At 43.0% G+C, this 288,358-nt stretch overlaps 4 protein-coding genes and 1 long non-coding RNA gene across 18 annotated transcripts; 1 reads left to right on the top strand and 4 right to left on the bottom strand.

Moving 5' to 3' along the window:
• Positions 1-55,466: 55,466 nt before the first annotated feature.
• On the bottom strand, positions 55,467-90,943 carry QSOX1 (quiescin sulfhydryl oxidase 1). 2 transcript variants are annotated; one of them, XM_038542178.1, is made up of 13 exons: positions 90,655-90,943; positions 83,404-83,504; positions 75,474-75,519; positions 74,877-74,979; positions 72,600-72,690; positions 70,661-70,806; positions 68,743-68,877; positions 66,593-66,722; positions 64,101-64,223; positions 63,144-63,291; positions 61,357-61,506; positions 59,230-59,409; positions 55,467-57,383 (listed from the first exon to the last, which is right to left on the bottom strand). In XM_038542178.1, the coding sequence occupies exons 1-13, from the start codon at positions 90,911-90,913 to the stop codon at positions 56,623-56,625; spliced, it is 2,373 nt and encodes a 790-aa protein (XP_038398106.1). In that variant the 5' UTR covers positions 90,914-90,943; the 3' UTR covers positions 55,467-56,622. The 2 variants fall into 2 exon arrangements, with proteins under 2 accessions (XP_038398106.1, XP_038398107.1); XM_038542179.1 differs by lacking the exon at positions 61,357-61,506.
• Positions 90,944-91,326: 383 nt separating this feature from the next.
• LOC111096631 lies at positions 91,327-140,258 on the top strand. 9 transcript variants are annotated; one of them, XR_005361963.1, is made up of 5 exons: positions 91,327-91,582; positions 101,181-101,339; positions 129,836-130,165; positions 132,462-132,727; positions 139,551-140,243. XR_005361963.1 is itself a non-coding variant. In XM_038542177.1 (3 exons), the coding sequence occupies exons 1-3, from the start codon at positions 129,571-129,573 to the stop codon at positions 139,641-139,643; spliced, it is 543 nt and encodes a 180-aa protein (XP_038398105.1). In that variant the 5' UTR covers positions 129,531-129,570; the 3' UTR covers positions 139,644-140,258. The 9 variants fall into 9 exon arrangements, 2 of the variants coding, with proteins under 2 accessions (XP_038398105.1, XP_038398104.1); XR_005361964.1 differs by having other exon boundaries at positions 91,327-91,600; XR_005361962.1 differs by having other exon boundaries at positions 91,328-91,512; positions 139,551-140,242.
• LOC111096632 lies at positions 92,359-130,592 on the bottom strand. The gene is made up of 3 exons (XR_005361967.1): positions 129,088-130,592; positions 96,781-96,910; positions 92,359-95,319 (listed from the first exon to the last, which is right to left on the bottom strand). It is a non-coding gene; the product is annotated as an uncharacterized LOC111096632 (long non-coding RNA).
• Positions 132,756-286,352, bottom strand: CEP350 (centrosomal protein 350). Of its 4 annotated transcripts, none has more exons than XM_038542170.1 (39): positions 285,999-286,352; positions 257,114-257,199; positions 256,072-256,118; positions 254,072-254,186; positions 252,886-253,045; positions 249,053-249,666; positions 243,848-243,961; positions 240,587-240,700; positions 236,673-236,819; positions 234,128-234,786; positions 233,111-233,232; positions 227,732-228,789; positions 225,714-225,852; positions 224,044-224,216; positions 216,978-217,164; positions 214,441-214,661; positions 213,911-214,074; positions 210,061-210,171; positions 209,452-209,592; positions 207,597-207,733; positions 206,692-206,814; positions 203,087-203,256; positions 197,551-197,747; positions 196,736-196,920; positions 196,187-196,274; positions 187,024-187,170; positions 184,408-184,565; positions 176,986-177,108; positions 175,675-175,874; positions 171,018-171,229; positions 168,227-168,371; positions 163,288-163,448; positions 160,701-160,837; positions 158,317-158,399; positions 154,730-156,720; positions 153,500-153,907; positions 153,258-153,404; positions 149,985-150,107; positions 132,756-136,649 (listed from the first exon to the last, which is right to left on the bottom strand). In XM_038542170.1, exons 2-39 carry the CDS (start codon positions 257,184-257,186, stop codon positions 136,485-136,487), a joined length of 9,459 nt encoding a protein of 3,152 aa, XP_038398098.1. In that variant the 5' UTR covers positions 257,187-257,199; positions 285,999-286,352; the 3' UTR covers positions 132,756-136,484. The 4 variants fall into 4 exon arrangements, with proteins under 4 accessions (XP_038398098.1, XP_038398100.1, XP_038398099.1 ...); XM_038542172.1 differs by having other exon boundaries at positions 243,848-243,946; XM_038542171.1 differs by having other exon boundaries at positions 256,072-256,115.
• LOC102153143 (SREBP regulating gene protein) lies at positions 261,275-263,689 on the bottom strand. 2 transcript variants are annotated; one of them, XM_038542175.1, is made up of 2 exons: positions 263,516-263,689; positions 261,275-263,358 (listed from the first exon to the last, which is right to left on the bottom strand). In XM_038542175.1, exons 1-2 carry the CDS (start codon positions 263,687-263,689, stop codon positions 263,005-263,007), a joined length of 528 nt encoding a protein of 175 aa, XP_038398103.1. In that variant the 3' UTR covers positions 261,275-263,004. The 2 variants fall into 2 exon arrangements, with proteins under 2 accessions (XP_038398103.1, XP_038398102.1); XM_038542174.1 differs by having other exon boundaries at positions 261,275-263,681.
• Positions 286,353-288,358: the final 2,006 nt, after the last annotated feature.

Raw genomic sequence — 288,358 nt, 5'->3', positions numbered from 1 at the left:
CACACAGGGGCCGCGTCGGAGCACCCGGAGCAAACCTGAAGGATGCTGGGGCGGCGCGGAGCTGGCCACCCGCCTTCTGAGGGATTCTCCGGGCCGTACCCCGTCATCCTATCCCGGGCACCCCGGGGTGCAGGCCGTGCTCTCTCTGGCCAGGCCTCCCGGGGGAAGGCAGCTGGAGCTGCCCCAAACGACGACGTGCGGGGAAGGACCTGCTAATGGCCGCACCACTTGCCTCCTCAGGCGGCATCACCGGAAATCCTCTTATCTCTGCCCGGCGCGTAGTGGGCAAGGAAGGGTGGGCGGCTGAGGGAGGGAAGGACACACCGCGTGACGAGGGGGGGACGCGGCGTCGGGGGGAGACCGCGTGACGGGGGGAGACCGCGTGACGGGGTGACCGCCTAAGGGAAGACCGCGTAAGGGGGAGACCGCTTGATGGGGAGGTGTGACCACGTGACAGGGGCGTGACCACGTGACGGGGAGACCGCCTGCGTGACGGGGGGGGGGGAAGAGACCCCGTAAGGCGGAGAGACCGCGTGAGGGGGGGAGGCCGCGTGGGGGGGGAGACCGCGTGAGGGGAGGAGGCCGCGTGAGGGGGGGAGGCCGCGTGAGGCGGGGAGGCCGCGTGAGGGGGGGAGGCCGCGTGGGGGGGGAGGCCGCGGGGGGGGGGAGACCGCGTGAGGGGGGAGGCCGCGTGAGGGGGGGAGGCCGCGTGACGGGGGGAGACCGCGTGACGGGGGGAGACCGCGTGACGGGGTGACCGCCTAAGGGAAGACCGCCTAAGGGGGAGACCGCTTGATGGGGGGGTGTGACCACGTGACGGGGGCGTGACCACGTGACGGGGAGACCGCCTGCGTGACGGGGCGGGGGAAGAGACCCCGTAAGGCGGAGAGACCGCGTGAGGGGGGGAGGCCGCGTGGGGGGGGAGACCGCGTGAGGGGAGGAGGCCGCGTGAGGGGGGGAGGCCGCGTGAGGGGGGGAGGCCGCGTGAGGCGGGGAGACCGCGTGAGGGGGGGAGGCCGCGTGACGGGGGGAGGCCGCGTGAGGCGGGGAGGCCGCGTGAGGGGGGGAGGCCGCGTGAGGGGGGGAGACTGCGTGAGGCGGGGAGACCTGTGAGGCGGGGAGGCCGCGTGAGGGGGGGAGACCGCGTGAGGCGGAGAGACCTGTGAGGGGGGGAGACCACGTGACGGCGGGGAGACCGCGTGACGGGGAGGCCGCGTGGAGTGCTTTTTAAATCCTGCCTATACAGGCAGGGCAGGACACGAACAGAGCAATACTGCTGCTCCCATCAGAAGCTTTTCCGAGAAAGGAATGGAAGCGGGGTTGCTGCGAGGCCACGGTTGAGGAAAACATGAAGCCCCGCGCCAGCCTCACGCCCGGTCCCCGGTGTGCGCCCTCCTAACGCCTGAGAAGCTGAGGCTCAGGTGGGTGCGGCCCGGGCCGCAGCTCACAAAGGCGACGAGTGAGAAAAGCGGGGCCGACCTCGGGCTTCGAGAAAGGCGGGGCCGACCTCGGGCTTCTGATAACCCGGCAGGCTCACGGCGGGACCCCAGCAGCCATCCCCCGCGAAGATGACTGGGGCAGAGGGGCCCTGTCCCCCTGCACCCCGCCAGCGGCTCCGAGCCACAGAGCATGAGGCTCCCCCCCTGCAATGCGGGGGCTGCCCCTGGAGCCTCCACCCCAGGCGCCACCCCCCCCCCCCCCCCCGCTTGTGCACCGGCCAGCATGACGGGCCTGGGCCGCTTGGCTGGGGCAATGCCCAGACATCACCACCCACAGCCGGGCTGCCCCTGAGCCCAGGGAGGGGGCCAGGCCTGGGTCCTTGGTCGCACCCTGGGCTCCCAGTGCCCAAAGCCCGAGTCCCCCCTGCACCCCTGCTGCTCTTGATAGGCCTGGCAGGACCACTCTGCAGGGCAGGGACAGACTCCAGGGTGGCTGGATCCTGCAGGAAGAGGGCAACAGGCAGGCCCTGCAGACACCACACCTTCTAGAAACAAGTGCACGTAAACCCTGTCCCACGGATGCGCTGGCACGTCCTGATTTTAAGTTCTATTCTGTGACCCCAGGTTCCGTATTCTGGGCCCTGAGACACTACTAAGGAGGGCAGTGCCTGTTCACGAAGCACCTACTGTGTGTGTCCCCTGCCCCCGTGGGCACATACTGGTGTTCCATCCACAGACCACAGGCTGTGCCCCCTGCGGTGCTCACTGCCACCCCAGCACTTCCCCCTAGGCCCTGGGATTATTCAGCTGCTGCCCTTCCTGCCATAATGCTGGGTGACTTGGCGTCCACACCGCAGTCCTCCCTGCCCCTGCTCCCTCAGTTCTTTGACCGCTTCCTCCGTCTCTACCCTTCCTCCACCCTCCCTGACCTTGCTTTTGGCAGGAACCGGGTGACTTACAGGCATTGCCCCCTTCAGCCACCCCCTCCTTGTCCTTCAGCTCCCTCCCTGTAGCACCCACTCCCCCAGGGTCCGTCTTGCTAACCCCTCCCCTGCACACACCCTCGCCTCCCCACCTTATGCTGCACCCTTTGCCTTCTCCACCCAGAACCCCACATGCCACCTCACTGATGGGGCTCAGTTCCAATCCGTGATCTGTGACTCAAGAGGGCCTGAGAAGCACAGCGCCCTTCCCCAGTCCACTTGCTCTCCCGTGCTCCTGGGCACCTCCTCCCCTCAGCCCCCTGCACTGTAGTCCCAGCCCACAGTTTCCTGTTGCCTGATGAAGATGAGCACTGGGCAGAGGCCCGCCCCCATGTGCTCCCACTATCCTGTCCAGCTGCCCATTTGTCTTGCTTTCCCTCGGCTTCCTACCGCAGAGCCATCTGTGCTCCTGTTGGAGGCTGATGCCCACCTAGACATGGAATCCGTGTTCTCTTGCCCAATAAGATCATCCCAATAAGCAACTGTTCCTTTCGCACCCACCCTCAGACGTGATTAGTTTTCCCTCCTGACTAGATCTGACCCAGCAGTGTACAAGCATGCTTATTATTTCTGCCACTTCAAAAAACTGTCTCCTGACCCCCCATCTTCCTCCATCTACCACCCACTTCTCTACTCCCTTTATAGGAAAACTCCTCAAAAGCAGGGTCTACGTGCAGGATTCCCGATGCCCCTGTTGCTGCTCTTCTCTCCAATCTACTCTGATGGTTAATTTTATGTGTCCTCTTGACTGGGTCACGGGCTGCCCAGACATTGGGTCAAGGATTATTCTGAATGTGTCTGTGAGAGTGTTTGGGATGAGATTAACATATGAATTAGTAGGTTGAGTAAAGCAGATTGCCCTCCCTGCTGTGGGTGGGCCTCATCCAATCAGTTGAAGGCTTGAACAGAGCAGAAAGGCTGACTCTCCCAAGAGTAAGAGGAAATTCCTCCTGCTTGACTTCCCTGAGCCGGCACATTGGCCTTGCCTTGCCTTTAGACTTGAACTGAAACATCAGCTCTTTGTGGGTGTCCAGCCCACTGGCTTTTGGACTAGAATTTACACTCTCAGCTTTCCTGGGCCTCTGGCCTCCTGACTGCAGACCTCGGGGCTTCTCAGCCTCCTATTAAACACACACACATGCTGCTGGTTCTGATTCTCTGGGGAACCGACTGACACACACTCCCATTGGGCTGCCACCCACCAATGAGCCATGACCCCAGTGCCGCTGACCCAGTGGTGGGGTCTCATCTTCCCTGACCTTCCAGTGGCACTGGCTCTCTCCCTCCTCCTTAGAACACCACGCTCACGCTCCTGGCTTCAGGACTGGCTCTCCTGCTTCTGCCCCTCCCCACGGGCAGCCTCTCGCCTGGGACTCCACTTCCACTCAACCCCAGACCTCTCGCCCAACTCCGGACTGGTATGTCCCATTGCCCCCTTGGTCTCTCCTCCAGGATGTCCAAAACCAAACTCCTGATCCTCCCCAGAACCTGCCCCCATCACCGAACAGTGATTTCATCCTTCTAGTGACTATGGCTGAAAGCCTTGGAGAGCTCCACCCCATCTGTCAGCAAACCATGTTGGTACTACCCAAAATTCAATCCGAATTGGACCACTTCTGACCATCGGCTCTGCTGCCTCCCTAGTTCAGGCCACCATCAGGCCTTGCCCACAACTAAGGCTCTCCTGGCTTCGGCCCTTCCCCCATGACCCCACGTCACTCCCAGGGGCTCCCCCTGGCTCAGGGTAAAAGCCCAAGTCCCTTTACTGGCCTACAAGACCCTCACCCCCAGACGATCTAGCCTCGCTTCCCATCACTCTGCCTGCTTGCTCGCCCAGCTACCCTGGCCCCTCGGGCCCGCGACTTTGCCTTCCTCAGCTGAGAATGTTCTCTCCCCAGATACCTGCATGGCTCACGTCTGCATTTTCTGCAGGTCGCCCCTCGAGTGTCGCCCTCTCCAGGGGCATTTCTCCATCACCCCCGCCCCGATCCAGCACTCCCATGTCTCCAACAGATGCACAGCACAGTTCTTGTGTACCGTTCATCTCCATGCCAGCAGGACTGTATCTGTCTTTCCACCACTGCCTCTAGCACCTACAGCAGGACTTGCCAGGATACATGTCCTGTGAACAGCCGGTGAACTAACAGTGAATGACCCATCCTGGGTATGCATTAATACACGTGCCCCCTTTGTCGATGAGGAAACAAGTTCAGAGAGGTAGATAATATGCCAGAGGCCACACAGCCATCAACGGCGAAGCTGGGATTTGAACCCAATGCTCTTCCTTACTTGGCCATCGGGAGGCAGTCGGGGAGGGGCTTGCCCGGGCTCCCCACCTCCCATCAGCCTCTGTCATGGGTGGAGGGACTGCCACAGCACAGTGCACTGTCCCAAGGAAACAAAATACTGCATAACTTAATTTTATGTTCTAATTGCTTGGTGGTGATTTACTGCAAGCTGTATATTTTTTTCCCGGCTGACACTTCTCTCCATGTATTTCTTTTATCTATCACCACACTTGACAGGTAAGTTGCTGATATTTACTGTTACTGTATGTACCAATATTTCCAACATATATCACCACCACAGCCATGTCATGGACACATAAAGTTCTGCCCAAGATGGTCAGCCTTCTCTAGGCGTAGACAGGGGCCTTTGAAGAGGGCCTGACACCCGAAAGTGCCAGAGCCTTGGGGAGTGGATACACAGCACCCCCACAACACACCTCCCAGACCCACTGGAACTGCCCCACGGTGTTCTGCCTTTTATTGGGGGGAGGGGATAATATAATGCTTTTCTTCTTAACAAACATTCAATATTATTCTGAGATGAATGCTACTGGAAAAGCTTTAGAATCGGTGACCTGGTCCAATTCCTCATTTAACGCAGAACTGGGGCCCAGAGAGGGGTAGTGACTTGTCCAAGACGACACAGGTCAGTTGGTAGCAGAAAAGGGACTAGAGCCCAGTTCCCCCTTTCCTTCAGCTGTGCTTCCCTCCTTCCCTGCTGGGGGTAGATTTGCTTCCCAAGAGGCAATGGGACATTGGATCCTGACCCAACTCTCTCCTACAAGAGTCCAGCCCACCTCCCTTAATCTGGGTAAACACACATCTGGCGCATAGACCGCAGGCAATTTCATGTGAGCTACGTCATTTAAACCACACAACCCCCTCATGGGCAGGTATTACCTACCGATTCCTTTTCACATATGGGGACAGGCTGGGAGCTGTCACCCACTGGCCCAACTACACTCCTCTTCCTTGCCACCCCTGTTCACTCACCTGTCACCAAACTACCCGGGCAGAAGAGCCACCTGGGATGTCTGCTTAAAAGCAGAACAGCCACCCCTGACTCCTGACTCCAGGCCCAGAAGCCGCACATTTAGCAAGGCCCCCAGAAGGCTCCCCTGCAGCTGTTGCATGGACCACTCAGAGAGACCCTGGGCACAGATGTTCTCAGTGCTCCTGTGGTGCCTGCAGGTTGCTTGTTGATTCTTGTCCCTCAAGATGTCAGTGGTGGTGTCGCAGGCGATGTGACAGGCAGTGGCAGGGACATTCAGGAACAAGAGGTCCTATCCAACCCCTCACACCAGAATGATCTGCTGTGCTGAGTGCTTCCACCATAGAGCCCAACTCTGGCCTGTGGCTCCTCCCCCAGCAGGGGAGATGCCCAGGAGCCAGAGCCACAAGCCAGACACCTGCTGTCGCAGGACTCTCTTGTGTGACCAGGGCCAGAGAACAAGCAAGAAGCGATCACAGCTGGCAGGTGCTGGGCAGGGAGTTTCAGGAGGCCCGGCAGGGAGAAGCTTCAAGCTGCAGAGGGGTGGTGCCGGGGGCTAGAGAGAGCACAGGCAATGGGGACAGAAAGAGAGGCCATTTGGGAGCTGGGAGCCTATGACTAAACGTCTGGGATGGAGATGAAGGAGAGAGAAGATGGTTGCGCCCCAGCAACAAAGAGGAAGCTTCCACTGCTGGCTGGTGTGTTTTCCTGGGATAAAGAGGCTGCTCCACACTTCTCACTCCAATGGCACCCACATCCCTCTTTTCTTGGGGACCTGTTTCCACAGCCCAGATTCCACCGACTCCCAGGTTGATTTGCAACCACCTGGTCCCAAGCCGATGCCCCAGGGCCAAAAAGTCTCTGAGCTGCAGGTCCCACAGATGTCAGGAGGCCTTCACCCCAGGCTGGGCTGCAGGAGGGTGGGCAGGCACCGCTGAACTGGGGCCTCTGGGCGGGCAGACAGATAATCCTCGGACTCATCACCGCCTGATATACAGCCTCGGGTCCCAGGGGGAGCTGCTCGGCTAAGTAATTGCTTCTGCCTTGATTACAGGCCTTCGCAAATGACTGTGGGTCTGGTCCCACCAGTGTGTTTGAATCTTACAAATGTCCACATGCACAGACACTATCTGGACCATCTGATCGTTACCTTAAAAGGTTTAATTTGCTTAGCGAGGGAATTAGACTATAAACTATTCAGAAATTATGGAAAGTCACACGTCAAAGAGACCCTCCCCCTGTGGGTTCCCCAAGCACATTTTGCTAGGGAGAGAGAATGTGTGTGTGTGTGTGTGTGTGTGTGTGTGTGTATGCATGAGCATCCACACACAGGTAGTGGGGAGGCTAGTAGGTGTGTAGTTACCAGAAATAACACTGGATTGACAAGAACCTGGCACACTGAACAACAACCAACCCCAGAACTAACTGAAGTGGCCTCTTCCTGGGGCAACAGAGTATAAATTGGCCACAGGGCACAGTTGCCTTTAGCTCAGGTCATGATCCCAGGGTCCTGGGATGGAGCCCTGAGTCTCCGGCTCCGGGGAATCTGAATTCTCCCTCTCCCTCTGCCTGCTGCTCCTTCTCTCTTTCTCTCTCTCTCTCAAATAATAAAATGAATGTAAAAAAAAAAAAAAAAAAGCTGGTTAGAGGCGGCCACACAAGCACAGGCTGGTCCCTCCAGCTAGAACCAGGGCCCCTGCTCCGGGAAGGGAAGGCTGCGGGCTGCAGACACAGCCACACAGCTCTGGACCACACACGGAGGGATGGCACCCTGTGCGGAGAACTAGTGGTGGCTCCCCATGCCACCCCCACACCAACAGGTGGACAGTTGCTCCAATCATCTGACCTGACATTGAGCCTGGACACAGGCCACACCTCCTACCACCTCAAGACCCTGGGGTGCAGCCTTCTGCAGCCTCTGCCCACCGGAACCTCCTTCTTTCTTTTTCACTCCTCCCTACATACATCCACTGTCATGACCTTAATAAGAATAGCCCCTGATACTGACGCCAACTAAGCACTTCCCTCATCTTACTCAATCCTCAGTAACTCAGAAAAGTAGAGATGTTTATTCTCATCTCTTTAGAGGCAAGACACTGAGGCTCAGGGGTCCAATGCCCCAGTGTCGCACAGAGTCTGGCTTCAGACCCAGAGCCTGCTCCCTCTGTGACGTCCACCTCGCAGAGAGGCTGAGCGGGCCTCTGCCCACATTACCTGATTTCCTGTGGGCGTCTGCCCGGCCCAGCTGAGCCATGGGGGCCCTGGTCACCAGAGTGACTGAGCCAAGGTCACTAGTGAAGACCAGGCTGGAGCCAGCAAAACCACCCTGCGTCCCAGCCAAACGCAGGGCGTGCTGGAGCTGAAACAGGCTGTTCTGAACTGCGGGGATAAATCAGCATCTCCCAGGCTCCCAAGGACGCTGCTTACCTGCCCTTGGCTGACAGCCTTGCTCTGGCCTGGAGATTGACTGCCTGGGGGATTAGGCACCGTGAGGGATGGAGCCGCCTGGCCTGGCTGGGGAGCAGCCGACACAGCTCCCCGCTGACAAGCCACAACGAGCCACGACGCGATGCGGCCTTCCATTCCCCGGGGGGGGCCCCCAGCAGTGACCATCTCCACCAGCCACGTAGGTGAAGGCCTCAGGGGCAAGGAGACACCCCCAACAGAAGTTTAGACAGGAGCCCCCTGCGGTGGCGGGCACTCTCAGAACACCACAGATTCTTCCTTTCAGCCCCCCTGTGGCAGGTGGGTGTGAGCCCCTAGCCCTGGTGGCCAGGGTTGCAAGCCTGGAATGCTCTCGAAAGCTGTGCCTGACCTAAGTGCTGCTCTCCCTTTGACCCCATAGCTGTATTTGTTTTCATACTGTAATAACTGCCGGTTTGTAATAACTGCCAAACCTTCATGCAAAACCCCATGGCACTTTAGCCTGTGGTCTGGTCCCAACACACGGCAGCGCGCCCTCCCAGTCTGCCGGACTACCCCCACCGCCGGCGACCTGAACTGTCATCTCAACCGGTAGGTCTCAAAGCGGGGGTGGGGAGGAGGGAGGCCAGGAGAAGCCAGCAGGCCTGGCCCTGCGGGACAGCTCTGACAGCCTGGCCTCCAGGCCTGCGGGTCAAGTGGTCGCCCACAGAGACCCAGAGACACTGATAAAGCACAGGTGGCATCATACCAGATTCAGTTTACACACTATTTCTTTCCCATGGTGCGACAACTCTGGGGGTTACAGTGAGCGCCTTGCAGCAGTGACATTCAGAAGGGCCTTGTCAATTGTTTGCTGACAAACAGCTAGTTCAAGACAGGACAGGAATTCAACTGAGCACCCTCTCCGTTCACCAAACCACCCTGCTCCTAAAATCTGTGAAATGTTCCTGTGTCCGGGTCTCCTGAAGCAGGCACCATCCACATTCTCACTTTTTCTGAAGAGGACACTGGCGTTCAGAGATGTGAAGAACTTGCCAAAGGGCGTCCGGCTGGTGCTGACAGAGCCAGTACTCGAACCCAGGTCCTGGAGCAGAGAATCTGGGCTGTTTGCTGGAGCGTCAGAGTGAGGAAGCTGCCGGGCTCCTCCCGGACCGGTCAGCGACGAGGCCGGCACCCAGAGGCTCTACTCCCAGACACCTGCCCTCCCCAGGCCCTGGTCTCTCTGCAAGGAGATGGGGGACCTGAGACATGCGGGATACACGGTCCAGAAAGAAGCTGCTTAGCAAATGCAACACAAGGAGTTGCGGGCTCGTCAGCTGGTGATTCCGTCCTAACAGCCTTGGAACCACTGCGTTAGTCAACTCCCTGCCTCTTCTCTGGGTCTCGGAATTGTTTTCTGCTGGAGAAGGGCAGCCAGGGCCCCTAGAGGCAAACCCAACCACCAGCCAGCAAAAATCAGCCAAAGTTACTGAGCAGGAGAGAGTGCAGCGGCTCTGAGGGGAAAATGCAACAACCACAGAGTACGACCTGCCAACGATACTTCCTTCCTGGTCTGTGCACACGTCAACACCGCCCTCTGCTGTCAGCCACCGGTATGACCGCGGAAGGCGACCTCCCCGCGACACAGCCTCCAGCCCTGCACTCTTCACATCAGTCTTGCCTCCCCTCACACGGAATAGGATACCCCCTAGGTTGTCAGAGCAGTGGCCCTGCCCCCTGGTAGGCGCAAAGAGATCGAAACCACTGACCCTGAACCTCAGCCCCGCAGAGCTGATCAGTGAGGTCAACGCCCTCTGAGCAGGGCTATGGGGCAGGTATCAGAAAAGAACAGTGGCTTTTCTTTCTTTTTGCTCTTTCTTCAAGGAGCATAGAGAGGAGAGTGTCCCTGGCTGTGGCCAGGTCTCCCAGTCCCGCAGGGGAAAGCACTCTGAGGTCTGACAGATGAATTCAAGGGCATGGCGCCTGCGCCCCCGCACCAGGCTGCCGGAAGTGACTCCTGCAGCCCCGTGGGGGACAAGGGAGCGACCTGAGGCTCCAGGGACTGCTCTGTCCTTCCAGCCCTGCCCTGTGTTCTCTCTGGCTCACAGGTACCCTGGTGTGCCATCGAAAGCAGACGCCTGGTGACGTTTAATGAACAGGAATGAGGAGCGGAAAACCGGCGCTGTGGCCAAGTGACAGCCTGAGCCCCAAGTGACTTCCCTAGACCCCTGGGGGTGGAAGGTAAAGCCAACCTGACCCTGGAGGACTGACTCCCTGTGTCCTCACCTAGGACTGTGACTTGCTAGACCAAACAGCCACAGGTCCAAACAGCTGCATGAGGCCTGACTGACCAGGAATCCAAATGTCCTCCCTGGGGGCTGCAGAGTGACCCAATCTTCAGGTCTGAGTGACCTTCCATTAACAGCAGGCAAAATCACCTCAGCTGTAAACTCCTCTCCACACAGCCCCTCATCACAGAGTTAATGACCTGGGCTCAGCCCCAACTCTGTGGCCGGCTCCCCTACTTCACAAAGGGATCCAGTCCTGAGATGGGTCATGTAATGAAGCAGAGCGGTCCTGCGGAACAAGGGGAGTAACTGTGACTACATCATGGGCCCAGAGCACCTGGGTGGTGCTGCAGTTGGGTGTCTGACGCTTGATTTTGGCTCGGGTCATGCTCTCAGTGTTGTGGAATCGAGCCCCCACCTTGCCCTGGGCTCTGTGCTCAGCGGGGAGTCTGCTGGATATTCTCTCTCCCCCTCTCCCTCTGTCCTCCCCTCACTTGCACTCTGTCTCTAAAATAAATAAATAGGGGCTCCTGGGTGACCAGTAGTTGAGCATCTGCCTTCGGCTCAGGTCATGATCCCGGGGTCCTGGGATCGAGTACCGTGTAGGGCTCCCTACAGGGAGCCTGCTTCTCCCTCTGCCTGTGTCTTTGTCTCTCGATCTCTCTCTGTCTCTCATGAATAAATAAATTCATTTAAAAAATTAATTAAATCTTGAAATCAATCAATCAATCAATCAATCACGAACTTGTGACTGCATTTTCCAGGCAGCCTGGGCTTCCATGACTCACAGGATATCATGGGAGGGAAAGAAACTGGTCACCAAACATGCTGTAAATTCACGATGTGATCTACTCTTTGTTGCATCAAACCCCCCAACAGCCTGTGGGCAAGGCCACATGCATATGGCAGGGACAGAAGAATGAATACTTAATAAACCTTTCCTCAAGCCAACTAGGAAGATCAAACAGGTGCAGGAGGACTGATCAAAAACAGGGCACCTCATGCTGAGTCCCAGGAGAGAAAAGGGGCAGGGTGACCATGCCTCCGCAGGGAGCCCGCCCCCTGAAGAGCTGGGCTCACAGCACGGAAGGATTGGGAGACCTTGAGACACATACATCCCTGGAAGACAAACTAGCCTGGGTCAGGGCCTGCCCAGGAAAGGGGGCAACCTGCTGGGGGAACATTGGGTACCCAAGATGTGGTGAGGTAGGACTAGAAGGGAGGCAGGGTATGGGGGGAAGGCTCTGTCAGCATAGCACAATGCATCTGGAATATTCTATAGGCAGAAGAAGCCGTGGTGGAGGAGCTGGGGGTCAGGGTCAACTGTAAGATTGGATGCTGGTCTGGTGGGGAGGTACGTGGGTTAGAGGGAGTGGGAGATTAATCACAAAGCTACTGCTGAGCAATGCTCTGGAAGGATCCAAATTAGGGCCCTGGCATGGGGAGGCTACAGAGGCAGGAGGTCAGGGCACTGGGTTGAGTGAGTAACTGTCATGGTTATTTCTAGTATTGGGCTTATGGCTCATAGGCCTGTGCTAATCTTTCTTTCACCTGCACCCCAGACCCCTTCTGGGCCTCAAGGGGTCCCTTTACTTATCACCATTTCTCTCAAGCCCAAAACTACATTTTACCTCCTCCCTGCTTACCTCCTCCCTTTCCCAAACCCAGAGCCAGCTAGTCAAGGTCCAAACCCCAGATAGGGGCTCAAAGGGACTTCTCTGGTGCCATTGTCCTGTGACTTGATCCGAATGGGCTTTGCCTGTACCCCAGCCAGTGGTCTGACCCAGGGGCATCTCAGCACCCTCCTATTCCCAGCTGCTCCTGGAGCTCACGGAAGCTTCCCAAAGGTACAGAGACAAACTGGAGGAGGATGGCACCCAGACCCTGGAACACAGCTGACCTAACCCCAGGGCCAGGCCCATGCACCTGCATCCTCTTGCTCCTCCTCACACACATGTTCACGCTCACAGGTGCACACAGGTGCACAACATTTGAACACACACACACAGTGAAATTCACGCCACACAGGGGCCTGTGAGAACGGCCATGGTGCTTGGCCGGGGCATCACTGAAAAATGAATAACTAATGAGTCTTGTTGCCGGCTGAGAAAGGACATGGGTGTTGGTGACAGCTGTAAATACCAGAATACAGGGAACAGGGCAAGGTTCAGAGGTGAGGGAGAGAAAGGAAGATTGGGAGAAAGGAGGGCAGTACACAAAAGAGATTGAGAGGAAGAGCCAAAGCCCAGCCCTCGGTTGGAACCATCCAGAATTTGTTGGATGTGCCTGTGTGCCTCCTGCCCCTTCCTTCAGGTAGCATACAGGCACAGACATGCGCACACACACTCACTCAGACACAAACAGGTGTGCACGCGTGCATACTCACACGCACACAGAGGGAGAGCATGGTGCATTGTTGGCCAAAGCGTGATGATAACAATGAGTGTTGCCTCTGAACACAAGCAGGCCCTGGTAGAAAACCAAAATCACCCTTAGTGTGCTTTTCAACTCATATTGGACTAAAGAAATATGAGAATCCTCAGAAATTAAAATCACTTATTCCCTGAAGTTCCACCTTGGGAGGATCAGGGAGAAACATGTTCTGTGTCCAGGCCGGCATTTCTGCCCATCTCCCCTCCCAGAATACACGACCTCTGAAGGATGCACAGCGCCTCTTGGAGGCTTGCTCACCTTGTGCCAAATGTTTCCAGACTCTGAGGGACCTTCCCAGCAGTCCCGTCCCCCTCTGCGCACGGCCACGGGCCTCCCCGACCCGTGTCACTGACCCCAACCCCCTGCTCCTGTGCTGGTGTTGCTGCCACAGCTGACCCGGGTGAGCTAAGGCACCAGCCCAAGTGCCTCAGGTAACAGGTTCTGGGAGAAAAGTCCCAGACTAAATGGCACAGAAAATAAATCCTAGGAAGTCACCTCGCCGTGACCAACTACATTGTTTCTGATGGATGAAGGGAGGACAGTCTTAAAAGCTGACTCTCAGGTGTCAGGCATTGTTCTAAGGACTTTACACATATTGATCCATTCAGAGCTCATATCAATACTATGGGGTAGGAACTGTTATCACCACCCCCATTTTACGGACAAGCAACCCGAGGCAGAGAAGAAGCCTGCTCAAGAGCACATTAAGCGGTTCAAACCCAGTCAGGGTCTGGGCTCTTAACCATCACAAGAAACTGCCTCTTCAGCATGTTTTCATTGAAAGCGATGACACTAACAGAGCCTGGCTTGTCCCTGACCAGGGGCAACTCTCCCAAGCCTCTGTGGCCCTGTAGCAGCCATGGTGACCCCTCTAGATTCTCGGGGTATGAACCTCAGAGCACCCACTCTGAAAGCAGCAGCAGTGCCCTGAGGCACCAACTCCCAGGAACAGAAAGAGCACTGGTTTCAGGATTCACCAGGATCCTTCCTTAGCTCCCCTCCAGAAACTGGGCTCACACCCTCTGCTAGCACCCCTGTCCCGCCTCACCCACCTGAGCGGAGAGGCAGACACAGACCAGGGCGAGGGGAGGGAGGCTGCACCCAGGGTTCTGACTTACTTGAAGAAATCCTCCTTGCAGTAGACACTCCCGGCCCTGGAGAAGCACCTGTCAGCCAGCTGCATCTGGCAGTCTGCACACTTGAGGCAAGAGCTGTGCCAGTGTCTGTCCAGGACCTTCAGGATGAACTTGTCCAGGATATGCTGGTTGCAGCCAGCGCACTGAGGGATCTCTGCGGGGAGAGGAGAGAAAGGCAGAGTGAGCCTTCATACAGCACAGCTCACAGACCAGACCAGACCAGTCCTCATGATTCATTTCCCACTGGAGGGAAAGGATGTAACCCAAACTCTTGGGGCTGCTGAGTACAGCTGGGCAGGCTACAACATTGCACGAGGGTCTCTGGTCAGGGGGACAGGTGGGAATGAAATCCAGTCCACCCTGTGTTTCCGGTTAGGAGGTGGGATTCTCAAGGAGCAGGAACAGTGCTTCCTTTGCAGCTTTGTGTCCTGGCTGCCTCACACCGTGCCTGGCACACACCAGTAGCTCCACAGATGGTTTATCACTGGATGAATACTTGATCAAATCCTCTCTAAGAAGTTCACCTTGAAACAGTTAACCAGTTTCTCCTGTGCTCGCCAAAATATCAACAAAAGTAGGAAAACCAAATCTCTCAGGAATCATACGTGCTTCTTGATTCATACCATTTGTTGGCGTGACATAATTTAAAAGTGCTAACATTAGTCTCAAAGCACTGGGGAGAAAATGTGAACACACCTAAATCTAAGTAGAAAACAAGCTCAAGTGCTAAGTCATTTGTATCTCAAGCCTGTAGATAGGCTATTGGGACACTCACAGTATGACATCACTAGTGTCATCATTAGGCCCACTAAACCCCAAACCCAGACTTTTCCCGTTATGGCCTCAGCAGCTCTCAACATTTGCCTGAAAGTCAGACCCACCAGGTGCCTTGCTCTTTGATCCCATTCTCAGACCAAAATGCTCCATGAAAATTACCAGGGACCACGCTGAGGGAGATACCCATGGGTCTGGACATTGGTTACCTGTCCCTGTGCCTGTGGCATTTTTTTTCTATCTCAAAAGTTTTCCTCCTTAAAAAAAAAAAAAAAAAAAATATATATATATATATATATATATATATATATATATATATAATTTATTTATTTGACAGAGAGAGCACAAGCAGGGAGAGCTGCAGAGGAAGAAGGAGAAGCAGACTCCCCACCAGGCAGGGAGTCTGATGTGCTGCTCAATCCCAGGATGCCAGGATCATGATCCCAGGGAAAGGCAGTCCTTTAAGGGACTGAGACAAATAGGTACCCCAAAAGTTTTCCTCCTTGGCAAAAAAAATGTTCAACCTATTGGTTACTGAGTTACTTAACAAACACTTCTGATGTGCCCTGCAAAGTACTAAGCACACAAGAGCAACAGGACTTCCATCCATTAAGGGGGAATGGGTAAGATACAGGGTAAGATGATGGATTCTAGAGCCAGCCTGCTTGGGTTTAAATCCTTGCTCTGCTTTTTTTCTTTTTTTTTTCCTTGCTCTGCTTTTTAACCTTCAACAAATTACTTCCCATCTCTGTGCTCCTGTTAAAACGTATGTGTGCGTGTGTGAGAGACAGAGAGAGAGAGAGAATAATAGCACCTGGTAGGATTGTTGCAGAGTGTTGTTGAATCAATATGGGGAGGAGTGGGCCAGTATACAGTAGGTGCTCAATAAAGGTCTGTGATTATTAGGAGATGATTGCAATAACCAAGTGTTAGATGTGGTGCTGCTGTGGCTGAGGGGAAGGAAAGTCAGGGACCCTGGATCATGGACTTGATCTCCTTGGGCCCTCCCAGGAATCCCTGCAGGGATGTGGGACCCTCACTAGAGGCTCAGAGAGTGCCCACCTGGCCGGGCGTACCTGTCTGCCTGCAGGTAGTGTGCTCCCTCTGCTGCAGCCACTGTGCTGCCTCTCTAGGGACGGGGACCCGGCCAGAGGCGGGGCGGGAGGGGGGGGGGGGGGGGGGGGGGGAGGGGGGGCTTAGCCACGGAGAGATCTGGAGGCGCAGAGAGGGGACTCTGAGCAGGGCGGGGTGAATCACCAGGGGCTCCTGCGGGGCGGGGGGCGGGGGGACCAGGCCAGCCTGCCCTGCCCGGGGGAGGGGGCGACAACTCTTGTAAAGAAGGTCGTGGGGCGAGGGGCGCGGGCTTTGCAGCTCCCGCGTTTGCCTCGGCGCCCGAGCCCGCACGGAGGTCGAGGGGAGGAGGTGCGCGGTGGGGTGCGGTGGGACTGCCTGCAGCGCCCTGCGAAGGAGGGAGGCGAGGCCCTGGGCGCGCGGACGCGGCGGGCGCAGGGCGCGGAGCCGGTGCCCCGCAGTCGGGGGTCCGTCCCGGGGCGCAGGCCGCCGGCCGAGCCCGCGGAGTGGGGGGACCCGGGGGGGCGTCCTTGTGGGAGTCCCCGCGCCAGGCACCCGGGCGGCGGACGCCCCTGGGCCCGGGGACACCCGCCCGAGAGCCAGGTCCCCGCGCGGGGTGCGCGCCCCGCCCGCCCGCGCCTCGCCCGCGCCTCGCCCGCTCCGGGGCCAGAGGGCGCCGATTCCCACCTAATTGTTGTCTGGCCTTGCCTCCCGGAGAGATACGGCTATATTTCTCCTCCCAGCCGCAAATGCAGGGGGATGAGGGCGAGGATGTGTGCTCATAAAATTTATTTCGAGCAAGGTACCTACCGGGAGCCTTAATATGATGAGTATTCAAGAGAGAATACATTAAGGCTAATGTATGCAGGGGAGGGCGGGCAGAGGAGTTCTAGAGGCTTGGAGACCGAGACATCACGTTTAGGAACAACACTAAGAGCAGACAAGACGAGCCATTTCGGCCTCCAGCTTGCAGGAATGCTTCCTGCTGGATGGGGCTGCCCCGCTCAAACTCGGGGTTCTCTGGGGCGAGGGGGGGGAGCCCTGAGACCAAACTGGGGTCCTCGAGTTTGGCAAAAACGTGAGGGACATTCTTAAAAAAAAAAAAAAAAAAAAAACTAGAACCTTTAACACTGTATTCCAATGAAGATTGTGAGAAGGGATGGCATTTTTAAAAACAAAGATAGCATCACAATGACTTGAGAGATGCACAATATGCCAATAATGGTTAAAAAGAAAAAGAAAAAAAACAGATGGCAAGAGCCCGATATGAACTCCACCAGGCCAGGTCCTGGGTGTATATGACTCAATAATCCGCACCACTTGGTGAAGAAAGCATCCTTATCCCCATCTTACAGATGGAAAAACTGAGCTTGGAAACATGAAGCAAAGCACCCAAGGTGCCACAATGGGGGAATTGGGATTTGAACCAGGAGCCTATGCTTCAGGCAGGCTAACCCAGTCTGAGAGCTGGAGGGATCTGGACATGCCTCATCTGGCTGGCTCCACCTTGTCATTTTAGGGAGGGGAGGTAGAGGCAGAGAGGTAGTCTCAAAGCTGCTCTGCATACAGTGACAAGGGAGTAGATGAGCCACTGGCCTCTTGGGCTCCATAACAATTGGGCAAATGGAAATGTTTGAGACATACATTTAGATCGTGTGGACAGGGTGTGCATGTATGGGACGCACACCTAACGCCAGAGCGGGGTGGGAAGCAGAAGCCCCCGTCCTGCTGATCCCCCTCCCCGCAGCTGCAAGGTGCCAGCTTGTTGATAGCATCTGTCAAGTTCAGATTCATCCTGCCTGTGGGGGGGTGGAGACCTGTGAACTCAGATCCTACACTTCAGGTGACAACACTCCATGTAATTATTTTGATTAGTGTGAAATGTAAGCTATCTAGAAATTTTTCCAGAAGCAACAACACAAGCCTTAAAAAAAAACTATGAGAAATTATTGTTATTTTTAAATTCAGAGAGCCTGAACAGGACAGGGGTTATATAGGTCTCCTACCAGGAATAAAGTTGTAACCAAAATTTCCAAGAAGCCAGAAGCTCTCCACATCTCTAGTCACCTCAACTTATTTCATCCAGTATTTGATATAACAAAATTCCACTTTAAAAACTGGAATGTAAGCCGACCCTGGGAGTTGCTAAGACAGAATTTAACCTATAAACCAGTTTCTGATACAAGGAGTCATTTCACTTACAATGAAAACTGTTATCTTATCTGCACACAAGTGTTCTTTGGTGATGTTCTCTGCTGGGGCTCGGTGGAGAGTAAGCTCAGTCATGAAAGCACAGCAAAGCCCATGGAACAGCTAAGGAATCTGGGGAGATGCTGGGTCACACGGTACAATGTACTCCCCATCATCAGGGTCCAGAGCCTTCTGTGAATCCTGCAGAGTGACATGGCTCAAAGCACAGACCTAAGCACAGCGAGAGCAGCTGCATAGGCAGGCAGGCTCCCTTGGACACATCCCAGGATGTGCTTGCGATCCATGCAGATACCCCCACACACTCCCACAAACTCATTTACATACAGTCAGATAAACAGACATATTCACACATACTTAGTCTACATGCAAACATATAACACACACATATACATGCTAACACACAATCACAAATAACCCAAGATACACCCTGAGTCGTACACAAAGGCACCTCCACATACCACATTCATAGACACACAGACCTACACATAATTGCATATACTCACACACACACACACACACACACACACCACCATACTTTCACACACTCACACATACACATAAACACACACACACACACACACACATCCTCATACACAGGCTGAGGCATTGCCATTCTGGAAAAAAGCCAATTCTCCGGAAGTCCAGCTCCATCTCTGGAAAGGAAGCCATCTCTGAATGAGGGAGCTGTCCAACCCTGGAGCCCTGGGGAAAGTGAGCACTGAGTGCTACAGAAAGCTAGGAGGAAGCAGAAACATTTTGTTCAAATAGTCTTTTGGGAGAATTTGAAATTTTTCAGATCTGCTTAGAGTTTAGATGTTCATATCTTTAGGTCTGCCAAATTATTTATAATAAATCCCAGATCGGAGTCTGATCCATCTGGGTTCAGATCTGAGTCTACCATGTATACGATCTTAGACAAATTGCTTAACCTCTTTGAGTCTCGGTTTTCTGATTTGTAAAACGGAGATGGTGACACCGGTCTCTCAGGGTTGTTGTGTGATCACATCAGGCAATGAGTATAAAACACTTAGCCCCCAAGCACCATTGCCCAGCTCAATGGCAGCTCCTTTTTCCACTCCTCGTGGCCAGTCGCCAACAAGATGAATTTACATATTTGAAGTATATTAAAATTATCTCATGCTTCTTTATTTCCCAAAATAATTTCCTCTTCCTTCACTGACCTCCCCCTACACACACAAAACACTTAAAACTCTCCTCCATCTCCTTAGTTTCAAAGCATCTGAAAGATGTACACCCTTTTCTAATCAACATAATCCCAGAGTATGAGTAGCAGATAATGCAACATTACAAGGTTAAGTCTTTTTGGAATAAAGAAATCTGGCAGGTTCTGTTCACTACAGAATGTGGGCAAGTTTACCAGACTTTGGTCTCCTCCCCGTATGTGAATGGTGAGAATGGGGAGTGCTTGGGGTGGGAGGCAGCTAGGACCACCAATTGGCTGACCTCACTTCACTTTTGCTGTACTGTATTCAGTAAAGAGTGGATTGAGTTCACGTTAACAATGGAGGATTCTAGTATTTGTCTTGGAGATCTCTAAACGCCCAGTGGAAAAGTGACTATTCTTATTTGATGAGAAATGGCTAAAAACCTTTTCTTTGCCTATAGCCTTAATCTACCTCTTTATCAAAGAAGCTTATAAAGCCCCTACCATGATGTCCGGCCCCTGGATCACCCTAAATACTGCGGTGTGGGCACTCGGGGGCTTAGTTTTCAGAGTGATTCATCCAAAGATGGATTCCATTTGAAATTCCCCAATTCCTCCATTAGTGACATTTCAGAAAACTGGGAACATAGGAGGTCAGAAGGTCTGATGCAGTCTGTGGTGGATCAAATCCCCTCCCACACCCCCTCCTCGTGACATATAAAAAGGTATTGTGTGTTTTTATTTCCCACTCACGTTTCTTCATTTCCAAGAAACTGCTCTCAAGAAACCAGGGGCCACCATGAAGCATTTCAGAGACAGTTTGCATTTGTTTGTTTGATCGATTTTAATTCTTTGAAAAATGGTGTTTTCTATCTCTCTGGTCACGGAAGAGCATCAAGGTGAGGACAAACACTTTTTTTTTCCACCAAAGAAACTAAAACTAGAACACACTTGACAGCAACTTCTAAAATGTACTGAAGAAAATTGGAAACATAGTGCTGATGAGTATTTTGATATCTTTAAAAGTAATTTATTTTGTATCATGAGGAATAACGTTCATTTAACCATGCCCCAAGACCAGATTAATATTTTGTAAAATTTGGACTCTGATGTGCCCCCTTGCAGCACCAGGAGACCCTGCTTTTTACCTGCCTTTTGGACGGAGTTCCTCCTTTTGTTTCACCATTTGTCTTAACAGTCTCATGCACCTGACAAGGTTTTCCTTGCTTTTTTCAGGATAGGAGCCAGGGTCTGTGGGAGCGGTTCCTGGTTTGCAGATCCCATGAGACTCCCAGGAGGCTTCCTCCCTCTTGGGACTCCCTGGGCCACTCCAGCAGCTGAGGGCAACTCTGTCTGCAAGATGGGACCCTTGGTCCGGTCTTTAAGATTGCCCGCACTCAGAACTTTGTCGAGTACTTGCAAATCTCCCAAGTTCATTTGCCCTTCTGGGCAACCCTGTGAAAGGTGAACCTCTACATTTAAAAGAGCTTCCTTAAGGGCACACAGTTGGGGGTCAAACTGGGGCTGGATGCTTCTTTTTGTCTGGGACAGGTTCTGGGACTGATTGAAGAGCAAGGATTTCAACTGTGCTCAAGAAAGCCTTGTGGCTTTCGCTCCAAACCCTTTTGCTGGTGACTTCACTAGAGAAGTCAGTCGTTTGGGAGCCAATCTTAAATAACATTTGGCTGATACATGTTTCCAAAAATACATAATTTTATTTATTTGTTAAATTTCTTTACTGACTACAAACTGAAAGAAGCTAAATGGGCTTTAAGGAAGCACAATAGAAATGCTTTGCAAAATATTGTTTTTCTCAGAACTCTCCATTCTTCTGCACATATAAGGGGGAGAAAACAATAGGTTTCCCCCAGTAAGTAAGAAGGAAGATGGTTTTTAAAAGGCAGACTGGGATAAGCCCCCTCAAGTGGGAGCTTACTGACTTAGTCTGGGGTGACTAATTCTAAAGTGTGCCAACATATGGCCACAGGACATACCAAGCATGGTACCCTGCCCGCCGAAACTCATACCTAGCTTCTGGAATCTCCAAGTCTAAGAATTATAGCGGAGGTATAGTCATAGTTTAATTAAATTAATTAACATTTCTATTACTGTAAACATATTTCAAAAATAAAACTTTCTACTTTAAAGTTGCCACCGTCACCACTGACAATAAAATCCTATTTTCTGGTCCCAACTCCCCTTTTCTATCACCTGATAACTGTTGCTGAAGGAACCGAGGACTAATTCATCTCTAAGTCCACATCCAGGGTAAGCCTGAGACTCAGGATGTATATTACATGACAAATTATGACTCTGTGTGTCTGGGTTATCCCCCCCTTCCTGCTCTTTATTTTCCATCTCTCTACTAAGGAGAATTCGTTTTTATTAAACAATTTATAGTTTCCTTTTTCATATTGCCCCTTATTCTAAACCTATGTATCTTGAAGAGACTATAACATACTTTTCTCAAATATTTTATACATCTCTTCATAACTTAGTAAAAATTATCCCATAAGCAACACAACTGAAGCATAAAATTCCAATATTAATTCTTCAAAATTTAAGAAGAAAAGGTATATTGAACATCACGGTATTTTGTGATGGTGATGAGGCATTAAATAGAGCCACAAAAATCCTGAAAAAAGCTTAATTAAGAAAAGAACCTGGCATTGCATTTAAAGTAAATCATATTCTTTATTATGATTATATTTGCTTACATACTTTAAATATATAAATAAATATATATATATAAAATCTAATTTCCAGTCTTTCCTAGTTTCCTAGGTTTGTGTGTGTGTCTTGACGAATGACTAAAAATTAGGAAAAAAAAGTCAGAAAAGCCTTCTCATGTCAGAAATGACTGTGCCTAAGGTTTTTTCCCTCCACTCCTCCTTCAGAATCCTTCCCCCCACAGATCCTATTTGTCTCAGTTGGTGGTTTGGGGTCCCTCTGACAATCTCCTTTGTTCTTTTTCTGCTTGGGCAGCTCAAAAAAGATCTGATAAAGATCAGATCTGAGAGTATACTGGAGACAACTTCGATGTTATCATTTTAAGACTGAATTTGGACATTTTAATAGGAGTCCTGTAGTAAACAAAACACATAATGTAAATATGTATTTGCAGGTATAGGATGACCTTCTGGACTAGATGTTGACACAGAATTAATGTTCTTCAGTAGGATATCGAATATTCTCGGTGATTGCAAACAAAACAGAAAATCACATGAAACAAAACCATGACGATTTATGGAAACGCTGTAGACACATCTCTGTTTCCACTCCATCTTCACATTTAATCATTGCTAAATCTCCACAATGGGTTTTTCTGATGTCTCATTCCATAGCAATATTCCATATGTTTGGCAACCTCTCCCTCATAACAAGAAACTTTCAATTAATTTGGCTGCAAGTTTTGTCTCTATTAAGCTATTCCCAGAACCAATCCCTTAACCCTCTAACATTATAATTAAAGTAAATTATACTTTAAAGGCATTTGGGGGTGAGATACCGCAGTAAAACATCTGTGGCTGGACCCAGACTGACAGAGGGAAGGGGGCTGAGGAAATCTGAGCAAAGAAATCCACCAAAACAACAACAGGACTTAGGACCTGCCTCCCAAGATGATTTTCCAATCCACCATTAATACAGTTAACCTGAAGTACATTTTCGATGGAAGAATCAATTCCAATTTTGCCAATTAAACCCAACCCGTCCACTTACTCCCAACAACACTGCCTCAAAATGGTTGATTTGTGCTCCATTTTGACCGGGGCTCGTGTAGAATTTAGGACCTAAAAAAAAGGGGGAAATCTCACTGCACCATCTATTTTAGATGACTTTTTTCCTACCACAAACAACAATAGCCCAGCTCCAGAGCAGCTTCTGTCCTGGAACCAGAAACCGCCCCTCCTTCTAAGGCTCCTAAAAAGGCGAGGGACCCCCATCACCCTGCAGCCTGCCAGACAGTCCACCCCTAACAGAACTCCTGTGCTGAGAATTCCTGCACAAACCCAGGTGCTGCCCTGCAAAGACCTCACGAAAGATGGAAGAAGGAAAGGGAGAAAGGACGAAGAGAAAGAATGGAGAACAAAGATAGGCACATAAGCCACATGGGAATTTTACTAAAAGCAGCAGTTTGCTCACATCTGTGTCGTGGGCATTGTTAACAGTCACTCCGGGAAGGGAGAAGGGCAGAAAATCATTACCAAAGTACACCTGCACCCTCCACCCCCTCATCTCCAAACCCAGCATCTGGTGCTACCACAGCAAACTGCCGCTTGTCTGCCTCCACCCTTGTTTCCCAAAGTGGGTAGCATTATTCCTTTCGTCCTCTCGACAGCTAAAGTGTTTCCAAATCTCTACCATTCCAAAGCTTCTCATCCCTAATCCTCATCAATTTCCCTAAATGAAAGCAATGATACAAGGTCCCTTCCATCCAAGTCCACCAGCCCTCCCCACCCACAGCTCTGCAGTTTGCAGGAGACCAGTTACCCAGCCAGAGAAATCCACCAAATACCCATCGCTGCTGACCAAAACCAGAGGCTCAAAGCAGTCTTCCTAACGACGTGATGCAAAGATTAGTCCCTAGGAACTAATTTTCCATCCCTGGAGGACTGCAGGTGCAACACTCCCTCCCCTTCCTCCAGGGCTGCATCCTCTGCACGGAGGTCCCTCTGGGTTCTGCCTACTAATGCGGTGCTAAGTACTCACTAATTGACTGGAGCACACAGTGAAAGGGCACTAAATCCGAGGCAAATGGGAAGTTAGGACAAGGGGAATATTTAGGACTTGAGGCTGTCTACACCTGGTCAGCCGGGGTCATCAGGTCACTGTTCAAAACCCAAGACGCCCCTTTGGGCTGTGTTTTGTCTCCTTCACTGGAAAGAAATTGCTTTGCAGGTTTCCGGCCTCCCTCGACCCCCACCTCACCTCTAGGAGGGCTCAACTTAAAAAAAAAAAGGCAACCCTGGTATTTGCAGTGGTGTAGGTAGGCGGTCTCCAAAATGTCTTGGGGACTCACGTTGCTCTAATCCCCAGAGCATTCAGCCAACATTCTTGCCTTAACCTCGGCTCGTTTTTTTTGGCGTGTCGGGTGTGTGTGTGTGTGTGTGTGTGGGTGTGTGTGTGCACCTAGCATTTGGTAGCATTTGGCCTTCCTTCAATTCCTGCCTTTCCCGGTCTTATCCCAACCCAGCCGCGCTACTCATTCCTCTCCTTCCTGATTAGTTTCGCCCTTCAGATCCCATTTAAGGCCATTCACTCTGCCGTCTAAAAAAAAAAAAAAAAATATGTCCCGTCTCAGATGAAGCCAACCTCCGAGCGCCACAGACTGAAGCCAGCGCTGGGTCCCCGACGGGCCGCGGCTTCCCCCGCAGAGCAGGTGCGCACACAGCGGCACCCATCACCTCCCCAGGTGGAACTGAAAGGACTTCCTCCGGCGCCCAGGTAGAGATCTCCTCTCTCTCGAGCCCGCCACGTTCCGGGCGCTCGTCGAGGTCCGGAGGCGCTGGGAGCAGGGCCGGGAGCCGAGGCTTCGACGCGGGCAGGGCGCGGGGGGCGCGGAGCGCGCGGACCCGCCGCTGCCTCCGGCATCGGGGCGCGAGGAGCCGCCGCCCCCCAGTGGGAAAAACGCCTTTCAAAGGTTAAAGTCCCGGAAAGCCTTGGGTCGCTGGCGTGGGCGCTTAGTTTTGTCTTCCCAAGCGCTCGCCCAATACTCGGTCTGGAAAGAGAGGTACCGGCCGGGCCTCCCCCAGGCTGGGCACGCCGTCGGCGCTCCCCCACGCCCCACCGCGCCTCTCCCGGCCGGCAGAGCCTCTGCCGCCGCCCCAAAGGGGCAGGAACGGGACCCGGCTTGGCCAGTCCCCGCTCGCTCGGGGCCGCTCAGGAAAGCAAGCCGAGACCTGGACCGCGCAAGGTGCACAGAGTCTGGAAGGGGCCGGGGTGCCCGAACGGCGAAGGAGGCGCGCCGTGGACGCAGAGGTCGTCCGTGCCTCGCCCCCTGCGCAGGCACGACCTCGGGGTGCGGGTCGCGGTGTGCAAAAGGCCGGCTCTCCCCCAGATGCGCGGTCCTGTCCGCACCTGCTTCCACCCGCAAGCGCTCAACACCCAGGGCGCGCGTCGAGCCGCGACACGGCACCCGCAGGTGCGCAGCAAACGCCCGCTCCCCGGGCCGCGGGACCCCCAGGTGCCTGCCCGCGGGGCGGCGGAGCTGCGCCCTGGTGGCGTCAGGGTCACGCAGGTCGCGCTCTTGCACCCAAGGACGCCGCTCCCGCCCAGCCCCGCCGGGCCCTGGGTCTCCACGAGCCCGCACCGCGCGCGGCCCAGCGAGAAGACATCACGAGTTAGGTCCTGCTTCCTCTTCTCGGTCCCGACTTTCCATCTTCCCCGGATACTGGGGACCGCTTAGGGCAGACCTCCCTGCTCCCGCGCCCCGCCTGCCCGCTCCGGGTCCGGGTTAAATCCTTAATTCCGCTCCCTGAGCGCCCCGCGGCCGCGCCGCATCAAGGAGGGCTCCCCTCCGCTCCCCTCTTTGATCCAGACAGTGGAACCGGGGAGGCCGGAGCCCGCCAGCCCCTCGGGCGCCCTCGGCCACCGTCTGCACCGCGAGGTGCTGCCTTAGTCACCAGGGTTTCTCCCAGTGTCCCCCCCGGGTAGGGCGAAGCTCGGTCCGAGGCTGGGGTGACATCCTCCAGGTGGGGAAATCTGAATCCCCATTCCAGGAGGCCCAAGTCTGCCGGCCCGGGGACAGCCACCAGTGTGACCTTTAAAAGTTGGCTCCCATCGTGCCTGACAATATTTTTGTGACGCGGGGAAGGAGATTTGTGGTGCCCGGGGCTGCTTTCTGTATCGGTATCTGAATCAATCAATATCTCTCTGTCTCTCTCTCTCCATATATAAAATATATGGAGGTATATATCATATAATAAATTGTTTCTTGTTTTTCTTTTCAGCACCACCAGAAAAGGCAGGAGTGGAAAGAAGCTCAAATTGCTGCTCCAAAGTTTGAGAGAACTCCTGGCCATTTCACCCCAGAAATAGTCTGCTGCAAGAAGGATGATAGCATCAGGAGTGAGGACGCCCGGGCCGCTGGTGCTGGAAGATTTACCCCACGCACCAGCAGGCACCCCAAAAGAGAAGAAAGGGTAGTGGGCTGTCCTAGAGAAGTTCTTCACACAGATCTTACCACAAACAAAATCAAACGCCCTTTACCCACAGCTTCAGAGTTCGCAAGAGCTGCAAGAAGTAGATATTTTAGGAGACAAGGGTGGGATGCAAAATGCCCCGTACATGCTCCCCATTTATCACTCCCTGCCTGGACCCAGTGGTTGCTCTTTTCTCCCACCTGGGTTGGCTAGCTCTCCAGCTAGCTATGGGAAAGGGGGGCAATCCCTTCCCTTGGTGCCCCAGAAAACTATCGGGGAGATAGGCCAAAACCTACGGCAAGGGGCGGATAAAACGTCCATCCCCCTGTGTGTCCCTCACTGTTCGGATTGTCTTGGCATGCAAGAGGGGCCAGCAGGGCCGAGATGCATGGGGAAACCAATGAGTTCAGGGAGGAAACAAGTTTGGAGGAGGATTGGGAGGTGATTGTAGAATTCAACGCTGCCCCTAGGTTGGTCAGGAGCTGTGGGAATTTGGACCTGGAGTTTCTACAGCCCAGAGGGAGGTGGTGAGGAAGACTGAGCAGAAGCAGGTTGCGCGCAGAATGAGAGAGAGAGAGAGAGAGAGAGAGAGACCTGCAACCCGAATCATGGTCAAGTAGCTAGGACCCGCTAGCTTGGAACAAGATCCCTTTCTGAACCTATCTACCTACCCAGAAAAAAAACAAAGCAAAACAAAACCAAAAAAAACCACCCAAGGCCCTGGGCTCATGCTGGACGTGACCTTGAGGGTGCAGCCTCCTATAAACTGCGCTCCCACCACCCAGAGCAAGGAGCCAGGGGTTTTGAGTTCCTTAGAAAACATTGACCAGGTTGGCTGCCCACCAACCTGTAGGAGATTTAAGGGGGTGGGGCTCTGCCTCTCTACCCCAGGTTGCTCTCCCAACCACTCCCAGACTCCTCCCGCCTGCCCGATTTTTCCCAAGCTTCTTGTCCCAGGCTGATGCCCCTCAAACAGATGAAAATCTTCAAGCTTATCTGGAGAAGTCTGAGCAGACCATGGGCCCCATCGGGCTTCCCTGGAGCTGTCCAAGCGGGGAGGGTTTCTTGGGCCCTGTAACCCCTGCACGGGGAAGCAGGAGGAGGGCCACCATGCTGACAAGCCCACCCAGGAGCGAGCAGTGGCAGGAGGTGGGGTTGTCAGAGAGCAAGGAATAAGCCCGTCAAGGGAGAATTTATTACACCACTTGGTAACGCTTTCCTTAAGGGAGGGGACCTCACCTACCCCCAAAAGATATTCTGACTGCCCCTGAAACAAACTGGATTCAAACTCCTGAAATGCCCCTGTGAGGCCAGGGCCCCATAGAGACCCAGGTTGGAGGATCTGTGTATCTATGCCCCGAAGTGCTCCATCTGTGGTGGCTAAGGGTAAAGAAACTGGACATGTGTATGCATGCGTCGGGTGGGAAGTGGGCAACCCAAACCTTTCAGTTGTGGGGTTGGAAGAACCCTTGAGGGAGAGCCTTTCTGTTGTCTCCTCACTCCCAAAGTTTAAACACCCACAGGCCTGAGATTACTCTTCTTCCCCAGGCCCAAGGGCATGTCCCCACCCCGACCCCCACCCCCACAGCAAGTTATTAGGCCAGTGGGCCCGGTATCCCAGAGAAGAGGACGGTACTGTGTATGTGTATGGGGGCACCACACCCACCTATGCCCAGTTCTCTGCACAAACAGCTTGATGGTCAGCAGCCACATCTGCTGGAAGGGAATAAGTATGCTCCATGTGCATCCCAAAATAAAAATTTAAAAGCTGGAGCCCAAAGTCTTCAGGGATTGGGCCCCTCAATTTTGGTCACTGCCTCCTTCAACCCAGGCCACCAACTCAGGGCAAAACAAAAGGAAGGGCAGACCAGCCCCTCCTGGTTCAGCATTGCCTCTGCTGGGTGACCCTAGGATGAGAGTCCCATTCTCTACTTCATTGAGTTTTCCACAGTTGGAACCCAGACTCAAGCCCTGGTGAACTGTAGCTCTGAAGGCAAATTCGAGGCATTTTAGGAAACCGAGTTCCTGATGCCGAAATCAAAGTCATCCCTGAGTAAGGGAAACAAAAAGTGAGACAATCCAAGAGGGTGTGCTGAGCATCCTAAGAAAGGCTGTGACAGCAGAGCCTGCCGCCCTTCTTTGCAGTCCTGATAGGCCACCTACGGACCACAACTATTAAAGCACAGACCGACTGGGTAACAAGGAAGCGAGTCACACACACTCGCCTTCCACCCACTCACACACTCGCCTCCTCAGTCATCCCAAGGACTTGGAGCTCCTTTTGCCAGGGTTTGTGTTTCTGTTTATCGCAGGGGCTGAGAACGCACTCCCTCCTTGCCCGTGGCGGGTGGGGGTGGGGTGGGGGCAGTCAGGGCAGCAGCGAACCCCCAAAGCCTTCTACAGACACACCTAGGTCAGCAGCAAACTTCCCAAGCGCGCTGCAGACGTGGAACTCTTTGCCAACAGCCGATAGGAAAAGGCACAGAGGGTAACTGCAGGATATAGTCAAAGGACAACCTAAATAGACGTAGGTGAAGCTAACTTCCTCTACTTCCTTCTCAAAAACTTCTCAGGGAGGCCTGGGACCTACCTGCCCTTTGAGGTATGGCCCAAGCGGAATCCCTGCCGCGGAGAGCCCGGGCGCAGGAGGGCGCAGGAGGGCGCAGGAGGGCGCAGCCGCGCGCCCTCCTAGTTCGTAGGTAGACACCATTATTTTATTTACTTACGATAAACCTCGAGGATGTAGCCACCGCTCCACCAAAGAAATCGCGGGCGGAGGCACAGCCCTCGGCCCGCCGAGCGAGGGAAGCTTTCCCTCTCGCGGGTGCGCAGGGGTGTTCCGCAGCGCCCCGAGCCTGCAGGGCAGGACTCCCTGGGCGCCCGCCGCGCGCGCGCGATGCCCCGGGACCTGCTCCGGCCTCTGCACAGATTCTCCATCGGGGACTCAGGTTGGGAGTGCGGGACAGAGACAGATTCCCTCCGGGGAAAATGCCTGAGCGCGCACACCCAAACACACACGGAGACCCGGGGTGAACACGCCCCGAGCTCCCGCAGTCTTGCTCATTTCGGGCGCGGGAAAGAAAGTGGGTGGGCGAGCAAAGCGCCCTGGGACCCTAGCCTCTCCCCTGCCGAGTCCAAGCCACCCGGAGCTTAGGTCCTCGCTCGCGCGAAGGCTGTGCCCCGAGTTCACAACTTGGTCCCGGCGCTTCTCCCTCCGCTGCATTCCTCGGCCAGCGGGAGCCCGGCGAGCGGAGCCAGGCAGTCCCCGGCGGCGCAGGCTGCGGGCGCCGCGGGCAGCAGCGGCTGAGGACGCACCGGGCGCGCACGCCCAGCGCGCGGGGACAGAGCGTGTGGCCTGGGCTTCCCAGCCGCCAGCCCCGGGGGCGGGGGACGCGCTCTCCAACTTCCCGCCGGCTGGGGTGAAGTTGCACTAGCCGTACTTCGAGCTCCGACTGTGACCCCAGGAGGGAGGATGATTTACAGGGACACCCCCCCCCCCCAGCCCTCGGGCCTGGCCTGCAGTTCGTTCCCAGGGTGTCCCCAAACAGCACTCTCCCCACGCTCCTAGAGAAGCCGTGGGCTGGAGATGCGGGGTTTGGTACCCTCGGCTGGCCTGGAGCACGATCGGGGAGGCTTTCACTTTCGGCCCTAAAAGCCAAGAGCCAGGCCTTTTAAAGGTACCCTGGCCAGTGCCCCTGCCCTGTGACCGCCTCTGCGCCGGGGCCGGCGGCCCCTCGCCCCGCCCGGCCCCTTCGGTCCAGGCTGCACGCAGCGTCCGACCCGCCCCGGACCGGCCAAGGCTGCTGGCTGCCTCGTTATCAAATTAAATCAGCGAGAAAAGGGGGGTGTCTTACGTTGCATCGGCACACCAAGCATCTCCGGGAGCCCCTTGACAGCCCCCTCCGCGGGGACAGCTGCGCTCTGCATCATCTCGGAGCGAGAGCCAGGGAGTCGCAGTCTACGGAGATCTCTCGCTCTGTCGCTTAAGCTGGATTCAGAAATTTGAAAATAATAAAAAACCCAACCAGGCCGCCGAAGTCACGGTGGGAGCCGGGCCCTCCGCCTCTCCGGGAGGATTCCACAGGCTGGCTGCCCCCTCCCCCCGCCGGTCCTCAGCCTGTCTCAGATCCCTTTGATCTCGCTCTCCCGGGTAGGTGCACATCCCGGGGAGAGGAGACGCTGTTGCTGCAGCTCTGGCTTTTTCCCCTCCTCCCTCCCCCGCCCGCGCTCTCCCCCTCCCCCTCCCCCTCCCCTCCCCCTCCCCCTCCACCCTTCGCGCGCCGGCCGCCCGGAGGCCGCGGTCACCCAGGCGTTTTGATTCATTCACACTGCAGGGACGGCCGTGACGTCGCTTTCCGCAGGGAGGCCCGCCCTCCAGCCAATCCCCGGACCCGGCAGCTGGCCGCCGACCCCAGCCCGAGTGGGGGTCCCCGCGCCCCAAGTGTGGAGGGCCGCGCGGGGGGCGGGGCCGCAAGAGCGGGGCGGGGCCTCGCGGGCCTCCCGCCCCCCCCCCCCCCCCCCGCCCTGCGCCCAGCGGGCCCGGCTCGCGCCCCGGGTATAAATGCGGCGGGCTCGGCCGCGGCGGCAGGTGCTCCTGGACGGCGGAGCCCGGGGCCGCGGCCTTCCCGCGGGTCCTGCCCGCGGCTCGCGTCCCTCAAGGGATGGAGAAGGGCGTGGCCGGCCCCCCGCAGGCCCGGGCCGCACGCAGAGCTCGGTCTCGGGTCTGCCTCCGCCCGGGACTCCATCCTCCATCCTCCATCCTCCATCCTCCTCCTCCTCCCCGGCCGGTGCCCTTCCCGCCGGCGCTCCTCTGCCCCGCGTCCGGCTGAGGCCAGGCCCGCCCGCACGGGGCCGGGAAGCCGAGTCCCGCAGCGGCCGCGCGGGCGGGGAAGTCGGCCCCTCCCTTCCCCGGCCCCGTCGGGTCCCCGCGCTGCCCGCGCCGGCGCGGCCGGGTCCTGCCCTCCGCCCCCGGAGGCCGCTCGGCCTCGCCTGCTGCAGCCGCGGGCGCCCTGAGCAGCTCCCGCCCGGTGCGCGGACGCCGGGGTCCCCAGCGGGAGGGGCCCGCGTTGCCTGCGGTGTTTGCAGGGCACCCAGGCACGCGTCGGTTGTCCACGCCAAGTTCCTGGCGGCAAGAAGACCGAAGGCCCCCTCTGGGGCCGGTCGCCGCCCGGGTCCTCCGGGCCTTCGCGGGACCGCGCGCCGCCCCTCGGCTGCAGGCGCGCGAACCCACCTCCCTGCCCCGGGGGACGCGGAGGCTCTACGGATGCCCCCCTCGCGACGCCCCCATCCTGAATTCGTTCCAGAGACGCTGACATGTGTGCCCTTGCAGCCTGCTCAAGTCCAGCTCGGGTGGGAAATGGGACGGCGGCCCTCTCCAACCCGACGGAGCGTCCCCTGCCTTTCCCCGTGGCGCTGTCCCCAAACCAGGGACGGCGAGGGACCGCCAGGAAGGTGGGGCAGGAGGGCGTGGCCGTCCGCGCTTGGAATTTGTCTTCGGTGAAGCCACCGTGACTTGTGCGCGTCCCGGTACTGGGTTGGCATCATCTCTTGCCCTGTTGAACTGCAAGGTGATTCCAATATGCAAGAAAAAAAGCAAAAATCCCGGTGACATTTTCAAAATTGACCAATTTTTTCTTTTCTTTTTTCCTACAAAAGTGTAACTAGAAAACAAACACGAGAAAATGCCACCCTCGTAAGCAATCAATCGATGACACGAAAAACAAATATCAGAGTACATACTTCTGTTTTGTGTGTTAAACGGCCTCTCCTCGAGGGCCGGGGAAATCCTAGAATGTGGGGCTGGTGAAGGTCTTTGAAACTGGTAGTCTCACAGTACTGCTGGTGTGCTAAGAAACTCTTCAATCCGTTAGGAAAGCAACTTGGCGATATGTATCAAACCCCATAACTTTTTCATGCCCCTTAGCTCATAGAATTCCACTTTGAGTGTCTCTTCCACAGAAATGATCTAAAATGTGAAAAAAAGATTTCATACATGAAGATGCTTATTACAGCATTATGGTTTGGAGAAAACAACCCTCTGCTATCCAACAAAAGAAAAGTGGTTCAGTAGAATAGATTAAATTTGCTTGGTAATATGTTATGCAATTATTGAAACTAATCATGAAATCTAGCAACATGGGAATGCTTGTGAAATACAGAAAAATTTAAAAAGCATGATACAATATTATATAAGTTTTCCAAAATGTTAGTCAAAGATAAAAACGGTAATAATACCCATTGTTGGCTAGGGTGTGGGGAAGCCAGAAAACAATTTTTCTGGGGGGGATCAGTGAGGGACAATGTCTTCCGAGGGCACTTTGGCAATATATTTTATAGCCTAAAGATTTGATGGATTTGATTCAATCCGTATAGAAATTTAGCCACAGAAAATAATCAAGAATATTTATAAAGATGTAGGTACAAGGATGTTTATAATATTTTAAAAAGATAATAAGCTACATATCCAGTAATAGGGGATTTTTAAATAAATTAGAGTAAATAAAGTAGAATGTTATATTCTCGTTAGAAAATACAATAGAAAAACATTAATAAAGTAGTCACTTATTAGACAAAAAGTGAATAGGAAGAAGTATCAACTGTAGGACTTTTAAAAAACAGCATAGACAGAAAATATATGGTAAAATATAAAAGTGGTTATCTGTACAGTAGGTATATTTATTTTCTTAGTTTTCCTTTTTTAAGTTTCCTAATTTATTTCATAAAGCAGAAAAAAACTAATAAAATCTCTTTCAAAAGCATTGAGAAAATTGAACACCAATAAAAAATAAATTTATTATTAAAAAACAAAAGCATTGAGAAAACACAGAAAAATATATCAAAATGCTATTCAAAAATCTACTGGGAGAAAATTATATTACGGAGAATGTAGCACAGAATTTCCTTCCTTTTTTCTCTTTTCCAGATTTTCTGTAAATTGGTTACTTTTTTTCAGTAATATTAGTAAGATATAAAATATTTATATTGAGTGAAATGTAGAGCACATGTGGTAGTGACTTTTATAATTAAAAATTGTATTTTTAAAATGCTTTCTGCAGCTCCTGCTCCCCTGGTATGAACCTGCCCAGGTCCTGCCCTCTTTTCATTCACTCTCCTGTCACTGGGTGAGGGGCAGCATTCCTGTGGTGGGGACACTCCAGCACCCAGCGCTGATTCAGCAGCTGTTATTCTCACCTTTATCCAATGGCAGAAGAGCCTGGGAGGTCCACTTGGTTCTCAGTTCTTTAACTTGTGGGCGGCAGCTCCCCAGCACCCCAGTGCATCCCCACTCACACACACACTGCAGCTCAGCCAATAAATGCCCTTTCCACATTCTGAGACTTTTCTAGAAGTATGACCTGGGTTCCATTCTCAACATCTTCCATTAACAGCATTCATTTCCTTTCTGGAGCCTCCCACTTCCCCATCTGTAAATGATGAAACCCCAGTGAAAACCTCTCCTTACGTGGATATTCTAGTGCCCACTGCCGCTGATAGCAACAATGACAACAATACGATAGCACACAGTAGGAATGATAGCCACCCACGTTACTGACAGTTTGAAACCGTGCCAGGCACCCAGGTAAGTGCTTCTACCTACCTGACTCATCTTTTCCTCATAACCAGTCAATAAACAGTATTGTCATACCTATTTGGAGGATGGAAGAGCTGAGGCTAAGAGGGGCTAAGCTAGTCCCTACCCCCAGAGAAGGGGAGAATGGCTGAATGCCACAGGAAGACTCTCTGGTGGATACCCAAACCTCTGAGCCCACTCCGCAGGGGTCTTCTCTGTGAAGGCCACCCAGGGCTGGAGGTGACCCACCAGGAGCGACAGTCCTTAGGTGACCCACCAGGAGCGACAGTCCTTAGCCTCAGACCTGTGGCTTTCAGCTACAATTCAGTCAGAGGGTGGACACCAGAGGCTGGGTCAGTGGTGATGTGGCTTCTGTCAGGGCAGTGAGTGAATAAGAGTATTTGGTGCTTTCTGAACATCTACACGTTACACTTCTTTTCTTTTTTTTTATTTTTTTATTTTACACATTACATTTCTGGGAACCAAACTCAACAAGTCAGTGGATCCAGTTCTGAGGGAAGAATCTCTAGAAATCCAATTTAGGAAAAATGATTATAGCTTGCATTTGTCTAGCACTTTACAATGTATAAAGTTCCTCTACATATTTTATCTCATTTGATCTTCATAATCATGCTGGGCTTGGGTATGATTATCAGGAAACGGAGAGGTTAAGTGGTTTGCCTAAGGTCACACTGCTAATAAGTTGCAGAGCCAACTGGAGATTAAATCCAGCCTCTGACTCCTGCTCGGGTGCTCTTTCCACCCTGCACTGCAGACTCATGTGTCTTCTGACCCTTACATTTTAGGAGCTTCACAGAGTGGGTGGGTTGACCCTCAGGTGCCAGGAATTCGGAACCCCAGCCTCTTTCTTTGCTCCTCACTCCTGCTCCCCATCACCCCATCTCCAGTCACCTCCTCCTTGTCCTCGGGCCTCTCAAACCCTCTTTCATCATTTGCATTTTGAAACTGTTTCCTTAATTATTCCCCTGCTGTTGGAAACCTGCTCTCCCCCTTCTCTGTGGCATCCTTTGATTTATCTCTGTCTGGATAACAGCTCCCCGATTCTCCTTGGGGAATCCAATTTTCATTCATTTTTCTGCTGAGCTAGATTGATATAGACCCTCTGCCCTGGTCCATATTACTCATCCCCACGGAGAAAACCAGAGAGACCAACCCTCAGCCCGGCCCCTGGGGAGCCACTGTCTTGTTCAGGGAGCCACAAGGAGTTCTCCAATAAAAGGACAGGGGCCTTTGCTCTTCCCCATCTGTCCACCCAGTCCTTCCAGTCATTTGTCAAGGGCCCCTTTCGTGAGCCCACCACTTTGTCATTTGTCTCCTTCTCTTCCCAGAACCTTCCAGGGATCTGCCCCCACCTCCAGGATGCTGATCAGAAGGCAGTAGCTGCTCAACCTAACCCTGCCCTGTGTCCTTGACACAGGAAATGAGGGGACATGGAAAAGAGATGGTTCTTTACTTGAGTATCTAACTCTCGAGATAAGATTCTGAGTCAGTAAGTGCCTGAGAAACAGAATAAGATGAAGGCACCGGGATCCTCAGAGGAAGAAGGAGGGTGACAGTAGCTAACACTTACATCACCAGCACTACTCTAAATGTTCCATAAATTTTAACTTATTTAATCCTCATGAACCCTTGAGGCAGGTATTATTATCTCCCTTTTACAGATGAGAAAACTGAGGCACTGAGAAGTCAAGTGATATGCCCAAGGTTGCACAGCAGTAGTCAGGGGAGTCAGATTATGATCACAGGTAGTCTGGATCTAAGTTCGCCAGGACCACCAGCATCATCATAGAACTCTCATTTGAAAGTCTATGGGCATACCCAGAGCCCATGGGTCCACACAGAGCCCATTACCTGGGCAAAGCCAAGTCCTCTGAGATCCATCTGTGTAGCCATCACATCCCATGGCCTGTGTGCATGAGAAGTTGGGGAATGAATCAGGGAATTTGTTCTCATTCTAATTTCAGGGTTTATTCTCTTTATTTCCCGCCAAAAATCTGGAGTATCTTAGATCATTTCTTAATTCATGCACTGACTGGGCATCTATGGTATGCCAGCTCCTTGCTAGACCCTGCAAGACAATGACCTGGAGTGCCAAGTGCAGAGGGTCCATAGCTTGCTTTGCTCCAGAAATCCCAGCATTCTTGTGAGATGGTGTCATCAAAGTTCCTTGAGAGCAATGCCTTCCTGATACTGGGAGGGAGCTGGAGAATGGGTGAGAAACCTTTGGGTTCTGGTCTCAGAGTGTCTGCATTCAAATTCCAACTTGGATATAGCCTAAGTGGGACAACTTTGGCAGCATCCTTCTCATTGACTAATTGGGGTAATAATAGCACTCTCCTCACAGGTGGTCACAGAAAGCACCTAGGAAGCTTTTCCCTAGAAAGGTTGCCTGGCATCATTATTGTACCCCTTTTGTAGTATTTTGTCTGGTTTTCTTTCTTTTATATATTTATGAGAGAAAACAGGGGACAAGAAACTTCACTGAGTGTTTTCTTTTTTAAAATTATTTATTCATGAGGACACACAGAGAGAGGCAGAGACATAGGCAGAGGGAGAAGCAGGCTCCTCTCAAGGAGCCTGATGTGGGACTCGATCCCAGGACCCCGGGATCATAGCCTGAGCCAAAGGCAGAGCCTGAGCCACCCAGGTGCCCCTTCTGGAGTGTTTTCAAGCAAAGTCTAGCACTTTGGAGCTCTCCTTTCCTATAAATATTAGTTGGGGAAGAGGAAGACCAATGGTGGGGGCGGGGGTCATTCTTTGGGAGTGAAGGAGACCTGCTCCTACAGTCACAACCTGATGTCCAGACGCCAAATGGCACCTCGGGTGAAATTTTGGCCATCTTATGAAAATCTTCCTGACATCTAGGGCAAGTGATTTTTAACCTTGCCAACTTCACTTGCCTCATTTGCAAAATGGGGGTAAAACCTGCCTACACTGTAAGGTCTAGTTGGATCACAGAGAATGTGTATAAACCCAGGAGCCCAGTGCTCAACCTACAGAAGGCACTCACATGTCCCCATGGTGGTTCAAACGGTGACCCGCAGTATTAACCAGGTGACTCTGCTCCTTCTGCCTGCTTCTGCATGGCACACTGAGATCTTCTTTTCAGAAGCTACTCTGCCCATAATATCCAGATTTATTTAAAGAACCTGGACTCTGGACGCCAAACAACAGAGAACCTTTCTCCCAGTTTTCTCTTCAACCTCCAGGGCTCAGAGGCATCCTGAATCCAACAATGACCTTAGTAACTAACCAACATCTTCATGGTGCTTTACAGTTTGTGTAGGTCCGCCACATACCTTTTGTCACCCATGCCTCCTAAGATAGGTAGGGCCCCTCATATTAGGACGACGTTCCAGATGAGGACGCTGAGGTATAGGGAGGGAGAGCTGTCTGCATTGCTGGATGAGGGCTCAGACTCACACGGTCCACTTCTCAGCTTCTGAAGAGGAGGCTGTAAGGGGCGGGGCGGGGGGATGGGGGATGTCCAGCTTGGCTCCATTTGAAAATAACTGCAGGTGTCAAGGCTAATCTATAAAACAACCCTGTCATCATCTTGGCGAAAGACTTTTATTGGAGGAGCTTAACTCAGCGGTTTCCTCTCAGGAGCTGACTTACAACCAAAAAATGTAGAAGTGTTAGATGTGGGCAGAGGAGAAAGGAGATGGGCCCAGGAGGTTCGTGGGGAGAAGTGGTGAGGCAGGGTCAGATTCCCGACCCTGGAGCCAGGTGGACTACACTGTCGATGCCTGCTGGAGGGTTGCCCACTCTCAGCCTCCATCTGCTGATTTGTATAATGGGAGAGTAATAGTACCTGCCTGAGAGTATTGTCACAGAGGGCTGTAGCCATTTAGCACAGGACCTGGCACGTAGAGAGTCCCCACTGATGTCAGCTCTCACTAGTATGAAAGGACAAGGAGCTTGACACCTTTTGCATCTCTCACTCTTGGCCTCCTGCCCTGTTCGTAGCCCTGGCTTACCAGGAAGGGGCTTGCCCTTGGTCAAACAAACCTTTCTGATTAAAAACAGGTCCCCAGAGAAGGGTCCGGGATACTATAACTGTGGCCACTTTTGATGGTCAAGGAAGAAATACTGAGAGCTTTGTGGGACAAAGGATTTCTCCAAGACCTCACCCAAGGAAGGTTTTCTGTAGAAAACATAGATCCTGGATGGACTCTACATCTGAGTTTTATGGCTATGAGAAGTTAAACTCTCTGAGCTTCTGTTTTCCTGTGTGAATTGGGGATGATAATACTCAGATCGTTCTTCTGAGAAGGGGTTGTTGGGGGATTGTATGAGATCCAAAATGAAAGGCTCCTGAGGCAAATGCTGCGTGCTCATTCTATTCCCCAGCTCTTGCACACAGAGGTCCTCAGATTTACTATGCACATAAATCACTGGGGCGTTTTGTTTAAATACAGATTCTGATTCAGCAGGTCTGGGGACCTGAGATTCTGCATTTCTAACAAGTTGTCAGGCCATGCTGCTGCTGCTGGCCCGTGGGCCTCACTGTGTGGGAATGCTCTAGGACTCTGCTGTCCATGGCAGTGGCCGCTAGTCACACAGGGCTACTGAGTACTGAAGTGTGGCTGGTCAGAAATGAGATGTGCGAAAAAGGCAAATTACAGATTGGATTTCGAAGACTTAATACAAAGAAGAGAATGTAAATATCTCATTAAGATCTTTAAAACTTTTATTACATGTCAAAATGATAATATTTTGGATATATTGAATTAAAATAAATCTATTATTAATTTCCCTTCCTTCTTTTTTTTTTTTTTTAGCGTGGCCACCAGAAACTTTAAACGTAACAGTGCCTGGCATGGTATTTCTATTGGACAGTGCTATTCTGGGGTGTTTAGACTTGGGTGTGCTGCACACACACACACACACACACACACACACACAGCAGTCCCTTTTCCTCCTAGGACCTAGCACAGTTTCTGGCACCAAGTAAGGGACTAATAAGCATTTGCTGGGTGAATGTGCAGGGAAGGATCCCCACAAATGTAGCCCCAGAAGAGGTGGGCCCCACACGCTGATGAAGGGACCTCAGCTGCACGAGAGAGGGGCTGAGCAGGTGGCTGTGCCTGAAGAATGACCATCTCCCCCTTGCAGTTGACCCCGACCTGCCACCCATCCATTCTCCATCATCCTTAGCCCTACCTTCTGCTCTTTTTAAGGCACTGATGGCAAAGAAAAAAGGAATTCTAGTGCTCCCTCCCCAGAGCTTGCCAGATAAAGAGGATAGTCATGGGATTGCCTGGAGTCCAGGAACCAACCATTCTATGCCACACAGGCTTCCTGCCCTCCCCGAGAGCCACCCCAGCTAACCTGTTCCCCTCCCCCAGGTTCTCTTCATGGTCCTCGCCCCATCCCTGCTTGGGGGGTGGGTGGGGGTGGGAAAGCCCAGGACCACAGGGACACAGGCAAGACATGAACTTGCACAGACTTCCCTGAGCCCCTGTCACAGCCTGAGATGCTCTCAGAGAAAGAGATGGAAAGCAGCTTCTGAAGCTGCTCCCCACCTCCACCCTGGAATTAGCAAGGAGGAAGAAAGGACAACTCAGAGTCCAGCTTCCCACATCTTCTACACTCTCAGTGACCAGCGTCAGGTTTCAGGACACTGCAGGCTGAGAGCTGGGAGTGTGGGGTGTCTGGAGGGAAAACCAGCCCCAGGAAAGGCTCTAGCGAGTCAAGAGTGACCTTGGGGTCCTCAGGAGCTGAGCTCTGCCCCCACTACAGGACTCTGAGCTCATTTCTGCCCCCTTTCACGGTGCCCTGAGTGTGTGTACACGAGGCCCATACCATCCCGCTTCCAAATCTCCCATACCCTCCTCCTACTTCCCCTCCAAACCTCTGCCACTGAGCAGGACAAAGAGAATTCTCGAAGCATATGAACTTACCAGAGGTCAGGGGAAGAATCTGCCTTCATGGTGAGGGTTTGGAGGCGGGGAGTGGCTGTTGTCGCTGAAGGTGGGCAGCTCTAGAGGGGAGTCAGAGTCTGGGAGGGGAGCCGCAGCCCCATCTGGGGAAGGGGCTCGGTGGTGGGGCGGGGGCTGTTCCAAAGGAGGAGGCCAAATGGATGGATTTGGACAGAGCCCGGAGGAGGCCCCTCTCGTCTTTTCTCTGAGAGAAGGTGCTCTGCTCCCCCCTGGAAGCTGGGGAAATAAGGGTCTGTCTGGGGGAGGGTAGCAGAGGGGCTGGAGACCGCCTCAGAGAAAATTAAATTGCACTTGAGGGCAAATTCTATTAGGGAATAGAGCCTGTCTCTCAACAGCCTGCGTCCATTTAGGTGATTAGCTCAGCCCTGCACCTCCACCCCAGAGCCTGGTGAGCTCTGTCCCTCCGCTGGAGGAGCCAGGCTTGTGGCCTCTGGGGACCCAGCTGCCCCTGTTCCCCGCTCCCGCCCCCCAGCCAACCCTGGGAGGACCCTTCTCTCACCACTCACAGCCCCCCAAGCTCTTTGAAAGTGGCCAGGATGGCATGAGCACCCCAGTGTCCGCCTAGAACATTCCTGGGTGGTTGGGGTGTCCTGGAGCATACACGGGAACCAAGGGCAGGTGACACCAGAGAGAGAAAGGAGACAGGACTTCCCCTGCTGAAGGAGGACCATTGGGCATAGGGATGGTCAGCTGACTGGAAAGCAGGAAGGATCTGGGTACAAGGAGAAGAGAGAAGAGAGGTGTCTGGGTGAGGGAACGGGCAAAAATAAAAATGGGTAAGAGGCAGAATTCGAATCAGCAGAATTTGAAAGTAGCTACAGAGAAAGATAAGTGACCGACATCTGGAGAATGTCAAACTTAACGATCAGTGAACAGAATATAATGGTAAGTGGTATCATGAATTCATCTGTAAAATGGGCATAATAGTAATAAATTGTACCTTATAGGGCTATTGTGCCATTTAAATACATATTCTAAGGGTTCCGGAAATGTTGGGGCTTAGTATTAGCTGGTTCCGTGTTCATTCATGCTGGATCCAAGCTTTGGAGGCAGCCGAGCTTCCAAATCCTCACCATGAAGGCAGGATCCAAGCTAGATCCGAGGTGCTGGGCTGGCCCACTTGCCACCCCCTATCTCCTAGCTGCAGTGGCACCGCAGGTCCCTGATTTACAGGCCAGTCTCAGCTGGCTGGACCCTCCCCCAGACCCTCTGGCCATCTGCCCATGGACATTGTCTCTCCTCTCCACATTGACCAGTGAAAGTTTGCTTGATTTCTCTCAGTTTCAATAAAATAATTTCATTTGCTTAATAAAACTTTATTAAGCACCTGAAATGTTTCCTGAAGACAACAGTGCCCGGTTTTTCAGAACAAGGAGAAACATACGTGCATACAACATAAAATGAGCTCTGAAACCACATAAAATGAGCTCTGAAACCACATACGGGGGCATAAAGTATTGTGTTTGACCTGTGGCATGAGTTGTTCTAGCAAATGTGACCCTCCTTCCAGGATCTTCTATGGCCCACCCAAGTGCCCTACCCACAGAATTCCAGCCCCAGGTGAGCTTAACCTTTAAACCAAGGGTTAAACAGTGTGTTTATATTGCTGGGGTTGTTGTACTGGACCACATAGCAAGGGATTTATGTTCTGAGGGGTAGGGGAGTGTTCGGAAAGCGAAGGCCCTGAGGGAGGGAAAAAAAAAAAGTGTGTGGTGTGCTGGCGACAGGGATGTTCCCAGTGTTGAGGATGCAGGTTCATCATATTGTCTGTTGTGGCCTGAAGAGGGAAGCCCAGGCACCTTCTGCAATGCCCTCCAGCCTGCCAGTGGGACTGCTTCTGCCCAGAGATGGGCTCCAGTGAGCCTCTATCCAAAGTCTGCCCCGCCAAGGTTCTTGGTGTGTCCTGGGAACTAGCTGGTGTTGCAGATAGCCTGGAGGCTGCTTGTCTATCTCCCAGGGTCCGGGCTTCCTGGACTCAGACACCCCAATAGCATTGACAAGGCCACTGATCCCTAAGAACACCCTAACAAGGGACAACTTGCCCCTTAGGATTCCAGCAGTCTTCATGACAAGAATATCCCTGATAACACATTCCTGCCCTTGACTGGACTTGGGTACCCTCACCTGGGTCCAGGCACACAGGACCCTCTTGGGCAGCTCTGAGAACGCATTCAAGGTTCTCATTGGCTTCACCCTCCAAAGGGGATCTTATTGCAAGAGGCTTCAGCGCTGCGGCCCTGAGCACGTTGTTTAACCACAGGAAAATGGAATAACACCCACCTCTCAGGATGACACATGAAAAAATGATGCTCAGTGCCGGGCTCTTGAGATGTGCTCTTTCGATGGGAACAAATGTTGTTATGAAGTTCTTTGCCCCTTTCTTTACACCTCTCTGCTGACAGTAAAGAAACAGTCTTATTTACCATTATGCTTCCAGATCCAAGTACAGGGCCTAGCATATTACAGTTTCTTCCTAAATATTTGTTCTGTGAATGGATGAGGGAGAGAGGGAGGGAGTTTATAAGTCATCCATGGCTACAGCGCAACAGCAGGGAGAAGCCTGAGCACATCCTCCCCCGGGCAATGGTGAGGCTCAGAGCAGCTGCTCCCCAGTACTGAGCACCGTTGGTGGCCCTGTCAGGCCTGGTTAGGCTGTCAGACCTGTTATTGGTGCAGTCGCTGGCTGGATACTCACAGTTGCGGCTGTCAGGGCCCCGCGTACCTCTTACCCCTAATGGGCCCTGGCTTTTTATGGACTTCCTGCTCTCCCTCAGCACTCTGTAGACTTTATTACATGGGCCTGGGCTCTGTGATGAGCTAAAGAAGGGAGAAAGGCCTGGGATGGTGATCCGGACACGGAGGCACAGGAAAAGCCACACCAGCCTGGTGTTTCAGCCACAGCTGCTGCAGTGAGGCTGGGGTTCCCTGTGTGAACCCTCAGATGGCTTCCCCAGGTCCAGATGCAAGCTGCTCTTCTCTTCTTTTCTAAATGCTGGTTCTTCCCCAAGCTCACCTCCAGCATTGAGTCCCACACACCTCCAGCATCACAGAACCAGTCTTGAGCCTGGAAACTTCCGAGAGGACTTCCTAGCCCAGTCCCCGCCCCTGCAGAACCACGACTGTGCACCCGTGCAGGACAGGCATGTGGCCTCTGTGTGAACACAGCAGGGGTCTGAGGCTCTCTCTTTTCAAGGCAGCCAGGGCCATTTCCAGGTGGTTCTGCATGGGACTGTTACTATTCCCACAAAGTCCGCCTTTGAATAAGTTTGGTTGAAAGTGTGATTTTGCTGTGTGTGTTTGTGTGTGTGACGTATGCTTTATATATAGTAGCACTTGCATTATTGCAAGGACTTTCAAAAGGGCTTTAGCATCTGGAGTTACTTGCTTTTTAAGATTGATTTTATTTATTTATTTATTTATTTATTTGTTTATTTATTTTTTTAGATTTTATTTATTTATTCATGAGAGACACACAGAGAGAGGCAGAGACATAGGCAAAGAGAGATACAGGCTCCATGCAGGGAGCCTGATGTGGGACTTGATCCTGGGACTCCAGGATCATGCCCTGGGTGGAAGGCAGGCACTCAACCACTGAGCCACCCAGGCGTCCCTGATCTTGGCTTTTTCAAAGGGGCCCACTGATGTCTTGCTGGCTTTCAGATCTGTGACCCTTTCCTGAAAACACAGAAGTGAACTGCTCAAAGATTTAGTTACAATTCAGGTGACCATACTTTTCGAGAACATCCACACCACGCCATACACTCATACACAGAGTCGACCTTTGGTGTTCATAGGAGTCAGAAAAGACCATGCAGCAGTGGGTCCCGCAGGTGACCCCTAATGAACCACATCTCCAGTATTTGTAACCTTGTGGAGTCCCCTCCCCTTGAATCTGGGCTGGGTCTGTGGCTTACTTTAACCCACAGAATGCAGCAGAGGGGACACTGTGTCACTTCCGGCATGAAGCTTTGAGAGGGCATGGCATTGGGCAGAGGGGCTGGTCCCTTGTAAGATGTTTAACTACAGGGCTGGACAGATGCCATGCCAACAAGCTCACCAGAAATGGTCTACCAATGTACAAATCTTACGGTGTTTCTGAGAACCCAAATTAAAAGAAAACATACACAAAACCCACTTTTTAGTATCTTTCCTCTCCCTGGGTGGCTGGATGCATCTGGGGCACAGAAAGCCCAGTCAGCCTGGGGCAGAGGAGGAGCGGGGTCCTAGCAAATTCAGGAAGTGTTTTACATCCTGGTGGGAGAGGAGGGTATGTTTTCACTCACCAGCCACTAATTGAGGAGCCAGGGTGACGGAGACACAGGGATGGAGAGGATGTAGCCCCTTTCTCCCCGAGTTCTCAGAATTCACAGTCTGATGGGGGAGGCCGGGTGGTCAGCACACACCTTCAGCAATGGGAGGGGAGCAGCAAGAGAGGAAAAGGATGGCGCTTACCATGGCCTGCACAGGAGAGGAAGAGCTTGACTGCAGGGTGTGGCTCAAGGAGAGTCAGGAAAGGCTTCTCAGTGGAGGTGACCTCTGAACCCAGGCAGGCACTTGCTGAGGAAGATTTTCGGGTGGGGAGAAGAGCACACACAAAGGCCTGCAGATTGAGAGAGCTTGAGACTCGAGGACGTACAAGTCCTAGGGTCCAGCCTGGGTGGGTTCCCCTGGGGGTGGCCAGAGAGGCAGCTAGACAATGGCACCAGGCTTTTACATGTTATGGGCTGAGAAGAACTTGAACCTCAGGCCTGGACTTCTCACACCGGGGACATCTTGCTAAAAAAAAATCCCTGAGGAGGAGCCTGGGTGGCTCAGTTGGTTAAGTGTCTCTTGGTTCTGGCTCAGGTTGTGATCTCAGGGTCGTGAGATTGAGCCCCGCATCTGGCTTGGTGCTCAGTGCAGAGTCTACTTGTCTTTCTCTGTTCCTCCCCTTGCTCTCTCGCTCTCTCTCTCTTATAAATAAATAAATAATATCTTTTAAAAACGGGGGCATCTGGGTAGCTCAGTTGGTTTAGTGTCTGCCTTCAGCTTAGGTCATGATCCCAGGGTCCTGCTCAGCGAGGAGCCTGCTTCTCCCTCTCCCTCTGCCTGATGCTCCCTTTGCTGTGTTCTCTCTCAAATAAATAAAGAAAATCCCTGGGTATCCCTGCCTTTGACCCAGGGTGTGATCCTGGAGACCCAGGATCGAGTCCCACGTTGGGCTCCCTGCATGGAGCCTGCTTCTCCCCCTGCCTGTGTCTCTGCCTCTCTCTCTCTCTCTCTCTGTCTCTCATGAATAAATAAATAAAATCTTTAAAAAAGAAAGAAAGAAAGAAAATCTTTTTTAAAAATTAAAATAAATACCTGAGGCTATGCCCTCTGAAACACCCTCCCAGCCCCTGTTACCTGCAGAGTCCAATCCAGACTTCCAGGCCGTTCTTTCAGTCCCCTGCTTAGGCCACATCCCGCCCACACATCCTTAGTGCTTTCCGCCCCTCTTTACTTCCCCTGCCCCCCCAGTCTACTTTCCTGGTGAAACCCTGCTCTTCTTGCCTGCCTCCCTCCCCCAAAGCCTCCTGAAGAGGAGGTGAGTCCTAGGGGCCCCACAGCACCCCAGCCATTCTGTGGGGCATCCACCAGGCTGACGTGTAAGGGATCCCTTTACAGGTCGGTGTCCCTTCCTGGACTCCACGGTCCTTAAGGGCAAGGCACCTTAATAAATATTTGTTATGAAAGTTACTGCCCACTCAACGCTTTCCTCTATGAAAAGGACACAATGTCCCTTTCTTCTCTTTCTTCTTCTCCTTCTTCCTCCTTCTCCTCCTTCTCCTCCTTCTCCTTCTCCTTCTAGACTTATTTATTTGAGAGAGAGAACAAGTGGAGCGAGGGGCAGAGGGACAAGTATGCTCCCCGCTGAGCCCCTGCTCATGTCAGCGGACATGAGGCTCGATCCCAGGACCCTGAGATGATGACCTGAGCCCAAGGCCATGCTTCACTGACTGAGCCACGCAGGCATCCCAGGAGCAGCACTTCCACACGAGATCATTAGCTCTGTTGTCTGAAGCGTCCGTGACTGTGGCCCCCTGTTGCAAGTCCCCCGACCCCCAAACATATGTACAACATTACTTCTGTCTTGCCAGTCACAGACATAGGACAGCGGTGACAGGAAGCGTGTGGCTCCGGTCACAGGCTGGACCCAGAAAGGAGTTCTCCCACGGAGAAGCAGAATTAGCTGGGCCTGTCTCCCCCAGGCCCAGAGGTGACAGCTTCCTTTAGGCGGGTAATCCACCATGAAGGCTGCATTTCACACTTGCCATTCCCAAGCAGGCCTGCGGGGAATTGCTCTTGCCGAGTGAAAATTGGAACTCGTCAGGGTAATTTGTCCCTTTTACCACACATATTTCAGGGCTGGTGCTCATGATCGGACCTCTGACTGGCCATGAATCAAACTGGTCTCCGGGAGCCCCTCACCCGCAGCTGGCAGAGGGCGTGGGCAGCCGCCCAGCACACCCGTCATCCTCCTGCAGTGCCGGGACTGATCCACCTCCCGCCCCGCACCCCCACCCCGGTGGGGAGACCTGCGCCCCCAACTCAGTGCCCGCACCCCCACCTCAGTCCCTCACCCCCACCTCAGTCCCTCACCCCCACCTCAGTCCCCACACCCCCACCTCAGTCCCTGCACCCCCACCTCAGTCCCCTCACCCCCCACCTCAGGCCCCACACCCCCCAACCTCAGTCCCCACACCCCCCACCTCAGTCCCTGCACCCCCACCTCAGTCCCTCACCCCTCACCTCAGTCCCTCACCCCCACCTCAGTCCCCACACCCCCCACCTCAGTCCCTGCACCCCCACCTCAGTCCCTCACCCCCCACCTCAGTCCCCGCACCCCCAGCCCAGCGGGTTCCCGCCATAACCTCTGCTCACTCCCGGGTGGGCCTGTGCGGCCTCCCTGGAACAGAAACTTCTCAGTTAGGAGCTAAGAAATCTGCGCTTCACCTCGCGGTTTGTGCTTTTTGGTCCTTAAGCGGCGCTCTTCCAGGCCACGTGGCAACCGTCCGCTCCCGAACCTTCTCTTACTAGCTTAGGAACTTTTCATCGTTCACGGGGAGGTTTTAAATCCGTCTGGGCTCAGCCTCGGCGCAAGGCGGGGCCGCCGTGCCCTGCAGGCCGCGAGCCAGCCTCCGAGCCGGCCTCCCCGCACCCTGGACGGACCGACTTACAAAGGTCCCCTCCTCGTGTGGCACATGTCCATGTGGTCGTGGGTCTTCCTTTGAGCCTTTTATTGGGGTTCCTATGGTTAGAATCACACTTACAAAAAGTCCTCACAGGGCAAGTCCCCTTCTTTACTCTCTTTCCTCCCCCCAAGCTGACTTAGTGATCGCCGGGCCTCCAATTCCCTATATTCACTTTGGAATCAGGTTGCTGAGTCTCCCCCCAACCCCAAAATCCATCTGGACTTTGATCGGTGTTACACCGAACTTCAGGTTAATTTGAAGAGAACTTTTCTCTCTACATTGTTGGTCTGCCCGTCCTCGGCACCGAACGTCACTTCAGTGACACCTTTCCGTCCTCAGCAAGAGCGCCCCGTGTTTCTCCATTGCATTATCGCGGGTGGGATCCTGTTCATGCGCTTCTCTGCAGATTGGAGTCTGTCTCTTCCTGCCACCTCGTCACAAAATGGAACCAGAGACCCTCTTTTACTCCTCCCTGTGTCCCGAGTGCCTAGATGCTCTGACCCCACTTTGCTGCTGAGGAAAACCCCAGAGGTCAGGAAAAGGTGAACCTGCTGCGGCGGCTCAGTGGCCCGGCTGCTGCCGGCCGGGGTTCCGGGGAGGACAAGTGAGGAGAGGCCTCCTCCTCCTGAAACTCCTGCGGCTGCCAAGGCAGGGACCTGGCTTGGAGAGAAAGGCTGGGTCAGCCGGGGGGAGCCCGGGGAGCCGGCGAGCCCAGGGAAGCAGGTGAGGGGTGCCAGACGCTCCAAGTGGAGCTCAAGGCGGCAGGTGCGTCCGAGGCAGGACACTGCGGGTGTGGGCAGTCTGTGTCTGTGACGCCCGGGGGTCCTCGGGATGTAGCATTAAGTGACACACCGGGCGGGGGCGGGGGGGCGGTGCCCCATGGCGTGTGTAGTGTGTGTCTCTCCCTGTTATCTGCAGAGAATGGGTCTGAAAGGACACACGAGAAGCCGGTGGCACTGTGGGCTTCCTGGGAGGGGACCTGCATGCTGGCGGACAGGGCAGGGACAGAGACCTGGCACTCTAGGTCCGCTCCCCTCCTCCTCCTCTTCTTCTTCCTCCTCCTCCTCCTTCTTCCTTTTTAAAGATTTTATTTATTTATTCATGAGAGACACAGAGAGAGAGAGGCAGAGACAGGCAGAGGGAGAAGCAGGCTCCATCGGGAGCCCGATGTGAGACTCCATCCTTGGTCTCCAGGATCATGCCCTAGGCTGTAGGCGGCGCTAAACTGCTGAGCCACTGGGGCTGCCCGCCCCCCCCCATTTTTGAAAAAGATTTTATTTATTTATTCATGAGAGACACACAGAGAGAGGCAGAGACACAGGCAGAGGGAGAAGCAGGCTCCCCATGGGGAGCCCAACGCAGGACTCGATCCCAGGACCTTGGGATCATGACCTGAGCCCAAGGCAGACTCTCAACCACTGAGCTACCCAGGTTCCAGAACAATGTAATTGGAACATTACAAAAATGTTCCAGTTTTGACACATGCCTTCAGTATCCATATGTATATATGCATCTTCTTTTTCAAAAATGAGATCATACTATATAGAACTGCTCTTGTAGCTTCATGTTTTCACTTAACAAGTGTGGAGGTATTTTCAGCTTTAAAAGTACACATCCAGGGATTGTTGGGTGGCTCAGTGGTTGAGCACCTGCCTTGGGCTCAGAGTGTGATCCTGGGGTTCTGGGATCGAGCCCCTCATTGGGCTCCCCACGGGGAGCCTGCTTCTCCCTCTGCCTGTGTCTCTGCCTCTTTCTCTCTGTCTCTCATGAATAAATAAATAAAATATTTTTTTAAAAAATAAATAAAGGTACACATCCAGATTTTTTCTAGGGATTGAGTTGTATTCCATTGTAATGATGTACCATAACTTAATCACCTCCTATTTTGGACTTTAGATCAAACTTATTTTGATATTATAAATATTCATCATGGAGCAGATCTTAGTGAATATCCTCAATTACTTTCTTAGGACAAATTCCAGAAATAGAATTGCTGGATCAGAAGTTATATATTCTCTTAAGGCTTTTATTTTTTTTTAAGATTTATTTATTATTTATTTATTTATTTATTTATTTATTTATTTATTTATTTATGATAGAGAGAGAGAGAGAGAGGCAGAGACACAGGAGGAGGGAGAAGCAGGCTCCATGCCGGGAGCCCGACGTGGGACTTGATCCCGGGACTCCAGGGTTGCGCCCTGGGCCAAAGGCAGGCGCTAAACCGCTGAGCCACCCAGGGATCCCCTCTCTTAAGGCTTTTAAAACATATTGCCAGTTATGTTATACTACAAATGACACATTTTCCAAAGGTTGTATCTGTTTTTCCTCCTACAAGCAGTGCATGAGGATGCTCCGAGGCAGACTATGCATTTTTAAGGTGGCCTCAACAATCTCTCTGATCTCACATGGTTTTCCAGAAACTGACCTGCCAAAAGGTGGAGTCCAGGACTCCTCCCCTTGAACCGGGGCAGCCCTTTGTATCTGCATCCTGGGGGAGACTTTATGTCTGTTTGTCTGTCTCAATCAATGGAGTTTAGCAACAATAACAGTATGTGTCTTCTGAGGCTCTTACTTGGAAACGCCATACACTTCCGCCTTGTTCTCTTTGGATACTTGCTCCTGGAGCAGAGCCCGCAGGCTATGAGGAGGTCCAGGCAGCCCCAGGAGAGGCCCATGAAGAGAAGACCCGAAGCCCTCTGCCCACAGCCTAGCTGAGCTTCCAGGTGACAGCCAGCATCAGCTCGCCAGACGAACTGCATCCAAGTGTACTGCGCAGAGCAGAGATGAACCATTTTCTGCTAAACTCTGCTCAAATTGCACATTTGTTGTTGTTGGGTTTTGGCTTTTTTTTTTTTTTTTTTTTTTAGAGTTTGGTGTGGGTCTTTTTTTTAATATTTTATTTTTCTTAAGTAATTTCTATACTCAAAGTGGGGCTTGAACTTAACAACTCCAAGATTGAGTCACATGTTCCACCAACTGAGTCAGCCAGGTGCCCCCAAAATGCAGATTTGTGAGCAAAATCAAGGACTGGTTTTTTTTTTTTTTAAAGATTTTATTTATTCATAAGAGACACACAGAGAGAGGCAGAGACACGGGCAGAGGGAGAAGCAGGCTCCATGCAGGGAGCCTGATGTGGGACTCGATCCAGGGACTCCAGGATCACGCACTGAGCCGAAGGCAAACGCTTAACCAGTGAGCCACCCAGGTGTCCCAAGGACTGTTGTTGTTTGGAAATGCTAAGCTTTGGTGTGGTTTGGTACACAGCAATAGATAACTGATAAACCTCATTTTTCCCTCCCTCGAGCTAACACCAGACATTATCTTTTTTTTTTCTTCATTTTCTGCCAATAGGAGAGACAAAAGTGGCACCTCTCCTTTGGTCTTCCTACTTCAGCCCATTATTTTCAACATGGCTTTAATAAATTTCCCTATTTACAATAGAACTTTAAAAATCTTTAATCCTTGTTATCTTCCCTGTTATTCTTTCTTTTCAAAAGAAATGTTATTTATTGCAAAAATTCGAAAAGGTATTTATGTCAGAGCCAGGACTAGGGTGAGGCTATGGAGATACCCAGGACCCCAAGTTGAAGGGGTGCTTGTTCTCAGGGCCCAAACCTGAGGATAAGTGTCTCCTTAAATTTTGTAGCATCCCAGCCCTGATTCCAGGCCACTCTAATCTCGCTTTCTAAATATAACCACTGGTCAGGGTTTGGTATGGATTCTTCCAGACTTTGTAGACAAACATTAACGTTTATATATCTCTATATAACTACATACATTTTAATTTTTTAAAGATTTTATTTTTTAATTATTATTTTTTAAAAGACGTATTTATTTTAGAGAGAGAGAGAGAGAGCGCATGGGTGGTGTGTGTGGAGAGAGAATCTTAAGCAGGCTCCAAGCCCAGACAGGAGCCTGACGTGGGGCCCAGTCCCACAACCCTGAGATCATGACCGGAGCCGAAACCAAGAGTTGGACGCTTAACCGACTGAGCCACTCAGGTGCACAAGATTTAAGTAATCTCTACACCCACCATGGGGTTTATAACCCCCAAATTAAGAGTCACATGCTCTTCTGAGTGAGCCAGCCAGGTGCCCCACTACATACATTTTAAAATAATATAGTAATAAATAATAGTATTTATGTTTACAAAAATGCATCCTTCTCGGGCATCTTTTTATGCAAACTGATCTCTTCTTACGATTGCATATTTCATAATAGTCATATGCCTTTATCATATTTAAGGTACATATTTTCCCAGTTTTTTAACATGTAGCTTGATTTCATTTTTAGATTTTTTTTTAAGATTTCATTTACTCATGAGAGACACAGGGAGAGAGGCAGAGACATAGGCAGAGGGAGAAGCAGGTTTCCTGTGGGGAGGCTGATGTGGGACTCGATCCCAGGACCCTGGGATCACACCCTGAGCCAAAGGCAGACGCTCAACCACTGAGCCACCCAGGTTCCCCATCTTAGACATATTTTTAAAAAATTGGTGTTGTCAAAAAAAAAATTGGTGTTGTCAAGTAGATCAAATGCTCACCTCAGTTACATTTTCAATTGTTTTTATGCTTACAGGAATAGTATTCAACTATATTTCCCTATGCCTTATTCTCTTTACATCACTGCGTATGGCATGAAGGTGGGATCCTAGCTGAGTTTTCCTCAAATAATCAATATCCTCAACATCATTTGCCCAAAGGCCCCTCCCTCTTTCCAGGCAGAACTACGTGAACAGCCGATGGTTGAGGACCTGCTGAGGACGGTGCAGAGCAGATCAAGCTAGACAAGGTTCTCTGTGGTGGCAGTGGCTTACAGCTGACGCTGGTGAGAGGCAGGTCATGCTCTCCTGGTGGCGGAGAAAGTGGTTTCACAGGCAGGCCCGGAGGCCCATTTTCCTCTGGAAGAGCCTGGCAGCCCCAGGGAAAGGCCTTTTGCTTCTCAGTATAGAGATGGGCAAGTCTTGCCAACGAGATACCTGGAAACTTGCCAACTCAGTCAAATGGATCTCACCCTAAAATCTAAGCAGATGCTCCTTGGGTCTTCCTTGACTCCCCCAAGGTCAGCACCCCTGTGGAGCTCCCCCTTAACTTCATCCCCTCATGTTAACGGAGGGATTCCCCCCATCCCCACCCCCAGCCTTTGCCTTGTGACTTCTAGATCCTTTCCCTCCTGCCTGGGACCCAAGCCCGGCACACACATTCCCCAGGCAGAGGTAAAGCCTAGAGAGAAGGGGCCAGGGAGGGAGAGCAGAGAGACTGGGCCACCAATCTTGTGTACTCCAGCCACGCTCCTGCAGACACTCACTGGGGGTGCTGTCTTCCAGAGCAGAGACGGAGGCTTTGAGAGGGGATCTGCATGCAGGTGAACAGAGTCGCTCCAGGAACTGGGATCCTGAGGGCATGAGGCAGGCCACTCATTGTTGAGGAGGTGGCACTGCCAGGGCCCGTCAGGAGGGCTAAGACCCAGGGCAGGAGAGAGACGAATGAGAAGAGCAGTTGTTTTTCCTCCTGGGTGTGAAGGACCCCCTCCACACACTGCCACACAGAGGTGGCAGAGGAAGAGAGGAGGCAAGTGGGAGGCACAGGCTGGACTAGGTTGGAAAAGCCAGAAGCCAGGGCCCCGCACTGCTGTGGGGGCTGCAGAGGCAGGCCTGAGGAGGAGGCAAGCCAGGCACAGGGGATCAGGGTTTTGGTGACTATGTGAAGGGGGGAAATCCTATCAACCTGCCTAAGAAACAGCCTTTGCCTTCCTAGGAGGTGGGGCCTAAAATGAGGCAAAGGGGAAGAAGAGGGACGCTAGGGTGGGGTCCTTAGGCTGGCCCTGGAGCTGGCTCAGGAAGGCCATCTGGGGGAGACTCAGGCAGTGCTGGGGCAGAGGACACCTGTGGGGTGCTAGTATGAGCGCTCCCTTCTCATGGTCATCCTGGGCTTCCAAGAGGGCACAAATCACAGAGGCTGTGATTTCCTTTGGCCAGAAGTCCTTACTGGAAGGCTCTGAAGGGACATGCCCCCTCGCTGAGCTGACAAGAAAGCACTGTAGAGAGGTAAAGGCACCTTAGAGACCATGAAGCTTCATCTGAGGCCTTTATCTTAGAGGTGAGGAGGCTGGCACCCAAGAGATGAATGGTTTACCCGTCACATGCAGCTGGTTAGTGGCCAAGCCATAGGAATGAAAGAGATCTCCTCCTCCTTCAACTGCTGGTAACCAAGGGTCAAGGTTGTGTGGGTCCCCTAGAGCCCAGTTCTTACCCCCACACCCAGGGAATGATGTGAAGTGCCTGCCCCCCACCCCTACCCCATGCCAAGGCTGCCCAGGAGGAACCAGGCTTGGAGATGGGGCCACCCCCTGGCTTCTCATCCTTCAGCTCTCAGGGAAGCCTCCCCCAATCCTCCTGCTGGTCCCTCCTTAAGAGCATTGAGCACATTTTTCTCTCCTGTCTCTTCCCTTTAGAGTGAAGCACCACAACAGTGAGAACCCTATCTTCTGTGTATCCCCAGCTTTAGTTTAGGGCAACACTGAAAACTACCCTTAAAGTTCTTTTTAAAATTTATTTTGCGAGTGAGCGAGCGAGCAAGTGTGTACGAGTAAGGAGGAGGAGCACAGGGGGAGGGAGAGAGAGAATCTCAAGCTGACTCCCCACTGAGCACAGAGCCCGTGGTGAGGCTGGATCTTAAGACCCTGAGACCATGACCTGAGCCGAAATTAAGATGAAATCAAGAGTCAGATGCACCACTGACTGAGCCTCCCAGATGCCCCTTAAATTTTTTTTAATAAAAAAAAATTCTATATTTTTTATTGAGAATTTCCTGTATTCATTATTTTTCTTTGTTGGACTTGGCATGTGCTTTCCCCTTGGTCTGTGATGCCTTTTTCCTCATTTTCCTTGCTAACACCCACTCATTTTTCAAAAGCCAGCTCAGCTGCCTCCATTTCTAAGAAATCATTTCTGAATGCTCAGTAGGTCGCATTCCAGGCAGAGGGGAATTTCTCTGTGCAGCCCCAGATCAAGGAGCCTTCGGCTTGCAGGGCTTCCCTGAGGACCCTCTCCTGCGTGGGAGCTCTCCCAGGATGCAGAGAACCACCTAGAATGGCAAGCAGAGAAGCCCGTCCTAGAATAGCAAGTCACAGAAGCCCAGAAGCCTGTCCTCCCAGCCTGGCAGACGGGCTGGGGGAGGGGCCAGGCTGGTGGGCAAGCCCGTTTATCGATGGCATGCCGCAGAGCGTGCCCTGGGGAAATCAAGGTGAAAGGCAGCAGCCCCGCTGAGGAGGGGCCCACCCCTGTTGATCAATCAGAGTGGTTGGGACAGCCCAAGAAAGGCTGGGCTGTGAGGGAGAGGCCCACACCCACAGTCGAGGCCCCCCCAGAGCCTACCTCACTAGAGCCAGAAGGGCTCACTGATGGAAATCCTCTGCCCATGACACTGTGTCAGGTACCAGGTACCAGAGGAGCAAGGCGAGTGGTCTCGGCCCGGTGTACACTGGCCCTAGGACCTCTTTCTCCTTCTTGCTGGCCTGTCAGCCTCCCAGCCAGACCCCAGTGGGGCAGAGGGGAGAGGGGCAGAGCCAGCCTAGGAGAATAGAGGGGGCAGATGGATGAGTGGAGCCCCGCGGGACACAGACAGGGAACCTGCAGGCAGACAAGAGGCCTGCAGAGAGGCTCCAGGCTGGAATCCATCCAGCTAAAGAGGTAACACAGGGCTGACACAAGCAGGGATGGGGGGGGGGGGGTTGGCCCCTGCCCGTGTCCCCCATCCCAGCTGCCCTAGCAGAGTGAGGGTGCTTGGCATCCCACCTGCTCCCCCCTGCCCACCAGTGCCAAGGCCATCTGAGTGAAGATGTCAGAAAGAAAACCCCAAATCCGATTGAGGCCCCTGCTCCCCCTTAATGAGGTTCATTATCAGCCGCTCTGATCCTTGTAAAACCCAGCAGGCCGGATTAGGGGCAGGCTCTCTAATCTGGTAGGCTCCTCCTTGCTGAATAGCCAGTGCAGGCCTGCTCTCACAAACAAACCCTCTCCTTCCTTGAGAGAGAGCCGGAGGTGCAGGAGGGTGGCTGTAGAGCCCTGGGCAGGTGCAGAGGAAGGTTCCTGGAACAGAACTGGAAGCACCGACGCAGGCACTCCAGAGAGCCTGGGGGGACAGAAGGAGGTGGCCTTAGACCTCCACCAAGGCCTCTCGGCCTCCTGGTGCATGTGGAGGCGGTAGGGGCTCAGAGGGCCCCAACCAGGAGAAAGGGGCTGTGCCAGGCCACCTTGTCCCCTGCGGGGCAAGAGCTACGTGAGCCGACGGAAATCATGGTTGGCTGGATCCCCACTGAGGCTGGATTCTGTGCCTGCTGCCCAGACCTGGGTACTAGGTCTCAAATAGTAAGTTCAAGAACACGCCAGGGCTTGCCTTAACAAAAATAATTTATTCCACAACCCCCTACCTCAAGCAGTGGGGTAGAGTGGGAATCAAGCATGTGTACATATAGTCACCCTCCCCTCTGACCCTTTTAACCTCTACACGATGGGAGGTGGACCCTCAAGAGAAATGATACTCCCCTCTCACTCCAGCACCCTCCACATTCAAAGATTAGCATCTGTTTTGGAGGCCAAGATCAAAAGACAAAAGACCCCACTCCAAGAGGGGTAGAGTCCACTGGGGAGGAGCCAAAGCACATCTGAAGCAACCATCTTTTTCCTGTGGCTTCGCTGTACCCTCACTGCTCAGCCCAGAGCCAAGGCACTAAAGACACCAGTACCCTTCCCTAAATCCCATACTAGCTCTTTTCCAGTCCCACTGAGCCAGCTGCTCACCACCCAGCCCTGCGGCCATCACTCATCCAAGTCCACACCACTTCCAGCGGCAGAGGTCTGGGGAAGGATCCAGAGGCTCTCCTCCCTCCAACCCTGACTCAAGCCTCACCTGGGAGACCAGCAGGACTTTCAGAAGCTTCCAGACACCTCCCCCCCCCACTGCCATCCACACACACAAAACAAACCCCATCCTGGAGATATGAGGGGCTGGAGGATAAACAGGCCACAGAGGGCCAGAGGCAATCCTTCTTTCTCTGGCACGAAGGCCTCTTTATATTCAGAAGAGAGGGGGATGGACAGAGCCTTGGAATATAGCAAAGAGTTCTGCTCTAGCCCACTAGCCCTGGGACCCCTCCTTTGGATGGGGAAACTGGGGAGCTGTGGCCTTGCTTGCCCCAGTTTAGGGCCAAGACCAAGGGGAGACATGGAAGTTTCAGCGAGAACAGGCAGGACTTTGAATAAGATGAAAAAGAGGAATCTGGTGTTGAGGGGCCAGGGACTGAGCCTCCCAACCCCTCTACCCAAGGCTGCCCTCCCGGGTGCTGTCAGCTGAACGCAAACCCTATGCATGCTTTTATGTCTATGGGACATTCCTTCCCAGAAGGCCCAAGGAGTTCACTGGAGCAACTAGTTTCCCTGGATTTCCCTGGACAAGGAACAAGGGGAAAAAGGGGGGAGAGGGGCAGGGGGCTGGAAGAGCACCATGAGTGACAGCTCCCTTTCCTGCCCCGCTCCTAGGCTGAATGGCTCAGGCTGCGGGGTGGCCAGGATGGCCCTTCAGTGCCCTCATCCTGGCCCGGAAGTAGGTGTAGATGGCCAGAAGGCCCATGAAAGACAGGGAGTAGAGTCCCACACAGAGGCTGATGTCCAGGTGGGAGAAGTTCCCTTCCAGCACCTGCAGCCACTGGTCCCGGCCCCCCATGGGCCCAGCCTCCGGCTCCCCCTCGGGAATGCTGGCCAGCTGCTTTGAGCTGCGACCCACTCGCCTCAGCTCTGAAGGGTTTCTGGGGAGGTTCTTCTCAGCCAGGAACTCAGCCAGCAATACTGTTCCTGTGTCTCGCTTGGTCAAGTGTTGCTGCCCTTTTGGCTGCTCCAGCTTATCCATCTGAAGCTCTGCTCTGTGCTCACGAGATCCCCGGTCTGGCTCAGCCGGGGTCACACTGAGACCGAGGAGCATATCCTGGGGGTAAGTGGCACTGAGTCTCTCTGTGGGAACCTCAGGAACAGTGGTTCCGGGGGACTTGGTCCCTGGGCCTACCGCGATCCCAGCCTTCTTGGGGCCCAGAGTAACATTCCCGGCTGCCATCCTCAGGGCACCCATCTGGGGGCCCGGTACAGCCGAAGGCATGTCCAGGACGACATTGCTTGGGGAGAAGTGGGTCTTGAGGAATCTGAGGGTGTTGTCCAGGTCCCACACAGGCGAACCCCGGAGATCGTTGTGGCAGGCAGAACAGAGTCCACGGGGCGGCCACTGCACCTTAGGGAAGTGAGGGTCCTCGCTGGCGGCACCTGGGCAGGGAAGCACACACAGGCTGCTGTCACCACTGCGCCCACCTCAAAGCCCAGAACTCCTTCCTCACTCAGAATGCTAGCTTCCTCGTCTGCAAAAAGGGTTCACCGCTGCCCTTGGAAGTGATGGGCGTGACAGAAGCCAGGGACGAAACTAGCACAGGGTAGTGCTGGTGCGGCTCTGGTCAGGGCCGACTCCTACCCACAGCCCCCCACAGCCCCCAGGGATGGAGAACAGCCCCCTGCTGCCACTTCCTCATCAGCTCTGCTCCTGGGCTGCACCCCACCCCCTCCCAGGCACGGGAAAGGGTTGAAAGACGTCCCATCTTGCAGACTTTGGTTGGCCTGCTGGTCATTTTCTTCTTCACAGTTTTCTGAAATTCCCCAAGTTTTATACAGTGAAGATACATTACTTTTGTAATTTAAAGGGAAAATGTGTTTTAAAACAAGAGTTCGTGGTGGGTGGTCATTCCACAGGTGTCCTCCTTTCTGTCCCAGCAGCCCCTGGGGATAGGTAGGAGTCAGTGGGGTTTCCTTCCCAGGTGGGCTCTGGTGGCTGTGTGTAGGGGTGCCCAGGAGCCTGGATGGGGAAAGGGCACTCGGGAGACTCAGGAAGTTACCCCAATGGCTGAGCCCCCAAGGGCCGCCACTGGCTGCTCCTGGCCCGGGTTGCCCTGGGGACACCCATCAGCCCAGATCGCTTGGAGGAGGCACCTCTCCTAAAGGGTTTAATAGGGGGAAGAGAAAGGTGCGGGTCGGAATGAAGCAGGGGCAAGTGATGTAAAAGTTGGAATAGTTATTTTGGGGAGAGGACATCAGATAGTTCCAAAGATGCCTTGAGAAGCAGTAGAGACCTGCCTTGTAAAGTGAGCACTCAGTTTATACCTGCCTCGAACTGTTCCTAGTTTGAGCCGCAAGGACTCTGCCACAGAGGTCAGGGTACTGCCCTCCTTTGGGCCCCTCCAGGAGAAGCCTTGACTGGCCCTCCTGCTGGGTCCCGAGGGAAGCAGGGAGCCTGCCCGGGTCAAGGGGCTGGAGGGTCAAATGGAGCATGTGGCGGCAGGGGCGGGGTGGCAGCGGGGAGGGAAGGGGTGAGAGGAGAGCCTGGCGCGTGCCTTCTCTCCCGAGTCCACCAGGAGGCCCCAGGAGACAGAGCTAGCACAGCAGCCTGCACCACCACCTGCTCCACTCGCTCCTTTAACCCCCCAGCCCTGGGGAGGGGGGCGGTGACCGTGGGCCTCAAGCTTTCCCCCTCCTCACAGATAAGCCCAGGCCCCTGGCAGACCGCAGATGGCTCCCTCCCGACCCGCCAGCTTCTGGTCACCCTGGAGTTTAATGCTTCTGCCTGTTGGGCTCGTCCCACTCCTGTGCGCTGGGAGCAGAAAACACTGTAAGTGGGGAAGACAATCGGTCCACGCGGTCTTTCTCTTCCAGCACATTTCACTGCCAGAGCCCTCCTAGTGGGTGGAATAGCCCGGCTCTCCTCGCTAACGGTCTGAGTCAGGAAGGAGCTGCCAGTCAGAAAGCAGAACAGGGGAGGCCGGACAGGGACCCCAGGCATTCTGAGGAAGGGGCCCTGGTGCAGGGGACAGAGTGAGCAGAGGCATCAGAAGACCACGGTCCTAGAGCGTCTAAGCCTCAGCTTCCTCACTCGGAAAACAGGTCTAAGGACACTGACCTACCTCAGCACAGCAGGCAGAGCATGCGGAAGGGCCCTGCGCGCCGTGAAGCACCATGGAACATGGGGTGTCCCCTCGGGGACGCTGAGTGTCCCTCTCCTACCTCTGGTCCAGGTCCCCCAAACTCCCCCACCTCCCTCTTCCTCTGGGGGTGACTCCTTCCTTACCCGCCAGGCGAGCGTTGACCTTGTTGTGGCTAGACCAGAGCCAGAGCACGGCGCTGTTCAGACTATCCACCCGGTTCATGGAGGCCGCCGCCATCTGCTCGAAGTGGTTGGCGCAGTCTCGGCAGCCGAAGAAGAAGCGCACGTAGCTCCGGATGGCCTGGAGGACTTCCTGGGCCTCGGCTACAGGGAGGGGAGATGCTGTTCTGGTCACGGGGTCCTCGGGGGCGGCCTGCGCCCACCAGCCCCTACTCTGTTCCTGACACGGCCCACCTTCTGATGAGGGGCCCGGGGTCTCCTTGCATACCTGTCCGCCCTATAGGGGTCACTCTAGAGCTGACGCCATCTCTTCCCAAACTCCAAATCCCAGTTCCCTTTCTCTGTCACTCACCCAGGTCCCTGTCACTTACTGACAGTTGGGATAAAGTCCAAACTCATCAGCAGGACACGTAGGCTCTTTGAGACCTGTCTGGAGAGTCAGGCAGGGGCCAGCTACCTACCAGCTGTGCCCTGCACCCCTCCTGTGCCCAATCTGCTCTAGGCTTCCTGTTCCCTCAGGCACTGCCTCAGGGGTCCCTCCGATCTGCCTCTCCACATCCCCTGCTTTGTCTCCATCTCCCCCTGCCCCCCACTCCCTTCCACAGGGCCCCCTGGATTGGCATCAGCACACACCTCTGAATACTCCACTTACCTTCCTCCCCTGACTCTGGGCTCCCCGATACACGCCCCTGTGAAACCCTCTGGTCTTCCACACTCCTCACACGTCAGACCTGGGGGTGGCGGAAGGACCCTCCCTGCTGGTGGCTGCTTCCCAAACTCTCTGTCCTGTTCCAAGACCTCAGCCCCTCCAAACCAAACTCTGGGTCCCACACCTGCACCCACTGGGACTTCAGCCCCTGCTCTGTGTCCTGCTCATGACTACTCCGCACATCATCACTCCTGGCACCCTGAGCACCCATGAAAGCCATGCCCCACCTCTGTCCTCCTGAGCCCCCTCTGGGCAGCCTTCTCTGGCCTCCGGCCCAGCCACCCACTGCCACCTGCCCACTGCCACCGCTGGCCATGCAGCTGGGCTCCGCTTTCTCTCCTGCCCTGTGCTCTGGACCTCACCCCTTCTGGCCGTCTCAGGATTTCACACCTGGAAATATATTCCTTTGTTATCACATCATCAATTTCTGCCTTAACACGAGATCATTCTGATCGGTAAAGACAATTGCAATAAAGACATCCCTTCTCTGACCCCAGTTACTGCCCCGTTATCTCCAATTTCTCGCCTCTTATTCTCTCTTCTGCCCAATCTAGCCCGGCCTTTCTGCCGTCTGCTCCACCACAACAGCTCTTGCCAGAGAGCTCCTTGTCTGGCAGCGCCTCTGGCAGCACAGCCGCCCCACTCGGCTCACTGCACCCTCCTCCTTCCAACACTGTACTTGGAGATGCAGTGGCAGCTCCTTCTCAGTCTCCTTTGCTGGCTCCGGTTCCTCGGCAGAGGCCCAGAGGCTGCACGCCCCAGAGCAGAGGCCTCAGTGTTGTCTCTGCCTGCCCTGTCCTGAGGCTTCAGCTATCGCCCACATGCTAATGCCCACAAGATTTGTATCTCTACCCTGGACCTCCCCCCAGAACCCTAGACTCACCTGTCTACATCTCCATTCAGACAGCTGATGGGCCCAGACTGCAAAGTCCCTCACCGTCTCTAACCTCCCACCCCTGAGCCTTCCCATCTCTCAGCTCATAGAACCATCTTCCGCCTGATCCTCAGGCCCAACGACGCTGGGGTCCACCCTCCACCCTGGGTCATGGCTCCTGCATGTATTCTTCATCCAGCCTGCTACGGGCTCCTATCAGCACTACCTTCAAAATATTCCCAAGCCTGACCACTTCTTCCACGTGCTGCCTACCGCTCTGGTCTGGGCGACCACCACCACCTCTCCTGGATTAGTTCCACCATTTCCTGGGGCAGCCCACCCTCCACCCAGCAGTCTCCCTAAAGATCGATCGCTGGTGACACTCCCCTATGAAACTCTCCAGGAGTGTCTCATAACGCTGAATCAGAAATCCAAACCCCTCCCCAACTGAGACCACCAGACCTGCACCCTCTCCGCCGCCTCCCCTACCCCAGGTTCTGCCACTGGCCTTCTTCTGGTGCTGCAAACGTGCCAGACTTATTTTGGGCACCTGCTAGTCCTTGGCCTGCGTTATGGGCTGTACTGCATCCACTCATATTCACATGTCGAAGTCCTAACCCCCAGCATTTCAGAATGTGACTGTATTTGGACAAAGTGTCTAAAAACATAATTAAGGTAAAATGAGATCATGAGAGCAGGCTCTAAGCTATATGACTGGTGTCCTTATAAGAGGAGGAAATGTGGATATGGCACACACCCAGTGAAGACCACATGAAGACACAGGGAGAAGACGGCCACCTGCAAGCCAAGGAGAGGTCTCAGCAGACACCAACCCTACTGACACACCATGGTCTCGGACTTCCAGCCTCAGGAACTGGGAGAAAAATGAGTTTCTGTTGTGCAAGTCCCCTAGTGTGTAGCACTTTCTGGCAGCCCTGGCATAACCAGTGCAGCCTGGAGGCCTCTCTTCCCAGATGTCCCACAGTGCTTCCCTCTCTCCAGTCAGGGGTGAGTACTGGGCCACGTCTTTAGGGAAGCCTCCCCTGGCCACCCTGTCTGAACACAGCAGCCCTCCCCCACCCCTCTTCCACACCACGTAGTCTATCTTCTTCAGAGCATTCAGCACCACACCCGAGATGATCGATCTGTATGGTTACTGTCTCCTGCCCCTGGAATACTGTCCCTCTGAGGAGGGACTTCACATCTCACGCACCACTGTACCCCCTCCTGGAGCAGGGCCTGACCCTTTGACGATGCTTAACCCAGTAAACGCTGGGTGGCTGGCTGCACCCTGGCAGCTCCTCTAATTCCTCCCCTCTGTCGGGGCACTCCTCCCTCCTAGCTCAGCTCCTCTTCACCCATCCATTCTCAGCTTTCCTCCTCTTGTCCCTCCTAGCAGCATGGAGCACTTCCTCCCTCTCACCGCATGCCTTCTCTGCCAGTTCTCGGCCTTGGCACACTGCAGAACAGCTCTCTGCTCACCTGCCCGACTGAGAGCACGGACTCTTTCTTTTCCACATTTACATACTCCAGGCTGAACCAGTGCCTGAGAGAACCCTCAGTAAATGTGGACTGGATTGGAGGCCTGCCCTCTGGTTGTGAGGCAGAATGGATGATGGCAGGCCACCACGCAGTTTAAGGAGGGAGCAAGGCAGGAGGGAGGTTTCCCCAGCTTCCCTTAAAAAATGATTTTTCAGGCTTGGTTAAGTGTCCGACTCTTGATTTCAGCTCAGGTCACAATCTCAGGGTGATGAGATTGAGCCTCGTGTCGGGTTCTGTGTTGGGCATGGAGTCTGCTTAAGATTCTCTCTCTCCCTCTCTGCCCCTCCCTCCCAAGCTTGTGCACTGCCACTCTCTAAAAAAAAAGAAAAGAAAAAGAAAATGACTTTTCCATGGGAAAAAATAGAATTGTTCAAAGTGCACACTATCAGCCACATGGATTGAAATAGACATAATTTCCTTTATAGGAGTATAAAAAATTGAACCACAAATTTTTCACAAAGTTCTATAAACAAAGCAAGCTCGTGGCTCCAGGAGAGCCAGAAAGACACTCAGGTGTCCCTAAGCCTGCAAGGGGTACCACCCTGAGACAGGGGGCAGGACTGGGGGGCTTCTTCAGGTCCTCCCCATTCTGGTTCTATGCTGAGTGCATGAGGCCAACTGCAAATGCAGAATTTGCTATATCTGGGCAGGCAGTGGGGAGCCTATGGAGGGCAAGGCAGGGTGGGGCTGGGGCACGGGGGCTGGGGCACAGGGCTGGGGGTAGCGGGGGACACGGGCAGGCCTCGGACTCACCTGTTTCTTGTGAGTGGTCTAAATTGTGCCGAGCTGCTTGCACCGTCAGGAAATGAAAGAGGATCCACAAGGAACAGGGAAAGCCCCGGAAATGTGGCTCACTCCCCTGGCAGCCAACCCAGTGCACCTTCTTGGCAATCATAGTGCCCTAAGGAACACGTACTTGCATGAGTGCATATATGGAAAAGAAGAAGAATGGGATGGGTGGTGAGGAAAGAAGCTTTCAGGAGATTTGAAGGTCAGCATATAGCCCTGAGACAAATGAGGTCCCTCTCTCTATCACCTGGAAGATCGCATCTCTCTTTCACTGGCTACACCCATCAAAGGAGCAGCAGATCTGAAAAGCTGTGACACGAACCAAGTCGCATCCTGATTCTAGCCTCAACCTCTCCATCTGTAAAATGAGGGGTTTGGCCTCTGAGGTCCCTTCAAGCTTTGGCATCTTACACATCTGTAAGGTTGTGTGCCTCTGCCAGCTGCAGTGGGCCACTTTGGCAAAGAGTGGCACACACAGGAGCCCAGAAAGGGGTCCCTGGAGAGGGCCAGAAGAGCTATATGAGGAGCTCGATGTGCCTGCAGGCTACGGGGAGAAGCTGCTACAAACTCGCTCACAACTGGAATTTCACACTCGGGTCTTAAATCCCAGCCCAACCACCCACTGGCTCTATGATCTTAGACAAGTTACTTAACCTCTCTTAACCTCAGCTTCCCCATGTGCTAAATGGGGATCAGAGCTACTCCCACCACCGCTGGGAAGGCTACACAAGATGGGCATGCAGACAGCTCCGTGAGTAGTTTATTGATGTAAGGAACTGACCGAGAGAGAGATCGAGAGAGATCGAGGACTCTTTCCTGAATACAAGGGGGTGAAGGAGCACAGAGGCTGCAGGACGAACCCCTCCCACCCCCACAGTTACTGAGGATTCGGAGAAGGTGTTCAGTTTCCGCCAGACTCACCTCCTTCCTGTTGTCCAGGGCAGCTTTAAAGAAACTGTAGGGAATTTTCTTTCTCTGTTGCCTCTTGAGCCAGTCATTTACGGAATGCAGGAAGTTCTGGACTAAGGGCTGGCCCGGGAAGTGCTGTGGGAGGCATAAGGGAAAGCTGGGGAGGGAAAAGCAAGTCCCCATGTGCTCGGCGGCAGTCCCGGAGAGGGTAGGGGACTAAACAGAAGTGGGCGGAGGCAGTTCCCTGAAACTCTCCAAAACCACCAGGAAAACATTCTGCCTCAGACACAAATGCAGGTTCCTACTACCTTTGCTCTGGGGCACCTGGCAACATGAAGGATGGCGTGGGGAGAGGCCCGAGGCTCTGGGTGAGGCTGGACCCTTTGGGCCTCCCTCTCTCAAGGCTGACTCTTGATCCCACACTGCCCCTGGGAAGAAGGCTGAGCACCCGCGTGGCTTCACAAGGCTGCTGGGAACTTGGGCCACACAGTCCTCTCTGCGTGTTATCTTCTGAAGACCAGCTGACTTGCCAACTGACTGACTGCTGGGCGAGGCTGGTGAACAGCCTTCCATCTGTATTCCATGGACTGCTGGTGGGAACAAGACGGCCCGGGGGCTTATAGCCAAGTCCAGACCTTGATGGTAACTCCCAAGAGTCTCCAAGGAACATGAAAAGCTACTCTGACAATAAGTCAACTGAAATCTGATTAGTATCAGCACTTTAAAACCGCAAGGACCCCAGGGAGGAGGACAGATATGTGTGCAGGCGTGTGTGTGCACACACACGCCCAGGGCGGCAGGGGCGGGGGGTCGGGGGGGGGGGCCGGCAGGAGAAGAGAGGGATGCCAGGGAAGCAGGGCAGATAAAACCACCAGGCACAGGTCAAGAGGACCAAGACACCAAGAAACTTGCTGGAGGAAAAAGAGCAAAGAATGATCACTGAATAGAAATGCCTGCCAATGGATCCAGGCCTCTGCGAAAGCCATTACATATTCCCCTCAAAGCTCCAGGGCTGGACACAGGCCCCGAGGGAGAAGCAGCCGGAAGAATCTTGTCTTTAACACGCTCCCTCTTGGTCAGCGCACTCAGGCCTCCAGGCCCTCAACATGAATTTACAGCTTCAAGTCAGCGTTTCTCACTGACCTTCGCCGTCATCCTGACTTGGACCCTTCCTCCTTCTCAGGCCCTGGTGTCAGGAGGAAGGATGAATTAAGGGCTCTGGACTTAGAGGGAGCCACCCTCTGCCAGGAGCAGGAAACGCTGGTGACCGCGCGCCACCCAGTGGCCAGGCCCGCCAGCTGCTTTTGAGAGAGAGCAGGGACCCGCGGGAGGGACCAGGGGCTCCAGCCTCAGATGATAACAGCATCACTCAGGCACAAAGATTGAGCCCACTGGGCAGGGAGGCCAGGGCTGGGGGTGAGGTGGGGAATAGGGAGCAGGCTGGCTGGCAGCTCCTGAGTGGGAGGCCCAGATCAGCCCCAGAGGTACCCCAGCTGCCGGTGGACCTGCCCCACAGAGGATGGCTCAGACCTGGCACCCAGGGGCTGAGGGTGGCTGAGTCAGCAGGCAGGCTCGGAAGGAGACCAGAGCCCGCATCTGACTCAGCAGTCCTCAGCAGCCCAGAGCCTTGGGCTTTAAGTAGGGCAGCACTGGCAGTGGCTCTGGAGCCAGACAGAAGGATGCAGGGAGGGAGGAGTCAGGTGCAGAGAGGAAAGGGGCCTGCGTCTCACCTTCAAAGATGAGGAAGTAGCGTGGCAAAGAAAGGGGCACCTCAGCTCAGATCCTCGCAGCACCTCCTCCCTGGGAGGCGTAAAGCAAGTCACCTCAACAACCTGGGCCTCTTAAAGGGGGTAACGCCTGCCACTGTGCAGCAAAGGTAAGAGGATTAAACGCCTGACACATGGCAGGTCCTCAACAGGCAAGAGCTACACACTTCATAGAGTAGCCAAGTTGGCAGGAAACTACAAAGGAATAAGGAAGGCATGGCTAGGGCCAAGGACCTAGTCAGACCATGATCAGGGACTGGGAGGGAAGAGAGGAGGTTCGGAAAGGCTTCTTTCCCTTACTTTAGCCTCCATGGGTCCTGCTTCCTAGTGACTATGGCAGGAAGTGGGAGGCCACACTGCAGGTTCAGGTTGTAGTGGAGGCCTCAGGCAGAGCCACAGGTTCACGTTGTGGTAGAGGCCTCAGGCAGAGCCACAGTCACTGAACCAGCCAGGCCATCCCCAGGGCATCTGGCCCTGCCCAGCCCAGCCACCTGCACAGGGAGGGGCTGGGAAAGGGTGTCCCTGGCAGTGTGAGCCTGGTGCAAGGTATGACTGAGACTGCAGGGCAGCAGCCCACAGGGGCCCTGGAGAGCCGTGGGTCCGGATGTCCGGCCAGATCATGATCTCCTGAGGGAGAGGCCGGGCTGACCCCTCTGGCCTGGCACAGGGCCTGCTGCAGGGAGGCATACTGATCCGATGTGGAGCTGTGTGGACGAAGAAGACTGGGGCCTTGCTCACCTGGGCCAGCACGGCCATGAACTTTTTCAGGGCCACGAGGCGCTGCCCCTCCAGAACAGAGAACTTGCCTACTTCCACCCGCAGGATGTAGTGCAGTGCAGATTCCAAGTCAGCCATGTAGATCTTGGAGCTGAGGAGGACCCAGAAGGATGCAGAGAGAGAAAGGGGTGTTAACCACAGGGCAGGGGCTGAGGAGGAGCACCCAGAGCAAAGGGGAGAGAAGAGGAGGACCACTGCTGATAGTCGCAGAGTCCTGTAGGCTGGCACTAGGCTCTGCCTCTACCTAGCTCTGTGACCTTGAGTACGTTACTCAACTTCTCTGAGCCTCAATTCCTCATGTATGATAGTAAGTAAATAATAAATTGCTCATGGGCAGGTTGATAAAAAGAATAAATAGAAACCGAAATGTAAACCTGTCAGCAACCCCCAGCACAAACTCCACAGGCTCAGGGCCAGTCCCTCCCATGAATCCTTAAAAGTGCTTAATCAGGCTGCTAGTGGAAGGTTGAGTTTCGTTCCCCGTTCTGAACCAAGACCCCTAAGGACAGACAGACAGGTGCGCCCGAGTAACACGCCTCTGGAAAACCTGGGCCTGCTCTGAAAGACCAGGGCTTTGGCTGCCCACCAAGGGCATGGTGGCAGATGAGGGGAAGTGGGATGTGTTTTTATGTGGGGGCTGATGTCCTTGCAGCTGCCAGACCCTGGGTAGCAGGTAAGGCTCCACATCAAACCTCTCTGGCTGATCCCAGCCCCAGAGGAAAGGCTGCAGGCTCCACGCTTGCTGCTCCACCCTGTGCCCATCATGCTCACTTGGGGTCTGGGCTTGGTGTTCTGAAGCCAAGGGCTTGTCATGTGTTGGCTGCTTCTCTATCCCTGCCTCTTGAGGCCTGGATTCTGGCCTGTTCTGCGAGCCAGCTCTGGGAGGCAACTCAATTTACCTCTCTGGGCCTCAGTCAACTCCCCTGTGAAATGAACTGATGACTCCTGTCACATTTACCTCCTCACGTTGTAGGAAGCCAACAAGGTCTGGAGTGGAGGGAGCACTGTGACCACCTGGGCTTCCCCCTCATGGCAAAGGCCTCTCTCTGTGCCCCACCGTGGCGTCCTGGGTCTCAGTCCCTCTCCGTTCATGTGGTCTGCCTCAAGAGGTGGCCCCGTGACTAATGGAGATAATGTATGGAAGGTGCCTAGCACAGAGTTTGGCACATAAGGCCAGTAAGTGTCAGCTGTTATAATTTGAATGATTTTAATTATCCTAATGTGAATGACCACCAATGACCACCTCTCTGTCTCTCTTTCCTTCTCACCTGATTGACTAAAAAAAATCTCTCCGTTGGTGCTTTCTGCCCTTAAAGTCCTACCTGCTGGCATGCAAAATCCTCTGGAAATCAGATGGTTTTCCCCCAATTCACTTGTAGAGTCTCCTCATGGAGGCCACCCTCCTGATGCAGCTCTGAGCTCCCTGGGCAGCCATTTCTACTTGGTATACTGTCAGGTGCCAGTGCAAGAGGTTTATAGACCCATCTCCTGCCCCACAAGTAGGAATTCTACTGCCAAGCAGAGCCAAGGAGTCTTAGAGAGAAAAGCAGCTTCCTCATAGTTACATCTGTGCACAAAGATACAGTCTACCTCAAAAGGTAGTGAGCTCCCCAGCATCAGAGGCATTCAAATGAGGTCAGTACCTTCCTAGAAGGGATTGTAAACTCTTTGTGGGAAGGGACTACATATCTGTATTATGGTGCCTAGTGTGTAGCAGGTACTCAAAATATTTGCTCAAGAGAGTTGCTTGGAGGTGGAGGGAAGCTGGTTTGAAGGCCACAGATTATCCCTCTAAGCTGACTCTCTACTTATTCTTGAATAGCATTAAGTTTAAGGACTGTGGGCATTGGAAAGTATTTATTCTATCATGAAGGAGACCAGTAAATGCTGTTTGGCTGCTGGTTGACTATGCCGCTCCCACACAACTATGACTCTTCTGTGTATGGTCAGCAGCCAGGGGGAGCCCAAAAGCCAAGGCCAGCCCTCAGGGGGTCTGGGGTTGGAAAGGCATGTGCTAAGCTCAAGACAGGGAACAGAGTGTGGTGTGAAGGCAGGGGGTCTGTGATCAGAGGCAAGGCTGGGAGTAGGGAAGAAAGTGGCCATGGCCTTACCGATCCACGACTTTCCACACGGTGGGAGCTATCGTGTGAACAGTGGTTGGCACAACCTTGGTTGGGACAGCCTCCCGGATGAGCTTGGAGAACTTCTTCAGGTAAGCGGTGTAAAAGGGCCTGGATTCCTGAAGCCTGGGAGAGAAGAAACCACAGAGGAGAGGCAGTGAGTATGGAGAAACAAATCCCAGGATGGACTCACGTCAGGAGGAGGCAGGTGGCTCACTTGACAGAAGTGTTTATTTTATTTTTGTTTTTGTTGTTTTAAGATTTATCTATTTTAGAGAGAGAGCACATGAGCGCAAGCACAAGCAGGAGAGGCAGAGGGAGAGAGAATCTTAAGCAGACTCTGTGCTGAGTGTGGAGCCTGACACGGAGCTTGATCTCATGTGTCTGAGATCATGACCTGAACCAAAATCAAGAGTCAGAGGCTTCATCCACTGCGCCATTCAGCGCCCCTTGATGGGAATGTTTATTAAGAAATGTTTGATTCTGATTCGGTCTTATCCTCAGTGGGGTCAAATCAAGGCACCCTTGCCTCACTTTAGCCTTTCTACCCCCCCACTCTCGCTGTGGAAAGCCTCTCTGACACAGTCTGATGTCAGAGTCCCATCTGGAAAAGCAGCCGGACTGAGAATTCTTCGGCCTGCCCTGGAAGAGGCTGTGGGATAGAGCTGCTTCTGCCCATGGACAGGATGGCCGGGTCTCACAACCTTCGCCAGGGACAGAAGGAAGCTGCTGGCTCTTGAGCTTGCTCTGAGGTACCACAGGCGACATGACTCCCCATGGGAAGTCAAGGGAGTCGAACACCTGATTTTTAAAAAACAGGTGGTAACAACAGCAACAGGAAATTCTGAAATCCCTGTGGGATCTTTCTGCTTTCTCTCTCCGGATAGTCCTCAGGGGCGGGTGCCACCTCCTGGTCACAGCCGCCTGGAGGGAGGCTATGAGGACCAACAGCAGTGTGACGGGACACCCCGGGGGAGCTGGCATCGGGGAGCACTGCTTTCCACTCCACTGTCCTGGCCCGACGTTTATCGATGAGCAGATGGCTCAGAAGCAGCATCGTCACAAACAATTTTCCCCTCCACCAGCTCCAAGTGAAGAAACAATGCCTCCTCTCCCCACCAGGCCTGGCACTTTCTGTCCCTCCTTGTTCCCCCTGCAGCCGTCAGGCTTCCTTCCCCCAGCAGAATCCTCCGACGAAGCTGGCCCAGGGCTCCTTGGTGCTTGGGGCTGGCAAGGGCACGTGGCCGCCCTGCCCGGCCTCAGGCCAGGAGGGCACTAATGGCCCTGCAGAGCAGCTCATTGGACACCTCAGGCAAGTCTTGATCTCCCTGGCCCTCGAGCTCCTGCCTGCAGGCGCCAGGCTACATCAATCATCTGCCCAGAGAGGGCACCACGGCACCATCTGGCGCCATTTACCGGGCCATTCAGCAGCAGGAGCCTGACAGAGGGACTGCGGCGGGCCTGATTGTTTTCCCTTGGCATTTTGGAACTGGCTATTGTCTAGCTCCTAATGAACTTTTCTGCAATTAGAAAACCAAAGGGAGGGAGGTTCAGGCAAAACTGAGCGCCTGCCAGGCCTGCAGCCTGCCAAGCAGTCTGTGAACGGAGGAGAATGGGGAGTAGGGCCAGCGCTGAGGTGGCCATGGTGCAGAAGCAGTGGTGGGGGGGGGCAGCAGGACTCCTACAGCAGGAGTCCTGAGCTGGGGCCCAGGGGCTGTGTTCCCTGCACTGCCCACCCCCAAAGGCCGGCAGCTGCTTCTCCTGCACAGGGGCTCCTCAGAAGAACTGCAGGAGAAAGAACCTGTCAGCCCCTGCAAGAGGCCAGCAGTCATCTCTAGGTGGGCAGACAGGATGGGCCGCAGCAGGGGATGCGGAGAGGAGGGAGGGGTCAGAGAGGCGCTGCACTCACACGTGGACCCGGGAGGTAGAGCCATTCCGAAACAGCAAGTAGCAAGATGGGAAGTCGGTGACCCCAAACTTGCTCACCACATCACCCTCCGTGTTCAGGACCCTGCGCACTGCTATGCCTTGGTGCTGGGACAAGTCCAGAGCCACCTGCAGAGACAGACAGACTTGTTGGAGGTGGGGCAGGGAGGGGCAGCCCCTGGGCAGAGGGAGCTGTGGGCAGGCACCTGGGTGGCAGCTGTGCTCCACAGACTCTAAGCCTTTCAGAGAGTGGACCAGTGTGCTGAGTCTCATGCCACCAGCCACATCTTCCCCCCAGGGGACAAGAGTCACACACTGCCCAGGACAAGGGGCCTTGGAACTGTGCACACCACACTGTGCTGTTCATATACCGCTTCATTTAATCTCCAAAATAATGCTATGAAACAGGAACTCTTATTAGGAGACCAAGCCAGCAGGCACAATATACTATGGCTGCCTGGGTTTGTATTTTGGCCCCATGGGCCTAAACCTCCCTGAGACTCAGTTTCCTCACTTACAAAATTGGAATCATAACAAACATACCAACCTCAGAGGGCTGTTAAGAGGTCTGAAGGGGTTAATTTTATAAAACGTGTAACAGTGACTAAATGTTCATTAAAAAACTAAAATGCCTATTGCAAATGAAAACACTGAGGCTGAGGAGTGAAAGCAATTGTTCAGGTGACACAGTCAGCAAGCACTGGAATTGGGCAGTAAATCCCAATTCAGCCTGACTCCAGAGCCTGGGCTCTTGGCCACATCCCCTCCTGCTTCTCAAACTCACCACCCCTGAGCGCCTTTGCATGGACACAAGGTCCTTGCCTCTGGCTTCTCAGAGGACTAGGGGGACAGTGGGAAGAGGATCTGATTCCAGTGAACATGTATTACTCATTCCTCATGACAGGAATGACCCCAGGCCTGGACTGGGACCCCAGAGGGGTCAGGCAATCCTTCAGCAAAGCTCTGTGCCCCTCCCCATCTCCTTCTTCTGTTTCCCCTCTTGGGGCTCAGAGGCTTGGAGACTGCCCAGAACTCTCTGGGCTGTGCTTGATGAGCCCCAGGACGAAAGCCCCTCAGAGTCCAACAGTGGTGTTTAATTTCCTCTCCACTCTCATGCCTCTTCTGTGTCACTACATTGCCTTGCAACCTCACCCATACCCTGGCCCATCTGTGCTCAGCACCTGGGAAAAGCCCACAAAGGATCTAGAGAAGTCTGCAAGCCAGCAGCAGAATGGAGAGCTCTCCGCATGAGGCCAGGGAAATGGATCTTTAAAAAGCACCTACTCTGTGCCAGCTACTACCAATCCAGGCCTTTTACCTAAACAGCCCCACTTGTGCCAGCAATCCTCCAAGGAGGTGATTATCACTGCTTTACAGACAGAGCAGTGGGGATTGGGGAAGCTGGGTAACTTGATCACAGGCATCATCACAGAGCGGATATTCACTGCTTCACAGGTTGGGACCTCACTTGGTTTTGAGGCTCTGCACGAGCTCTGCTGGCCCTCCCTGTGCCCCAGCTTTCCACTCCAATTCTGCAGGGGTAGGGCAGTGTGGAAACAGCCTGGGCTTGCAGGGCTCACAGACCTGGTTCAAAGCCCTGCTCCACCAATTCACTGGCCGTGGGATCTTCAACGTGTCACCTGATTATCAGCCTTAATTGTGGGGATTAACGACCACGTGTGCCAGCACTGTAGTCTGGTGCTCCATGAACGCAGGTGTTACATGGGTGTTTTCAAAGAGGGAGAAAGGACCAGCTCCCACACTTCCCATGTCCCCCAGCAGGGGTCAGGCCAGTGCTGGGCCAAGAAGCACACATGGCCCAGGCCCTACAGTCTGCCTGGACAGCGCTGTCCCTGTACTCATTGGGCTCTCTCCCTCCCGATGGCCACCCCCGAGGTGCCAGGACCCTGTGGGCAGCTCACCTCTCTACCCAGATAGGAGCCTTCCTTTTCAAAGATCAGGGCCAGGTACTCGTCGTCGTTTCTTGCAAAGAATCCATCAATCTCTTCCAGCCTGCAAGAGACCAGGCCGGCAGTGACCCTCCACAGCCGGTGGGGATAAAGCAGAACTGCAGGGGACGCCAGGAGTGGCTGGCAGCCATGCAGGGACAGCCACACAAATCCCTCCTGTGTCCACACGAGGCTCCGTGGAAGTCTCCCACTGCCAGCCCTCCGGGGGGCAGGGAGGCGCAAGGGATGCTGCCTCCACCACCTCAGCTGGTTTTCCATTTGGCCCACCTTGCTGATTTGCTTGTTCATGGTAAGAATCTCGAGTGAGTATGAGCCATCTGGGGGAGGTGGGGTGGGGGCAAGGGCGACTGAGGACGGGGGAGGGGTGCTTTGAGATCAGAGGTCTCTATGTTCTGGGTAAGGTAGTAGCAAGTCACTACTAACTGGGAAGTTTGCTTTTTTCTCTCCCGGAACTGGCATTAAAAGGGAATTAAAGAATCAAAGCCCTGTGTGGAGACCTCAGAAGCTGTCTAACCCAACCTCCTTATCTTGAGATGTAGAAACTGAGGCCCAGAACAAAGGTGGAAATTGATAAGAAGGCAAGTCTTATTATTGCCTCAAATCAGAAAATGAAGCTATAAGCTGTTCTGGGATCCTCAAAATTTTGACAGAAAGTAATTGCACAAGAATGGCTTGTTTCCTTATTCCAATTAAAACCAGAACATCGTCAACACATGCTTAAGAGACCAGCCGGTAAGAAGGCACTGGGAGACTGCAACTTCTTTTTATCCCCAACCTGATGGACTATTTCCCTCCCCTGGATCCCATGATGTGGTGTGATCACGTCCAGAGAGAACACAGAGCACAGGGCCAATGCTGGAGCCCAGCCCAGTCTAGTGGCAGTCCAAAAGGATATACCAGAGGCGGGGGCCAGAGTGTACCCCGAGGGGGGGGATGGAAAGAGGTGCTGTGGATGCCAACAGCCTCTCAGGCCACTTCACCAGACCTCCTCTCAGCTGGCAGATGAGCAAGGCTACATGGTGGCCTACGCCCCCCACCCCATGCATGCCCACTCAGTCTTCTAGAAGAGGCAGCTCACACTTCATCACACATCACTGCCTCCTCTGTAAAGCTCTTTAGTAGGGTCACCTTGAGGGAGGTTGACACCCTGGGGGATGTGTGTAAGAAAGACATGGACATGGTCATCGAGAAATGTTAAGTAAGGAGCAGGCTGGTGTGAATGTTTCCTGGTGAGAATGGATCTCGTTGTGTAGCCCCAAACCATACCCAGGTGAATGCTGGGCCCTGGGTTTCTGTGGGATCCTCCGGGAGGATGGACATTTGGAGAAGCTGATTAAAAAGTCCTCATGGGTTGGATTCAACCCCAACTGATGCTTAGAAGCACAGTCTCTCCACAGGGCTATGACTTTCGAGAGCATCAGTAAGTCAGTGTGGGAGGACCTGGAGCACCAGGGCCTGCCTTATGAGGCTTCCTCAGGCCCTGGAATCTTCACTGTGCTCTGAGGCTGAGCTCTGCCTGCTGGTACTTGGATTTGTTCCTTCTTGGCAGGAATACCTGAGGTGGACTCTAGCCTATCCTGATTTCTCATCTGGAAGGGCGAGACCCAGTGTTCTCAATGTATTCTTCGTGGGAGAGCCAAAGCGAGACAGCCTGTCCCTTTCTCCCCTAGAAGAGGCAATCCTGGAAGCTTGCCTGGCAGGCAGATACCAGCCACCAGCCACCGTGCCTGATGCTCTGCAGCACAACAGTCACATGTCCCCTCCCCCTAATCACAGCCACTGCTCAGAAAGATAACAACTTCCTTTTACAGACAGGGCTCCCTTCTCTGAGCCTCCCTCCTTCCTCCCCGTGTCCACTCTCTCAGGGCCCCCTCTGGGTGAGATCATGTGAAGTCTGCTGTGCCCCCAAAATGTTCCTGAGGACAGGATGTGAAAAGCAGAGGCAGGTATGACCTGGAGAAACCCCCGCCTATCTCTTCCTTCCTACCTGGCAGGACAGGCCCTTGCACCTGTCAGCCCCATGAAGCCAGGGCTCCTCAGGGAGGACCTCCAGCAACAGGGAGTCTTCCACCAGCTGCTCCAGAGTGACTCTGGACTCGAGGCCACAGAGGTGTCTGCTCCAAAGACAAAGGCCTTCATCTTCCCTACGCAGTTGTCCCTACTACCCTCTTGCTGCCAGGCCTGTAATCCCGGGCCACACTGCACCAAGTCTGCTCCAGCCCAGAGTACCTGGCAGGCTCCAGTGGGGGACAGGCGGGGGGCCATGTGTCACCATGGGACTCCAAGGCATCGATGAGCCTCTTCCGCAGTGTCTCCACGTCAGCACCAGCTACTGGATGAAGATGGACACGGGGGGGCGTGAACATGAGGAGGGAAGGAGAGTAATCCCACTGCCCTTGTCAGCTTCACTGAAACAAAGGGCCCAGGGCACAGGCTAGTTCTGAGAGATCAGAGCAGTGCGGTTGGGGTCTTCTGTGCCCCTAAGTTACACAAGGAGCCCCATCCCTCAGAGGGCAGGAAAGAGTCCCTTAGACCTGGGGGGATGGCCCTCAGGCCCTCGAAGGCTGTCTGGTCTGTTCCTCTGGATGCCAACCCCATGAAGCATTAGCCCGGGTACCTGGTGACCCTCCCCTCTTCCCAGGACTCCGAATGGACCAAAACAGAAGGCATCTTCCAGGCTGGCTGGGAAGGTCCCAGGAAAACAGACTCTGCTTTCACTTGGGAAACTCCTTACCCTATAGACCTTGCTGGGCTCTCCTCACCTCAGTGGAAATCAAAAGGAAAGAAAAAGAGGAAGATACTGGTAACTGGAACCAGGACACTCACCTGGCAGTGTTGTTCCTGAGCCATTCTTGGAAAAGGCCTTAAAGAACTGGAAGCAAACACACAGGTAAGAGTCAGTAACACACGGAGCTAAGACCACAATGCCGGTGCCAAAGACCATGTCTAAGACCCGGCTGCTTCCTCAAGGGGCTGACTGGGCAAATTAACTTTTATGTGCCTCAGTTTCCTCATGTGTAAAAGGAGAATAAGGAGGTATCTGCTCCTGGAGCTGAATGCTGATTCTGTCCCCATAGTCTCTGCATCCAATCCCCACCCCCGTGGCTCTGACACACCCAGATAAGTGCAGATGGCGCTTACACACTGTACTAGTGCTGGGCGGTCTCTTTCAAGCACCAGCACCTACCACACAGTGCCCAGAAGATATTCATTGCATGAATGAGTGGATGAGGCTGACCCAACTGATAAAACAAATTCGCCTCATATTTCCCCCAGAAAATGTCAGCTGCCCTCTGAGGCAATCTGTTCTTGGAGGCTGGTGTCTGTCCACTGAGAACCCCCAGCCTGGCACAGCAGAACCCCCGTAAAGAGAGGAGTCTCCAGGTCAAGTCCTGTCCAAGGGTGGGCCTGAGCCCCCAAAGGAACAAGTCTTGTTACAGACAGGTCAACTTAACTCACCACTTTGTCTTCTTTCCCCATGTACGTGACACTCCAGGCTCAGTCTGTCACCTCCTTGGGTAGGAGGACAGAGAAAACAAAGGACTACTTATCAGAATCTGGGCTTCTGCCTAAGTAGCAAGCCTGCTGCCAGAGTTCTGGCCTGGGCTCTCTTGAGCTCAGGAGGGAATAAAGTTTAGGTGTCCTGACAGACCGACAGCCATGTAATTGTCTGGCAGAGAGCCTGCTGGCCGGGAAGAGGCCTCCTCCTGAGATCCTCTGGGGCCACCTGTAGCTTCTTTGGACCTCTGCCTGCAACAGCATGGCCATCTGGCCTTATTCCAAGCTCGTGGTTGAGTGCAGGCCCCTGGGTCTACCGGACCTGGGTTCAAGACCTTGCTCTGCTACACTCCTGCTGTGTGACCTTGGACAATCCATTAAACCCTCTGTACCTTCTCATCTTTAAGATGAGGATGACACTATCCACCTTGAAGAATTGCTGTGTGGGTTCAAAGACAATACACTTAAAGTGCTTGTGTCTGGTGCATACAGCAAGGGATCAATAAATGTTAACTGCAGGATTATCATCATCCCCTTCCCTTGCTCCACCTTTTAAACACTAGGAAACACTGATCAGCTAGCATGTGTTTACTCCAGCCATTTGTAGGCAGAAAATTAAAATTGAGGGGCCACCTGCCCACCCCTTCCACAGAGATGGACAGAAGCCACCTATCTCTTCCCACCTGCAACCTTCTCCCATTCCCTCTGACCTTACCTGGCTCCTAACTCCTGCTAACTGCTTTATTCTCTCTCTTTTTTAGACCATCAATATAAACTTTTATTCTGGGTGGAAACCATCCACTGATCTCTGCCACATATATTTATAATAAGCTTCTTTGTGGTGACTGAACAGATTTTGTGTGAAATTATACGTTATCCTAACACTTGTAAAATGCTCACAAATTTCCTGAATTGTGATGAGATCAGGTAGAGAAAGCATGTGAAGGCTTTTATGGACCGACACTGCCACAGTTGTTATTTACAGGTATGCAAAGCAGCACTTTTCTTCAGCCACCACCAGCTCCCCCATTACTGAAGGCAGCCTCCCCAGCCCCCAGCAAGACAGACCCAGGGGAATGCAAAGACAAAGCCCGTGGAGTGTAGAGCTACGGGAAGGCCTCCCATGTCCCTCCATGTACCCCTGGGCTGCCACACAGCCTTCCCTTCTGTCCTCAGAAGCCTTGCATCTACCTTCCAGAGCAATGACACCACTGGAGCTCTGGCTCCCACACTTCATGCTCTTAGGAACTTTTTCCTATCACTTAATCTTTCTCCTTTTCTGTCAGCAACTGCCCTATGCCTACAAATAGACTCCAATACTCCTAATCTAATTTCTTAAAAAAAAAAAAAAAAGTACAGGAAGTGACGGCAGATGGGAATAGAGAGAGGCCTTCCTTCCTCCTCCAGTTCATGTCCTGTTTCCCTGTGCTGCCAAATTTCCCAAAGTAGTGTCTGCTCTCCCCCTCCGACCACCCCTCTTCACAGCCATGAGCAGCTGGCCGTGTCTCATGGCATCCCCCCACCTCGCACCCCTCCAGCTCAGCTGACTCCCTCTGGCCAATCCAATGGCCTCCCCAGCCCCTCCCTGCTTTCTCTGCAGTGTCTGACATTAGCACTGCCAGCCAGGGGCTGTCATTTTTGCACCACATACTTCCTGACACTCTTTCTTGGCCTTCATGTTGCCACCTCCCTCGGTTTGCCTGACACTGACCAGGCCTTCTTGGCCACCTCTACGGCCTTCCCCTTGCCCTTGTCCTAGCCTCTCCTCTGGCTCCTCTCTTGTGTCTGCTGCCCCCACGATCTCTTGCCCCCAGTCTCTCCTCCTGCCATGTATCAGCTCTTGATATTCTTCTGTTTAAAAAGCCCTGAGAGGCGTTGTTACAAATGGGGCAGGGGGTGGGTGGGGGTGGGGGGGTCAATTCATGCTTTTGAATGAAGGGGCAAGTGAATGAGTGAACAAACAAGCCTACTGTTGGTCTTCCTTGCCAATGTCATGTACTTGGTCTAAATGATTTGCGATCCGCAATCTGAACCCTCGTCTCAAGTCCTCACCTTTCCCAGACTTCTGTTTCCTCCTGGTGCCTGTCCCACCTCTACTCTCCAAGACCTGGTCACCCCTCCCCCAACCTGTTTCTCCATCCGTGCTCCGTGTCTCACCCCATGTCCTCCCCCTTGTTAACCAGGCCAGCATCTTCTCTTCCCTTGATCCCCACCAGCCAGTCAGTGGACAAGTTCTGTGAATTTGACCTTTGTGATTCTTCAACAGTGCTCTGGGCCAGCTGCCTTGTCCAGACCAGGGCTTACCACCGATTTCCTGGACTCATGCAACCACCCCTACTTGTCCCTTTGTGAGCTCAGAAATTTTAATCCGCTCAATCTTTTCATTCCCCAACTATGTTCCTCATTGTCACTTGGCTTAGTAGCACAGTTCTGGTCTGATCATGTCACTCCTCCTCAAATCTCTTTCATGACTCCCTATTACCAATGAAAAATATCTAAACTTACTACGTTCAAGGCCTTCCAGGATCTGACCCAAATTCTGAAATTTACCTTCCACTGCTCCTCTTCCCTACCCCTCAGCTTTGATGGGCCTGAACCCTGAACTTTCTTGAGGACAGGACCACACTTTGGCATCTCTGTAAGCCCCACAGTGTCTAAGATATAGAAGTACTCAGAAGACATCTGTTCAATTGCACAGAGAATCTCTGCCCTTTGATCATCTTAGATTCTCATGTGAAAACCATATTAAAATCTAGTCAGGGCACATTTTTGTCCTCCTATTAAAATGCATCCTTCTTAAGTCAGCTGTTGAAGGCGTGTGCCCTCCCCGGGAATACCACCACAACTCCTTGGCAACAGGTAATTAAGATGTCAGCGGTGAGTTTCTTTTTTCCAGGAGTGGTCAGCACCCGGTCCCTTTCCTTCTATCACTTCACACAGGAGCTTCTGCTCTCCCCAACTTTGGTGCTCCTGGAAGACCTTCATGTCTCCCCAGGGGCAGGAGATGGGTCTCTACCAATCCAGTAAGAAGCAACACCAACATCAAGAAGCAACTGCCTTTCTAGGGGTCAAATGAGGCTGAATGGAAAGCATGCTTTCCAGGAGTGACCATTGATGACGCTGAATCCAAGCTTTTAAAACAAGTTTCAAGGAAAATGAGGCAGTCTCCAAACAGCTTATGGTGAGTCCAGGAGGATCCACAAACTGAACCATTGCTGTGCTGGAACTGATTGTGGCGGAGGCAAGAGGAGAGGAGGCAGCTACTGACAGCGGCAAGGGTGGGGTGGGGGGTGCATATCCTTCTTCCAGAGAGAGGCAGGAGTACCCTCCCTGACATCTCACCCTCTAGCAAGAGCCACATAAAGTAATAGTCTAGCCTCTGAACCTCCACACTCTCAGCCCTGAATTCAGGGACCTGCCCTTACTAGGCCCCACTGCCCTGCCTCAGCCCTGCACTGGAGCCTCTGTTCTAGTCAGACCAGTCTTCTCAACATGTCACACAGTTCTGCCCACACAGGGCCTCTGCTCTTAACTCCTCCTCTGCCTGCATTCCTCCTCTCCTAGGCAAACCCAGGTGTCCTTCAACACCAAGTGGAAGTCTTCTTCCGCCAAGTTTCTCTGATAGGTCAGGGAAAGGGTTCTGTAGCCCAGGTGAGCTCCGCTGGCACCCATGGCATACAGATCATTCACTGCCTGCCAGCCAGCTGCTAAGCCCCATGTGCCCCCCAACAATGGCGAGCACGGGCAGGCCCTAGCAAACACTCGCTCAACAGCTGCTCACAGACGGATTGCCTAAATGCAGTGCCCATGGAGGAGCTAGTGTGACTGAGGGACGATGTAGGACAATGGGAAGGAAGCCAAGTAACATGAACTGAACTCCAAGTAATACCACACAGTGTCCTGGCACTCATGTGTTAGATCTCACTTCACGTTTGGCAACAGTCCTATTAGGTATAGATATTATCATGCCATATTTTACAAAGAAAACTAAGGCCTGTTGCTGAGGAACTGTCAAACAACTTTCTGAGTCACACACAGTATGTACAGTAAGCACTGGAACCAGGATTTGAACCCACGTCAATTACCTCAGAATCTTGCCAAGGGGAGACTTGTGTCCTTGTCACTGCTGATGCTCTCTGTAATCCTGATCCCAGCTGGGCCGTTGGCTACAGGGGTCCTAATGGATCACCTCCCTGAGGGCACTCCTGTGGCCCATGGCAAAGCCTCTCTCTCCTTGGTCCACTGTCTAGGTTCCCAAGCTCCAGCCAGAACTGTTGCGGAGTAGTCTCTCCCTCCCCGACACCTTTGTTTTCTTCCAGCTGGGCTCCAGCTCCCTGATGGGCACCTGATACAGCCAGCTGGCCCTGCAGGGCCGGGTGTTTGCTAAACAGGCTGAGCTAGTGGAAGCTGACTGCTTGCTAATGGTTGACAAGGAGCAGGAGGCAGAGAAAAGGGACAATGATACATGTAACTGGGGGTGGCCCAGACTCATGTGTGGGTCTGTCTCCATCATATCAGCAACACTCTCTCTTCCCCTGCTCACCATGTGTCCTGATCTTAGACTTCCCATAGCCTTTACAGGTAGGAGTGAGGACAGGTCCAGCCCTGGGGGGGGGGGGGGGTGGGCAGCAGACAGGGCAACAGGGCTATCACTGGCAGCCTACCAGCAGCCAGGCCAACCTCCAGGGTCTGCATGGCTCTCAGGGAATCCAGGTGTGATGCCTACAGGCACACCAGACTCTCTGGAGCTCTGCAATCTCCTTGAGCAGCATTTCCCAAACGTTCGAAGCAACTACAGCAAATTCAAGATTAGTTAAAAGAACAGTAATAATTGGGACACCTGGGTGGCTCAGCGGTTGAGCACCTGCCTTCGGCTCAGGTCGTGATCCCAGGATCTGGGATCGAGTCCCGCATCGGGCTCCCGGCGAGGAGCCTGTTTCTCCCTCTGCCTGTGTCTCTGCCTCTCTGTCTGTGTCTCTCATGAATAAATAAATAAATCTTAAAAAAAAAAAAAGAATAGTAGTAGTAGTAAGCCGTAACGATTTAGAGGTAACAGCTAGTATTTTAAAAAATAAATAAGTGGGAAAAGAAATAGTTTTTAAAAAATATATGAAACAGAAAATAGCAGCATGTACTGCAATTTAGGAAGAATAAATATTGTTTGAGGACACTTTTGTTTTAGTGATCACATACAAACCAACTTCTGGATCTCACTGTAAAATGAATATATTGTACCACGAGTCATAGTAAAAATGTCTGAAAGCCAGTTGTGTTGGGCATTAGAGCAGAGACCCAGTGGGAGCTAGGACTACTTGCCCCCTGGGCTAGAGTCCTGAGGACAGCTCACTGAGGGCCTCTCCTTGCTGAAACTAAACTGCGGGGCCCAGCCCGTATGGAGGCTGGGGAAGGTCAAGACGACCAGCTCGGGGCCCTCCCAGCTCCCCTCCCACAGCCAGCTGGGCGGTGCAGGAGATGATTAATCACTTGAGGCATTCAGGCTGCGTGTGCTGCGTGACTTGGGTAGGCACTGGGAGCTTCGGGACCTCCGGACTGCCTGAGCCACCTCCCTCATAACCACCAAGCCCCGGCCACTCCCAGGAAGAAATACAAAGCCTTGGGTGCCAGGTCCCACTGAACCCACCGCCACCATCCCCATCCCCAGGATGTCCTGACCTTGACCTAGCACCAATGCCAATCCCGTTCCCAGGGGCTGAAACCCCATGGCCAGTCATCACTGGCTCTTCCAGGCACGCCAGTCTTCCCACAACTTCCCACACAGGGCTACTCACCCTGGCTCATAAAAGCAACAGAGATCCCTGTCCTCCTCTGGATAGTAATTTTAAATATTTTCAGTTACATGTTTCAGGACGTGGATAAAACCATGGCCCTGCCGGGGACGTCTTTTACTTGAAAGGAATGATTGATAAGCAATCCCACTACTGCCACCTTTAAATGATATAGCAGGAGCTGTTCCCTGGACCAGTCTGGTCTCAGCTAAACTTGGGGTCTGGGCCTGACCCACGTGGCAACAAGAATGTAGGAGGGAGCTCTCTGGGGCTGTGGGAATCTTGAACCCAGCAGGATTTCACTGGGTGTGAGGAACAGAAAGGTCACATGGAGTTCGAGCGGGGCATTCTTGCTGGAGTGTAGAGCCTTGCTTTCCAGAAAAATTCTCTTGGAGTAATTAGGCTGAGATATGGTGCTTTCCAGAAAAATTCTCTTGGAGTAATTAGGCTGAGATATGGCTTGTGGTTCTGCATGGAACCTGAGGCCCCTGAACTCAGATATCTTGTTCAGGGGACGGTGCTTGGCATTTTAGCTTTCAGAGGCCTTTCCTGATCATTCTTCGTGGTTACAGAGGAAATGCTTTTCTAGATGTCATTCTGGTAGAAGGAGGCTAATTGTACCTGGAGGTAAGAGAGAGATTCTGATTCTTTAATTTGGAAGCAAGCTAATTGGATTACAGCTGGGTTTGAGCCCTGGGGAGGGCACTAAGTATAACTGCACGGTCCTGTTACTCTGGGCTTTCCAGGGCCTCCTACTTGAGAGTCTTGGAAGTTGTTCAGATGTTAATTAAGCTGTTGATGCCCCACAGTGGGCAGGGTGTCAGGCAAGGCCTCACTGGAGAGCTGGGGTGATGGAGCCTTCATGTGCTGGGTGTGATGACTCCTGCGACGGGGATCCCTGCTGCCCGAGGCATCGGCATTTGACCACAGGGTGAGGCTACCCTGACAGGTCACTTCTGAGCTACTTGGTCTCAAGGCACTTGCCTGATGAGGATGAAGCCTGCTGGTATTTTCTGGAAGATCATCAGGCCCCCCTGAATCTGATCCTGACCATGGGTGGCTCAGAGCCTGAAGTGGGTTTTATAGGGTTAGAGACCTCTACGGCTGGGAGGTCAGGAGGGAGAGGAATTGGAAAGAGGCCCTTAGGAGCTGGGGTTCTCATGAGCCCAGGTGACAGCCACCTCACAGCTCAAATCAGCCCATCACAACTACCCTCCCCTGCCACAGCCCCTTCCCTTATAAAGGGCAGAACATGCCAGGCCAAATGAACCTCCCAATGCACACCCTCCTTCTGCCTCTACAACAGGTGTCTCATCAAACACAGGGGCAGTGCTCCAGGGGCTGTGATTTAAGCAGATCAAGCCCAGAAACATCAGAGGACCCCATGGAGCTCCGATGCCAGGGAAGCATGGGGCAACTGGCAGCACCACACCTGCCAGCCCCACACCTGCTCTCCTCTCCCTTTCACGTACCCTCACGGTTGGGAAGCCAGGGATGTTGAAGTCCCTGCAGACTGCGTTGTTGGTCTCATCAGCACAGTCCAGGGCAGCAAGGTTCAGTGCCGGCCTCCAGTCTGAAAGGAAAAGAAAAACAATTAGGTAAGTAAGAGGGGCTGGCACCTGTCTGCTCACCTCCCCCCAGGTAATACTCCACCCATACCAGTGCCCCCAAGGTTCTCATGAGAAAGGTCATCCATCCCCTTGCTCAGGAAGGTTCTCTGAGATAGCCTGGTCATTCTGTACTCAGTCCATGCTCAGGACATGGCCAAATAGCACAAGCAGTGCTGTCCTCTAATGGTATCTGTGCTCCTCCATTATTCCACAGTGGAGGAGGCCACAGGGGCTGGAGAGAGATGTGAGATGGGCTTGAACCCCTGGGGAGAAACCCTGACATGGCTTCTGTCCCTGCTGGGCTCCAGAAGAGTGATTAGCATGCCTCAGGATGTTTAGAACTCCCCAGTGGATGCTTGGTGAAGACCTCTGCAGCCAGAGGTCCTGGCAGTCAGCCCAGCTTGCATGGGTGGCGCACAGAGTGCTGAGGACTGGCTCCCCTGCTGGAGATGGAAGCAGGAAGCCCAGCGAAGAAGGCATAGGCACCTGGAATCTAGTAACTGCAGGGAAAGGAGCCCTGAGGCCAGAGTCTGGAAGGAGATGAAAAGCTCCCTGAGCTGCCTGGGCACTCCGCTCCTGCCATAGGCCCCAGGCCTCCCTCTGCTGAAACTCTGGCAGAAGAAATTAATGGCACCATTCTGGGCCATGGCCCAAGATCCGTGAAACAGAAAACAGACTTCCCTACTGCACAGGCCGCCGGGGCTCTGATTCTGGCTCAGGTGCCCCTCTGGTAGCTACGGAAGTTCCACGTTACAGCAAGGCCGCTTCAGCTGGAAGGCCAGCCTCCTGCATGTGAAGCCACACACACCATGAGGTGGTGATGGATAGGTGCCTGCCACGTGGCACAGAGCCCAACCGGGGTGAGGACACGGGGATGACCAGCCCTGGGGACTGAGCACGAGCTTTGCCAGAAAGGGAGAAACTGAGTGGAAGCTTGTTGGTCAGCTGACGGGGCCCCGTGTGAGCAACAAGCCCAGGGCCCTGCTCGCAGCTCCTCCACAGTTATGAGCCTGTCCACCCCCAAGTGCCTCCTGCATCCTCACTGCCTGGCTTCCCTGCTGTGCAGCACACAATAGGTGCTCAGTGACCACTGACTGCGTCACATGGGCCAGGCCCTGGCTCTCAGCAGCCCCAGTGCCGGTACAGCGACTCTCAGCTCTGCCTTAGCCTGGCAGGCCCAAGCCGGGGGTGAAGGTAATGCCCACGACCAGAGCTGCCCAGGTACAGGGTTTGCCCTGGAACACAGACAAGAGCACCTCAGGCCGCCCTTCTGTGCCCTCCTCCCTGCCCAGGGGAGGCCCAGGGGAGAGAGGGAAGCACAGGTCACCCCCTTCCGCCATTTGACACACTCCAGGCTTTGCTCCTTCTATTACACATCTCGGGCTCTGGTCACTTTGTGTGGTGAGACCCACAGAGGAGACTTGGCTACTCTCAAAAGATTAAATCAATGAGACACAAGCATGGAACAGAGCAATTTCTTTTCCATCCACCAGTGAGGGCTGCTGGCAAGGAGTCTCACAAAGCCACGTGGTGGGGTGACCAAGGACTCTCCTCTCCAAGAGTGCAGGAGGCCATCCCTTGGGCTGGAGTCAGTGCCTACTGCCCTTGGCACATAAAGGCTGAAGGGACAGGTAGGGGACAGAAGAGACAGTTGGCGCTCAATGGGGACACCCTAGATGACCTCTCTCCGCTGCTGGCCCTGGAGGGGGACACCATTCCCCCTACTTTACAAAAAGCAACTGAAGCCGCCAAGTTGTTCGAGGGCTACCAGACTCAAACCTACTTCTCTTCCCCCTCTGCCTCACCAGGGGCAGAATTACCCCCTCTATTTTTGCTCTTTGCTCTGATCACCACCTTCCCCATGAAAGAGAGAATGGTAAAAACCATGCTGTTCTCAAACACCATACGATTCTCGAACTCAAGCACCTAGTCACTGCCACAGGCTTGGCTCTTAGATGATGAAATCATGCGTACAGAGAGTTTACAAAGAGTCTGTTGCCCTTAACTTATCTCCTTCAACCTACAACTACCCTCGGAAGAAAGACAGGAATTATTATCTCCAGAACTTTTCCCCACTGTAAAAGAAGGATCCGAGAACCATGCCCAAGGTACACATGAATTAATGGTAAATCTGGGATCTGAACCTAGAATTTGAGTCTCTCCTCTAGTCCTTTTTTTTTTTTTTCTTTTTCTCTCCTCTAGTCTTGAGGGGGCCCAAGACAGAAGACAGAGCTGCTCTGCTGGCTGTCCAACCAGGAAAGCCAGAGACGGTGGGGTGGAGGGGGCCCTTCGTAGACCAGGAGGAAAGGTGGTGGCCAGCCCCTTGCTCCTGGGCAGGTCTTTGACTTCTTTATACCTTATATTTATACCTTGATTCCATGTCCCTCCATGAAATGGAACCACTGCCTCTTCTTACCTGTTCCAGCCCCAGGGGGAGGAGGAGGAGGAGGCTGAGGCCAGTCAGGTGCTAAGAGTCTTGGCTAAGCAATGTTTCTCAGGAGTATCACTGTCAATACCTTAACGAGCCATAATGACATATAAAGATCTGGTTTGATTCTAATCACCACGGGCCTGACCATTCATCATTCTAGTAACCGTAGGAGGAATAAAGAGGACCCTTATCTGGGTGCCCACTGGTAATGCAAAGCTGCATTTAGGTAAAGTGCACTGCTGTCAAAGAAGAGGACTGGGTGAGGGAGGCTTTTTAAGTGTCAGGTGACTTAAAACACCACAATGTGCAGGTGTAACACTTAACATTAGCAGTATCAGTCCAGCCCGACTCTTGGGGAGAACGTCTCCTGGTGCAATTACTGCCCTGGCAAAGTGATTTCTCTACTAACAACGGAGTAAATGAGCAAACAGAGAGGGGAAGGGTGTGGACACAAGCATAACTGGGGTAGCTATGGTCTCTGGGGTGGCGAGTGGAGGCACATGTAGCGAGGGGGGGTCAGGGGCTCCATCTGGAGACACAGGGAGTATCCCCACCCCCACTCACCAGTCCAGGAAGGGACATGGACCCCAGAGCAGGTTGTGACTTGCGTATAGCTCTAAGTGCCCAAAGCACCATATGTCTTCTTTCTGGGCCTTGTGGGTCAAACGGGGACCAGGATAGATGCTATCTCCTGACCTTTCCAGTTCGAACAACTGTTCAAGTGCTGGATGGCAAACAACTCTCCACAAGAAAAATGACCATGAGTCCTCTGAATGTTAATCAGGCTCCTATTAAGACAAAGGCCAGGGGGATACCTGGGGTGCTCAGTGGATTAGCGCCTGCCTTTGGCCCAGGGCGCGATCCTGGAGTCCCGGGATCGAGTCCCACATCAGGCTCCCAGCATGGAGCCTGCTTCTCCCTCCTCCTGTGTCTCTGCCTCTCTCTCTTCTATCATAAAAAAAAAAAAAAAAAAAAAAAGAGGCCAGACTCACCCAAAGCACCAAGAGCCACTCAAGTCGAGTGGTCAGAACCAGACCCCCATCCAAGTCTCCAGGAGACCTCCTGATGGGGAATTAGCCCACCTGTGCCATGCTGTCACCACCACATCCCTTCCTCCTTGTTGCAGACTTCTGGGCAGTGAGGTCACGGGATAGACAAAATGCCATCCCTAGCCTTCACACCTGGCTGACACCCCAGGTCTGAGTCCAGAAGAGCCACAGCACCAGCAAAAGGTTTGGTCACTATATTCTCATTTGGAATCTTGTGAGGCTCATGCCATTGGCCTGCGTGAATATTCAGTGGGATCCTACTCTGTGCCAGGCTCTGCGCTAAGGCATCACAGGGGTACACGAGAGGCGGTCTACACCCGTGCAAAAGAAAAGAAGGCAAACCAACACCAGTCAGTGTCACTCAAACATCCATGCCTTATGTCATCTCTGTGGCTTTGCAGAGACCACTTTGTCACCCAGAGTGTCACCCATCTCTCCACCTGCCTATGGTCTAGAGAGAAAGAGATGGGTTCAGGAACCTCGCCCAGCATCTGTACAATCTTGGGCAAGTTACTTATCTGTTAAAAACAAAGAACAATTGATTCCTCAGATATTTTCTCATAAAGGTTATATATAACATAAATGTGTGTGTGTGTGTGTGTGTGTGTATACATATACACACAAGTAATAGGAACCTGTAAAGGCCCTTAGCAAAGTGCATTAAGCAAGTGTGTGATCAATAACTGCTTAAATTAAGGCCTGGTGACCAGCTTAGCCCTCTGTGACTGTCCCCCTTCCCTGAGTTCCTACAAGAAATGGTTGAGCCACTCCTTTGGCCTTTTTCAAACACTGCCTCTTACTGTTGCCAATTTTCCTGCTATGTGTAGCTCATTTCCCAAACTGCAATGTAAACAAGGTTTTGCACACAGAGGTCACTTAACAAATATTTACAGATTGATTAGCCAGTGAAGACTAATGAAGATCTAAAAGGAACACAATCAATTTCCCAAACATATGGCGACACAGTGAGAGCCGTCCTGGAATAGAAAGGGATGAACCAGATCTTTAGAAGCCAGTGCCCTGGCCCATGGCAACAATTGCCCCGGAGAACCCATCCCACAAGTCACTGAATAAATGAGCCCTAGCCAGTCCGATTAAATGCCTGAGGCCAGCTGGGCAGGGTTGCAAAAATTTTTCTCTCCCCTCATGACCTTCTACACTCTCGCTGCTCCTACCCCAGATACAGCATTGGCAGAAGGCAGGAGCCACACTCCCACAGGCCCCAGATGATGTTCAAGCCCTCTGCAGGCCCACAGCCATTTTTGAGCCAAGGAGCCTCGAACCTCAGTAAAACAGAGATGATGTGAGAACAACCCTGGCTTCTCAGCGGGGCCTCATCCTTGGAATGGAGTGGGGGCATTCTTATCACTGCAGGCTGACACCAGATTTGGCCAGCACTCTCCCCCAACACGATCTTGTTAAGGAGACTGACCCATCCCAGTGGCTCATGGGAGACCTCTGCTCCCCACCTAAATTTCCTACTTCCCATTGGCTGTGGTTCATCTCCACAGATTTTGATGCTTCCCCTGTCCTTCCTGAGATGAAGCTTCCATTTGCAGTTTTTAGGGGAAGCCTGTCACCCCATGCACTAGGAAAAGACCCCTTTTGGAAGGGGCAGCCCTCAGCCAGGAGTGAGCTGGGTCAGTGTCTGGCTATGCAACTCTTTGGAAAACTGTGGGTTGCAGAAGGCCAAACACATGAGTCAGCTGGAACCTAAACCTTCCCTCCAGCATTCTTAAGATAGAAGAATCTTCTAGATTGAGCTCATCGGCAGCCCTTCAAGACCTCTCATAGCCTCAAGGTAGAAACTGATCTGGGGATTTTTATGATTTTTCAGGCCCACAAGGTCCCCTGAACACTAATGTCCCCTCAGGTGTTTCTGTTCCATGTTCAGCACTCTCGCTTCCTCTTGCCCTGACTAGATGTGTTGACATCACTGAAACAGTGTGAAGAGCTGCTGAGAAATGGCACATTCAGGTGATGGGACCAGAGAGGCATGCTGACAAGTGCCTACATGTACACTGGAGGTAAAACAGTTTATCGGTTTTGTTAAAAATAACGTTCCAGGACCATATGGCTAACAGATGTACACATCTTTCCATCTGGCCACTTCAGTAAGCACTATGCAAGCTGCTCAGGGGAAGCCTGAGTTTGAAAACCAACAGCTACAAATGCACTACCCTATCACGAATGGTTGAGATGATCAAGAAATACCAGGGGTGCCTGGGTGCCTTAGTAGTTTAGATGTCTGCCTTCTGCTCAGGTCGCGATCCTGGGGTCCCATGATCCTCAGGTCAATATCTGAGCCCCAAGTCAGGTTTCCTGCTTGGCAGGTAGTGTGCTTCTCCCCCTCCCCCTGTAACCCTCCCCTGGTTTGTGCTTTCTCTCTCTCTCAAATGAGTAATTAATAATAATAAAAATAATAATGAAAGCTTTAAAAAATGCCAACAGCACAGCATGGAAACAACAGTTCCAGTTCTCTCTCTAGAGAGAGGCCTGTTCCCTCAGATGCCCACAGTTCTCATTCAGTGATCATTCCCTGTCAGGAGCCGGGCTAGGGCCCTAGCACCACAACCAGGAAGTAGCTCCATTCGGAGGCAGCAAATCAGAAGCAAATCACTACCACCACACCCACCAAACACCCACTATCTGGGCTAGGCAGCCTGTGACACCACAGAGATCCTTAAGTCCTGGAAAGGAAACTCTGGGATAATGGAGTCATGTACTTACCCAGGAAGGTGTCAGGCACAGAGTGAGCGTTTGTAAACACTACTCCTATTACCATATTTTTTCAGTTCAGATCTTAAGTGTTTAAAAAAAGAAAGTTTACCATTTCTGTAATAGAGTACACCTTTAAATCTCAATACATTTAGCGGTCTCGTCCTCTCTTTACCCCTCAGACTGTTAGTAAACGAGTGGCATGTCTCACAACGGAGGGGCTCTTGGAATCAGGGAATATGCTGCTGGAGCATGGAGCGAGGGCCACACACCAAGAGGCTGCCTTCGGTCGCGCATCTGGGTTCATGGGTTAAAACAGAGGGTCTGACAGGGTGGGTGCCTGGCCAAGGGGAAGGGGGAGCATGTGGCCCAGGAGCTGGAGGCCGCAGGTCAGGAGAGGCCTAGAACCGAGACAGGAGAACCGTCTCCAAAGTGAAGCTGAAGAACGACGTCTGTGTGGTAGCAGCCGGGTCAACCGGCCGAGGGGCGCTGGAGGGCGGCGGAGGGAAGCGCCGCTCCCTTCCTCCCCAGCACCGACCCCAGAGCAGCTGCGGGCCCCGGCAGGAAGGTGACCGCCACAGGCGACAGCAGAGCAGGAGGAGGAACAAAGCAGAGGCCGGCGCAGGGACGGGGCAGGGGGCGGCGGAGGGCGGGCAGGGGGCAGAGCAGGTGTGAGGGCCCGGCCGGGGGGTGCGCAGAAGCGCGCCGCAGCCGCCAAGGGAGGCGACCGCGAGGCGCGGGGCCAAAGCACGGAGCTGAGGGCGAGAAGGCCGGCGTGAGGGGGGGATGCGGGGGGCGGGAAGAGCCGGGCGGAGGCGGCTGACGGGGCGGGCGGCGGACGGCGCGGAGAGGCCCGGTGCGGGCAGGGGGAGGGGGTCGGCCTGGGAGGCGCGGGCGCCCCCGCCCGCCTCTCACCTTTGACGTCCTGGGCCAGCGCCTTCCACGTCGGGGCGAAGGCGATGCAGTGGCCGCACCAGGAGGCGAAGAACTCCACGGCCCAGGCGCTGCGGGAACCCAGCACGGCGCCGCGCACCGTGTCCGCCTGCAGCAGCGCCAGCGGGTCGGAGGACGAGTAGAGCGCGGAGCGCGGGGCCGCGCCGGTCGCCGCCAGCAGCAGCAGCAGCGGCAGCAGCCGCGACGGCGGCGGCCCCGAGCGGCAGCCGCACCAGCCCATCCTGCGCCGCGGCGCCCACCTCCGCGCCCCACGGCCGGACGAGTGGGCGCCGGGCCGCTCCGCCGCTCCGCCGGCGTCCGTCGCGGGGAGGAGCCTCGGGACCCCGCCCCCTCCGCCGCCCGGCCCCGCCCTCGACCCCGACCCCTCCCCCGCCCCGCGGAGCTGCGCCAGCCGGTCCCCGCCCCCTCCGCCGTCCGGCCCCGGCCCCGGCCCCGACCCCGCCTCCGCCCCCTCCGCCTCCAGGCCCCGCCCCCTCCGCCTCCAGGCCCCGCCCCCTCCGCCTCGCCCCCAGGCCCCGCCCCCTCCGCCTCGCCCCCCCCAGGCCCCGCCCCCTCCGCCTCGCCTCCAGGCCCCGCCCCCTCCGCCTCGCCCCCCAGGCCCCGCCCCCTCCGCCGCCCGCCCCTGCCCCGCGGACCCGCGCCCGCCGGTCCCTGCCTCCCGCTGCGGGGGGTGGGGAGGGGGTGCGAGGAGCGCAGCCCCCGCCCAGGAGCCCCCACCCCCAAATCCGAGGGGCGTTCGCCCGGCCGAGACCCGGACCGGTATTCCCGTGGCTGCTGGGAATTTGGCTTCTCACGAGCCCCGTATCTAACGGAAAAGAAGTGAGTTGGAATAGATTGGACCGGTTCATGCTGCACCAAGAAAGTTCTGGAGACCGCTCCACGCAGTTAGGTGGGAGTTTAGAAACAGGTGAAAGAGAAGAGGGAAGGTCTCCGAGTCTGTGATCCTCCTGACCCCACAGGGATGAGATGTGCCCACACCCCTGAGGCCTGTGACCTCCGAGGAAGCATATTTGAGGGCTTCCTAGTCGTGCACGAGGAGCCCCCCCCCCCTTACGCTGGGCCAGATTGGCGTGGCCATTGCGCTGGGATCAGGGTTTCCTGGGTGCCCGGGTCTGGCCGCCCTCCTAAGGTTGTGAGGGGATCCCTCCAGTGGGGCTCCCAGCAGCCCGGGTCCCCCACACCTAACTCGAAGCCCTGGGCACTCAGGTGTCCCCTCACAAGGAAGCCCACGACTAATTTTGTGTTCATGCGTACTAAGGTGTTTAATAGTTAATCTTCCCTGGTCACCTTTTGTAGCTCCTAGGCGGAGTCATTTTACAGGCAGAGCTCCTTAGAGCATTGTCACACGTGATGTTTTTCCTGTGTGTTTTCTCTGTTAGCCCACCTCATCTGTAAGCCATCTGAGACTGGACTCTATTCACTGAATATTTACTGAGCGGTTTCTTTGTGCCAAGCACTGCTCTAGGTAGTACTAAGAATAAGATAGTAGGGCAGCCTGGATGGCTCAGTTGGCTAAACTTCTGCCTTGGCTCAGGTCATGATCTCAGGTCCTGGGATGGGACCCCACTTTGGGCTCCCTGCTCCAGGTGGAGCCTGCTTCTCCCTTCTTCCTCTTCAGCTCCACCTGCTTTCTCTCTCTCTCTCTCTTTCTCTCTCTCTCTCATTCTGTCAAATAAAGTCTTTAAAAAGGGGGGGGGGGATCAGACAGGAAACCAAACCAAGACTCTACAGTCACTGACTTACATTCTAGTGGGGTTAGGGATAGAGAGATGATATACAAATAAATGTAGATTTGATGGTGACAAATGCTACGAAGAACTATACAATAGAGTAACTATTAATAGAGTGACGGAGAAGTGCTATTTTATTTTACACAGTGTGGTCAGGGATGAGTCTACCCCTAATATTTACAGAGCTTTGGTCAACAGTACAAATGGAGGCCCACGTATGTCTACACACTTAAAAATTACAAACTAAGTTAAACTGGTATGTAAAATTCCTATCCTTTCATTGTGACAGTATACCTTCATCATAATCTGGAAGGCCAAATTTAAATTTAGAATTCCTGGGCTCCCCCAAGATGTACACCGGAATGGGGTGGTTTAAGGGGTAACTGGTTCCTGGCCTTCTTCCTATTCTTTGCACTCCAGCTCTTTCCCATACTTCAAGGGGCCATCTGCCCACACCTACAATGTCTGAGTCTGCACATTTGAGCTTCATTCACACCTCCTGCAAATAGCTGTTTCTTGGCTCCTCTAGAAGATGGAAAGGCCAATGAAATCTCTAGAAGCTGGCCTAGTGCTATAGGGACAGAGAATTCTAGGGTCTTGGATACCCACAGTATGATCTAATAAGGGATGAGGAGCAGGAAATTGAGTGGGCCCTTGGCCCATGGGCTCTTGCTCAGTGGAAAAGATTATGGTTAGAAGACGACCAGAGAGCTCAGAGCCCAAGGTGGGAGCTTCTCATGCCCCTAGTCTTAAGGCAGTTCTAATGAGGTAATAGTTGAGCCAAATGAGAGGGAGCCTTGTGGCAATCTGGGATAAAGGCATTCCAGGCAAAGATCTGGAGGTTAGGGCTTTTGCTCCTTTCACGTATTCCCTGCCAGTCCTATACAGCTTCTGCTACCCTACTTCCCTTATTGCTAGCAGCCATTAGGAGCAGGCTTGGCCCAGTTTTATCAGGATAGAGTCCTAGTAGTCTTTTGATTCCTGGGTTGGAAGTATTCCAGTGGCTGAGTAGGGTGCCAGTAAACATCAAGTGCCTTCAAAGGTTTCTATTGTTAAACAGTGCTGTAGTTATCTTCCCTAGAGGCCTGCGAATTAAGGAGACAATATTTGCTGAACATGCTCAGCACCTGGGAAAGACATCTCAGACAAATACACAAAGATGTGCTTGTTCACATATCTGTTACAGAGCATCAGAAATAGAAAAGAATACAAATTATTTGAATGAAGTAAAGAAAGTTCCTTGGCACTGGAGTCCAAGAAATTAAGACTGAGAGTTGCTAGATCTAGGGCTTCAATATCTCAGAACAGGGATTTCCAACTTTTTAAAGTCCTGGAAGCCTCTGTTCAAACAAAATCTTGAAAGAAAGCTTAAACAGATAAAAGCAAGCTAAAGCATGTGACCTAGAGTGATACCCACTTTCTGTGGTCTGGTGTGTGTGTGTGTGGGGGGTGCTTTTTGGGAGCCCTAGGGCTCTCCAGGCCACCATATGAAAACCCCCAGTCTAGAACTGAAAGCAGAACACATAAGGACCACAGCTTGCTCTGGTTGCCCTTCCAGAAGCTTCTTGAGATAGAAAAGATGGTAAAGAAGGAGATCTACTCTGCAATGGGGTATGGAGGGGGAGAGGGAGGGGAAAGCTGAGGAAAACATTGAAAGTGGGGGGACTTGGGAATTCCTACCCAGGTCCCCTGCTTCCCTTCCCACAGACAAGCTCAGGAAAGTGAGCCAAGAGGAACCAGATGAGAGAGTATAATAATAGTACTAGACAATACTTTACACCTGCTGTTCTAAACACTTACAGATGTTACTCATTTAATTCTCACACCAGCTCTGTGAGGTTGACAGTATTATTATCCCGTTTATACAGACGAGGAGACTGAGGTAGAAGAAGCCCTGCTGACTTTCCCATTTGTGAATCATTTGTGTATTATGCATGAATAAAGGAGTGGGAATCTGGAAGTCTGTCAACCAAAAATAAGACAGATGGCCAGAGGAATGCAGCTTACACACAAATACAGATAATTATGGTGAGCAACAGGATTGTGTTTGGTCAAACATGTCACCCGGTAGCCGACCATTAGATGACTTTCCACTCACTCATTTGCACCCAGGATGAGAGAGGGTGTGTGCAGCTGGAAGACAAAGTGCCTGGCAGCAAAGAGATCTTTGCTTTGTCCCTTCGAAACCTGCCTCTTGGTCTTATAGGGGAACCTGTCCCGAGCCAGGGTTGGTTAGAACACCAATTCTGAAAGGTACCAGTAAGAGTCTGCGTCAGATAGGTATGACAGGAAAGAGCCCATTCAGAGGGTTTGGTCATGGAAGGACAGTCTGCAGAGGTGTTTGCAGGGTCAAGGGAACTGATAAGAGGTGTGAGGTCTCCAGTGGCTGACACTGGCTGACAATGGCAAGAAGTCTTTTTAACGCCCGTCCCCTGGAGAGATAAGGTAAAAGGAACTTTGTGATGGAAACCCCTGGGAGCTGGAGTCCAGGAGGAGGGGCCGCCCAACCAGATCTGTATCTGCAAAAGGCTGCCACTGCCAGGAACACAGGGAAATGGAGAGGAGGTGCCAGGAGTCTCACCCCTACCTCTTCCTCTTGTAGTCCTCCATTGGCCAAACCCAATCAAAGCTGGAGGTGAGGGTGCCCTGACTGTAGTCTCTGGAAGTTGGCTTCTGAGACCAAAGGCAGGTCGGAAGAAGGTGGAGAGCAGAGACTACTACTAGTAGAGAATACCCTCGTCCAGGGTCCCGCCACGTGAGCCCCTCGAGGCCTTAGAGATGAGAATGAAAAATGCGAAAACCCCTGACTGTGTTTCTGTAAATCTCTTGGGTGGAGGCAGTCTCTTCCCAGCCTGCTTCACACTGCTCACACTGGGTCCAGTTGGCTTGTTCTCATCTGTAGAGGAGATAGAGGCCCGGAGAAGTCAAGAGACTTGGTCAGGGCCACACAGCAAGTACGGGTTCATAATCCTACCAGAAACTTCCCAGGTGTGATCGGAAACTGGTCTCTGTACTCAGAGGGCAGGGAGAAACAGAAGAGTCAGGCCACTGCAGCTTGGCAGGTGGCAGTTTTAATAAGCCAAGGGAACTTACATATGAGACTTGTCTTGGGCGGCACCAAGACTAATGGATTCCTACACTCGCCTGCCAAGTCTTAAAAGTGTATAAAGAGGCCCTTTAACTGGATTCAGTCACATAAACCATGTAGGTGTTCTTAAAACCACATCACTCCCTCAAGACTCTGTCCTTGGAGCAGTCTCTAGTAGGAGTGGGGAAGGCAAGCAGAACCCACATTCCCAGGACAGGGGAAGGCGTGATGAGCCTCCAAGAGCTGGGGTCCAGCTCACAGGTCAATTAGCAGTCATGTCTTTCTGATGACCTTCCCCAACAGCAAGGCAATGGCAGGGTCCATTGGAGTCAGGCTTTCCAACGTGACGAACTATTGAGAAGAGGACTGTGTGAGTGCGGTACCTAGGACAGAACCCTGTGTTTGCGGAGAGCTTCCCTGGCCCCTAGGTCACTTGATGGCCATTCAGAGGGAACAGCCCCCCCTCCTCCCACCCGCGACACACAGAAGGACAAACTATTTAAAGTGAAATGAAGATAAAAGGCTATAAATGCAAGGCCTTGTTTGTTTGGGCTCTCTGGCTAATATCAGGAGTGAAATCCTTCTGGGAACCCGCAAGTCATCAAATGAGGCCTGAGGTCAAAAGCAAGAAGACCACATGTCTGAGTGCTGGCGTGGAGGCTGCCCAGTGCTACCCATTAGAAGGCTTCTGGGGGGAAAAAAAAAGAAGGCTTCTGGGGACTTGGCCAACTTTGTGATCCTGTGAGATTTATTTGGGGGAACTTCAAGTTTCTGGAGTAGGTGTTTTAATTTAAAATATTTTGTGCCATGGCTTAAGGGTGTGTCCTGTGGTTCCTGGAAATACACATAACTATAAAGTGTAGCACTAGTCCTGAGAAGGGACAGAATTTATAAACTTCTTTGTTTATATACAAAAGCCTTCTCAGGGGGATCCCTGGGTGGCTCAGCGGTTTAGCGCCTGCCTTTGGCCCAGGGCGCGATCCTGGAGTCCAGGGATCGAGTCCCACGTCGGGCTCCTGGCATGGAGCCTGCTTCTCCCTCCTCCTTTGTTTCTGCCTCTCTCTCTCTGTCTGTCTATCATAAATAAGTAAATAAATAAATCTTTTAAAAAAAAAAGCCTTCTCAGAATTCGCCTGGAGAGAAGATGAATACAGTGATATCATACATGTTGGAAGCTGCACATTGCATGTGCATGTGGAGTGCGATGGGAGGAGCAGGTGGGAGTCAGAGAAGTCACCTGAGGCTAGCATGGGGACCCCGTCCTCCTACCTCAAAGCTCCTAGTTTGGGAACTCTTGGAAGATGCTGAGGTGTGGCAGATGAACACTTGGTCTTTGGAGTTAAAGATGCTTGGATTTCAATCCTTGGCAGGTGCCTCCACTTTGCTTCAGTTTCCTTGTCTGTGAAATGAGCACAGGGGCTACATGAGGTGCGGAGTTCTTGTCTTTGAGTGCTGTGGTGATTGTCTTATGCAGTCTCACCTGTCCTCAGATTAGTTTCACCAGTCCAAGAGTTAAGAATGTCTATGTTGAAGTTCTTTTCCAATTTCCTAAGTACCTTTTAAAAAATGAAATTATGGGGCACCTGGGTGGCTCAGTGGTGGAGCATCTGCCTTTGGCTCTGGTCAAGATCTGCGGGGTTCTGGGATCTAGTCCCACATCAGGCTCCCACATCAGGGGTGGGGGGAGCCTCCTTCTCCCTCTGCCTGTGTCTCTGCCTTTCTGTCTGTGTCTCACATGAATAGATAAATAAATCTTTTTTTCTTTTAAAAATGAAATGATAATTGGGGTGCCTGGGTGGCTCAGTTGGTTAAGCTTCTGCCTTTGGCTCAGGTCTTGATCCTAGGGTCCTGGGATCAAGCCCTACATCGGGCTCCCTGCTCAGTGGAGAGTCTGCTTCTTCCTCTCTCCCTCCCCATTCTCTCTCTCTCAAATAAATAAATAAAATCTTAAAAAAAAAAAAAAGGTCAGCAGTAGCCTAATGCTGCATCACAATGCCTACATCATTCCCCTCACTTCATGTCATCTCACAGCATCACGAGAAGGATGATGAGGACAGTACTATAATGGACTACATTTATATAACTTTTATTACAGTGTGTTATTATAATTATTTTATGTTAATGTTGGTTATTGTTAATCTCTCACTGTGCCTAATTTCTGATTAAATTTTATCATAGGTGTGCATGCATGGGAAAAACCTAACATAATATATGTAGGGTTCAATACCACCCGTGGTTTCAGGCATCCACTGGGGGTCTTGAAACAACCCCCTCATAGACGCAGGAGGATTACAGTATTTAGTACTGGGGGTTGCCAGACTTTTTCTCAAAGCAGTTGAGCCATTTTATATTTCTACCTACAACATACTGGGAGTCCAGCTTGCGCCACACCCTTGCCAGTATTTGGTGGTATCCATTTTTTTTTTTAGTGTTAGCTGTTCTGGTAGGTGGTTAGTGGCATCTCATTTTGGGTTAATTTGCATTTCCCTGGTAACTAATGGTTGGATATCTTTTCATGGCTCTTCTTAAATCTTCTTGTGTCTATGAAGTATTGAAATTTTGTGTACCTTTCTATTTTTATTTTTAAAATATTTTATTTATTTATTTAGAGTACGAGTGGTGGGCGGGGCAGGAGGTAAAGGGAGAGGGAGAGAGAGAATTCAAGTAGACTCCACAGTAAGCATGGAGCCCAATGCGGGGCTCAGTCCCATAATGTTGAGATCATGACCTGACCTAAAATCAAGAGTCAGATGCTCAATCAACTGAGCCACCCAGGCATTCCTTTGTGTACCTTTTTAAAGATTGGGTTGATTTATTACTGAGTTGCAAGAGTTCTGCATCTATATATATATGTGTGTATCTGCTAGATGCCAATCCTTGTCAGATATACACTTCGCAAACATTTTCTATCAGCCAATAGCTCGCCTATTCATTTTTGTAACGGTGTCTCTTGCTGAATAGAAGTTTTTCATTTTCATGAAGTCTAATTTATTTTTTTTTCTTTTAAGGTTGTACTTTTGTGCTTACGAAATCCTTGCTTACCCCAGGGTCACAAAAATTTTCTTATATGTTTTCTTCTAGAAGTTTTATAGTTTTAACTTTTACATTTGTTTACATATGTTTCACTTTTTGAGGAATTGCTGTAGTGGTTCTTTAATGAGCAGAAACCTTCCGATTTTGTTTCTCTTTTTCAAACTTGTTTTGGCTATTTCTTTAGTTCTTTACATTTCTATGTGAATTTTAGAATCAGCTTATGAAGTCTAAAATTTAAAAAAAAGCCTACTGGGATTTTGATTGGGATTGCATTGCATCTATAAATCAATTCGGCTTTTTACATTAGCTAATGTTTTAAACAATGCTCTCTATGTGTAGTCAGACTCAGCTAGGAAGCAGGGATCCCAAGCTGGATTGCTAAAACCTTTTGCCACATCTTTAGGGTTAGAATGAAGCAATCTCAGTGTAGCGCATGCAGTAGAATAGGTCAACAGGCCCTGAAGCATGGGCTAGCTGAATTCTTCTGCTCTGTAATCATATCTATTTTGTACATTTCTTACTTCATATTATTTATTTGCTTGCTGTTACCTCAGAATTTTAATGAAGTCTTTGAAGATCCAGCCTATCTTAGTAGTGCTATGAGCTGAAGCCAGAGCTGTGAGCTCTAGCTCTACTGTTCTGGGGTAGCAACTATAAAGGAAGGAAGAGAATTTCAAAAGCATGTCAAAACGCAGAGGAACAGGATCTGAGACTCTAGGTCTGCTGCAGGGGCTGCCTGAGATTCTGGGATTTGTCCAAATAGAGAACACCTTCAGAAGACTCTTGGTTACATTCAGCGAAATCCTAAAACTAAACTAGCTACAGCAGGAAGGGGGAATCAAATGCTTTGAGGAACCAAATCAAGGGGAGGGCCAAGTCATATGTGGCCTCAGAGACAGCTTGGCTCCATCTGTCTCTGTACTTCTAGATTCCACATTTGCTTTATTCTCTCAGCCTGCTGTTTCCAAAAGTCTAGAGCTGTAGTCCTATGCTTTCATCTTTGAGGTCAGAGGTTAAAGACAGAACTTCTCTCCTGACCCTAATTTGAAAAACACTGGGGCAAAAACTCTGGCCAGGCTTGGGTTCTGTGTTCATTCCCAGAACACTCACTATGAACAAAGAGATGGTGTATCACCACTGGCTCATCCCAAGCAATGTATCCATTCCTCTTGGTAGCGGAGTGAGCATAGGAATTGGCAGCCTCCACCAGAACATGTCTGGAGTAAGAAAGGAACAGTTTTCCCAAGAAAAAAGAATTACTGTTATCTGCTAAACAGATCAGATGGGGCTGTGCAGACCAGAGCAGATGATGACCACCACTAGGAAGCATAGGTGTAAGGATCAAATGGGAGAATGTGAGAGTCTAGCACAGTGCCTGGGACAGCGAGGCTCACCTAATAGTTGTTTTTAAAAATAGTAGGGTAGGCTGAGGTCTGAGCACGTCTGGGGGGCACAATACCTATGTTAAGATGTATCATTATTTGCAAGTGTCCAGATAAACTTGACTTAAGCTTTTTAGGTACAAAAATGGAGAGAAACATATGTAAAGAAGAAAGAAGAAACATATGTAAAGAAGAAAGCAAGTATTTGCCTAGCCCACGGAAGGCTTTCAGTGCTTGTTGCATGAATTCCCCAAATGACATATTAAGTCTTTTTATGTTCTCAGGTGACCATATCAGAATCCAGATGTTGCATTCTTATTTTATGATGGCCTTGCTATCAGCAAACACCCTGACAGATTTCTTGAGGCTCCACCCTCGTGCTTTATGAAAACTACTTGCTCCATGCTATTGCCTGTGGTTCAACCACACCCCTTCAGCCCTGGTTTCCACCCTCCTGCCCAGCCTCTGGAGAGGAAGCTCTGTTAGACAGTTTGGCTTTCTAGATGGGCTATGTCTGGGCACATAGCCATCACATCTCTCTGAGTGCCAAGCTTTTTAGTGTGGTGGTCCGCCCTGTCTCATCCGCAGCTAGGCGCTATAACTTCTGGTCTAAAATGGAAATTTGGGAGTGCCTGAGTGGCTCAGTCAGTTAAGTGTCTGACCCTTAATCTCAGCTCAGGTCTTGATCTCAGGGTCATGAGTTCAAGCCTTGAGTTGGGCTCCATGCTGGGTATGGAGCCTACTTAAAAAAACTGCTAAAAAAATAAAAAATAAGGGGTTCCTGGGTGGCTCAGTTGGTGAAGCATCTGCCTTTGGCTCAGGTCATGATCTCAGGGTCTGGGATCAAGCCCTGCATCGAGATCCCTGCTCATTGGCAATCTTCTTCTCCCTCTGCCTCTCCCTCCCCTCTGCGTATGCTGTCTCTAATAAATAAAATCTTTTAAGAAATAAAAAACAAAATGGAAGTTTGTGTTAGCTGCTACTGTACTTTCATAAAAACATAAAATGCCCCATCAGCCACATTGTGTGCCTGAATTCTCCTAACTGACCTTCGTGGTCTTCTCTTCCCAACTTTGCTTTGCCATCTGGAAGAAAAGTTACTCAACTTCCTGTCCTTCCTGGTGACATATTAATCTTGTCCTAAAATGTCATCACACTTGTGATTGTGTACCTCACTCATTTACTGGTTGTATGAGTTGAGATGAGACGTCTTCTTCTCCTCTCTTGTCTTTGCATATCCTGGTCGACACTCAGATGTGGGCAAGAAGATAATCGTTACCATTACAGCAGCTGTGAATCATTGAGCATCTCCTGTACAACAGCGCGGTGCTGGGACTATGGTGATGGACAGAGATGGAAGTACTGAGCATCTAATGACGATGAAGCTTCAGGCCCCTCACCTGTCCAGCCCGCGTGAGTGCTGGGAATTGTGGAATTGTGGAATGTTGTAAGTAGGCGGAGGAAGCCTCGTTACCACCAGGAAGCATTTCTCTATATGTCTACTAAATGTCCAAGTGAGCTTCTCAGAAGGGACTTCCAGCTCCTAAGCTCTAGGAGTTTGCGGCAAATCCCATGCTCACTCTAAATGAACATTTATTTGTAGTTAATCTTTTATTTATAATTATATCTTTATTTTCTTTTTTTTAAAGATTTTATTTATTTATGCATGAGACACACACACACAGAGAGAGAGAGAGAGAGAGAGAGAGAGGCAGAGACACAGGCAGAAGCAGGCTCCCTGCAGGGAGTCCGACGTGGGACTTGAGTCCGACGTGGGACTTGACCCCGGGACTCTAGGACCATGCCCTGGGCCGAAGGCAGGCACCAAACCGCTGAGCCATCCAGAGATCCCCATATCTTTATTTTCTTAAAGAGGCTCTCCCCACCAAATGATCAAATCTTCCACCCCCACAAAACCTTCATCTGCCCCTGGTGGTGAGCACGAGGCATGGTCCTTGCTCTCAAGTTTATACTTCAAAGGAAGAGACATGGATCAAAGAATTGCACAAATATATATATATATATATATATATATATATATATATATAATTTTAAAGTGTAAAATGGTTATGAAGGAGAGCTATGGAGTATCATGGATAAAACAATACAGAAGGTGTCAAAGAAGCTTCCCTGAGCTGAGAGCTAAAGGGCGAGAAGACTGAATGAGGCAAGGGGAAGGGATTCTTTTTTTTTTTTTTAAGAAAGAGAGAGAGAGAGAGAGAGAGAGCGCACAAGCAGGGAGGAGAGGCAGAGGGAGAGGGAGAAGCACATTACCTGCTGAGCAGGGAGCCCGACGTGGGGCTCAATCCCAGGACCCCGGACCATGACCTGAGCTGAAGGCAGATGCTTAACCACCTGAGCCACCCAGGTGCCCCAGGGATTGTTAATGCTGCTGCCACTCTGTCACAGTTCTGTCCCCACAGCCCTGATGGGAAGCAGTGATCCTGGACAGGGCAGAGAGGCAGCTGCAGACTTCTTCCCGGACTCTCTCCTCTGTACCCTTTCCCAGAGCACCTCCTTCCATGCTTGACACCTTCCAATGACTTCTCATCCACTTAAGAGAATCCACATCTGTCATCTGTACCTTGGCCTAAAGGCACTGCCTGTCACTCTGACCCCGTCTCCTGCCCCTGCTGCTCTCCCCCTCACTGGCCATGCCACAAGCCTGTGCTCACTGACACAGTTTACTTTTTTCATTTTAAATCCAGTATAGTTCATATACAGTGTTATATTAGTTTCAGGTGTACCATTTTAGCGATTCAACAATTCTATATAATACTCAGTGCTCATCAAGATAGGTGCTCTCTTCATCCCCTCTCCTTCCCTCCTCTGGTAACCACCACTTTGTTCTCTATTGTGAAGAGTCTGTATTTTGGTTTGTCTCTTTTTTTCTTTGTTCGTGTGTTTCATTTCTTAAATTCCACATATGAGTGAAATCATATGGTATTTGTCTTTCTCTGACTGGCTTTTTCACTTAGCATCATATCCTGTAGGCCCATCCATGCTGTTGCTAATAGCAAGATCTCTCATTCTTTTCATGGCTGAGTAATATTCCATTATGCACATATACCACACCTTCATTATCCATTCATCTACTGATGGACAGTTGGGTTGCTTCCACGTCTTGACTATTGTAAACAATGTGCAATAAACATAGGAGCGCATATATCTTTTCAAATTAGTGTTGTTTTCTTTGGGTAAATACCCAGTAGTGGAATCACTGGATCATATAGTAATTCTATTTTTTATTTTTTAAGGGCTCTCCATATTGTTTTCCATAGTGGCAGCTCCAATTTGCATTCCCATCAACAGTGCACAAGTGTTCCTTTTTTCCCACATCCTTGTCAACACTAGTTATTTCTTGTCTTTTTAAATTTAGCCATTCTGACAGGGTGAGTTAACATCTTGTGGTTTTGATTTGCATTTCCCTGATGCTGAGTGATGCTGGGCGTCTTTTCATGTGTCTTTTGGTCATTTATATGTCTTCTTTGGAAAAAATGTCTATTCAGGTCCTCTGTCCATTTTTTCCTATTGTTTAACTGAGTTGTTTTTTTTGGTATTGAGTTGTATAAGTTATTTTTTAAAAATTTATTCATGAGACACATAGAGAGAGGTAGAGACATGGGCAGAGGGAGAAGGAGGCTCCATGCGGGGAGCCCAATTGGAGACTCGATCCTATCGACCCCAGGATCATGTCCTGAGCCAAAGGCAGACACTCAACCACTGAGCCTGCCAGGCACCCTGAGTTGTATAAGTTCTTTATATATTTTGGATATTAGCCCCTTATAGGATACATCATTTGCAAGTGTCTCCTCCCATTCAGTAGATTGCCTTGTCATTTGTTGATGGTTCCCTTCACTGTGCAAATACTTTTTATTTTGGCGTAGTCCCAGTAGTTTAGTTTTGCTTTTGTTTCCCTTGTCTGAGGAGACATGTCTAGAAAAATGTTTCTATGGCTAACGTCAAGGAAATTGCTGCCTGTGTTTTCTTCTAGAAGTTTTATGGTTTCAGGTCTCAAATTTAGGTCTTTAATACATTTTATTTTTGCATATGGTGTAAGAAAGTGGTCCAATTTTATTCTTTTCTTTTGTCCAGTTTTCCCAACGCTATTTATTGAAGAGACCGTCTTTTCCCCATTGTATATTCTTGCTTATCTTGTTGTAGATTAATCACATATATTCTGGCTGTCTATCCTATTCTATTGACTTATGTGTCCTTTTTGTGCCAGTACCATACTGTCTTGATTACTAGAGCTTTGCAGTACATCTGGAAATCTGGGATTAGGATATCTCCAGCTTTGTTCTTTCTCAAGATTGCTTTGGCTATTTGGGGTCTTTGTGGCTCTGTACAAATTTTAGGATTATTTGTTCTCATTCTGTGAAAGATGTTGATATTTTGATAGAAATTGCATTAAATCTGTAGATTGCTTTGGGTGGTATGGACATTTTAACAGTGTTGGTTCTTTCAATCATGAGTATGGAATATCTTTCCATTTGTGTCATCTTTAGTTTCTTTCATCAATATTTTATAGTTCTAGGGGGACAGGTCTTTCATCTTCCTTTTAATTTTTACATTACAAAATATCACTTTTTATCTTATTAATGCCCTTCAACTTTGAATTTGATTTTATTTGTATATCTTTAATATACTCTATAGTTTTCTCTTGCTTACTGTTTGCATAGTATATCTTTTCCTGTTAATTTATGTTCAAGTTATTTATGCCCTCATATTTGAGGTGTGTTTCTTGATAAAACATAGAGTTGGGTCTTGCTTTTTATTCGTTTTCACAATATATGCCTTTTAATTGGAGTGTGTAGCCTCCATTAACATACAATGCAGTATTGAGATGGTTGGATTTATATTTATCATCTTATTATTTATTTTCTGTTTTTCCTCCCTTGTTTTTTTCCTTTGAAAGAGAGAGAGACACAAAGGAGGAAACTTTCCTGCCTTCTTTTTTTTCCTGCCTTCTATTTAAATGTTTTCTAGACTTCTATTTAATTTTTTTTAAGGATTTATTTATTTATTTATTTATTTATTTATTTATTTATTTATTTATGTAGCACTACGGGGAAGGGCAAAGGGAGAGGGAGAGAAAGAATCTCAAGCAGGCTTGCACTGAGCATGGGGCCCTCTCCAGGACTCGAACTCACAACCCTGAGATCATGACCTGAGCCAAGATCAAGAGTTGGATGCTTAACTGACTAAGCCACCCAGGTGCCCCCAGACTTCTATTTTAATTTACCTGTTGGATTTTTATCTCTATCTTTTTGTAATTTTTAGTCATTGTGGGGCACCTGGGTGGCTTAGTGGTTAAGCATCTGCCTTTGGCTCAGGTTGTGATCCTGGGGTGCTGGGATCGAGTCCCGCATCAGGGAGCCTGCCTCTCCCTCTGCCTATGTCTCTGCCTCTCTCTGCGTCTCTCATGAATAATATATAAAATCTTTAAAAATGTTAAGTTTTAGTGGTTGCTTTAGGACATTGGTCTTAATGGGGAGGTACTTGCTCCCTGGGGGACAGTTGGCAGTGTTAGGAGATATTTTTGGTTGTCACAACTGGGAAGAGTGGTGCTACTGGCAGTTAGTGGGTTGAAGCCAGGGATGCTACCCAATATCCTACAATGCTTGAGACATCCCCTGCCACAACATACACAGAACGAAGAATGATCTGACCAAAAAAGGTCAAAATTGCCACCTTTGAGAGACACTGACTTTTTACAGTTCACTTAGAATATTGCAACACTTAATTTAATGGGAGAAACTTTGCCCCTGTATAAGACTTTTTGCCATCCTACTGCCATTTTCTTTTATACTAAGGGTTAACAAACCTGTGATTAGTGAGCCAAATACAGCCTTATGAGATACTTATGTACATGGAGTTTTATTTTATTTTAAAGATTTCATTTATTTATTCATGAGAGAGGCAGAGACATAGGCGGAGGGAGAAGCAGGCCCTCCCACAAGGAGCCCGATGTAGGACTTGATCCTGGACCCCAGGATCACACCCTGAGCTGAAGGCTCAACCGCTGAGCCACCCAGGCATCTCTGTACATAGACTTTGGAGCATAGCCAGGCTCCTTCACTTGCATTTGTCTGTGGCTGCTTCACACTCCATTGCAGAGCTGAGTATTTGTGACAAAAGTTCTATGGCCCCCAAATCCACAACATTTACTCTCTTGCCCTTTACAGGAAAAGTGTGCCATCTTGTGCTTTATATTATATTGTCATGTGTATTAATTATAAAACCCACAAGAAAATATTTCTTTGCCTCAAAGTCATACATATCTTAAAGAAATTAAGAGAAAAAAATAGACTTTTCTATTTGTCAAGGTATTTATTATCTCAAGATATTTATTATTATATTTCCAAAACTCTTCATTTCTTCTTGAAGATCTGAATGTCAATCTGATATTGTTTTCTTTAGCATGAAGAATTTTATCATTTCTTGGAGTGGAGCTCTGCTGTCAATGAGTTTTCTTAATTTTATCTTATCTGAAATTGTCTTTGCCTTCATTATTAAAGGATATTTTACTAGCATGAGAATTGACACTTTTCTTTTTCGTTTCATCACTTTAAAGATGTTTCCATGGCTTCTGATGAGAAGTTAGCAGTCAATCATGTCACTGTTCCCCTGTATTAACATGTTGTTTTTCTCTGACTGCTTTCTCTTTCTCTTTGCTTTTCTTTTTTTAAAAGATCTTATTTATTTGAAGGAGAGATAGAAAGAGCCAGAGCACACAAATGGAGGGAATGGCAGAGAGAGAGAGGGAGAAGTAGACTCTCTGCTGAGCAGGGAGCCTGATGCAGGGCTCGATCCCAGGACCCTTGGGATCATGACCTAAGCTGAAGGCAGACACCTGACTGAGCCACCCAGGTGCCTTTCTCTTTAGTTTTCAATAGTTTGATGTGCCTAGGCATAGTTTTCTTCATATTTATCCTGCCTCTGGTTCACTGAGCTTCTTGAATCTATAAATTTGTCTTTCACCATATTTGAGCAGGGTTCAGCCATTATTTCTTCAAATATTTTTTTCTGCTCCATGCTCTTCTGTGACTCCAATTATAGTTGTGTTAGACACATGTTCCCCGAGTTTCGCTGGTCTCTGAGAGTCTTTTTTGATTTTTAAACAAATTTTTCTTTTTCCTCTCTGTTCTTAAATTAATTTCTGTTGATCACTGAATTTTTCTTCAGTCATTTCCACTCTGCTGTTAAACCCATTCCATAATTTTTAAATTTCAGATATTGTAATCTTTAGTTTATTTCATAGGTTGCAATTTTTTGTTCTGGAATTGCCATTTAGTTATGTTTTAGGATTTCTCTTTTTTTCCTGAGATTCCCTACATTTCTATTCATTGCAAACCTGGTTTTCCTTATATCACGGAACATAGATATATTGCTGCTTCAAAGTCTCGTTTCCTGATTCCAGCTTCTGAGTCATTTGTGGTAGTTTTCTATTGAGAATTGGCTACATTTCCTTGTCTTTCATATGTCAATTTTTGATTATTCCCTAGACATTGTGAGTTATGCTTTGGAGACTCTGGATTTTTTGGAGGAATATAAAGAGTTGATTTTTTTTTTTTTTAGTTTGTTTTGGTTTTAGCAAGTAATTGACTTGGCTGGACATAAACTATAAACACTTTCCTTGGGAATCAGCTCAACATCCGTGTACTTCCTTCTCTACCATTTGAATGTTTCTGTGAGTTTTAAAGGAGTTCCTTTTAATCTTCACTCCCCTGAAAATTTTCTTTTGTCTGCTGCATCCTACTTTGGAGAAAAAAATGGGTCATTTTTATGGCATTAGGGGGCTGGCAGGAGGAGTAGAGGAGGTGGTTGCAGAAAAGAACATGGTGCCCTATTTTTTTCCCCCTGGTTCTTCTGTTTTAGGTGACCAGGACCAAATGTTGAACTCAGCATAGCGTCCATACCAGAGCATACCTGTTTCCCATAGAACTCTGATTGCCAGGGCTTAATCACAAAACAACTTCTGTCTGTGGTTCACTGAGAGGCTCTCAGCCACCTGGAGGTGTGCCTTCTCTCTTTCCCTCCTGCAGAGAGGGCCAGAAGGGAAGCATGACCCCTGGTATGCAAACACTGTAAATGCTGGTGCTTTCCTGGAAGCAGGCAGGCCTGTTGGATCCAGGAAGGCAGTGTTACATGGTGGAGAAAAACATGAGCTTGACATCAAATAGACATTATTTGAACTTACAGTTCCTCAGCTGATCTGTGTCTGACCTTGGACAATGTCCTCTTGCTCTCTGATGCCTGCTTTCCACTGGGAGAAAGCTCGCTCTTTCATCACACTGAGGCTTATCTCATTTTTCAGGAAGAACCCTTCTCCTAACCACCTGCACAACAACTCCTAATCCACCAGGGAGCTTTCACAGGGAACCTAAGTTAGAATACTTCCTGGCACTCAGGGGCAATCCCAGAGAGCAGACATTCAGCAAGTGGCAGGGCAGGTCAGCCAGATGACGGCTGCAGACAGTATAGCTGGAGAAGCTCCCCAAGGAGACCAAGCCCTGACACAGATTAGTACTCCCTTTGTTTCCAGGTACCAGGAGAGCAAACCCAAGCCTGAGTTTTTCTTGGGACTGGGTGGAGGTGGAAGGGATTGCTCATGCTTTGGATGGGAGTGATCTCAGAATGCAGAGGTGCTGCTGGATAGACACCCTTCCCTACAATCATTGCCAGCCTTCGGGGGATCTCCACGTTCAGTGGCCCCGTGTTAGAAGTTGGCCCCACCCATAAAGAAATACAGGGCTTGACAGGCCACGAAGCACTTTGGCACACGGCGTTTCCTTGAAGAAAGTGGGTGGGGCAAGCATGATTAAAGTGCAGAAGCTAAAGAAACTGAGGCCCCAGCAGACTAAGAAAGTTGCTTAGGGTTATGTGTCTAATATGTCACATACCCAAGGCTCCAACTTGGATCCAGCAGACCCCTCACAGTCTCCATGTCAGGGGCAGAAGAGAGACATAGCAAAGACTAGTCCCTTCCTGGAGCAGTACTGCTCCACCTCTGTCATCAGGGGGCTTCCCACAACCCAGGAGAAAGCATATCATGTCTGTTTCTCTCTCCTCAAACCTCCCACACACCTCCCTCTCCCTACACACCCTCACATGAGACCTCACTTCCTTCATGTGTGTGACCAAGTAGAAGCCATCAGACAGGAACTCCTTTCACCCACCATCAAACTACAAAGCATCTTGCACCTGTGCTGGTCTTCTTTTCCTTCCAGCTCTTTCCTCCCTTCATGTGTATTCTGGGCCAGGCTCCTCTTATCACTCAAGGACTTTGCTCTCGATCCCCACCCCCACCTCCTTGCTAACCTAATACTCTCTATGAGATTGGTTCCTTTAGCAAACAAACATTCTCTTTAGCTCCCGTTAAGACCAAGAAAGCAAGACTCCTGGATGAAACACACCCTCCCCCAGATACTGTCCTATCTCCTTACTTCCCTTCACAACTAAACTTCACAACAGAGCTGTCTGTGTTCACTACTCCACTTCTCACCCTGCCCTTTATTCCTCAACCCACTCCAGCCTGGTCTCTGACCTCAACACTCTGCTGAAACTGATTATCAAGGTTGACAACAAGCTCTGTGTTGCCCCATCCAAAGCTCACACCTGTCTTCCTCTTACTCAACCTCACACAGCTTTTGACATGGCTGATGCCACCCTCATCCCCAAAATGACTTCTTCTTTGGTCTTTAAACCGCATGAATTCATTTTCTAGTGCTGCAGTAAGAGATTATCACAAATTTAGTGTCTTAATGCAAATGGATAAAGAATATATGCATACACACACACACTATGGAAGATCACTCAGCTGTCAAAAGTGAAATCCTACCATTTGCAATGATGTGGATGAAACTACAGGTATTATGCTAAGCAAAATAAGTCAATTAGAGAAAGATAATTATCATATGCTCTCATGTGGAATTTAAGAAACAAAACAGGAATCTAGGTGAAGGAAGGGAAAAGTAAGATGAAATCAGAGAGGGAGACAAATCATAAGAGACTTTTAACTCTAGGAAACAAACTGGGGGTCACTGGAGGGGAGGGGGGAAGGGGATGGGGTAAAAAAGTCCCTTTTGCCGCGTAAGGTAATATATTCACAGGTTCCATGGATTAGGGTAGAGCTATCTTTGGGGTCCAACATTAGGCCCACCACACCACTCTTCTCTGCTCCTGCCTCACCAGCCTTTCCTCACTCTCCTTTCCTGGCTCCTCCTCACCCCGTGACCCCTAAATGTTAAAAACCTGCAGGGTCAGCTCTCAGATCTCCTTATTTGCTACACGTTCTCCATAAACAATCTCATCCAATCTTGTGGCTTTAAAATACCATCCACGGGGTGCCTGAGTGGCTCATCGGTTAAGTGTCTGCCTTCAGCTCAGGTCGTGATGTCAGGGTCTGGGGATCAAGTCTTACATTGGTGGTGGTGGTGGGGGGGTCCCTGCTCAGCAGGAAGTCTGCTTCTCCCTCTCTCTCTGCCCCCCCTTGCTTGTGCTCTTATTCTGTGTCTCTCAAATAAATAAACAAATAAAATCTTTAAAATAAAATACCATCCATAAGCCACTGCTCCTAAATGCTGCAAAAGCCCCAGATTCACTTTTGAGTTCAAGATTCACATGTCTGACTCAACATTTCCGCTTGAATTTGTGATTACCACCTCCAATGGAAGCTCTAGGGGTTTTTTAGTGTGTTTTGTTTTTTTCACAAAACCCTAGCCCTGGCCACACCCAGTGAAGGCATCACACCAGCTTCTAGCTCATGCCCCCAAACCTAACAGGCTGGATTTCTGTTTAACTCACCCCTGTCATGAATTAGCCAGGCTCACTGACTTCTCTGCACTTCGTTCTCTCTAGCTCACAACCCCCAGCCTGATGCATTCCATACCCACCTTCCACCTGGGCCGCTGCAATCGCCTCCTACTAGTGTCCAGCTTTTTCTCTCACCCCTCACCTAGTCTCCAGACGGCAGCCAGGGCAAGCTTTAAAAATATGGCCAGACTGAGTCACATCCCTGCTTAATTAAGGTCACTCAAAGTTTTCTAATATAGTTATGATAGAATCTGTTGCCGGAAGCCCCCCCACTCCGAGTGTGGTCTCAGGCCAGTGGCACTGGCCCAACCTGGGAGCATGTTAGGAATGCAGAATTTCCAGCCCCCACTCCAGACCTTCGGAATCTGACTTTGTGCTTTAACAGGATCCCCAAATGGTGTGTGGGTATATTCAGCTTTGAGAAGTGTGCGATCAGTTCCCTCTCTACCATTCTAACTTCTGTCTCCTGTTTTCCCCCTTGCTTATTACCTGTAAGTGACATAGGTCTTCTCTCTCTTTCCCGTATTTATGTCCAGCACACGACCACCTCAGGGCCCTGGCGCTAGCCAATTTTGTTTCTTGGAATCTCCTTTCCCTGATTCTTTATATAGCTGGTTCCTCCTAATTATTCAGGTCTCAGTTTTGTTTTGTTTTAAGATTTTTATTTATTTATTTGAGAGAGAGAGAATGAGAGCAGGAGCAGAGGGATCGAGAATCTGAAGCAGACCTACCCCAACCCCCTGACCGCTGCTGAGCTTGGAGCCTGACATCAGGCTCCATCTCATGACCCTGAGATCCTGACCTGACCTGAGCCCAAATCAAGAGTCCGAGGCTCCACCAACTGAGCTGCCCAGGTGCCCCCTCAGGTCTCAGTTTTTTTTTTTTTAAAGATTTTATTTATTTATTCATGATAGTCACAGAGGAGAGAGAGAGAGAGAGGCAGAGACACAGGCAGAGGGAGAAGCAGGCTCCATGCACCGGGAGCCTGACGTGGGATTCGATCCCGGGGCTCCAGGATCGCGCCCTGGGCCAAAGGCAGGCGCCAAACCGCTGCACCACCCAGGGATCCCTCAGGTCTCAGTTTTAATTGTCTCTTCCTCCGAGGCCATGAGGGATCAGCCTACTGCATGCAGCTCGCCCTCCCCCATCTCCCATCATTAGCTAGTTCACCCTCAATTTACCTTTTTTATTTCTTTCACTCCCCTTATTTCTGTCTGCAGGGCTCACATTTATTTCATGGCTTTCCTGTTAACTATTCCGTCTATGTGTCTCCACTACCCCAAGGAGGGAGGACCAGTGAAGCTGGGGACCCTGTCTATCTTGCTCACTCCTGTTACCTGGTGCCTAGAACAGTACCGGCCCCAGAAACACTGTCTGAGTGAATTGGCAGCAAATACCACACCTGCTCTTCTAGCCCCTTCCCTTCTGTCCCTTCTTGCCACAGTTTCTGTCCCGGTCACAAGCTCTGACCTGAGGACAGTTCAAGTAGCCCGAATACTTGGTTCTTGGAATTCTCTAGGTCTCCAGAAATCTCTCTTCCTTCTCACCAGTCGAGAAATGAGGATTTTTTTTTTTTTCCACAGCACTCAATCTATTACCGACTTTTGAGGATGCCTGAGTCCAAATAATAATTACACTTAATGGAAAGCACGCACTCACTCTTTGCCCAGCGCTGCTCTCAGCCCTTCACCCATTCAGAAGCAGCTCACGTGTTCCTGTTACTCCTTACTGTCCTTATCTCCGTTGTCCAGATGTGGAAAACAAGGTGCAGAGAGATTAACAAGCAGGTTCAAAGTTTCACAACCCAGACTGGACAGACCTCTTCCCTGGGCCCCATGCTTTGGACGGCCCTGCTCTTGAGCTGTCCCAGCCCCCAGGGCACAGGATCCGTGGGGCCCAGGGGAAAGCCCCACACCCCCTTGCACACCACGCTTGGGCACCCGGGCCTGTGAATTCCCGGCCCAGATGGCCAGGAGTCTGCTTCCAGGGCCTCTTCCCTGGGTTCATCTTCCTGAGGGTGGACGGCGCCCCTTCTCTCCCAGGCCCACACCTTCTCTTCCAGGCCCGTACCTCTTGAGGGGCCTTGCCCAAAGCACGTGGACCCTAGGCCTGCACATTCGAGCTCTGCCCACATCTTTTGCAAAAAGCTGCCGCTTGGCCACCGTCTGAGCTCATGCAGGGGCACCATCCACCCTCAGGGAGATGAGGCCTCTCAGGTGTTTTGTGAAACTTCCCATGTTAAGGTAGGAGAAGAGAGCACATTTTACTTGACAGTTGCACATTTTACTTGTTAGCTGGATTGAAAACTTTAAAATATTTTAAATATTTTGACATATGGTCTCTGGCCTCCATTTGCCTTCCAGCCCTGGCCCCACAAATGTTGGGAGTGGGTCTGAGTGGACCAGGCAGCCTGGCTCAGGACTTCCGGCCCAAGTTGTACCTGGGGAGCCTCTGTGCTCTGAGCTGTACACCTTCCCAGAGGTCTGGACCCTCAGCCCAGTGGCCGCCCAGTCCTACCCTCCAGTTGCTCCTCCCGTGGGAGCTCAAATACCAGTCATCGCCGTATCCAGCCAACCCGGGGATACTATCACGGGTGCCTCCGAGGCTGAGGACACCTGCTCTGGCTGGTTTCCTGGTGCTGCCTCAGCCTTGGGTTCAAATCCCAGCTTCACGGTTTATAAGCTGTGTGACCTTGGGCAAATTACATCCCCCCTTAGCCTAGTCTGTGTTCTACTCTCAAAGATTAACTGGAAAGTACATACTCGGTAATCTTTATCACCATCATCATACCCTCTTTCCCTTTGCTCTGAGGTCTGGGGGCATGGCTCAGCTGCCTGTCTGGGAAACTGCCCCAAACTGACCCCAAGCACAGAGCTAGCAGGAACCAACGTGAAGAGCGGCAGGGACCCCTAATGGTTAAGTCCTGGGGCCTGGGCACAGCTGAGCTGGCAGGGGCATGGGGCAGGTTTCCCATGCTGTGCCCCAAAGCAGGATTCTGTGGGCTGTCAGGAGCCTCTGCGGTCCTGGAACACCATGGTCCAATTCTACCTTCAGAATTCTTCTTCCCTTTAAAATTCTTTCCCCTGTGAGCTGTGCCGGTCTGTGGCCTTCCCTTTTACTAATGATGATTGCACCACACACACGCAGACACACACACACATGCACCAATCCATAGACATGCAAATTGTTTCAGATGAAGTAATTTTTCGTGGCTAAACATAGATCATTGTTTGATAAGAGTTTAATATTCTTATTGGGAAATGAAGGTTGCCTTTTAACTCATTTTGAAACCCTTCTCAAGTGAGATGTTACTAAGGGTGGGGTTGAGGAGGAAAGCACCAGGGATTTCTACAGAATAGGGTGATGAAGCTAGCATTCCTTCCTTTGCCCTATTCAGGCAGATGTGGGGTCCGACTTCATAGGATTTGAACCTTTGTGGTCCTAATCGGGACCCAGAGACTCTCTGAAGGGCCTGGTCAAGGTTCTGGCTGCAGACCCAGGTGGTTTTTCTCTTTTCTCTGGGCCAATATATAGAAGTCAGCCTTCCGCAGCCTGTTTTCAGAAGAAAATAAGCGCCTGCATTCAGGCTCTGAGAGCTAATGCCAGTGGGCGTCTGCAGACAGATGCAGCATAGAGCTCTTGGTTTGATTATTTGGATTCCAAGCCAGCTCCACCACTGGCTGGCTGGCTGAAGTTGGGCAAGTTAATTACCCTCCCTATGCCTCAGTCATATCATCTATTAGATGGATCCTCTAATAGTATCTGCTTTATAGGGTAATTTTCAGATTAAGTGAATTAATACACATTAATACATGTAAACACTTAAAAGCAGAGCGCTTAGAACGGCGGCTGCAAGAGTAAATACTGAGTCATGTTGCTTATCATTATTATTAATCATCCAAAGGGATCAGGCTGGAGCCTTGGGAAATGGGGCCACACATGACATTTTTAACAACCCCCCCAGTGATACAGATGCTGACCTGAGCGTAGGTGTGCGATGAGGACATGAGCCCAGGCTGTGGGGCTTTGCAGCCTTGCTGGGCGATTTGCTTCTATTTTGAACCAATGGGGAGGTATTTAAAATTTTTAATTTTGGGGTACCTCAGCTCAGTTGGTTAAGCATCTGGCTCTTGGCTTCATGATCTCAGAGTCATGGGATTGAGCCCTCTGCCCACCTCCGCAATCTCTCTCTCTCAAATAAATAAATCCTTAAAAAAGTTTTTTGTTTTTTAAATTTTGCTGTAGGCAGGTCTTGCAGTCTTATCTAGGATGTGGTGACCTGGGGCCTGAGTTCACCCTCCCAGAGTTAACATGGGAGGAGATGGAATTCATCCTGAGTCCTGAGGAAGGGACAACATCCAGGTGAAGGGACAGTGATCAGAAATAGAGGATAAAAGGCATGGCTTTGGGAACCAGACAGACCCAGGCAAGTCCAGGGTGTGTCACTCACAAGCTCGGTGATTTTAGGCAGGGCCCTTACCCTTTGAAACCTCGGTTTCCTGACCTGTGAATCAGGGCCTGCCTCAGAGGGCGGTTGTGAGGACCAAAGCCAAGGATGTGTGCCAAGTGCTCAGCACATAGTGGGTAAGCTTGTGTTCAGTGATCCCATCCTGTCTATTGTCAGGGCTTTTGTTGGAGAATCTGAGAAGCAAACGGTGGTTGTGAGGGTCAGGATTGTCCAGGTGGGGGAGAGGCATTCTGAACAGAGACGGGAGCAGCTCAGGCATGAGCGGAAGAGAGAGCATGTTCTGGGCCCACTCTGCCTGGGTGGCATGCGAGAAGTGGTGTAATACACCATGGAATATTACTCAGCCAGAAAAAAGGATGAAATCTTGCCATGTGCAGCAACATGGATGGACTTTGAAGGTATTATGAGATGGGAAATAAGTCAAATAAAGAAAAAAAACACTATGGTTTCACTTATATATGGAATCCAAAAAACAAACGAACAAAACAAAACTCATGGAAGCTGAGAACAGATCTGTGGTCACCAGAGGGGAGGCCGAGTGGGGGGCGGGGCAGATGGGCCAAAAGGACTGAGAGGTTCCAGCGTCCAGCTAAGTCATGGGATGGAGTGGACAGCATGCGACTCCAGTCGATAACCTTGTATTGCAAATCTGAAAGATGCTAAGAAAATCTTAAAAGTTCGCGTTGCAGAATGTGAACTGGTGCAGCCACTCTGGAAAACTGTTTGGAGGTCCCTCAAAGAGTTAAAAATAGACCTGCCCTACGACCCAGCAGTTGCACTGCTGGGGATTTACCCCAAAGATACAGATGCAGTGAAACGCCGGGACACCTGCACCCCGATGTTTATAGCAGCAATGTCCACAGTAGCCAAACTGTGGAAGGAGCCTCAGTGTCCATCGAAAGATGAGTGGATAAAGAAGATGTGGTTTATGTATACGATGGAATATTACTCAGCTATTAGAAAGGATGAATACCCACCATTTGCTTCAACGTGGATGGAACTGGAGGGTATTATGCTGAGTGAAGTAAGTCAATCGGAGAAGGACAAACATCATATGGTCTCATTCATTCAGGGAATATAAAAAATAGTGAAAGGGATTAAAGGGGAAAGGAGAAAAAATGAGAAATATCAGAGAAGGTCACAGATTCTGAGAGACTCCTAACTCTGGGAAATGAACAAGGGGTAGTAGAAGGGGAGGTGGGCGGGGGGGGGGTGACTGGGTGACGGGCACTGAGGGGGGCACTTGACGGGATGCACTGAGTGTTATTCTATATGTTGGCAAATTGAACACCAATAAAAAAAAATACATATTAAAAAAAGTTCCTATTGCAAAAAAACCAACAACAACACACCCATTTCTGGTAGCTTTGTACGGTGACAGATGGTAACTAGACTCCTTGCCACGGTCATTCCCCGACACACACAGCGGTCGTGTCATTATTCGCACACCTGAAGCTAATGTAATGTATGTCAGTTACGTCCCAGTAAGAGAAACGGGGGATGCAGAAGAGAAAGGGCTGGGTCGGAAATAGGATCCAAGAGTTTTGTCCACCACTCATCTAATTTATATCGTGTCTCTCTGTTTTCTCAGTTTCAGAATGAAATGCTTACTTTGTTGGTTTTTGGGACAATTAGATGCGATCGTGTACGTAAAGCCTCTGTGGGGGGAAGAGAAGACTTGGGCTCCTTCACACGTTCACCCACCTTTGCATTAGCGATGGAACTTCTGAGGAGAGAAGGGGGGGCCGGGGACAGAATGGAGGCCCCTGGGTCGTGGGAAAATGATGCCTCCGCTGTCAATTCGTAAGGAGGCTTTCTGGCTTTTTCTTCCAGTTTAGGAGACTGACCCGGCAGGTCCAGCGCACCTGCTCCGCCCCGGGGGAACTGACTTTCCAGTGGCCAGAGCTCTCAGGCTGGGGTTACCCCTGGTGTTCATGCCTCCCCCGACTCACGTTCACACCGGCCCCCCCCAGCTACCCCCCCCCCCCCCCCGCACGGAGGCTAAGGAACTGACAAGAGGACTCATTTGCTAAATGTTTGCTAGATGAGGTTAAAACCAGCTGCCCTGTGGGCTCCCCGGGCCTCCCCTCCCACGAGAGGCCCGGCCTCCTTTCTGCCTCCATGGAAACACCCTCCCAGATGGCTCTGCCTCAAACCACATGCTCAGGACCCGCCCTGCTGAAAGGTCTCCTGGTGCCACAGACCACAGCTGTCACCCCCCGCCCGGCTCCACCCCTGCTGAACAACCTGAACCTGCAAGTGCCACATGTCCCAGCCCCGCCGGCCCCCTGGGGCAGCGCCCAAGCCCCTCTGTGCCCCCCTAGGGGGCGCAGTCCCGGGGTCCCTCGCCACCCACTCCTCTCATTTCCAGCCCACAGGCTGGTCCAGGTGCCATCATCCCCTGCAGAGGCCCCTGAATGTGCTCTTCCACTTCGCTTCAAATCCATTCTGCACTCAGCAGCCGGAACGGGCTCTGGGTAGACCTGCCCTGTCGCTCCCCTGGGGACCACTCGCCAAGGCGACACACTGTGTCTTGAAGAAATCCCAACCCATCACCCAGGCCTGCGAGGCCCGTTGTCACATAGCCTGATCTCAGCCTCTGTCCCTGTCCTGTGCTCGCTGGGGCCGCACACACCTGTCTTCTTTCTAGTCCTCCTATCGTAGAGCCTTTGAGCTGGCTGTTCCCTCTGCCTGGAACATGCTCCCCTCGGATCTCCTCACGTGTGGCTCCATCTCTCATCATTAGGTCTCAGCTCAAATGTTAGATTCTCAGAAAAAGGCCTTCCCTGACCTTGGATACAGAAGATCCTGCCCACATCCCCTGTCTCACTTCACCTGTTCTAGAGTCTTCCTGCAGACTTCCCAAGGACTACCCTCTTTATGCACTGGTTTATTTATTTGTCTGTCTCCTCACACTAGAATGTAAGCAATTATTTTTTTTTAAGATTTTATTTATTTGAGAGAGAGAGAGAGAGAGAGAGAGAGAGAATGGTGGGGATGGGGGGGCAGAGGGAGAAGCAAAATTCCTGTGGGGCAGGGAGCACCATGCAGGCCTCTATCCCAGGACCCTGAGATCATGACCTGAGCTGAAGGCAGATACTTAACCAGCTGAGTGACTCAGTTGCCCTAGAATATCAGCTATAAGAACAGGGACCTTGAATTCTTGTCTTATGTTGGGATCTGCAGGGTAGAGGACAGTGCCAGAAGATAGTAGATATTTGTGGAATGAATGAATGGAGGATGAACCTAGCCTTGACTACTGCCTATTGGTGCACTTAATTTTTTATAAAGTTTATTTATTTGAGAGAGAACGAGTGTATGCGTGGGGGAGGGGCGGAGGGAGAGGGAGCATCCCAGGAAGACTCTATGCTGAGCATGGAGCCCAACTCGGGGCTCGATCTCCTGACCCTGAGATCGCAACCTGAGTCGAAATCCAGTCAGACTCTTATCTGATCGCATCACCCAGGCATCCCCTGGTGCCCTTTACTTATTAACGTGTGTTTTGTCTCCACACCCTGATTGTATGTCATGCAAGAGAACTTTGAAGACCCTCTGGCTAATGAATGAGATCAAGAATGATGGCTTCTTCTCTAGTGCTTTGAAAGCTAGATAAATTGCTTCATTTGGGGGCTGTTGGGCATATGGCTGTGCCCAAGGGTGGAGGGATGGAGATGAGCACTCAAGGCAGGTCTGGTCGTAATAGAGCACACGGAAGGGTGTTGGCATGATGACTGCAACAGGCCAGCAAGGGCTACCCAGTTACACCTTTATTTAGTCACAGACACATAATTTTTCCAAGAAAGTCAGCAGCTCAGGATATGTACATTTGCAGGCACTGCTGGTTATGAAATAAGCAGCCACATTACCACTCTTTCTCTTTACCTGTGGGACCTGCCTTCAGAAATGGAAAATTCTAGATACTTGCTTTCTGAGTCTCTTACAATTGGAGGAGGGCATCGTTGTCAGCAAAACATGAAGGGGTGTTTGCTGAGGACTTATGGAAATAATTGAAAGTATTTCTTATTTTTAAAGAGTTTATTATTTATTTATTTATTTATTTATTTATTTATTTATTTATGAGAGATACAGAGACAGAGGCAGAGATATAGGCAGAGGGAGAAGCAGGCTCCCTGCAGGGAGCCCAATGAGGGACTCGATCCTGGGGCCCCGGGATCACGACCTGAGTCAAAGGCAGATGCTTATCCACTGAGCCACCCAGGCGTCCCACAAGTATTTTTTAAATTAACATATTAAAATGTTACATTTTGAGCTTTAGAACAGGGTCCTTGGAGCTGCTGCAGCCACCTGGCCATCATGACCAACAGAGTCAGAGAGGACCAGACACAGAGCGCTGACATTGCAGTCGTCGGCCAACCCTGACCTTGTCTGCCTCCAGATTCCTTGTTGAGTGAGAAGGATAAGCCCCTACTGTTGCACTACCTTTAGTCAGTATTGTGTTCCTTGCAGCCGAATGCACACTAGCTGCTGTGGTTCTTCTCAGTAAGATTTACTTTTCATGTTGGTTATTTCACACACTGAGATTCTTAGCTCTTTTTATACATAAAGACGTAGAAACCAAAATGATCTTTTTTTAAAAAAAAAAGTTAGGTAAGCTACTGTGTAATATTAGTTTCAAGTGTCCAATTTAGTGATTCAACACTTCCCTACAGCACCCGGTGCTCATGACAGCAAGCACCCTCCTTCATCCCCATCACCTGATTCCCCCATCCCCCTCCCGCCTCCCCCCATTACCATTAGTCTGTTCTCTAAAAAGTCTGTTTCTTGGTTTGCCTCCCTCTTTTTTCCACTATGTTCATTTGTTTTGTTTCTTAAATTCCACATACGAGTGAAATCATATGGTGTTTGTCTCTCCTGACTTATTTCACTCAGCGTAATACTCTCTAACTCCATCCATTTGTTGCAAATGGTAAGATTCCATTGGTTTTTACGGCTGAGTAATATTCCATTGTATATGCACACATCACATCTTCTTTGTTTATCAAAATGACCTTGTGTCCATTCACTGACCCCTCTTGGGAAAGCAAAACTCTTTTTTTTTGGGCGGGGGGGGTAGTGGAAGCAAAACTCTTAAGTGGTTCTACTTCTTCCCCAGAAACCAGTAGATTCTCCTCTCTCCTATTCTGGGTCTCCAAAATGATAAAAATAGTACAGAAACTTCTTAAGACAAACTCTCTCGTTATGTATATTTTGGGCAACACCACTTCCAGGAAGTAGAATTAACAAGATAATCATGTCAAAGGCCAGATGCAGGGATTATCAATATTGCAATTCCCAAGGAATTGGTGAGTAAATGCCTTTTCTGCCCCTTTTTTTGTGAGGAAACTCAATCTGGAGATTCACAGTAGGAATTTGGAAGTTTAATTCCCTTTTGCTCATCTAATTGTCTGCATTAATTTTCTCAAAATAGTAGCAATCATATGGACAGACCAGTCAGGGAAGTTATTTAGATGATTATTATTTAAAAAAATATTTTGACTGTACTTAAAATGGGTCATCACACATGCCTCTTTGTGCTGTGGAAACTCAGAATCCTGGAATGTGTTTGGAGCTAAAAGAGTGGTTTTGAGTTTCCTGACCTGCATTCTTCGGTGGAGAAGACAAAGTTGCATAAAACGTGTTTTTAAATGGTACTCCAGTTCAAAACAAAAGTGCAAGAAAATTTGATATCTGCTTGGAAAGGTGCCAGGGTCATGACAAAAATAAATTTGAATGGGTCATAGAATTACAACCCTAAGAGAAACTTTGGTGTCCAGAGTGTAGTTCCAGGCAAGTTTATCCCCCAAGGCCACTAGTTAGTGATACAACGCGGTGATTCCTTTCCTACACTATCTACCTACCATCAAAGGCACCTCTTTAACCCTTTCTAATATGCAGAAGTACTAAAATATTTTTAATTATGTTAAATGCACCACTTAAATTATGCCTGGCAGCAACACATTTTAATTATTGCGAGTTAAGTTCTTACTTGAAATAGAAAAATATTTAGGTTGAAAAGCTGTAACCCAAATTTAGCTTCTACAGACAAAAGTATTGGAATAGTTTTGAAGTTATAAGAGGAAGGTGCGTATAATCTCATCTAAATATGCCCTCTTGGGCAGCCCGGGTGGCTCAGCGGTTTAGCACCTGCCTTCAGCCCAGGGCCTGATCCTGGAGCCTCAGGATCAAGTCCCATGTCGGACTCCCGGCATGGAGTCTGCTTCTCCCTCTGCCTGTGTCTCTGCCTCTGTGTGTGTGTGTGTGTTTCATGAATAAATGAATAAAATATAATAAATAAATAAATAAATAAGCCCTCTTCACATTTAGCAGGAAGTAAATGAAGAGATACTAAATTTGTCCTTTTTGGGGAGGCTTTACTTCTTGGTGGAAGGATGATTCATTTTTATTGTCAAGGTGATACTTGTACATAGCAAAAAAAAAAAAAAAGGTCATTAGTTAAACACACACGTACACACACTTGGAACACACAAGTCATCTTTAGCCCCACCTCTCGTCCTCTTCATCCAGAGGCACCCATTGTTAATCACTTCATTTCAGCATTTTTGCTCTGGCCTTTACCTCTGTATCCAAGAAAATAGGTTATATCTTGAATCACTAGATTTATACTTTAATAGCTGTTGACTTCCTGTATTCCTCAGACTCTCCAGAGAAACAGAACCAATGAATTGTGTATGGAGGGAACAAGGGAGAGAGGGTGTGCCCAGGGGGGTGGTGAGAGATTGAGAGAGAGAGAGAAGGAATTGGCTCTTGGGATTGTAGAGGCTGGCAAGCACAAAATGTGCAGAGCAGACTGGTAGGCTGGGGGCCAAGGGAAGAGCTGAGGTTGCAGCTCAAGTCCAAAAGCAGTCTAGAGGTAGAATTTTCTCTTCCTTGTGGGACCTTGGTCTTATTAAGACCTTCACCTGATTGGATGAGGCCCACCACATCATGGAGGGCCCGGCTAGGTTGACATATAAAACGAATCGTTACACTTCCTTACATGGTAGACGTAGATTTAGCTCTCTTGATACCTCCCTTCCCTTTCCTCATCCTCTCATTTAGTGATATCACAGTATTTACATTATTGTAACTATAAATGTTGTTCATAGGTGAGCCAGGAAGTGCTATTATAATTGTTTCTTACACAATGCTTTGCTTTTCTTTGTTTTTTTTTTCATTACTCACCCTTTGAACCTCTTACTCAGTCTTTCCTCGCTCTCCAGCAGCTTCTCAATAAAAATTTCATGTTGTTAAAAACATACGTTATGTATTCCTGTCTCTTCCCCCTCCGTGCCTCCTGGAGACGTTCCTTCTGGAGTTCTCTGTCCCCCTTGCTCCAGTCTGAGACCGATGGCCTTCTGGGTGCGTCAGAGAGCCCTCATCCTGGGAGTGCCTTCCAAGTCATCCTGGGGATTCCCTTCACAGTCTGCTGGGTGGATCCTCTATTTCTGGATCTCAAGGCTTCATCTTTCAGGGTTTATGCCCCCTGCGAAAGGATGCTTGAGAAGTGAGGACTTTCCCAAGCACATCCATATTCTACTCTAATGCTTGATGCATGATTTGGCCAAGTGTAGACTTCTGCATGAGAATGATTTCCAGCTAGTTTTTGAAAATTCTGCTGTGCTTTCTTCCGAACTCCAATGTTTCTGTTCAGGAGAGTGATGACATTTTTATTACTATGCTTTTCTTTTCCCACAGAGTCCTGGTATCTCACCATGATATGCCTTGCTGGGGGGGCTATTTCTCATGTGGGGCACTCATTGGACCATTTCCAATGGCAAACTCAAATAGGTGAATTCTGAGTTCTTTTTTTTTTTAGTAATTTTTAAAAAAGATTTTATTTACTCATGAGAGACACAGGGGGAGAGAGAGAGAGAGAGAGAGAGAGAGAGAGAGAGAGAGGCAGAGGGAGAAGCAGGCTCCACACAGGGAGCCCAATGTGGGACTCGATCCTGGGTCACCAGGATCACGCCCTGGGCTGAAGGCGGCGCTAAACTGCTGAGCCACCGGGGCTGCCCTCTGAGTTCTTTTCTTATCTAATTTCCTCCTGTTTTCTCAGTTTTTGCTAGATTCCAATTGATTAGATGTTGGATTTCCTGGGTTGGTTCTCTGACTCAATCTGTTTCTCTCCTATTTTTATGTACCTTTTTGTCTTTCTAGGAGAATTTCTCAACTTTGCCTTCTAACGTTCTACTGAATTTTAAATTATGGCTCCTATACATTCACTTTTCAAGAGTTTCATCTTGTTCTCTGATTCATCACTCTTTTAGAGCATCCTGTTCCTATTTCATGGACACAGTATTGTGGCAGCTGAGGGTTTTCATGGTAATTGTGTCTTTTTGTGTCTTGTGATGTTTCCTTCTGAGCCATGCATTGTTTCACCAGAATTCCTCTTTGTTTCTTCATTTTTTTTTTCTTTTTGGTTTGGTCTAGTTCATACTGGTGGCTCTCCTCAAAAGTCTGGAGATGGCTTGTTGTTTGTTCACATCTGGGTGATGTGGCAAAATGTGATGAGTAATTTGCTAGGCGTGTGTGGGGCTTTTGACTGGTCAGCTTTCCTGAAAGGAGATCAGTTAACCAACTTTTTCTCTAGAGAAATCTCCAAATGGCAGTACCTGAAGGGCTTTCCTCCAAAGCCATTCCATTTTTTCAGAGATGGTCCTCCAGTCTTCCTGGAGGAGGGGTCCTGGATAAGCCTGACTAGATCTTCTCATTCAACCCACAGACTTTAACTTAATTTTTATTTTCAGTTTTTTGCCTCATGTTTGTGTTTTGTTGTGCCTGGAGTCCTCAAGTTCAGGGACTCTCTGGTTCAGTTTCTCCAGGGAACAAAGGGCATTAGAGAGGGGATTGGCAGAGACCTGCATCCACTGCGCAGGTATGGGTACCAAAGGGGTCCAGCTGTTCCTTTCAGAATTCAAGTTCTCTCTTTTCATTCCTGTTGGGAAAGGCAGTCATACAGCTTCTCACCTCCTAGAGGGTCATATAAGATTGGGCCTTGGACCTGGCACACTTCCTAAACCAAGAGCTAGAGTCCTACAAACCTGTGCGGGGACGGCTTGCGGAGGCGTATAAGGAGAAGGAGCAAGGAGAAATGAGAGGGGAGGAAAGCGAGAAGGGAGGGGGAGGGAGGAAGGCATAGGAGAAGGAGGGCGGCGGCAAGGAGTAAGGCGGAGGGGCGGAGGAGAAGGGAAGTGCAGGGAGGAGAAGGAGAAGAAGATAGAAAGGAGAAAGGGAAGGAGAGAAGAGAGAAGCAGAAGGAGAAGGAGAAGAAGGAGAGGAGAAGGAGAGAAGGAGACCGAAGAAGGAGCCAAGGCAGGAAGGGGAAGGAAGAAAAGAAGCATGAAGCAGGAGAGAAAGCGAAGAGAGACGGAGAAGGAGAAGAAGAAGAAGGAGGAGAGGAAACGGAGAAGGACGAAGAAGGAGTCTGAAAGAAGAGGAGAAGGAAGAAAAGGAGGAGCGGACGTAGGGGAAGGAGAAGAAGGGGAGAAGGCATAAAGCCTCCTGTAAGTCGAATTAGTATCTTAGCTCCTTATTCGCTTAAGGACTCAGATCGACAATTCTCTTCTCTTTATCTTCTCTCCTTCTTCTTCGTCTTTTCTTTTTCTTCTCTTCTTCTTCTTCTTCTTCTTCTTCTTCTTCTTCTTCTTCTTCTTCTTCTTCTTCTTCTTCTAAGATTTTATTTATTTATTCATGAGAGACGAGAGAGAAAGAGAGAGAGAGAGAGAGGCAGAGACATAGGCAGAGGGAGAAGCAGGCTCCATGCAGGGAGCCCGACGTGGGACTCAATCCTGGGACTCTAGGATTATGCCCTGAGCCAAAGGCAGATGTTCGTTCGCTGAGCCACCTGGGCGTCCCTGTGCTGGGCTGCTCATCACCTTGTGTGGGGATACCTGTCCCGGCTTCACACCTGTGCTCCTTTGTTCTGCTGAAGCGCCTGCGTCCATGGCCCTCAGGCACAGCCCCAGCTTTCTGTATTTCAGACCCCACGGGGTGGGTCCTGGTCCGTCCACCGTGGCACAACATGGGGTGCGTGCAGCCACACCTCCCACTCCTCTGCAGAGTGGACCTGCTGGCCCTGGGGGCCCTGGGCATCACCAGGGGCTGGATCCTGTGCACTTCCTCTCTGGCAGTAAGGAAACGCTGTACCGCGTGGGCCGGGGGTGCGTGGTGTCTGGGCTCAGTGAGCTCCTCTTGTGTCCTGGTCTCTTCCCCGGATGCCACTCATCTGCCTTTTAACCTTGGCCACACGTAGCCTGGCCACCCAGTGAACAGTGAAACAGATTCGATGCTCTGAGCAGGGTTGTAAGAATACCTCCCCCCACGTGACACAGTAGGGATGTAAAAGCGTGTTCCCCAAGCCACCATCCCAGGGCGATGCTGGCTCCCCTGGGGGTGCTGAGGCTCTCGAGGAGGGTTAGGAACACTTTAGCCTGCCAACAGAGGCAGATGCAGCACCAGAATCTCCCTGTGAACCCTGATGACTTGCCAAGCTGGATGGGTGTGGAGGTACATGAAAGGAGTCCTAGAAGGAGTAGGAAAACCGAGCCTGGGCTCAACTCCCCAGCCTCCCAGGGGCACAGACCATGTCCCAGGGAATTCTGGGGCCCCTGTGCAGGGAGCTGTGCCGGGTCTGGGTCACTTACAGGTCTCGAGGAAGACCTACTTTCTCTCAACACAAAAAATCATGGTATTGCTTAACATGAGGTCCTTCTCTGAACATAGAATACAAAAACCAAAACACAGATATGGACAAGAGCCAGGGGAGTCCCATGCAGCCTGGTTAGTATGTCTGTTTGGTAAAGGAGCATTGACACCCAAATGCCCCAGGTCCAGTGGCACCATTAAGGATGGGCCTAAGTCTCTGTGTCCCTACCAGGGTCCCGCAGGCCTATACCTCTGTCAGGATATAAAAGAGAAAAGGATTCAGGCTTTTATGGAGCTTTCAGATACTGGCACTCAAAGGACAGCAGCAGTGACAGGTTCTCGTAGGGATAATGGTTAACTGATGACACCGAGGAGTTTGTGGACAGACTTGGTGATCCGTGGCAGACGGATTCACATGTGCTTATGGGTGGGACCTTTGGGCCATTTTGGGTGCCAGTGATCATGGGTCCCATCACTGAGTGTTATAGACATTGACGTCTGGGCCACATTTGACGTGCTGAGGGTGGATGTCCCGTCATGACAAAGAATTCAAGCCCTAACAGTGGGACCGCCACTCCAGCCTGCCACCTGAGTCACCCAAACCCCAACGGAATATCCAATAAAAGCAGTGCCATATACCAAGTGAAAAAACCCAACAATCCATTATTTTTTTTAAAGATTTATTTATTCATTCATGAGAGACACAGACTGGGAGAGAGAGGAAGAGACATAGGCAGAGGGAGAAGCAGGCTCCTCGCAGGGAGCCCCATGTGGGACTTGATCCTGGATCCTGGGATCACGACCTGAGCCAAAGGCAGGTGCGCAGCTGGGGAGCCACCCAGGCATCCCCCAACAATCCATTATTAATTCAGGTCCTACTGTAGGCAGGAACGTTACCTACCACTTTGTTGCAACTGAACAACTCAATGTGGCCCCTTAAAATGCCTCAGGAGCTTGAGGCCACCAGCGGGTCCCCACAAAGTAAATGCTGAGGTGCCTCAGAACTTAGTCCCTCAGAACCTGATGTCATCGTTGTCACCTGGGTGGTGATGGTGCACCTGTGAGACTGGTATGCTCTTATTGATCTGGCCAATTTCTTCTTCTCAATCCCTTAGCAGGATAAGACTCGGGACCCATTGGCACTCACAGGGAACGGCCTCTAGTGTACTTCCGCCACAGCTCTGCAGGGAAACCTCCACTCCCCCCCGCCATCTGCCAGCAGTGGGTAGGGCGAGACCTGTGACAAGCCAGCCCAGTTGCTCCCAGGAGTGCTTGTCATCACCAGATTGAGGACAGCCTCTCTGCCTGCCTAACTCAGAAACAAGCTGACCCGGCCCCATGTAAGGTCATGGCAACAATGACACACGTAGGCCGGGCTGTCCACCCTGGTTAAGGTCTGGGACCTGCTCGACAACTGCAGCTCTGGGGGGCCACATGGCCCAGGCATCAGAAACACATTCCTGACAGGAGCAAGCAGAGGTTACTGTCCTAGACAGTTCCTAGTGACAAAAAAAAGAGACTCCCCGACTGGCAGGCCTAAGTGGCTACTAAGAACTGTGCATCACACTATTCTTTTGTTCCCTTTTGTCAAGGAGACCTGCACTGTGGCTCCTTTGTTTTTTTTTTGTTGTTGTTGTTTTTAATTTTTATTTATTTATGATAGTCACAGAGAGAGAGAGAGAGAGAGGCAGAGACACAGGCAGAGGGAGAAGCAGGCTCCATGCACCGGGAGCCCGACGTGGGATTTGATCCCGGGTCTCCAGGATCGCACCCTGGGCCAAAGGCAGGCACTAAACCGCTGCGCCACCCAGGGATCCCTGTGGCTCCTTTGAATGGGGCCTCTGACAGCAGGTCCTGGGGGCCACACAGCGCATGAGGCCCTGCCATGGGGCCAGAGGAGCCCAGCAGCTTTATGAACCTGCGGGTCTCATCCACTCCTACCCTAACGAGAGACTGCCGTCGAGGTGCCTTGGTCCCTTGGGTCTTGGGCACATAAATCACTTGAGGCAGCTGCTGGGCATCCTCCCCTCACATGGCAGCTTCTAGCGTGATGTTGGGCCTCACTGAAAACAGGCTGCCTGACACTGAGCCTGACAACCTGTGTGACTGTAAGGCCTCAGCGGCTCACCCCCATGTGAGCACCCACTAATCCCACTACTAAAACAGGGCAGGTTCAACAAAGCTACTCCATTAAGGAAAAGCAGTACAAGCAAGGTCAAGCCCAGTGGGCCCCAGGGGCCAGGCGACTCCATAACCGAGTAGCTGTTCTGACAGCGGAGGCTTCACTGCTGCAGGGGCCGCTCCTGTGTCTCCTTTTGCAAAGTGGGGCCACAGTTCAAGGATGTCCCAGCTGCAAAACTCGAACCTGGCAAAGTCATCTGGGCCACCGTAGCCGCCTTCTCCAAGGATGACCTTCTCCAAGGAGGACCACCTCTTAACTGAGACCAGATGAGGACATCCTGCCCAACGGGCCAAATTGTGTACCATGGATAATGATGGCTGCACAGTGCTCCCTGGGTAGGTCTGCGACTTATTTACAGATTCATGGGCCTTTACGAACCGCCTAGCTGTATGTGAGGGCTCCCCCTGCATAGGGACAGGACCGTGCAACAGCTTGCGGACTGGGAAAAAAAACCCAACCCAACCCTAGTCATCACTCATATCAATGCCTATAGTAAAAAACCATTAAAAGAAAAGAGCCATTAACAAAAACACAAATGGAACTTGTGAGCCAACTCAACGTGTGCTTGGCAAACCACCATGATCACCCGTCGGATCCACTGCACCAAATCACAGTGGCCAAAACCAGAAGGCTAAAGATAAGGCTAAAGATAACCAGATACAGTCGTGTGACTCCCGCACTGAACGCACCCATGCAACATAGTGAACAGAGCCATGGCAAGCGGGCTTAGGCCTCACACAAATATGGCACACTGGCCACGTTGGGCCACTAGTCCCCAGACCTGGATTCCAGCGGTGCTCACCGTGTGGTGCCATATAGACACAGAGATCACTATTGTGGCTTTAAAAAAAAATCCAACAAAATTCCCATCTAATCAAGACACTGAAGTCATAGCCCCCTACCCCAATACAGTGACAGACATGTTCCTGTGACATAAGCAGAGCTTTCATGTCCCCTATAACCCCCAGACAGACTGGGGGAAATGCCCCACAGTGAGCAGCTTACACAGCAACTGTACAAACGTCATTAAAAAAAGAACCCCAACTTACCAGACGGCATCTCTGCTTGAGAAAAGTCATTGAGCAGGGGGCGCCTGGGTGGCTCAGTTGGTTCAGCGGCTGACTCTTGATTTCAGCTCAGGTCGTGATCTCAGGGTCTTGAGATCCAGCCTTGCGTCGGGCTCCATGCTCACTGGGGAGTCTGCTTGCGATTCTGTCCCTCTCTCGATCTCTCCCTCTCTCAACTAAATAAATCCTTAAAAAAAGAAAAAAGGAAAGTCACTGAACATTTGACAGCAGGTCTGACCCGTGGTGGCCGATACTCGGAGGAGAAGGCCAGGCAGGCACCTGAGGAGGCTGCCCCAGCAGAATCCCGGCCTCAGGATGCGCAACAATTCTTCTCTCCCACTGGGACACACCCCCGTGCTGTGACGTGTCGCCGGGGCCACAGTGGTGTCACCGTGGGGCCTCCTGGTCCAAACGTGGAGGCAACAGTACCCTCAGGTGCCTCACTCTGGGGGGGGCACCAGGGAAATGGGGGAAGGGGCAAAAGAGCCTCAGGGCCCCAGGCTTCTCCGGTCGCTCTGGGACCTGCGACTCGAGCCGCTGACGTTAGAAGATCAAGTTCGTGCGGACTGTGGCTTCCCTCCCCAGGTTGGGTGATGGGGCCAGAAGATTTGGGTTAAGCAATGGACAGTGGGTCCCAAGGAGGCAGTAACAAGAGCATCTCGGGCCGCGGGAGGCCCACGGTGGGGGAGCGAGGTGGGAACTTGAACCTGTCTTCTCTTCCCTCCTACAGGAGCCTCTGCTGCGCCTGGCACGACGACACAACACTCACACGAGCCAGCCCAGCCGTGGGGAGAGGAGGCGAGCTCCAACAATGCCGGATTTGTCATCCCGGAATAAAGTTCCTTTTGTCTCACTTTCCCATTTTAATGGCTTGGCTGGTACACAACGACTTGGACTTCCCTCTAGACCAAAAGCAGCACGGAACTCCCTAGCCAAGCTAGTGATGGACACCCGAGTGGCCTTCAGTTACCTGCTGGCAGGACGGGGGCTTGTGTGCCCTGCCGGCGCCTCTCGCTGCGGACCTATCCACAATGCAGGGGAAGGAGAAGCCTGTGCTCAGGTGGGATGGTTATCACTCATTTTTTTAATCTTTTTGGTTGGCCTTAGCCAGGCTCTGGAGGTTTCTGGTTGAGGACCGTCCCCCAGAGAGGCCTGATCATCGTCTGGGGTCTGGTTCTCCTGGAGACTCTGGTAAATGTCTCAGAATGACGGAAGGTTCTGGGAATGCATTCGTGTGCATTGCTCAGGGGCTCGGGGGCTCAGGGACCCAGCTCCACCTCCACCGTTGGGGCAAACGATGGTCCTCCCGGATGTGATGTGCCTTATCTGCTGTCAGTGGCTGAGCAGGCTTCATGGGGTGGACTGCTGGGAAAGGCAGTCGTACAGCCTCTTGCTCCCTGCACAGGCTCATAAAATTAGCCTTGGGCCTGGCACACTCCCTAAACCAAGAGCTAGAGGCCGACAGCCTGTGCTGGGCGGCGGCTGCTTGCTTCGGGATAGGAGGGGGGAGGACTGAGGAGGAGGGAGGAGGCGGAGGAGAGGAGGACGAGGAGGGGAGGGGAGGAGGGAGGAGGAGGAGGAGGAGGAGGAGGAGAGGAGGAGGACAGGAGGAGGAGGAGGAGGAGGAGGAGGAGGGAGGAGGAGGAGGAGGAGGGAGGGAGGGGAGGAAGGGAGGAGGAGAGAAGGAGGAGGAGGGGGAGGAGGAAGAAGAGAAGAAGAAGAAGGAAGGAAGGGGCAGGAGGAAGGAGGGGAGGGGAGGAGGAGAGGAAGGGAGGAGGGGAGGAGGAGGAGGAGGAGAGAGAAGAAAGGAGAGGAGGAGGAGGAGGAGGAGGAGGAGGAGGAGGAGAAAGGAGGAAGGACGGAAGAGGAGGAGAGGGGGGAGGAGGAGGAGGAGGAGGGAGGGGGGAGGAGGAGGAAGGAGGGGGGAGGAGGAGGAGGAGGAGGAGGAGGAGGAGGAGGAGGAGGGAGGGAGGGGGAGAGGAGGAGGAGGAGGAGGGAGGAGGAGGAGGAGGAGGGAGGAGGAGGAGGAGGGGAGGGGGGAGGAGGCAGGAGAGAGGAGGAGGAGGAGGAGGAGGAGGAGGAGGCGAGGAGGAGGAGGAGGAGGGGGAGGAGGAGGAGGAAGGAGGAGGAGGAATGAGGAAGAGGAGAGGAGGGAGGAGTGAGGAGGAGGAGGAGGAGGAGGAGGAGGAGGAGGAGGAGGATGAGGAGGAGGAGGAGGAGGAGGAGAGAGGAGGAGGAGGAGGAGGAGGAGGAGAGAAGAGAAGAAGACGAAGAAGAAGAAGAAGATAGGAATGAAGAAGGGGAGGAGGAGGGAGGAGGTGAGGTGGAGGCGTGGCGGAGGAGGGAGGATGGGAGGAGGCGGAGGAGGCGGCAGGGATGAGGAGGTAGGATGAGTCGGACTGGCTGATGAGGATAGTAGAAGACGAGACAGACCTCCTCCTCCTCCTCCTCCTCCTTCTTCTTCTTCTTTCTTCATTTCTTCTTCTTCTTCTCCTTCTTCTTCTCCTTCTCCTTCTTCTTTAAAAATTTTATTTATTTATTCATGAGAGACACACACACACACACAGAGGCAGAGACATAGGCAGAGGGAGAAGCAGGCTCCATGCAGGGAGCCCGACGTGGGACTCGATCCTGGAACTCTAGGATTATGCCCTGAGCCAAAGGCAGATGCTCGTTCGCTGAGCCACCCGGGCGTCCCTGTGCTGGGCTGCTCATCACCTTGTGTGGGGATACCTGTCCCTGCTTCACACCTGTGCTCCTTTGTTCTGAAGTGTCTGCGTCTGTAGCCCTCAGGCACAGCCCCAGCTTTCTGTATTTCAGACCCCACGGGGCGGGTCCTGGTCCGTCCACCGTGGCACAACATGGCACAACATGGGGTGCGTGCAGCCACACCTCCCACTCCTCTGCAGAGGGGACCTGCTGTCCCTGGGGGCCCTGGGCGTCATTACCCTGAATGCCATACATTTCCATCTTGGAAATTCTTTTATTATTCTAGATATCTAGCTCCATTCTTCTCCAAGCTTGTGTTTCTAGAAATAAATTATAGCCTCCACACCTAGTCATCAGATGGTTGCGCTCTTTTGTGGCCCACTTAATTGTGACTTTTCTGTATGTTATCTTGCAAGGGTGCTCAGAATTCAAGTCATCTGGGAGAAAAGATGTTTGCCATGAATTACAGGGAAGAAGCCCATAGAACACCAAGTTCTAATTTACCAGGGAGCCCTTCTCTAACCCATCCCCACCCGTTGGGTTATTATCATATAGCCTCAAACCCTGTGTGTCCTTCATTTGCAGAACTTAACTGAGATTTGTTATGTATTGTTTTTGAAATTCTTTTCTGATGACTCTTTCATTAGACTTCCAGCTCCATGAGCTCAGGGACCATCTGTCGCCTCTGCCCCAGCACTCGACACAGTGCTCAGAACATGCAGGTGTGCTCGAGGATGGTACACACGAGTGATGAATATTAGAGCCCAGGCTGCTCAGACGTATGCGGCGATGGCGTTTAGAAACTAAGGGAACAGCTCCTACGCACAGCGCGCCTTCCCCCGCGGCCCGAGCACACATGCTCTATCCAATACGCAACTTCACAGGGACTGGCTCTCTGATCTCAGCTCAAAAGGTGAAAAAACAGACAACGTGACACAAAATTAATTTATAAATCAGTTTATTTACAGATTTTATCTTTTCTTAAAGTACATTTCAGTTAACAAATCTATTTACACAGGTATACATGGGAATTCATCCCACTTATTTTACAGATCATACTTACAAACCACACCCCAAGTCTTCTGTGCAAAGCTGCACTGGATGTGACTATTGGCTGAAAATGGCCTGAAGCCCAGGCTATTTACACGTACACAGTAAACGGGTTTGTTTTTCATGTCTGCACAGTACAGTACACACACGGAGGCCAGGCCTCCCAGAGAATGCTTTGCAATGTGTTTCCCAAGAAGGCTTTGCAAAGTCCGGAAGGAAAAGCTATTAAACATAGGTTAATTAAAATGACAGTACCTCCTTTACATCAGTTTACATTGTTTTCTTCACATTTTATAATACAAAGATATTTTATTGAATTGCTGCACAACCAGTTCAAGATGATTTGTAAACATGTAAATTCCTACAATTTGCATTAAACATCATTGTAGTTTCTATCATTTGCTCTTTGAATTAATTTTCTTCACTAGTATTCTTAAGGTAGTAAAAGAAGATGTAAGTTTGAACTTCTTGCAGAAAAGTTATGAGTCTCTAATGCTGTGCGAGGACACACTTTATTCAAGTATTGCAAAAAGCTAAGGCCACTTTTTTTCAAGACAAGAAAGTGAACAAAATTGTTTTTATCAATAGGCCACAACACTCTTATGAGCAATGAAATCTCTTTTGAAAGATAATTTCTCAGAGACCTGTAGTCACAGAAGGAATTTTCTTTTCTTTTGGGTAAAAGAAAAACCAATTACCTTCCTTATTAACTACTTTTGAGCTCTTCCCACTTTTCCCTAGAATAAAAATTCCTGTTTAGACCTGAAGAGGGAATCTATACCCTGTACTTGTAACCCAGAGTTCAGAACCCTGGATAGCACAAATTATTTTGGACTCAGAACTAAATCTGAAGCCTCTATGTTGGTTTACTACTAAATTCTGATAGTGCTATTCTAAAAGATATTACTGCTGATGCAAAGATCTTTTTCTTAGAGGAATTATGAATAAAGAGTGAAAGAGGATGGGAGCATGGGGAGAAGGAACAAAGATTATAAAGAGGGAATATTTAGATTCTTGATTAAGAGGCAGAGCTTGATTAAAAAGATCCCAATATGGAACGAGTGGCTGGGTATCCATAGTCACCAATTCTAATGCTAACAATAAACACCTTTCAATTATATCCAATAGTTAAAATAATAAGAAATCTGCTACTTATAGATTCCTCTGTTTTCTGCTACCAAACTACGGACAACCATTTCTAACAAGGAGTAAGACGGATTGATTGCTGCCTCTCATCTGGAGCCTGGGATTCTGAAGACAGTGGAGACAGCGGGAGTGCACGAGGGGGGCCAACACATGGTCCCGGCCGCATCCTCACCACAGAACCCCAAGTCCGGATAGCTGACTCCACACACTTATCTATTTTTTTCCTTTTCTGGAATCATAATGTCATAAAGAGTAAAGATTAACTTTCTTATTAAAAATTGATTTAGGTCCAAATAATGAGAATGTAGAAAAACAACCTATATTCCTATTATATTATTTTCATATTCACTTATAAAAAATTTATAGCAGCTGTAAAGTTTCAGTATCATAAGGACAATGTAATCCTACAAACAGCCAAAGGGTGTAGACAAGATGTTTTTCTGTCTTCCAAATAACACAAACTAAAAAGAAAGGCCTTTGCTTTTCCTTGGCCAGCGTGAAAACACTATCTCCACACTACTGGTTAATAACCTCAAGAAACCCTAGCTTCTCTTAGTGGATCTGCTCATATGGCTACAAGACTAGAGCTCAACATCAAAAGCCCAGAAGAAATGCTGGCGATACATCAATCTGCGCATTTCCCGAGACCCAATCACCACATTTCAGTGCTTTCCTTATTTGTCAAGAGCTATCATACCAGTCATTGTGCAAAATGCAAATATTCCAATGATTATTTCGCTAAGTTTCTCATGATGGCAAGATGAAACCAAGGAGGGATGGAAGTGTGCATAGTGAAACATCTGAGACGCAAAGGCAGGTTGGGAGGAAAGATGCAGAAATGAACGAATGTGCACACTTAAAAGATTATACCATCTTTGGGGTTTTTCTAACATATTTTGAAGCTATTAACATTCCGGGATATTTGTAAATATGAATCCAGTGGATGTCTTATATCATGCTTCTAATCAGGACCTTCAATATTAAGGCATTTACATTCACGCCTAAGATTATCCACATTCTTCTGGATTACTTGAAGAAGGACAGGACTGATCAAGAGAAACCAGTCAAGAAGGCAGGGTACTGAGGTCCTGGAGAGCATCACATATGCTCTAATGTAGCAGCTGGCGTCTATATATTTTTTTTTTCAGGTACAGGTAATAGTTGTGAGAAGCAATGCTGCAAGAGAGGCAGAACTGAATTTTACAGTGTCTTTAATCATCTTATTCCATTCCTGCTATTGCAGGTGATCTTGGAAAAGCTCATCTTCTTTTCATTGAATTAAATTGCCTTCTTCGATATGTGTATGGGTTTCTTAAAACCGTAGATTTCCTGTGCAAAGACTATGAACCACAGAAACTTCAAGACAGAAGTTTAACTATTACAAGAAGAATCTCTCACTTCTGAATGGGGACACACATTTTCAACTTAATAATTTATCTCAGAATAAATTAAAAAATGTTCCATAGCGCAAAACAAGCACATGAACGATAGACAATATCTTTTTGTCTTTGGTGCACACACTCATTTCCTAAATCATTCAAGTAACAGCGTCTCTGACTTCTTGGGGGAGAGATGGGAGTTGAAAGTTTGAAGGCCAAAATGAATTATTTCCACTTTTGCCATGCCTGGATGCCTGAGATGGTCCTGAGGATCTGTGATTCTAGGAGCAGCTGGTAGAGGTTCAGAAGGAGTAAGAAAAGTGCAGGGAGAGAAGAAGGGAGAGAAGACCCAGCCCTGCATCAGTCCTTTGAGCCCCGTCTTCAGTGGGGGCATTCTTTGTTTTCATGCCCACACAGAGAAAACTCAAAATAATGCAAAGGTTTAAAATTCTTTAGATGGTGCTCAGAAAGCAAGGCTACCATGGATTTCTGTGAACTGGACAGTCCACTTGGTGCTGCTCAACTGCAATAATGGAAGAAAATGATCTTCAAAAAGAAATGAAATGAATTCCAGAATGTGAAATAGGCACACGTTATTAGACTTGCCTATGTAGAAGTGGTTAGGGGTTTAATACTGTTTAGAGACTATAATGTCCATTTGACTTTCACGGTGTAAGACCAGGATTACATTTCAAAATTGGTAAGATGCAGAATTCTATATACCTCTCCTGCCTGACTTCAGCCTCAACAAAGTAATAGCCTAGTCTAAGCTCAGAGGTCAGTCTGGTGTTTTCAGCCCACAGCTGAGACCCAGTAGGGGTGTTAACAAAAGGTGTAGGATTATACTGTGTGTCAACATCAGGAGTGCAACCCTGCCCACTGAAAATAACCAACTAATCCAGTGGACAGTCTCTAAAGGCAAAGGCTGTCATACCAGATATATCGCATTGTCCCATGAACTCCAAACCAGTAGTCTTTAAGAAAAGGTAACAAGTCCGGAAGCGCTCTTGCTATGATGGAGATGGGGTGTGTATCAGGAGGCAGAAAGGCCCAGGACTCATGTTAGCACTCAGTGTTCGATTTATTTGCAAGATGTCACACAAGTAGCATTCTCCCCTGTTTTTCACTGATCTGATTCAGAACATCAATAGTATCTCTGATCAAGGTCTCAAAGATCCCATCAGCTAGCTGCATCTTCACACACAACTCATCCTCATCATAGTTCACCCACTGTGCCTCCTCTTCGTGGAGCTCCTGGACCTAGAATTTAGAGAACAGAAAGGTTAAAAAGTCACTGTCACATAAAAGCTAGAAAGTTAATTGTACTGCTATTATATATTCATATTAATTATATTCCCATCCATGAGAATACAGCCCAAGGAAGTTAGTCAGAGAAAAAGTTGTTTATATGATGATATCAATACTCCTTTAAAAGTTGTAAGTTTGAAAAACCTCAACTGCCAAATAAAAGTGCCTTCAAAACTGTCGAAATGGCTTCAAATCTGTCAAAATGGAATTTGACAGTATTCCAGGATTTTATAGATATTAAGAATTACAAGTATGTTTTCTATGACAACATAAGTGAATGTGTATAAGGATTTAAGGGGAAGAGAAGAATGTAAATTATTATATATATGGATTTACACTTATAAAATACATATATCCAAAGAAAATACTGAATGTGATTCTAGAGTATTATAAATAAGTGAAGTTTAATATTATTTTTAAAATATATTATTGCTTAAGTTTATTTTTTTATTTTTTATTTTTTAAACTATTTATTTATTTATGATAGTCACACAGAGAGAGAGAGAGAGAGAGAGAGGCAGAGGGAGAAGCAGGCTCCATGCACCGGGAGCCTGGGCCAAAGGCAGGCGCTAAACCGCTGTGCCACCCAGGGATCCCTGCTTAAGTTTATTTTAAAAATCAGTCATGTGGGGTGCCTGGGTGGCTCAGTTGGTTGACTGACTGGCTCTTGATTTTGGCTTGGGTCATGATCTCAGAGTCATGGGATGGAGCCCTGTGTCAGGTTCCACACTCAGCAGGAGGTCTGCTTGGGATTCTCTCTCAACTTCTCCCTCTGTCCCCTTTCTCTCACTCTAAAATAAATCATTTTGAAAAGTATCAGTTATGTAATACTTGCTTTTTTAAAAATTTGAAGCATAGTTGACACACAATGTTATATTTGTTTCAAGTGTACAACATAATGATTCAACAACTCCATATATTATGTTGTGCTCGCATTTGTCCCCATACAATGTTATTATAATATTAATTACATTTTACGGTTTTGAAATTCCTAAGGTAAACCCAAACTAATCAAATTAGAACTAAATGTCCAAGATTTTTTGCTTGTTTATAATTTTTAAAGACTTCTCATGGGCAGTTGGGTGGCTCAGCTCGTTAAGCGGTTGCCTTCAGCTCAGGTCATGATACCAGGGTGCTGGGATCAAGTCCCACATCGGCCTCTCTGTTCTGCTGGGAGCCTGCTTCTCTCTCCCTCTGTCATCCACTCCCCCTCCTTGTGTTCTCTCTCTCTGTCAAATAAACAAAATCTTAAAAAAAAAATACTCAGAAAAGAAACATATGAGACTTAATAGTATGCAATGATACTGTGTGTGGCATGGAGGCCAGGTGGAGAAAGTGGACTGTAAACCCCAATCTAGTGAGGAATTCAGTGAAGTCAACCGCAGTGATGGGGTTCTCTAACCAGAAGTCTTAACTTGGTGAAAAAGTCATGCGACCACAAACGCCTGACTTGCCATGATAACTTCATCTCGAAAAAGGTAGAGGACGTGAAAACAGGAACTTGTACTCTGGTTCCTGTTATGAGCAAACAAGAAGACTCTCAGGAGAGAGAGACCATATCGTCCTGTAGTTTGAGAGCACAGGAAGGAAGAAGAGCCTTTCCCAATCTATGACCTTGGTCAGGGCTGACAAATATATGACACAGCGGCTGTCATGTTCTCTCTCTTTGAGGAGGGTGTTTGACGGATTTGCAAAATAACCATTTCATCTGTTCCCTAATTTATGATCCATGAACAGATCTGCCACCAAAAAGTCAAATAAGTTTTAGAAAACTCCCTCTGGGAGGTTCACATTGTACATTAGCTTATTAAAAGGAAGTCCAGGGATCCCTGGGTGGCGCAGCGGTTTAGCGCCTGCCTTTGGCCCAGGGCGCGATCCTGGAGACCCAGGATCAAATCCCACGTCGGGCTCCCGGTGCATGGAGCCTGCTTCTCCCTCTGCCTGTGTCTCTGCCCCTCTCTCTCTCACTGTGTGCCTACCATAAATAAATAAAAATTAAAAAAAAAATTAAAAAAAAACCCTTTAAAAAATAAAATAAAATAAAAAAATAAAAAGAAGTCCATCAGTAAAGAAACTTGTTTAATTCAGAGTTTCCTATATTTATTTCATCAAAGCATCATTTTGCATTGATGTGTAAGAAATATTATTCACATACCAAGGAGCTGGTATTCTTCTCATGAAGGATGCTGTAAAAACAACAGCCTGAGGCAACACTTCTCAAACCAGTGTTGAGGGAAAACCATGTTCTGGGAGAGCTAACAGGTGTGCCCCCACAAAAGACTTCCTATCTCCCATGAATTTTGTCCAAACAAAGTTGCACAGCTTTCTTTTTTCTAAGTTTTTCAGCCTTTTAATATTAAACCTTTTCTTTGAGCAATTTCCTCCCTGGTGACAAAATTTAGGAGGCACGGTCCTGATGAAATCATCTGTGGCCTTACAGTAGAATATATGCTCAGGACATGATCTGCTATCTCAGCACAGAGACGATAAGCCCCCACAGCATTCTGTCAGATTTAGCAAAAGCTTTGCTCCTCCTCAGAGCAAGAACCACTTCCCTTTCAGATGGTGACGACCAACATCATGCTTTCCATTTTCCTGTGGCCATCCAAAAGCACAAAGCACAACTTCGAACTTCAACATGGCAACCAAGGGATCTCAGAGCCTGCAGATCTGCCTCCATTTTTTTCCTTCTGGAAAGAGGCTCTCTTTTAGAGCCTCTTCTATTTTATTACACATTTCCCCTCCTCCTACACATGTATCAGGCATATATGGCAAGTTAATATATACTATATAAGTTAATTAAATTACATTAAAAAGTCAGTCTAATAACTCCATTTTCTTTTATTTTGACAGGGTATAAGGCTGGTGGAAAAGAGAAAGGTGGGAAATAAAATATGGCCAGACTTCAGCAAGCATATGGCAGGGTCTTTCACTATATCCTTGTGAATAAGATGAGGAAACAGAAACAGGTCAATTAAATGGATTTGTGCCTTTTTGATTAAAGGACAAAACAACTACCAACCTGCAAGGATGTTTCCACCTGAACAACTCAGGAGCTTTTTCCTCTGCGCCCTCATCTATCTTGCTCATATTTCATTATTTGGCGAAATTGTACTCTCCTACTAGGCTATGAGCTCCTCAAGATTTTTCATTTTTAATTTCCCAGTGACAAGGACAGTGCAAATAGAATGTTAAATAAATATCTGGCATGTGGGTTTTTTAGTGAGTGCTAAAAGGCTGTCTTTGGATTGTGTCCAGTTCATCATTTTTGGTAATGGTGTGGATGAATTTTAGAGGTGACATGAGGTCGAAAAACAGAACTACATTGGAAGAATGTACTTGAAAATGTATTGGTAGCTTGGAACAAAGGGCCAAATTCAACAAGATGATGGAATAAGAGAATAAAATCCTGTATTTGGGCCTCCAGAATAACTACAAAGGCACAGGTTGAACCTTTGGTTTTGGGGTTTTCCTAAGTTTTTGTGAGTCTCATGAGAATGATGTTAAAAATAAATGTGATTATAAACTGGATTAATAGAAAAAGGAGATTATATGACTGTACTAATTAATCAATACACAAAATATTATATGGCTAATTGCGAGTATGGTGTCTAAAGAGGGAAACTGAAAAAGAGGTAAAGCTGAAAATGTTAAAGGAACTTTAAAAACACTATCAGACAAGGGGAGAGGATACCCACATTTAACAGGGAGGGACTCAGGTACAACATGACAGCTGTCTCAAAGGCATGCAGGAAGAATGAAAATTGTCATATAAAACCCTAACGCGAGTGAAGTAAATTATAATTCATTATATGAAAAACTTTTCAGGCTTACTAGGAGAAAGCACTCATCAACAGTAAGTGAAACTCAGGAGCTATCTAGCTAGTATTTCATCAGATTTTAAGCTGTGAAGGAGATTCAATCATTAGCTAGGGGCTTTCACTACAGGATTTGTCATTTTAAGTGCAATTCTACCTACAGTAGAGAGATTCTCCAAGCCTACTGTGTATAAAGGACATACAAAAGTTGGTCTAATTTGTCATTCATTCCACATCACATCTACTTTGAGAATGCATTGCTAAAAATAGCTCATCATATTTCTAGCTAACCTAAGATACAAATTCATCGATGTCCTTGTGAAGTGGTAAAGGGACAGTGAATGCGAACTGCAGCTGAAAGAAAGATTTCTTTTTTTGGCTAATGGAGGCCTTTCTGCCTAAAAAAACATTCTTTGTGTTTTACTCACCTCAAATAATGCCACAGACAGATGTACAGTTAGACTGATTAGGGACCTTCCTGGTCTGAGCAATGACAGCTAAATTATACACTTTCTTTCTTTTTTTAAGTAGACTACACACCCAATGCAGAGCCCAATGCAGGGCTTGAACTCACGACCCTGAGATCAAGACCTGAGCTAAGATCAGTCAGATGTTTAACCGACTGAGCCACTCAGGCGCCCCTAAATTATACATTTTTGTATGGAGGAAGCAACTGTTTATTATGAAATGTTTAATACAATAGTTTCTCAAATTATAAGCGCTAAAGTTCCATTTGAGGGCACCTCTCCACAGTGTGGATGCCGCATGTGCCATCGCAGGGACCCTGCTCCTACAGCCCCTCCTTGCTCCTCTGCATCATCACATTTTCTCTAGTGAACTTTTCCTCTCAGCATTATTTCTTTCAAGCTACAAGAACCCTCTCTTGTCACCATGCCCCTCTCCATCTTTCACTTTACTAGAAAAACTCCTTTGAAATGTCCACTTTTGCTCTCACTAATCTCTTATTCTCTTTTGAAACTTACTGAAATCCAGTGCTGACCTCAGGCATGCCACCCGGATTATTTATATTAATGTAAGATAGTAAAGACCTCCACATTGCTAAATCCCATGGTAAATCCTCAGTTCTTATTTTACTTGACCAATTAGCTGTATTCCATGCAGTTGATTCCTCCCTCCTCCTGGAAGCACTTTCACCTGGCTTCCAGGACCCCATACTCTCTTGGGTTTCTCCTACTTCTTTGGCTGCTCCTTTCTAGTCTCCTTTGTTGGTTCTTCCTCATCTTCTGAATGCTTGAAACATTGGAGTGTGTCCAGAATCAGTTGTTGCACCTCCGCTCCCTATTAGTTTGCACTCTCTTGGCCTCATGGCTCTGCCTGCCATCGCTATGTCCAGGACTCCCAAATTCCTATCTCCAGCCTAAGTCTCTTGCCTGAGCTGCAGACAGATATATCCAGTTGCCTATTCAGTATCTCCATCTGAATGTTTATCAGATACCTCAAATTTAGCATGTTCAAAACAGAATTCCTGATATTCCTTCCCAACCCGCTCCTCTCAATCTTTCTCAAATAAGCAAATGGCAATTCTATCCTTCCAGTTGCTCCCAGCAATCCAATGGAATTATTCTTAATATCATTCTTTCTTTTATATGCCATATCCAATATATCAGCAGTTCTGCTGTTCTATTTTGAAAATATGTCTAGAATCTGACCACTTCTCACCACCTCAATCTGGCCATTATTATCACTTGCCTGGATTATCACAATATCCTACTGGTCTCCTTGCTCCCATTCCTTCAATCTATCCTCAACACAGCAGCCATAGTGATCCTGTTAAAATGTACATCACATCACTCTTCCTCTCAATTGTTAAATGTCTGCTGATCTTATTCAGAGTAAAACCTAAAGTCTTTATAAGGGCCTATTAGACCCTACATGATCTGGCTGTCTGTACACACACACACACACACACACACACACACACACACACAACGCGCGCACGCCAATACCTCTGGAACATCATCTCCTACTATTTCTGACCCCTCTCACTCTGCTCCACACCCAGTGACCTTCCCCTAGTAATCAAGGCCCAATGTATCTTTTCCAGAATGTTCTTCCCCTGGGTGAGTGCTTGGCTGTCTTTCCCTCAGTCCTTTAAGCAAATGTCATCTCTCAGCAAGACCTTCCCCAGACATCCTATCTAAAACTGCAACCCCCAATATTCCCTTATTGCATATATATTTACCTTATATTTATTGTATCTGTCTCCCTCACTAGAATGAAAGCTCCTTGCATTTCGTCTGATTTGTTCATTAATGCATTCCCAGGGTCTAGAGTACTATGCTTAGTACATAGCAGGTGTATAAGAAATAACTGATTGATTGGGTTAATTTGAACTGGCCAAAGGTGCCCCTGGGAGTTCAGTGGATCCTTTTCAATAATTCAATAGGCAAATAGGTGAATAGTTTTGTCTAGTTCTTTCTTAACTGTTGTGAAGCACAGTGTTTATGCATACACACATCAGAGTCCCTTTTCTAATTAAACTGTTTTCACATGATTTAATTCTGTGCTAATAATAATCTTTTTTTTTTTTTAATCACACTGGACTGCGTGGTGACAAACCAGCATGATGAAAGAAAATACTGAACTGGCAGAAAATTGTACTGAAAAACCTGACAATATGGCTGACACATTATATGATTTAATATAGAAAGATGGAGCCAAACATTCTGGGAATTAAATCTACTAGTATTGTTAGGATCTTTAGGCAAAGGTGACAGCATGTGCTTGTTCTGAGTCAAAATATCTTTATCCTCAAGAATCAAGCATAGGTGGCAGATTTAAACCACCATGGCTGAAGGGCATGTACATTTTTTTTAAAGGATTTTATTTATTTATGAGAGGCACAGAGAGACAGGCAGAAACATAGAGGGAGGAGCAGGCTCCCCACAAGGAACCCAATGTGGGACTTGATCCTGGATCCCAGGATCATGCCCTGAGCCGAAGGTGGTCGCTCAACCACTGCACTCCCCAGGCGTACCAGGGCATGTACATTTTTAATAAAAAGATGGAAAAGCCAAAAATCTTCAAGTTCTGTATCTCATAGCACTATGTCAAATTTCTGACCCATATTCTAATTGACATAATTTAGACTCTGCTGTTTGCAGACAGGAAGGGTGGGGATCAAGTAAGAAAATGATTATAAATCAATAAAAATTATTATATTAATAACTTCATACTTTTGAGAGCTTCTTATATGCCACTTAGCACATAGAGTCTCTCATTTGGTCATTACAACAACTCTATGAGGCTGCCACTCTACAAATGGGGAGACTGAGATGCACAGAGGTAACTTACCCAAAGTCACATTGTTAGTAAGTGGTAGAGACAAGTTTGGAACCTTATAAGAGGTCTGATTCCACAGATCTTGCTCTTAACTGCTAAGCCATATTTTCTCACTAACATCCATGGAAGTATTTGGGGGTTCATTATATCCAAAAATATTAAATGAGGCTCAGGAAGTTTCAGGACCTTTAAAAACTAAAGATCCTAAGCAAAATTACCAATAGTCAAAATTCTAGAAAAACAATAATACCCATCAATTTTATAAGAACAGATGGCTTCATTTTATCTATAGTGTTGGGCTGACCAAAATATTAACCATTGTCTTCTCCTGCTCTTTTAAATTATAATATCCAGGGACACCTGAGCGGCTCAGTCAGTTAAGCATCTGCCTTCAGCTCAAGTCATGATCCCAGGGTCCTGGGATCAAGTCCCGCATATGGCTCCTTGCTCGGTGGGGAGCCTGCTTCTCCCTCTGTCTGCTGCTCCCCCTGCTAGTGCTCTCTCTCTCTGACAAATAAATCTTTTAAAAAATTATAATATCCAAATCTTATTTAGAAATAAAATTTGAAAAACTCCTGGAGTGCGCATTAAAACACACCACCACCACCACTAGATGGCAAGACTGGCAGAGTAAAAACAGGAGAGTAAGATAATGCAAAAAAGTTCTCATATAAACACAGATATACTGGATAAAATGTAACAAAACTACTTGCAATGCACAAAGAAATCTTGAGAAAAGAGGAAAATCTTAAGTACTAGAACAAATAGGAATTTAAAAGAGCAGCAAGTGTTGCATCTAATTAGGGGAAGAATTAAGAGCCATGAAAGAGAACTTGTCCAGAGAAGTGCCACAGGGAAATGGAGACTTGAGGAGAAGCAATATTCTAAGAGACAATAGCTGAGAATTTTCCAGAATTGGGTAAAGATATGAATCCACAGATTTATTTTTTTTAAAGATTTATTTATTTATGATAGACAGAGAGAGAGACACACACACACAGGCAGAGGGAGAAGCAGGCTCCATGCCAGGAGCCCGATGTGGGACTTGATCCTGGGACTCCAGGACCACGCCCTGGGCCAAAGGCAGGCGCCAAACCGCCAAGCCACCCAGGGATCCCCCCTGAATCCACAGATTTAATAAGCACAGTGAGTCCAAAGCAGGAAAAATAAAATGAAATCCACATCTAGACATATCCAGAGAAATTATAAAATGAACACACAAACACCACACACATAACCTTCAATAGAAACTAACAAGAAAAGACAGATTCCCCATAAAGGACTGTCAGCAGATTTCTCAAGACCAACAAGAGAGGTCAGATTACAATAAAAGAATACCTTAAAATTGCTGAAGTAAAAGAACTATCATCTTAGAATTCAATACTTAAGTAAACTATAATTCAAGAATAAGAGCTGAAATAGACATTTGCAGACAAAGACAGAGCTTACATTAACTTACAGAGTTCATATTTTAGGATGGTGGAAACTGGCCTCAGTGGAAGAGGAGGAAGGGGTTCTATACCATTATCTGTTCTTTTTTGTAATTTTGGAATATTTAAGAATGTTAATAATATATAATACATTATATACTATTAATAATATTAATATTTAATAATTAAACATGCAAAATATTTAGAATAGCTAATAAACAGGTAAAAATTAATCACATTTAATAATAAAATTATAAAGAGCAAAATGAGCTAATTCTTTTGATAAAGATTTAAAAATTGGTAACAGTTATTGGCAAAGGTGAGAAACCACTCTTGTATCTTGCTGGTGAGTATGTATAATTGGTACACAACCTTTTTGGAGAACACTTTGATAACACATACGAAAGCCTTAACATTCTGCATATACTTTTAATCAGTAATTCTATTTTAGGAGTTTACTCTAAGGAAATTATTGACAATAAGTACAAAAATCTCATACTGCAAGATATTTATCACAACACTGTTGTTTAAAAAAGCAAAAAAATTATTGATTGGTTAAAATAAGGGTACATCCATTTAGTGGATTACTTATTTCCAGGAAAATAAAATGGCATAAAGTTATTAAAAGTGATATAAAATAGAGGAACATTTAGTGAAAATAAAAAATGTTCATTTTATTAAGTAAAAAGAATCAGATCACAAGAAAAGAGACAATGATCTCATTTGTTTATTTTATTTTATTATTTTTTTGATCTCATTTGTTTAAAAAAATTCTTTGTATAAAAGGACTCCAAGTCTATATACATCACAATATTAGGAGTTATCTAGATGTTGAGATTATCATGATTTTCTTTTATCAATATTTTGTAAATTCTCTAAAATGAGCATGATTATTTTATACTAAACATGATTTTTCTTTTGTACTAAGGGAAGAACTTTTGGTTCATGTGAGTGTTATAAAAAGTTGCTTTGAGGGGCACCTGTGTGGCACAGTCAGTTAAATGGCTCCTGGTTTTGGCTCAGGGTCATGAGATCTAGTCTTGAGATGGGCTCTACACTCATCATGGAGTCTGCTTAAATTTCTCTCTCCCTCTGCCTGTGGCCCTCCCCCATTCTTGCCCCCCCACCAAAATAAATAAATATATCTTTAAAAAAATACTGAGTGCAAAAACATTAGAATCTCCAAATGCCAGGTTGGCTAAATAATTGTGGGAGAGGAGTTTATTAAGCATCTCTTAATAATTAATTCAAGAAGCTAGCAGTACCATTTAGCTACACATTCAGAAGAGTGGGAGAAAAAAAGAGTGAACTCATGAAACAAATTACATCTCTCTGTAGGAAAGTTAAAAGTATTTTATGACCAGGAAAGGGGACATACACATAATATATATTGTTACTGTTTCCCAACTCCTAAATCTCTTGAATTGTTATACACAGATGTCACCTTCACCAAAGCTATAATAATCTTATACTAGCTAAAGAAATTTTTGTTTGCTATTTGAGACTTTTCTGAGAACTGCTGGAGAGACAGATGTTTCTATGTAAGTGATCCTATATGGCACTGTTGAAAGCCTTTGCTGTCCAAGGACAGTTTCTTGTTTTTTGGTACATCTAATAAAGGGCCACAAACCAATCTGCTTACTCTTCACTTGTGAGATATATTACTTGTCATTTCGGATTAATAATTCAAGTCTGAGGATGCTTCCAAATTGTTGCCTCTCCCTCCAATATATTTAATCATTGGACTATTAAGATGACATTTTTATATACTTGTGAAGTAAAAGCTGTAACTAGCTGGAAGCTGGATATAGTAAGTCTTCACTTTCTGTGTCCTTTTGAACTGGTACACTATGCTAGTTTCCTCATTTGCTTTGACATGTGCTCAAGATAAACTTATCTAAGAAGTTTTGCTTTTTTAATAAACAACAGCCACCTGTGCTGTATAGGCTAATATCCTTCTACCTGGTTTTTCTGCCCCCACACACTTGGTTCTTTTTAAGAATTCTCCCAGTATATACATACATACACATAAATATATATGTATTTAGAATAATACACAACTAAAAGATAGATTTATTTTTATTTTTAGGGGGGGCAAAGGGAGAGGGAGAGAGAATCTTAAGCAGACTGTCTGCTGAGTGGGGAGCTCAATCCTACAACTCTGAGATCATGACCTGAACTGAAATCAAGAGTCAGATGCTTAACCCAGGTATCCCACTCACCTAGCATTTTTAAAACTGCCAATCTGGTCTTATAGTTTCTCTAGCTTAAGCTTGTTTTCATCATAAAATCCAAAAGCCTTAATGTGGCTTACGAAGTACTGGAGGATGCAGATCCTACCCCTCCAGTTTTATCTTATGCCACTTCCAACCACTAACATTTCAGATTAAATCCATGCTCCTCCTCATTTCAGGTCTTGGCAAATGTGGTTTGCTCCCCCTGAAATGCTCTTCTATCTTAGAACTCAGGTAATGCTTACTCATCCTTAAGATCTCAGCTCAAATGTCACCTCCTCAGGGAAGCTTGCCTTGACCATCCTCATTAGATCAGTTTCCTTTGGTTTATGCTTTTACAATAGCTCTGTATTCCTTTATTTTTATTGTTTAATTTAGAATTACACACTTGTGTAAATTATATATCAAATGGCTAGTTTTTGACAGCAAACTGTAAATCCACAAAGATCTATACCTGTCTTGCTTACTACTGTCACATCAGCCCTTAATTAGTACAGTTCTTGATTCAAATGTTTACACTGAGATGATGGTAGAGGATGTTATCAAGTTAACTGATAGAAGGATTAATGAATGTTTCTTGACATGCTTTCTTCTTCTTCTTCTTTTTTTTTTTTTTTTTTAAGATTTTATTTATTTGAGGGGCACCTGGGTGGCTCAGTTGAAGCCTCTGCTTTCAGCTCAGGTCATGATCCTGGGGTCCTGGGATGGAGACCTGGGCTGGGATCCATGCTCAGCGGAGAATCTGCTACTCCTTCTCCCTCTGCCCCTCCTCACCCCCGCTTGTGCTCTTGATGTCAAATAAATAAAATCTTTTTTAAAAAATTATTTATTTGAGAGAGTGACAGAGAGCATGAGCAGGGAGCATCATGCAGGGCTCCAACTCAGGACCCCAAGATCGTGATCTGGGCTGAAAGCAGATGCTTAAGCGACCAAACTACCCAGGCGCCCCTGACATGCTTTCTTCTTTAATTACTACAGAAGTGCTGGAAGCAACATCTTGGAAATTAACAATAACTCAAACTTTAAGCCACTATTGAAATATGAGAACAAGTTCACATTCTTGAGATGCAAAGATCTATGAACAACTAGTTGGTTAAAATCTTGGCTCTCATTTGCTGGGCAAGTCACTTAATATCTTTGAGTTTAAACTTCCTCATTTATAAAACAGAATAACATGACTCCTTCCTACCTCATATAATTACTGTGTTTTATAGTGTGTTCTTTTCATGCATGAAAAAAGGCATGAAAAAGAATGGCAAGCTATTAAATAAATGTTTATCTAGTATAGTTGTTACTGAGCAAATGAAACAATGGGAAGACATATACTTGGGGAAAACTGATTAATTTAAGGATTAAACTTGTTTTTCATCATATGAATATAAATATAAACAAGACTGAAAGTTCAGAATTAAAATGTTTAGAGATAAACCTGAATCAAGTAATGCATTTCCTAAAGTTTGCTACTACTTAACATTCTTTTAGGGAAGAAAGAAAAGAATAAAAGACCTTTTTTTTCTTTCCTTTTTCTTTCTTTTTTGGTGTGATAAACATTCTTTTTTTTTAAAGTAGGCTCCCTGCCCAGCATGGAGCCCAATGTGGGGCTTGAACTCATGATTCTGAGATCAAGACCTAAGCTGAGATCAAAGTCAGATGCTTAACCAACTGAGTACCCAGGCACCTTGATAAACATTTTTCTAGTGCTAGAGAAATATACTGCAAAATGGAATAAATCTTATCCAGCTAAAGCTCTGGATAATAATAATAATGGCAAAATAGTAACAACTAGTTTTTATTGAGTTATATACAGGGAATTCTTCTATACACACATATATAAATACTCATTTAATTCTCTTAATAACTGTATTGGTAGGCTGCAGACAGGGAAATGAGACATAAAAGGTTAGACAATTTGTCCAAGATTACACATCAGGTAAGTGGCAGAACAAGTATTTAAACTCAGGCCATCAAAAAAAATAAAAATAAACAAACAAACAAACAAACTCAGGCCATCTGGCCCCAGAATCTTTATTGGTCTCTATTTTTAATTTAGTACCTTAAACTTTGCATCCACTCAACTTCTTCTCAAATTCTCCACACCCACAAAATACTGTTAAGTTAAATATTCATCTATCAAGTTCAAAAGAAAGCAAGTCCTAAAACTGAGGGGCAGAAATGCAGCAAATGAAAGATTTAAGGCTTTACTATCATAGACTTAAAAGCAATTATATTTCCCCTCTTTTAAAAGACTTCATTTATCTATCTGAGAGACACAGAGAGAACGTGAAGAACAGAGATTCTGAAGCAGATTTTGCACGGAGCACAGAGCCTGATGTGGGTGGGCTCGATCCTACAATTGTGAGATTATGACCTGAGTTGAAACCAGGAGGAGGATACTTAACTGAGCCACCCAGCCACCTCTTCTCTTTCTTTTTAGAATCTAATCACATTCTGATTTTAGAAGAGACAGTCAAAATAAAAAATATTTCAGTTATATACACTGACCAGGATATGATCCACTCGGTCTCTTTTCTTTCTTCCAAATTTCATCATTTTCTGCCAATCTGTTTTGTGGTTTGGCTCCTTTTTAAGACTAAACAACTTGAGTACTTCTGTGGCTATGAAGTTCTGTGAAAATAAGAGGGAATGAAACAAAAACAACAAAGTTCCTGAGATTTAGTGCTTATGATGCAGATTTGTGCTAAGAATATAGTATTTATAATAAAAGATCATACGAATTTCTCCCACTTACAGTTCCACTTAGCAATTTGAAGACACAAGCATTCCAAATGCTCAGACTTATTCACTAAAGAATTTTTTGTTTTTACACAACATATAAAAGTAAAACTCATTGATGAATCTGCAAAGAAAAATCACTTGAGAGTCCCCTCTACCCAAGAACTACTACCACTGGCTAACTTCAAGCTGGCAAAACTACTAACAGAAGCATAAAATAATCTCTGCATCTGGAAAATTCCATATAAATGTTGGAGGCAATGCCATGTGAGCAAAGTACAGGCTTTGGCTAGGATAGTTTATTCTAAAGCACCATGACTGAATTTGTTGAATTAAAAAAATATTAATCAACATTTCAGTATAAAAAACATGATAGTTTTACTAACAATATTTAAACTATCACCCTTAGAAAAAACTTTACAAAACGCTATTTCAGTATGAATATTGGTGGGTAGCATCACTGTGTGTTATATTGACATATGCATTCTGATGATGGTTGATATATATTATGTGCCGTGCCTTCTTTCAACTTATTTGTTCTTTGTTATTAATAAATTTGGGTTTTTACTACTTTTTACAGTTCTGTTAAAAAACAAACAATGTCCTTAATGGAGGAAAAGATAACATTTATGAATCAGAATAATTTGAGAAGATTCTCAAACCAATGTGTCTCTGAACTCTACCACTATACACATACACTCTCTTACTAATGGATGTATTAACTTTGGAGGGCTGAAAGAAATGGAGTACACCTGTGTTTAAAAAACTCTCCAGGTGGTTCTGATATTCTATTTCTATTTCTTAAAGTTGAAAATCATTTTAGTTTTTTTTTTTTAATCTAATTAATCTTTGCAGGATCCCTGGGTGGCTCAGCGGTTTAGCGCCTGCCTTTGATCCTGGAGTCCTGGCATCGAGTCCCATGTCGGGCTCCCGGCATGGAGCCTGCTTCTCCCTCTGCCTGTGTCTCTGCCTCTCACTCTCTCTCATGAATAAAGAAATCTTTAAAAAAATTAATCTTTGCAAACTTTTTTTTTTTTTTTTTTGGTGCTACTTACTTCAATTTAAGCAGAGGTCAGCAAGCTTTGGTAAAGAGCCGAACTATAAAAATTTTAGGCTTTATGGGCCATAGGGTCTCTGTCACAACTACTCAATTCTGCTCTTATAGCAGGAAGGCAGCCATAGACAATATTTAAACAAATGGGTGTGGCTGTGGTCCAATAAAACTTCATTTATAAAAACAGGTGGTAGGCTGGAATTGGCCTATGGGCCATAGTTTGCCTAACTTCAATGTAAGCATATATTGCATCTCATAAACATCTACTGGTGTTCTACGAGTACAAAATATTTTCAAAAGCTTTCTATAGTTAATGCTGTGTTACTGTATATTTGGAAGTTGCTAAGAGAATAGATCTTAACACTTTTCATCACACAAAAAAATTTGTAACTATATGTGATGATGGATGTTAACTAGACTTGTGGTGATCTTTTCACAATATATACAAATACTGAATCATTATGTTGTACATCTGAAACTAATGATATATGGTAATTACATTTTAATAAAAAAAGACTAAATTGTTTAGGCAATGCCTCCACATTATACACCAGAATATTGTATATGTTCTTTACTGTATTTTACTCTTTGATGATTTTAAGAAAAATATACCAGTAAGATGAGTACAGTTGACTCTTAAACTCTTGTGGGTCCATTTAGTTACACATGGATTTTTTTTCAATTGAGTACATTACAGTACCATAAATGTAGTTTCTCTTGAGATTTTCTTAATAACATTTTTTTTTCTCTAGCTTACTTTATTGTAAGAATACAGTATATAATACATATACAAAGTATGTGTTAACTGTTACTTGTAAGCTTTCTGGTAGACTATCCATAAAGATTTTCAATTGAGTAGGGGGTTGGCATCCCTAACTGCCAACAATGTTCAAGGATCAACTATAGTTGGAGGTACACTATCTGTAGGGAAAAATCAGCTTTCCATGATCAAATAAGGTCTGGAAAATACAACTCCAGACCCTTGCTACTTGGAGTGGTTCTAGGGTCAAGAGAAGCTACATCACTAAGGAGCTTGTTAGAAATGCAGAATCTCAGGTCCTACTCCAGACCTGCTGCATAAGAATCTCCATTTTAACAAAATCTCCAGATGCTTCATACTCACATTACAGTTTGAGAGGCACTATACTGGAAATATAACCTTTGTTTGTTATATGACCTGTGTGTGTGTGTATACACACACGCATACTCACACACACACACACGTATTATAGATATAGATATATATTAGGTATTTTATCTTATTTCAGCTTATTCATTGTTATTAATAAATAAAATAAATTTACATTATAAAATATAGTATTTGTCAGTATGAATATATAAATATATTTATATATATATTTGTACATGTGAACAGGCAGAGAATTGCTATCATTGTGACTCTAAAGTTTTGTTGGGAGTTACTGTAGCTTTAGGGTACTTAATCTTTTCAGAGGTTTCTTAGATAATATATTTTATATATCATGTTACTATCCCACATATTTCAAAACCACATTACTAATCTGAAACCTCCAAAATCAAAGATGAAAAGGTAACACCTGTCTAGGGCTGGCCTGTTTGATATATGACATCTTTTCACGTGTAATTCTAGAATATCTATCTCTAAATCACCAAAAATTTACCTAAAACTCCAATGAATCACAATAATTTATTTCCCTATTTCCTAATTTTTTCTTAAATGTTATAACTTAAATGTTATAAATTACACACACACACACACACACACACACACAAGAAATGACTGTTAAAACTATGCTTTGTAAAAACTTGAGAATTCAGGATTCCCTCTCACCCATTCCTCCACTGCTCATGGATTCAATGAATCAACATTTATTCAATACCCACTATGCGACAGGCCTTGAGGACAGAGGGTGACTAACACAGAAGAGTATCTGTTTTCATGGCATTTATATATCTGCATAAATGAATAGCAAGTCAAAAAAGGAGATACTCTCTAGTTTGCAGTTTACCTTGATTTCATCAAGGTTATTTGGATTTTTCACTCGTCGGAAATAACTAGAGTTGATTCTACATGGCTTCATCCAGACAGGTTGATTCAAGTTGGGATCCTCTGCGAATATTTCCTCAAAAATCTCTTTTGTTAAATCAAAAACCGCCTTGAAAGAGAAAAGTAAAACAAAATGGCTGAGAATCCAAAGTTCAGACAACGGAAATAAATTCAAAGATTAAATTATCGTTCCATGTTACATACCTGTTTGTAGACCCTTTTACTAGTGCTTTCTATATCTAGACCCTTACTGGCACAGCCAAGCAGTTTTGTAGGAATGCTGATGCTATGAAGATCATGACCTAATTCTTTCCATTTCCAGAGTTCTTCTGCTGCATTATGTACCAGAATTTCTACTTCCTCTGTAGTATGTGGGACTGCCAATAGTGTTTCACATGGCTTCTGGGGAGCTCTTTTAGGTTCTGCCATTAGAGGTACAATTGTTTCTTCTGCTTTATTTTTGGGGATCTTGTGAGAAGAGCTCAAACCAAAGTCTTCATCAAACCAATCTTGATCATCTCCTAACACACTCAGGAACTCCCGGCTGATCTCAAGTTCAGCAAGTCTCTTCGCAAGTTCTTCCTGCCCACTGGCACCAAATACTGGACTCTCCTACAGAATTGGAACCATTCAGATAGACCACCATTTAGTGACCTCAGATCACTCATTTGGTTTTTTTTTTCTTAAAGACAAAGCAAATATATTATTTGTATATTTATTACTTCTCTATAAGCAAAATAAAAACAATATGGTGGCTGCCAATTAACAAGTTAAGAAAAAAACTACCTGGTTTCCCATAACTGTGCTTACATAAGCCTTATACTTGAATTTTTATACAATGTTTATTGATTAGTTGTTTTTTTCTTTTTGATTTATCATTGTTTTCTGAGGGACTTTCTTGTCTCTGGGGTATGTTAATGGTATACAAAATTTCTCACCTTTGGTGATTATCTGGCTCAAGTTACTCAAAATCATTACTTTTGTTCAAATGTCCATGGGCACCTAAGTAAGCTGATGGTCTGAGTATATGTCATAGTGGATATATTTCAGTTTTATCAGAATCAACATCACAACTGCTAATATCTGCAGGGTAACTATGACTGAGTAGCTAGGTGGACAAATTATTTCATAGGCAAATGAACTGGATTGAGAACCACTGGAAAGCTCCAGGAAATAAATCTGTTCAGTGAATCCTGGAAGGGACTCTAAGCTGCGGACAGCAAACAAGGGTCATCAATCCAGCATAAAGCTGCTAGTGTCTGTGACAACCCTATAGTAACCACTCATGACATAACAGAGGACAATTATACTTCAGACAGGAAAATAGCGATGAGGCCTTTAAAAACTAGTACAAGTGATTTTTATCAAATAACACATCACCAAAAAAACTCTCAAGAGCTGTTAATTGACATTCTGTCTAGATAAAATACTTACAGGTCTGGGGCATATATCTGGTGAAGAAATCTCTTCTTTTTCATCTTCCAATTCAGACCTTAAGAAGCAACCTGGAACAGTTGATGACTGTTCCTCAAGATCTGGGGATAGGGCTTGGGGTAGAACTTTCTTTTGATCATCATCAAGAAGCTCTTGATTGCTAAGCTGGATTTTTTCATTCCTAGATTTTTTGATTTCTTGTAGTTGATTGACTGTGTCCTTCACAAAGACTGTTAGTAAACTGTCTGTCAGTAAAGAGACTCTTTCTAGCTGTTGCTCTGACTTTTTTTCCTCACTTTGAGTTGACCTCAGTTGGGCTTCCAATTGGTTCTTTTCTCTTGTTAAAAGATCCAGAAGTGGAGTAGAAAGCTTCTCTGACACCTCAGGATATAGGTTCTCTTCCCTTTCTGTAAACTGTTGTTGCTTCTTTAATTCTTCAGAAAAGGTATTATCTAAAGTATCGTCTTCTACAGCAATGGAGATCTTTTCTGTGGCACTAGAAACAAGGTTTTTGTTTTCCTGTGAACAGATCAGTGAATCCACTGAAGACTGCTGGTGAACATGGGCTTCAAGTACCCCGGAAATGTCCTGAATGTTGTCTGTTTCTATTTTAAGGCTTCTACCAAGTGAGGCTTCTATATTGTGCATACTAGATGGAGAATTCTCATAAAAATAATCAACTGCATCCTTTTCTTTATCCTTGGAATCCACTGTATCTTTTTGTTCTTGATTATAGTATTGATACTGTCCATCTGAGTAAGACTCTTCATCTTCATTTATGTCTACATAGTCATCAAAGTTTTCTGGAATGTGAGATATTTTTTGAGGAGGAGCAAAAATACCATGTTTCTCTTTGCACACAAAGTATACAATGCCATCATATGTTCCATTGTTATTTCCTTCAGCTTTATCCAACTCTACTCCAGCCCAAAATCCTTTTGCAAAACTAGTCACACCTTTGAATCGAAGAGTTCCTGGCTGAACATTGCCAATCAACACCCTATCACCAATGTGGAAATCATGTAACTCATCTGCCACAGAAACTGAAACCAAGGAAGGGGTTTCTGTAACTCTCTGTTCATGCTCTACATCACTGCGCTCCTTACTTTTCATAAGTTCAGTAGGGGACTTGAGTTCTAACAGCCTCTCAGAGTGGATACTGCTCTGAACAGAAAGGCTTTTCTCACTGAGGCACTCACTGATTTCATCATCACTGCCAAAGCTAATGGCTCTACTTGTAGAGTTCCTGGTTGGCTGTGACTTGTCTCTGCAGGACTGAGAGTCTTTCCTGAGTGACAACAAAGATGACACCTCAAAGTCATCTTTGTACAATTCAGCTGAAATGTCTTTCTTGAAGGAAGACATTTCGAAATCTACAGAGTATGGAATCTCTTTAGGAGCAAAAAGATTTTCTAACAAAGACAAGTCCCTTTCCTTTATGTTCTTTTGTTCCTGAATGTCTCTTTCTGATTGGATGTTTGGACTATGATCCATATCTTGATCTGACTCTTTCAACTCCTTTCTATGAAGATTTTCAATGGCTAATCTAACTAAGTCTTTCTGAACATTTATAGAATCTAAAGAAAGATCTTTCCTTGAAAGAATTTCAGATGAGTCTCCCTGTTCTAGGTCTAGTTTCAGTAAGACATCAGACTTCCTAGATTGTTTCGAATAGGCCTCTTCGATCACACTTTCTTCCAATTTTGTATAGTCTACTTCTTGTATTTCTGATTTTTGACTAGAGTCTTCCTCAACCTTGGCATCTGACACATCCAGAATTCTATTAGAGACATTCAATTCTTTGAGAAGAGGTAAGGAAGGTACGTTTTCCAGAGAATCTCCAGATTCTGCTCTAGTTCTTGATGATCTAAGAATTGGAGACGAAGTCTGGAAATGCTCTTCTGTTTGTCTATCCAATTCAATCACTCTCTTTGCATATGCAGACAGTGACCTTTCTGGTACTGATCTCTCAGAACCTGCCAATGCAGCATCTTAAAGGAAAAGAAAAAATCATATCAAAATTATTTAACCACAATCTTTTAACTTCGGGAATGAAAGGTTAAATAAAAGCTAAATCTTCATTAGGAAAAACTCTGCTCAATAAATATAACCTGTTTTGGTTACTGTATAAGGTAAGTTTTTCCTTTAAAAGAATATATTAAACCAACAATATCCAGAACAGTAGAATGACTGAAAATTTAAAGTCTGAAATAATTTCATAAGTGTTGTCTTAACTTATAAAGTGTAGAAAAATGTCTCTCAGTTTATGGAGACATTGATTTGCATGATCATCCTCAACCATGCAAAATCAGAACTGTACAATGGATATTATATACATATTTCATATAGAAAAACAATGAAGGAAGGAAGGGAAGTATTCTATATGTACTTCAAAAAGAATGAATTTTCCTGAGGAATTCAATTAAGCTCTCAAATGTAAAAAAACACAAGAAAAAAGAGAATTATTTCTGCAAATATAGCATTTTTTTAAAAAAAGATTTGAGAGAGAAAGAGCTCGAGTCTAGGGGGAGGGGCAGAGAGAGAGAGACAATCTTCAAGCAGACTCCCCACTGAGCGCAGAGCTTGATGTGGGGCTCCACTCCAGGACCCTAACCTGAGCTGAAATCAAGAGTTGGCTGTTTAACCAACTGAACCACCCAGGTACCTCAAATAAAGCACTTTAAGAGTTAAAATGAAGGAAAAAAAAGATTTGATGAGCTAACAAATCAAGAATTAAAAGTTTTGAATTCAAATCTGTTTTGTCATTGCTATTTGTGTAGGCTATTTTATGTCTCAGCTTTATTTCCTCATTGAATTATACTTTATTTTCAATAATTCTTATATTTCTTTGGATTAAATTGAAAAAATATATATGTCCACTTAATTCTGAACAACAGTATAGGCTAAAAAATATATAATCAGTTATAAAATCTGATTAATGAAACCAATGATACATTCAGCCATTTTAGAGTAATGCCTTTATGCTTCAGTTTTTATCATGAATTTGAGACAACAAAGACTTATTAACAAAATTTATATATAACCAAATCACTTTAAAATATCAAAGTAACTTAAAATCCCAATAATTACTATCTTTAAGAAATTCATTTTTTTTTAAGATTTTATTTCTTTATTCATGAGAGACACAGAGAGACAGAGAGAGGCAGAGAAATAGGCAGAGGGAGAAGCAGGCTCCATGCAGGGAACCCGATGTGGGACTCGATCCCGGGACTCCAGAATCACGCCCTGGGCCAAAAGCAGAGCTAAACCGCTGGGCCACCGGGGCTGCCCTGTAGAGAATTTTTTTAAAAACATTTTATTTATTTATTCATGAGAGAGAAAGAGAGAGGCAGAGACACAGGCAGAGGAAGAAGCAGGCTCCATGCAGGGAGCCCGACGTGGGATTCGATCCCAGGACCCCAGGATCACGCCCCGGGCCAAAGGCAGGCGCTAAACTGCTGAGCCACCCAGGGATCCCCAAGAAATTCATTTTTTAATAAAAAAAACTACAGAGGTAGAATTGTGTAGGCATTTGCATAAATCCATAGTCTTTGTAGATACAGAATTATTTTTTTCTAGTTACATACCAACGTGTTCAGCAATGGACTCCAACGATCCTCTGGAGCGTTCTGATTCTGTTAGTGATTTCCAGTTCTTTGTTGTTTCAGATCTGAAACAGAAAAATTAATGAGCAGAAACAAATGTATTGCTGACATTACAATAACTAGTAACAAAAAGCCGTCAAATCTTAGACAACTACTTCTGCTTCACGGGAGGTGTCCCATCCTGTCACTTTCATCAAGCCTATTTCTGGCCCTCATCACTCTCAGTAGATGATCTTGCTTCTTTAATGAGAAAAACAGAGTCCACCAGCATGAACTTTCTTACTGTCAAATTTTCCATCTACAAATATATCTATATTCATAGCTATCCCAATTGCCTTTCCTTGTCTGCAGGAAAGAAAAAAGGGGGTCCTTCACCCTTATTCAAAGTTGACTATTTGAACCTCTTTCTGCCTAAAATCTCACACAGTTCCACCGATCAATTATATGTATATTCTCTTTCCTATCATCTTTAGTCCTTCAACTAATTTTTTCCTCTTAGCTTGTAATTATGCCATAAGCCTCAAAATTTTGCCCCTCTCTTATTCTTTAACAGGAAAAATTACACTTCATTTTCTTGCCTTCTCTTTATTTGTGAAGTTATAGTATTTGTCTTCTACTCTCTCTATAATGCCTTTAAATGCTATTTTATCCTATTTAGTACTTGGCTCCCTTTTATTCTCTCTGAATGTGTATCTTCTTTGGGTGATGTTGTTATATGTATGGTTTCAACCACCATCTTTATGCTGATCATCCCCATATATCTCACCCTGACCTCTTTCCTGTATAATTCCCCTTAAGTGAACTATGGGCACAATTAGTCTAAAATGAAAATTATACACTTCCCACAAAAGAATATCTCTGGTTTTCCATTTAGGTTAATGGAACTTTGACTCAAGCAACTACTTAAGACAAATCTGTAAGTCATTCTAGATTTCTCCTGCTTCACTATCTAGAACTTTAATTAGTCGAGTCTACTTAAATATTTTTTTAAGTGTTTTTAAGGATAAATTCTTTTTGTTTAAAAATAAACTCTACTCCCAACATGGGGCTCAAACTTATGACCCTAAGATCAAGAGTTGCATGCTTCACTGAGCTAGCTAGATGCCCCTATTTCTTAAATATTTCTAAATTTATCTCCTCTGTTCTTATTATCACTGATTATTTGAGGTCTGGTTTAGACTCCTATTCTCCCTGCTTCCAAGCTTACTCTTTTCTATCTTTCCCTCATAGAATAGTCAGAAAAATCTCTCTGAACACAAATGTGATTGTATCATTCCCTGGTTAAAATCCTCCAATAGCCTAGAAAATAAAACTATAAAACCATTCAATAGTATATTATGTAGAAATCTAAAAACAAAATGTACAGTTTATAACAATGAAAAAATACACATAAAAATCTAAGCATAGAAGTCCTAAAAGGAAATACTGTTGCCATTTGCAATTTTGAGGTAGTCGGGTATATAATTTAAACCTTTCTTCTTTTTACTGCTTCCTTCAGTATTCTAATAAAAATAATAATAGTAATTAATACATAGTGCTAACTGTATGCTAAGATCTGTTCTAAGTTGTCTTTTAACCCTCATAACAAGTTAATTAGCCAGGTGTTATTATAGGGATATAAATCTCTACTAAAAAAAAAAAAACAAAGCATAGAGGGATTAAATAACTTTCCTGACAAAGTTAAATAGCTAAGTGGTATTGAAGCCATGATTCAAACTCAGGTAATGTGAAACTAATTATAATGAGTATACATTACTTTTGTAACAGACAAAAAAATTCCTAAATATTTTCTTTAAAAACCTTCAAAGGCTTCACCTCTTCTGAAAAGTAAAGTGGATACTACTAAGAATGACTGAGTTCAATGTTTTCACAATTTAGTTTTTATTTTTCCAGTCTATTCTAACTTTAGCAACATCCTATTATGCTTGGTTTCAATGATATACCAAGCTCCAATGTGTTATATTGATAAAGGATGTTAGATAACACAGATTTTTGGTAGCCCATATTTTCTCAAGGTAGGTTTCAAGAAGTGGAATTACTGAGTCAAAAGTCACAGATTGTTTTTTACTTTTGAAACACTGACAAACTGCTTTTCAAAAGGTCTATAACAACTTACAATGCTACTATTTTCATTGCAACCACCAGATTTCAGAATTCAAAATATATTTTTAAATCTGTACCTTATACCATTTGATCTGATTATATCATACATAACAATTTTACTTTAGTGAAAATAAAAATATTAACCATTATTTTTACTTCTACAATTTCACAGTTACTTAAAAGCTCTACTAAAAAAGTCTTATGCTTTTCACAAACTTTTCTCAAAGAAGGCAGAATATAGATAAGTTATCACAAATTTCTACCTGTGTAATGGGAGGGGCTTGATCTTGGGTTTTTCAGAAGCTGAGGAGAGTGTTTTAATCTGAGGCTTGGCTGTTGGTGATGTTTCCAAATCTCGGCTAAGTTCTGCTTCAGTTTTCTTAATGAATTCATCATATGACTAAGTTTAGAAAAATCAGAGGAGTCACTATACAGAATTTTAAAAAACTATTTTAAATTAGAAAATAGTATATTTTATGATAAAATATTCAAATAGTGAAGATATAATGTAAAAAATCTTTCTCCCAATATCATATCATTCCCTAGAGTGCTATCAATAGTTACTCATAGATCCTTCTTAAAATAGTCTATGTATAATAAGCAAAATGTGTGGCTATAATCCTAAATCAATTAGGAAATGACAAAGTCTCCACTCTACAGACATTTAATACCTATGAAGCAATAATTCATCTACTATATTTCTTAGTTTTCTGGGTTAAAATTCCTACTTTTACATCACTATTTGAGACTACATCTGTTCTGTTCAATGCTGTATGTTCAATACCTACTCAGTGTCTGGTCCCAAACAGGCTATCACTAAATATTAAGAATAATGAATGAATATACACATGCTACTCAATTGCTATAGATCCCTAAAACTTGGGCTAAAATCCCTACTTTTACAACTTTCACTATTCATATTATCTTCCTCTGAATTCTGATCTAAGAGCTATACTTACATGAATGTAGTTGATTACATTTGTGATTATATAAAATCCAAATGATTTTGTATATGAAATGCTATATATTATGTATTTCTCCAACATATTCTGTAATTCTAAAACCTAAATACAGAACTTTCTCTTGTCTGTAAACCACTTAATAAAATGCTGAATGACATGGATTCTAGGGCACTTTTCTAGAGATCTTTCTGGTTGGCATATCCATTAATGAACATTTTTGTGCAAGGCTTTTCAATCTAAGCATTTAATTTTCAATGGTACCTCATTACCTACACTAGTGCTTTTAAATCCTAGGCCCCATCCTAGACTAATTAATACTTCTGGGAGTGAGCCTGGATATTCATATTTTTCAAAAAGCTCCTCAGTTAATTCTAACGTGTGCTCAGGTTGAAGACTGCTGACCTGAAGTCCAAACTCATTTGATTCTAAAGTCCTGAACATGATCTTTATTTTTAAATTGTGTTTCCCACTACTTTCCAACATGATCTTGCTAGCATGGCCATTCTACCTTAGTCACTTTTCTTACTTTTAATCATCTGTGCAAGTTACAATCCCTGTTCCCTTCTCTGTGTCGTGTACCTGTGTAAATGTCTATTTTCTCCACATCTGTTAACAGCCTTATTTTCCATGTGGAAGACAGTGTAGCATAATGGTAAGGGTACAAAATTCAGAATTAGAGATATATTAAAATCCTAGCTTTACCACTTAAGAGTTGTGTTCCTGAATACCACTAATGTCCTTGAAACTCAGTTTCTTCATCTGTAAGAAGGGATAGTAAAGCCATACCTTGTTGCTTGAGGATAAATGAGGAATATGTGTGACGTTATTAGCTAAGTTCCTAGTATACAAATAGGCACTTAAATATCTGATGATTAAACTAATATAGGTAAGAGGAACACATATTTGGTGTGACCACAACAAGGACCATTACAGGGACAGAAATACTGGCTAAACATAACAAAAGCTTTCTAACATTTGGAGAACCTAAAGTCCAACAATGATATCAATTGCCTTCAAAATTTGAAATTTCTGATTACGGAAAGTGTTCATATAGAAGCTGAATGGTCTTCCCTGGTAACGCCATGAGAAGGAAATCTTGTGAGGAGCAGGAAGTTTAAATTGATTCTATGATGAATGTGGCATTTAAGGAACACTAGGCTGGCAGAAGGTATACAAGCAACAGGGAAGCAACCAGAGACAAGGACATTCAAGAGGCTATGCAGAGAGGTCATGAGGCTCCAAACAGTGTGATGGCAGTTGGAATGGAAAATGACAAGCAAGAAGATTTATAAAGAAAAGAATTAATGGGACCCAGTGATCAAATGGATAGGAGAAAATAGAATAAGGAACTTATCAAAACCAGGTTTCCAGCCTGGGATAGAATCAGGAAAGGCTGCTAAAACTTGGGAGAAGAGTCAAGTTTATAATCATCATTTTGGAGCCATTCAAGTAGTACAGAATCACTTTAATAAAGTGCTTAAAAAACACTCTGCTTAAAAAACAAATTGTTTTTAAAAAGGCAGTAATAATTTCAATAGCTAGAATTATTAATCTTTTTTTTAAATGGAATTATTTATCTAATGATTCTTTGCTTCAGAGGGCATGGATATAAATCTTTCATAGGCCTAATAACCTTTCTTATTCAGGAAAAAAATCTTTAATACTTGATTTTAATATTTACTTACTACTTCATAAGATTATTTTAATGTTTAATATTTTAAGCAAGAGTTTAGATAGCCAGCCTCAGATTTTTTAAAAAGAGGTTAAAATATGTACCAAACTAATACTGAAAACTTCTAATCCGTTACTTTATTAACAATATTAAAAACATTTAGACTTTACATATACATTAGCCTTGATATTAAACCCTCTTCCTACTATGTCTAACCTCTAATTGTTTGATCAGACTGGCTTCTTGGGCTTTCAATCTTTCCTTCTGCCGTTTTCTCTGTTCCTTCTTCAGCTGGTCCACAACTGATTTCCTTTTCCGCAACTCATCCTTTAGGGCTCTGATTCTACCTTCAATGTCACTTTGGTCAGATGTTGTTTCTGAAAGAGATACAAAATCTTTTATTTAGCTTTAACTCAGAATAGTTTTTTTTTTTTTTTGAGATTTTATTTATTTATTCATGAGAGACACAGAGAGAGAGAGAGGCAGAGACACAGGCAGAGGGAGAAGCAGGCTCCATGCAGGGAGCCCGACGTGGGACTCGATCCGGGTCTCCAGGATCATGCCCTGGGCCAAAGGCAGGCGCCAAACCGCTGAGCCACCCAGGGATCCCTAACTCAGAATAGTTTATTTGGGGTACCTGGGTGGCTTAGTTGGTTAAGTGACTGACTCTTCATTTTGGACCATGTCATGAACTTGTGATCCTGGGACTGAGCTCTAATTCAGGCTCCCGGATCAGCAGGAAGTCTGCTTGAGATTCACTCTCTCTCTCTCTCTCTCTCTCTCTCTCTCTCCCCCCTTCTGCCCCTAGTCCCCCTCGCTCCCTCTCTCTCTCGAGTAAATAAATCTTTTTAAAAATAGTTAATTCAATAACTATTAATGAAAAGCAGCAGTGCAAATAATACACTTAAATAAAGTCAATCTATCATTTAAAATTAAAGAATTTATTAGTGATTTGCATCCCCCCACTTTTCCCTTAAATCTCTGTTGGGTGAGGAGGGGAGTCTCCTCCTATTTATCTTCACTTTCTAATTGTACTATTTGAAATTGCAAATAAATCTCTCAAGGTATCCTGTCTTGGTGAGACAAGCAACTGGAAGTTGAAAAACTTTTAGGTTAGAGAAATTTGGAAATTGTAAGGAATTATTCCCTAATGATAAGATAATTAATATTTACCTGTCCCTCCCCTTAGTTGTTTTTAAGTCATATTAAAATCAAATTGAAATTCTTTTTTTTTTTTCTTAATGTAGGCTCTATGCCCAGCATGAAGCCCAACATTGGGCCTGAACTCACAACCCTAATATTAAGACCTGAGCTTAGATCAGGAGTTGGATACTTAACTGAGACACCGAGATTTTGTAATTTTTATTGTTTTTTTAAAGATTTATTTATCTGAAAGAAAGAGAGAGGGAGTGTGCAAGCAGAGTAAGGGGGAAAGGGAGAGAGAATCATAAGCAGACTTTCCACTGAGTGTTGAGCCCAACTTCAGGACTCGATCTCACAACCCTGAAATCATGACCTGAGTCAAAACCAAGAATCAGACTCTCAACCAACAGAGACACCCTGGCGCCCTGAAATTCCGTCATTTTAAACTGATTGTGAATCATCAGATGTCTTAATACCACATAAAAGGAAAGAGAGAAATTACAAAGAAATATACTCTGCTGTAACCTTTCTTTAGAAGCTCTTAAAATATTTAAAATAACTGAAATGAAGCTAGTTAAATCTTATTTTCTTCCCAATAGTTCCCTACACACACACATACACAAAGTAGATGTCCAGTCATAACAAAATCATGAAAAAGGCATTTCATTATAATAAGTGCCACTTGATATGAAAATAGTATTATTTAAAGATGCTGCTTATTTCATTTCACCTGGAAATTACATAGAATAAAAATGACTATTCCTCACACCTTTTCCTAAAGTCACACAATGGTGTCACTTCCAGACACTAATGTTGAGTGAGACATTTAACAGCAATAGAAGTACTATTAAAATAGAAATACTATGTATACATATCTGAAGACTCAGATGTATACTACAACATTATGCTGTAAATAACCAGGTGTTTATCAGGTACTTCAGATTAAATTGCACAAGAACTAGTTATGGAACTTATTTAAGTGCAAAAGGAGGATAGTCTTTTTTGATAATGTGATCTCAGTATCTGGATTAGAAATAATGAAATCCAAGTTCCTGTCACTTCTATGTTGCGGACCTAAGGTATCTCAAGAAAGTTATACCCATCTTATACCATGGTGGCATCATACCAAGCCCTTCATATGGGCAAAGCTCACTATTTACTGATCAACACTCACAAAACAATGTAGTAGTAAAAGCCATTTTCAATTCTGGATCTACTACTGGTAGTCCATAAGGTGGTTGACCCCTACCAATTTCTAGAATTGATATGAAGATTAAGTAAGGTGGATAAAGTATACAGCACAGCACCACGACTACCATAAAAGCTCAATAAACAGTGGTAGGGTTCATTCTCACTTAAGACAAACATTTTATGCAGCTACATTTTAGGTAATATAGTTTTTGGGTGGGAAAGAGCAACTATCTCCCTTGTTTGTTTGTTTTTTTTTTTTTTAATTTCTGAAAAAAAAAAAATTAATCAATTGGTTTCAGAGTTAAAAGACCCTGAATCCTTAGTGACAGGCTTTGTAGAGATTCAATTGATGATTCTAGTATAATGATTAGGAACAGGACTGCAGGATGACCTAAAAATTAAAACCTTTCTAAAATGAAGTATAAACCCATACCTTTGCATCTTTTAAAACTGTGTTCCTTTTAGCTTGATAAACTTTTATGTGCTTCCAAAACTTGAGACATTACTTTGATAAAATTGTAAACAGGACCACTATACTCCCACAGATTTAGTTTCAACTTTGTCCCCCTTACAAAATGATTATTTTAAATATATTTTTAAAATTGCATATGCCAGCAGTGATTTTAAGGTTTTATTTATTTGACAGAAAGCACAAGCAGGGAAAGGGGCAGGCAGAGGGACAGGGAGAAGCATGGCAGGGAGCACAATGCGGGGCTCAATTCCAGGACCTTGAGATCATGACCCAACCCAAAGGCAGACAGACACTTAACCAACTGAGCCACCCAAGCGCCCCCCAGCAGTGATTTTTCTAATAAAAATATTTATCATCTATGGTTGTGAAGATTTAACAGTGGTTGATGAAAAACTTGGAGCTTTTAGATGAAAGACCTTGGAGAATGTTCCTACTTTTAAGTACTAAAGAAACCAAAAGTATACAAATGAAAGGTAGAAATTAAATAAAGTCTATGAGAGCAAATGGGAATATATTATATATCTGCCTTAATATAGTATTACTGCATAGTACATCATTAGTAGCATCTAAGAGAATCTTTAGAAATTTTTTTTTTACCCAAGCAACTCTAATTTATTGCCTTTATGGAATTCTCCCCCACAGGGTTTTTTTTGGGTAGTGGGGGAGAAAGGAGGAGACAAGTAAATGATATTTTGATTTGTTTAAACACGTCAAGGCAGAATAACCTGATGGACAGAATAATCTAATTGAAAAAATTAAGTTCCTGATTATTTGACACACGCAGCCAATAGGTACTTGGCTAGTAACAAACTCTCCATCACTCAAGTGAGAAAAGCATTATATAATTCCAATACACTAAAACTGACCACAAACACTGCCTATAATGATATCATCATTAATAGGTAGATGGGATCTATAGTTTAAAAATCTCAGAGCTATTTCTCTAAAACCATTCTTACTTGAATTACATTTTACCAATAAAATAATATCTTACTAACATGAGCATTAATTGTTGGTCCATAACTCATGCAAGGATGGTTATGATGCCTAATATGGAAAAGAAACTTGGAGAAAGTCACCAGTGATTAATAAAGCCAAGAAAAGAATCCATGTTTCCAAGTATCAAGTTTATGTCTACTGACATGTTATTCCACTGGCACTAACTCTTCACCAGAGCACATGAAAACAAATATATAAAATAATAATAATAATTTTCAACAGATAAATATGGTAGACAACATTCTTCAACTGGTTTGACCTAAGTAATTCCATTTCTAAGAATGTATTCTTACTGAAATATTCAACAATATACAGAAGATGTTCATTATAGCATTATTGGCAATTTTGAGAAAATCTAAATGATCACTAGGGAAACGGTTAACTAAGTTGCAAAATATCTATTATTTGAAATACTATGCAGTTATTCAAAGAAAAAGAGTAGTTTATAAATACGAATGTGAGAATATCCCATGATTTACTATCATTTGAAACACTGAAAACAGGGGGCACAGAATAGAATCACAGACCAAAACAAGAATAGTATTTTCATTTTTCTTTTATTAAATGTCTACTCTCAAATGCAAACTAAAAATGAGCTCAAAAGGCATACACTCAATACAGTATTAATCTTCCAAGGAAGATTGGGATATAAACTATATAAACTGAACACTGCCTATATAGATATGCTTCCCAAGATTAAGTCTTATAGATAGAGGTTGTTCATTCTTCCAAATCTAACACCATAGAGATTATAGTAGAATAGAGGTTACAGGAAAATAGACAATGTTCCCCACTGCCCTTTGCAATCTATTCTCTACCTTTTCTCCTTTAAAACTTAAACTATCCTGCACTACCTCCTGCTATCTCTCCTCATGGTCATCATTAATTCATTCAAAAAACATTTAATAAATACCAGGCATGTGCAATGTAAAGTATCTGCTAGGTCTGGTGCCACACCTGTTAACAAGATATGGACTCTCCTTTCCAGGAGTTTCTATGCTAGTTAGGAAGACCCACTGGGTAAAGTCTGATTACAGTAATATGCTGTCTGGTTTCACAGGTTATGCACAGAGCAGTAGGGAACACTTAAGCAGTATCTGGCACATTGAAAAAAAATCCAACAATGTCTGATGAATAAATGACTGCCTATTAACAACCCAAGAATATAACAGTGTATCGTTTTTTATGTAGTTAGGGAAATGATTATCACTGAAAAGCCATGAAATTATGTGATTTAATCTTGGCAAGCAAAAAGCCTTTACAAATGCAATGAGGGATAACATGATACTAACATATGGATAAACAAAGCGTATTATACAAAGAACACTAACTCCTTGTTATCAGTCTTACCTGACTGTGTCATAGATAATGACTCATCTGACCAACTGTAACAGTGTTGCTGGGACTTGACAGGTAGACGATACTGTCCTCCAGTCCTATGACTTCCTTTGCTAGACTCTTGCTTTGACACAGATGTGCAGCTCTTAGGAGGTGACTGTTCAAACAGAAAACCAAGTGGGAACTGTTTTGTGATACATTTGTAAAATATATTTAATATTCGAGATACCAAACAGTTAAAGATAATATTTACCAAGAGTTTTAATTTTAAATAACTCTATGGTATAAAAAGTCTACAAATTACACAAAGGATAAAACCTCAATTCTTTTAAAATTACAGAAAAAAGTTATAAAGAAGCACACTTTTTAAAAAAGTTTGTAATAATGTAGGAGTGGTTACTGTTTAAGTGATATTTACCCTCTTAATTTTTAATTAAAAGAATTCTAAACATGGTGCAGGCATCTTTTTGACATAGTAATTTCTTTCAGATATATACCCAGAAGTGGAGTTGCTTGATCATATGGTAGTTCTCCACTGATAGATAAATGGATAAAGAAAATGTGGTGCATTTATGTGCACTTGCACACACACACATGTGCACGTGCATGCGCGCGCGCGCGCGCACACACACACACACACACAGAGGCATACTCTTCAGCCATAAAGAAAGAAGGAAATCCTGCCATTTGCAAGATGGATAGACCTGGAGGGCACTGTGCTAAGAGAAATAAGTCAGAGAAAGACAAATACTGTATGATCTCACTTATATGTAGAATCTAAAAAAACTCAAACTCACAGAAGAGATCAGGTTTGTGGTTATCTGAGGTGGGGGGAATTGGGTGAAGGTAGGCAAAGATACAAACTTCCAGTCATAAGATACACAAGTCCTAGGGATATAATATACAATGTGATGACTATACTTAATATTGTTGCATGGTATTATGTGGAAGTTGCTAAGAGAAGAACATAAGTATTCTCATTATAATGAAAAAGGCATTATTTTGTTACTATATGAGGTGACGGATATTAACTAAACTTAATGTAATAATCATTTCACAATATATGTACGTCGAGCCATTATGTTGTACACAAAACTTATACAATGATGTGTCTCAATTTTATCTCAATAAAACTGAAAAATAAATCTTAAAAACACTAAATATGTACTGGTTTTGTGGAAAGAAGGGAAAAAGAGAAGAAAGGAGGAATGAAAGAAAAGAGGACATAAGAAGATTGTCCACAAGAGATTATTATGAAGGACATAATTTCTACCCTGAGAACACCTACTTTGATTCCTAGCTATCATCACTTCCTGTATCTGTGAATTTGGGAAAGCTTCCTAGCCTGCTGAGCTTCAGAAAGGGGCTTAAAACAGTATTTACAGAATTGTTGTGAAGATAATCCACATAAGACATTTAGCATATTAGCTGGCATTTGGTAATAAGCAATCAATAAATATTGGTTTTTATTTTAAAAATCACTCTAAGGCACACTAGTTTTATTTGACTTTTTTTGTGAGGAAAAAAGCTAATTTTTAGTGTTTGATCAGGTGGTGGCTATTTTGAATCTCAATAACAATGCTAGGTAGGATCTAATCAATTCACAGGAAATAAGATTGTGGCAAAAAACATAGTTTGCTTTGTAAATTCCACATACAATTATATACAAGCCTATTTTCACATAATAACTAAGAATTTGCTAACATGAGAATTTAAATAGAAGCCTTTTATAATCTAAAACCTCTGTTTTCAGGTTTGTGCCCAAGGCACGGGAGTCTTTTCCAACATAGCGTGGAACAGGTTCTTTATTGGATTACTGGATAAAAAATGTTTTTTTCCCCAAATCTTTTAGGTGTCATAATACACATGAATCTGATTTTTCAACAGGGGAAATGCAATTCATTCTTTAAACCCACAATAAAATGAAGACTCTACCAAAGAATATTCCCTTCTGAATTTAAGTGTATTTTTTAGACAAAGAGAGACTTTAACAAAGTTTGTATTCACTTCATATTTAATATTATGCTAATTCCTTTATATACCTTATAAAATCAAATTTAAAAAAATTAAGCTTCTAGCTTAAGCTTTTATCAGGTTTTTTTTTAAATGAAGTATAGCATTAAAGAAATGTGGAAAACCTTATTCTAACAGTGACCATTACTTTAATTTAGAGTCAATAACCATTTCAGATCTGTTTTAAAGAGATGAAACCACTACTTTTATTCTGATTTATAAGGGCAGTTATTAGCTAAATTATAGAAAAGGCACATTGCTGTTTAAGATCTCATTGTTTCTATTACATAATAGAATACAGATTTTAATAAGAACTTGTATTGTTCCTATACATTATCTTTAAATTAAAATTAAACTTAAATTATCTTTTTAAAAAAGTTTTATTTATTTAAGTAATTTCCACATACATGTGGGGCTCGAACTCACGACCGTGGGATCAAGAGTCACGTGCTCTACTGGGTGAGCCAGCCAGGTGCCCCAATCTTAAATTATCTTTTAAAGATTTTAGAAGTTTCTATCCTTTCAACATTAATAGACCTAATAATATAAAATTTAAAACTGCCACTAAAGCTAAAATTCATATATTTATAAATATTTACAAGTCAATAAAAAGCTTTACTCCTGTTCAAATATCACATACTGCATGTTGCAGGTATGGGTAGATAGTCAACACTGTCATGAATTGCAAGAATATAACTGTTAAGAAAAAAGAAAACAACTGTTAATAATATACCTTTTAGATAGGCTTTTGTCTAAAGAAGTTTTGAGGAATAAATATATATTAACTTACATGTTTACTAGGAGAGGTAGAAGATTCCAGTTCTTGTGAAAAAACCATTTCTTCAGTAAGTACACTATGATCTGGACTCCCTGGCTGCTCCTGAACTACAGACTCAGACTGTATATATCCAACAGCAGGGCTGCCCAATTCTTCTGGAATAGAGCTTTCACTGTGTAGGTGAGAGTAGGAAGGTACTGGAGATTCTGCTTCACTTGCTATTTCTAGAGAGAGTAAAAACAAGAAAAAGTCCACCATCTGGGTCAAAAGAAATGTTTAACTGTTACGATTTACATTTGCTTTTATATAATTTCACTTGTTGCATTTAGATACAATTTTTAATCTCATGACTTAGTGAATCACATTACTATAAAGTCTGTTAGTTTAAGTAAGAATTTTGGCTGATGCAAACAGAGAAGGGCTTAGTGGAAAGGAGAGGAATTGTTTTTACATTTTTAAAAATATCTTTAATGACTTAACAGAAGACGGTTGGATTCTCATATCTCCTTCTGTCTGCAGTATGTGGCTGTATGTTGTTTTGGTTGAAGCATATGCAGAAAATCTGGCCTCACAAAGAATATATGTAATTAGAAAGGGAAAGGTATTCTAATAGTCTTTATGGATAATGGTGCATATTCTTTTTTGATGTCACACCAAAACTTGACAATTGGTAGTTTCTCCCATGTTAGCTGTCACGTGGAATCTGAAATCATATCAATAAACTTTCTGTGATCTGTTACATTACATCCTTCAGTCAATTTTGTACTTTCAATGGATATTTTTACTCATGAATGATTTTCTAAACCATCACGGGTCACTTGGAAAGCATTGGTTCACCGAGTTATGAAGATCTTCCCAGTGTTGACGTATTTCATCATACAATATGAAAAGATGGCTGATTAATATCATCACCCATTATAACAGGAAAGTCTTTTAAGTACTGGAAAGTGGTCCAGCTCACAATAGGGAAAAGAGCATTTCTAAAATTCCAAACTTTCACTTGAAAGCTTATATTTTATCACTGGCAATAAAAACTCACTTGTTTTCCTTGAAGTGTCAGAGGTGCTTTATCTATTTCTGAGAAACTGTTTGCCAAATACCCAAGTATAAATAACCATGGTTTTTAACCATTTAAGTGAAAATGGTACTCCATGGAAAAGAAAGGCTTCAGCTTGCAATTCAAATCATTGCATTAAGCGCTTCTCTTTAAGACCATCATCTTTTGGCACATGCAAATGTTATATGCATTTCCTATTTTGTCACACAAAATATTAAAAATATATGTACTCAGGGGCACTTGGATGGCTCAGTCAGTTAAGCGTCTGCCTTCAGCTCAGGTCCTGATCCCAGGGTCCTGGGATAGAGCCCTGCATTGGGGTAACTGCTTAGGAGGGGAGTCAGCTTCTTCCTCTCCTTCCCCCAGCTCATGCTCTCTCTGTGCTCACTGGCTTTCAAATAAATAAATAAAATCTTTAAAAAAAAAAGGTACTCAAAGGTTGAAACTCAACAAAATTAGTATTTGCAAATGCTTATTTAAGAACATTTTAATATAAAACTGGCATGCTATCATTAGTGCAAAGTGGTGAAGAATACAATGACTACTAACAATTTGGTGCCACTCTGCCTTGATTCATGCTAAGGCATCAGCAAATTTACCCACCATTATATTTGCTACATCAGTATAATGTCAACACAGTGAAAAAGGCAAATGACATATTAGGATTATAAAAATAATTTTAACCTCCCAGGCCCTCTGAAAGGATCTCAGAGATTCCCTCAGAGTTTCATGGGCCATACTTTAAGAACCACTGCTCTAGGATTCATACCTGGGAATGGAACAACTGAATTGTAGGATATTTGTAGCTCACTTTTATTCTTTTATCAATTGTTTTTATGTTTATTTATTTGAAAGCGAGCATGTGCACAAGAGGCAGGAGGGGCAGAGAGAGAATCTTAAGCAGGCTACACAGCCAGTCGAGCCCGACGAAGGGCTTGATCTCATGGCCCTAAGATCATGACCTGAACCATAATCAATAGTCGGAGTCCCAAATGACTGTGCCATCTAAGTGCCCCTTGATTATTTTTAATGCCTCTTTTTTCAACCTATTTTTCAAAATAGGTTTAATAATACCAGTAGAGCAGTTCCTTGTTCTACCTAAACACCAACAGGTTTAATGGGTATTTGAACGGGTTGAAATAATGGCCCTCAAAAAGATATGTCTATGTCTTAACCCCCAGAACCTATGAATGTAATCTTATTTCAAAAAAAGGTCCTTGTAGATGTAATTAAGGTTCTCATGATGAGTTGGCTCAGTTGGTTTGGTGACCAACTCTTGATTTCAGCTCAGGTCATGATCTCAGGATTATGGGACTGAGCCCCACATTGGGCTCTGTGCTTAGCTCAGAGTCTGCGTGGATTCTCCCTCTGCCCCTGCCCCTGCTCACAACCCTGTGTGTTCTCTCTCTCTGAAAAAAGTAAGTAAAATCTTTTTAAAACAATGGAGGTATCTCATAATGAGATCATCCTGGATTATCTGGGTAGGCCCTAAATCCACTGATAAGTTGTCTTAATTGACAAGAGAGGAACAGACAGACATGGAGGAGAGACAATGTGAGACTGCAGTTATCCAGACACAAGGAATGCCTACAGCACAGCCACCACAAGCTCAAAGAAGGAAGGAAAGATTGTTCTCTGGAATCTTCAGAGGAAGCACAGTGCTACCAACACCTTGCTTTTGTACTTCTGGCCTCCAGAAGGGAGAGAATAAAACATTTTTTTAAGCTACCAAATTTGTGATAATTTGTTATAGCAGCCCTAGGAAATGAATACAGGTATGAAATAGTATTTCTTTATGGTTTTAATATCCTAATTACTAATAAAGTTGAACATCTTTTCAGATGTTTACTGATGATTTGGAATTCTTCATTTATGAATTACCTGCTCTTCCGCCCATTTTTTTAGAATGTGGTTGTCATTTTATTTTTGATTCACAGGAGTTTCTTGCATATTCTCATACTATTCCTTTGCCAGTTATATGTTATGAATACTCTTATTTTGTTGCCTTTTTTATGGTGTATTAATGAACAGAAATTCTTAATTTATTAAAGTCAAATTTACTGATCTTTCCCTTCATGGTTTTGCTTTGTATTACCACGTTAAAGAAATCTTCCCATTCCTTGATGTCAGACAGATATTCTCTTATATGTCCTCTAAAAGTTCTATAGTTCTAATTTTTACCCCCACCCCCCGCTTTTTAACCCTTCAGCTGGATCTTTCTAGATTGTCAATGTAGGGATCTGATTTCGTATTTTCCTGTCCCCAAAATTTCTTGGGAGAGTCTCTCCTTTCTTCACTGCTCTGTAAAGTTACCTATGTCAGAAGTCAATTTGCCATATATACATGGGTATTTTTCCTGGCTGTTTCATAGTCTATTTGTCTATCTCTGTACAAATAATCCTGTTTTAATTACTATACTTTTATAAATTTTGGTATCTAGTAAAGTAAGTTCTCCGTTTTGTGGTTCTTCTTTAGCAGTGTCTTGGTTTTCTGGTCCTTTGTTCTTTCATACAAGTTTTAAAATAAGCTTGTCAAATCCTACAAAGAAATCTTGCTGGGTTTCTTTCTTTTTATTTTTATTATTATTATTTTTTTTACATTCTTTTAATTCAAATTCAATTTGCCAACATATAGTATAATACCTAGTGTCTTGCTGGGTTTCTGATTTAAATTGTCTTGAATCTGTAAATAAGTTCAGGCAGAATGAACATCTTCATGACACTGAATCTGTGAATATGGAAAAGCTTTCTGTATGTTTTGATCTTTTCTAATGTCTCCTAATAAAATTCTAAAGTTTTTGCCAGAAAGATCTTGGTTATTTTTAAATTTATTCCTAGTACTTCATATTTTTTTTCTATAAGTGGTATCTCTTTTAAATATTAGATTTTCTAACCAATTTCTGCTGCTCTATAGACATGTCATTGAGTTTTGTTTATAAATTTTATATCTAGCAACCATGCTAAACTCACTTAATTCTAAGAACTGACCTGTAAATGCTGGATTTAACATGTGCACAACTTTATCATCTGTAATAATGAGTTTTGGTTCTTCTTTTTACTCCTTACATGAAAATCTTTGTCTTATTTCCAAATTCAAAGGGAAAGTTTTCTTTTTTATCATTAAGTATGGTACTTTGTTGTACGTTTGCTTTTTCATTTTTGTTAGCAAATCCTAGATTAGATAAAGAAAGCTCCCTTCTATTGCTACTTTATCTGAAATTCGTTTTATCACAAATGCTCTTAGGATTTTATCCAGTACCTTTTCTAAACCCATGAAGATGTCATATAATTTTTCTCCTTTAATCTGTTTAAGTAATTTGCCACATTACTGGTATTTTTGAATGTGTTAAACCCTACTTGGTCATGGAAAAACCCATTTCCATTTCATAGAATTTACCCCTTTCTTCTACGTTTTCAAGTATACTAGCATAAAGATTATTCACAATATTCTCATATTTCCAATATTTGTGGCACTTGCAATTGCAATTTACTAGAGTAAAATAAATTCTGCCTTCTTCACACTTAATCATTCACCTTTTTAAAAATAATGAAGTAAACCTTCCAGTTATGTTAGGCTTTGGTTTATAGTCTGAACAGGGGTAGTATTTATTACCTTTCTGTTCTGTTCTTTGGTCCTCAAGTTCTTTCTTAGGAGTTTTAGGTTTTATTAATTCTTTGTCCCAAGCAGCCAAAGCTTGTTTTTCCATTTGACGGATTTCTGCTTCCTCTGCATCCAAACGTCGCTTCCACTCTAGCAGCTCCTCTGCATGTTGTCGTCGTTGCATTAGTTTTTGCTCTCGCTTTGTCAGAAACCTATGGTCACACCATGAAGAACAGTCAGAATGAATCTACAGGCAGAAATTACTCAGAGCTCTACCATTCATTGCCTTATCAACAAGCTGTGTAAAAACATGACATTCCTACTACTTCTTTGAAAAACTTTGAAATAACAGAAGCTGTGATGAGTCAACTCATTCAGAAAATGAAAATTTATGTTTTACTTGTAATCGTTTGTAAAGATTAGCAAAGAAAAAACAGTGGCAAATTCAGAAAAGAAAATCTTTAGAATAGCTGGACAATGATGACTGATTAATACTTACATATTCACTTCTCTTAGGTGATTCTTTTTCACATAACAGAAGATACAAGAAATTTATTCTGAAGGTTCAGACCAGAAAACACACAAACCCAAACCCAAAACAATAACGACCAAAACAACAACAAAAACAAAGTTCAAAGTCCCCAAACAAGCAAGCAAACATAAAAACATATCCATGTCCCTTTTTGACTTTTACTTTCAAATTCAGTCTGGTTTTATTTCAGGTATCACTATACCACTTTTTGGTTCCCATTGCCTAAGAGACACAATGTGAGGTGGTAATTATGGAGAGAAAACTGAGTACCACAGTCAGATGCCTTTTGCATATAAACATGACTATTTACTTATGGAAATGAATGCACCAAATGCCTCAAATTTCTCAATTTAACCCAATCTCTGAAATTAAATAGCCCAATGTATCTTAGCTCCGAAGGGTTAAGAGAAATTACAGCTTTAGGAAAAGTTATCTGAGTAGTTAAAAAGTTACTATTAAATTCTCCTTATATGTAGATGCCAAAGTTAAGTAAAGGGTGGGCTGCTCATTTATTGATGTTAGATCTGTATTGGTGACTAATCAACAAAAATGCATTCACACATCCAACAAACACTTAATGAAAAACACAAAAACTGTCATTCCACTTTGTAAACAATCAGCATATCAAATTAACGTGGAAACAAAAAGGTACAATCTATGGGACATTTGACAAGAAGCCTCCAGGCTGTTAAAAAAAAAAAAAAAAAAAAGAAAGAAAGAAAAAAGCAAACCAAACAAAAAGAACAGAGCATGCTCTATCAAAGAGTGCACTGAAAAAGGTGCAAAGTTACCTGACCAACTGGTTGTAGATATACAGCTGGAATTTGGGATGAAGGTTGGGAAAACAGACACTGAGAGAGGCCCAGTGGTGAGACGTAAAGACAGAGAAGAAGTAGTGAACAGGAGAGCAGTGTCTACAAAATAAGGAGGAAGATTTTAAAACCAAGAGATCAAGAGGCAGCAAGAATGAGAAAGGGAAAGCAAAAGAGCTGAGTGGAGAACTTTTAATAAGCTTCCTGAATAACATTAAAAGCTACTCACTTAAAGCAAGCGTTATACTCTGTGTGACATATAAAACATGTACTATTATAGATCTTACCAATGATTTCTGAATAAACATGTCTTTCTCCTCAGATGTTGCTTAATCATCATCTATAGTTTCAGGTAAACTTATTTGTTTGTAAGTAAAGTTATGAGAACTACAGTATGGAGCTAAATAAGTTTTCCCATAAGCTTTTTTTTTTTTTTAATTTTTTTTTTTTTTCCCATAAGCTTTAACATAGAGAACAACAATTATGGCTGTGAACCTAGGACATTAGCAATTCTACATACATATATAATCCTGAGCAAATGATTTTTATATCTGCATCTTATCCTCTATTTTAAGCTTGAAATTAAATAAAAAGCACTGTGTTTGCCTTATTTAACCTAAGGCAATGTTAACATTGTGATCTGGCTTGAAAATAATAATTTAGAAAACAAATTTAGAGTAAAAATACCTTGTTCACCTCTACACAACATAAAATTTACTGCCCATAGGACCTACTGGAGGTATTTTGCTTTATATTTAACAAAGGCCCACTTTAACAAGATTGAAATACAATATCCATTCTATAAAATATTAGAATTTATAATTAAGAATAAACTAAGCTAGTTGCAATAAATATTCCTGGTTAAAAAAAAAATCATACTATGGATAGCTCATTCATAAGCTTAAAAATAAGAAAATTTCATATGTTACAGTTATAAAAGTAGGAAATTCTCCTTTTTATATAGTAAGTAGATCATTTATTTATTTAAATATAAAAATATATATATATTTAAGAGTATAAGTCAGTCTAGTAATAGTTTGAAAGGTTATTTCTCTTTGACAGAGCATGCTCCTGTTCACATGCACACCAACAATCATCTTTAGAGCAAGGCAACATTTTTTGCCTTGGAAGGGCAAGGAATAATGTATGTCACAGAAGTGAGAAAATCTAGGTATAAATCCAGCTATTCACTTGGATTTTAAAAAGTATGTACAATCTTGCCTATACATGTATTTTCAGATACACAAACTATTTCAATGTCTGTTTCCCCACAACTTAATATTTCACCTCCCCTTCATTTACTTATATGCACACATACATACATATACATTCATATCTGGATTGCCTTGATTTTCTGCACTGAAGTTCAAGGGAAAACAATTTTGCCAAATTTTAGTAAGACACTGCAATCTTCCTTGCCATTCTTTATGAATGTATAATAAACTTATTTTGATGCTAATTATCAAAATAGTACGCAAAAACAAATGTACTCGACAAAAGGTCCTAAAAATCTATTCATAATATTCAAATATCACCCACCCTCTTAAGCATATAACTGCTAAATGCATGCATGACCTAGTACAAAAAGTAAATATTGGAACATATAAAACAAACTGTAAAAAAATTACAATTTAAATTTGTCCAGTCTGATATACAGAATAATAATTTTCTCTACTAGAACAAGTACTGACCATTTATTTTTCATTTATAAGGATTAAGCATATTCAAAAGCCATAGGTTAGAAATGAACAACAAGATATAGCTAACAGAAAAAGGAAAGAAAGGTTTATTAGTGTGAGAAAAGTTTAAAGTTAAAACTTCTTCCCAGAAATATATGCTCCTTATTTATATATAATCTAGAAATAGTGTCCTTTAAAAGCTAAGCCAAATAAAGTTGAAATTAAAGAAGTAGTACTTCACTTTAGAGTTAATAATCCTTCAAGATGCTGCACAAATAAGAAGTAAAATTTGTGAAATATAGAGGCGAATGCCTACTAACAGAAAGTGCCTACCAACATGCTTTATGGTTGGTATCAAGACATCCTCCAGCAAGGCTTCTGAGGGTAACAGAACACTGGACTGAGTAGGATGAAACATAAAATAGATCTAATCTTGTAAAAAAATCATTGTGTTCTTATATAATGTTTTATCTTAAGAAATTCATGAGTAGTTAGTTCCTTTTAAAATTTATTTATGATAGAGAGACAGAGACAGAGAGAGAGCAGAGGGAGGAGGACAAGAAAACTTCACGCTGAGCACAGAGCTCGACACAGGGCTCGATTTCATCACCCTGAGATCATGACCTGAACCAAAACCAAGAGTCAGATGCTTAACTGACTGAGCCCCCCAGGAACCCCTAAGTCCCTTTTAAAGTCACACTTCATACTGTAAACTTGAACTGTGCAGCTATTCAAGCCTAGTAATCAGCCACTGAATACTCTTCCAATTTAAACAAATCCAATTTACGAGAGTCAATTTCTACTGCGATAACTTTAAGTCATCACTGTAGTTTTGTTTGAAAAAATTATGACGTTGAAAGCAGATATGCTAACTTGACTCAACTTGACGTCCAGAGAGCAGGGTCCTAGTTCTAGCTCTGCCACTATGTGGTATGTGTGATCTGGAACCAGTAACTTATTTCCATGGCTTCAATTTCTTCCTGTGAAACCAGGGGACTACATAAATGACTTCTCTAAGAGTCCTTCTAGTTCCAGCAGTTTATAATGCTTTCCTTCTCCATTTAAGTACCTCCTCACACTTTAAAAAAAATCTCAACACACTGCTAGACCATGTAACATAAATGAAAACATTTTTTTCCCACTGAGCTAATATAATTGTAAACTATGTTGCAACATATTATAAAACCATGCTATCATTTGAAAGAGCAAAATTATGATGTACATTTTTTTATTTTATGATGTACATTTTAAATGAAATTCTCAGTTGTATAATCCTTTGACTCTGAAAGATACTAAACAAAACAAACAAAAACCTAGTATTTTAAAATTCTTTCTGGACCAAAAACTAATTCTATATTGTGATAAGAAAAAATAAAACAGTGTTTTAAATTTTAAAATGAATAAAATTCTTCAAGTCCTTAAGCATTTTTAACGACATTCAAAAAGGAATATGAAGACATGGATACTACTACCATAAATGAAACTCTGGTCTTCGGGTACCTGGGTAGCTCAGTTGGTTGACTCTTGTTTTCGTCTCAAGTCATGATCTCAGGGTCATGAGATTGAGCCCCACATCCAGCTCCACGCTCAGCAGGGAGTCTGCTTGAGATTCTCTCCCTCTGCCCCTCCCCCTGCTCACACACGCCCATGCAAGCATGCACATTCTCTCTCTCTTTCTCAAAAATAAATCCTTTTTTTTAAATAAATCTTAAGAAAGAAAAAAGAAAATGCAGCCTTGTATTTTTAAGCAAAATTTATTCTATTATTTAAAATTGTCCAATAATTTGCATATATACTTAGACAAAATGTAGGTATATTATTCTTAACTTAGGAAGTAAAGAAAATAAAAACCATTATCAGGCTATCTGGATTTATTCAGTTACCTGAATAGATAGACTAGAACCTTGTCTAAGAAAATTATATTTCTAATTTAAGGCAGAAGTGTCTGGGTGGCTCAGTCAGTTAAGTGTCTGACTCTTGATCTCAGCTCAAGTCTTGAGCTAGAGGTATGAATTCAAACCCCATTTTGGGCTCCATGCTGGGGGTAGAGCCTACTTTAAAAAATATTGGCAAATTCTAATTTAAGTTAATGATATTTAATATATTTTTTAGACTTCTAATGAAAATATCTTTTTTAATGGAATAGCTAAAGTCTCCCCTGCAAATTCATAACTTTTTAAACTCAGCAGATTAATGAAGATTTTAATATTGACCAGACAATACCACAAATATTGTTAGGGCTATGTCATACAGTATCTGTTTAACTTTATGATTTAAAACCAAGTAAGTTAATTTGCTCTTTTAGCAGTTTCTAAGCTAACTGGGAATATTTTTAAATATTTAAATTTTAAGTAAAAAAGTATTTCAATATTTAAAATGAACATTTGAGGGGATCCCTGGGTAGCTCAGCGGTTTAGCGCCTGCCTTTGGCCCAGGGCGTGGTCCTGGAGTCCTGGGATCAAGTCCCACATCAGGCTCCCTGCAGGGAGCCTCTGTCTCCCTCTGCCTGTGTCTCTGCCTCTCTCTCTTTCATGAATAAATAAATAAAATCTTTAAAAAATAATAATAATAAAATGAACGTTTGAGAAGTTTTGTGACTTCATTTTTCCGTGCTAACATGGTTTGCAATGATCAAACCAAAATATAACTTGTCTGTAGGATTCTTTTTTGCTTTTTCTTATACTATAAAGTACTTACTAATTCAGAAGTATATTAAACTCAGAACACTCATCCACTGAAAATTGCCTTCATATATTCTTTTCAATAAAATTTTTTTCCTCCCCTGAACTTCCTTACAAGTCAATTTGTATCTATTTCTCTATAGGAATTGATACTTGCTCTTTTCCACCTAGACTATCTGTTCTTTAAGGGCACCATTTATGTTTGATTGACCTTTATATCTCTCAGAGCCTCACACATTCACACAATTCCCAATAATTTATTACTAAGAATAAGTATATATTTAATAAATAATATGAAAGAACAGCTGCTATTAAATGAAAAAAAAAATGCCGTGTCCTATTTTAAACTTGAAGATATATATCCTCATCCTTTTTATGTTTTATTTGCTCAGTAAAAAAATTTTCCTGAGATGAAATTGGCAAATTAACAGAAAAAGTCCACTGCATGGTGTTTTCTTCATGAACATGTTTCAGGATTCCAGGCAATGTACCTGTATTGTAAATAATGCCCCTCACAGTAATAAACAAAACTCAGATCTCATTTAGCAACAGTATCAAAAAGACAGAGGGCTATGCAGTCTGTGGCTTTTGCAAACATAGGTTTATTGTAACTAATCTTTTTCACAACTTAAATTTCTTTTGCTTTTCACTACACTGAGAAATAGAAAGTATGTATATAATGTCAGATCAATAAAAAGGTCAGGAAAAGCCACAGATTAGAAATATAAATTTTAACAAAAGCTTTGTTGTCTTAATGAAACATTAAAGAAGGAAATCCTTTACTGTAGCCAATAGTTTAACAGTTTAAGAAAAATATTTGTCACACAATCAGAATTCAGAAGGTTAACAATAAGCAATGACATATAATGAAAAAGTTCCCAAAAGTTAGCTAAACTTAGTGAGGGAGGATTGCTTTTTGACAGGTATTTTATATCAATAAAATAGTAATCTCTTGGAAGACTGCCTTTGTAAATCTACCAAACAAATATTAGTGTCTAGTACCAAAGTCTCAAATTATTTTGTTATTAAGTGTCTACTGTAGCAAATGACAATAAAATTAACTCACTCTATTTACTGACATTTACTTACTGACATTACAATATTGTTAAAGGAAATCTAATTGTAAAGTTCTGGTGACCTGAATGGTATTTAAAAACCAGTTTTCACATAATTTTGTTCTAGACATAAAAAAAAAAAAATCACATAATAATCTTCCTTTATAGTGCATTGCTAATTTTGAAAAATATTCCAAGTCATCCTCAAATTTCAGCATCATCATAAATATTAAAACTAATTCCTTTGCTACTGCTGTCCTTACATCCCTACCACAAAAACAATTGCATTGCTTCAAACAAATCAAGTCACTTCCTTCCAATAGGTCAAAAGATCTATTTCTTTGATAAATTTCTCAAATGGTTCCTGTAGTAGTTGATAAAGGAAGGCAGAACAATAATACAAAAATTCCATGTGTTTAATATTTTGGATTCTGAGAAAATAATTAATAAAACTTGGAACAAAATCAGTAAGTGTGACCTTCAATTTATTATTTAGAATTTTTAAAGCTTTGACCAAATCTGAAATAAGCACCACATAAACAGACTCATCTCATAGACTTAGGATTAGCCATTTCTTCTACAAGTGTGATTAAAATGATTAGAATACTATTTATAAAGATTAGCAATGAAGACCTTACTAATATAGATGAGCAAGGGATCAATGAAGAAATTACCCCTGGAGTTGTCTTTCCTCCAACATTTACCATTCAAGGATAATGGGGGCATGTATAAAATGTCAAGACAGTCAGAAATTCACAAGAGAGATTACTCTAAATTCAAACATCCATGAAGCAAAATAGTATGCCTATACAGACTATTGTGAAATATCAGGAAAGGAAGAAAGCATCTTAGTCTACATTTCAATGAAAAAGTCTTACTTTAGTCTATCACATGGAATCATCCAAAAAGGAATATTGACATGTTTATAAATATTTGGTTTAACCTCACTGTATTTTTAAAATTTGTGTTGATTTTTTAAAACTTATTTTCATAACCAATTCAGGTATTTTAAAGTTATGCAACGCAATTTAACTAAGCAAAGAAGAGCAAATGTATAACATCATTATCTACAGTAAGTAAGGTTTGATTTACAACTATTTGACTATTCAGAAACTAATTAAATCACAGGTTGATGTCCATAAATATAGACCATTATTAAATTTGGTAATGTGTGGTACACTGACAAAGGATATCAAGATACACCTTAAGTTCAATCTGTGGTTCAAACCATTAACAAAATAAAATAGCAGTCAATCAAATATTTTAACGAGTCTCTCATATTTAAAGGTAGAGGTTATAAAGTCAAGGACAGGGTCCACAAGCAGCTACTTTACAAGCCTATTTAATGAAATGTACACCCACAAGTATAATCGCTCACATAAATGTAACTTTATATAGTCAATGCTGACATACAATTGAGCTACATTTAAATAGAAGTAGCTTTTTTTAAAAAGAGCCTCTAAAAAAATAATACTTAGAAATGTTTTAGAAGAATGGTAGACTGCCAAATCACTCAGGAAAATTTCAGTTTTTCTGGTTTCAACTGAGCAATCCACACTTCCTCACAGGTTAAAATTTCTATTTGACATAAGCCTGAGAATTGTCAAAGAGCCACAGGATGAGATCTCAGGATATATCATTAATGCTTCCCTAAGTCAATAGACATCCTCAGATTTCAGAGAAGATATAAATTTCACACTTACTTTTAACTTTTAATAAAGAAAGATGGACACATTGTCATGGGTATATGTGCAATTACTATGTTGGTTTTTAAAATAAGAAACCTGACTGTATTAAAAACAAGAAAATTTGTTTTATAAGAAGATCTATAGTTAACTGACCTCTAGGTTTATTTAATAATTCTGCTAAAATGCTCCTGAATTTATAAAATATTATTTGCATCAATCTAATCTAATGAAATACATTAAAAATATTTGTTGCTATCATTTGCAATGTGAACAGGAGATATTTATAAAAATAAATTACTTTTCATCCATGCGGCTTCTCATTTTTTTTAGTTTCTGCATAATGCTGCTAGTTTCACTGCTGGAGATTGAAATAGGGGAAGGACTACGGGTCTCCAAGTCAGTTGGACCAGGACTGGTTGCCTTATTATCCTTTGTATCATCATCACTATGAGAGTCCTGCAAACAAAAGAGGGCAAAAGTTTTACAATTTTACTGGAATTTAAGATCTCAAGATGACCCTAAACATTCTTGTTTTAAAATTAAGTTTATCCTCAAAACTTTATTTATAAAAATAGCTGTAATTAAGATAATTACTTAAAAGACAAAATTGTATCACATTTAAAAGTGGCTACAGATTTTGTTACATTTGTCTTACATATGTTTATATATAATCACAAAGTATAATAATAAAAAACTTTAAAAATATTCTGCTACTGTCAGTCTAGTATTTGTCCTAATTTCTTTTAAATTGAACCACTCAAAAGGAATACAAACACTATATATAGATAGATATAAGAATGAAGAGAATACATAAACATTAATAATATTGAGCGATGGATCTTTTTTGCCAATTCTAGTGGGAAACACAGTATTTTCCCCAATTAAAAAGTTTACAATGAAAACATTTAGAACTGTTGGTTTAATTGATATTTCTCATGGCCAAAAAGTAATTTAAATGCTTAAATAAGTCTTTCCCACAGTCATTTATTCTCATAACTTTTCAGGATGATGAGTAGAAACAGTTGTGACCATTTTTATTTTGTGAACAATACACACAGCAGAGGTCTTCTCCTTCCTTTTCTGCTTCCTAAATGATTCAGTCCTGAAGCCATTAGATGGAACAGAGCAAGGTAGGGTCCATGCAAAGGTAGAGATAGACAAGAAGACAAAGACTGGGATGTCCCAACTGGAGTGAGATGAAGAAGGCATCTAACACGGGTATTAACTCAAGCAGGGATGTCCACGGGGGAATAGCTTGACTTGGGAGTCAGAATCCAGGGGTGGTGAGGATACCCACATGGGGAAAGGGGTAGCAGTGGTTATGGGAGAGATGGGTTACATAGAAGAATGGTCAAATCACTAATCTATATTAAGGAAAATGTTAATCAGTTGTCTGTCAGAAAAGGAAGATTCAAACAAGAAAAAACTAGAATGGAATATTATGGTGCAGGATTGGAACTGGAAGAATCAGTATGAACTCATAATACATACATACCATATGTATATGTACATATAGAAATAAACATACACGTAAAATGTATTTTTTACTACTTCTACATAAACTTATATATTCTCTAGATTGGTTGCTTTTAGGAGGACCAAAACCTGAATAGTAATGAGCTTGCCTAGCACCAGATCTTGGTTTCTGAGTAACTTTCCTCCTTGGAGAAACAGCCGTTTCCAAGTCTGGGGCAGGGAAGGTACAAGATGACCCTAGGACATCTTGTTGCAGAGAACATGGAAGTGCTCAAAGATTGATGCAGACATGTCAAAAGGGAACAGAAATTTGAAAAGACTTTTAATGGTCTGACTTGGGACAAAGCAAACATCAAAACAAATGATAGTAACAGATTTAATCTGTAAGTTCACACTAGTATAAATAAAAGAATAAATTTAATGAAGAACAGACATTTATGTAGTCTCAAAATAATTCATGCAAAGTACTTATTATTCACAAAGGGGCAGAAAGTAACTTCACAGTGAAGTTTGATAGCCACCACCTTAATCAAGTGATCAAGTCAACATCTTCAGCTGGGATAAATCAAAATCAGGCCCCACCTGATTAAATGCAGTGAGAACATCACATCACTTCCATGATATTCCAACCAAAGATACATAACGTGAATCTAATTATGAGGAAATATCAGATGAATCCAAGTTGAGAAACACTCTACCAAATAACTGGCATGCAATCTCCCAAAGTGTCAAGGTCATGAGAGTCAAGTAACTTTTCCAGACTGAAGGGACTAGAGACATGAGAACTAAATGCAATATGTGATTCTGAACTTACCTTTTGATATAAAGCACATTATTTTGACAATTAGAGAACTGTCATACTCCCAACTCAGGAAGACAGAGTCCTTTTTATCATGTTTGAAATTTTCTATAAATTTGAGATCGTTTCAAAATATAAACTGAATTTTAAAAATCAAAGGCAGAAAATGCCAAGATTTATTTCATTACAGAGCTATCCAGTGTGGGTTCTCCAACACTACACTGACACTTTACAGAATCTCAGAATAGATCCAAATTTTGCTTTTGTCTGAATACCTTCTTTGACTTTTTTATGGTTATATTAACACTGGATAACTAAAATAAGTATCAAGAGCAAAAATAGTCCAATTTGAGGAACATATCTGGATTGATAAGCAAGAACAAGGTTCTCTGTCCCAAGTGAGTTTATATATGGAAAACATTTTCAACTATTATTTGAACCATGTATCTCCTTTTGAAACTTGACTATTCCATGAGGAAAAAAAATTAAAAATCTCACTATACATAAAGTCACAAACGTAGAACTTTCTTCTAGTTCATCTATCAACTATCACAGTCCATCCTATGAGAAAGTGAGGCAGGATTAGATATTAGGAAGCAACATGAGGCAGAAAACAAACAGTAATTTCGTGTAACTTACCAATTTATTCTCCCCTGCTGACTTTAACTTCTCCTGTAACTTTATGGTGGTCTGTCGTATCCTTTCTATCTCCTCCTGCTGCTTTAGAATTAGCTGTCTTTCCTTCCGAGCTGCCTTATTGGCTTCTTGAAGACGTTTAATTTCTGCCTAAGGTTTAAAGAGAAGAGTGATGGGAGATTTAGAGGCTACAAGTCCAAAGGAGTATTTTAAGAAAGCCCAATCATCACATATATCAAGAAAAAAAACATAGAGTTGTCAAGATAAAAATAGTAATATTGAAAATTTTTAAAGTAGTGAAGGAAAAGAGTCATATAAACCCATCATGCTAAAATAATGTAACATGAACCCTTAATTTAAACAACTATAATTACAATAGACTGAGAAGTTCCTATCCTCCTTTTAAACTTACATCCTTCATATTTTTCCATACTGCTACTTGGTCTTTACTCTTATTTGTTTAATAGATGCATAACAAGTAAAGTAGTTAATATAACTAACAATTATTCTACTGCTAAATTCTTAGGCCCCTTGTAATTTTTTACCAACCCAAATAATGCTTTGATGCCTATAACTGTCTCAAACTATGGGTTTGTTCTTTAGGAGAGATTCCAAAATGTAGGACAAACAAGTCAAAGAGGCCAAATCATATTATGGCCCTTAAAATCATTTAAAGATTGCTTTCAAAAAAGAATAGTCTCCGCTTAAAATGCCACAAGACTACATTGCACCAAACTCTCTCCACACAGGGTATTTTTAAGTTTTTTTGTTACTAATGAAGTGGGCAAAAGATAATACACTTCACTGTTAATAACCGTTAAAATTTAAGACTGTCCTTTTCCCCCCTATAAATTTGTTTTAACCTGTTTCTGTCAATAATGTAAGCATAATAAAGACAGTAATAATCTGCAACTTATAACTTCTTTTAATCATGTTTGATTTTTGGAAACTATCTGAAAATGCAGAAAAGTGAAACAAAACATTTAATTTCTAAAATCTCATACTAACAATTGTTAATATTCTGTCATATTTTATCCTAGTTCTTATTTTGTGAAGAAATAAAACACTACAGATAAAATCAGTATGCAATTCCAAGTCATTAGAGGTAATCACTACCATGGTGTATATATATATCCTTTTTGCGCATTCTTTTAAAATTCTTCTACAGATATTTGTACTTATCTACAAAAAACATATTTGTATGTTTTAAAATATTTTATAAAGAATATCACACATACATATTTTCAATCTTGCTTTACTAGACATTGCTTTTGATACTTCTCTGCATTGACTTAACCCCTACATACTATGTAACACTGGAGGCATATAATATTTCATGTGATCCATTACCCCTACCTTTGGATAAAGTTGTTCACTACTATAAACAATGCTACAATAAACAGCCTTATACTTTTTGTCTTTGGCAGAAGTATGAATTTCTCTGGAACAGTAGTTCTTTAAGTGTGGTCCCTGGCCCGTATAGGATTCCCAAGGTTCTTTCAGAGGACTCTCAGGGTCAAACTATCTTCATAATACTAAGACATTATTTGCCCTTGTTCATTCTTACTCTCTCATAAGTATCATATGGCACTGTATGCATTTTAAAGAAAATAACTATATCCTCCAAAACAAAAAAAAATAATCAGTATTTAGATTTTTACAAATCTCTTTCTGTCTGGCTTAATTTTTTGAAACATCATGTATTGGACATTTGGACAATGTCAGTTCACTGAGTTATGCAGATCTTCCAAATGTTTACACATTTCATTTTACAGTATTTTAAAAATCGCATTCTTTCACATCACCACAGATCTCAAAAGAAAAGTTCTGGTGGAGGGGATCCCTGGGTGGCGCAGCGGTTTGGCGCCTGCCTTTGGCCCAGGGTGCGATCCTGGAGACCCGGGATCGAATCCCACGTCGGGCTCCCGGTGCATGGAGCCTGCTTCTCCCTCTGCCTATGTCTCTGCCCACCCCCCCTCTCTCTCTGTGACTATCATAAAAATTAAAAAAAAAAAAAAAGTTCTGGTGGACAGAAATTTTCCAAAATTCTGATTTGAAAGGCCAAATTTCATCATTGGCAACAAATACTTTTACAGCTATTTTCTATGAAGTGACAGGCACACTTCATTCATTTTTGAGAAAATGACGGTCACATATCTAAATCTGTATAAACATAGTTGGTCTCTAATTTGTTCAAGGAAAAATGGTATTCCATTTAAAAAAAAAAAAGGCTAGTTCAGCTTGCAACTCAAACACTTGCACAAATGCCTTTCCTTGAGTTAATCACTGTCCTCTGGTTATCTGGCAAAAGTGCTTACTTGTGGGTTTCCTATTTTTTTCATGCAGAATATGAAGATGAAAGTACTCAAAGGTCAACACTCAGCAAAACTGATAATTGTCACTACTTAATCAAGATATTCTTCAGAGAAATTAATTTTGGTTTTTTGTTTTTGTTTTTCTTTTTTAGCTGTATGTGGCACTGAAAAATATGATGACTGCTAATACAGTTTGGTGCCACTACCCTGATTTGTGCTAAGGCATCAGCAGTTTTACTCACCATTGTTTTTGCACCACTTAGTACAAATGTCAAACCATGAAAAGGGCAAATTCATATCCCACTATTAGAAAAAAAGTTTAGACCTCCCTGACCCATGAAAGGGTATCAGGGACCTCCGAGCTCCACACAGCACATTTTGAAAAACTGCTATTAGCTTAGGCCTGAGCTTCTAACCAATTAATGTATAAATTTACCCAATCTAAGACCAGAAGGGTAAAGAAACTGTTTCAAGGGGATTCTGGGGGAAGACGTTTGCTTTTGTTTTCACAGAGTAAGCCGTAACATTGTACAAGCAAATGGTTCACTTTAAAAGGGTTAATAGTATAAGTGAATTACACTTTCAAATGGTTATTTTATGTTAGGTGAATTTTATCTCAAAAAAAAAAAAGAAGACGACGACAACATAGGAAAATATGCTCTTCTTTTGGATACAGGTGTGCAAGGATATGTAGCCCAATTGGTTATAGCTATCTATCCCCACCACCAGTCAAAATAATTCTTTTCCTTTTTTTAAATTTTTTTTTATTTATTCATGATAGAGACAGAGAGAGAGAGGCAGAGACACAGGCAGAGGGAGAAGCAGGCTCCATGCCAGGAGCCTGACGCGGGACTCGATCCCAGGACCCCAGGATCGCGCCTTGGGCCAAAGGCAGTCGCCAAACCACTGAGCCACCCAGGGATCCCCTCAAAATAATTCTTATGATACAACTGCAATAAATATAACCTTCCACACTGGTGCTTTTATTTCTGTAGGGCAGCTTTCCAGGGGTAGACAGAGTGTTTTTTGCACATTTACTTAAACATTCTGAAGTACTACAGGAACGACTGAGTGGTTTAGTCAGTTGTGTGGCCCACTCTTGATTTTGGCTCAGGTCATGGGATCAAGCCCCATGTCAGGCTCCATACTCAGTCGGGAGTCTCCCTAAAGATTCTCTTTCCCTCTCCCTATGACCCTCCCCCCCCAGATTGCATACTCCTTCTCTCTCTCTCAAATAAATAATCGTTTAAAAAATTTACAAGAATGGGATGCCTGGGTGGCTCAATGATGAGCATCTGCCTTCGGCTCAGGGCGTGATCCTGGGATCCGGGATCAAGTCCCACATCTGCTCCTTGTGCGGAGCCTGCTTCTCCCTCTGCCTGTGTCTCTGCTTCTCTTTGTGTCTCTCATGAATAAATAAATTAAAAATCTTAAAAAAATTTTTTACAAGAATGGTACCATACTATATATATATTTTTTGCATCCTGCTTCTCCATAAAAACCAATATTATGATTTTTTATAAAGATCTACTGCTATAACTGTTCAATATGGTAGTCAGTTACATGTAGCTATTTAAATTAAAAGTAAATAAAATTAAAATTTCAGTTTCTCAGTTGCACTAGCCACATTTTAAAGAGTCAAAAACTATATGTGACTAGTAGCTACTGTATTAGCACAAACACAGAATGTTAATATCATTCCAGAAATCTCTATTAAATAGTGCTGACATGTAATGTATTCATTTCTGCAGCATTGTACTTTCTTCCAGGAAGATGCTTTGCTTCATCTATTCTCTTAATTAAAGAATTAAGCTGTTTCCAATTCCCCTGTACATGTGTGAACACTTCACTAGTATATATACCAAGACAAAGAACTGCTAAGTCACAGATTAAATGTGTTGTCAACATAACTAGATAAAGTCAAACTGCTCTCAAAGGGGTTATACATGTCACCACTCTCACAGGTACATAGATCTCAAGTTGACAAAACCTAAGAGGCTTCCAACTCAGTGCCTCCCTCAAAGCATTTGATTCTTAAGCAGTACAGACAGAAGGCTAAGGAGCTACACAAAAGAAACCTCTCAACAGCACAGTAGAAATCGCCAGTCTCTTGTGCTGGTAAAAAAGGTGTACCTGGCTTTCAACTGAAATTCCTAGGTTACAACCTAGGGTCAATGCAAAGCAGAAGTAGTCTGAGGCCTACCAACTCTGCCATCTAACACTAACCGAGCTCAGTCCTTGAACGAATTAAAGTGAATAGCGAAGCACTTTAACTGAATAGCAGAGGGAAAAATAAGTCCTCTCTGGGAGGAGATAACATCATCTGGAGCCTTTGCAGTTATTTACCCAGTGTCCAGCATTTAATGAAAAATTACTATAAGAGAGTCTCAATGATAGAGAACAAACAAACTGATGGTTGATGGAGGGAGGTGGGTGGGGGTGGGCTAGATGAGTGAGGAGTATGAAGAAGGGCACTTGTTGTGATGAGCACTGGATATTTTAAGTGATGAATCACTGTACTACCGAAACCAATATGGCACTATACATTACTAACCAGAATGTAAATAAAAATTTGAAGAAAAAACTACTACACACACAAAGAATCGCATAATAGAAAATATAAAGAAAAAAACAGTAGCAGACACACACATGTCCAACTATCTAGTTAACAGACAAGAAATCTAAAATGACAATGAATAAGGTGTTCAAAAAAAATGGGAAAAAATGGAAAAATTGATGGAAAGGTAAACAAAGAAAATCTATTTAAAAAAAAAAAAGATGGGATGCCTGGGTGGCTCAGTCATTTAACAGTCCAACTCTTGGTTTCAGCTCAGGTCATGAGCTCAGGTAATCAAGGTCAAGCTCCACATTGGGCTCCATGCTCAGTGCAGTCTGCTTGAGATTCTCTCTCTTTCCCTTTGCCCCTTCCCCTACTCTCATTCTCTCTCTAAAAATACATGAAATCTGTAATTTTTAAAAAATCTATAGAGAAAAGAAAATAGATATTATAGAACTAAAAAATAATCACATTATGAACTCATTGAATGACAGGACACATGACAGTGAAGAATATGTAACTAATGAATTTGAAGACAGATCAGTAGAAACTTTCCAAATTGAAGCACAGTGGTTTGTTTTCATTGTTTCTAAAGAGTGAGATAAAAACAAAACAGAGCAGAAGGCAGATGTGCTAAATGGCCAGAAGGTCTAACATATTTCTATTTAGAGTCTCTGAAGAAAAGGAGAAAGAGTGGGACAGAAGCAACACATGAAGAGATAGTTTTCGGAAACCGAAATCTAACAAACAACGGATTCAAGCTTAGCAAATCCTGAGCAATATGAATAGAAAAGAAACCATACCTAAGCACATCTTAGTAAAACTACTGAAAAAAATCTAAGACAAATTTTTTTAAATCTTAAAAGCAGCCTTCAAAAAAACATTAAGACAATTGCCCTCTCCATAAAAACAGTAGAAACTAGTAGACATGGAAAATATCTTTTAAAATGCTGAAATATAAATCTCTGCCCAGTAAAAATATCTTTCAAAAATGAAGGTGAAAAAAATGAAGATGAAGCAAGTAAATTTTCAAAATAATAAAAACTGAATGGGCTATCAGCAATCATGCAGTAAAATATTAGATTGATCAAAATCCAAATGTTTGTGCCTCAAAGCACACTATTAAGAAAGTGAAAACAGGGTACCTGGGTGGCTCAGTCGATTAAGTGTTTCCCTTCAGCTCAGGTCATGATTTCAGGGTCCTGGAATCAAGCCCCACATTGGGCTCCCTGTTCAACGGGGAACCTGCTTCTCCCTCTGTCCCTACCCCTACTTGTGCTTTCTCTCTCTCTGTCTCAAATAAATAAAATCTTAAAAAAAAAAAAAAAAAAAGGTGAAAAGATGGGATGCCTGGATGGTGATGCTTGGTTAAGCATCAGAGTCCCGATTTGGGCTCAGGTTCATAATCTCAGGGTTATGAAATCAAGCCCCATAACAAGCTCCACACTGGGCACGGAGGCTGTATAAATTTTTCTCCATCACTACCCCCAATCCCTGCTTACTCTCTCTCTTTAAATAAATATATAAAGTGAAAACACAACCCCACAGAATGAGAAAATATTGGTAAATCTAGCTTTTATTCTACTTTATAAACAGAAAGCTACTATAACATTCTAAAAAGTTATTTACTTATTTTAACTAAAAGATAATTTTAGGTGATTCTGAAAACCAATTTTTCTGGATTAAAAAGACATAATTTCTTTTTTTAAAAAATTCCAAAGTTTTTTTTTTAAAGATGTATTTATTTATTTTATTTGAGAGAGAAAGAGAGAATGCGCGAGGGGGTGGAGGGGCAGGGGAAGGGTGAGACAATCTCAAGCAGACACCACACTGTGCAAAGAGCCTGGGGGGAGGGGCAAGATGGCGGAAGAGTAAGGTCCCCAAATCACCTGTCCCCACCAAATTACCTAGAAAACCTTCAAATTATCCTGAAAATCTATGAATTCGGCCTGAGATTTAGAGAGAACACCTGGAATGCTACAGTGAGAAGAGTTCGCGCTTCTATCAAGGTAGGAAGACGGGGGGGGGGGGGGGGGGGGGGGGGGGGGGGGGGGGAAAAGAAAGACACAAAAGGCATCCAAGGGGGAGGGGCCCCGCGAGGAGCCGGGCTAAGGCCTGGGCGAGTGTCCCCGGGACAGGAAAGCTCCGTCCCGGAGAAGCAGGAGCTGCACCGACCTTCCCTGGCGGAAAGGGGCTCGCAGGGAGTTGGAGCAGGACCCAGGAGGGCGGGGATGCCCTCGGGCTCCCTGGGACACTAACAGACACCTGTGCCCCGGGAGAGTGCGCCATACCCCGCGGCCGAGCTCCCTAAAAGACTGCAGCTCGCAGGGCGGGACCGGAGCAGCTTGGAGGGGCTCGGGCAGAGGAAGAGGCTCCGCGGTGGGGGCTGCGCGGCTCTGGGAGCAGCTCGGAGGGGCTTGAGCGGCGGCTCCGCAGAGGGGGCTGCGTGGCCGGGAGCGCGAATCCAACAGCGCAGGCCCTGGGAGCACAGGGCGCCGGGACACAGCCCAGGATCCGGCCTCCCCCCGGGACAGGCAGAGGCCGGGAGGGCCCAGGACAGCAAGGACGCTCCTGCCCCGAGCTGAGCAGATCAGCGGCCCCGCCCCGGAGCCTCCAGGCCCTGCAGACAGAGAGCTCCGGAGCTACTGTGGGAGCTGAATCCAGGGCTCCAAGGGCTGGCTCCGCCACTGCGGTGGTTCCTCCAGGGGCCTCACGGGGTAAACAACCCCCACTGAGCCCTGCACCAGGCAGGGGCAGAGCAGCTCCCCAAAGTGCTAACACCTGAAAATCAGCACAACAGGCCCCTCCCCCAGAAGACCACCTAGACGGACGAGTTCCAGGGGAAGTCAAGGGACTTAAAGTATACAGAAGCAGAAGATACTCCCCCGTGGGTTTTTTGTTTTTTGTTTGTTTGTTTTTTGTTTTGCTTTTTGATTTGTTTGCTTCCCCACCCTTTTTTTCCCTTTCTTTCTTTTTCTTTCTCTTTTTCTTCTTTTTTTCTTCCTTTTTTTTCTCTTTTTCTTTTCTTTCCTTCTTTCTCTCCTCTCTTTTTCTCCTTTTCCCAATACAACTTGCTTTTTGGCCACTCTGCACTGAGCAAAATGACTAGAAGGAAAACCTCACCTCAAAAGAAAGAATCAGAAACAGTCCTCTCTCCCAGTTACAAAATCTGTGCAAAGAGCCTGATGCAGGGCTCAATCTCACGATCCTGAGATCATGACCTGAGCCAAAACCTAGAGTCAGAAGCTTAATCGACTGAGCCACCCAGGCAGCCCCAAAATTCCAAATTTTTAAAGTTCATACAGTAAGTGATGTTTTCTTAGGGCAAATTTAAGAAAGAAAAAAAAAAAAAAAAACCTAGTTGAGTAATAATCCAATCTATAACCTAACTGATTAAATTCACACAGATTACCCAACATAATAGCTAGTACCTAGCAACAGGACAATAAGGGAAACAAAAACTAGAATCCACTGAATACTTACCAGGCACTGTGAAATACATTTTATACATGTTACCTCATTTTAATCATCACAACCACCATATGAAGCATAATCTTAGTATAATCTTACTCTTATAGATGAAATTAAGTCTCAGAGAGTTACTTAAACTTGACCATTATTACACAGCTGCAAGTGGCAAAGCTGGAATTCAGATAATAGCAGCTGTGCCAAGATTATATGTATTAATTAACTCATTCTTCTCAACAACCCTACAAAGTCTGTTACCATTATCCTCAGTTTAGAGATAAGGAAACAGGCACAGAGAAATTAGGTAACTTGTCCAGGATTATAAAACTAATAACTGGTAGATTTGGAATTTTAACCCAGGAAATCTGACTCTGAAACTTGAATTCTTAACCACTATACCATGTTACTTCTCCAGGACTCAAATTCCAGGTGTTTCTGAGCTCAATAAGCCAAAATATTAGTCAATTTGTAACAAGTGTGTCTTGAAAGTCTATTTGGGAAAATAGTGACTAAAAAATTAATTCAAATGGACTCTTTTCACAAATATCTTAATTTTTAAAATATGCTTTTCAAATACTATTTTATTTAACAAATGAAGGGAGGTTTGACTCTATATTGTATTAAGTTAGCAGTGACACAAAATTAGAAATATAGAAGACTACCAAGCAATTTCTGTAGTTATAACTATCAGCAAAAACAGTAGTAAATATCAACTAAATCTCATTTAAGCTGATAGCAAGTAAAAGAGATCAAGTAAAATAATATATTCTACCATCTAACTTGCCTTAGGAGAAATTCTCTTAAAGAGTGATTTTTCTTAACATACCTTCTCTTGCTGCAACCTTAAAAGTAAACCACGCTGTTTTTTCCGAAGAGGGGGCATTTTATCATCTTCTCCTTTGTCTCGTAGATGTCTGCAAAGATTGCACATTGAGACAAAGAGATTAAATTTCTATGATAATGACAAGGATTCTCAACCACTAAAAAGTCTCTAAAAACAATTTAATTATTTTCAAACGTGGAAAACATGCAGCAATGTCTACCCCACCAAATATTTTATTGCACATATACTATATACAACCCCTAGACTGTGTCCTTTAAAGATAAAATTGCTTAGAGAGAGTTCCAACACAGTAAAGGAATTAAGTATTAAATAACAACATGAGAGTCAGTTAGGTGATAAAAGAGAAATGGGAAAAAAAATGTTACGAGTTGATAACAGGATTCAAAGAAGACTGCCATATTTCTAGTCAAGAAACTGAATTGATCAAAACAAATTAAATTAGGAAACAAAAGTATCTTTAAAAACAAAGCATTTCCTTTCAGTGAAAGAAGAAACTGGAAAGAGAAAACTACATTCACTGAAACATTTTACTTTTTCTGATGCTCTAGCCAGGCTAATTCAGCCTTTGTTTTCTCCTTCAAGGCCTTCTCACGAAGACGCAGAAGTGATGACTGGTGAGCTGCCCTCATTTCCTCTTCTTTCATATACTGTCGAACCATCTCCATAGTAAATTTAGAAAAACTATCTTGTCCTCCAGAGAATGGCATACTCAGCTCCTAAAATGGAGATTTTATTTCAAGTTTATTATTATCTAAGCCTTTGGAACTTAATTAACATTGTTAAGGCATGCACTTATAAAAATAAGCTATATATATAAAAAGACTGCTGACCATATCACAGAACACTCTTCAAAAAAGGCAGATGAGAGAGAGTAACATTCATTCCACTAATTTATTCAGCTAACGAAATTGTAACAAATGACTGCATATTTATTTAGCTAACTAACAAATGACTGCATAATCCAGGTACTTTCCCAGCAGTATAAAGCAGGGTAAGAACAGTCCCTGTTGTCCAAAAGGCTAACAATTTAGCAAGAATGATATAAACTTTTAAAATAGAATAAAGTGTTATAAGAGTGAAGCAAATGAAACACTAGAGACATTACACTAGCTCTAATCCTCAATGGCCCTCTGAATCATTCCAAGGAGTAAGTCTGTGTTCTTTTCTGTAAGGAAAGCAAAGCCACACTCTACAGCAAAAATATAATATAAAATTACTATCTTAGGAAAATCATTCTAGTAGATGATATCTGAGTTAAAGCACAAAACATATGGCCATATCTTTGAGAAAGAGAACACATCCACAACTATTTATGAAGTAATCTCCACAGGTAAATTGAAGCACACCTTGGTAGAAGAAAGTGTTGTCTTTTCTGGAGAGGTTTCATCGTCAGAGTCATCATGATGGCCTCTTTTCTTTTCCATGTTAAATCTGCGATGACTCTCAGAAGGTAATAAAGATCGAAATGATTTTTCTTCTATTTCATCTTCTGTCATAGATTCATCAAATTTCAGGGAATATTCTGTTGCAACAGAAGTGGAATCTAAAAGAATTTGGAACAAGTAGATTTTTTCATTATAACAGTTTTCAGTAGGTATTCAATTAGTAGCCCTTGCTGCCTCTTTATGGGACAATCTAACATACACTCATAGAATTGATTGCTAACAGTTAATAGGCATAGAATAATAAAAATTCACTTAATTATCTAAAAATACTAGTACAGGAAATATGGCAAAAGTGTAATATATATAAAGAGCTCTTACAAACCATTAGAAAACTAATACTCCTATAGAAAAATGAGAAACAGTCTTGATCAAATGCTTCATGAAGAAAATATAAATGGCCAAAATAAAGTTCAAAAAAAGTTTAACATTACTAGCAAAGAAATGCAAATTAAAATTTTTTTAAGAACTCATCATTTCCATGGTAATTAAAACACGATGGCTCTTTTAGGTTGGTTCTTGTGTGCCTCTGACATGCACTCCTCTCTCCCAATTCTTTTATTTTATTTTATTTTATTTTTCCAATTCTTTTATTTAGCCAACCTTACGTTCTAGTACTACAAGATGCTCTAGGTTCATTTTGTATATTCCCTGCCCAGTCTTAGAATCAGTCATTTCTCCAAAGAGCTCTAACTGCTTTCATTGGAGAATATTTAGAAACTACAATTATGGGCACCATAGGGTTCACTCTAGTCTTCCTTTCTTGTGTATCTAACACAAGAGAAACCTGAGAAACCTGGCTCCTACCATCGAACATCCATTTACTTACTTGTTCAACCCCAACACATATGTAAGCACCATTTACCTGTAATCCTGTGAAAAGCTCATTTACCAATTAGAATACAGTGTTTATATACTGTTCTTTTTATATTTAGGCTTACAATTTCCACTCAAAAATGCTATCTTCCAAATTTACTTAGGTCAGCAACTTTTCCTTCCACTCTCTTTAAATGTGGTTATGCCACACACTGGTAATAAAGATAGATTCATCTGTCACAGACTGTATTCCATTCTAGGATCCCCCAACATCCTGGTTGATGTGTGTGTGCATTTAGTTTGCACATGTTTACTCTTTGTGATGTACAGCTCTAGGGTTCTGATAAATGCACAGCACCAGCATCAGTACACAAAGAATCATACAGGACATCTCTTACATAACAGTTGTTTCACAGTAAAAGTTTTCCTTTGTGTCCACTTTGTAGTAAACCACTTTCTCTTCTACCTAACACCTGGAACCACTAACCTGTTTTCCTTCCCTAAAGTTTTGACTATTCCAGAATATCATATAAACAGAACCATACAATATGTTGCCTTTTGGGGCAACTTGCTGCCCCAAAGAACTTCTTTCACTTAGTAAAATTCATTTAAAATTCATCCATTACGTTGCATGAATCAATAATAGCTTGTTCCTTTTAATCACTGAAGAGTATTCCAATGTACAGATTTACCAGTTGGCTTATCCATTCTCTTAATAAGATAAATGTCTTATGGGTGGCTTCCGGTTTTTAGCAAAATGAAAAATGGTTCTATGAACAGTAGTGTATAGGCTTTTATGAGGACCTTAGTCTTCAATTCGTTTGGCCAGGCATGTGACTGCTGGATCATTTTAAGATACTGTGAAAATGTCTTACAAAATAGCTATACCATTTTGCATTCTCATCAGCAATGAATTCAAAGTCCTGCTGCTCTGCATCCTTCCTGCCACCACACTGCTGCCAGATTTTTGGATTTTAGCCATTCTAATAGGCATATTGTAGCACCTCATTGCGATTTCAATTTTCATTTCCCTAATAACACATGATATTAAACACCTTTCCTAAGTCTATTTGCCATTTGTATAGTTTCTTCAATGAAGTATCTGGTCAGATCTTATGCACATTTTTAAATAGTGTTGTTGGTTTTCTTGCTGTTGAGTTTTAAGAGTCCTTTATATAATTCTGGATATAAATCTTTTATCCAATATGTGATTTACAATATTTTAACAGTCTGTGGGTTATTTTTTCAATTCTCTTAACAGTATCTTTCACAGAGAGGTTTTTGATTGTACTTCTAGTGTTGGATCTAAGAAGTCACTGCTAAACAAAATGTGACCTGAATTTTCTCCTCTTTTCTTCTACATACAAATTTTTAAAATGGTGTTGTTTCTTTGGATCTTGGTCGTCCTATGAATTTCAGTCACCTTCATCTCTCTGGACTCCTAACTCCCCTTCCTCAACTTGGGAAGACTGCTGGGCTCCATGCTGTACAGCCTGGAGACTACCTTCAGGCAGTAAACTGGAACAGTCATAGTGCTCACCTCATCTGCTTTTCATCTCATGAATCAATAGCATTCACTGCCTGATGTTCAATGTCTTGAAAATGGTTATTTCATATTATTTTGTCTGATATTTGTTTGGCGGGGATGACAAATCTGGTCCTGTTCTTCCATTGTGACCAGAAGTAGAAGTTCAAGTAATTTAATTTTATATTGCTTAAAGAAGTTAAATATATCAAAAAGTCATGGCTCATGATATTTCAGATTAGTCACTAGAAAATTAGAAATTTGCAGTTATTGGAGCCAGGTACCATGGCAAACACTTGAGAACATCATTAAACAAGTCACAGATGGTTACTATCTATTCCTTCTGAGACCTACACTTTCAATAAATAAATTTGCCTTCACTATTTTTTTTTAAGATTTTATTTATTAATTCATGAGAGACACAGAGAATGAGAGACACAGACACAGGCAGAGGGAGAAGCAGGCTCCATGCAGGGAGCCCAACATGGGACTTGATCCCGGATCTCCAGGATCACGCCCTGGGCTGAAGGCAGAGCTAAACTGCTGAGCCACCCAGGCTAACCAATGCCTTCACTATTTTAATTACAAGTACTATTATTAAGGTAAGATTTTGTAGAGATTAAATTCATCCTGTAGGAGAAACTTAACGGATAATTTCTTTGTTTTCCTATGTCCTTTTATTTCTCTCTTTACATAGAAGTTGTCTTTATGAAGTCTGATCCTAGAATGAATTTCATTAGTTTTTAATCCAGCAATCCATAAAACATTTTTGAAAACAATCTGAAAAACATTCATCGATCAGTATAAAAATATGAGCATGCCTTTCAATATTTATTACTATTGTATTAGTTTGCTTGGGCTAGCATTAACCACAACCTATTGACTTAAACAATCCCCTCAATTTTGAGGGGATATAATTAAGTCCACAACATTTCACCCTTTAGCTCCCCAAAATTAATTCCTTCTTGCAGGCAAAACACATTCACCTCATCCTAATAGTCCCAAAAGTTTTAACCCATTCCAGCACCAACTATGAGTTGAAAGTCTCATCTTAGTATCATCTAAATCAGGGATCAGTGAGACTTGAGGTATGATTCATCCTGAGGCAAAATTCCTTTTTTAGTTGCAATCGTGTGAAACAAGACCAGTTATGTGCTTCCAAAACATAATGGTGTGGGAAAAGCATAAAACAAAAAATCCCATTTTAAAAGGAATAAATCAAAAAGAAGGGGTGATGGGTGTCAAGCTAGTCCAAGACTAGCAGGGCAAATTCCATTAGGTCTTAAGGCTCAAGAATGATCCTCTGGCAGGGTGGTCTGCCCTCAGGCCCAATGGGGTGACCTTGCTTTCTCAGTTTTGTGTGTCAGCAGCATCCCCTCAGCCACTGGCAGTGCTTTGCTCCTGAGGCTGTAAGCAAAATCAACGTGAACAAATGAAACCAAGGAGGTGGCCATATGCTCTGAAACCAATGAGAGGACAGCCCTGTCCCCTGGGCCACTATGCCTGGGCCTATGGTGGCAGTGGCTGCCCTGCTGATCTCTGAATCACCCTCAGGGCCATTTTTCCCTTTATTTGAAGGATAAGGCATATTTGCAGCTTAGCTCTACTGTCTCATCTGGTGAAATCCCACAAGTCTGAAAGCCTTCCCATATTTCATCCCATCTCTATGCTCTTTTATCCAAACTGGCAGTGTCTCTGCTAGCATAATCCCATCTCTATTCCTGGCTTCAGCTGAGATGGCTGCTTAGATTCACGGATAATCTCTTTATGGAGTGAGTGTCCAGTCATATCTTTGGTGTTCTGTTCAGAACATACTTTCTCATTTTTCACAACAAGGATAGCCTGAGGATTTTTCAAATCTTTAAGTTCTCTTTCCTATTTAACAATTTCTTTATCTCTCTTCTCACATTTTACTAAAAGTAATAAGGAGAGAAACCAAGGCCATGCCTTCAACACTTTGCTCAGAAATTCCCTTGGCTAACTATTCATGTTCACTACTTTTAACTTCTACTTTCCACAAAACACTAGAACATAGTTCAGCCAAATTCTTTGTCAATTTATAAAAAGGACTGCCATTCTTCCAGTTTCCAAAAATATATTCCTAGTTTCTATCTTCATGAGACTTCATCAGAATCATTTTTAACCATATTTTAATCATCAATATTCCTGCCAACAGTCTCTAGTCTCTGCAAGGCAATGTGGATTTTCTCTAGCATGTACCACAATACTCTTCTAGTCTCTATTCATTACCCAGTTCTAAAGCCACTTCCACATATTTGGCATCTGTTATAGCAAGACCCGACTTCTAGGTAACAGGATCTATATTCATTAGTTAGACTGTATTAATTAATTACTTCTGGGTAACAAGATCCATATTAATTGTTAATTCTTCATTAACTACAGACTGCTACATCCATGAATTACATTCATTATAAATTTACAAAAACATTTAAAAAATGAGAAAAATCTAAATTTAAACATCTTCTTATACTCTAAAGACTATCTTGCCCATCCTGCTCTGAAAACTATGGTTCCAGGCCATTGATCAAATACACTGCTTAAGAGCCAGTCATTTAAAAAAAATTCTTAAAAGTGTCATTTGTTGCCAAACTCTGTTTTCTTCATTATGTTATTTACTACCCATAATTTGATAGAGATACAGCTTTTGTTTATGATCTAGGAAGAGGTAACTAACGAATTTTAATCGAATTACTACATCAGATGTTATCATTATTTTTAAGAAACTGTATCCTTATTATATTGTTTATAATTTATTCTTTTTTACTATTATGCTGTATATCGATAATAGGATTAAAGTAATTTTTTTGAACATCTAATTTCCATTCACATACATGCTCTCCTCGGTTTAGCTTTGCCTTCCCTTAGGATCAAGACACACAATCATGTTTAAAATACTAGCAAGAGTTACTGGCATAGTATATAGCCTTGAAATAATTTCACTGGGACACAATATCAGATTCAGATACACATAGAGTTACTACCATGTTCCAATTATACTAACTAGCTCAGTCACAAATATCTCAAAGGGTTCTGGAAGCCTCCCTAAACAAATATACATACACGTGCAAGGAATGTTACCTTTCTCATCAGGAAGAGATGGTACACTGTCACTTCGTAGAGAATCATCTGCAGCAGTTTGAATTTGTTCATCAATAGAACTCTCCGTCTTTTCACCATGAAGTTTCCTCTCATTTTCCTTAAAAGATGGTACTGAGGGACTTTCTTGACGGCTGCTACCACTGCTACTTCTATTTATAGGTATTATAGAAACAAATCCAAATAAATAAATAAATATATAAAGTGATAAAATAAGGTCATAAATCCAAAGTAAATTTATTTGGCTAGGGGAAATGTGCCTTAAGATCAAGATATAAAATGATGAAATATGTAACATAAAACATAAAATGCTAAACATAGAAGTCTGAAAGGAAACTGTTCTAGAAAAGAGGAAGGTTTCACTCTTAAAAAGTCATGCTAGGTCACCATTATTCTCAGGCTATCACTCTCTTATCTCCTTTCATTTTAAAGTCAAGTTACCAGGAAAAGGGGCTTCTATCTGGCTGTTTCAACCTCCTTATTTTTCATCAACATTACAATTTATCACAATCTGCTTCAATCCCACCTACTCTATGGAATTGTTCTTAAAACCTCTACCTAAACTTGAATTGCCAAATCTGACAGATAATTTTTCTGCAACATTATATGGTGTTGGTCTCTATCTCCTTTAAAAGCTCCACTTGCTAAAGCAAATTGTAGTAAAATGCTAACATCAGTATAATGTGGATAAAAGATATTCAGGAACTTTATAATATTCTTACATCTCTGTAAGCTTGATATTACATCAAAATTAAATGTTAAGAAAAAGATTCTCCTTCCTTACATTCTCTGGTTCTACTCTCACCTGCTTTTCTATCTCCCAAATTCGTTTTTCTCTTTCTTTCACATCCTTTGAATTTTCCTGGCCTCCTTAAAATGATGGTGATTCCCAGTGTTTTGTTTTTGGTTCCTTTCTCATTTGTGCTACATACTCTCCTTTTGGCAATCTTATGCATCTCTCTAATTTTAACTACTATCATTTAGATTGAGTCTCAAATCTGATCAGCTAGCTCTGCCCTTATCCTGACTTTAAGCCTCAAGTTTCCAAATGCTTAGTGAACTTGTTTTCAAGGTCAATGTTCTTCTTCCTTCCTCTTTGCTTTCCTTAGTTTATTCATTCATGTAAACATACATAGAGAGAGAGAGAGCCAATCACAAGCCATGTTTTGACATCTTCTCCATAAGCCATCTCCTTTTCTGAAATGCCCTCCCTTCCCTGCCTAAGGAACTATTAGTTTAAGACTCAATTCAAGTATCATTTCTGCAAAGTGCTCGAGGATACCTTCTCCCACTCCTAAGGAAGGCTTGTTCACCTCTGTTTCTGGGTTTATACTGTTTTTTTAGTATGTTTCTCTAATAGTATTTATCAGGATATTGTACAATTATTTGTCTGGTTTAACAGATGTTTTTGAAAGCATAAACCATATAATATAGCTATAATGTAAAAGATATAATGCAGGAGACAGCAAGTGCTTTGGAGTCATAAGGATAAGGGATTAAACTCAATTATTCCACTTAGCGGTTATGTGCCTATCATTCATTAGTAAACATGTAGTAGACTGCCTACTGTGTGCTAGGCATTTTACTAAGTTCTGGGGATAGCAGTATAGCATGGTCCTCACTAGGATGGCTCTAACAAAAAAGAGAGACAATAACAAATGTTGATGAGGATGTGAAAAGAAATTTGTATTTTTACTGGGAGCAGCTGTTTTGGAAAAGTTTGGCAGCTCTTCAAAAAATTAAAGACCCAGCAACATCTCTTTTAAGTGTATACCCGAAAGAAATGAAAACCTATGTTCACATAAAAACTTGCACATAAATGTATGTAGCAGCACTATTCGTAATAGTCAAAAAGCAGAAGCAATCCAAAGTCTATCAACTGATGAAGTAAAATGTGGCATATCCATGCAACAGAGTATTACTTGGCCATATAAAGGAACAGCATACTAATATGTGATAGATGAACCTTGAAAACATTATGCTAAGTCAAAGAAGCCAGTCACAAGGACTCACGTTGTATGATGCCATTTATATGAAATGTCCAAAACAGATAGATCCACAGAGAACAGAAATACAAAGCAGATTAATGGTTGCCAGAAGCTGGAGAAGAGACAACATAAGTGACTGCTAAGGGTATGGGGCTTCTTTTTGGGGCGATGAAAATGAAACCTCAAAAGAACTTCTAGTCTAGTCCATAACTAACAAGTAAAGGAAAAGGATATAGAAGGTGGTAAAAGCTATAACAGTTATATTTGGCGTGGTATGGGAGAACACAGAAGGGACATGTAAAGCAGACTAGGGTAACACTGACTCATGGAGGGGAAATAAAAGTAAGGTAAGAGTAAGATCTAGAAAGAAGGTATATCATGTATAATGGCACAAAAGACACAGAGAGCTTGGCTCGTTTAGAGAGTTGTATTAGAATAGTTACAATTAGTGGAATATGACAAGAGTAGAAATGCCAAGAGAAGATGACCAAAAGCCTCAATAATTAAGGAACTTTCATGACCTACTGAATGGCTCTATAGGAATACTGAAGGTTTCAAACAGGTGAATAAAAACTTGGTTGCAAATTTTAGAAAAATCCCTCTAGTTACCATGTGGCTAGTGAAGAGATTGGGAAATGGTTTGGGAAGAGACTGGGAAACCTATTAGGAATTCCCTGCAGTGACCCAGCTAACAGTCTCAATGAACTAAGGGTCACTGAAGATTAAATCAAAGTCATATAGTTCCAGAGATGTGGTAGGTACTTAATACCCCACATTAATGTTTTTTAGGTTCATGATTTAATTTTTTTTCAAATATTTTATTTATTTATTCATGAGAGACACAGAGAGAGAGGTAGAGACATAGGCAGAGGGAGAACCAGGCTCCATACGGGGAACCCGATGCAGACTCAATCCCAGATCCTGGGATCATGCCCTGAGCCAAAGGCAGATGGTCAATCGCTGAGCCACCTAGGCATCCCTCATGATGTAATTTTTTACTTATTTATTTTGATTTAATTTTTTAAAATGAGGTTTTACTTTGACAATGTAGTTATCCCACCTCTAAGAATGCTGGAAAGTAGCTTCAAAAATCTTCTAATCCAAGGACAGAACCATAATTGAAAACTATAGATGTTAATATCAGGCAAGAACCAATGACAAAGTATTCAATCTTCTTTTATAATGATAAAAATTATACATATAATTTCTATACATGTCAAGAAATATGGATGTTAGTAAAGCAATGTATAATAAACATAGGCCTTAGAGCCAGATAAGCCAAGGCTCAGTTCCTTGGGGTGACCTTGGGTGAATTTCTTGGCAACTCCATGAGGCTCTGTTCCCTACTATAAAATGATAACAATATCTGTTTTAGAAAGTTGTGAAAATTAAATGTAGGAAAAACAACCGACACAGTGTGAGCACAAGGCAGGGTCTCAAGGAATAGAACAATTTTACAAATCAGATAATCAAATGGGGGAAGTCAGAACACTGAAGGGGAAGATTCTATTTCACTTAAAGAAATGACATTAAGAAGTTAAAAAAAAAAAGCAGTGTCTAAGACATTTATCAGACTTTACCAAATCAAAGTGTTTTTACCTTCGATCATGATTCTTGTATCTTGAAGACTCAGAGTAACTCTCATATGAAGGGGAATACTTTTGATGCTTTGAGTCAAGAGTCCCTTCTTTACTCTGAGATAGTGAAATGGATTGACTTTTTCTGCAAGTACAATAAAAAATGATTAAACTTTTAAAGTCTAAGAGAATACCACTTAACATTAATATGAGATAAAATCTTAAATAAACAGAAATTATGAAATAGCCATGACAAAGTATTTAAGAAAGGCATTCACTCATAGAAAAGAATATTTTTTGCTTTATGAAAAATAAACACAAATCCCCCCAAGTATAAATAAATATGAATGAGGACTTAAAATCTATGAATGAGAGAGGATCAAAGATGATGTAAAAAAATACATACAAACTATGATCACATCCACCCAGGTTGCCTAAAAAACTCTAATAACTTTTCATTGTTCCTAGAATAAACTCCAAAGTCCTTAAGGTCTGCCATGTCCTACCATGACATGATCCCACATCATCTCCTACCATTCTCCTCTTGGTTCTCTGCCTCCAATCACATCAATCTTCCTTCATTTTCTTTTTCTACCTCTGTATGCACTGACTGGCCTCACCTGCTTTATACCACTGATCACTTTTGAACTAGATCTCAACATTAAGCTTTACTACCTTGGAAAACCTCTGACATCACTGTATCCCCAGGCTATCCAAATTCCTTTGCTACATATCGATACCATGGATATATGTTCTTTGCTCCTCACACTTATCTCAGTTTGTAAGTGTTCATTCACTAAGGTAAATATTTGCTTACAATACCTATCTCTCTCACTCCACCGTATGCCCATAACTATATTCTAGTACCCTTAACAGTGCCTGGGACATAGTAGATATTCATTGCATATTTGCTGAATAACTATTAACCTATCCGTTTCAGCTCTGGTCCTCAGCTGTTTCACAAAGTCTGGAGCATGTTGTCGCTGGTGGTCATACAGTGTGGCGAGGGGAGCTCCTGAAGCAGTAATAGCATCTGAGATATGAGTTCGAGTCAACTCTGCCATCTAAATAAGAACACACACAAGGCAAAAATAGTTATGAAAAAAAATTACAAAAAAACTGAGAAGGAGCACAGTGTCTTTGAAAGATCACTGGATCTACCATAATAGATAAAATACTGTGGGCAAGTCATTTACATTAAGTTCTTAATAGCTTCCTTATAAAAATAAAGAGTTGGATGGACCACATGATTTCTAAGGTTTCATCTAGCTATAGCAATCGACAAATTAAAACAAAATCTTCAAGTCATATAATAAGCCATAAAAAAACAAAAATAGGGATCCCTGGGTGGCTCAGTGGTTTAGCGCCTGTCTTTGGTCCAGGGCGCGATCCTGGAGCCCCAGGATCGAGTCCCACGTCGGGCTCCTGGCATGGAGCCTGTCTCTCCCTCTGCCTGTGTCTTTGCCTCTCTCTATGTCTATCATAAATAAATAAAATATTTTAAAAAATCAAAAATAAATCTTCTTTAAGAATCAATTCAATTACTACTTCCTATCTGCCTATCTGCTTTCTGACCTACAATGTGAGGTATTTTCCCTACTCTTAGCCACTACTGCAACTGCTGCATGTATTACTTATTTGGTGTTCATTCAATCACCAAGTTAACAACTTAAAGTGTTTTTGAAATCTTTGTTAATGCTGCCTAAAATTTTCTTAAAAGAATCTATATTTATTTGCACAATCCCACAGTATCTAACACAGTAGGTTCCTGGCTTTTTAATATTAATAACAAAATCATTTCACAAACAATCCTAAATTGTACCTGCTAAAATAAACTGAAACTATATCTACAGATTATCATATCCTATATACAGACAATAGTAAATCTATTTCTGGCTTTATCCTTAGTACAGTAAAAGACAAGACACTACATCACTCTAGGTGAAAAGGAACCATTTTCATACAATGCAGATCAATGGCTTCCTGAGACCAAAGACAGGGGTACAAAGACACTTTTTAGTGTCGGAAAAACAGTTGACCTTTGAACAACATGAGGGTTGGGGTGCTAATCCACAAGCAGTCGAAATCCATGGACAACTTCTGACTAAACTACTAAATAGCCTACTGTTGACTGGAAGGAAGTCTTACCCATAACATAAACAGGTGAGTAACACAGATCTTCTCCACTATATATATATATTTCATACCATATTATTATTATAATAAAGTAGGCTGAAGAAAAAATATTATTAAGAAAATCCTAAGAAAAATTACACAGAGCACTGTATTTCAAAAAATTTTGCACATGAATAGACCTTCATAGTTCAAATCTATGTTGTTCAAGAATCAACTGTATTCTATTTCTTGATTATGGTGGTGTTTATAGGGATAGACAGGTAAGAAAAGACACAGAAATATGTAGATAGAGATACCTATATCTGATTAGATACCTGTATCTATATATTTGTCAAAATTCATCAAACAATATACTTACAGTGGATATATTTTATTATTTGTAAATTATACATCAATAAAATCAATATATTTTTTAAGAAGTTTACTCAAGGGCAGACATTTAGAGTTCTTCTCCATCTTTCTTTCTGCTGCCATATCACTCGTATGTACAACATACTGCAATGAATGATGCCTCTTAATTCAATACTGTATGGCTCCCACTGAAAGTCACTACGTACATATTTGCTAGACATTAGAAGCTCATTACTGCTAAGACCAAATCTACTCAAACTGACTAAAAAGAAAAGGGCTTCTCAATGGCTCTTACTTCACAGATTTGGCGAGCTGCATCTGTGGTGAGACGAGCAGTCTCTGTTTGCTGAGCAGCTATTTTACAAGTTGCTTCCTGCAGGACTTCGGTTACTTCCCTTTGTGATTTGACCACCTGCTGTAAGGATTCTGCATGGACCTGAAAATAAAAGGGAGTAAACAGAGAACTTATGTTATGTCTCAGTCTCTTCCCACCCCAAATTAGCTTTAATTTTAAAACTGTTTCATGGATCAAATGCCTTGTAAAACAAAACACTTGACTATTATCTGGATTTCCTGCCTTAAAATCTATAGTTTAGAGTCTTAAAATTACTGCTGGAGTTTAATTTTTAACTCCATCGTTCATGAGTCGATATTTCTTTAGACAAGTAACTACTATGTACCTCAGCTTCCATTTCTCTAAATTGGGGATAAATCTTGACTAACTTGACTCACAGAATTTGCTACAAGAGTCAAATGACATGAAATGAACCCATATGGCATAATGTACTAAAACATTATTGTATCTTTTCTTTTTTACTTCTATGTAAGTACAAAAATACTAAAGTGATTTCAAAGAGAACAAATTTAGATTTAAAGAACCAGTGCCTGCTGCAAAAAGAAGTACCTGAGCTGCTTTGTTTCGGGTTTCTTCTAACTGCCTCTGACACTCCAAAGCCTCTTGTTCAGCCTTCAATTTCAAAAGAGCCAAGTCTCTTTCATGGCGTTGCTGCTGTGCCTTCAAAATAAAAAAAAATGATCAACTATTAATTCTAAGACACTACACCATTTTAATACAGTGACTATATTACATGTAATAACTACTTTTCTAATATAATTTTTGAAGCAATCAATTAGAGCTTAAAGGAAAGACAGTAAGCAGGTAGCCCTAAATCATTTATTAAAATATTAATCACCACCTATTATGAATCAAATAATGTAGTAACATAAAACTTTTTCAAGACATATGGGGCTAAGAACTCATACCAAAAAGCTGGTTTTAAAGCAAAAGCTATAGTACCTAACTCTTTAAAAGAGATAAAATGTTCTACGTATAAAAATTCTTCACACCTCAGCATTTTATGATTCCTTTATTTTGGCTTTAAACAAGTGGTTTCATAAAAATGTTGCCCCAGAAAAGGTCTCCTTCTCACCAGGACCCTTTCTTTCCACTCTTCCATATAATATTATCTATCAATTTATATTTTGTCATTTCTTCTGGAATAGTGCTAAATACAGGCTTTCTAAAGGTGCAAAATCTGTATACAAAGTTGCATAATGCCCTGTACAAATCTGGAAGCCCAGAATTGTAATGTATTCCTAAAATGGTAGAAAATCTCAGTGCTCTTTTGGATTTCAAGGTAAGTATGGCCACTGCAATGGGACCATTTCCCCCATCCAGTGATTTTTAACCAAGTGGTTATCAGTCCCTCCTCAGTCTCCATCGGGAGTACTTGGAAATGTTGGGGAGTTTTTGCTGTCATGACTAGACGGGCACTACTGTTATTTATTGGGAGAGGTGCAGAAATGCTGAACTCCTTGCAAAGTATGGGACAGTTCCACACAAAGAACGGTCTTTAGATATTTTGGGAGAAACAAATGAAAAATAAAATAAAAAAAAATATTTACAACAACATCAAGACACATAAAATACTTCGGAATAAAATTTTAAATGTGTAAGATCTCTACACTGAAAATTACACTGCTGAGAGAAATATTTTTAAAACCCAAACAGAAAAAGGTATCATGCTCACCAATTAGAAAATGCCATTGTAAAGATATAAATTCTCTCCCGAAACTGATCTATGATTCAATGCCAGTCATATTAAAACCAATAAAAATTAAAACTAGGCCTTTTTTTTTTGTAGAAGCTGATAAACTAATTCTAAAAATTATGCAGAAATGCAATAATCTAGAATAGCTAAAACTGCCTTAAGAAAGAACAAAGTTGAAATAATTACACCCTGATTTCATGACTCACTCTAAAGACATGGTAAAACAGTATGGTATGGGCATTAAAGATAGAACATAGATCAATGGAAAATAAGAGAGTGCAGAAATAGAGCTCTATATAAATGACTATTTAATTGTTGATAAAAGTGTCAAGGTAATTTAAGTCTTTTTAAGAAAATGGTGACGGAACAACTGAAAATCCAGGTGGGGAAAAGATGAACTTTGGTTCCTTCACACTCCATAACTAACTGGAGATGGTCAAACACTTAAATATAAAAGTCAAAACTATAAAGCTTTTTAGGAAAACATAAAAGAATATCTTTGTTAAAGTATCTTAAAATCTTAGAGTAGGCAAAGATTTCTTAGAAAGCAAAAGGCACTACCATAAAAGAAAAAAATTTAAAACTTCATTACAATAAAAGAAAAAAATGAAATCTTCATTACAATGAAAATATTCTGCACTTAAAAGGATACAGTTTAAAAATGAAAAAACAAAATAAATTTCTTTAAATTAAAAGGTAAGCTAAAGACTAGGAAAGTATTTGAAATATATCTGAAAGGGACTTGTTTCTAGGATATTTAAAGAACTTCTACAACTCAATAATTAAAAGATATACAACCCTATTATTAAATAGGCAAAAAATCTGAACAGACCTTCACAAAAGATGATGTAATAAATTTTATAATAAATACACAAAAAGACTATCAATCTCATCAGTCATAAAAGAAATGCAAATCAAAACCACAATGAGGGGCAGCCCAGGTGGCTCAGCGGTTTAGTGCCGCCTTCAGCCCAGGGTGTGATCCTGGAGACCCGGGATCAAGTCCCACATCAGGCTCCCTGCATGGAGCCTGCTTCTCCCTCTGCCTGTGTCTCTGCCTCCCTCTCTCTCTCTGTGTGTCTCTCATGAATAAATAAATAAAATCTTTAAAAAAAAAAAACAAAACACAATGAGATACTACTTCACACTCACTACAATGCCTGGAATATCAAATGACAGCAAGAATGTAGAGCAACTAGGACTCTCAGATTGTCATATGAGTGTAAGATAATACAACCACTTTTATTTATTTATTTTAATATTTTATTTATTTATTCCAGAGAGAGAAAGGGGGGGGGGGTGCAGAGACACAGGCAGAGGGAGAAGCAGGCTCCATGCAGTGAGCCTCATGTGGGACTCGATCCCCAGTCTCCAGGATCAGGCCCTGGGCTGAAGACGGCGCTAAACCGCTGAGCCACCAGGGCTGCCCTACAACCACTTTTAAAAATAACAGGATCCCTGGGTGGCACAGCGGTTTGGCGCCTGCCTTTGGCCCAGAGTGCGATCCTGGAGACCCGGGATCGAATCCCATTTCGGGCTCCCGGTGCATGGAGCCTGCTTCTCCTTCTGCCTGTGTCTCTGCCTCTCTCTCTCTCTCTCTCTTTCTGTGACTCTAATAAATAAATAAATTTTTAAAAATTAAAAAAAAAATAATTTAACAGTTTCATAAAAGTTAAGCATATACTTTTACTTGACCCAAGCAATTACACTCCTGGGTATTAAAGCAAGAAAAATGAAAACATGTTGAATACAGAGTTGCAAAAAACATTCATAACAAGAATATTTATAATTGCCAAAAACTGGAAACAATACAAATGTATATCAACAGGAGAAGTGATAAACACATTGTGTTATACTGATCAATGGAACCATGAACAAAACAATGTATACAACATGGATGAATCTTAAAAACACTGTGACACATTAAATAAGCTAAATATGACAAAGTACAAAATATATGTCCATTTATATGAAGTTGCAGAACAAGCAAAAATAAACAATGGCGATTAGGAATCAGAATAGTTAACTGCCTCTGGGAGAGGAGATTAACTGAAAAGGTCTATGGGTGAATCATCTGAAGTGACATAAGTGTTCTACATTTTGATTAGGATTGATCAAAACTCATTAGATTTAAATCTGTATGTTTTGATACATGTAAATACTAATTTGTTGTTTTTTTTTTTAAAAGACAGCAACAGCAACTCCACGTAAGAACACTGCTTAGACCTTTACTGGATTTTTGTTAGCTAAGGAAACGTCTACATTATGCCGACTTTATCAGATACCTGGATCTCAGAAACTTTTCTTTTCGGTACAAATAAAGTGTTAAAAAGAAAACAATAAATACAATGAATTATCTATCTCTGGTTTGTCAGTGAAAAGAGAAAAAATTGTGAATTGCTTGATTAGCCTCTTTTCAGAGACATTTAAAAAAAGAGAGACTGAGAAAAATGAAATACTTGAGAGTGAATGACTGAATTATTGTTCTGCTGCCAAATATTCTATGTGTAACTTTTTTAGTGCTCTTTATGACACTTTTCTGCAGGGTTATTTATAGGTGCTATTTGGCAGACTTTTTTCTATCTGGCAGGTTAAAGTTGTGTGTTTTCCTTTGTTTTTTTGACCTCATCATTGAAACGACTTTAAGTAGCAAAGAAAAGAGAAAAAAATACAGAATGCTAAAGAAGAAAACTCCACAAATACCTTTATGATCTGAGCTAGAGACACACTCTCCTGCTGAGCAAGTGATACGCCTCTAACTCTTTCCACATCGGACAGTTGGCGCACCGACTCCTCAATGGCACTCAAGTAGCTGAGTTCTGCTGCCATGCGATGCTGGAGACCAGCAGGAGAAAGGCGCTTAGAACCTGGAAGGCATAAGTGACTGTCAAATGTAAAAGTTCTCATGAAGCAACCTCTCAGATTTCTGAAATTCATTTTTCATTTTAAGAACCAAAAAGTGTTTGCTTTCCATTGCAGGAAAGACAGTGACTTATTATTAGCACAGTATATATTTTTCAGGTGTGTTTTGACTCATGCTGGCTAAACAGGAAAAATCACCACTGTTGAACCTGTCAGGCTTTTCAGTATTTCCTTTCCTACAAAATCTTTAATACTTCAAAAAGTAATCACATTCACTTGATGGATAACATTTCCCTACAATTTGACTAAAAGAAAGGGGATTTAAGGAACAAAAGTAGTATCTTAAATTACAATTGTATGGATCTACTTGCCTGGTGTTGAGGCCATCTCTGTAGTTGTTCGACTGGCAGCAAGGTTCATATCAGTAAAAGGTGCATTAGGCTTAAATCCTGTTATAGATGGAGGCATTATTACCGAGGATTTAGATCTTTCTAATGAAGTTCCTGGAGGGTCAAACTGCGACAATTTCTGGGAACTTGGAGACAGGGGAGAAGTTGGAGTTTTCTGAGATCTTCCCTTGTCTGATGAGACACTAGAAGTTTTGTTTCAAAGACATTAGAGAAAGGAAAACTACTACAAGAGCCAGCTAAACAACTCATAAGAACAGCATGCATTACATTCTTCACTGACATTTTACAAGGCTGTGATTCAGGCATTTAATTATTCAACATAGTCGCCATCCTGAATGAATGAATGAGTATGTCCCTCTCTCATTGCTAGATTTACAGTGGTGAATGAGCTAGGCAGAAACCCTGACCAAAATTATGAAATAGAAAAGGAGTCTCAATTAAATTGGCATTTAACTCCTTCTTCTAAAATGTACATATATAACGAATCACTTATTACAGTATAAGGCAAAACCTAAGTTACATAGACCTCATATAGCAATAAAACTACAGCCACATATAAAAGGTAAGGTCAAGCCTATCACATAAAAAAAATCTTAAAATATATCTCTGAAAGAGAATAAAGTATCATTTTGTATTAAAAATTAAGAAATGACAAAAAACACTCTTTTGTTATTCCTCCTAACCCAAAGAGTCACAGCAAAAAATTGTTTTTTCCTACTAATCACCTCTCAGTACTCATTTGTATGAACTCATTTGTTTCCATCTACTTTTTAATGTTAGAGTTCTTTCTCGAACTAGGGAAGTAACCTCTCAAAAGCAGTCTGACTGGAATAATTCTAATGGTATTTATTTCAATACAAAGCACATGTCTAGCCCTTCTGAGAAATTAGGCTCATTAAAGTTACTGTTTCTCAGAACAAAAGGATGTTACCATGCACTAAACATTTATTTACTGAATAAATTACTTAAAGATACTCCATAAAGCATGTTAGCACGTTAACATATTTCTGACATAGTAAAACAAGCTTATTTTTAGCTCCAGTAAAACCAGGAAATAGTTTTCAAAAGAAGACATTTATTTCTCTTAAAGCCAGTATATAAATATTTGAATAAAAGCAGTCTTGAGAGGCTCTCACTTGTTTACAGTGACCTTTAATTTACTATTGGTGGTTTAGAGAAATACTATTTTCTAATAGTCTGACAACTTCATTTATGGAATACAAAAAGAATTTTATTACTTCTGTCTCTTAATAGATCTCCAAGAAAGAATTCCAACACAATATCAAAACCAAGTACCATGCCTGAATCTTACCTTGCGGTTTTTACAAGCTATATTTGTATCTGCTCTGCAAGGAAGACTGACCTAGACTAGCATTTCCAAAACTAAGCTTCCAACAATGTTAATCAATTTTCCAAAGGACAGAGAGGTAAAGAAAGTGACGACAGCCAAATAAGCAAACAAAAAAAAGGGTTAAATAATTTTTTTAAATCTGAGCACCTCTTCATCAAAACCTCAAATCAAAGGGGGGGCAGGGGGTGTCTATTCTATAGAAAGGAGCATTTATCAAACTTATTTGGCTATGGATTCTGTTTTAGAAATGTTTAACTTTGTAGATTTTGTTAAATAAATCATCAGAATATCTCTAAAGAAAGGTAAAATTCTCTGAATTCCAAAATCATTGACAAATTAAACTTCAATTTTAAATATAGCAATGATGGTATTAACGATGTAAGATTTGAAAGCATTAAAAATGATTATCTGTATGTGACACTGCACTAGAAAAAGCAAGCAGCTTCAAAAGAAAAAAAATAAATCCATGTCTTCTCAGAGCTTAAATTTCCAGAAGGACAAAACAAGTGCAACAGATAAAAGCCATGTGGATAATCACAGAAGCAACAGGCTCAGTGTATACTGTATTATTAAAAACAAGGAAACAAAGTATGCAAGCTATCTGCAATCAAAATAAGAGAGTGAGATTTCAAAATCTATTTGAGTCATCAAATAAGTTGAGCAGGAGAGAAACATTCACAGGAAGAAATAATGAGACAAAAGGATGCTAAGTAGTTGTACTGTAAGAGGGGATGAACACAGGTAAGAAGAAATGTATAGAGAAAGGAAATGAGATAGTCTGTGAGCACCTAGTGAAAACACTGCAAATAAAGTTACATTCTTGGGAGTTCATTTACAGAGTTCTTAACTCCCAAGGTACCCTAAGGAGAACAATGCTTGGTCAAAGGACTGATTCAAGATAACAACAGTGGCAATGGCATTTAGAATAGAGAGGTGGCTTGTGCTAGAGGCAGAGTATTCCTGAGAGAGGCTGTAATAGTTTAGGCGAGAGACAACTATATTTTAAATATGAAGACCCAAACTATGAGCAAAACTACAAAATCTCTTCAGAAAATACAGCAATTTATTGAATTGATTCCCTGAACACCAATGATATTATAATTTTAATTAAATATGAATTACAGTTATAAAACATATATTACTTTACCTCACAGAATGCCCAGAAAGATCCTCCAAAATGCTATCACTGTCAAGGGTCTGCTCATAATCTTTAACAGAAAGTTTGCTACTGGTCCCAGATTTCTTTCCTTGATGAGAGCCACGTTCTGAGCCAGAATGTACTTTCTCCTCATCAAGAAGTGAGTTCTGAACATTTCCAGTGAGTGAATCCAGCCCTATAAAGAAAATCTCTTATAAAGCTGATTCCCAATGTCAAAGGCTACTGAAAAATCATTGATACTTATATTTCAATAAAGTAATAAAATGTACAGATCAGATTTTTTAAAGTTATTTTTCATATGTAAAATAAAGTAGCAAATCCTTCTGTTTCCATTTAAGGAGAATAAACTTTCTTCCATTAACATCCCCCCATTTGCTGTTAAAAAATAAATTATTCTTGGGGCACCTAGGTGGCTCAGTGGCTGAGCATCTGCCATTGGCTCAGGTCGTGATCCCAGGTCCTGGGATCAACTCCCTAATCAAGCTCCTGGCTCAGCAGGGACCCTGCCTCTCCCTCTGCTAGGTCTTTACCTCTCTCTGTGTCTCTCATGAATAAATACATAAAATCTTTAAAAAAAAATAAATACATATTTTAATTTTAAAAATAAATTGTTCTTAAATCATATGGTAAAAAAAAGACAAGCATGTTAAGAATGAAGTACTATTCTATTCCTATGAAAAAGTAGCCAAAAAGAAGATTTTTAAGGATAAAATCAAGAGCTGGGAGAAAACCAGTATCAAATGCCAAATGAACTACAGAATCATTTTGAAAAACTTTATGATAAGCACTATGTTGCCAGATTCATTAAACTGCTCATATTCTCTGACTCAGAATAATCTTACTTCTAGGAGTATCCTAAAAAGATTATTGAAATAAATAAAAATTATGCATGATATTCAATATATAATTTTATTTTTAAAAAATATTTTATTTATTTGACAGAATGAAAGAGAGTACAAGCAGGGGGAGCAGCAGGCAGGAGAGGGAGATGTAGGCTCCTTCTCTGCAGGAAGCCCAATGCAGGGCTTGATCTCAGGACCCCGGAATCATGACCTAAGCAGAAGGCAGATATTTAACCAGCTGAGCCATGGTGCCCCCAGTGTATGATTTTATAATGTAAAAAATTACCTAAATCTCAACAACTGAAGAGTTGTCTAAATTACATAGTTAATAGTAACCTGAACATTAACTAACACTTTGTATTTAAAAATACACTCCACATATATTATCTTATTGCTCTTAAATCTTATGAATTGAATACCATATGCTCAATTTACTGATGGGGTAACTAGAAATCTATGAAGCCACATAACTTGCTAGAGGATACATGGTCACAGAGGAGAAATAAAACATAAACACAGCCCTCATGACTCTATCCTGATGGTATGTTTCAACAGCAACATGGGAATATATTTGTTACATTAAAAAAAGCAGAAAAAAGAACTGCATATGAAATGGCAGCAAATGGCAGCAAAAAGTTTTCTAATGTAGATATATGATTAAAGATTAAAAAAAATGAAAAAGGAAACAATTATGCTGTACACCCATGTTCATAGCAGCATTATTCACAGTGGCCAAAAGATGGAAGCAACCCAAGTATCCTTCAATAAAAAAATGAATAAACAAAATGTGGTATTTACATACAATGATATATTATTCAGTCTTAAAAAGGAAGAACATTCTTTTTATTTTTTGTAAGAGAGAGTGTATGTGAGATGTGAGGGAGGGAGGGGCAGAAGGAGAGACTCCCAAGCTGAAGTGCTGAGCATGGAGCCTGTAGCTGAGCTCCATCTCACGACCCTGAGGATCTCAACTGGAGCTGAAATCAAGAGTCCAATGCTTAACTGACTGAGCCACCCAGACATCCAAAAGGAAGGACACTCTGACACACATTACAACATGGATGAATCTTAAAGCACATTAAGCTAAAATAAGCCAATCACAAAAGGACTGAATTATATGATCATACACTTATATGAAGTCCCTAGAGTAGGCAAATTCATAGGGATACAAAGTAGACACTTATTACCAAAGGCAAGGGGGAGAGGAAAATGAGAGTTATTATCTAAGAGGAATGAAGTTTCAGCTTGGGATGAGGAAAGAGTTCTGGAGATGGACAATGGTGACAGCTGCACATGAATGAACTTCATACCACCAAACTGTACACTTAGCAAAATGGTAGTTTTGTGTATTGGCTGCTCTACTGTCCTCTGCCAGTCTACAGGAGGAAAAGCAAGAATTACAAAAGGATGCTCCTTCAGACAGGAGCAGCAATAAAAGCACCTTGAATCAAGATGAGTGGGATACTAGCCCAATGAACACATTTTGGATTAAAAACTTTAAAAAGGCGGGAATCCCTGGGTGGCTCAGTGGTTTAACGCCTGCCTTCGGCCCACGGCATGATCCCGGAGTCCCAGGATCGAGTCCCACATCGGGCTCTGTGCATGGAGCCTGCTTCTCCCTCTGCCTGTGTCTCTGCCTCTCTGCGTGTGTGTCTCTCATGAATAAATAAATAAAATCTTAAAAAAAAAAAAAAACTTTAAAAAGCAGAAAATGAAATACAGAAAATAATATTTAAGATGGCAAATTTTATGTTAGGTATATTTTACCACATAAAAAATAAATTAACGGGATCCCTGGGTGGTGCAGCGGTTTGGCGCCTGCCTTTGGCCCAGGGCGTGATCCCGGAGACCCGGGATGGAGTCCCACGTCAGGCTCCCGGTGCATGGAGCCTGCTTCTCCCTCTCTCTGCCTGTGTCTCTGCCTCTCTCTCTCTCTGTAACTATCATAAATAAATAAAAAATTAAAAAAAATTAACAAATAAGTATTCTACACTATACTTTGCTGTAGTGATAGTAATAGGAGAACAACTTTTCATTAAAATTTAGTTTATTTTTTTTTTTTAAGTTTAAAAAGCGGGGAGGGGGTGTGTGCCTGGGTGGCTCAGTCGGTTGCGTGTCTGCCTTCGGCTTGGGTCAGTATCCTAGAGTCCTGGGACTGAGTCCCGTGTTAGGCTCCCTGCTCAGTGAGGTGTCCTTCTTCCTCTCCCACTTCCCCTGCTTATATACTCTGTCAAATAAATAAATAAATAAAACTTTTAAAAACTTTAGTTTAAAAAAGGCAAAATGAAAACATAGCATATGAAAAATATAAACAAAGAAATGAAAACCACCTCAAATAAGATACACCATTTTTCATTACTAGATTAGCAAATATTTTTAAAATAATAAAGCCTTGAGTGTTATTCAGTACACACAGAAAAAGATACTCATACATTGTTTTCATGGGAGTGCAAACTGATATAGTCTTCCTGTAAAACAACTTAAAATATGCATAAAAATAATTTTTGATCCCCTTGCCACAGAAATTTCACCTCATTCATAGTAATTCATCCTAGGAAGCTATGTAAAGATGTGTATCATGAATTAGATATACTGACTGCATTACCACGATGGGGAGGAGCAGGGAACATACAAATAATCTAAAGGATTATCAATCAGTTTGAATGGACTCTATAATCTAAAATCTATTTATAATCCCTAGACTAAAAGCAAGTGGTTAATACTGGCTATCTCTATTTTTTTCATAATAAAAATGCATTTCTCTACACATTTAACATTAGTCTTTAAAAATAAATACACAACTTAAAAATTGTTCTTGATTTCAAAGAAATAGAAATTGTAGACAATACAAAGGTCTACGCCAGAACAAAGTAAACTCCAGCCAAGAGACCCATACACAAAGAAAACATTCTCCCCTACTTTTCATTTGGCAATTGAAAGTATATTTATAGGTTATAAATTAAGATAAAATTTTTTTTTTCTTCTGCTTGCCACTTTAATCTACCAACTACTTTCAATCACATTGAGAAGTTTCTGTACAGAGCAAGCAGACACTATTTGTCACCACCAGATGGAGCATATACAACCAAAATTACACTAGTTTTAGAACTTGGGGATAAAGGAGAAACTAAGTTTTAGATAACACTGTATTGAGTACAATACATAGAGGTTTTTTTTTTTTTTTTTTTTTTTTTTTTTTACATAGAGGTTTTTAAAGGCACTGCGAGAGGGGATCAGAGAAATGGAAAGCCACAAAATACTACCTATACTTTATCTAATAATGTTTTATTTTTTTATTTTTATTTTTTTAAAGATTTTATCCATTTATTTATGAGAGACACAGAGAGAGAGTAAGAGAAAGAGAGAGAGAGAAGCAGAGACACAGGCAGAGGGAGAAGCAGGCTCCATGCAGGGAGTCCGACATGGGACTGGATCCCAGGACTCCAGGATCACGCCCTGGGCTCAAGGCAGCACTAAATCACTGAGCCACCCGGGCTGCCCTATCTAATTATGTTTTAAATAATCATTTTTAAAAACCTGTATTGAATCATATTGCTTATACTCCTATATTCAATATATAATATTTTAAGTTATACAGTATATTATAGTAGAAGGTAAACTGGATTTGGGAGTCAGAAGTCATAATCCAGGCTTTTCCAATAAATAGGTGAGATACTAATAAAACAAAGCAAAACAATTGCAAAATAAAAGAACTAAGTTCAGCATTTCCCAAAATATGTTCAGTTGTATTCAAATGTATTAACATGCCAATGGAAGAAATGATTCTGTGGTCAAATAAATTTAGAAAATACTTCAAACTGCAGCCTCATCTTTATCCTAAAATAAATAATGCATGTTAGCATATTAAAAGTGTTGCTTAATCTTGTACAAAAGAAGCTTGTTTCACTCTAAAAGCATTTCCCAAATTTATGGAACCATGGAGCTCTTTTATACTCAGAACACTTATGAAACAGCTTATCCAACTGAAACAGTATTTATAAGAAAAGGCAGACATTAGGAAGTGCTAGTAAAATGATGTCTAATGTTCCCACCAAAAAGTTGCGGAACAATCTGGAATAGAGTTATACTAGGTTAATGATTAAGCAATAATTTCTCCTACCATTCTCTACTGGGTGTATCAAGTGGCATTAGCTTTCTGAGGGGCTATTTAGCAAAATGTATCCAAATTCTAAACATACTCTTTGCTCCATTATGTCACTTCTAGAATTTTACCTTAAAGGAAAGAACTAGATTAATGTATAAAGACACATTTATAAGGATATTCAATATAGCAGTGTTCATAACAGAAAAAAACAGAGTGACCTAAACGTCCAGCAATTTGCTAAACAAACTACAATATGTTAAAATAATAAAACACTAGATAGTCATTACAAGGGTGATCCATATTTACTGACAAAGATATCTGTAACACATTGACAGAACAAAAGAACATTAAAAAATCGTGGTCCCTTACATGTAACATTTCCTATTTACATATACCTACAAATTATGTGGAAGAATTCTTACTAAAAATCTTAACATTTCATACCCATCAGAATATCTATTACTTATAAAAAAAATAGAAAAAGAAAACAAGCGTTGGCATGGATGTGGATATGAAGAAGCTGGAGCCCTTGTGCATTACTGGTGTTAATGTAAAATGTCACAGTTACCAAAGGAAACAATATGGCAGTTCCTCAACAAGTTAAACACAGATATACCATCTGATTCAACAAATGCATACCTGAGTATATATACAAAAAAGCAGGGACTCAAACAGTTATTTGTATACCAAATGTTTGGCTATTATTCACAATAGCCAAAAGGTGGAAATAACCAAAATGCCCATCAAATGATAAATGGATAAATGAAATGTGGTATACATATGCTGGTATGAATATTATCCAGCCTCAAAAAGGACGGACATTCTCATGCGTGCTACCATACAGATGAAACTTGAAAACATTATGCTACTAAGCCAAACACTAAAAAGACAAATATATGATGCCACTATGTGAAGTACCTAGAGTAGTCAAATTCACAGACTCAAGGTAGAACAATAGTTTGCAGGGGCTGGGGAATGGCAGGAAGGAAGAATTATTGTTTAATGGATACAGAGTTTCAGTATGGGATGATGAAAAGGTTCTGGAGATGGATGGCATGGTTGCACAACAGTGTGAATGTTTTTTAACAGCACTGAACTGAAAAAAAAAAAAAAAGAAAAAAAACAGCACTGAACTGTACACTTGAAAATGGTTAAGATGTTAAGTCTATGTTATGTCTATTTCACCAAAATTGTTAAAACAAAGTTTAAAAAAAACATTAGCATTGGTTATCTTCAGGTAGAGGGATTATAGGCAATTTTAATTTTTAAATAGTTTTCTATTTTTTACTGACTTCTCTCCCTCTGGTTTGTTTTTAAGTCAATCAGCAATTTTTACAATTAGAAAAAAAAATTTGGGGAGCAAAATCATTCCCTAGCAGCCATCCAGTGAGTCTAAGAGGCTTTGCCTAATTACTGTATCTTCTTACCTCTAGGCTTACAGTGCAAATTATACCCACAAGTAGAACTGAAGGAAATGATAGTTGTTCTCCTCAATCACTCAAAAACACTTTCAGTGCCAAAGGACACCTACTGTGGCCACATACGGGGATGTATATATTATATGTTAATTTCACATATGCATCAAAAATTATCATATGAAGCATCTACTGATATAATTTATTGATATCTTTCTTTTACAGACAAGAAAATTTAAGTATTTTTAATTATACTCAAGATGTACAGGATATACTTTACAGCTTTTCAAAAAGCAGTTGCAAAACTAAATGATTTCATTTCTATTTTTTAAATAAAGAGGTGTGTGTGCATGGTTTTATGTATACACTGGAAAAATAGGCACCAAAAATGTTAACATTTTTATTAACAGTAGTTATCTCTGAGCAGAGGGATTAATGGGGACTTACACTTCTTTTATAATTGTTTATCTATAATCCTTAATTTCTTATCATTGCAAATGTATTCATTCTGTATTAAGCAAATGATTTATAATGTTATATAGCAAATGGTAATGTTGCAATGATTAATAAACATGAAAACTAATTACATTTTATAAAGAAATTCATCTAACATCTTATGAAATCAAATTGTAACTTTAGATTACTACCACAAAATGGTAAGAGAAAAAGTCATCACGTAGAATTCCACTTACATTCTATCTTTTCTTTTTTTCCTTTCTTCCCTTTAGAAGAAGTAGATGAACGAGATGATGTAGCAGACTGGGCCCCTGATGAATGCTGGGAGGTAACTTCCACAGAGGACAGATCATAGGCAGACTTCCTGCTAGAATGATCCTCCTGAATGCCCAAATTGCTACCACTGATACTGTCAAAGAACAAGCAATAGTGGTTAGAGAATGAAATAAAAAGTCTTAAGATATAGCTAAAACTATGGATATTTTTAAATCTATTTAATCACAAGGAGAATATAACTATAATCGAAGATGCCTTCCACTTTCTTTTTTTGTTTTCTTACTACCATAAGCTTGGATTGTTCCCTTTGGCTCAATTTATTACTAAGAAAATTTTAAGGGAGTTGTCTACTGAAGCAAAACCAGTAAAAATGGATAATTCAGACACATAAAAGAAAAAATATAATGTTGGATACTGGAAAATGTGGCCTCAATTTCTATTGAAATTCATCATTTAATATAATTATTTTCCTCCTGATAATATGTTCTTCAACCTAGAAATAAAATGCAATAAATTATCCTTATTGGTGATATTATTAAATATCATCACAATTAAATCTTTGTAAGTTTTGATTTAAAAATTTAATCTTTTCTTTAGAGTTCAAAATTTAAAACTATAATACTTTGCCTACTTTAATTTTAATAGTTCTTATTTTCATAGGTCTAACAAGATAGAATTTTCAAAAGATCACCTAATAATTTTATGTGGATTAAAATTTGTAATTTGTGAAGAAAATTATATTGAATATGAGTAATTACAGATTATTTTATATGGTAACAAAATTTAGGGAGGAAATTCTCTCTGGCAAAATCTGATTCACCTACTGTATGGCTTTGTACAAGCAACATAACCTGGATGCTTCAGTTTCCTCCCTCAAGCAGTAACAGTACAAAAATACTTATCATATCAGGCTATTTTAAGAATGAGTTAATATAAAACTAAATAAAATTAATTAATTAATTAAAAAAGAATGAGTTAATACAAGCAAAGCCCCCTCAGTCCTCTCAGTTCCTTGCACCTTGTGTCTAATAAATATTAATATTGTAATATTGTTCTTTATCAAAGCCTTCCTTGCAAATGCTTAGATATGCTCCCAATTAGAAAAAAAAAAACAATGTACTTATTTACTAGCATCATGCAGTTAATGATCTATCTGGTCATCCTTCCTCAATTCTATCACAAAAAATCATTACTTAATTAATCTTTAACTTATATTAGTTATACCATGAAAGAGTTTCCCAATACCATCCTCTACTAGGGATTCACAGATCAACTTAACAATGTATATTGTGCTTATTGTGTGCCGAGCCCTGTTCTAAGTGTAGTTTGTATTTCACTGAATATTTACAACACTCTATGAAGCAGTACAGTTATTTTCCCCATTTTACACAGAAGGAAACTGAAGTACAGGGAGTTAAGTAATATGCCCAAAGACGAACAACTAATATCAGGAGAGCCAGGATTTAAACCCAGACAGTCTGGATCCAGAGCCCATGTTCTTAATAAGCTCTGTGCTATGAAGCCTCTACATGTATCTTTAAACCAACAAAATTGACTCATAATCACATCACAGTTCTCATTGTAAAATTTTCTCTGTGGATTTTATCCCATATTACCAACATATTCTTACTTAGGTTCGAGAGCTGATTTTCTTTCTGTCAAAGTCCCACTCCCTGGAGAGGAGACAAAATCATCTTCATATGAAACACTGCTTAGAGGTGTTGTGATGGCATTTAAAGGCCGTGATGCTGAGGTTCCTCTTTCAAACCCTGTTAAAAGTAGTCATTGAAATGTGCTTTAAAACAAAAACAAACTACAAACAAAGCATTCCATGACATATGGATTAACAACATGGATTGAGAAACATTTTAGTTCGCTTTATTAGTGTTTCTTTCCAATCCATCTTTATAACTAACAATATATTTATAACTTTTAATTAGGGAAATTTTCAAACATACAAGAAAGTAGAGAAAATGGCATAGTGAAACTAACGTATCCATCACCCCCCAATTTAACAATTATCGATATATGACCAATCTAGTCTCAACTAAACTTCCTATTCTCCCCATTTCTCACTCTCCTCTGAGACTATTTTGAAGCAAATCCTAGAACACATACCATTTCAATGTAAGTATTTCAATATAACGGTAAAATTTTAATGAAAATCTAATAGGATTTAAGAAAAAACACAATTCTCTTGCCAAAAAAAAAATGAGAATGTTGATTTAAAAGCACCTCGCTTTCATAAAAAAAAATAAACCTTCAAAATTACCACCTACAGGAATAAATTAATGTTAATAAAAGATCAATGGCATACAGAGGTCTGCACAAGATCATAACCAGTAGCTAAATATGAAATCTAGGAAAATGCAATGTGATATCCAGTTCAGCATATGATGAACAGATGAAATCAACTCATTTATCAAGTAAGTTGTTCACTATGTAGAATGGAAATAAAAACCCACAGTGTACTGACATCTGACTTAAAGCTCAGCCTCATTCTCTAACCTGGAAATTCTAAAGTTATATTAGCATAAGATGGGTAGAATCTACCTATAGTGTAGGAAAAAAAGAAAGAGGGACTTGAAGGAATTGAGTTCATCATAGAAAAGGAAAATTGTGTTGCAGGATTTCAAAGATAAGAAACAAACTCAGAAGTCAATTGCTTCATGAGCCAAATATATGTAGCTACATTTCTGTTCAAAGTCCATTTTTTAAAATTTATTTAAGTAATCTCTAAAACCACCATTAGGCTCAAACTCACAACCCTGAGATCAAGAGCAAAGTCAATTTTTATTATTATTTTTTTTAAAGATTTTATATCCATGAGAGACACAGAGAGAGGCAGAGATATAGGCTGAGGGAGAAGCAGGCTCCTCATGGGAACCCAAAGAGGGACTCGATCCCAGGACCCTGGGATCATGCCCTGAGCCAAAGGCAGATGCTCAATCACTGAGCCACCCAGGCATTCCAAAGTCTGACTATTTTTAAAATTAGTTTTGACAAGCAGTAATGGTTTACATATCAGAAATGTTACCACAGTTCCCCTTCTCAATTCTTGACCACTACATTCCCAAAGACTCACAAATCATGGTATTAAAGAAATACACGGGCAACCCCAGTGGCTCAGTGGTTTAGTACCGTCTTCAGCCCAGGGCCTGATCCTAGAGACCTGGGATCGAGTCCCATGTCAGGCTCCCTGCATGGAGGGATTCTGTGTCTCTGCCTCTCTCTCTCTGTGTGTGTGTCTCTCATGAATAAATAAATAAAATCTTTAAAAAAAAAAAAAGAAAGAAAGAAATACACGTTATTTACTATCTAAATACATACCGACAGTCACAGAAAATCTAGCATACACTTGGTACATACCAATTTTGAACACCAGAAATGAATATCTCTAAATTAGACCAAAATTTCTACACCTACCAACTACTGGTTCATGACAATAACAACTAAAAAATGAAATTTTAAAGATGAAACTGTAATACTTTAGTTGAAATCTGCAGATAACTTAGATTAATTTAGATAAGTCTCTATCATCCTCATAATGAACAATGAAAATTTGTACTTAAGTATTATCTTGTACAGAATTATTAAATGATTTATCTTAACCTAACATACAACTAGCACAAAGCTTATTTTTCTCACCTTTTCCATACAGCTGATATGACTTTGTAAAAATATTAATGACACTATGTGGACTTCCCTTTGCCAATTCTTCCCATGGTCCTTTGCTTTCTGTACTACTTATGTGCCCAAAAAGTGGCAAAAATTTTTCAGCTTCCTTCTGAAACTCTTTGATGGGTTCATAACCATTTCTTTCTCCAGCACAAAATTCCTTTTCCTTTAAGATTTCTGCTACCTTCAACGGAGGCTGTACATCTTGTCCTCCTTCTTCTTCAGAGAGACTCCCTTCACTAAGAAGAGGCCCTTCACTAACTGAATCTGTGCTGGAACCAAGAGACAATTTAGCTTTGTCTTGAGAAGCTTGTATATCAGAGCTGGAAGAGTCAGTCTGCCTCTTACACAACTGTGCCAGGAGCCCTTCTGGTTTAGGACCAGGGGATCTGATTCTGAACCTTGATATGGCACTATGAGGTCTTATCATCTCAGGAAGCTTTTTAAATTCACTGAGGTTGCCTACACCAGGAAGATCATCATCAAAAGTTGCATGAGATACACAGGTTCCCATCATCTTTTGAATTCGGGCAGAGAAAACATCTTCAGTATCCTCTTTCACAGGTGGACTTATAGCCTTGGTCCAAGGTTCATCTTCTTGGGGTGTTTTCTGTACATCATACTCAGTGTTCCATGCTGACCCATAGTTTATGTTAGCCCCAGCTAATTTCTTGGCTTCACTTTCAATCCTGCTGGACAAAGAAGCAGCTGTTGCTTTCAAGGCTTCAATACGATCCAGTTTACTCTTATACTGGCTGGCACTAGGTTTTAACAAGGCATCTGGATGAGCAGCTGGTGAGGTCAGGTATGGTTGAGGTGTAAAAGTTAATGGCCCTGAGGCCACAGTATGATTCTTCCTGGTTGGTAAAATAGATTCAAGATCCTTATGCAAAATTCCTGCATGTTCTAGACTCAAGAGATGGGAAAGTAAATTTCCAGCTGTTCCAATAAGAGGCTGTGGTTGAGTATTCTGGACTCGTGGGCTCAATCTGTCAGGCTGCATCCATGTAGGTTCCATCAAGTCCCTTCTGGAAATGAAAGTCATAGTATGTTAGTTAACACAGTAACTCATGATCAGGTTTTTTTTTTTTTTTTTTTTTTACTTTTTTCTCTTATCACACTTACCACCAAAACAAAAAAACAAACAAACAAAAAAGACAAAGAGGATAAAAAAGATGAAGATCACTCATAGCTAAACAATGAGAAAGAGACACTATTAATATTTCATTTAGAATTATAACTTTCCAAATATTTTTCTACATGTGATGAGTTTTTTGATGTCATTTTCATAAAAATGGACCGTTATCATTCAAACTTTCTTCAACACATATTTTTAAACTATTATTAAAGAGAAGGCTTCATAACCTATAAAACTCTGTGAACAAAATTCTTTACAACATTGGTTCTACTGTTTCCCTTAAAAATAATGTTATATAGGGGTGCCTAGGTGGCTCAGTATGTTAAGTGTCTGCCTTTGGCTCATGTCATGATCCCAGGGTCCTGGGGTAGAGACTTGTGTCAGACTCCCTGCTCAGCAGGAGCCTGATCCTCCCTCCCCTACTATCACTCCTCCCGCCTCCCATTTGTGCTCTCTCACTCATGCTCTCTCTCTCAAATAAATAAAAATCTTTAAAAAATATTCTTAAAATTCTTAAGAAAAATGTTATATAAAAGAGAAATGCTTAAGATTGTTAAATACTAACATAGGCATGATATTATTCTAATCAACAGATATTTAATAAACGTTTAACACTGTACATATTGAAGAAATAAGGAGATTATTATCTCAGGTTTAAAAACTTAATGAATATCAATGAGTATCAATGCAAAACTATGAATACCAATTATAAATACAGAATACAGAGTAGGGAGTCCATAAAGTCTAAAAACAGAATAAAGATGTCTCAGATGACATTATTATTCATCTATGTTTCCAGACCATGGACACTGTATATTAAGGGATATTATAAAAAAATTAAAGGTCAATGTTAACTATTAAGTAGATGCTTATAGAAAAATAACATGGGGATCCCTGGGTGGCGCAGCGGTTTGGCTCCTGCCTTTGGCCCAGGGCGCGATCCTGGAGACCCGGGATCGAATCCCACATCGGGCTCCCAGTGCATGGAGCCTGCTTCTCCCTCTGCCTGTGTTTCTGTGCCTCTCTCTCTCTGTGACTATCATAAATAAATAAAAATTAAAAAAAAAAAAAGAAAGAAAAATAACATGAAATTCTGTCCTTGGTCTTGTCCATAATTTTTGGATGATGACTAAAGATATGCTTACCAAATTTGCAGATGACAGAAAGCTAGGAGGCATGGCTAACCCAAAAAATTATCAAATTATGATTCAAAGTTATTTAGACAGGCTGCAAACTAGTATGGATAAATGTGAGGTCTACCAATTAAATTCAAAAGAATCATCTGGAGGAGGGTAACCAGAGTAATAAGAGAACAGAAAAGCATGTCATGCAAGGTCTGGTTGGAAGTTACTTTGTACAGTCTTTCATTTTGAGGGACTGCTATGAAAATGGAATGAAGGAAAACCAATGCATATATTCTATGCCACGAAATATCAGGACTCAAACTAAGCTGGTAGTAATGGGAACACAAAGGAAGTTATAAATATAAAAGATACTGCTGAGAAAAATCCAAGATTTTTTAAAATTTTATTTATTTATTTAAGAGTTTATTTATTTATTCATGAGAGATACGCAGAGAGAGGCAGATACAAAGGCAGAGGGAGAAGCAGCTCCCCACAGGGAGCCCAATGTGGGACTCGATCCTGGATCCTGGGATCACAACCTGAGCCGAAGGCAGATGCTCAACCACTGAGCCATCCAGGTGCCCCAAAATCCAAGATTTTTAAATTTAAGTATTTAGAACGCCAGTTATGTGCCAAGCCTTATGCTGATGCTAGAGGAACAGGAGAGACAAAAATTCAGTCAAAAATTTAGTAAAAAATTCAGTCAAAATTTTCTTTCAGACAAAAATTTAATCCAGTTAAAACTTATTCTTTACTCTTTAGTTTCTCAAGATCTAGCAGGGATAAGAGACTAATAAAGAATTTAAAAAAAGAATTAAAATACAATGTCATACATACTAATATAATATATATAAAGTTCAACAGAGTGTGGATAGAAAACAATAAAGTCTGCTAGCCAAGGAAAATGGCTTTTGAGCTAGATCTTCAAGGTCTTCAAGATCAGATATGTAATTTGGAGTTTCCCAGGTACCTAAGGAAGAATAGGGGTCATGAAGGGCAAGGAAAAGAAATGTCATGCTTCCAAGCATAAAGTAACTGAGATATGCTGAAACTACTAACAGAAATGGGGAACCTAAGAAATGGATAGAGGGGAAGTGGAGGCAACAGATTATATATCACAAGTTGTTGCAGAAACCTGATGGTAAAAAAAAAAAAAAAAAAAAAGGAAAGGAACATGTGTAAGGTAGTAATAATAGATCTGTCTTACATTCGGTTTGTTTTTAACACTGGATAATTTATTTAGAATTAGAAGGAAATTCAGGGAAAGGTAAAACGAAAGACAGGAAGCCAGCAGAGTATGTCTGACAATAATAATGGGACTGAGATGAACTACAGAGTATACCTACCTAAAGGTATTCAAGTTCAAAAAATTTTTTAAGTTTATTTATGCTTGAAATTTGAAAGGTATTTACAACCTTAAATAAATCATATGAAACTTATTGGGAGGCACTGTGTAGAGTGATTAAAAGCACAGGTTTCTGGAATCAGACTGCTTAAGTTCAAATCCCTCTCCACCACTAATGTTTGGACATTTGAGAAAGTTAAATTCTAGGCCTCAATTGTCTTTTCTGTAAAATGGGAATGACTGGAGCACCTAACTCAAGAAATTACAAGAATTAAATAAGATACAAATGCAAAGTACTTCGATCAGTGCCTGGAAACTACAAGTACTCAATAAATGTTAGCTAACTTTATCAGTATTCCTATTCTTTCGAAGGAGGAAGAATGGGGTGAAAGGACCATGTGTATTAACCCATAATTGGGAAGTGATTTTTTATTTGTGTGTTCTCAAAGAAGGGTTTCAAAATCTTTCTCTTTCTAAAATGGTTAAAGTATTTAAAACCATATCATCTCAAAACCACCTCAAATTCCATGCATAATTTACTTTTACTTCATTGCAAACAATATATTACAGCAAGAAAAAGATTTTCTTAAGAAAACTTAAAAGTATGGGGTGCTTTGGTGGCTCAGTCAGTTGAGTGTCTGTCTTCAGCTCAGGTCGTGATCCCAGGAGCCCCACATTGGGCTCCCTGCTCAGTGGTCAGCCTGCTTCTCCCGCTCCCTCTGCCTACTGGTCTGCCTACTTGTGTTCTCTTCCACTCTCTCTCAAAGGAAAAGGAAAAGGAAAAGGAAAAGGAAAAGGAAAAGGAAAAGGAAAGGAAAGGAAAGGAAAGGAAAGGAAAGGAAAGGAAAGGGAAAGGAAAAGGAAAGGAAAACGAAAGGGAAAGGAAAGGGAAAGGAAAAAGAAAGGAAAAGGAAAAGGAAAGGAAAAGGAAAGGAAAGGACAGAACTTAAGGTAAAAAAGTCCCCAATCAGCAATCTAGCCCTTGTTCATACGTTCACACGCATATCCAAATATCAAAGTTACAATAATAAACTGGAATGAGTCACATGAAGAAATTCGGATTAGTAATACAGATATACCTTTTGAAAATTATTCACCACAAATACTTTAAAATATTAATTTCACTGTGATTTTCAACCAATAAAGTTTTATTGTGTGTTTAGTTCAGAGAAAGTAACAGTGCTTCCAACTGTAGGATCTCTGCAAGGACTTACATTTACACTGGATATAAAAAGACAGGTAAAAGGGTATGCAATAAGTATAGATGTACACCATGCTTAAATATCCACCAGAAGATATTAACCAATTTCTAAATAAACTTCTTGCTCAGTGAAGTAAGTCAGTCGGAGAAGGACAAACATTATATGTTCTCATTCATTTGGGGAATATAAATAATAGTGAAAGGGAATATAAGGGAAGGGAGAAGAAATGTGTGGGAAATATCAGAAAGGGAGACAGAACGTAAAGACTGCTAACTCTGGGAAACGAACTAGGGGTGGTAGAAGGGGAGGAGGGTGGGGGGTGGGAGTGAATGGGTGACGGGCACTGGGGGTTATTCTGTATGTTGGTAAATTGAACACCAATAAAAAATAAATAAAAAAAAATAAACTTCTTGCTCATGTACAAGGTCAACAAAATTCATTAAGCATGAACCACTATAGTAAATTTCACGGGAAAAGAGAACCTTTTTTTTTGGGGGGGGGGAAGAGAACCTTAATCATCTTTCATTCTCCCCTTCTTACCTTGCAAGAGGCTGTGGAGGCTCTGACAGAGACATGTCACTACTGGAAGATGCACTTAGGGGACGTTCCTGTACTTTGTTTTCTTTGTCAGATTCTCCAGAAGGCTGATACCCGGGTTTAGTCTAAGAGAAAAGGATATCAAAATTACGTGACTCCAATCACAAACATATACTCAGGGAGTACATAAGACAAATATTAAGTGAAATGTGGGGGCTTTTTCTCTTAAATAAAATCAGTTCATATTTAGTTTGTCTTACGCAGCCACTACAATTAACAGCAAAATTACATCTGATATTCAGGAAAGGCACCTAATACTAACTGCATAATCTAAAGGAAATAATACTCTTCTAAACCTCAGTTTTTTCACCTAGAAATACTAGTAGCATTTACCTTCTCAGGGCCATGAGGACTTTTTTTTTTTTTTTTTTTTTTTAATTTATGAGAGAGAGAGAGAGAGAGGCAGAGACCCAGGCAGAGGGAGAAGCAGGCTCCACCCAGGGAGCCCAATGCGGGACTCAATCCCAGGTGTCCAGGATCATGCCCTGGACTGAGGGCAGCGCTAAACCGCTGAGCCACCCGGGCTGCCCCAGGCCATGTGGATTTATTGAAAATTTAAAGCCTTTAAAACAGTCTGTGGTACACTCAATGTTATTTTTAAAAACAGCAGCAATACTCAAAAAATTACCAATAACATTAGGATCTCTAATTTCAGCACAGATCACAAAACTAGGCTTTTATTAACAATCTTTTTGCTTAGTAATACAGTGAAAACTAGGCAAGGATATAACAATAGCAATGATGAGAGGAACAGAGATCAGTAACAGTCATTCTGGGAAATGCTGAGCACTTGTTTTCAATTATGTTTATCAAAGTATTCTCCACATACAATAAATTTCATGAAAAGGTCAACATTATTACAAATATTGTCTGAACATCAGGAATGAGGGTAATGAAATGGCAAATAAGCCTTTTCTAATCACAAATGACTTCCCTCTGCATCTCTGACACTACTGTTACCTGTGTTTCCTGGGTAGCTTGGTGATGTGGCGGCTCTTCGAGCAAGGTCTTTTCTAGGAGCAGTTTGGAGTAAGTGTCTTGCAGTCGCCTAGTTACTGATGGCTCAGAGGGAGGCACATTTTTTACTTTAGTAAAGGCTTCTTTCTGTTTCCGATAGAGCTCCTGTAATCGTTTGTTCTTCTGCTCAGTGGCCTCCTTTTGAGCCTTTTTCTCTTCATTTTGCTTCCTCTTCCTTTCCTCCTGCTGTCTAACGATGTACTGCCGTACCTCATCTGTGTCATAGTGGCGCTTTTTGGAAATAACAGGTGGATCTTCATTAGCTGTTATTTTGTCAGGTTTTCTTTTTACTGGGCTATGACTCCTAGCAGCTTGCCCTGGTGCTGATGACTTCTGATTCTGTAACTCTCCTGTCTCTTGCCTTGCAGCCTGAACTGCAGAATCCAACTGTAGGTCATCAAGAATTCCACGAATTTCAAGAGGTAAAAAGTCCTTATTTAAGGCAGTATTTTCCTCCTGTTTATTGTCTGGAAGAGATGGAGCTAATTTCTTTGTGTTATTTTCAGACCGAGCTCTACTTCTTGAACGTTCTGAGTTTCGTGGAAGATGTCTATGTAAAACATCCAATCTAGGATCAGATTCTGCTCTTCCAATATGACAGCCTGCAAAGTATGAACTATTAGTGATATATTAAAATCCTATATTCATTCCTAAGATTTATTGCAGTGAGGAGAAAATTAGAGAATTTCACTTTATTTTAAACTCAAATTCAAATATCCTATGAAGTTGTTTAAAGAATATTTTTTTTAATATTTTTTTTCAATTTTTATTTATTTATGATAGTCATAGAGAGAGAGAGAGAGAGGCAGAGACATAGGCCGAGGGAGAAGCAGGCTCCATGCACCGGGAGCCCGACGTGGGATTCGATCCCGGGTCTCCAGGATCGCACCCTGGGCCAAAGGCAGGCGCCAAACCGCTGCGCCACCCAGGGATCCCGTTTAAAGAATATTATAGAAGAAAAGAAAAATACTTTTTTTATAGAAGAGAACAATTTTAATCTTTATAAAAACTATACTTACTTGGTATTTTAAAAATGCACTTTTAATATTTCTGAAATACAGATCTTATTGTTGACATGAATATTTAACTATTAATATTAATAGAGAATTACTATTTCTTTCCCATGTGCATATTTAATGTTACCATCTCTCTCCATTCCCAAGCCCTAAAACAGGTGTTTAAAAATCAACAATGTTGGGGAGCCTGGGTGGCTCAGCAGTTTAGCGCCACCTTCAGCCCAGGGTATGATCCTAGAGACCTGGGATCGAGTCCCACATCGGGCTCCCTGCATGGAGCCTGCTTCTCCCATCTGCCTATATGTCTCTGCCTCTCTGTGTGTCTCTCATGAATAAATAAAATCTTTAAAGAAAATAAATAAATAAAAATAAAAATAAAAATAAAAATCAACAATGTTAAAGGGCCACAACTCTCCAACAAATAACGAAAAAAAAATCAAACATATATATGAAACTTGTTTTATAATCTAAGTGTTTGTTGATATGGTTAATTTTAAACTAAGAATGTATGTGAGTTTATTTACAAGCTAGAGGAGAGTGAAGAGGAGTAAATGCAAAGTATATATATATATATTGACTTCTACGTACCAAATTATAGTTGTCATTGCATTTCTTACTAAATCCATTCTAGAAGTTCAAATTAGTCAAAGCAAATTTTGTTACTGAAAAGGAAAGCTGACCTATAGGTACTTATATTTCATTTCCCAAAATTAGTGTTCATGAAAAAAATAATTATTTCAAAGAGCATTTAAGAGATTTCAAAAAGAGAAAAGCAATGGACTTGAGGGTCAAACCAAAGAGTTATAGAACCTAGATCAAATTTTGCCACTCACTTATTGTATATACCCTTGAAGAAAATCACTTCTCTCTTGGGGCCTGTGTCCTAATCTGTCAAATAAACCCAATATTGTGAATGTGTGCCTGTGTTTTTGTATACGGGGATAAGACAGATTGGACTTAATTCCCTTAAGTCTAATAAAATCTAATTAAATGATGCTTTTCTAGTCACATGGCAGCTAAATGTAATTAATGTAACAAATAGAATTCTTAATAAAAGTCACCATAACATCTATATGTGGAAATTATCCACAGAACAGAGAAGCCCAATAGAAAATTTCTTAAGAGCTACATTCACAATTATAAACCAAATTCTTTTTTTTTTTTTTTTTTTTTTTAAGATTTATTTGTTCATGAGAGACCAGAGAGAGACAGGGAGAGACACAGGCAGAGGGAGCAGCAGGCTCCCCATGGGGAGCCTAATACAGGACTTGATCCTGGGACCCCGGGATCATGACCTGAGCCAAAAGCAGACACTCAACCAATGAGCCACCCAGGTGCCCCATAAACCAAATTCTTAAAGCATTCTCAAAAGAGTACTTTCACCTCTTCTAAGTACTTACACAAGCAAATTTTAATTGCTCTTCTCAACAATTTTAATTATTGAAAAACAATTTAATAATTTAATTACTCACCAGATTTAGTAGTTCTTTCTCTTCCACTTCTGTCACTTGACACTGTTCTTCGCTCTTTTTGCTCCATTCTGGGTGCAGGCCCCAGAATCTTCTTTACTAATTTTTGTCCATCTCGCCAAGAGGATGTACTTATCAGGCGACTACTACCTAAAAGAAAACAAACAAACAAACAAACAAACAAAAAAATATATATATACTGGGTTGAATTTAAAGCTTCATGTTTATCTCTAACAAGTATATCTAGACAACCATACAGATTTTCTAACTAATCTTATGCTTATCTTATGCCAAAGTCAAAAGGTTTACAATCTGATTTTTAACATAATGTCCCCAAATATCAGTTTGTTTAAATCTTGATTTATCCATACATTTCACTCAAATAAGTATAAAATGCTTTGAAAGTTAAGTACCAAATATTGACAATTCCCAAAATCTCAAGAAGTAGAGCACCAAATCCAAAAGTGTGGGCACAGAACAAAAATATGTCTTAACTACAATAAATGTTTGGTTTACCAACAGTACCTAGCACATAGTAAAATATATGTTTGTTGAATGAACAAATGACTTAATTTAAGCATAGGAAAAAAATCTGAAGAAACATATCACAGTTAACAGTGACTACCTTTGAAGGGGATGGTATCATAGGGAATTTCACGTTGTATTTTTTTTTTTTTTTTTTTTTTAATGATAGTCACAGAGAGAGAGAGAGAGGCAGAGACACAGGCAGAGGGAGAAGCAGGCTCCATGCACCGGGAGCCCAACATGGGATTCGATCCCAGGTCTCCAGGATCGCGCCCTGGGCCAAAGGCAGGCGCCAAACCGCTGCGCCACCCAGGGATCCCTCACGTTATATTTTGTAGATACATTATTACATATTATCTTTTTAAGCATAAAACAATGATACTCAAAAAGCAAATATCATTTTAAATTGCCCTCATTATAAAAGTTCATAAAAATAAAAGTATGGTCCATGACTAAGAGAAAAACTTTTCATTTACTACTTTCAGATTGTAAATAAATTAAAATCAGACCATCATACTCCAACACAGGTGCAGTACTGCATATCTTTTTTTTTAATTATAATTTACATAAGAAATATGAGAAACATTCTTGCGGTAAGAGAAAAAGATAAAATTTTATGAATACAATGATAACAATCATTTATTATGATTTTAAAACTGCTGTAAGGAAATAAAATACTGGTACTTTAAATGATGGTGGTTTTCTTCTATTTTTAAGCTATGATGCTATTTTAATAAATTTATAATACAAGACAGCCTATTTAGAGTTGCTTTTTTTTTTAAGATTTATTTATTTGACAGAGAGAGAGAATATAAGCAAGGGGAGTGGCAGGCAGGGGGAGAGAGAGAAGCAGACTCCCTGCTGAGCAGGGAGCCCAAAGTGGGGCTCGATCCCAGGACCCTGAGATCATGACCAGAGCTGAAGGCAGATGCTCTACCAACTGAACCACCCAGGCGCCCCTAAGCTTTTTTAAAAAGGTTTCAATTTAAAAGTTTAAGCAAGGGGATCCCTAGGTAGCTCAACGGTTGAGCGCCTGTCTTCTGCCCAAGGCGTGATCCTGGAGACCCGGGATTGAGTCCCACATCGGGCTCCCAGCATGGAGCCTGCTTCTCCCTCTGCCTGTGTCTCTGCCTTTCTCTCTCTCTGTGTGTCTCTCATGAATAAATAAAATCTTAAAAAAATAAATAAAAAAGTTAAAAAAAGGTTTAAGTGAAAGTGCAGTTTAATGAAAATATCCAGTATGAAAAACATGAATTATAAATCTGTGTGTGTTTATGTTTTTGCATCTTGTTATTAACCTTAAATGATCCGAAATATTTAAATGGCTTTAAGTTTATTGCTCAATCTATTTATAAGAAACTTTATGTTCTTAAGCAAAATGAGAGAACAGGCTTCTCTTCAATTTCAGCTTAATTTTCCAAATCAAAAGCAAGCAACCATGAACATACTGGATAGTTATTTATAAATGCTGGCTTCTGAATATGCCGTGCAGTTATTTCTAAATTCTGGCTTTCTCAAATAGTCTCAAACAGTCATTGGTAGAAAAAGAGGATTTTCACTATAGATAAACTATTAATACAGCTTTAGCACATTTAATGACTCTGTCTCTGGGTCACCGCACAGTGCATACATAGGAATTAGCCTACCACAAAGCTGAATAAATACAATCCAAGATGGGTATTTGTAAGTTGGTAGTTTTCCCAAAGCTTCATTTCAAACTATGCCCCTAGCAAGAGTATCACATAATGCTACATGAAAAATAACACTTTGTCATATTTTTTTCATGTAAAAATTAGTTTATATTCTGATCATTCATGTTCTTATAAAATTTTATTTTTTTACTCGGTAGCTCAGTCAGTTAAGTATCTGCCTTCAGTTCAGGTCATAATCTCAGGGTCTTGGGACCAAGACCCACACTGGGCTCCTTGCTCAGCCATGAGTCTGCTTCTCCTTCTCTCTCTCTGCCCTTCCCCCCATCCAGGCTTGTGCTCTTTCTCCTCTTCTCTCAAATAAAGAAATAAAATCTTTTTTAAAAAGTTGTTTTTTATTTTTATACAGCCAGGTCATTCTGACATCTAGAATTAATGAGTGTCACAAAATACGTTATTTGACATTCTATTGATTAGCCTATGACCAGAAAAGCAAGCGCTTGGTTAAAATCCCATGTCCTATCACTCCTGCTCCATATTCCCATAAGACCTTGTAAAGTCCCTATGATACATTCTTCACATTTTATTGTAACTATGTATCTACTATTTTCCTGACAAGATTATAAGACCCCAGAGGGCAGGGGCCATGTGTATCCTGCTTACTGTATTGCCCAATTTGGAATAGCACAGTGCCTCACATACAGCAAGTGCTCACAAGCATCTGCATAGTGAATGAATGTAAGAGTGATTGGTTCTGAATGTCTCCAAACTGAGTGACAAATTCCCAACTTCCTCTACTCTCTAGCCCAAATTACCAAGTAACATGAATAGGACAGCTAAATAGCTATTTTCAGGACAGCCAGAAATAATTACTATTAATGGAATCATACCTAACATTTGAGTGCTTACTATGTGTCAAATACTGAATGCTTTTAGGTTTTAACTATTTTAGTTTTCACAAGAACCCTGTGAGAGAAGTACTACTGCTTTCCCATTTTACATATGGGGAAACCAAGGGACACTAAAATTAACTTACTCACCAAAGGAACAAAGCTAGACATGACAAAACTAGGTTATAAATCCAAGCAACTTGACTTGAGCCTGAAGTGTTAACTGGCACGGGCTGCCAGGCTTTCTCCTGCAACATTTATTCTCTTATGAGAATAAGTGAAGGGACTTAGTGACAATTATAAGCAGTCATTTTATATATAAAAGTTCAATACATAATATACAGATTACCTTTAATCTGATTTTTAAAAATATTTTATTTATAAATAAATTTATTTATGCAGAACTCTATATGTATTTTCAAATTTACACTTTAGATCTGTAATTGAGGTTGATTTTCAAATTCATGTGTATAGCTAGCATATTCCCCCAGATTGGAACTTAAAAAGGCAGACGCTCAACTACTGAACCACCTAGGTGCCCCTAATCTGATTAATTTCCATTAAAAATAATGATATAAAAATGGGAGAGAATGTGTTCAGTATTATGGTGAACATAAGATTTCGTGGGTATATACAGATGTGAAAACTTATCATACTAACATTCTAAATATATATTATACAACTTATTCTAATGTTAATTATACCTCAATAAAACACATATGCAAAATAATGATATGTAAAAATGTACTGACTTTTTCTATGTGCCATTTGGTTAACAAACATTTATTTCCATATAGAATGACATTTCAGCATTGTGTAATTTTAGGGTGGACATGACATTGAGAAAACTAACCTGTTTTGCCTTCTGGACTTGACAACTGTGTTACCTTTTGGACTTTTCTTACTGGCTTGACCACTTTCTTCTCTTTACTTTTTTCAGCAGGTTTCTCTTTCATAGAGATATCATCTGGAAAGCAGAAATATTTATAGTAAATATTATAATAATTTCTACCCATTCATCCTCTCCCCAGTATGAAAAAATCAGTATAAAGTATATGATTCGGCAAGGAGGAAAAAACCCTTCACTGAGGCTACTTCTGCGAACCATAAGCTACGAATGTCAACTCCTCATACAGAAAGGTCTAAAGATGATCACTACCCCCCACTGTTAGATTCAAACTCTTTATTTTTTTGTTTGATTGTTGTTGGTTTTTGTTTGTTTGTTTTCAGAAAACTCTTGAGAAATTTACCTCATTTTCACAAACTGGAAGAAGTTACAAAAGTAATGCTTTCCAAGCCAGGGTCATATCATTTATAGAATGTCATAGGTAAGCACTTTCATAGACTCCTATTTCACTTATGTAACTGAAGATATTCATGAACTTCTAGAATAAAACTTTATAAAATACTCAATATTCTCAAATTATGTCAAAGTATTTCACACATAAATTACTAATCACTAATTTTTTAAATTCCAATCTGGGGGAACACGCTAGCTATACATATAAATTTGAAAATCAACCTCAATTACAGATCTAAAGTGCAAATTTGAAAATACATATAGAGTTCTGCATTCTGGGTAAAGTGGAAGTGTGAGTCAAAGGCCATAAAGCAGGAGCATACCTGAGAAACAGCAAGCTGGTCGGTGTGAGTGAAATGAACAAAGAGAAAAGTAGAAAGAACTAGAGTCCAAGACATAACTGAGGGCCAGATAGTGCTGGGTTTTACACGTCATTTTAAGAACTTCAGGTTTTACTTAAGAATGAGATTGAGAGGTTTTTGGAAGTTTGGGGGCAAACAAATGGTATGATCTAAATTGAATTTTAACAAGCTTACTCTAGCAGCTGTGATCAGAACAGATTAATTAAAGGACAGAAGTAGGATACCAGTGAGAAGGCTACTGCAAAAATCACGCAAGAGACACATAGTGGCTTGGAGCCAGGGAGTAGTGGTGACAGAGGTGGAGAAAGTGGTTATACTTTAGAAATATTTTAGACAATATGAAAAATAAGGTCCAAGAAAAATAGGAGAGTCAAGGACAACTCAAGATTTGGGGCCTGAACAAGTAGAAAGATAGGATTAGTTTAAGGGATATACCATGACCCCGTTTAGTTAGCTCCATTTTGGATATATTAAGTTTGAGAAACCCATTACATATCCAAAGGGAGATGTGGAGTTAGCAACTAGATATGAGTTTGAGTTCAGAGAAGTCTGGGTCAGAGACATAAATTTGGGAATCATCAGCAACAGAAAATATGTAAAGCCCTGAGACTACGTGAGCTTACCTAGTGTGTATATAAATAAACAGTAGTAGTAGTAATAGTAGAAGAAGGAGGAGGAGAAAGAGAGAGAGAGGAAGAGAAAAAAAAAGTGGGGTAAAAAAAAAGGATAAATCCAAGTACTGAGACCAGGGTATGACTATGGTTAGGTATCAATCAGGGAGTTCATTAGGAAAAAAAAAAAAAAAACTACCACCACCCACTGAAAAGGACACCTAAACTCAGGAGGAAAATCAAACATTTAAGATATACTAGATGTCAAGTGAGAACTTTCAAAAAAGAAGTGACTGATTATGCCTAATGTTGCAAAGAGATAAAGAAAAAACTGAGAATTAAACCTTGGATTTAGCAATGCAGAAGTCACTAATGACCTTAATATTAGCAGTCCACAGAGATGCTGGGGCAAAAACCAAATAGAAAGGATTCAAAAGTGAAACGGGGGAGAAAAACTGGAGACAGGGAGTATAAGGCAACTTTCTGATTGTGCTGAAAAAAGAGAAACAAGGCAGTAACTGAAGAGAGCAGGGCCAAAAGAGAGGCCCTTTATGACGGCTGAGATAATATCAAGTGATCAAAAAAATATCATGTGATCACTGTGTTAATGGGCATGACCCTGTAGAGAGGGAAAACTACATGAAGCAAAAAAAAGGAAATAAGGACAAAGTAATGCCCTTAAATACACAAGAGTAAATGGAATCTGAAACACAAGTAGATGGGTCAGTCCTAGCTAGAAGAACAGAGTTCAACCATCGTGAGAGAGAAGGCTGTTTTTTTTTTTTTTTTAAGCAGGCTCCACACCCCAAGAAGGCAGTCTTAATAGACCTCTTGAAGAATTCTTTGACATATACCATTATTCTAGTCTGTAAAGATACTGCTGTATTAAAGTATACTGTTATTATCCCTATCTCACAGATGAGAAAACCAAGGAAGAGGGGTTACATAACACTGGTAGTATATATAGGTAGTAAGAGGCAGAGCCAGAATTTGATTCTTTTTACGCTGATTCCAAAATCTTTGCCCTTAACTATTATATTATATACTTCCTTTCCACAGAGGAAAAAAAATTCTGAATATAGTGTTCCAATAATAATAGTAGGAAAACTGGACACTTAATACTGTAAAATTTACTAGTAAAATCTCTACAGGGGCTTAGTAGAAAAATCTCGGGCTTTAGAGTCAGCCAGAGTTGGCTTTGAATCTTGGCTTCGATTCTCAACTACCCTATGCAACCTTGGGAAAATTACTCTGTGAGCCTCCATTTCCACAACTGTAAAAAGAAAAACAAACAAAAAACCCTAGAAGTCTAAGAATGCAGCATCTTGCCCCAAATTGTACCAAGTGTTCAATAACTAATGACGTTCTTTTATAACCTTCCTATTTCCTTCTTCCAATCTTCCAGAAGTCCCTCCTATTTCCAGTCCTGTAAATGTATTCCCTTCCTAGAATGCTTTTTCATTCTGCATCTTACCCTCATGTTAGTATCATCTTATCTGTATCTGCCAAATTACTGACCAGAAAGATCTCAGAGGTCTAGTAGAGGTAAACTTCAATTAGACTCAGCTATGTTTCCTTCAAATCAGACAGGCCTGACTTTAAAGTCCCTCAGATTAAAAATAGCCTAGTTTCTGTCTCATCAGCCATGTATGCTAATTTTAATTCTGGAACAGAGCCTAGAGGCTAAGAAAGCCTTATGACTGAAACCACAATTACTTTTGTATACCATGCAGTTAAAAAAGAGAAATATCTTTAGTTTGGTGACAATTTTATGTTTAAAAACTGACGTTAGATAGCATACATGATAAAATACACAAAATCTAAGAAAGTTTTACTCTCACCTGCAAAGTGAAGTGCTAAGTCTCGATACAGTTCTCTACTCATGCTTTGAAATTCAGCTTCCTGCCACACTTTCCCATCAGGTGTTCGAATCTTGGTCTCTGAAGGATTGAAGCCTAATTTACACCAACAATACAAAACTTTATCAAAGCTGCTTTATAAATTGTTATACTTTTTTAAGTGAGATATAATTAACATACTATAAAATTCACTTTTATTAAAGTACACAGTTCAATGGTTTTTAGTATATTCACAAAGTTAGGGACCTACCTCCACTATCTAATTTCCTGTACCCATTAATAGCCACTCCTCTATCACTCCCTCTATTCCCTGGCAACCACTAATCTACCTGCCATCTTCACGGATTTGCCTATTCTGGACATGTCACAAATAGAATCACACAATATATGGCCTTTTGTGTCTGCCTTCTTTCACTTAACATAATGTTTTCATTGACTGTATCACACGTATCAAAGCTTTATTCCTTTTTATATTGAATAATATTCCATTGTAATAACATACCAACATTGTTTATCCACTCATCAGCTGATGACACTTGTGATGCTTCTACTTTTAGGCTAGTATTAACACTGCTATGAACCCTCACATACAAGTTATCCAGTAGACATATGTTTTCAATTCTCCTGGGTATTATGCCTAGGAGTGGAATTGCTAAGTCATCTTGTAACTCCATGTTTAACTTTTTGAGAACTGCCAAACTATTTTCTAGAGGAGCTGCACCATTTGACATTCTCATCAGCAACGTATGAGGGTTCCAATTTCTCCACTTCCTCATCAACACTTGTTATTGTCTCTTGTTTTTGTAAGAACCAACACTTGTTATTGTCTCTTGTTTTTGTAAGAACCAGTGGTTGTGAATGGTATCTCACTATGGTTTTAATCTGTGTTTCTCTGATAACAAATGGTGTTTAGCAGCTTTATAAAAGCTTTTAAAAGAAGGATGCATAATTAGCAACCACATAATGTGTTGACAAATACTGTTTGGAAAAAGTAAGCTTCAGTGAGATAAAGTAATATACATTTGTTTAAAAAGACTAGAAAGGGAGAAGCAAGCACTAAACTAAATGATAAGAGAATGTCAATCATAAATTATGGATTTCAGAGACAGAACTATTCTTCTCAGGACTAAGAAAGAAACAACACTAATTCTTCTATCTTTGAAGACAGACATTAATTGCCACCATCTGTCTGATTTTGCCTATGGCTGAACAAACGGACAAGTTGCTATCTACACAAACAAAATGCACCCAAAGTGTGGAAAACAGGTCTTTAAAACATAGTTGTTCAATTTCTCAACAAACATTATATACATGTGCTATTTCCTAGGGATTAGTATTCTTACTTTGAATTTATCTGTGCTCTTTAAGAAATACACTGAACTTGGAATGTTATTTTACAAAATAATAAAATAATGAATATGGATGATAACCATAGTAGTATAAAGATTTATATCTTCAGATAGGCTCAACTTACCAAAGAATTGGTAGCCAATAAATATTTGTAAAATTAAATCGAGAACACTAGAGTCAAAAATTGGTAAAAGCACTTAGAAGTGTTAAATATACTAAAATGATCACATATCTAATAGAAATTAATCTATTCAGCTCTTCAGTACAATAGCATAAACTTAATTTCACCAGATATTTGTGACAAGGGACATGTGATCATGCCTATTCAAGTAAAAAATTTATAAATGTAGTGTCATCTGTTGCAAGTTATAGTATGTAATAAGAAAGTATGGTAATCCCATGACAATCTCTCTCTCTTTCAACTTTTCATCACAATCACCTCCAATTCATGTCTCTACATTCAACTCTTATTATTTTTTCTCCTCTTGAGGAAACATTTATCTCTATAGAAGCCTTTTTTTCTTGTTGCATCTTTACTTATAAGTTAACTTTAAGAAGCTTTCAATATCTACAATAGTTTCCAATAGTTTCTTTTTCTGTCCCCCAATTTTACAGTAGCTCCCCCTTTACACTTTGCACAGTTTCTGTTACCCACTGCCAACCATGGTGAAGGATCAGATGATCCTCACATCATCAAGAGTAGTAGCCTAATGCTACACCACAGTGCCCACATCAGTCACTTCATCTCCTCACACCGCAAGCCATCATTTCACAGCATCACAAGAAGGATGAGGACAGTACGTAACTTTTATTACAGTGTATTGTTATAATTGCTCTATTTTATTATTAGCTATTGTTGTTAACATATTACTGTATTTCATTCATAAATTAAACTTTATTATAGGCACATATGTATAGGGAAAAATAGTATTTATAGGGTTCAGTACTGTCCAGTTTCAGGCATCTACTATGGGGGTCTTCAAATGTATCCCCAAGGATAGGGGGAACTACTGTATTTTCATTCTTTGTCCCTCTTTTTTTCTTATTAATTCAACTTACCAAATAGAATTTAAAAATTACTGCATTTATGCTCAAGACACTGTACTAGGCTCTGAAATAAAATAAGGATGACCAATATAAGATCTTAAACTTCAAGGCATTTATACCAGGAAGAAAGATGTATGCAAACAACTGTGTGAGACAAAAATCACACACACACTGTTTGTGTTTACTTCTTCAGATTTTGAAGTAGAATCATAGAACATTTCCCACATCTTTAAAGAAAAAAAAACATAAACGAAAAACCAAGGTTTGGATGAGCTTAGTATACTAACAACTGTATAAAAAGAGAAAATAAACACACACACACTCTGTGTATGTAAAAATTATTTCTGGAAAGATATACAAATTGTTAACACAAGTAATCAGAAAAGGAACCAAGTAGTTGGAACACAGGAGCTTTTCAAGGTACACCCTTTTCATCTTTTGAATTGTGAACCAAGTGAATTATTATGTATTTGAACAAATGAAATTAAAATGTCACTTTAAAATATAGTATATTAAAAAATATATATATAGCATATTAAGATCCTTTTGATTTACACTGCCAAAAAGTTGACAAAAAAGTTTTTCACTACTGGGAAAAATAAATCCATTGTTCAGGACATTGGAAACCATATTATGATTTCTCAAATGCATGCTATGTTTCATAAAATAGTCCCCAAGCATTCAAATTTAAAATATTTTAATACAAAAACTAACAGGTTAAAGTCAAAGGCATATGGGAAATCCAGTCACCAGCTCAAAGGAAGTTAAGATTTGAAGATTTTTATTCAGTTCTTTAGAGCTGTGTTTTGTTTTTCTATTTTTAATTTTTAGATTTTTATAAATTATTAAATAAAATATGGATCTAAGTTGGCCATCTTAACTTTCCCTTATTGGAATAACTTTCAGAACTTTGATTTCTCGAATAAATTTCTAGACAACCTTAAACTTACAATCTTCATTTAATGGATCTGACATTAATATAGCAAATAACAACAACCTTAAACGTACAATCTTCATTTAATGGATCTGACATTAGTATAGCAAAAGTTCTGGATAATCACTATCTCAAAACCAACAAGAACATTCTGACCCCACCATTTGCTATTTGTTCTGTTAAAAGCATGGATAACTACATGGTACACAAATGACTAGAAGGATATGAAATAATTTAATTAATATTACATTAGACCAATCCTGGATAATAGAGCAAGTTTTCAGTATTCTCAAGGGAAATGCTCATAATTTTATCACAAATTAGCAAGGATAAAATTGTTGCTAATATCCATCCAATAATTGTCATAAATTACCCATCTTTTATTTAATTGACAATGAATATCACTATTAACACATAATAACACAAAACTGAAAATTGCTCTAACTCTACATCTAAAATTTATTCTGGAGAAAAAGATTAAAACACCTTAGGACTACAAAGAACTGCAAAGCTGGTCAGAGAAAAGTTAGTACTTGGTAGAAAATTACAAAACAAAATTAACTATGCCAAAACTGTCCTAGTTTTTTAACAACTTAAAATTCACAGAAAAAAAAAAAGAATCTTTACAATATTTTGATCTTTAGACACTTATCTAGAAAAGTTGAATTTTTTTTTTTTAAATTCAAGAGAGACACAGAGAGAGGCAGAGACACAGGCAGAGGGAGAAGCAGACTCCCTGTGGGAAGCCTGATGCAGGACTTGATCCCCGGACCGTGGGATCACAACCTGAGCCAAAGGCAGATGCTCAACCACTGAGCCACCCAGGTGCCCTGAAAAACTGAACTTTAAAAAGTATCCACAAAAGAAAGGCTACAGTAGCAGAAAGTTTAATGACAAAAGACTAACAGAGAGTAATCTGAGCAATGAAATTAACTCTTTATATTAAACACTTAATACGAATAAACCTGAAAACAAGTTCAGGAACAAAAAAATACAAATTCTTAAACCACCATATATAAAAACTTGAGTTGCCTACAAAACAGAAATTCTCGGGGATCCCTGGGTGGTGCAGCGATTTGGCGCCTGCTTTTGGCCCAGGGCGTGATCCTGGGAACCCGGGATCGAGTCCCACGTCGGGCTCCCGGTGCATGGAGCCTGCTTCTCCCTCTGCCTGTGTCTCTGCCTCTCTCTCTCTCTCTGTGACCATCATAAATAAATTAAAAAAAAAAAAAAAAAAACAAAACAGAAATTCTCTTGTAAAAGTATTTTCCCAATGAAAATCTATCTATATTGGTATAAATCTGATTTAACTTTTTTTAGGGTATAAATCTGATTTAAATATTTGTATTCTCAAACATAGGGGAGAAACAGTTACTGTCAAAACTCAAAGCTTAAAATAGTAACAGGATTATCAGTGCCAAAATATTCTGTAACTAAATGTAACAGGAATTGACTAAATTAGCTTTTAAATATTTACTTCTGAAAGACTTCCTAACAGCAATTCAAATACAATGCCAGAATAAGGGTAATATTCTTTCAGTTCTCTGAAAATAGTACTAATTCTTTTATTTTCTCTTTGTTCACCTTATTAACTGTTCAGATAGGGGTTCTTAAACCGTAAGAATCCCCTAAGTGACTTGTTAAAAATTCTAATTCTGGGCTTTATACCCAGAATTCTGATTTAGGTACAGTGTAGCATCCAGGAATCTGCATTTTTAACCTGCACTTTGAATTAATTTCTTAAGCATTTGATTTGAGAATCACACCCTGTTATAAAGATGAGCCTTTCCACTCAAATACATCCTAGGGAGAAAGGGGGACAAGAAAACAGAAAGATACAAAGACTGATTACAAACCTTTATATGATGGAGCAGGTGGTGCTGTTGCCACTTTCCTGACTTTTGCTGTCACTGAGTTATCAACATTAACAACCATTACTGGATGGTCAATATGACCCAGATTCTGGCCCCGGCCATTTGTTTCTTCTGAGTGTTCCCACTGTTTCCTAATTCGCTCCTTGAGTTTTTCCAGTTTGACATCATGTTGTCGATGCTTTAAGATATCTAACCTTTGGGAATTAGAAGTACTAGTAGAGGATGGAGAAGAGTCAGTTATCCGTAACACTTTTGGATCAACATCATGGCCCATGTTACTTACAGAAGTCTTCTCATTTCCTTTTGCTCTATTAGAATTTTCTTCCTCAGTTCTCACAGGAGCTGCCATCTTAACTAAACATTCAGAATTTTGTAATGCATCAATTGCTGGTCGATCGTTTAAAAACCTAACCACCGTATCATTGATGACAGAGGATTGGGAGCTCTCAAAATCACAGCAATGTATATTCCGTTCTTCTCGATTATATATCATCCGGTTCCTGCTCTCAGGCTTTTCTTCATTAATATCCACACAGTAAACATGCTTTGACTCTAGATGGTTAGGACTTATATTGGAAGGTGTACCATGGATCTCCCTATTATTAAAAAATAATAAGTTTTGAATCAAGATTTCAAACACCTAATTGAAACCAGTCATGCTAAGCTAACATCAGAGATCCCAAAAAAGTTTAGGAATTCCAGTAGGTTAGTAACAAAATAACCACTACTAATATTGAGATTTAAAGCTCAATGCCCCCTCTCTATCAAGTTAGATGGCAAATAACCTAAATCATTAATCTGCATATTACAAAATAAGAAATATGCAAAAGATGTATAGAGAAATTTCCTTAAGAAATCCCAGAAAATAGGATTACAATCTGACTTTGGATATTCACTTGACATCTATTACCAAAAAGTATATTTTATTTCTCTATGAAATCTTAAATATAGGGAAAAAAGTTCTCAAATTCTGTATTTGTAACTTCTAAATAATGTACCAAATTAACAAACAGATTGGGAGTAGAAATAAAATAGAGGTATAATAAATATTTTCCTCCAAATAAATGTAGTTAGTAAAGCTGAATTTGTCTGAACCACAGACTACTTTTTTTTGGTAGCTTCAAACTCTGTAAAGCACATCTAGAAATCGTGGAGTAAGCAAAGATTAGGCATTGCCAAAGTACATATCACAAAGTCCATATTCCCTATTCATAAAAACATTAGCAAAAATCTTCCTCCTGAGATTTTTATTTTATTTTATTTAACTATTTAATACTTGTTTTATATTATCATTCTAATAAGTTATATTTTAGGAAAAGAAACAGTTTATTAAAAGGGAAGTAAATGAAGACAAGCCTCAGCAGTAAGAGCACATGATTTATGAAAAAATACTCAACAAAATTATAAAAGTGAACATTACAATCTGGATCTGCAATGTCTGAAAGAGTAGACATTAGCCACATGTGGCTACTGAGCACTTGAAATGTGGTTAGTCCAAATGTAAGATGTGCTACAATGTAAATTACATACCAGATTCTAAAGACTTAGAATGACAACAAAAAAAGAATATAAAACATCCTCATGTGTCTAGATATGTGACTATTAAAAAAGTTTAAATTATATGTTTGGTTCACATTTACAACTCTATTATATAGCATGGATCTAGATGTTTCATGTAAGGGCATAAAACTCTAAATACCACAAAAATTCTTAAAGCCATAACTCTGTTACAGCATAATATGGCAATTATATCTATTGTAAGATGATGTATGAGCATGTGGGTTTTTCTTGGAGATAGTCTACGGTTTTTATCAAATTCTCATTGGAAACTATGACCCAAAAAATATTAGATCCTGTTCTGAATGGTTGATTATTAAACAAGACGGTGGCTGAAAAAAAATAAAAAATAAAAAAATAAAAATAAATAAATAAAAAAAGACGGTGGCTAAGAACTGACTCATGTAGCTTCTACTAGAGATCAAGACTAAATTCAGTTATTTTGCACTACCTTTACCAGACCGTAATAATTAATAGTTAAAATGATTTAGGTATAAAATTAACACGTGTAAAGAATAAAATAAAGCACAAAAAGGTAGTTTACAGATTATGTCACAATCTGTGCCACCAAAAAAGGAAAAAAGTAATTTCACAGTCTTTCATTAACTCATTCATTAAATATTTACTGAATATATATGCGTGTTTATTATACAATTCTTTCATCTTTGCTATAAATATGAAATTTTTCATTTTAAATGTTAGGAAAAAATATTTACGGAATATTTAGTAAATGACAGTCATTAAGCTAATGTTTGAGAATAAGACAGTTTTACAGCCCTAAACTAATGTAATGGGTAGATAATGAATCAAAATATAAAGTAAGATGAATATACTTTAGCAGAGGATGTTACACAGTATTATAAGAGCATACAGGAAGGGCTAAATAGGTTGCAAGAATAGAGTGGGATAGAAACAGATCTGGCAAGGTTTCATAAAAAAGGTGCTAAAAGATGAGTCTTACATGATGGAATCAGCTAGATGTTCTATTCACAGCTATCCTATGGGTATTTTTTTTTACCTTAAAAGATACATTATTTACAAAATTTTAAATATCAAGCAGTATTCTTTGCAGAAAGAATACTAGAATATGAAAAGAGTAATTTAGTTTCAATTCCAATTGTGATATGTTTATAGGCAAGTTGCTGAATAGTTGTGTGGTTAAAGATTTCTGAACTCTGATTATTTTTCTTATTTTTTCTTTCTCCTTTTACTAAACTATAAACTTTTACCCAGATTAATTCCCTGGCCTTCTCTCTATATCTTCTTCACCATTTTTATCACTTCAAAACTAGTATAAACTCCCAAATTTATATTCCCAGCCCTGACCTTTCCACACACATTCCTGCTCAAATTTTCAAATGTCTACTGAATATTTTCACCTAAATATTTCAAAATTGCATCAAATCAAACATTGATATTATGAACTGATACGAACTCATGATCTACTTCCATCTCCCAAATTCTTTTTCTCAAATTTAAGAGTACAAACATATACCCAGTAGTGTCTAGCACCATCATGAAATTCCTGGACTTACTGACATTTTATAACACTAAAAAAGTTAATAAATGAAACAAAGAAATATAAGGACCAATGTTTATTACCTATTACTATTTGCTATACTGAGACCATTAACACATATTTTATATATTTAGTAAAATGTTCCTCAAATAAAACATTCTATAACTTTAATGAATATCCTAAATTATCGGCTAATAAAAATACACATTACTTGATATTATCCATACTATCAGAATTCATATATTAGTCCTGAACATCTATCTGAAAGTTTAAGTTGCTGAAAGGAGCCACGAACAACAAAGTGAAAAACAATAAACCAACTCACATTCTCAACAGGGAAGAAACTTTAGGTAACTGATTAATACCACCAAAAAAAAAAAAAAAAGATGAAAACTAAGCTATACAATGTTCATTATGCACAACACCTAATCTGAGACATTAAGAAAGAAAAAATCCATACTTTCAGAGACTGAGTAATCTATCTACAGAAAACATATTACAATATTGGTAGCCTGGGGCCACTAATTCTTCCTCCTCCCTTCCCCCCCCCGCCAGATATTTAATCTGTTAAAGAGTAGAAAGTCAGTATTTCATAATATAAAAGATTATTGCTTTATCTTTTTGGAAAATGAAAAAGTAATAATACTAGAATCAGAGTACTACGAAAAACTCAGAAAATAAACTATAATCTTAACAGGCTAATCCTATATGATAATTTAATTTATTTTTAAACACAAACCTGTAAGAAACCAAAGGTTCGCGAAACTCCACACGGTTATTTTTCTTTACATTACTCTCCAGGGTGGTAACTCTGAGAGGACTCCGAGATTTCTCTTTCCGTGATTTAGAAGATTTGGAGGTTGGAGCATTAACCCAAGAATCATCCAGGTATCTACCATCTAAAGAAAAAGAAAATCTGTAAGAACATATTATTGCCTCTGAGTTTGACTATTATTTATGAAAATAACTTAGGTGTCTCTTATTTCTGGCATCTCTAGTTGGATATTATATAAATAGATGGAAAAATTCAGGTTAAATTATTATAATAACTCTATACAGAAAAAACTATTCTGAACAAAAAAAGAAAAACTCTACATATAAAATTCTTTTTTGCAGAAGGCTCTCACCCACTTAAAAAAAGAATTTTCAACTAAAACCCAAGAGACACATAGGCTAAAAAAAAAAAAAGAAAAAAAATGGTTTTAATGGAAAGTACTAACCCCCAGGTTTTAGCCCACTAATTAAGAAACCACAGAATTACATATATGAAGGTAACCAAAGAAAGTATTTGCATTTTGTCAATTTATGACAGTATCTGTTAGCTATTCCAATTATGATTTAATCCCCCTTAAAAATACATCCATCTCATGAAGCTAACTAAATTTCAAAGTTGATAGATCTACGAATTTTTTTTTAAAGACTTCTATAATCCCAAAGGCTTAAAATCAAATTCTCATCACTAAAAAGCAATGAAGACCCATTGCCAAAGGTGAAAACATGGGGCACCTGGTAGCTCAGTGGGTTAAGCATCTGACTTTTGATTTCGGCTCAGGTCATGATCTCAGGGTGTGAGATCGAGCACCATAATGGGCTCCATGCTCAACAGACAGTCTGATTGAGATCCAATCTCTCCCCTCCTTTTTCTGCCCTTCCCCTCTCTTGCCCTTGCTCATTAGCTCTCTAAAATAAGTAAATCTTAAAAAAAAACGAGACAGAGATGGTGAAAACATCATCTCCAGTCACTGAATGTGAGGCTGCTTCATAATTACTTAGTACCAAACACAAAAAACCCTAAATGTTGATGAGGTGTTGTCTCTGACAAGAGCTAGCAAATATATGAGATGGTGAAATTAAAGTGAAACCAAACTAACATCAAAAATTTATATTTAATATATTTGTATCTTTGGCAGTAACTTTATACATACCTTTTCTACTTATTTTTCTGGTAGCACTTGCAGAAGATTTCTTGGTATCCATGACAGAATCAAACACAGCTGTACTTGTAGGGGCTACTTCTAATTTGTTTTCAATGTGTCTCAGCTAAAGTTTAAACAGCATCACAACAAACGGGTTAATTCCGTAAATAAACACCATCATTTACCTACCATTGATTTACATAGTTAATTTTTTATTTACCTTTTTTTAAATGTAAGCTTTGTGTCCAATGTGATGCTTGAACTCATGACCCTAAGATCAAGAGTTGCATACTCTGCTGACTGAGCCAGGCAAACACCCCAATTTACAACGTTATTTAACCTATGTTGTCCAATACCTTTCTCCAAAGTCAAAACAACTCAGGGATGATTTTTTGCAATATTAGTTTTTTAATTACTTATTACTTCAGCTATAGTAACAAGTGATACAACGCTGCCCATTTTTGGACAAGAAAACCAAAAACGATTCTGAAGAATATCAAAACGTTTCTGTTTGTCTTGTTAACTTACATTTTTATTGTTGAGTTTTTTTAAAGCAGTACATTTTCTGACATTATATGTCACATATCATTATGTCACACATCCTATGCATTTTACGTGGGAAATTAGGAAAGAACAATTCAGATGGACTAAAATTTAGAACTGTTCAAACAAGCACAACTTTTTAATAGTCTTATGCCTATAAAATAAGTTTCACAATAAAGATAAAATTCAGAAGATAGAAAACTCAGGTTTCCATACACTTTACAATATAAGTCAACTTCTGTTAAGACCACCAATGTTCTCAATTATTTAAAAAGCATTTTCCCCTAATTATATGCTTACAAGAGTAAACTTGGAAAACACAGAAAAGGCATAAAAAATGAAACTAAAATCATCAAAATTCTACCACAGAGAGGTAAATACTTTGTAAAATTCTGATTTATCTTCTCTCAGATTTTTGTGGCACTATGTACTCACAAATTGGAATAAACCTCTATAATCTGTATCAAGCTTTTTCTCGTATTTATATTACAAGCCCCTTATCATCCTTAAAAGTTATTTCTAAAAACACAATAGTTTTTGAAAAAATGACTATTAACAGTCCAGCTCTAAATTATATTAACTTTTGAAAAAATAAATAAATAAATTACATTAACTTTAAATTAAACTGGAAATAAAAATTATTCCTACACTGTAGATATATAATACTCATGTAGGAGAGAAAATATATAATGTTGTACTTGGCCTTACATTATGACTACATCTAGGTTATAGCACCTTTTCCAGATGCATTTTCAAACTAGTTCAAAAGATTAGGGGACAGAAAATACCATATTCACAGAGTAAAGAAATAGGTGACTCACATTCAAGTAAGATACAAAAGAAAACAAAAGAAGGACATATAGAAGAGTAATTTTCCTGGAGAGCAAATGAAAAAGCAAAGAATTTCCCTTTGAAGGGACTAGGTATCACTTGTCAAATTTGGATTCCTAAACTCCAGACAAGCCTGGACAGAACACAAATGAAAACAAGTTGCCCACAGTCAGTCTTCAGCAGTACTGAGAGAAAACAGTGCCACAAAAGAGGTAACTCCTAGTCCATTAAAGAAACTGTTCCTGTCATTTCCTCTCTGACTCTGAGCCTTCTACATAGACATAGTCCCACATTCCCAAGTTCATTTTGTTCTAAATCTTCAATATACCAAATGAATAAATTTATTATAGGAGAATAATAGCACAAGTCACTTCAATATTTTATATGCCATAGCATTAATGTTCTTGACACCTAAGAAGTACCTTGATTATCCCTCTACTATTTAATAGTCATCATTAATGTTCATTTTGTAATATATAACTTATTTTTAAATTTTTTGTAATATATGGTACTTCTCACCAAAATCTTTATTTCCCTATGAAAAAAGTACTACAGAAAAAAATGTCATCTCTTCAATCGTAACAGGAAATCAATTTTAAACCATAAAGAAATAAATAGAAGCTCTAACTACTTACAGCAGCCTTAGTCTGAGAAAGTGCATCCCACGATGTGGTTATATCTGCTGGGGAACATTGATATTTACTGAATCAGAATCTCTGAAATAGTTCTCAAAATCTGTATTTTAATAAGCTCCTAAATGCACTCAAAAGTGTGAGAACCATTTTCTTAGGCAGAACTATTTCTCAGCAATACTTTATCATATCGAACCAAAACATGGTTCTTTCCCATTCTGTAAAGCCACGCTTCCTAATATATGGTTTAGAGTTGTACTAGACACTGATCCTATTAGTTCTTATGACAACCTCCCTCCTCAAAGCCACATAGGACATCTCCAACAATAAGCAGTATCCTCAGTTTTCCCCAATGATCTAAACACAAAATTTTGTATTGGAGTGTATTTCACATTATGATGTTGAAAAGATTAGAAAATTACTCCAGACTTCAATCTACCAATAGAAACAAAGGTAAAATCTAGTCACCTAACGGCTCTTCAAATAGTACAAAACCACCTAGATCCTTGAATCATCCTTCTCTAGAATAAACAATTTCATTGCCTCCAAATGTCCTCATGTGACACGATTTCCAGATCCCTCATAAACCAAATAATCTTCCTCCTGATGTACTACAGGTTGTCAATGCACCTCAAAATATATCATGTTGTAAATTAAAGTAACCTCCAATGCATCAAAAAAAAAAAAAAAAGAGTTCAATGAGATTTTTCCTTTTCTTATCTGTGTACTATAGGTCTAAAACTATATTAGAAGCTATATTATACCATTTGTTGACAATCAGAATTTCCACAAAACTGTGTAAAGTAATTTTACATACACTGGTTCCTTCTTAAAATAGATGTTTTCCTTTATAAGACAGTTTACCATAGGACACTTTTGAGGGTAAGGTAACTTGTATATTTAAAACAAATTGAATTTTAAAAATTATCCACTTTTTATAAATCAAAGTATACATATAGGTTTCATTTATTAATTAGCCCAGAATTTTATACACATGACCTAAACAAGGCATTAAGTTCTAAACTTTAAAGAAAACAAATCATACCTTGAACAGTATCCTTGCTTTGAGAGTTCCTTGGATTTGGTAAAGGCACCTCTTTTGATTTGCTGCTCTTCATCCTGCCAATTTACCTACAATCATACCATCAGCATTCATTGAACATCAATATTATAATATTAGAAAATACTCTCATTTATCTTAACTTTCATAAAAGTCAGAAAAGGACTTTGTCAACTCTAAAAGTTATCTTTATGCCCTGATAATCTAATAACTTTTTCCTCCCCCATTGGAAAACTAAACCATTAAGAAATCTATTACGACCACCTTACACCAATTAGGATGGTTATTATCAAAAAGAAACAAAAACAACAACAGAAAATAACAAGTGGTGTGGAGAAATTGGATCTCTTTTGAACGGTTTGTAGGAATGTAAAACGATACAGCCTCTATAGAAAATGGTATGTCAGTTCCTCAAAAAAATAAAAATAGAATTAACCATATGATACAGCACAAAAGAATTGAAAATAGGGTCTCAAAGAGACATTTGTACATCCATGTTCATAGCAGCATATTCACAATAGTCAAAAAGTGAAAGGAACCAAAATGTCCATCAACAGATGAAAAGGTAAGCAAAATGTGGTATATACATACAATGGAATATTATTCAGCATTATGAGTGAATTTTTGACATATTCTATAATACAGATGAACTTTTGAGGACATTGGCTAAGTGAAATAAACCAGTTACAAAGACAAATACTATATGATTCCATTGTATATAAGGCACCTAGCTAGCATAGTCAAAGTCATAGGGACAAAAAGTAAAATAATGGTTGCCAGGAGATAGAAAGGGGGGGAATAGGAGGTTTTATTTAATGGGTACAGAATTTCAGCTTTGTAAGATGGAAAGTAATGCAAGATGGATGGTGATAATAGTTGCACAATGCTATAAATGTATTTAGCATCACTAAATTATACACTGAAAATGATTAAGGTGGTCCATTTTATATTATGTATTTTATCACAATAAAAAAAGAAAAAATATATCATGAATCAGAACGATCATAATCTGCTTATGCTGACTAGACAGTTGATAATAGTCATATTTTCCTATATAGAGAGAATTATTGTTATAAAACTCACATAACACTGAAAGTTTAGAAAACACAGGAGGGTAAAACGCATTCCTACTCACCAAACCTTAAAATGATCATTAAGTTATTTTGCATAGTGCCTTCTATTCTTTATAATTTTCTTTTTTTACTCTAATTTGTATAAAATGTAAAAATTTTTCATTTTTGTGTCTTACTTAACTGCTGGATGTTTGTGGTAGTTTTTAAATATATTCATAAATTCTCTCATACTCCTTTCTTCAAGAAGCAGAGTTTAATTTTTCTAACATTAAAGGTAGGCTGGGCTTAGCAATATACTTTTAACAAATCCAATGTGGTGGAAGTGAGTGACTTTTAAGTCTAGGTCACAAAAGGCATTGCTTTTTCTCTGGAGTTACATAGCAAAAGACTACCAGTACAATATTATGTCTCATTTTTTCTATTACAGATAACACTGAAATGAACATATTTGTGTATCTGTGAATTTTTGCTTATTTGGATTATTTATCTAGAACAAGATCTACAAAGTATAATATTAACTGAACTAAAGAATGTGAAGAACATGCTGCTCTTGACATGCAATGTTAAACTGTCTTCCAACTTAAAATTTACAACTGTTTTTTTTTTTTTGGATACAACTGTTTTCATTTACAATGAGCCTACTAGTTTTCATTAACATCTTTAATATTGAGCATATATCTATTCTGTTTACTTTTGCTGATAGAATGGGAATAAAATGGTTGTTTTAGCTTGAATTCAATAGATTGCTAGCAGGACTAAACATTCTACCATAGATCTTAACCTTAGTTCTTCATGCGTGAACTATTTTTGCATGTCCTTTGCCCATCTACCTACCAGGATCATGTTTTTCTTATCAATTTGTTGAGTTCTTTACATTATGAATATATGACCTTTGTCACATTTGATAAAAATAATATTCTTCAACCAGTGTTTGCAAAGGCAGTTTAGTCTGTTGTATATTAAAGAATCCAATTTAAATTTAAGGAAAAGAGGGGATGCCTGGGTGGCTCAGTCAGTTAAACCACCGACTCCTGTTTTCAGTTAGGGTCATGATCTCAGGGTATTGTGGGATCAAGCCCCATTGTGAGCTATTGTGTGCTCAGCACAGTCTGCTTGAGATGCTCTTTCTCCCTCTGCTCTTCCACATGCTTGTGCTCTCTCTCTCTCTCTTTTTCTCTCTAAAATAAATAAAATCTTGGGCAGCCTGGGTGGCTCAGCAGTTTAGAGCTGCCTTCAGCCCAGGGCGTGATCCTGGAGACCCAGATTGAGTCCCACATCAGGCTCCCTGCATGGAGCCTGCTTCTCCCTCTGCCTGTGTCTCTGCCTCCCTCTGTCTCTCTCTGTGTCTCTCATAAATAAAAAAAATAAAATCTTTAAAAAAATAAAAATAAAATAAAATAAATAAAATCTTGAAAAAAATTATAAAGAAAAACCTACCTACTAAAATAGAAACATATAAAACTGAAGGCATAATTAATTTTTAGGGGAATTAATTTCACCTACAGTAAATAATCCTTGCTTTATTTTTTTCTTGCTTAAAAATCCTTTTTAAAAATTCAAAAATGTTCTAAAAATAAAATTTGTTATAAATTATACATCTCTAGGAAATGCCAATCTAAGTTTTTAAAAATATACAGGGATGATAGAAAAACTAAGATCACTATATTTGCCAATAGTTTAAAATTCGTCCAACTATAAAAACTTCTATCAGTGATACCAACAATAGTTCAAAAAATTAACTCACTTTACTTTCCTTCTCATAAAAATACTTTTGGTGTAGCTAACTATCAAAACGGTAACAAACATAAGTTATTCTATATTACTAAATGATTTGCCAACAATTTGACAAAACTTTTCTTTGGACAGACTTCCCTTTGCTTTAAAACTAAAATGCTAAAATATATAGTAATTATCAATTTTCCAAAGAGAAGGAGAAATAGATTAAAAAATCAAAAATTATATATATGTCCATAATTTAAAGACTTATGCTGATAAGGCTAAAACAAAGTAGATGTAAAAAGAAATGCATTTCTATCTACTTCAAAATAAAAACTCTCTTAATGGCTAATCATCGTCAAATGCAAATAATCCAATTATCAGGAGTGTGACATATATGTAAAGTTTCATCTTATAAATAGAGTATATTCACTATCTAACAATAAAAATGAACTAATTACAAGTGCTTGTAACAAGATAGTTGAACACAAACATGTTAAGTAAAGAATGCCAGAAACAAGTGTACATGCTGTATATTTCTATTTATAAAGTATCAAACAGGCAAAAGTAATCTATGGCATTAGAAGCGAGGATAGTGGTGAGGAGGGTGGGTGACTGGAATTGGGACAGGGAGGACTTCTGAAGTACTGGTAATATTATTGATATAGGTGTTAATTACATGAGTGCGTTCAGATTGAGACTTCCACCAAGCTGTGCACTTACATGCTTTTTCAATCATCAATTCAAAGTATTTTCTGGTAACATGCCTGGTTTAGGTTTATAATTTCAGTTTTAATTCAGTTCCATAATATGTCTAGTCTCATAAATGTCAGTTTTTCAATAATTCACCTTTCAAAATCCCTGGTTAGCCCATATCTAATAAGTATTATTAATAGAATCTATTTAAGTAGGACAGTTCTTTATGTAAGAATATATATGTAAAATATCACTATTTTCTACAGAAATAGAAAAAATTGAGGAAAAAGTACACTGAAAAAAAATCTCCTTATAGAAAGAAGAGAATCTGTCAAAACTCTTATCTTTAAACTATAAATCCCAATCTCCAAAATGTATTTTCCAACCACTTTAAGATGACCAAGTCAAACAGTAAAACTTATTCAAGATCATTTATTAGGGAATAATGAAACTACCTTCCTAGTTAAATGTTTTATAGGCAACATGACTTTATTCTATAGCCATACAGGAATTTTGGGATTATTTATTGAACATTTGTGTATTCTCTTTTGCCTACTTAATCTGTCAAGAATTAAAGAGAGGCGGACAAAAGCTACCAAAACTACTTTTGTCTCCTCTTCTTCGTGTTTCTTTTTTTTTTTTTTTTGTAAAGAGGCAGGGGTTAGTCTTTGATATAAAGCCATTTTCACATTAAATCTGTTACATTGCTCAAAAGTTCAAATAAGCTCCAAGGAGAGGCTGATACCAGTGACAACTCACATGAGACAAACACATACCAGACTCGAATTACCAAAAAAGAATGAGATGGTAAAACATCCAGACACGGACATTTCTTTCACATACAAAGTTTGATTTAGCACCATGAATGCACATAGAATCCAAAAAGTCCAATGCAAACTACATAGATTTTTTGGGGAAAAAATAGTAAAAAAAACAACTGCCACAAAGCCCTCGGAGATGGCTTATTTAAGGAGGACAAACCCCTTTGGGAAGAAAGGTTTAACAAGTAATAGGAGAAAATCATGGGGAATTACTGCTACATACTGCAGAAACATACTGGAAGGCAAACATGGTCCAAAGAAAAACCCTACTGAAAAAAAATGTCAAAAGTGGATTGTAAAACTGGTACCTGGCTCCAAGGTCAACAGCTTGAACAATCAAAAAATGAAAAAGACCTGGCCTGATCCCAGGATTAGTAAGGGGCTTGCTCCAGAAAAGAGCTGTGTGTCCATGTCTCCTGAGAGCAAAGAGCCATAGTACTTGAGGGGCAGAATGTCTTGATCAGAGGACCAAATACTCTTGACCTTGAGCCTGAGAGATTCGATGTTGAGCACGTGGACCCAACAACTGGCATGCCCAGTGTTCACGGGCTCGCCCCACTGAGGGTAGGAGTGACTCACTTACAGCAGCACCTTGACAGAAACTTGGGCCTTCTTCTTCAAAGGTCGTAAGGAAACTGAAGGTCTGAACCTGTTATATGTCCCAATGCTGAAAGCAATGAAGGATGACTGCCTACAGCCAGTTATTAGGTGTCTCTTCACCTAGGAATTGCCATAACAGCAGGTTTCCATGACAGGAGAAGGGAGGAGGCTCCCAGGTACCATGGCTGAGCAGACCACAATCATTTCAACAGTGGCATTGGAAATGAGAAAATCCTCCGGAACAGGGAGTTGGAATTTCTGGTTCAGAGGATGCGCACATGCAGGTAATGCAAACACATTCAAAACCATGATGAGAAAACCTGTGGGCAGCTGGTGCCACCTGCAAGGGGGCTGGTAGAGGGCCGGAACGGAATAGTATCTTTGAGTTGTTGACAATTTTAGATGTCAGAATATAGTGTCCAGGGCCCACTCCTGAAGGAGCTTTTAAAACAAAACCCAAACAACTACCTTGGGAGAACATGCATGTTCAAAGAGGCCAAACATTTTATCAGGGTAAAGGGATGACTTCACTCAGGAAACCCAGGGACACAAGAAAACAACAACAACTTCCTTGAATATATTTGACTATTAAGGCAAGATATCTTCCTATATAAACCATTATCATGTTCCCACTACTCCAAAGAAGTCCAATAAATAAATTTACAGTGAAGGGCTCGAGGAGTCTGCAACAGTAGAAGTGCCCCAGAGCACCAGCACCTCCGCAGGCTCGCCTGTAGTTTATTCTTGAATGTGATGCACTGGTGTTTTCAAGCTGCTTCACAGAATAGTTCCACAGGGTAGAGCCCAGTGGTGACTGAGGCCAAAGAGTATAGCACAAGAGGCGGTCAAAACCAAGGCTTCCATGCGATGCCTCTCTTCTTCTACGCGGACTAGAGAACGCTGGAGGGTAGCTTCAGGCCACAAGTTCTCCTGTGGCACCTGGTGGCTCGTGTGTTGTCTGCTGTGCCTGTCACGCGGGGAAGAGCTCAGGAGGGCTTTCTCCATAGCAGTACTTGGCTATGGGGTCCCTATAGGTGTTCTCATGCTGCACGCTCTGGGATGAGGTCCTGCATTTGGCCAGACACAATTCAAAGTGATCTTCGACGGCCATGAAGAGGTTCTGGAATGCCACGGCTGCGCGGTTGAGGAAGCGCTCCAGGAGAAGTTGCTTGCTGGGCTGCAGGCAGCAGGACACACAGTACTCATAGGCACCACAGCAGCCATGGGGCAAGCAGCCATCACAGCGGTACTGCTTCGTGCCGGGGACGTTGACATTACAGCAGCCGTTCACCAGCAAATCCTTCCTTTCACAAATGTATCCTAGCTCATCCGTGATGAGGTGCTTCCCTTGAATGGAGTTCCGGCACTGGTTGCCAGGCCGACTGCTGTTCCCCAGGTGAAATTGCACCTTCCACGGAATGGGCTGGTCGTGGTCTTGAACCTGGAGGAGATTCCGATCTCTCACTGCTCTTTCCTCCTGCTTGAAGGTGCTGCTGAGGAAGTAGACGAGCGACAGCCCGAAGACCAGGGCGAGCACCCACCTCTTCCGGAGGAGCCGGCGCCACACCATGGCCGCCAGGTTCACCATGCCGGCGCGGACGCGGGGCGCGGCGGCCGGGGCGCGGAGCGGGGCAGGCCCGGAGCCCGGGCGGCATGGCCCCTAGGCGGCCCGCAGCCCCATCCCCCCGGCGGGCGCCGGCCCCCCGGCCTCCAGCCCAGCCAGCTCCCGGCAGCCTCCCCGCGCCGCCCCACGTGACCTCTTCTTCGTGTTTCTATAAATTCATGTTTATATAGTTTGATAATATTATTTAACACATAAAGGTTCATGGCTATTACATTGTCATGTGGATTTTATATTTCTTCAATAAAAAATGACCATCACTGTCCCTAGAAAACTATGTTTTAATATTCAATTCTATTTTGTATGCTATTAATATAAAGCAAGAATTGCTTTATTCTATTGCACTTGCCCTACCCTTTCAATTCTCAGCTTTCTGGGACATTTTATTTAAGATGTATACTGTATACAGAAAATAGTTAGAACTTTTTAGTCCAATGTAATAAGTCTTTGTTAAGACTAAGAACAGGGAAAATAAACTTGCATATCAATAACCTTGTGATAACATTTTTTGAGTACCTACATTTTTGAGTACCTACTGCAAAGTATTGTGTATTATAGAAAAGGAAGATGAAATGACCTGATCTATCTCACCATCTAGTATAAGTATTCTTAAACTAGGGATCCATGAGTGATATTCAAGGAATATATAAACTCTCTGAAATTGTACGCAAAATTTTCTATCATCTCTGTACATTTTTTCCAGAGAGGGAAGTCCTGGCCTTAATGACATTCTGAAAGGAATCCAGTAAACTAGTAGGTGAAGTAAACACATATATAACTGAGAAATATAACAATCTGGACAATACCATAATACATGTACATATACATGTACATATATCACAAAAGGAAACATTAATCCTACTGGCAGAGACCTGTTAAAGTTTCTTGGGAGTATATCCTTAAAGATACCACATTAGTTAGGACATGCCTACAATATGTTTGATAGAAAGGAGAAAGAAGAGACAGAGGCAATTTTTGCATCAGGAGCCCTAATGGCATCAGCATACCATGTTCATACAAGTATTCTGTTATCTAGTAATAAGTTTGTCACCATCTTTCACTACTACAATGGCAGATAGCCATGGTTTTCTTACAAATGCTTCTAAGAGTTAGATTCAATCATCTCATTAAGCTGATATTTTAAAAGTTATTTTATGAATTGTATTAGTGTCATACTGTTAATATCTCTGACATTCAGGAAAGGGTTAACAGATCTGCAACATCCTGTCAGATTGCTTTATTTTCTGAGACTTGTCATCTGTCAAAGTCTAAATTTAAATGACCATTAGTCATCCACTAAGTAGATTTTCTTCTTTACTGTGTTTTAATATAAGGCATATATTTAAGAAATAATAATACACAGCTATGTACTCACCTCTCAGTTTAAGAAATAAACTACTGAAATTCGGCTGAAGTCCCGTGTACCTCTACTCATATCCATTTCCCCCTATTCAGAAGTAAGAATCACTATCCCAAACTCAATGCTTATCATATATGTCCTCTTTGGACTCTGAATATTTTCCAAAATACAAATAGCAATCCTTCCTATTCAGCACAAAACACTGATCGCAAATTATACCTTTAAAATGTTCCTTTAAAATCACTATGTTGTACACCTGAAACTAATATAACATTGTGTGGCAACTACATATACATACATACATATATATGTAATGTTCCCAAAAGATTTATTAAATAAAATTGTGTATGAATGTATTACAGACGTCAATCAGTGTGTCTGCCCACTCACAGCTCCTCTCTGAAGAACATCCCCACTGTCATCCACAACCCCTCACCCCCACTATAGCTGATTGGAGGAGTGCCTCATCCAGTCCCTGGCAAGAAAAGAGCTAAGAATTTTGAAATGGAATGTTAAGCAACTGAGTCAATGAGCTGTGAGGAGCCAAGATGAAAGATCATGATGAAAAGCAAGATGAAGATCAAAGAAAAACAAAGGAGAGATCACATAGCCTCTGAAAAAAAAAGGGGAAAAGTGGCCTTGTTCTTAACAATTTTCCAGTTCCCATAATACCACTACCTCATTTTCTGTCCCTGAATTCCTTGAGGCCTCTGTGAAGTCTTACAACAAACTTCCTTTTATTTCTCTTTATTTAACGGGAAAAAAGGACAAAACCCTACAGAAAAAGAGGATCCTATGAAATCATTCATTTCAAACCTCTAACTCATAGACTTGGAGGAAGTAAGTTATTAAGAGAAATATATGTGAAATATATTTCAAATATATGACAGGAAAAAAATGTGTCAAATATATTGTTTTTAAAAAGAACAACAAAATACAGAAAATTTCTAGGACAGTTTTTTGAGAGGTTATCTCTGGCCACCAGAAAACATTTTTTTAATCCAGTGAGAAAATTTCCCTTTATCCTTCAAATTCATTTTCTCATAAACAGCCCTTCAACTAAAAAGTCCATAGTTTTGTTTTGTTTTGTTTTTAAGAGAGAAAAAGAGCATGAGCAGGGAGGGAAGGGGCACAGGGAAACAGAAAATCTCAAGCAGACTCCACATTGCGTATGGAGACTGCAGGGCTTGACCTCACAATGCCAGATTCATGACCTGAGCCAAAAATCAAGAGTCTGATGCTTAATCGACTGAGCCACCCAGGCACCCCAAAAAGCCCATACTTTCTAAAGTCTAAAAAACTATTTTTCCTGATTTATGTTTGTTTTTATGAAGATCTTAAAACTAAGTTTAAACATTATATACATGGATATAGATGTAGATACAGATATACAGACAGTCCATCTGTCCAGAAAATCTAATATACACCTTTGTAGTAACACAATTTTCCAGTTGGGTATTATAAAATTATTACATTTGGGGTTTTAAGCTTTCATTCTGAAATACTCATTACTCTTGGGATTAGTAAAACATATTTGTCCTATTTCCCTTACCCTCTTGATTTTTTTTTCCTTAACTGATGGCTTCCCTACTTTTGTCCAATTCATCAACAGTAACATTTTCAAAGGTTCCATTGTTAGGCCCATCTTCTACAGCTCCTTCTTCCCAGGCAATCGCACACACTTTCCTGGTTTCAAATCACTTCTTAAAAGTCATCCTATTTCTGCCCTAGGTCTTTCTCTGAACTCTGGACCCAAGTTTTCAGTCTATTAGATAGTCTACCTTCAAAGCCTGCTACAATTCTAATTTATCAAGTTCAGAACCAAATTCAGTATTGTCTATCTTCAAAATTGTTCCTTCTTTTTCTCTTAGCAAATGGGGTTGTCATGCATCCAGTTCATCTTTGCCATTTCTGCCTCTTCCTCACCACCATTTACTGAGTTAACAAGTCAATACTATCCTAAAGACGTTTCTTTGTTATGATACATAAAATAGCCTCCATAAAGATGTTGAAAAAAATTTTTAAGATATTTTTAACTTCTCTCTTCCCCTCTCTCTTCCTCTTACCTCTGTTCAGAGCATTATTTTTAGCCTAAATTGTGGTAAAAGCTTCCAAAATTATTCTGCTCCTAATCTATTCTCCATACTACAATCACAATTATCTTTCTAAAAACAGAACCCAGCAATTCTGCTTTTATAGCTCTCCAAAGACTATTACCTATGGGATAAAATTCCAAATTCCTTAGCATGACAGAACTTGGAAACCTTCACAACCTTAATTTACAGTGTTGGCCTCTTTGTTATCTTCACTGTATACCAGTTGTTCTTGTCAAAAAAGCCATAGCTAGAGTGCATTCCCTAAACATGCAGAAATTTTCATTACCCTCCATATCTTCTTTTCCTAAATTTTCTCTGGCAATAATATTCTTCAAGTCCAAATGTTAATGCCATCTACTATAAATCTTTTCCCACTGTTCCTTAACAGAATTACCACATCATATATTTCCCCAATAGCACTGTTAACTTTTTAGAGCCCTTACCATTAGACACACACAAACATCATTCATTCATTTCTTCAATGAACATTCCTTGAGCATTTAATGCTCACAATGTAGTGACACGCATATCAACAAATAGTATACAATGTGGTAAAATTATAAAGTTACAAATACCACATGTCTATCAGTCTCTCCACAATGCTGTATGGTCCTTAAGGACTATATCTTATTTATCCTCCCATCAAAAGAGACCTTCTATGAACAGAAAAACAAATGGCAACGTTGAAAGCTTGTTATAATTTTAACTTAAACAGAAAAGAATAGAGGAATCAAAGGCAAAGCTGCCAGTAAAAGGACAACCAGAGAAAGGAGTGGGTTAAATCAACCGAAATAACAAGAAACATGATCAGAGAAGCAGAAGAGATGGTTTAAAAAGCCAGGCTGGAAAACTACTCACAAGAAAGAAAAAGTAACACGATTAACAAACATCACTAGACAAGGAAACCAGGAAAAAAAGAAAAAAAAAAAAAAGAAATGTAAAACAAGGGAACAAAATCCATATACTATTTTGCAAGTAGCCTACAAGAATATATGGTAAAATAAACTACAAGCCACACAAGCATAATTGCCCTTGCTGATAATAACAGTGTAAAGAAGAGGGCTACAGGTGACCATATAATAAACTAAATACATGATATGTAAACAGTGGGAGTCATTTGCTAAAAGCATATCATTAATATGGAATCAATCAGATGATGGAAGCAAAACATAATGCTTTTGCTTTGTCTATAAAACCAAGTAAAAGCCTTACTATGATTAGGTTAAAAAAAAAAGTACAAGAATTATGTAAACCGTATTGGAAGTGCATTTATTCACTCTGGACATGAACAAAGTAAGGAGCAGTTAAAGTGGAGCAGTTATACATTACCCTGTAGAGCCCATGAAAAGCAGAAACTACTCAGAAAGGGAAGACATTTCTCCCAGCTACTCACCCAGTGCAAAGATTAATCACTAGACCCATGGCTTCAACCTCATATAAAGTCTTAGTGTTTCTCAGAGGGGGAATGAGATGGCCCCATCTGAACAATCTTTGTGGGAATGAACAGAGGGGTACCATTAACTACCAGGCTACAACTTGACAAACACATCTACTTTATTAAGAATACTTTGTTAGTGGGACACCTGGGTGACTCAGCGGTTGAGCGTCTGCCTTTGGCTCAGGGCATGATCCCGAGGTCCTGGGATCGAGTCCTGTATCAGACTCTCCTGCCCGAAGGGAGCCTGCCTCTCCTTCTGCCTGTCTCTGCCTCTCTCTCTATGTCTCTCATGAATGAATAAATAATTAAAAAAAAAAAAAAAAGAATACTTTGTTAGCAATCACATTCCCTGATTCTGGAAATATTGTGATATTGCTGAGTGCTATCTTCAACACACCTGAACTCTGACTTATAGTAAAATCTAGTGACCAAAGATTCCAAGATGTCAAGAGTCTCTAATGGACAGTAAGAAGCCAGAATCCTAACACAGAAATTGAATGAAATGGAATTAGAAATCTAGGCACAGTGTCCTAAATCATATTTGATTAATTCAATCAGTAAACAACATATTCTTTCTCTTAAAACCCATACTATAACATTCCTTTTAAAATCTAAAGTGAGCTGAAAGGGAAAAATGGGCTTCCTAATACTTTTCTCTATTATCATATCTGGTTCTTTCACTCACTAGTAGAGTGTTAAAATCTGCTTAAAATTAGAGAAACATCTATATTCATTCACTAAAAAACAAATCTGTTATATTCTCTTCAAATATTAGTAGTATATTTTCCCTTTTCCCCATTTATCTCCCATTTTCTTCTATATTTTTCCATCTTACTCCTTTCCTGTTTTCCATATTAATCTCTTATCTGACTTCCTCTCCTCCCTTTCTCACCTTGGTTTCCCTATTTTTATATCTACTATTCATATTTATACTAAACGTACTTACGATTAATTTCTCTAAATCTGAAAAAAGGTATGAATAAACCTACAACATAATCTCTCAAAACTCAAAAAGACCATTACTGAAATGAATGAGATACACAACACACATACACACAAATACACATTTATTTAAACATATGATGATAATATATTTGGTTTCTTTTTTAAAAATGTAGGCACATAATGCGAATGACTATTAAAGATAATGTACAAAATATTGGTCTTAACATGTCAGTGTAATATGTACCTTTACTCATAAAGTCATCATCACTGTTTAATCCATAGCAAACAGAGGCACTCGGAAAACATTCTTTGTATTTAAACAGCTTTTAAATACAATATTTTAAAATCATTACTCCCTCTACTTATCCTCTGTAGCTAGTCTTCAAGCCTATAAAAATAATTCTTTCCCAAATCACCCAGATATACATTCCCAATCATTCCCACTGCAAATGACTTTGAGAGTAGCTACTTAATGCCCTCCTCCAAGCAGCTACAGAGTTCTTGTCTCCTGAGCTACTTTCTCAACCAACTCTAGGAGGAGAATCACCTGGATAACGTTAAAAACTGAAACGCTGAGGCTCCACCCCCAAGACAGTCAATCAGTAGGTTTGAGGAGAGGCCCAAAACCTGTATTTTTTTTTTCCAAAACCTGTATTTTTAAAGGTCTACAGGGATCCCAGTATAATGCCAGCTTTCAGAACTGCAGCTCTAGAGATTATTTTCAATTCTACTCTTTGAGGCCTGAAACTTCCAAAAACATTTTATGATTCCATAAAGATGAGCATCAATGGAAAGAACTAATCCTATTCCCCAACCACCTAAGACCATCTCTTTTCTGAAGTTCCAGAACACTTGAGAGCAAAAAAAAAAAAAATATCTTTAAGCCAGAAGCTTAAGTTACAGACCTCTATGGTGACCATGAAGGCAGTTAATAGTTAATCATCCTACCTACCATTTTCTGTGTTCCTTCTCTGTGGACCAAGAACTGTATTGTTTTCCACCTTATTTTCAGTCTCCATCACAACCCAGAATCCTCTTCCTTATTTGCCTTTTACTCCTCCCCTTAGCCTAAAGCTCTGTTCAATGCAAATGGAAATCTTTACTCTTCTTTGCCACCCTTCACTTATATGTTGAGGCTATAGGGTAGGAGAAAAGTCCATAATACACCACCCCCTACCCTTTCCCCTATGCACGGAAATCCTTATTTACCCTCTTCCCCCCCTCCTATTTCTTCCCACTGCTTTTCTGGCAAAAAAAAGAGTATTTTCCTCTCTGTGACTTCTAAGAGCATATTGCTCAGGAAAATTGCCCTCATCTGGACCTGGCTCCACTCTTGGGTTTCTCTTGTCCACTTCTGCTCTTTTCCTGGTGCTCTTTTTCTCAGTGGGGTGTATGTAACAGAACAGCCATGGGCTTTTGGGGGCCTTTAACAATTTTTTCCTTTGTTTATAAAAACACTAAACATTCAATTGCATAGAACCAAAAATACTACCTCCCCACCAAACACTCTGCTCCGTATCTTTTTCTACTTTTCTTTCTCTCTTGTTAATGTTCTTAAAAACAAATGAGTTTTTTATGTGAAGTATTTTAAATGTGTGTGTGTGGGGGGGTATTTATATAGCTATTTTAGTGATGAAGAAACAGTATCAGAAAGACTATGGACATAGTCCAAAGTCATTCAGTGACAGATGCAGAAATTAAATCTAGATCTCTCAATACTCTGTAAGCTTCTAAAAGGCATCCATATGATGCCTCTCTTTCAAACTCAGCCCCCATCATTATCCCCTATTCTCTTTCATAATTTCATCACCAGGCACTAGGCTTTCTCACCTCAATTCTATCATCTTTAGAACCTCTGTTCCATTAACTTCAATCCACTTTAACTTTAGAGAATACTCATTTAACCCACACGTTGACTGTTTTTCAAACTCTCCAGAAAGGACAGTGCTTCCTCACAAATGTCTACAGATACAGCATTTTATTCCACCTTCCATTCTAAACAGGGCAGGTAAGATGTTGCATCAACTTCCTTGGTGTTGCACCAGACGGTATTCTTCCACACTCATGAAAAACCTTTCCCTCAATCTGCTGAGTGCCATGTATGTTGTAGGAATGAAAACCAGGGATAGAGCAGTGAAGAGAAACATGGCCCCCACTCTAAAGAAATCTAAAGGTTTATTCAAAAGGTTGATATTCAACAAATATTACAAATGGGATGAAAATAATTAAGGGGGAAAAATGGAAATGCCATAGAGGCATGCAATAAAAGGAAATTCATCTAATCTGGAAGGTGTCATTAAATCAAGATCTAAAGGATAAACACGAATAGTCAAGAAAGAACTTTCCAGGCAGTAGGAACAATATGTGGAACAATCCTGAGACAAAAAAGACATGACACATTTTAAGAAACCAAAAAGTCCCATGTGTTGGAAAGAAAAAAAATGTCAAGAGATGAAGCTGGAGAAGGAAAGGAACAACATCATGGGAGTTCTCCAACCTTATTTGTTTTTAAAGGATCAATTATTGGCCACTCCTCTCTTATGACCACAGTTTTGAGAAACCAATAACAGAATCTATGTCATTCCATTTCATTTTGTCTCCTTACTATACTGCAACCTTCTTAAATTTCAGAAAAATTAAGAACACTTTTTTTTAATTGGACAGAAGGCAGGGGGAGGAGGGGAGGGAGAGAAAGAATCCCAAGCAGGCTCATGCCCAGCACAGGTTCTGACACAGGGCTTGATCTCACAACCCCGAGGAACACGACCTGAGCCAAAGTCAAGGGTCAGACATTTAACCAACTGAGCCACCCAGGCGCCCCAAACTTAAGACTACTTTTATTACTCATTTAAGTGACTCAATTCATTCTAGTGTCCATTTTACAGTGAGTTTAACTAGCATCTTGTAGAGAAACAAGTTGTTTCATGCAAAAGTCAAAGCATAAATGAACAATGCTGCTTTGTTCAGACCAAAGTCAAATATCACAAGGACTAAAAAAGAAATTATATTTGACATGGTTCTATTTACATCACACAAATTATGAAAAACTCAAAACAATAATCAACTTCCAAAAGTTAGCTAAGGATGACTCTATCTTGCCAAAAGAAAACAGAAACAGAATTTCAATAAAGCTATAAAAATGACATAAAAGAATCTGATTAAGATGAAACATATAAAAAGCAGACGCACCTTCTACCAAATAAGTATGCAACTTAAAAAAAAAAAAAACTATTTACTTGATAGCAAAAACTATTTACTTGAAGCCCACACTTCAAAGTATCATGCAAATACCTCATGGGAACCACAAAGTCTCAGAGGAAAATAACGATAGTCAAGAAATTTAAAAGAACTATATTTACCATTTAACTTCCCTACTTACGCAGGCTAAGAGTTCATCAAGAGGGAGCATGCGGAAAAAAACACAAAAAGTAACTTTTAGAGGAAAGGAGCCATACGAACACTTCATCTATTTTAAGATCTCCCCACCTCCAAGTTCTTTCAAGAAACTTCAATTATCAATTACATTTTCCTTAATGTGATCTCTAGCCTCCACCTCTCACCAAGATTCTTCCTATCAGCATTTACACTTAATCTTCTTACTTAAACAACACCAAAGTCCCGTAACCCAGCACCCTTCTCCACTACTGCTCTTTTTTTCCTTTACAAAGTTCTCAAAAAAGTTGACTAAATACACTCAGTCTCTTTTTGGTGATACTTTTCACTCACTCTTCAAGCAATTCCAGTGTGGCTGGCATCCCCATCTCTCCACAACAGCTCTCACTAAAATCACCAAAGATTTCTTCATCTCTCAAGCTAATGGGCAATTGCATTTTTTTTCTCCTAACACAGGGCTTGAACTCATGACCCTAAGATCAAGACCTGAGCTGAGATCAAGAGCTGGATGCTTAGCCTGGACTGAGCCACCCAGGTGCCCCCAGGCATTTCCAAATAAAAAGTCCTCATCTTGCTTGGCCTCTTGGCAGCATTCATCACAGTTAACTACTCTCTTAAACACTCATTTCCCTTGACTTCCATATACTACACTCTAGGTTTTCCATCTTCTCTCTAGTTCTCTTATTAGTCTTCTCTGCTAGCTAGTCCTTCTCTCTTAAATCTAGAGGTTCAAGCAGGTTTGACCATGGGCTCTTTTCTAACACTCTACTCTGGGGGATGTCACTATGCCCAAGGCTTCAAATACCATGTATATGCCAAAGACTGCCAAACTCTGGCCCATATCTCTAACATGCTAACCCACACATCAAGCTGCTTATTCAGAACCTCAAAGGCACATCTTATTCAACATCTCCAAAAGCCAACTGATGATTATTCCCAAAAAACAAACTTGAGGTATTCCCTATCACAGTTCAGATGTACAAGCCAGAAATATCCATGAGAGGTGATTATAACTATATGTCTTCTAAAGTCTTATTCTACTCTAAATTTATAATCTATACCACCAATCCCAACCATGCTCCAGGGATCTCTGATGGCCTACCTTTCAGGAGGAGTCTTTGAAATCAAAACTATTTCCATAACATTAAGACATAATTCCTCTTTTTCATTTTCATTCTGAGAACATACACTATAGTCTCAGTTTCATTCTGAGAACGTATACGTATACTACATGACATGTAATACCACAACAGATTGAATACAGAAGGAGATATGAGAACCCAGATGTCTTTTATTAAGCTAGACATTAAAAAGATGTGAAAAATGTCAAACAATGTCACTCCTTTCACTAAACCTTTTTATTTTGGAAAATATAATTATCTTTCGTTAAAAAATATTATTTATTTATTTTAGTATGGATTTGTTATTTTAAGTAAATAAATAAATAGATTTAAATCTTCCAAAAAAAAAAAAAAAAAGATTTAAATCTTCCATATCATGCATCTTTTCCAACCACAATGTTAGGAAACTAGAAATCAACCACAAGAAAAAATCTGGAAAAAACACAAATACATGGAAGTTAAATAACATGCTACTAAAAACTAAATGACTCAGCCAAGAAATCAAAGAGGAAATTTAAAAATGCATAAAAAAACACAATGGTCCAAAATCTTTGGGATGCAACAAAACGTATTCTAAGAAGGAAGTACAAAGCAACAGAGGCCTATTGCAAGAATCAAGAATTTCAAACAACCTAACCTGGCACCTAAAGGAGATATAAAAAGAACAACAAACACAATCTGAAATCAATTGAATGAAGGCAATAAAAGAGAAGAGAGCAGAAATAAACGAAATAGAAACCAAAAATGGCAATAGGGCAGATCAATAAAGCTAGGAGCTGGTTCTTTGAAAAGATCAACGAAACTGATAAACCTTTAGCCAGACTTATTTAAAAAAAAAAAAGAGAGAGGACTCAAATAAAATCACAAATGAAAGAGGAGAAATACCAACCAACCCCAGAACTATAAAGGATTCTAAGAGAATGTTATGCCAACAAATCAGACAACCTAGAAGGTATAAATTCCTAGAACCTATAACTTCTCAAAACTGAATCAGGAAGAAACAGAAAATTTGAACAGATCGATTACCAGCAATGAAATTGTTACCAGTTATCAAAAAAAAAAAAAAAAAATTCCCAACAAACAAATGTCCAGAACCACATGGCTTCACAGCTGAATTCTACCAATCATTCAAAGAAGAGTTAATACCTATTCTTCTCAACTATTCCAAAAAATAAAAGAGGAAGGAAAACTTCCAAATTCATTCTATGAGGCTACCATTACATTTGATGCCAAAACCAGATAAAGATACTACAAAAAGAGAGAGAACTACAAGGTCAATATCTCTGATGAACACAGAGGCAAAAATCCTCAACAAAATACTGACAAACTGGATCCAACAATACATTAAAAAAAATCATTCACCATAACCAAGCAGGATTTATTCCTGGGATGCAAGGGTGGTTCAATATTCACAAATCAATGTGGTACAGCACATCAACAAGAGAAAGGATAAAAGCCATGATTATTTCAAGAAATGCAGAAAAAGCATTAGACAAAGTACAATATCCATTCATCAGAAATATCCATGTTATCAAAACCCTCAATTAAGTAGGTTTACAGGGAACATACCTCAATATAATAAAGGCCACATATGAAAAAAATCACAGCTAATATCATACTCAATGAGACAAACCAAGAGCTCTTCCTCTAAGATCAGGAACAAAACAAGGAACTCTCACCTTCTCACTGGACTAGGACCGGACTTCTCACTCGAAGTCCTAGCCACAGCAATTATACAAGAAAAAGAAATAAAAGGCACCCAAGTTGGTAAGGAAGAAATAAAACTTTCACTATTTGCAGACGACATTATACCATATATAGAAAACGCTAAGGATACCACCAAAAAACTATTAGAACTGATAAATGAATTCAGTAAGGTCACATGATATAAAATCTGTTGTACAGAAATCTGTTGCATTCCTATGCAATAATAATGAAGCAGCAGAAAAGAAATTAAGAAAACAATCCCATTTAAAATTGCAACAAAAATAATAAAACACCTAGGAATGAAATTAAGGTGAAAGACCTGTCCTCTAAAAACTATAAAACACTGATGAAAGAAACTGAAGATGACACAAACAAATGGAAAGATATTCCATGTTCATGGATTGGAAGGACAAACACTGTTAGAATGCCTATGCACCAGAAGCAATCTACAGATTGAATGAAATCTCCATCAAAATACCAGCAGTATTTTTCAAAACTAGAACAAATAATGCTAAAATTTGTATGAAACCACAAAAAAACCCAAATGGGCAAAGCAATCTCAAAAAAGAACAAAAGTAGAGTTATCACAATCCCAGATTTCAAGATATATTAGAGAGCTGTAGTAATCAAAACAGTTTGGTACTAGCACAAAAACTGACACACAGATCAATAGAACAGAATAGAAAACCTAAAAAAAAACAAACAAAAAAACCCAACACTTCAACTGCACGGTCAATTAATCTTCAACAAGGATATGCAATATGCAAAAACTGACACACAGATCAATAGAACGGAATAGAAAACCTAAAAAAACAAACAAAAAAACCCAACACTTCAACTGCACGGTCAGTTAATCTTCAACAAGGATATGCAATATCTTTTGGCTCTTCAAAAAATGGCAGTGGGAAAACTAGACAGCTACATGCAAAAGAAAAAAAAAAACTGGATCACTCTCTTATACTATACACAAAAATAAAAACTCAAAATGCATTAAGGCCTAAACATGAGACCTGAAACCATAAAAATCCTAGAAGAGAGCACAAGGAGTAATCAGCCATAGCAATATTTTAGTAGGTAGGTCTTCTAAGGCAAGAGAAACAAAAACAAACTATTGGGACTCACCAAAATAAAAAGCTTCTGCACAGCTAAGGAAACAACCATCAAAACTAAAAGACAACTTACTGAATGAGAGAAGGTATTTGCAAATGATATATTCAAAAAAAGGGTCAGCATCCAAAATATAAAAAGAACTTATACAACTCAATACACACAAGAAACAAATAATTTAAAAATGGGCAGAAGAAGGGACTCCTGGGTGGCTCAGTCCACTGAGTGTCCAACTCTTAATTTCTGCTCAGGTCATGACCCCCAGGTTGTAAGACTGAGCCCAGCATCAGACTCCAACTGGGTATAGAGCCTGCTTAAGATTCTCTCTCTCCCTCTGTTTCTGCCCCCTTTTCCTTCCTCTCTTTCTAAAAAAAAATTATTAAAAAATTAAAATAAAGAATGAGAAGACATGAACCAGATATTTCTACAAAGAAGACACACAGATGGCCAACAGACACATAAAAAGATGCACTCATCATCAGGAAAATGCAAACCAAAACCACAAGGAGATATCACTTCATACCTGTCAGAATGGCAAAAATTAAAACAAGACACAAGTGTTGGTGAGGATGTGGAAAAAAAGAACCCTCACTGTACTGTTGGTGGGAATGCAAACTGGTACAGCTACTGTGGAAAACAGTATGGAGGTTCCTCCAAAAATTAAAAGTAGAACTACCATATGATCCATCCAATAATTCCACTACTGGTTATTTACCCAAAGAATACAAAAACACTAATCTGAAAGATATATGCACTCCTATGTTTATAGTAGCATTATTTACAATCACCAAAACATGGAAGCAGCCCAAATTTCTACTGATAGATGAATGGATAAAAAAGATATGGGTGTGGGGGGGAGAGGTGTGCGCACACACATTCGCCCACAATAGAACATTAGTCAGCCATGAAAAAGAATGAAATCTTGCCACCTGCAACAACTTGGATGGAACTAGAGAGTATAATGCTAAGTGATGTCAGAGAAAGATGAATACCATATGATTTCACTCATATGTGGAATTTAAGAAACAACATCAAACGAACAAAGAAAAAAGGAGACAAACCAAAAAACAGACTCAACTATGGAGAACAAATGGATGGGTGAAGTAGGTGAAGGGGATTATTTTTTTAAAAGATTTTATTTATTTATTCATGAGAGACACACACAGAGAGAGATGCAGAGACACAGGCAGAGGGAGAAGCAGTCTCCATGCAGGGAGCCTGACATGGGACTCGATCCCGGGTCTCCAGGATCACACCCTGGGCTGAAGGCGGTGCTAAACCGCTGAGCCACCCAGGCTACCCAGGTGAAGGGGATTAAAAGTAAACTTATCATGATGAACACTGAGTATAGAATTACTATATCCCTATATTGTACACTTGATACCAATATAACACTTAACTACACTGGAATTAAAATTTTTAAGAATATATACATTTAAAACTTCTAATGCGGTAAATATCAACAGATATAGCCCACATAAACAAAAGCTCTTTAAGTTTTTAATAACTGAAGGAGTATGCAGTGGTCTGGATACCAGAAGGATTGAGGAATGCTGATCTATACTTATGGTATATACACAAATAAGATACAAGATGATATTTTATAAAATAGACAATTTTCAAGTATCTTCTAGCTGCAAATTTGCCCTTTACATTTTATTGACAAGACTCTCAAGTCACATAGATTTGGCTCCATTATTTACTGGGCTGGTACTATGTGCCTGGCCCTAGGGATAAAGATTAAAGAAATTACTTTGTTTTGGCTCTCACAAAGGATATTTTCCATACCGTTGCTACATTTCAGTTCTCTCATCTCTATTGGATCCCATGTAACAACCACTGCCTGAAAGAATGAGAAAAAAACAACCCTGCAATAGTCATAATATCTCACCTAAATATAAAATGGACGAATTTAGTAGGGACCAAGCTAGAAAAAAGGAGAAAACATTCCAGCTCTAGGTCAGATCTACTACACTGTTCCAAGTAAATTCTCAGAATAACCAACACTCTCACAATATAATACACAAACACAAATAACCTGAGAACTTAGCCTCACCTCTTTTCACATTTAAAATACAAAAACCCCAACAACTACTTTTACAAATACAAGGCTGATCTACTGTCATCTAGGAAATCCAGAAGACAACTTTGTGACATTTGGTACCAGTTTGGCCTTTGGAACATAAGTAGCAGGGAGAGGCTCACAAAGAACATATCTCCCCACTGACAAGAAATGAGCTAAACTAGAGATTGACTACAGGTGTCCCTAGTCTTTTACATAAGGAGAAGACAATGAACAAGATCAAGAATAATGGGGGGGAAAAGTCCTACAAATACGAGTCTAGACTTTGCTTATCTTGAATGCTTACTCTCTCAAATTAATTTCAAGGAGTATATGTCCATAAAAGTGTCTCCCAGTTTGCAAGTCAGGATTATTTTTTGCCCTATAGTATAAAATTTTTATGACAAAACCTCTCTGATACCTAAGAAACTGTTATCACTGATGAACTCTGAGAAGAGAGAATAAGGGTCCAGGAGAGAAAGCAGATTTTTCCATGGATATGTTTTTGAATGTTTTAAAAGCATATGTGCTTGTCACTATTTGAGGGAGAAAAATTTTTTTGAGAAGTTTCCTTCCACATTCAATAACTTAGCTAACTTAAGCTACGGCTGTAAAAGAAACAAAGACAACTACTTTTCTTTCACTGGAAAACTAAATTGACTCCTTAATGCAGTGTCCGTTGATCCCACTCTGTGTATCCACAGTACTTTATCATTCCTCTCACCAACTTGTACTATTACTTATATATGTCTCTTACATGGAACTCTAGTTTTACATGTTTTAGTCCCCTACATATCCCTAGTCCATGCACCATACACAGCACACACCAGACCTGTTTGCTGACTGATGGTCCCATTGATAAGTCTCAGAATCCAATTCTTAAATGCAAATAGGAAAAAGGATACAGCTGTTTCATATACTATGAAGAGGTTAACCATTCCTAAGCAGAAAATGTATTTTATGGCAACAATAAGATAAATAATTACATGTATACATATGCATTTTATAATTTAAAACAAGCCCAGAAATTCTTTAACTTTTACTTTATAGATTTAGATATGGAAATCATGAAAATGAAGCTTATTTATTATACCTAGTACTCTTACTCGTGAATGATTGTTAAATCTAGTTTTAAAAAGGGGTTCCATAAGCAGCTTTCAAAAGTCCACTTAGAACAAAAACTTAAAGTGGTTAACTTAAAAAAATCATCAAATCCCAAACTTATCATATTCTTCTGTCTGAAAAAATATCCTTCTCTTTGTAAAAACATCTCCTTTACTTCGTTATTTCTCTATAGCATTTAAAATAATTCATCATACAAAAATGTAGTACCTATACAAATTTTCAGAAACACACCTATTAAGTGTAGTCCAACTTCATTTGTAACTAATCAGAAAACAAAACATATTAAAGCTAAAAATTAGAGGTCATCCAGTCACATGTTCTTCAAATATGTAATAATAGTAGGTTAAAAAAAAAAAAAAAACAATTGGGGGGTGGGGTGGGGTGGGGTGGTGCCTGGGTGGCCTAGTAAGTTGAGCATCTGACTCTTGGTTTCTGTTTGGATGGTGGTCTCAGGGTTGTGGGATTGAACCCCACAGCAGGTTCTGAGCTCTGTGCAGAGTCTGCTTGGGATTCTCTCTCCCTCTGCCCCTCCCAATCATGTGCGCTCTTTCCATCTCTCTCTCTCTCTTAAATAAATCGTTTTTAAAAACCCAATCTGGTGGGTTGAAGCTAGCATTTTTTTAATGAAACCAAATGGAGTTGTAATGGAAGTAGTTAAGGGTATTAGCTTAGTGCAACTTACATTTTATTTATAACAGATATATACATAAATGTATATATTATATCCATATGAAAAATATATTTCTTACTGTGAGTGTCCTAGTCAAAAGAGTTGGAGAGGTTCCCAAGCTTTTTCAGTTAAGAGAACTCTCAACGTTTTGGTAATTTTTTCATGGTGCCCCCAGGCACCAAAAAAATACCTACCAGTTACATTTATTAGATTCATACAATCTAATAAGTATTTGTGTCCTAACAACTTAGCAGTTTGAAAAATACATATATATTAAAAGAAATATTTTATTACTATATAACCACAATTACTTATTAATGGGAAGTGTGCAACTACTATACATTATACAACTTCTCAAACCTTGAAATCACTTTGGACACTGCCACTATCCTTTACATTCATACTGATTTTTGCACAGTACTTGCTTTTTATCACAGCAGCACCCCCAAACCCAGCTTTTTGAAGACATCCAGTCTTCCAAAGTAATGTAACACAATCTCACAGACACTACCTCAAACTAATAGTTGGAGCAGTGTCCCACAGATGTCAAATATCACACAGATATTCCACAGCTGTCAAATATTATGGTGTTTCCCTCGAAAACTTTAAAATATTCCACAGTGCCTATGTGAGATCACTACAGTGCCCCAAGGCACCTCCTGGCACAGTCTGGTAATCCTGAGTTTAAGAAACACTGATTGAGCTATGTATGTACTTACTTTGTAAATTAAGAAATGACACCTAAGGTCACTAAGCTAGTGGAAAATAAATACACTTTTAAATTTAATCTTCCATCAACAAAAGTTTTGAAATATAATCTCACTGTGATATATTGATGAAATCTACAGATCTCTGAAAAACTAAATTAAAAAATACATTTATATGACTGTATAATAGAAAAAATTGTTTCGATATTTTTTAGAAAAAAAAGTGTTTCAAAAACTATAAAAGTGGGACTTATAATAAACAAAAGTATCTAAAGTAAAAAAAAAAAAAAAGGAAAGTCACCCACTCCCCCAAGGACAACATAGCTAATAGTTTAACATCTATCCTTACAGACTCTTTCCTATGCCCATACAAAATCATAATAAAATCAAATTTCTTTCTTTGCCCATGTGTTTTTTCAAAACTGAATATTCCACAGTGTTATGCAACTTATTTTTCTCACTCAATATTATATCATGAACGTTCTTTAATGTCAGTATATAATAGTAATTGCAAACACTTAAACATTTATTAGTGCTTACTATGCTTACTTGCAGCTTAAATAGCAACTCATTTAATTCTCACAACAGCCCTGTCAAATGAGAACTATAATTATATCCACTTTATAGATGAGTTTAAGTAATTTGCTAATGGCTACATCTAGCAAATGATCCAGTTGGGATTTGAACCCAGAAAGTTAGCTGCATGGTCCTTGCACTTGATGATACACTCAGCTGCTTCTCATGAAGTAAATGGAGGTATCCCTCAACCTGTTAACAAGTGCATAGTATTTCACAGCATAAATATACTATAATTTCAACTATTCCTCTACCAATGGGGGCATTTAGGATATTTTTTTAAATTTTTTTTTAATTTATTTATGATAGTCATACAGAGAGAGAGAGAGAGAGAGAGAAAGGCAGAGACATAGGCAGAGGGAGAAGCAGGCTCCATGCACCGGGAGCCCGACGTGCGATTCGATCCCGGGTCTCCAGGATCGTGCCCTGGGCCAAAGGCAGGCGCCAAACCGCTGTGCCACCCAGGGATCCCTAGGATATTTTTTATTTATAAATACTACCAGCATTTACTTATAATAATGTTAAAATGAACATCCTTGTAGATTTGTTCTTGTGCTTTTATGCCAAAATTTCTGGAAGCTAAACTCCTAAAAACAAAATGACTATCAAATTCATGCACTCCTAATTTCGATAAGTAACAACAAATTTCCTTCCAGAATATTGTCCTGGTTGTACCAATTTATAGTCCCAATGGCAGAGGGGAAGGTTGAGGTTCATCTTTAAGTTAACAAATATTTTTGATTCAGGGAGAGATCTATTTTGAGTTTTTAACTTACCCTGATGTAGAATGAATAGATTGCCCAGTTGGTCACAATCATCGTCTGATTTGATAATTATCTGTCATTAAACAGTGAAGACTTAGCAACTGTATAATGAATTCTTCATCCAGTTATAAAACCACTTTGCATAAGATATTTCCCCTATATGATACTGTTCACTTATGTGCAAAACGTGGGAATTGGACTAGCTGGCCTTTAAGATTTAAAACTCCCAATGCTGTAATTAAGAAGTGACTTAAGGTTATTAAGAGCCTATAATTATAGTACTAATTAGGTCAGGGTCTTAAACCTTCTATTTTCTTTAAATTATAATAACTATTGCCAGAACACCTAAGCAAATCATTAAGATATCCAATAAAGTTTTCAGGATCCACCTGTGGCTTATTCTCAGTGGTTTTTTAATCCCAGGCTGTCATTCCCTGCTACCTAACAAACTTGAACATATCTCTGGAGTATATTCTTAATTAGAGTTGACGTGTGCCTAGGAACATGAACTAGTGTTTGTTTTGTTTTCTATACATTATGCCAAAACCACTGTTTAGTCAATTTATTCAATTAATATTTACTGATTAGTTTACTATATGCTAGGCATTGGGGGTACAATAGTTAACAGAGGATCTCTGCCATCATGGAACTTAGATTAAATGAGAAAGGCAAATAACCAACCAAAATAACCACTAGTAAATGTAAAATCATACTTGTGATAATAATAAACAAAAAGCCATAAGTGCAGGAAAAAAAACACACTATACAATCTTTTGATTGTGTTTTTGGACTATTTGCGACACTCGAAATTGTTTGACATGGGAAGACAATGTCAATAAAGAAAATTATTTCACAACTTGTCCCATGCTGCAAAAAGAGCTATCACAAGTATAGATGGCAAGTTAACATTTTAAATCATCAGTTCTACAATAAAATCACCAAGATGTTACTACTTTCCAGTTATGCTACTATGTGGCCCAAATACTGGTTTTCATAACCAAGAGTATTAATCATTTGAATTATCAAAGACGACAGAACTGTGAGTATCCAAACAAAATGAGAGAGGACCAGTCAACTACAATTTCTGAAGAACACTGTTCAAGAAAAAAGTACACACAGAAGTGAAGCCATCTATTATAATAATTCATGACTTGCTCATTATTAACAAAAATTATTGAACGTACTGTTTTTAAAGAATGACAACCAAAAAAAAAAAAAAAAGAACGACAACCATCAGCATAAAGGAATTAACAGTATGTCAAAAGGAGCAAAAACAATTTTTTTAGATTTTAAAAAACTAAGGTCCAGAAGTATCTATATATTCAATTTAAAAATAAAAATAATTCTACGATGTTAACTAGACTTGTGATCATTTCACAATACATACAGAACCATTACGCTGTACACCTGAAACTAATGTCAATTATACCTCAATAAAAATAAACAATTCTAGATCTGCAGAAATAAGACCATCATTCATATAAATAAACTCCCTTGTGTATCAATTTCCACAACTGCAAAACAAAAATATTTGCCAAACCTACCTCGTACAGCTATAAAGACTAAATAAAATATGTGGAGATACACCAAAAAAAAATGATGTAAATTATTTTAAACAGCTGCTTCTTTTTTGCTGCCTTTATAACAAAGTAATTCAACAAATAAAAATTGGTTAGATAGGGACTCCATCTCCTTTCTACTGTCCATGATATGACAGAAGTATTATTAAATGGGCAAAAGACTGGCAATCAAAAGCATAAGGAAAAAATTCTAAACTTCATAATCCATAAATTGATTTCCCCACAGGAGGTTGGTTAAGTAGTAACACCCTTACACAATATCAGAGAGTCAGAGAAATTATCTCACACATGTATGAAATTGTTTAGTTACTGGACTTCACCATCGTTACAAACCCAAGCCCTGCTACCGTGAAAAAATGAGATACATACTATTTATTCACACATACAATGTATTTTGGCTTGATGTTTATTTTCTGATTAAAGCACCTCAAATTCAATGCAATGACGCTTCAACGCTTCAGATTTACTTTATTACACTAGGTGGAGTTCCTCAATTTTGCACACCGAAATTAATTCATGTTACACATCCATGGGTTTGAAGCAACTTGTACCATTGGCCTAACAACCAATCCCCCAAAGTCACAATCTCATGTTATAAGCAACACACTCCCTTGTTTAAAAGCAGTATTTTAAACTAAGAAGTGTTTAAAGTGGAGAGCAGCTTTCCGTATTTTATCATCGCTTTTACAAACCGTTTCGCACTGTTGCTAGGTCTGCCTAAGATAGCCTTTTCCTTTAAAACCTTTAAACACAAGACAGGCGGAGGCATCGCTAACATGGCAACATTAACGACTTTTCCAAATTCAAAACAAACAACAACAACAACAACAACAAACAATCAGATGGGAGTGCATGGATACCGATTACCACTCCTGACAACCTGTCCTATAAGAAGGATCTTTTCCTTTAGGAAAGATTTGCTACTACACTAAAAACCATGTTAAAATCTTATACCTATGTACAACCTCCTATCTGAAAACTAAAAACCCAGCGAAATTCCAAATCGTATTTGTGAAACCGGTTAAATATTATTTACCATGTTGGGCCACATTTAAAAAGAGGGCGGGGAGGGGAGGGGGAGAAATACTGACAAACTTTCAAAGCGTAAAGCTTAAGAAATCCCCCCCCGCCCTCCCCACACACACACTAAATCATCTGTGAAATAAATCGGTAGACTACGTTCAGCAGCTGCTTGACTGGAGCAGATCAAAGTTTTCCCCTATACTTGAGAATGTTTATCCCCACCAAAAAGGAACAGAAACCCAGTCATCCTTGCCACTGGAGCCAGTTGCCCGGAATTTCCTAAAATACGCCTGATCTGCAAGTGAAGGAGGAGCAGTTCTCCGGAGACCAAAGGCGAGAGGTATCCTACATCTTTTGCAGAGGAGAGGAGGGGCGGGGGAGCAGGGCGGGGGGGGGGGGGGCGGGAGGGAGGGGGGCGCACTGGCAGGTAAGGAAGGAAATTCGTCTTGGGCAGGCACCGGTGGGACCTGAAATCGAGGTCTCAGGATAGCCCTCCCCGCAGAAGCGGGGGGCCCAGGGAGGGTCCCCGAGGGGGGCGCCAGGCCGGGCCAGGGCTCCCGGCGCCCCGCCCCGCCTCTCTCGCCGCCACCCGGGACCCGGGACCGCGGACAGAGGCAGCAGAAGCTAAGCGAGCGTCTGCGGTCCCAGCCACGTCCTCCCGCAGCTCACCTGAGAGTGTCGCCTCCGCCCTCGGCTCCCACGGTGCATCCCGCGGGGCCTGGCGGAGGGAGCAGCGATGCCGCCCCGACCGGCCCCAGGGCTGCCGGGCCTGGCCTCCCCGCTCCGGGGACGCACCGGGTGCCCGCCTCGCACCGGCTCCCCGGATCCGCCGGGCTGCAGAGAAGGAAGGAGAGGCGGAAAGGCTGCCTCCCCTCCCCCACAGCAAGCCTCCCCCTGAGCTGCGGCTCTCTGCAGTTCCCTCTGGCGCAGGTCCGGCCCCGCTCCCCCGCCCGGGAGTCACTTCGGCGGCGGCGGCCCAGTCGCCATTACAGCCCAACAACTGACACGGAGGAGGAGCGGCGCCGGCGGCAGTGGCGGTGGCGGCCGCGCGAGGCAGGGCGGGAGCGGTCGAGGTCGGGGGGGGGGGGGGGGCGGGGGCAGGCAAACCTCGCGAGAACTGTCCCGAGTCGGCTCCACAGGAATACAGCCTTTAGTTGGGGCCATGTTGAGTGTGGCTAAGATGTGCGGGCAGGGATAAGACGAAGAAAGGACGCTCGAGAGCGCCATGTTTGGCGTGGCGGGTTGGTGCCCAGCGGGACTCGGGAGGAGCCAGAGCAGATCCGCAGCGGAGACCTCCCCCGCCCTCCTTCTTGGACGCTAATTGGGCCTTCTGGCTGCGCATTTCACCCCGGCCAAAAAACAAGGTGGGGGGGGGGGCAGTGGGGGGAGTTGACCAGGGTGAACTCAGAATGTGCAGCTTCTCAGAATTTACGGTGTTCCCACCAGTTGTCGTCCAAGTAAATCTTCTTTACCCGCGTCAGTTTCAGAGTCTTTGCAGCTCTGCGGCTGCTGCAGTTCCCCCCGCTGCTGTCACTGGCGGTTTTATTCTGGAGACTTACAGTCGGTGCTCAGCCTGCAGCCTGACGGCTAATCCAGAGCGAGTGAAACGGTGTTTCCTCCCGTTGGGTATAGGCATCGATGATGAACGGTGCAGTCTGTGATCAGCAGGTCTTCTGATACCTTTATCCTCCTTCCCCAGTGTCCGTATGGTGAATTCTAACATGTGTCAGGACTTAGCTTAAATGACACCTCTTCTGCAAATAATGCCACCTTCCGTTAGGTGCTCACTTCACACAAGCTCTCTGCCCATCACTTTTTCTCCACCTTCTGAACTCCGATAGCTGTTTATCCAGAGACTGTTTCTCATCTTTAAGTATCTTGAAGACCCTTTGTCGCTCTGTACCCCAATAGGGCCTAGGTCGGTAACTGGGACGTTTTAGGGGCTCGATCCCTGTTTGTTGGGTAGATCTCAACAGTAGAAGCAGGAGGCAGTAACTGCTCCCTCTTTGCAGGGCCTTTGGCTGTGCCTGGATAAGACAAGACCTACGTGGATGTATAAAATCCTGTATGTAAAGTATGCATTGTGTCTCTAGGAAACTGCTGGAGAGAACAGGAAATGTGGGTATCCCAGTGGTGCCAGCGGTAGCACGAAAAACAACATAAGGAAAGAGTTATTTAGCTATTTCCCCCATCCATTATACAACCACCTTGTTTAGTATTTATAAAACTTTTTTTAGAAGAGGAAATGGGTTGTGAAAAGCTAAGTAATTTGCCCAATATTATACCATAAGCAAAAGGAAATGTAAGATTTGAGGTCTCGCTAAACCCTATCTATGCTTCTCCACCCCCATGCTGCCTCCTGGGTAACAGAAAACACCAAAAGTTCCCGTCACTGTGTGGAGAGCGATGTTATCCTCATGCCAGCCTATGCGCGATTTCCACTAGTCCTACCTTGTGCAGATCCCTGCCTCTCCTTCACCCGCCTAATACCTCAAACACAGCCACCTCTCTCCATTTTGACATGCCATAACTGTTGTTTGTACCCTACACATTGACTCTTGCAGCGTTTCATCATATTTTACTATAATGAATATTAAATTGCAATTTTTTGAGTGAGAGCTTAAGACAAATGGATAGCAGCAAGTAAATTATAGGACAGGAGTCCAAGTAGCCAATTTGCAGAGGTAATATGACACCAGTTATGTAATTCTTGGCCCCTTTCTCAAGACTCTACAACCTGGTCAGTGATATAGAAAGGCTTGAGAGACTGTAGATTCACAGAATTTGAGAGGAAGATTTCTGAAGGGAATAGACAGAGGGGTGAGAAGGGCTTTAAGGAGACAACATGTAAAGCTTGATGTGTGCATCAGAATCTGGAAGCCAGAGGAACCAGACACTGGATTCAGCCTGAAAAACATACAGGAGCCTTACCAGCCAAGTGAGAATGGTAGCCCATCAGGTTAAGTGTTCCCACTCCAAAGAGGAGTCAGAGGTAACTGAACCCATGTAGATAGTACTCTACTATTTGA

Source organism: Canis lupus, chromosome 7 (genome assembly GCF_011100685.1).
Source record: "Canis lupus familiaris isolate Mischka breed German Shepherd chromosome 7, alternate assembly UU_Cfam_GSD_1.0, whole genome shotgun sequence".
Lineage (NCBI taxonomy): Eukaryota > Metazoa > Chordata > Mammalia > Carnivora > Canidae > Canis > Canis lupus.
The sequence above is the reverse complement of the archived record's forward strand: the minus strand, read 5'-3'. Positions and strand labels throughout refer to the sequence as shown.

Bases quoted from the DNA above. Each gene is read 5' to 3' on its own strand.
- QSOX1 (XM_038542178.1), bottom strand. From the start codon at position 90,913: ATGGGCTGGTGCGGCTGCCGCTCGGGGCCGCCGCCGTCGCGGCTGCTG. The intron at 74,980-75,473 runs GTGAGTGTCCTG...ATCTTCATCCAG, and splicing joins CTCAGGAACAACACTGCCAG to TAGCTGGTGCTGACGTGGAG. The intron at 70,807-72,599 runs GTGAGCTGCCCA...CTGTCTCTGCAG, and splicing joins GCTCCTATCTGGGTAGAGAG to GTGGCTCTGGACTTGTCCCA.
- LOC111096631 (XM_038542176.1), top strand. From the start codon at position 129,571: ATGGGGGAAGGGGCAAAAGAGCCTCAGGGCCCCAGGCTTCTCCGGTCG. The intron at 129,691-129,835 runs GTTGGGTGATGG...TCCCTCCTACAG, and splicing joins ACTGTGGCTTCCCTCCCCAG to GAGCCTCTGCTGCGCCTGGC. The intron at 130,166-132,461 runs GTGGGATGGTTA...CTCTTTCATTAG, and splicing joins AAGGAGAAGCCTGTGCTCAG to ACTTCCAGCTCCATGAGCTC.
- CEP350 (XM_038542170.1), bottom strand. From the start codon at position 257,186: ATGAAGAGCAGCAAATCAAAAGAGGTGCCTTTACCAAATCCAAGGAAC. The intron at 217,165-224,043 runs GTAAGTGGAATT...TTTTCTTTATAG, and splicing joins AAAAAAAGAAAAGATAGAAT to GGCTGGATTCACTCACTGGA. The intron at 203,257-206,691 runs GTAAAAACACTT...ACCTATAAATAG, and splicing joins TACAAGAATCATGATCGAAG to AAGTAGCAGTGGTAGCAGCC.
- LOC102153143 (XM_038542174.1), bottom strand. From the start codon at position 263,622: ATGGTGAACCTGGCGGCCATGGTGTGGCGCCGGCTCCTCCGGAAGAGG.